General features: G+C 43.5%; 1 protein-coding gene across 2 annotated transcripts; it reads right to left on the reverse strand.

Annotated features, from left to right (window-relative positions):
- Positions 1-15,875: 15,875 nt before the first annotated feature.
- On the reverse strand, positions 15,876-175,686 carry NSUN7 (NOP2/Sun RNA methyltransferase family member 7). Of its 2 annotated transcripts, none has more exons than XM_040335065.1 (12): positions 175,625-175,686; positions 139,721-140,045; positions 119,777-119,835; positions 117,467-117,597; positions 89,793-89,945; positions 88,701-88,884; positions 45,763-45,973; positions 30,615-30,758; positions 24,886-24,987; positions 23,850-23,967; positions 23,260-23,383; positions 15,876-17,115 (listed from the first exon to the last, which is right to left on the reverse strand). In XM_040335065.1, exons 2-12 carry the CDS (start codon positions 139,968-139,970, stop codon positions 16,483-16,485), a joined length of 2,109 nt encoding a protein of 702 aa, XP_040190999.1. In that variant the 5' UTR covers positions 139,971-140,045; positions 175,625-175,686; the 3' UTR covers positions 15,876-16,482. The 2 variants fall into 2 exon arrangements, with proteins under 2 accessions (XP_040190999.1, XP_040191001.1); XM_040335067.1 differs by lacking the exon at positions 175,625-175,686 and adding an exon at positions 155,231-155,271.
- Positions 175,687-255,175: the final 79,489 nt, after the last annotated feature.

The following is a 255,175-nucleotide window of genomic DNA, read 5'->3' on the forward strand; positions in this document are numbered from 1 at the left end:
TCATCTCTTTCTCCCCTCTCTCTCTTTCTCCCCTCTCTCTCTTTCTCCCCCTCTCTCTCTATCCCCCCTCTCTCTACCCCCCCTCTCTCTCCCCCCTCTCTCTACCCCCCCTCTCTCTCCCCCCTCTTTCTTTCCCCCTCTCTCTCTCCCCCCTCTCTCTCTCTATCTCCCCCCTCTCTCTATTTCTCTATCTCCTCCCCTCTCTCTATCTCTCTCTCTCCCCCTCTCCCACCTCTCTCTTTCTCCCCTCTCTCTCTCCCCAACCTCTCTTTCTCCCCCCCCCCATTTTTTTCTCACCCCACTTTCTCTATCTTTGCCTCCCTCTCCCTCCGCCAACTCTTTTTTACCCCTTTCTCTCTCTCTCTCCCACATCTCTGTTATATACAGACCAGGTGTATATAATGTACCGTATGGTGTACATATAATATACAGACTGTACCCTCGCACTATACTGTACCAAGTGACACCAACCCTAGCGATGCCACTGAGTGAGACAGCACTGAGCAGGGCAGGCAGTGGGTAAATGATGGACCAAAGAACCTGGCTTGTCACTGATGCATCCTACCCTGGCTTGTCACTGTCAGCAAAAAAGTGTGTATGTGTATATATATATTTTAAAAAAATACACACTTTTTTGCTGACAAGCCAAGATTCATAAACTTTTGAATTGTATATGTAATATATATATATATATATATATATATATATATATATATATATATATATATATAATATTTATATATTTATTTTTACACAATATAAATATATACACACACACACACACACACACACACAATTCAAATCGATATGAACCCTGGCTTGTCAGCAAAAAAAGTGCATATTTATTTATATATATATATATATACACACACAGATGCTTTGGTTTGAGGTGCACACCCTAATGCTATAGGCTGCGCACGCCTATGCACTTCCCTACCCTTACTATTATAGCAACATTTTTAATATATTGTGTTTTTTTCAAAATTGACGCTCTTTTTTTTTGTTTATAGCGCAAAAAATAAAAATGGAAGAGGTGATAAAATACCACCAAAAGAAAGCTCTATTTGTGGGAAAAAAAATATAATTTTTGGGTACAGTGTTGCATGACCGCGCAATTGTCATTTAAAGTTACAGCGCTGAAAGCTAAAAATTGGCCTGGGCAGGAAGGGGGTGAAAATGCCCTGTATTGAAGTGGTTAAGAGATGGTTTTCAGTTCCCAGAAACCTTGGGAGTAGTACATGACGGGGAGGAGGCAGTTCCAGATACTGTACTCCTCAGTGACCCAGAGGACATCGCAAACTTGCGGTGGATGGGCTCCCCTATTCTTCAAAGTCTGCAAAAGGACCTTAGAATTTGTGGCATCAAGGAGAATGATCATTATTGGTTGGCATCCCTCCTCGACTACCGTTACAAGGGGAAAGTCTCAGAACTCATCCTGGACTCGCAGAGGGAGCACAGAACTAAAAATCATGAGGATGCTTTAAAGAGGAGTTTATGTAATGCCTTTCCAGACTCTGGTAGGTTACAGTGTCATGGAAAAGCTAGTTGTGAGGCTTCTTCTGGTCAAAGAAGGGGTGGTGGAAAAGACGGCTGCCTCAGTGATGCATTTTAAAAAAAATGTCCCCTGCGTCCAGGACTGTCAGCTTCCACATACCATCGGCAGTGTCTGCATCATATGGTGTAAGATTGTCTAGGGGCGAAAAGAGACATAGATAGCTTTCTAGTAGACGATCCAATGGGCTTCTGGGTCATGAGAATAGACCATTGGCCAGAACTTGGCCAGTTTGCAATTGGGCTGCCCTGCATCCAGAAGGGCATTAAGTGCCAGAGGTTTTGTGACAGATAAAGGAGCTTGTCTGTCCACAGACTCTGTTGTTTGGCTGACATTGGTTAAAGTGAATCAGTCCTGGATTAGCAGCAGCTATCAAGCCCCGATGTCGCTGATTAAGTGTTTTTGGTACCTCACATCTCTACAAGACTGTGTAGGCTGCCTAGCTTTGTGAGTGTTGATTTTATCTTGAAATCATTTTTTGGGTATAGGTTTCATGGGCACCCAAGCGTTGTCTTCTATGTGTATTAATAAATAATGTGTTTTGTCTAATTTCCATCTAAATATTATCTGGATGAAAGTGTTTTTCAATGGTCACAACAAATTTAGATTGCTTATACGCTGCTTATAGTTTATGGCAATTTTGTTTCCCTTGATAGTCGCAGAAAATTGAGAAATTTGAAAGGCAATTACAATACTGAATCATCTGTGTATCTTGTCATTTAACAGAGAAAGAGCCAATTGTTGCCTTTCAGAGATGCCTATACATGCTTGATATACAAAGGCAAGGACTCCTTTACCTCAAACATTCACTGATGGTCTAGAATGACTGGAAATGATCACTGATTCAGTTCGAAAATATATGTTTTATCCAATGCAAACTATGAGGGAAAATCTAAAATTGTATATATTACACCAGAACATGAATAGAGGAGAAATCCAATGGAACACCGTCTAGGAGAAAATTGATCTCTTCAATTCTATATTTTTATTTAATTTTTTAAAGCAAGAAAGCAATACAGGAAACATAGGAAGAGGAATAAGCAAAATCAAATCAGACAGCGTATATATGGATATTACATTGCATCTCTCTTCAACTCTATTTACTATCCATAATTTACCACCAAGGGAAATTATAATATTCTATATCACAAACAATTTTCAATCCATTCCCCCCGAGGAGAGATTTGGTAACCAAAATACTATTACTACTTTTAACTAAATTTCAAACTTCCCCAAGTATTTCATCTCCACCCTGATTATCCATATATTCTCTATATATTAGACTAATTCCCTCTTTATCTCCGTCACACTTCCTTCCCTGTTTTATCCCCTCATTCCCTCCCCCTTATCCCTTCCTCAAGACCCCCATCTCCACCTCTTCTCCTCCTCCGTCCGTGTATGCCCACAGACCGGAAGAAGAAAAAAAAATATTAAATATAATACTACTACCTTTTCCCTTCCTTTCCTTCCTACCTTTCCCCTCCCCTTCCTTCCTGCTCCCTATCCTTCCTCTCTTCCCTCTCCTCCTCTTCCCCTCCTTCTTTCCTTCCCTCCTCCCTTTTCCTTCTTTCCTCCACCTCTAATCTTTATTTTTACTCCCCCAGTAACTTTTTACCTTCCTCTGATTGTACAAATAATTCCCAGGGTGCCCAAATCATTTTAATTTGCTCTTTCTTATGTATTGTCCTGGGCAAGAGTTTCTCCATTATTCCTATTTTCCTTACTTTTTTAAGAAAATTGATCTCACTTTGGAAAGATTTCTTCACATCCTGTTGTGTCTACAAGATACGTGTCTACTCCAAAATAGATAAAAAAAAGTTTTGGCTTTATATACATTTTATTTGTTAGGGTTTATGGGGCTTATTTTTGCACATGATCGTGGGGCATTTGCGGTGCTTCCCTATTGACTTGCATGTGAAGCGTTCGGTGGGCTTGAGTAGCGAAGCATCGCTTGTGCCATATAAACATCCCCCTCTGCTGCCAATTGCAGCTTAACCACTTCCTTACTGGGCACTTAAACCCCCTTCCTGCCCAGACCAATTTTTAGCTTTTAGCGCTGACGCATTTTGAATGACAACTGCGCAGTCATACAACACCGTACCTAAATGATATTTTTATAATTTTTTCCCACAAATCAAGCTTTCTTTTGGTGGTATTTGATCACCTCTGCGGTTTTTATTTTTTGCGCTACAAACAATTTTTTTTTTGAAAAAAGCATAATATTTTTTTACTTTTTTGCTATAATAATATCCCAATTTTTATTTAAAAAAACATTTTTTTTTCTCAGCTTAGGCCGATATGTATTCTACTACATATTTTTGGTAAAAAAAATTGCAATAAGCGTATATTGATTGGTTTGCGCAAAAGTTATAGCGCCTACAAAATAGGGGATAGATTTTTGAAATTTTTATTCTTTTTTTTTACTAGTAATGGCGGCGATCTGCGATTTTTGTCAGGCCTGCGATATTGCAGCAGACATATCGGACACTTTTGACACTGTTTTGGGACCATTCACATTTATACAGCGAACAGTGCTATAAATATGCACTGCTTACTATATAAATGTGACTGACAGGGAAGGGGTTAACACTAGGGGGCGATCAAGGGGTTAAATGTGTTCCCTAAAAGTGATTCTTACTGTGGGATGAGGGGACTGACTGGGGGAGGTGACCGATCTGTGTCCCTATGTACAAGGGACACAGCATCAGTCTCCTCTCTCCCTGACAGGACGTGGATCTCTGTATTTACAGGAGCCTCTGTAACTGCCGATCGCGAGTACATCGCGGCCGCCAGGCATGTGCATCGGCACCACGTGACACAGCGGGCACAGCTTTTCCCCGCCACGTGCCCTCGGTAGCGCGCAGGGGGAATGTAAACAAGAAGACGTTCCAGGGACATCCTCGCGGCAGTTGAGAGCCGCGCTGTGGACGTCTTTTGTCTATAGCGCGGCTCTCAAGTGGTTAAGGGGGAGCAGAGGTGGGTGGCAGAAACTTGGCTCGACAACACATTTATGCTGCCCTCCAACCACAAGTCTAAACAAGGCCTAAGTGTTAAACATAAATTATAATTTTAGGGGTTGGGTTTATGGTTAGGGAATGTTTGTATTTTTTTTTTTATTCAATTGTTTAATTATAACTTTTTATCAAGATACAAAACCTGAAGAAAAATAGGTCATGCTAGGAAAATCAAAGTAGCAAAGAGTTTTGTTCTATTAGCTACCCAACTAGGCTGAGATATTGAGATATTTAAAATGTTAAAAAGCAGGACGTTAGCTGCACATTTGAGCTTACAGAATCTAAACCTGGATAGCTTGTGGCAGAGGCTCAAGATATTGGAATGTTTTTGCCCCTCTGGGCTTTCAGAATCTGAGCTGGCCAGTGGCAGAGGCCTAAGAAACTGGAATATAGCTGCTCATCTAGGCCTAAAGAATTATTGGAAAGGTTTGATCTGCAAAGGGATCTTCGCTGCCTTTTTTGGGTATCCTGTACCCCTTTGCTTCTCTTCCCAGAGTAATCGAGCCAATAAAATTTCAAAAAGAGCATTGAAGGTGCTGAAGTCTGTCTCTTAGTCAGTGGGTTTTTGAGTGCCACTACATCCTGGGTCACCATTATGAAAGCAGAAGAGCCCATTAAAATACCAGCAACCCTTTGGGAGTATTTCTATACTGTGCTGTAGTGTTAATTACTGCCATCAAATAAACCATACTTAAGATCGAAAATCTGAGAAGTATGCGACTTGCCAGCAGACTTTGTAAGCATCACTTTTTGGATACAAGTAGCTGAGATATGCCATGTTTACACTGTTCATGCTGAAATACTTGGAACATTGTACGTAATGATTATAGCCCCTGCTTTACTATTGCGCACAGAATAACCAGAGACAGCTAAGATGTGGGCTATTAGCTGCAGTAATAAGATGCTGATTGCCTGTCTGCCTTGAGGAAAGGTTCTAATGAGGCCAATAAATTAAACAGGCAAGAAATTGCTCACATAGAATATCAACTAATTATATTCCTTCCCGCCTTATTCTCACATTTCAGCAAAAATAAATAACGTAAAACGAACTCTCATCACTGTAAAGTAATTGAAGGAAAGCACAGAACAGAAATAAATGTTTAGATTATATGGTTTCTAATAAATGGGAGATAGAACAAAAACTATATTGAGAGGTACTGGCTAACACAGTAAAAACGTTTTAAAGAATACTGTATTTTTCTCCATAGGACGCACCTAGGTTTTAGAGGAGTAAAACAAGAAAAAAAAAAAGATTCTGAACCAAATGGCTGTGGGTCCTGCTGGCTGCTGGCCTGTAGGTCCTGCTGGGAGCCACAGTCCATGGCCATTTCCAGCAGGACCTACAGGCCAGTAGGACCCACAGACCAGCAGGACCCACAGACCATGGCCAGCTCCCAGCAGGACCCACATTATTTAGGGCTATTTTGAGGTTACTGGGTGGACACTTGGGCAGAATAAATGGGGTGTATGGGGGGGGGATAGTTGGGATGTGGGGGTCAGCTGGCCCTGATAATTTCAGGATCTCTCACCTCAGTGATAGCAGCTGCTGGTGCAGCTGCTGGTGCCTCCTCAGCAGGTCCTTGCATGGCCTCCTCCAGTCCTGGGATCAAGCAAAGTTGCAGCTCTAGCCAGTCATGTTGGTCCCAAGTTACGACTCCCTGGTGCACCCTGCCTCCAAGATCCTGGGAGTTGTAGTTCCCTGGCTGTGCTGCACTGCTTCTCCACCCACCGGGAGTGCAGAGTGGACTACAACTCCCAGAATGCAACAGCTTAAGCTAGTTGGTGGCCGGCCACCGCAGCCGTGCCCCCGGTGACGGGTCAATATTCGCTCCATAAGAAGCACAGACATTTCCCCCCATTTTTTTGGGGGGGGGTAAAGGTGTGTCTAATTGAGCGAAAAATACGGCAAGTGCACTTTTCATAATGTCCACTATTGTTCTCCCCCAAGCTTCTACAGCCAAAGGGAGGAGTTGAGTTCTATGGACAACCAGACATTGGGCTGGTTTCAGAAAGATCAGTGGATCTTTCTGCTGGCGTAACGTATCTCAGATACGTTACGCCGCCATAAATTTGGGCGCAAGCTCCGTATTTAGAAAGAACTTGCGCCCTAAGTTACGGCGGTATAACGTATGTGGGCCGCCGTAAGCCCACCTAATTCAAATGGGGATGTTGTGGGCGTGTTTTATTTAAATTTAACATGACCCCGCGTATTTTACCTTTTTTGTGAACGGCGCATGCGTCATTGCTTTAGACGTGAACGGAACTTACGTACAGCCCTATTCGCGAACGACTTACGGAAACGACGTATAAATTTCAAAACTCGGCGCGGGAACGACGTCCATACTTAACATTTGCTACGCCTCATATAGCAGGGGTAACTTTACGCCGGAAAAAGCCTAACGTAAACGACGTAAAGAAATGCGCCGGCCGGACGTACGTTTCTGAATCGGCGTAAATACCTAATTAGCATATTTCTCACGTAACTATACGGAAGCGCCACCTAGCGGCCAGCGTAAATATGCAGCCTAAGATACGACGGTTTAGAGACACTTACGCCAGTCGGATCTTAGGGAAATCCATGCGTAACTGATTCTATGAATCAGGGGCATAGATACGACGCTGCAACTATCCGGAGATACGCCGTTGTATCTCGTTTCTGAATCCAGCCCATTATCTACAAAGGAACTGGTTAGACTCAAGCTCACTGTCATTATTGTGGTGAAGGTGCCCATCCAGAGGTACAGGAGGTGTTCTGCAGCTTCTAAACTCTTCACTGGTCTTTACAGGCAGGTCAGCAGTATGTTATTATTTTTTTTAAGACAAAGTTACTGTGTTGTTGCACTGTCCTCCTCTCTGTTATCGAGCAGGGACTGGTCTTCAATAGTGCACAAAACAACACTCGCATTGTGATGTGTGTGCACCATTCTATTTATCTTTACAATGTAATGTCACCATTAACTTTGGCATATGGTTGGGTGATGTTGGGTGTCATTCAACTTGTAAATTAACTGAGTGGAGTTTTGCAGTGGACAGTGCTGGGGGAGAAGGTGAGTATCGCAGCAAAAGCTGTATTTTTTTCCTTCTGCGGGTGCACTCACACCCACAAAACTGTAGAATTCGGAACAGTGGCTGTGTCCATGCAGCCACTGCGTCCCAATTGATCCTCCCCTCCTTTTACTGTCCCCAATCTATCTGCTGATAGAACAGCGCCTTGGGGGCACTCTGCACATGCTCAGTTTGTTGTATTGCTAGAGAGTTGTTTTTCTAAGAAGGGTGCATGTGATCAACACAGGGCCAATCAGCACTGTCCAGACAGAGGGTCAGGGGTCCGACAGCCTCATAGGACAGTCAGAAGAAAATGAAAACTCCTCCTACACGCTTTAACAAGACACTTATAGAAGTCACAAGACTGCTAAAAACTGCTTATGAGAAAAAGTATTTAGCAGTTTATATTTACTAAATAATTTCCATGTTCTGTGTACTGTGTGAGACCAGATATAGTAAATGAAGGGTCCTGGGTTTAGTAGCACTTTACTTTTGTGTGTTTGTCTTCTGTAGTTTTGTTTATATCTCTATTCTCCTCCATAACCAAAAATGTAACCAACGTTATATAGTGTCTGCATTTATTGAATGAGTTTGAATTGTTGTTTGACTACTGTGGATTATAAACTGCTTTGGGTGCAGGAACTATTGATAATGGGTCAGTTAATACACAATAAATGCTGTATTAAGATATAAATGCTGACAGTGAAACACAATAAACAAGGCCCCACAACAGGGAGTTGTTTTACTAAAAGGCTGTGCACTTGCAAGTGCAGTAGCTCCAGAGCTTAGTGAATGAAGTGAAGGTTTACTTTCCAAAAAAGGAAAGAAATGCCCATGATTGGATGATGGAAGTCAGCAGCAGAGCTTCTCTTCATTTGCTAAACTCTGTGTGTGGCACAGGTTACTGAAATAGGCATTTCATTGGGAAGTCATGTTTGTTACTAAATATGTTTTCACTATATTATTCATGATAACTCTTTTTCTCCAGTGGCCATGGGCATGGCAAAGTGATCATATAGTGGGTTGAACCAACTGTCATGCAGCCAGTTAACTAATTGAAATAATCTGACATATTTGCCAAGAGCAGGGGCGGACTGACCATTAGGGATCTCGGGCACTGCCTGAGGGCCCCCGGGGCCAGTAGGGGGCCCTATGAGCAGGGACAGTCACACTCTTTAAGAAGGTGTTCCGTTACAGCTCAATCCCAGGGTTTGTCAATAGCAGTGTCATTGCTTCTAAATACATATACTGCCCGGCGGTGTATGTATTTAGGAGTTAAGAGTCTTCTTTCTGTCTTCCCCTTCAGTTTTCTCCTGCACACTTGCTCTGTGTTTCCCTCAGTCAGATCCCCCTTTCAGTGCCGTGTGATGGGAGAACCCGGAGAAGGGGCATAGCTACTGCTGGACTTTCAGAGCCTGGGCTGTTAAGGTGGCACTGCCCACAAGAGGCTCCAAGTACATTTATTGGGTCACCAGCTTTAAAGGAACACTAAAGGCAATATTTTTATTTTTTTTTAAATAACAAACATGTTATACTTACCTCCACTGTGCAGCTCGTTTTGCACAGAGTGTCCCCTAACAATGCCTTCTGGGGTCCCTCGGCGGCTGTCTCGGCTCCTCCTCGCAAAAGCTTTCCACCTTCATGCGAGCAAGCTTGCATGGTGGAAAGCTTTTGCAAGCGCGCTCCCGTGATACAGCGGCGGGCATAGCCGCCGACTGTATCACTCGGCCCCTGCTCCCCGGCATGCCAAATCATCCGCTGTGATTGACAGCAGCGCCAGCCAATGGCTGCGCTGTTATCAATCCGTCCAGCCTAGCCAATCAACGGCCAGGCTGGGAACCGAAGAGGATCACGTGGACGTGCGCGGGACATTCGAGGGGTCAGGTAAGTAAAACGGGGGTTCGGGGGGATGGTACCGTCGGATGTTTTTTCACCTTAATGCATGGGATGCATTAAGGTGAAAAAACATTTACCTTTACAACCCCTTTAAGTTTCCTGCCACTCTTCTTGTCATTAAGCTAGGTGCCCCTCCACAAAGGGGGTGCCGCATTAATGTTGCATCAGAAAGATGGCTGCTTACTGGTGGCCATCTTTAAACCTGGGGGCCCCATGATCCCCTAATGCCCGGGGGCCACATGAGTTGTCAGTCCGCCCTTGGCCTAACACATTTTCTGGGAGATAACTTTACTTTAATCGCTGGAAAAAAATGGATGCATGTGGATCTAGATGGTGGGCTCTGTGAAAATTGGGGCACAAATAATTGTATAGACTGTATAAATAATACTTATGTAAAAGTAAAAAAAATGGAAATGAAAGGAAGATACATACCTTCCAGCATGTCTTATACAGCATCATTAACTTTTTGACTCCACAGTGATCAAACTTAAACTTCTAAACACCATGCGTTGGAATTTATCATAAGCGGGGCTCGTCATCAAATTAGAAGCCAAGTATGAGCGGATTAGGGACAGTAATTTACTGTGTGGGCTTATCATCATGAAAGTGCGCAAGGTTAAGTATCCTTAGTCATCTTATTGTGAAAGAAATGCTTTTCTACTCTGCCAAAGTGCAGCTGCTTAGTAGCAAATAAAGAAATCAAATTATGAGATTACGTATTAATGTAGCAAGCTCTTTAATTAACAATCCAAATGGGAAAAATTACTTCAAATTTATTTTTCCTTTGTTAGAAACATTGAAAGGTGTCCAGTTAAAAATACATTTTGAAAACTGTTATTGGTAATTCTACTGACATCAGATATGCATTTTAGATTTTATTTTTATGACAAATCAGTGACAGTATAATTATAACTTTAAAAGAGGAGACATAGCCACAAATTCTGCTGCTAAGACCTGGCAGAGTATTTAAAGTTGTGTCCATTACACATCATGTATATATTTTTATAAATGCAAGCACTGTAAGTACCAGTATTTGACCTGCTATCAGCCTCTTGCAGTCTCATAGGGAGAGATAACGTAAAAGATTTTAGCCTATTGTAGTTACCTACTTGCCTGCAGATATATAAGCTATTCCTGTGCAACTGCTGAGCATGACCAGTAAGTGAAAATGCCTTCCATTGCAGTAATCAGAAGCTGAGTAATGGAGTTATACGAGATACCATCTACTTATATTTGTTGTGTTTCCATTCACATAGCATAACTTTAAAAAAATATTTTAAAATCGATGCTTACAGTGCATCCAGAAAGTATTCAAAGCGCTTCACTTTTTCCACATTTTGTTATGTTACAGCCTTATTCCAAAATGGATTAAATTGTAATTATTTTTCTCAAAATTCTACAAACAATACCCCATAATGACAATGTGAAAAAAGTTTGTTTAAAATGTTTGCAAACTTATTAAAAATAAAAAACAAAAAAATCCCATGTACAAAAGTATTCACAGCCTTTGGCATGACACTCAAAATTGAGCTCACTGATCATCCTTAAAGCGGGGGTTCCGGGCTTTTTTTTTTTTTTTTGCTATCTCAATTTCCTTTTTTTTTTAATATTCATTAAAATATATTAATAAAGCACAATCGGTACATAAACAGTTGCAAAAACGTACCTGGTATCATCTCAGGGATCTTGTTGTGGGCATTATGAAGCCCAGTTCATGTTTCTTCCTGGATTTTCCGAGAGAGGTGCATGCTGGGATTTTTAGGCACAGTAATGCCCAGAGACTCCTGGGAAATTAGTGTCATCATTTCCCAGGAGGCAATGGGGTCTTAGGACAGAAAGTTCTTCTACCTTGGACTAGGAACTAGGCAGATTATGAAATCTACCTAGTAACATCCATATAGAAGTGAGTAAAAATTTGTTTTAATAATTTTTTTTTTTTACATTAAAGGCAAGCTGTTCATAAAAAGTTTGTTTTTAGGGTGGAACTCCGCTTTAAGATGTTTCTACAACTTAATTAGAGTCCACGTGAGGTAAAATCAGTTGATTGGACATGATTTGGAACGGCACACACCTGTCTATATAAAGTCCCACAGTTAACAGTACATGTCAGAGCACAAACCAAGCCATGAAGTCCAAGGAATTGTCTTGTCTGTAGACCTATGCGACAGGATTGTATGGAGGCACAGATCTGGGGAAGGGTACAGAAAATGTTCTGCACTATTGAAAGTCTCAGTGAGCACAGTGGGCTCCATCATTCATAAATGGAATATGTTTGGAACCACCAGGACTCTTCCTAGAGCGGGCCGCCCGGCCAAACTGAGTGATGGGGGGAGAAGGGCCTCAGTCTGGCAGGTGACCTAGAACCCAATGACAGAGATCCAGCGTTTCTCTGTGGAGACAAAAGAAACCTCCAGAATAACAACCATCTCTGCAGCACTCCACCAATCAGGCCTGTATGGTAGAGTGGCCAGATGGAAGCCACTCCTCAATAAAAGACACATGACAACCCGTCTGGAGTTTTCCAAAAGGCACTTGAAGGACTCTCATACCATGAGAAACAAAATTCTCTGGTTTGATGAAACGAAGATTGAACTCTTCGGCCGGAATGGCAAATGGCATATCTGGAGGAAACCAGGCACTGCTCCATTACCTGATGGTATCATGCTGTGGAGATGTTTTTTAGTGACAGGAACTGGGAGACTAGTCAGGATCGAGGGAAAGATGAATGCAATGTACGGAGACATTCTTAACCACTTAAGCCCCGGACCATTTGGCTGGCCAAAGTTTAGAGCACTTTTTGCGATTCGGCACTGCGTCGCTTTAACCACTTAAGACCCAGACCTTTAGACAGCTAAAGGACCTGGCCAGTTTTTGCGATTCGGCACTGTGTCGCTTTAACTCCCAAACAAAATTGGTGTGCTTTTTTTCCCACAAATATAGCTTTCCTTTGGTGGGATTTGATCACCTCTGCGGTTTTTATTTTTTGCGCTATAAACAAAAATAGAACGACAATTTTGAAAAAAATGCAATATTTTTTACTTTTTGCTATAATAAATATCCCCCAAAAATATATAAAAAAAAAAGGCTCAGTTTAGGTCGATACGTATTCTTCTACCTATTTTTGGTAAAAAAAATCGCAATAAGTGTTTATCAATTGGTTTGCGCAAAGTTTATAACGTTTACAAAATAGGGGATAGTTTTATTGCAGTTTTACATGACTGCGACATTATGGCGGACAGCTCTTCCCGTTCTTCAGCTCCGGGGACCGATCGCGGGACTCCAGCGGCGATGGGGTTCGCGGGTCCCGCGGTCACGGAGCTTCGGACCGGGGCGCGCGCGCAGCGCGCCCGCGACCCATGGCTGGGCACTTAAAGAGGACGTACCTGTACGTGCTTGTGCCCAGCCGTGCCATTCTGCCAACGTATATGTGAAGGAGGCGGTCCTTAAGTGGTTAACTGACAATTGTCATGTGACATGGCTCTCAAACAAAATTTACGTCCTTTTATAACCACAAATAGAGCTTTCTTTTGGTGCTATTTAATCACCTCTGCGGTTTTTATTTGTTGCACTATAAACAAAAATAGAGTGACAATTTTGAAAAAAAAGCAATATTTTTTACTTTTTACTATAAAAAATATCCCCCAAAAATGTATATATAACAAAATGTTTTTCCTCAGTTTAGGCCGATACGTATTCTTTTACATATTTTTGGTAAAAAAAAAATCGCAATAAGCATTTATTGATTGGTTTGTGCAAAAGTTATAGCGTTTACAAAATAGGGGATCGTTTTATGGTATTTTTATTAATAATTTTTTTGTACTAGTAGTAACAGTGTTTTATCGTGACTGCGACATTATGGCGGACACATCAGACACTTTTAATGCCATTTTGGGACCATTGTCATTGATACAGCGATCAGTGATATGAAAATGCTGTTTACTGTAAAAATTACACTGGCAGTGAAGGGGTTAACCAGTAGGGGCACTGAAGGGGTTATGTGTGTCCTAGAGAGTGCTTCTAACCATAGGGGGGATAGGAGCTGTGTGTGACACGACACTGATCACCTCTTCCGATTACAAGGAGCAGTGATCAGTGTCGTGTCAACTAGGAAGAATGGGGAAATGCTTGTTCGTCTCACGGAGAGGAAGAACAAGATGCTCTCAGTGAGACGATCGCGGGTATAACCACGGACATCAAGTGCACCCACAATGTCGCTTCTTAATGGGGACGTACCTGTTCGCCCATATGCCCACAGGAGCCATTGTGTCGTCGTATAAAGTTGTGCACTGGTCCTTAAGTGGTTAATAAAAACCTGCTCTAGAGGGCTCTGGACCTCAAACTGGGGTGAAGTTTCATCTTCAAATGGTCAACTCTGTGATTGTCCTTTAATGGCCCAGCCAGAGCCCAGGTCCTGCAAAGAAGAATGGGAGAAACTGCCCAAAAATAGGTGTGTCAAGCTGGTAAGATTAATATTCAAGAAGACTTAAGGTTGTAATTGGTGCCAAAGGTGCTTTAACCCCTTAAGGACCACCGCACGACTATTTACGTCGGCAGAATGGCACGGCTGGGCATATGGACGTACAGGTACGTCCCCTTTAAGAAGCCCTGCCATGGGTCGCGAGCTGAAAGATGCAAGGGTCTGTCATGAGTCCAGAAACTGAACCTTTTTATGTACACAGACTAATTACAAGCAAACAGATCACAGGTGAGGATGGTTACCCTTAATAGCCATTCTGTCAGGGAAGTACTGCCCACTTCAGAAGGCATGCGCGAGTCACGGACTTTACACATGAATGTGCGCATGCATTAGATGCGTTTTGGCGCCCAACAGCCTTTAAAAGACGTTCCAGGGGTACTGTTCCTTGCGGTTTGATCTGCTTCTGTTCCCTGTGTTCCTGATTATGTGCCTGTGTCTTGTTCCTGTGTTTGACCCGGCTTCTTGACCTTGCTCCTGTCTCCAGTCCTGACCCTGGCTTGTTTGACCCTGCTCAGTTACCTTTCTGATCACCTTTTGCCAAGACCCAGCCTAGACTCTGACTACTCTCTGCCTGCCGTTTATGCTATTTACCTATGTGTGTATGACCTGGCTTGTCTGACTCCGCTCCTGCACCTGCTGACCTGCATCCACTGCTCTGCACACCTACACCTGCTGCCCTGCATACCTGCACCTGCTGACCTGCATCTGCTGCCCTGCATACCTGCACCTGCTGACCTGCATCTGCTGCCCTGCATACGTGCACATGCTGACCTGCATCCGCTGCCCTGCATGCCTGCACCTGCTGACCTGCATACCTGCACCTGCTGACCTGCATCCGCTGCCCTGCATGCCTGCACCTGCTGACCTGCATCTGCTGCTCTGCATACCTGCACCTGCTGATCTGCATCCACTGCCTTGCATACCTGCACCTGCTGACCTGCACCTGCTGACCTGCATCCGCTGCCCTGCATGCCTGCACCTGCTGACCTGCATCCGCTGCTCTGCATACCTGCACCTGCTGACCTGCATCCGATGCTCTCGGCACCAGCTGTTCCAGCTCCCACTTTGCATCACTACACACAGTCGAGAGGACCTAGCAGTACACCCTTACCTCACCACGCTCTTACCACTACTGTCCCCACTCCAGTGGTCTTCGAGCCGGGGTTGTACGGGAGGTCTCCCTCTGTACGTCATGCTCACACCAGAGGTACGTGACACATTCAAATCCCTTTATGTCAACTTGTGTGCATGTTATTAGGCCAAAATCACCAGGGTATGGAAACTTTTGATCAGAGTCATTTGGATAGTTTCTGTTGTGATTATTATTTAAAAAGAGTAAACATAGTTGATAATAAATGGCTTTTGTCAAACACGAACCATGAGTGAAAGAAAAGTTTATGTGTTATCATTCATATTCACTGATAAATGGCCAAGAAATCATAAATTCTGCCAGGGTATGTAACCTATGTGAACAACTGTATATATGGACCTAACTGTGTGTGTATATATATATATATATATATATATATATATATATATATATATATATATATATATATATATATAGAGATATAGATAGATAGATAGATAATCTAGCACAAAAGTGAGTACACCCCTCAAATTTTTGTAAATATTTTATTATCTTCTCATGTGACAACACTGAAAAAAATTACACTTTGCTGCAATGTAAGTAGTGAGTGCACAGCTTGTATAACAGTGTAAATTTGCTGTTCCCTCAAAAAAACTCAACATTAATATCTAAACCTCTGGCAACAAAAGTGAGTATATATATATATATATATATATATATATATATATATATATATATATATATATACATACATATACATATATATATATATATATATATATATATATATATATTATGGATTTGTATCTCTCAAGAAAAGATGTCCATGACAAAAGTCTACCAGCGGCAGTCATGCTGGCTCTAATGTCACATGAGGTATTAACAAGTATTTCTGCAAGATGTTCATAGTAGCAAAACAGTTGCTAATATTTGATTATGTCATCAAAGGCATGCCTATCAACATTATAATAATATTAATAGAAAACACTAGTTGGAATTTTTTGTAAAATCTAGTAGGAATATTTAAAATTGTTTACGTTTAATTACCTTACAGTTAGGGTTTTTATTCAACATCAAAAAAGACTATTCCCCCACAAAGGATTTTAGGTAACAATGAAATGTACATTAACAGTTTATCCCTGAAAATTACTGTACAATAATTAGGTCATTTATTTATATCATAGATAGTGTGTACTACTACATTCTAGCATGGTAGAACGCAATTGCAAGATAAATGGATTGGTCTATTTAAAGAAAACGGTATGCAAATATTAGTTGATACAAAAGGAATACTAACTACAAGACATTAAAAAAAAACACTAAATTAAAATACAAAAAAGGTTAGTTGTAAATGTTTGTTATAGTATTAAATAAAAACAGTAAAAAAAGAAAATAGCAGAACAGATGTTCAGTGCCAGGGCTTGGAATGTTGGACTGCGGTCCACGGTGTGCTTTCCCTGGTCTTGCCTATAAAAGGTACAGTTGAAATAAAGGGATTTTGGGGAGTGCCCCTGATGCCTGAATGCCAGCGCTGGTGAAAATAATGGACTGGACTGCGGTTCTTGACCTCAGATGGAGAACTGGACTGAAATGGAGAGGCCACTGGAGGCAGCATAATCTGGCTTGGTTTCAATGGGATCATCTTATCTTCTGCCTTTGGTCTGATGGCAATTGTCTGTCGATCTTTGGACAAGAAAGAGACGTTACCTGGATTCTTTATTGTTATGGACACAGTGGGAATACCACTCTGCTTTGGTGCCTTTGTAAACTGTAAAGTGTTATTGGGGTTTTTGTAAGAAGTTTGGTTATGTTGGTCTTTTTGTGTTCTCAGGCTCATCAAATTATTTTCACGGTTTATGAACTCATTGATCTTTGCTTGGGTGTTTGAAGTGGCTGGGGTGGTTTTATAATTTTGTGTTTTTGATTTCTTCTTTTTGTCATCTTTTCTTGGAGATTTTGCCACCCGAATGCCACTGAGCAGTCCCTTAGCAGCAGCCCGAGCCAAAACATCTTGAGGGGAGACAGACTTAGAAGGATGCGTCTAGAATGGAAGTAGACAATGTAAAGAAAGTCACCACGGTTATCAGAAAAAATAGTCTGCTTCTTAAATAGAATGGAGACAAGAACAAAGTACATGGTGAGAGTGTTAAATATACGTTGAACGTTCTTTTTTCACAATGCTTTTAAGATCACCACACAACTCAAAAATAAAACAATATAAACAAATGTATCTCAGTCCCTAACCCCAAATGTATGACAGATATTGTTTAAGAGAACTGGTCATGATAGAACTAATACAAGAACGATTGCTGCCTTGTCAATGTTTTGGCCTCACACAGTGCATACTGTGCAGCACAATTTCTCCCTTTGCTTTAGGTAGAAGAATCAGACAGACAACACAAATGCAGCTAAATAAGAAGGCAAATGCAAATCATTCATGAGAAATTCTGTACACTTTTAATAACTGAAGTGACTGAGAATTTTTGCAACTAGGATCTCCCAAAAATGAATAAATGTATGGCAAATTAACCTTTAGAATCAATATGTTATTAACATTTTACATCTGAAAGCACTGGGTAATCAGAGAGAGCGTCAAGATTATTCATGTTTGTTAGCACCTATTCTAACCATTGCATTGAGGTAAGAAGTGGCAAAACCTGCACAGTAGTTCATCAACTATATTAAAGGGGTTTTCCACCCATTTTTTAAGTTTATTAAAAGTCAGCAGCTACAAAAAGTGTAGCTGCTGGCTTTTAATAAACAGACACTTACCTGCTCCAGCGTTCCAGCGACGCGCCGGCCGGGGCTCCGCTCCTCTCCCCCCCTCCCCAGCCGGCGTCTTCATTGTCACTGTGGGCACCCGGCCGTGACAGCTTTCGGCTTCACGGCCGGGCACCCACTGCGCATGCACGCGCGGCGCTGCGCTGTTTGATTGGACAGGCGATCGCCTAGGACCTGTCACGTGTCCTAGGCGATCGCCTACAGGGAGGGGCTGCCAAAAGGCGATTAAGCTTAATCGCCTTTTCAGCCCCTCGGCGGAAGGAGGAAGTGGGACAGGAAGTCCCCTTCTCCTGAAGCCCCCACTCCCCCCCCAAAAAAATTACATGCCAAATGTGGCATGTAAGGGGGTGAGGAGTGGGATAAGCGGAAGTTCAATTTTTGGGTGGAACTCCGCTTTAACTAATATTTTGTGGTGACATTCTTGTGGCTACTGTTACACTATAGGGAAATGCATCTGCACAACACACCTAGCATACATTGTGGTGTGCTGCATTAAAAGAAAAACAAATTACTTGATTTTTGGGCCATGTGCAGGACATTAATATTAAATGCGCTACCATAATGCTTACGCAATAATGCATGAGCATTAAAGAAGAAGTATAGCCAAAGCTCGTTTGGCTGTACTTCTATAGATCACAGGAGTGCAGATCAATTTCAGTTTTTCAGCAGCGAGTGGAGTGAAGTCTGCTCTCTGCTGACGTCACGGATGTCAGTCCAGGTACCGCATCATCCTGACCACGGAGTCTGAATCTGCCTGGTGCCTGGACTCACACTTAGCTCAGCCTCTCAGTGAGCAACAGACTGACTGACTGTGACTAATGCCGCGTACACACCATCACTTTATGTGATGAAAAAAAATTACGTTTTTAACAACGTCACTTTAATTGACTGTGTGTGGGGGAAAACGTCGTTTTATGTCTTGTAAAAAACGACCAAAAAAAATTGAAGCATGCTTCAATTTTATGTGTCGTTTTTCAAAAGTGCACTTTTTACTTCACAGAAATTGACCGTGTGTAGCAAAAAACGTCGTTTTCTAAGACGTTTTTTCATCCACGCATGCCCAGAAGCTACTTATGAAGCAAGCTTCAATGGTAAAACGTGGTGGAACGTAACCTCACTTTGCAAGAACATTGTGAGAAAAACGATGGTGTGTAGGCAACTTCGTCTTTGAAAATTGAAGTTTCAAAAACGTCATTTTTTACTTCACAGAAAGTGTCGTTTTTTTTCATCACATAAAGTGATGGTGTGTATGCGGCATAACAGTCTGCAGGTCTGAAAACCGAGTGATTGCTCAGTTCTCAGTGTAGAGGCACTGGGGGACAGATGCAGCATCAGACCCATGCTGCATCCATCTAGGTAAGTATTAATAAGTAAATAAAAATCCTTTACTTCTCTTTAAGGCACACAACAGCCTAAAAAATGTGAATGCTCCCTAAGTCTAAAAAAAAAAACTTTTCAATTGACACAAAAAATTAAATGCGTATATTTTTTAAAGAATCCCTTAGGATTGATTTTTCTTTATTAATGACTGAAAGTCCGTTTTGGATGTGCACCATATTTATTTGCTAAAATTATAAACAATTTTCAGCAAAATGAACCAACTGAGCCTGTCAGATAGACCTTTCGGGAAATATGCCAACAGCTTAGAAACTATTTTCTACAAAACATATTAAAATAATCTTGTCAACATCTTAAATTATGCATGTCCTGTATTGGGTCCGGCTTGAATAAAACATCCAAGCAAAAAATAAATGAACAGCTTCCTCTTCCATATAGAATATTTAAATTTCTGTGTCAGCTTATAAATATAAATAATAGACACCAGAGGACCACAAAATCTTCCCCCCTCTCAGGACTTCCTTGGTATGAATTACTAGCTGGTGGTGACTGAAGCCTCCCTTCCTAATGACTGCAGGCATGTCAGTACTACTGTATATAGAAGGTTCTTATTCGGGATGAGTTTCTGGTTCAAACCCCTTTTTCGTGGATTGCAGACCTAACAAATTTATGAAGGTGTTTGGCCACCTGAATTCCCAGATGCTGTAATGTAAACACAATGCCAGGCATACCAGGTGACCTCGAACTCAAGATCACTAGCATGTAAAGTGCAGCATGTAAAGATCATTGGACGACAGATCATCATTGATGTTGGATTAACAATGCTGGACACCATGATTGATATCAATTACATTGCTGTACATCGGAATTGATGTGACTTTACATTGACTTATTGGGGCTCTGGAAGTTGAAAATGGCCCTTGACTCTCAACATTGGGACTAGGATGTCCTTGCAAAGGAGGAGAGGATTTGCCACATATGCACTTCCATAATGATTGCATTATCTTCTGCACAAGCAAAGATCCCCTCAATTAACGCATCTGTGAGTGATTGAAGCAGTATGGTAGCGGTATAATGTGCATGTGGGTAAGGGTACAATCTATGAGGTTGGTACTGTGCTTGAGCCAAATACCACTACTATTTTGTGATGTCAGAAATATGGAGGCAGGATCCCATGCATGTGAGGTAATGGCAGAGCAGTCCAGTCACTACTGTGCATGTGTGGGATCTCACTGCCATAATGCTTTCATCACAGCGTTGCTGCATGCACAATAGTTGAAGGGACAATATGGTGTCAGTAGAATATGATCACTGAAGTCGCTACCTCACTTTCTCAGGATATTGTAGCCATTGAACTTGCCAGTCTTGCATGGGATTGATGGACAAACAATACTGTGCATTGATGAAGAAGGAGGGGCAATGAGGTATTATCCAACCATGCTTCTAAGTGCATATTAATGGCCTAACCACCTGCCAAATTACTATGTCCCAGATGGAACCCAGATGATATCTTATTGATGTCCAGGGGGTGGAGTTTTAATTAATTTATTTATTTTAATTGCCCTTTCTAAGTACAATTTATGAATTCAACTAAACAACCATCATTTAGCTCCAACCAACTAGGCTAATGCTTAGCCTATATTAATAATATAAAACTGTAAGGGGGAAACAAAAACACCATTTCAATTCTTGTAGTCTTCTCTTACAATAAATAAGGGCTACAAAAATACAATAACATTTTTTACTAATATCCCCTGCTGTAAATCCATTATCAATCATAGTGCCTGGCAATGTAAATCCACTGTCAATCATGAGGACCTGAAGCCCACCCATTTGTACATAGCACACACTCGTAGCTAAAAAACAAATCTGCAGCATAGTGGTAATGTAAACATAGTGCCAGGGATCCTGGGGGACATGATTGACCAAATTAATGACATCACCCGCATTCCTGGCACTAAGTTCAAGATCTGTAGACCTCACTAGGTTAGCTGAACCTCCCGTGAAACATACATAGGAAGATTCGCTCCTCCCTAGTCCTTGTCACACTATCAACTTTGTAGCAGCAACATATATTCATTATTATTTTCTGTAGTAATTTGTAGCTACAGAGTTTCTGACTATACTTTTCTATGCAGTCTATATCAGTCGCTGATATAACAATCACCAGCAGCTGCACTGGGTGAGAAACAGAACTAGCTACTGAAACTGCTAATACTGTACCTAGTAGGAAGGTATATTTCCCAGCCAGAAGAGAATACCATAACTCATACCAGTTAGTAGGTTAAAAACTGCCCTAATGTGTCAGCAAATAAATCAAGAAAATCAGCAGCTTAATGTGAGATACACAACAAACAGAAATAATAGGAGAAGCCGTGCTAAAATAGTCCCGATTGATGCAAATGGATCTTCAAATAAATATCATAACAATATGACAATATGTTTCCATAGTTGAGAATGATTGGGATAAATCCTTTTCACAATGCTACCACAGTGATTCACATCAAAAAATGTGTGGATGTCCTGCCTGCCATGTGTATAGATGCCTGCTGTGGCTCCCTGAAAAAAAAAGTATTTATTTTTGGGTCCTTTTGTGAATGAGACGGCCACGTACTCTACAATGTTGCCAGTGTGTGAGAGACATGGCAGCCATCCATCCTGGGATAATCGTCCATAAGATCTTCTGTGCAAGTAAATGTCTTGGCTGGGCTATAGCCAGATGCCTGGTTTTGCTTGCTATCTGGTAAGCAAGTTTTTCTTAAGGTGGCCGTGCACTTTTTGATATGAATCACTGTGGTGGCATTGTGAAAAGGATCTACCCTATAATTCTCAACTATGGAAACATATTGTCATGATTTCCAATCAATGATCCATTTGCATCAATTGGGACTATTTTAGCACGGCTTCTCCTATTATACCATAACTCATACACTTTAGGAGCTAACAAAGCAGTATTTTGTGTGTTTTTGTGGTAAATACTGTTTGTATGTATTTTCAAAAATTTGATAACTAAATATAAGCTGTGAAAATTTTTTTTTTTTTTCTCGAAGAAAAAGTTGCGTGCCCCAGAGTCTAGCACACTCTTGTGTATTTTTCAAACTCATTGGTATCAGAGAGCCCAAATACATCGGCTACCTGGCTTACCAGTGGAAAAAAAACATAGGGCATGGTTTTCTTGTATGTCTGAAAGTTTCCCCAGATAAGCCATAGGCCCCATACACACGATAGAATCCATCCGCAGATAAATCCCAGCAAATGGGTTTCTGCGGATAGATCCTATGGTGTGTACACGCCAGCGGATCTTTATCCGCGGATAAATCTCCTCTGGGATGGATTCCAGCAGATCGGATATTTGCTGACATGCACAACAAATCCATCTGCTGGAATCCATCCCAACGGATGGATCCGCTCGTCTGTACAGACTCACCGGATCCATCCGTCCAAAGGGATTCCCCGCACGCGTCGTAATGATTTGACGCATGCGTGGAATTCCTTATATGACAGCGTCGCGCCGTCGCCGCGTCATAATCGCGGCGACGGCGCGACACGTCATCGCCAGAGGATTTCCGCGCGGATTTCAATGCGATGGTGTGTACACTCCATCGCATAGAAATCTGCGGAAATCTTTGAGAGGATTTATCCGTGGAAACGGTCCGCTGGACCGTATCCGCGGATAAATTCTCTCGTGTGTATGGGGCCTTAGCTGGTGGTGTCTGCTGGGGCCACAGACAATCCAGCATTATCTAAGGTGTATGATCACCTTTGATTTATTTTTTATTTTTTTAAATCCTTTGGATGTATGGATCACATTAGGAGCAACGGTCCAAAAAAAACAAAAAAAAACAAGAGTAGTTTCATCTGTAGTTCTTGGGAGCAGTATTGTTAAATATTAAAAGTATCCTAATTTAGGGTGTTTTTATATATATATATATATATATATATATATATATATATATACAATATATATATATATATATATATATATATATATATATATATATATATATATATATATATATATATATGTATATATATATAATATAAATAAAATGTACAGTTTTCTCACCTCTCTTGTCATGACAGCGAGAAAACAGCCATTGCAATTATCCGATGGTTCCATTTTGAAGAATTTATCAAACGCATTTTCTATTTGTGCTGGAGGGTAAACTGAAATAACAGGTGGGCTCAGCCTGCAAAAAACATCATGACAGGTAAAATAGCAGAACAGTATTGTTAAAAGATTATTAATCATCTCATAAGTGTTTTAGAATCACAAAATGCCCAAAGCGCTCAGTGCCTTGTGGTCTTTAGTAAAATATGAAGCCAAAGAATATATTATAATATATAATATAATTCATAATATAATATAAGTTCTATTCTTGAAAGGTAGTTATACCTAATGAATTTTTTGTTACTCCAACAGGTAAATTTTTGGGAAAATGTACAGTGGTCAACATTTGGAACCCACCCATAGTGCCCTGGGTACCCTCCCCCTGGTGAAGAGTCTTAGCCCTGACCTGTGCTTGTTGGGTCCTACCCTAAATTTCCTTGTCCACAATGGAATATGATAACTAGCAGAAACTTTTATCCTTGATTTAAAAGTGAGCTTTAGCGAAATAATCAAAATTACACATGTAGGTGCTAAAAATGTTTTACCTGTACGGCTGTACTTTGGTTCCATCCATCTTGAACTGAAGGGCCTGGCTGATGACATTTTCATTCTCCTCTTGATACACTGAGCGTGTACAGTATACAATAGTATGAACTTTATTAACTGGAAGGAGAAGACACGATAAATAAGCAAAAGTCTTTTTACTGTAATAAATAAGATAATGTCAGTTAAAGCAGAATTCCGGTCAAACACTAACTACTCTTAAAAATGTCCCCTTCCCCCTCCTAACACCTATTCTGACTAAGCTGTGTCAGGCTGCTCCAGTCTGGTCAGGTGATCTCCCCAGTTTCATCCAGCGGTGGCTACATGGGAATTGAGAGAGCTCTTGGCAATGGCTGCTAATGCCTGAGTGGTGACATTACCCACAGGCTTACTAGTTTGTGCTCCCTCCTCTCCCCTGCAGCTGGTGCTGGCTGATAGAAGGGAGCTGATCACACGACCAGACTGGAGGGGCTAAAAAATAGGTAAGTAAATGTATAAAGGCTGACCGAAGGCTAGCCTGTGTTTGTAGGAGGAGTCTGCTGAGTACTTAAGCCTCTCCTCTGTTTCCTCCAGCTTTCATTCATACTTTTACTTTTTGTACATTTTCTTATTCTTACATTCAGGGTATGCCCTCTTCTCAGGCATACCGACCAGCTAGGCCAAGGCACACCTCAGACCTTGGTTGTTGGGGTTATCACATTTCATACTCAAAGACTCTGACTACAAATACATTATCTCTTGCAGGTTAGTCAGAGTAGGTGTTAGGAGGAAAGATGGAGAAGTTAGGACTTTCATTTTCAAGCAACCTCGCAATTGTGGCTAACAGGGAGCTGATGAGAGCAGAAAAGACAGGATGCAACATAACCAGGACAGATCTAGCAGCTATTGGCTGCATACAGCGTCCTGGAGTCTAAAGATACCATGGTACGGTGCCATCAAAATGCCTGGTACATGAAAAAACATGCAATATGCTTGTTGTAATCTTGGACAATATCGACACTCATCAAACAAAACAGCATTAGAATATTGATCACCTACATTTCATAGCATGGTTCATCTCAGACACCTGCTGTTTGGCCAGATCATTCAGTCTCTCAGCTGAAACAGACCCTTGAGAGAGATCCTGAAGCAGAGAGGTGTCTGTACAAGAGAATACATAAATTTGCTTATTTTACAATAACATTAAACACAAATGTACATAAAAGCATCTTTAGCTGCACCTTTAATGTTGGAGGGATATGTGGAAAATTTTCGTTGATCAGCAGCTGCAGCCGCTGATTGGTGTATTCCAACAGCAGCAGATGCCGCAGTCAGAATATAACATATCTATCCATCTTTGTTGAAAGAAAAAAATTAATAACAGTATATTGTATGCCCAGCTTAGCTTATGGGGAGGTCATTAGCAGTGGAGCTAAACAGTTGCAGCTTTGCTAACCAGTAACTAGCAGGGAGCCTGGAGCCCTAAGGCAGGTTCCTTATGACAATTGGTTTTTGCTTTGAAGCAGAAAACAAGATTTTTGACACAATTGTAAAACTTTTTTGAAGTTTATCACAGGACACAGGGCTTTAAAATAATTTCTATTTGGTTATGTACTACCACCTTCAGGTGAATGGACACTGACACTCAAAGTAAGAAGCTGACCTTATCTTATGTATATAACCCCTAACAATCCAGCAGGCTCCTAGTTTGGAGGTAGGCAATAGGAGAACAGACACAGAGGGATGGAATCCCTGTGTCCTGTAATGTATTTCCAGAAAAGGATTTTGCAGGTAAGTGAAAAATCTTGTTTTCTTTATTGTTCATTCTAGGACATAGGGATTTCTGATCAATACCATTAGGACATTCACAAGCAATGGCATGACGGGTGGAAAATGGCTGCCTGAAGGACCCTATGTGTAAAATGTGCACCAGCCAATGCTTGAACATCGGTACGGTACATTGTTCTTCCTGCCTGTGCTGGTCATCCACAGTGAATCTACTGTGGGTGGGCGGCAAGAAGTAAAAGATCCTGTTGATCAGAGATATGCCCTTATAGTTTAAACTATATCTAAACAATTTAAAGCGGTGTTCCGCCCAAAAAAAAAAAAATATCAAAAACCAGCAGCTACAGATACTGCAGCTGCTGGTTTTTAATAAATGAACACTTACCTGTCCTGCAGTCCAGCGATGTCGGCACCCACAGCTAATGCTTCCATCAGCTGTCGGATGCTGCCGCCGCCATTGCGGGTAAGGGTACCCGGCAGTGTAGCCTTTTGGCCCGGTGGCTGGGGGAGGGAGGAGGGAGCCCTGCGTTGACCCCCCTCCCCCCCGAAAGGTACCAATGGTGACACCGAAGGGGGGTATCCGATGAGCGGAAGTTCCACTTTTGGCCATTTTTTGGGGGGCTGTTTAGGGATGGAACAAAAAGATGTTGTCTTGATTAATGTGAATTGACAGCACTAGGTTCAGGTCCTATGGTGCAAAAGGTTACAGAATGAGCTATGTACACATGTCTTTACCAGCGAATGCAAAGCCAACAGCTTTTGGAAAATTGTAGCTAAAACTAAAATCTGGCCTCTAATAGCACTCAGAACCAAAGAATGATCCAACCCTGAATTGAGAAACCCTAAGATATGCTTTCCATATGCAATGGTAAATCCTGTGAGAAGACAGCTTTCTAGCTGCTAGGAATAATTGGCATGACAGTCTGAAAGTACCCTGTCACCTAAAGCCCTGTACACACGATCGGTTTGTCCGATGAAAACAGACCAATGGACTGTTTTCATCGGACAAACCGATCGTGTGTGGGCCCCATCGGTTTGTTTTCCATCGGTGAAAAAAAAATAGAACATGTTTTAAATTTTTCCTATGGATAAAAAAACGATCGTCTGTGTGGAAGTTCATCGGTCAAAAATCCATGCATGCTCAGAATCAATTCGACGCATGCTCGAAAGCATTGAACTTACTTTTTCTCAGCACGTCGTAGTGTTTTGCGTCGCCGCGTTTTGGCACGGTCGGATTTTTGACTGATGTTGTGTAGGCAAGACTGATGAAAGTCAGCTTCATCCATGGGATTAGATTCCATCAGATATCCAATCGTGTGTACAGGGCTTAACACTATGGTCTTATCAGCTGGGAAACCAAAGCCAGCTACTGTAAAGCAGGATGGAATACTGGATCCTGTTAAGTAAATCCAGAGGTAATGAAAGAGCCCATGGTGCATCCACCGCTAACCTGAGTATGTCTGAGTATCATACCCTCCTTGGTCGATTTGAAGCAGTCAGAATTACTGGAATGTTCTCTGCCTTTACCCTGCTCAGTAATCTGATGGGAAAAAGGGCATATATCTGACTAAACTGAACCCACACAGTTGTCAGTGTGTCCAGTTTATTGTTTAACCTAAATGTCAGCAGATCCACATCCAGGGTCGCTCACTTACCTACTGAAACACTTCTGGGTGTAAAGACCATTCCATTGGATCTAGCTGCTGGCAACTTTATAAGGCCCCCTTCCAATACTCAACCCCTGGAATGTGTACCACTGAGAGAACCTGAACATAACATTCCAACCAAGACAGAATGTAGAATAACTTGTTGTACACTGTGTGAATTCTTGTACCTCTATAATGACTTGCATATGATACAGAAGTTGTATTGCCCAATAGATCCTGAAAGGATAACCTCGAAGCTGCAAATTTTAGCATTGTAAGGAGAGACAAATGATTCTGAGTTCCAGTATGTTGATCAAAAGTCAAGACTCCCTTGCTGATCCATTGAAATCTTATAAATATATGCTTTGTGGGCAATTTCTGCATTAATTGTTCTCTTAATAACAAAACATCCAGGTATCCTACATTCCGATAGAGGCTAAAACCATGGTGAATACTTGAGGTGCTGAAATATCAAGAGGCAGCGTCACAAACTGCTAATGTTGCCCCTATACTGCAAAAGATAAGTAACGCTGGTGAGAGGGCATGCAAATAAGCATCCCTTATATCCGCCAATGCTAGAAAAAAAAAAGGTTTTCGAGGAAACACTTATAGCTAGATTCAGATAGGGCGCCGCATCTTTAAGGCGGCGTATCGTATTTATGCTACGCCGCCGTAAGTTAGATAGGCAAGTACTGTATTCACAAAGCACTTGCTTCCTTACTTACGGCGGCGCATGTGCCGTCCGTGTGCATTGCTCCAAAGTACGCCGCAAGGACGTATTGGTTTCGACGTGAACGTAAATGACGTCCAGCCCCATTCATGGACGACTTATGCAAACGACGTAAAATTTTCAAATTTCACATTTCGATGCGGGAACGACGGCCATACTTAACATTGACTAGTCCAGCTATTTGTTTGACTAACTTAACGCCGGAAAACGCCTTACGTAAACGGCGTATCTTTACTGCAACGGGCACACGTACATTCATGAATCGGCGTATCTAGGCATTTACATATTCTACGCCAAACTCAACGGAAGCGCCACCTAGCGGCCAGCGGAAAAATTGCACCCTAAAATACGACGGCGCAGGCTGTCGTATCTTAGCTAGGTTTAAGTGTATCTCAGTTTGAGCATACACTTAAACTTACGACGGCACAGATTCAGAGTTACGTCGGCATATCTACTGATTCGCCGGCATAACTCTCTCTGATTCCAGCTATTATTGTCCAAAGTGACCCCATGCAAAAGTTCTGTAACTGAAGATACCGACTGAGCTCCTTTAAGTCGAGAATAGGACATATCTTGCCATCTGGTTTTTGGACCATGAGTAGGTTGGAATAAAACCTTGCTTAGAGACTATTATGGCCCGTACACACGATCCGAATATCGGACGAAAACGATCGTCCGAGGAAGAATCGTACGATTTTCGGATCGTGTGTACACTACTTTCAAGAGCCGATCACGACAGTTTACCCGATATTATTCGATCGGACAAGCACAAAAATTTTCCTCGTACGATGTCAGTATAGTTGTCGTCCAAAAATACAATACAAATACATTACAACACATGACATCACTTCCGATTTTTTTTTTTTTTCTGTCGTACGAGAATTTTCGTGACTTTATTAACCCATTTAATTTTACTTGCGACTATTAAGCGAAAATAGTCGTACGATCCGTCGTACGATATTCGGATCGTGTGTACGGGCCATTAGTCCCTGAAAACTGAGCTGTGCCAGGCAGACTGAGGTTCTTCCCTTTGCAAGGGGGCAAAGTCATGTTTAAGGTTTTGAATCACAACAGCAATGTGTTTAATTCCAGCTTTTATCCTACAGACGTTATGCTGAAAACCCAAGCATTATTGATCACTTTCCACATCCAAATATTTGCAAAAAAAAATCTTCTTCTCCCCACTTGTATTGGTGGGGATGGTCCCTTATCGTAACGTTGTTTTGTATTCTAATTTAGTTACATTTGTGGTCCATTTCTTCTTATGAAACTGAGACTTTCGTTTTTTTCTGAGAACATGAGACATGAGCGGAGTGAAAAGAACATTTCTTAGCCCCGACATAGACCTTAAAAATGGTTTAACCCCTTTCTTTTAGAGGCAAAAAAGGTCTCCCTGATGAACTTAAAGTGAATGTAAACCCTCCATACGCGCAGTGAAGTGAACAGTCTCAGATGATACCCTGAGATGAAACAAATCTCCCTACACAAGTTTTACATCCATATCTGCTGTCTTCACATTTATATACTGTTTAGAAAGTTCAGATCGTGTTAGGAAATTTTATTTTCCTGTTTAACACAGAGTGTGTTGTCTGGGCATTCAGCCAAGATGGCTAACATTGCTGATTGGAAGAAAGGCACACACCCTCTCATCATAGGCAGAGACTCTCAGGTCTTGTACACACGGTCGGACTGTCCGCCGGACCGTTTTCATCGGACATGTCCGCTGCCGGATTTTGGTCTGATGGCTGTACACACCATCAGACCAAATTCCCCGCGGACAGCGAAAGCGGTGACGTGGCCGCGCCGTGGCTGCAACGATGATGCGGCGACGTGCGCGACCCTGGAAGGTCAATGCTTTCACGCATGCGTCGAATCACTTCGACGCATGCGGGGGATTTCGGCCCAGCGGACATGTCCGATGAGTCGTACAGACCATCGGACAAGTCCGACGGACAGGCTTCCAGCGGACATGTTTCTTAGCATGCTAAGAAACATTTGTCCGCTGGAAACCTGTCCGCTAGGCCGGGAATCCGGTCCGGTTGGCCGTACACACGACCGAACATGTCCGCGGAAACTGGTCCGCGGACCAGTTTCAGCAGACATGTTCGGTCGTGTGTACGAGGCCTTAGAGGTGTTTTGTAACAGGGCCAGCTGCCTGCAAATCTATTTATAGCAACCTCCCCTGACAGAAATTTTAGGCTGCTTTTATCTGATGTGTCTGAGAATTTGTCAGGAGTTATCAGGCTGATAACAGAGGAATGGGTCAGGAGAGAACTATTGGACTGCAGATATATGTGCCCAGCTCAAATTTCATGAATTGGGTTTACATGCACTTTAATGAACGTTTAAACATTTTGATGAGTGTTCTACTTTAAAGTGGTCTCTTTTATAACTATATATATAAAATATTAAAAAGGCTTTTAATAATGCAATATGAAGAAGACAATAGTTCATCTTTGACTGCAACACTGGTATTAAACGTGATCAGGCAACATTTAGTTTGCCCATAAGGTAGGTGGATGTACTGTCACCAAGTTCACACTGGCCATGAAAGTTACCAAAGAAACCTCCAGAGGGCACCTAGTTCTAGCTTCATTAGTCACAAACAATACTATTGTGATAATTACCTCCATGCTCATCTAGAATAAACTCCACAGGGTTGCTGACTCCTGATCCAGAGCACCGAGGTAGCAGAAGAATAAGACTGGCCTTTTGTAATCTTGGATCACCAGGGTCAATGTCAGTGAAACTCTCTTTAAGCATTTTAACATCTAAAAAGTAAAATACTGGAGTTAGTACAAGTCATTGGTATGATGTACTGCTCTGTTTAGGAAAGTGAAATAAAAATTACATAATATATAAAGACGGTATATGGAAAAAGTAATTTCCCTTAAAGATAAACTTCAAACAGCTACATAGTGTACAACTAAGTACATATAGTGTCTGGTTTTATCTCCAAAGGATCTGTATTTCTATTCATCCAGTCCTGAGATTTACACAGGTCTGCCATATAGGAGAGCTAGGCTAGTGCTGTGACTTTCCTTAAAGCGGGAGTTCACCCATTTGTAAAAAAAAATTTTTTATCCCCTTAGCTTCCTGCTTGTTCGGTCTAGGGGAATCGGCTATTTGTATTAAAATATGAGCAGTACTTACCCGTTTTCGAGCTGCATCTTCTTCCGTCGCTTCCGGGTATGGGTGTTCGGGAGCGGGCGTTCCTTCTTGAGTGACAGCCTTCCGAGAGGCTTCCGACGGTCGCATCCGTCGCGTCACTCGTAGCCGAAAGAAGCCGAACGTCGGTGCGGCTCTATACTGCGCCTGCGCACCGACGTTCGGCTTCTTTCGGAAAATCGTGACGCGATGGATGCGACCGTCGGAAGCCTCTCAGAAGACTGTCAATCAAGAAGAAACGCCCATTCCCGAAGCCCATACCCGGAAGCGACGGAGAGGATGCATCTCGTAAACGGGTAAGTACTGCACATATTTTAAAATAAATAGCCGATTGCCCTAGTAAAAACGAGCAGGAATCTAAGGGGGAAAAGTGCCCTCTAAGGGTGAACCCCCGCTTTAACTGAAAGCGGAGGTCTGGTGGTAAAAAAAAAAAGAAGTAAAGTCAGCAGCTACAAACACTGTAGCTGCTGACCTTTAATAAGCAAGCTTACCTGTCCAGGTTGTCCACGATGTCGGCCTCCCGAGGCAGATCCGTTCCTTGGACCGTGTCCCGGCGCCGCCATCCTCACTAAGGGAAACAGACAGTGAAGCCTTATGGCTTTACTGCCCATTTCCTACTGTGCATGTGAATGGGAACATCGTCCTGTGTGTCCCAGAAGGCAGCGTGCCTCCATTTCCCATGAGGCAACGCGAGGAGCAGAAAACAACCTCACCGCAGAAATGGAAGAGGAAGAGGCAGATTAGGACGATCTGCCTAGTAACAGCAATTTCTGGTAAGTATAATTTTTATTTTTATTTATTTTTTGAGCCTTTTTAGCTATTTTTTTTTTGGGTGGACCTCCACTTAAAGTTAGGTAATATGGCTAGGAAACTGTTCTGTCCCCAGCCTGTGACTGGGGACGGTTGTGAAAACAGATAAATTGCAGCACACCAGACTTACCCCTATTGCTGCTCCTCACTATCCTAGTCTCACCTCTGCTGTGCAATGGATTCCAAGAGGCAAATATAAGTCAGATTTAGGATCTTATACATGTTGTATTTCAAAATAAATGTAATCTTTATTGTGGTTAACTACATTCACAATTTTTTTTCCAAATCTGCCTCGAGTGGAGCTTTAAAGAAGTCTCATCAGAGGTTTAAGCGGTGGTTCACCCTCCTTAACATCATTATACTATTACATTCGGCATCGTAGCGCGAGCTACGGTATGCCGGTCTTAAATTTTTAATCCCCGTACTCACTGTGCTATCGATCATTGAAGATTCCGACTCCCGCGGGGAATGGGCGTGCCTATGGAGAGGGAGGATGATTGACGGCCGGCTCTGGCACGTCACGCTCCCCGAAGACAGCCGGAGTAGGTCTCGGCTCTTCACGGCGCCTGCGCACAGGCTATGCGCAGGCGCCGTGAAGAGCCAAGCCTATTTCGGCTATTTCCGGAGAAGCGTGACGTGCCAGGGCCGGCCGTCAATCACCTTCTCTCACTATAGGAACGCCCATTCCCCGGAATCTTCAATGAGCCATAGCACAGTGAGTACGGGGATAAAAAATGTAAGACCGGCATACTGTAGCTCGTGCTACGATGCCGAATGTAATGGTATAATAAAAAAAATGTTTTGTTTTTTTTTTAATAGGGTGAACCCCCGCTTTAATAAGCTTGTTAAATCCCCATTGCACATATCAGTTGTTCCCATGAAAATCAGTGCTGTGGTTCTTAAGCAGCATTCTCATATAGCTAGCCCCTTCCACCGCTATCCAACAATGCTGAACATAGGAGAAACAGTTCTGAGTGAATGAACAGAGGAGAAGAACCTGAAACAGACACAGAGCACACGCAGTATGCACAGCCCCAGGCTCTTCAGAATGCTGCGTACAATATCTGCATCCCTCCGTACATCCCTCCATACATCCCTGTACATTCCTCCATACATCCCTGTACATCCCTCCATACATCCCTGTACATCCCTCCATACATCCCTGTACATTCCTCCATACATCCCTGTACATTCCTCCATACATCCCTGTACATTCCTCCATACATCCCTGTACATTAAGGTGACCATATTTTTAAAATGAAATCCGGGGACATATTTTTTCTCTACTAGTAATGGCAACAATCAGCGACTCTCTGCCCATCACCGCCTGCCTCACAGCCTCTCAAGTCTCACTTTCTGGGCCCTGGCTACTACTGGATGGGGAGCGGAGGAAGATCACTCCGCCAGGGAAGGCAAGGAGATAGGCAGGTGGCTTGCCAGGATTTGAGCCAAGGCAGAAGAACATGCGAGCGGAGCTGAATGGGCATGTGCCCGAAACTGAAGAAATATTCCCTCCGCTCCGACCAGCACATGATCATCAGAAAGGGGCACAGATAATGAAAAAAATACAACCCCCCTATGCTAGTAGGCACGGCGGAGCGCGGGGGTGTAATTCTAATATTTTTATTTTTATTCTGCACTGACTGTCTTTGAAATTGCCCCTGCCCCCTATTAAATCCAATCTGGGGACAAAACCAGGGACAGACTTGCTCCGGGGACAGTGTCCTCAATCAGGGGACTGTCCCCTGAAACTGGGGATGTCTGGTCACCCTACTGTACATCCCTCTGTACATCCCTCCATACATCCCTCCGTACATTCCTGTACATCCCTGTACATCCCATCGTACATCCCTCCATACATTCCTGTACATCCCTCCGTACATCCCTGTACATCCCATTGTACATCCCTCCATACATTCCTGTACATCCCTCCATACATTCCTGTACATCCCTCTATACATCCCTCAGTACATTCCTGTACATCCCTCCATACATCTCTGTACATCCTTCCTTACATTCCTGTACATCGCTTCATACATCCCTGTACATCCCTCCTTACATTCCTGTACATCCCTGTACACCTGTCCATACATTCCTGTACATTCCTCCATACATTCCTGTACATCCCTCCATACATCCCTGTACATCCCTCCATACATCCCTGTACATCCCTCCTTACATTCCTGTACATCCCTGTACATCCCTCCATACATTCCTGTACATCCCTCCGTACATCCCTGTACATCCCATCGTACATCCCTCCATACATTCCTGTACATCCCTCTATACATCCCTCAGTAAATTCCTGTACATCCCTCCATACATCTCTGTACATCCTTCCTTACATTCCTGTACATCGCTCCATACATCCCTGTACATCCCTCCTTACATTCCTGTACATCCCTCCATACATCCCTCCATACATCCCTGTACATCCTTCCTTACATTCCTGTACATCCCTGTACATCCGTCCATACATTCCTGTACATCCCTCCATACATTCCTGTACATCCCTCCATACATCCCTCCATACATCCCTGTACATCCCTCCATACATCCCTGTACATCCCTCCTTACATTCCTGTACATCCCCCCATACATCCCTGTACATCCCTCCTTACATTCCTGTACATCCCTCCACTAAACTGCTGAAGGAATGTGCCGATATCCTGGCACAGCCTATCATGCAGCTTATAAACCAGTCATTCAAAGAGGGCATAGTGCCCTCCCAGCTGAAACAAGGCATAATCAAACCCATCTTAAAGAAACCCACCCTCGACCCCAAAGGTCCAACCCACCGTCGACCCATAACAGGCCTAAACGTCCTCTCCAAGGTAATGGAGAAAGTAGTGGTACAACAGCTGCAACAGCATCTGGATACCTATAATCTACTCGATCCATTGCAATCGGGTTTCCGTCCCGGACACGGGACAGAAACTGCATTACTCAAAATATGGGATGTCTCCTAGTTCTGTTGGACCTAAGTGCAGCTTTCGACACGGTAGACCACAAACTATTACTGACGCGGCTAGCAGAAGTAGCCAGAGTAGCAGAAGGTGATCTATCATGGTTCTCCTCTTTTTTGGAAAACCGATCACAAATAGTGAAACTGGGACCTTTCTCTTCTGAAAAACGCACTGTGTCATGCGGATCCCCCTGTCACCGGTGCTGTTCAACATCTATCCTCGCCCTCTCTTTGAAATCATTAGCCGTCAAAAACGACTTTACCACTCTTATGCAGATGACACACAACTGTATTTTCGCATCTGCAACAAAAAGGATCATCATCTCAGTCTAGAGAAATGCCTCTCTTTGATTGAAAGCTGGATGACAAAGAGTTATCTCAAACTCAACAGTTCCAAAACAGAACTTCTTCTGTTTCACGCCAATCGTAAGAACCAACTTCCAACAACTTGGACATCCCCGCCCATTCTGGGCCAAACAATCCCCCCTAGCGCCAAAGTCAAAAGTCTCTGGGTCATCTTTGACACCTACATGACAACGGACGCACAAATAGGGTCAGTAGTCAGCGGATCTCACCATCTGCTGCGCCTACTACGCAGACTTATTCCTTTTATTCCTAAAGAAGACATAGCAGTCGTGGTGGGAACAATCGTCAACTCCAGACTGGACTATGCCAATGCCCTCTATCTCGGACTCCCAAAGTACCAAATCTCTCGTCTGCAAGTCGTTCAAAACACGGCTGCCAGACTTGTGACTGGGAAAAAACCCTGGGAATCAATCTCACCTTCACTCAGAACCCTTCATTGGTTGCCAGTAAAAGACAGAATTGCTTTTAAAGCACTCTGTCTGACACATAAGTGCATCCATGGGAAGGGCCCCCAATATCTATGCGAAAACATAAAAGCTCACAACCCCAATCGCGTTCTGCGATCCACCAACCAAAATCTGCTCCAGATACCCAAAGCCAGATACAAGTGCAAAGGAGAAAGAAGGTTTGCGTTCCAGGGTCCCAGACTATGGAACGCTTTACCAACCAGCATTCGGTTGGAGGAGAACCACTTGGCCTTCAAAAGAAAGATCAAAACTCATCTCTTTTGATGTCAAAGGAGACAGGAACAACGAGCGCCCAGAGGCGATTTAGTTTGCATGTGCTGCGCAATATAAGTTCTTCACTCACTCGCTCACTCACTCACTCACTCCATACATCCCTCCATACATCCCTCCTTACATCTCTGTACATCCCTCCTTACATTCCTGTACATCCCTCCTTACATTCCTGTACATCCCTCCTTACATTCCTGTACATCCCTGTACATCCCTTCATACATTCCTGTACATCCCTCCATACATCCCTGTACATCCCTCCTTACATTCCTGTACATCCCTGTACATCCCTTCATACATTCCTGTACATCCCTCCATACATCCCTGTACATCCCTCCATACATCCCTGTACCTCCTCTGCTCTATTTCTACAAATAAAAGACTGAACTTGCAATCTCTTGCAGCTGCCAACTAGTTCAGAGGAGATTGCTACAGTACAATAGTAGCTGGCATCTTGCTGCTGGGGAGCTCCAGTCATTCTCAAAAACACAAAATGACAGCAGCACATGCCAGCAGCTACTACAGTAGTCTACCTCAGACCAGGGGCGGACTGACAACTCATGGGGCCCCCGGGCAATAGAAGATTATGGGGCCCCTCTGGCTTACAGATGGCCACCACGCCAGGAGGCAGTGCAGAGGAAGGGCAGCTAAAATCTTGGGATCTTCACATTAAAAGCATGTCAGTTTCGGACATATCAGGGACAGTGTCATGAATATGCATCAAGTCTGTCTGCCTACCTGATCTCCATGTGTTCATTAGAGGCAGATCCTGTTCTGGTTTGCCTTCTTATCACTTCCTCTTCCTGTATGGCTCCACCCTAGTCCATCCCAGGAAGCCTATATTAACCTTTGCTCTACAGGTCTGCAGTGCTGTTCAACAGTGTTCCTATGCTTAGTTCCTGTCTGCAGTGTATTGCTAGTTCCTGTTTGCAGAGTGCTACGATCATCTTCCGTGTACCGTTTTGGCTTGTCCCCGACTTCCCTGTCTGCCTGTGCCCCTGACTATTTGCATGTTCCACGGTTATCCTTGTCTGCCTGTTGCCCTGACCTCGGCCTGTCCATCACCACTGTTTGTCCTGCTGGCTGCTTCCCTCTTCTCCCTGCGGAGTGTGACTTGAGGAATCCCGGGAACGCGACCTGGACCCAGTTGCGGCCAAGACCATCCCTACCATCAAGGGCTCTGGTGAATACAAAACTGGGTCTTAGACTCCGCGCCCTGGGTGATCTTGGGTTACGCTTCCTCCCTGCCAGCAGTAGTCGGCTATAGGGTTCACTTCCCTGTGGTGCATCCCTGACCCCTACAGGGTGCACTTGTCACCTGGCCACAGGTGACCTGACAGTTTGAACAGCCATGAACCCGGCCGACCTGCCGCTTCCTGCAGATGACCCATTACAGGGCGTTGTTCACAGACTCGAGACGCATGAAGCTAATCAGGCTCAGGTGATGCGTTTCCTTCAGGATCTGGCTTCCCGCTTTGATCAGCTTCAGACCTCGTTGGGAGCCCCGAATCTACAACCCCAAGTACAACCAGCGGCAGCGGCTGCGCCCGTCGCACCAGTCGCAGAGTCGCATTCGCTGAAGCTACCACCTCCAGTCCGTTTTTCTGGAGACTCCAAGGCCTGCAGGGGGTTTCTTAGCCAGTGCACCATCCATTTTGAACTACAGCCTCAAAACTTCTTGTCTGATCGGGCAAAGGTAGCCTATATTATTTCCCTCCTTTCCGGTGAAGCTTTAGCCTGGGCTGCCCCTATGTGGGAGAGGAATGATCCGGTAGTTTCCAGCCTGTTTAACTTCCTAAAGCTCTTTCGGAACATCTTTGAAGAGCCGGCTCGGGCCTCTTCAGCAGCCAGTGCTCTGCTACGTCTCCGCCAAGAATCTCGTTCAGTGGGTCAATATGCTCTTCAGTTCCGTATACTCTCAGCTGAATTGAGCTGGAACAATGAGGCCCTGGTCGCTACCTTTTTACATGGCCTCTCTGACCGAGTGAAGGACGAATTAGCGGGAAGAACCATCCCCGTCGGTCTGGACGATGTCATCTCCCTGTGCAATCAGATCGATATTCGTTTTCAGGAGAGGTCCATTGAGAAAAGACACCAGCACTCCCTAGGTCGTAGTCAGTCTGTGCTTCCCTCACTTCGTCCCGTGGACCATCCTCTGCCTGCTGAGGAACCTATGCAGCTGGGCCGGACCAGACTAACACCCGAAGAACGTGCTAGACGCAGAACTCTGGGCTTGTGCCTCTATTGTGGAGGCAAGGGCCATCTTCGTGCCTCCTGCCCGCTTCGCCCGGGAAACGCTCAGGTCTAATACATTTAGAAGGTGGAGTATTGGACCCAGAAACATCACCTTCCCGTCTGCTCCTTCCGGTGTCCCTTCATGTAGGCACTTCTCCCCTATCGATCTCTGCATATCTGGATTCCGGGGCTGCCGTCAACTTTATGGACTGGAGAACTGCTTCTTCTATGAAGCTTACCCTTTCACCCCTCACTACGCCGCTGGTAGTCTCGGCAATTGATGGCACTATTCTCCCAGGGGGTCCTATTCGCTTCCAGACACTACCCATTAGGATGTCGATAGGGATTCTCCACCAGGAGTGGATATCCTTTCTCATCCTACCTAAAGCCTCCACTCCCATTGTATTGGGCCTTCCTTGGCTACAGCTCCACTCTCCCCATGTGGACTGGGCTTCTGGGCAGATTCTGGCTTGGGGTCCTTCATGTTTCTCGTCATGTCTTTCCAAGGTGACTCCTAAGGGGGAACTTCCGGTTGCTACCACATCAGTATCTTCGGATCTTCCCACTGCTTACAGCGATTACCGGGATGTGTTCTGTAAGAAATCAGCCGAGGTGCTTCCTTCCCACAGATCTTTTGACTGTGCCATTGACCTTGTTCCTGGAGCAATTCTGCCCAGGGGTCGCACATACCCTTTGTCCATCCCAGAGACCCAGGCCATGTCTGAGTATGTCGCAGAAAACCTTGACAGAGGTTTCATTCGGAAATAGTCATCGCCTGCAGGAGCAGGGTTCTTTTTTGTTGCCAAGAAGGATGGTACCTTGAGACCCTGTATTGATTATCGAGGATTAAACGCTGTTACTATTAAGAATCGTTACCCCTTACCCTTGATATCTGAATTGTTTGATAGGTTGAGGGGTGCCTCCATTTTCACTAAGTTGGATCTCAGAGGGGCGTACAACCTCATTCGAATGCGAGAAGGTGATGAGTGGAAGACTGCGTTTAACACTCGAGACGGCCATTATGAGTATCTGGTCATGCCTTTCGGGTTATGTAATGCCCCAGCCGTGTTTCAAAACTTTGTCAACGAAATCTTCAGGGACCTGCTGTACCAGTTCGTTGTCATCTATCTGGATGACATTCTAATCTTTTCGGAAAATCTGCGTGTCCACAGGAACCATGTTCGCACTGTACTCCAGCGCCTCAGAGAGAATAATCTCTATGCCAAACTGGAGAAATGCTCCTTTGAATGTTCTGAGGTCCTGTTTCTAGGATGCTTTGTTTCAAGCTTGGGCCTGCGTATGGATCCTGGGAAGGTCTTAGCCATTACCAATTGGCCTCTTCCTGCTAGCCTCAAGGCCACACAGCGCTTTCTTGGTTTCACAAATTATTATAGGCAGTTCATCAGGAATTATTCTTCCATTGCCGCGCCTATTATCGCTTTGACCAAGAAGGGTGCTAATGCCAAAGACTGGCCTCCCGAAGCTGTCTCTGCGTTTTCACGATCTGAAACAGGCCTTCGTCTCTGGACCTCTTTTGAGGAGACCAAACCCTGAGGAGGCATTCTTTATTGAAGTGGACGCTTCTTCAGTGGGAGTGGGAGCGGTGCTTCTTCAACTTTTTGAGAAGAGACGTCAACCATGTGCGTTCTTTTCCAAAAAAAATTCTCAGGCAGAGAGAAATTATGCCATCGGTGACCGGGAACTTCTCGCAATTAAATTGGCGCTAGAAGAGTGGCGTCATCTTTTGGAGGGTTCTCCTCACTCCATAACGATCTTCACCGATCACAAGAATCTACAGTACTTACAGAATGCTAAACGTCTGAATCCCAGACAGGCCAGGTGGAGTCTCTTCTTTTCCCGTTTCAGTTTCACGATTACATACAAACCTGGTTCCTGCAACGGTCGGGCTGATGCGCTTTCTAGATCCTTTGACACCTTGGACGAAGATCTCACTCTTGAACCTGAGCCGATCATTCCAACTTCATGCATTGTTGCCCATTCTACCACCCTGGACTCAAAAATTCCTCCTGGTAAGACCTTTGTCCCCACTGAGCTAAGAGCCAAGATCCTTCGTTGGGGACATGATTCCAAGGTGGCGGGCCATGCTGGTTTCCTCCGGTCCTTCCTACTCATTAGTCGTCACTATTGGTGGCCAAGTCTCCGCTCAGAGGTTAAAGACTATGTCAAGGCTTGTCATGTCTGTGCTCAGTTCAAATCCTCCACACTAGTCGATCGGTTCTCCAAAATGGCACATTTTGTTCCCCTTCCTGGTCTGCCTTCTGCTCCTGCCTTGGTCCCCATTTTTGTTCGAGAGATTTTCCGTCTTCATGGGGTTCCTTCTCATATTGTTTCGGACAGGGGTGTTCAATTTACGTCTCGTTTTTGGAGGGCCTTTTGCAAATCCCTCAATATTGCTTTGGATTTTTCCTCTTCTTACCATCCTCAATCCAATGGGCAGACGGAGAGGGTTAATCAGGAGTTAGAGGTTTTTCTTCGTACCTTAGTCTCCGCTCATCATGGCGATTGGTCCTCTCTACTTCCATGGGCGGAATTTTCCCATAACAATCATGTAAATACCAGTTCGCAGAGAACACCCTTTTTCTCAGTTTATGGAAGACATCCTCAACTTCCACTTCCCATGACCTGTTCTCTGGATATCCCAGCTTTGGCTTCAGCTCAAGAGTCATTCAATTCCATCTGGAGCGACGTCCATGATTCCCTCCGGGCAGCTGCCGACAAATTCAAAGGCTTTGCTGACCGCCGCAGGCGTAAACCGCCTTCTCTTCAACCAGGGGACAAAGTCTGGCTCTCCACCAGAAACATCAAGCTCCGAGTTCCTTCTCTGAAGTTTGCTCCAAGATTCATTGGTCCATACACCATAATGGCTAAGCTGAATCCAGTTTGTTTCAAACTTCAGATTCCCAAAAACCTCAAAATCTCTAACTCCTTCCATGTTTCCCTTCTGAAGCCTTTAGTCCTTAATAGGTTCTCTCGTCCTCTCCCCACCATGGCACCAGTCTCTGAGGAGAATCAGGAATATGAGGTCAGTCAAGTTCTGGATTCCCAACTCTGTAGAGGCGCTCTTCAGTACCTTGTTCATTGGAAAGGCTTTGGTCCTGAGGAGAGGTCTTGGGTTCCTGCATCAGAGGTCTTTGCACCTCGTCTATTGAAGAATTTTCATCTGAAGTTTCCCTCTAAACCCGGACCCAGGCGGGGAAGGGGGAGGCCTCGTAAGAGGGAGGGTACTGTCATGAATATGCATCAAGTCTGTCTGCCTACCTGATCTCCATGTGTTCATTAGAGGCAGATCCTGTTCTGGTTTCCCTTCTTATCACTTCCTCTTCCTGTATGGCTCCACCCTAGTCCATCCCAGGAAGCCTATATTAACCTTTGCTCTACAGGTCTGCAGTGCTGTTCAACAGTGTTCCTATGCTTAGTTCCTGTCTGCAGTGTATTGCTAGTTCCTGTTTGCAGAGTGCTACGATCATCTTCCGGGTACCGTTTTGGCTTGTCCCCGACTTCCCTGTCTGCCTGTGCCCCTGACTATTTGCATGTTCCACGGTTATCCTTGTCTGCCTGTTGCCCTGACCTCGGCCTGTCCATCACCACTGTTTGTCCTGCTGGCTGCTTCCCTCTTCTCCCTGCGGAGTGTGACTTGAGGAATCCCGGGAACGCGACCTGGACCCAGTTGCGGCCAAGACCATCCCTACCATCAAGGGCTCTGGTGAATACAAAACTGGGTCTTAGACTCCGCGCCCTGGGTGATCTTGGGTTACGCTTCCTCCCTGCCAGCAGTAGTCGGCTATAGGGTTCACTTCCCTGTGGTGCATCCCTGACCCCTACAGGGTGCACTTGTCACCTGGCCACAGGTGACCTGACAGACAGATCTAAAAAAAAACACAGATTTTTACATACTGTCCCTGGTTTTACTGAGCCTGGCAACCCTGATGGGGCCCCCTAGTGGCATGGGGCCCTCGGAGTGACTCAATGGTCAGTCCGCCCCTGCCTCAGACAAATGTAGTAGCTACTGGTGTGTGCTGTTGTCTTCTTGTGTTTTTGTGAATGACATGTACTGCTTTCCAGCTGCTTTCATTTACACAACACAAAATGCCAGCTACTACTGTAGTAATAATCTTCTCTAAACTAGCTATTGGCTATGACATATTTTGTGCTTAGTGTTTTAACAGTATCAGAGGAGGAGAGGCAGCAGAATGGAGAGGAGGCTGTGGGAGGCTGCAAAATTAGTGTTTTATTTATACAAACGAAGGGATGCATGGTAAGGAAGGCTGCAGGGGAGGAGAACTGCAGAATTGAGAGGGGGCTGTGGCTTCAGCGCTGCCTACACCTCCCATAATTTGGACTCGTGCCTGGGGAGGGAGCACCGACTGTAATAAAAACATCTTATTTTAAAAACCAAGGCATCAATATTAAAGAGGTTGTAAATTCAGAAGGTTTTTGTCTTGATGCAGATTTTTCTTTCCCTTATTTCTTAATAGTTAAAATAGAACCAGTCATAGCTGGATTGAGTCACTAAGTGAAGTAAAACTGCTGCTCAGGGGCTCACGAGCAAACATAAAAAAAAAATTTACCTTGCCTTATGTTGATGTTAATCAGTAGTTTTTACTGATATGTAAAAAAAATTGAAATAAGCAATACCTTGACTATTTAAAGGGGCCAACTCACCTCTTATGCCGCGTACACACGACCGTTTTTTGGGTTCTAAAAAAATTAAGTTTTTAACCACTTAAGGACCGGACCAATATGCTGCTAAATGACCCAAGGGGTTTTTACAATTCGGCACTGCGTCGCTTTAACAGACAATTGCGCGGTCGTGCGACGTGGCTCCCAAACAAAATTGGCATCCTTTTTTCCCCACAAATAGAGCTTTCTTTTGGTGGTATTTGATCACCTCTGCGGTTTTTATTTTTTGCGCTATAAACAAAAATAGAGCGACAATTTTGAAAAAAATGCAATATTTTTTACTTTTTGCTATAATAAATATCCCCCAAAAACATATATAAAAAAATATTTTTCCTCAGTTTAGGCCGATACGTATTCTTCTACCTATTTTTGTTAAAAAAAATCGCAATAAGCGTTTATCGATTGGTTTGCGCAAAATTTATAGCGTTTACAAAATAGGGGATAGTTTTATTATTATTTTTTTTTTACTACTAATGGCGGCGATCAGCGATTTTTTTCGTGACTGCGACATTATGGCGGACACTTCGGACAATTTTGACACATTTTTGGGACCATAGTCATTTTCACAGCAAAAAATGCATTTAAAGTGCATTGTTTACTGTGAAAATGACAGTTGCAGTTTGTGAGTTAACCACAGGGGGCGCTGTAGGAATTAGGGTTCACCTAGTGTGTGTTTACAACTGTAAGGGGGTGTGGCTGTAGGTCTGATGTCATTGATCGAGTCTCCCTATAAAAGGGATCACTCGATCGATGCAGCCGCCACAGTGAAGCACGGGGAAGCCGTGTTTACATACGGCTCTCCCCGTTCTTCAGCTCCGGGGAGCGATCGCGACGGAGCGGCTATAAACGAATAGCCGCGCCGTCGTCCCGGATCGCTCCCCGCGGGTATCCGACCGCCGCATGTAGCGGGGGGGGTCCCGGTCGGACCCCTGACCCACGTCTAGGCAGGGACGTACAGGTACGCCAATGTGCCTGTACGTGCCATTCTGCCGACGTATATCTACATGCGGCGGTCGGGAAGTGGTTAAGGGTCTAGAAATTTTTTTTTTTTCAACCCGATCATTAAAACGGCCTTGCCTACACACGGTCGTGAAAAAAAAATGCTCTAGCAAAGCGCGGTGACGTACAACATGTACGACGGCACTATAAAGGGGAAGTTCCATTCGGATGATGCCACCCTTGGCTTTTGCTTTTGCTGATTTTGAGTAAAAGACGATTTGCGCTTTTCAGTCTGTTACAGCGGGATGAATGTGCTTACTCCATTACGAACGCTAGTTTTACCAGAACAAGCGCTCCCGTCTCATAACTTACTTCTGAGCATGCGCGTTTTTTTCACGTCGTTAAAGCCCACACACAACCATTTTTTACAACCTTAAAAACGACAACGTTAAAAACGTAAGGAAAAAATAGAGCATGTTCGAAATTTTTAATGCCCATTTTTTAGATCGTGAAAAATGCTCTGGAGCCCACACGCGATCGTTTTTAATGACAGAAAAAAAAATGTTTAGAACCGTGTGTACGCGGCATTAGAACAAATAACACATCTGTCATGCTGAGACAACTAGCTGTACACCTAGTGAAGAACTGTACATTCCTCTGAAACAGAAGTCTTTACTATGTGTTTTATTAACACAGAAAGGGTTTCTAAATTCCTTTCTCTACCGGAACACTAAATTCAAGTTTAATAAAACCAATTCTTTTCAAGTATGTATTCTTAACTAAAAAAAAATATTGCTCTCAGCCTCCTCCAAATTCCATTTTTTTTCAGTGTTGTGATCTGACTTGTTGGTGGGTGACTATGCTCCTTCTTCATGCTTCCACTGTATGTAGGAGCGTATCCACCTTCTCTTGCTTGTTCCCAAAATAGACTAAAGCTTCATACATACGTTTAGATTTCCATCGGACAAATCCGTGGAATTTTGTCTGAAGGGCGTTGGTCGAGAATTTGTTCTGCATACAGACGTCAGAACTTTTTCAGCCAAATTTTTTTCTGCTCTTTAGCGCCACCCTTTGGGAAACTTCTGCTAATATTGTCTTATGGTTAGCATTTGTTCGGAGCATGTGTGTTTGTACTTTGGATTTTAGTCGGACGGACTTGTGTACACGCGATTGGATAATCCGAGGGAACACATTTGTTGTGGGACAGTTTGAGAGCATGGCTATTTAACATTTGTTGTCAAAAATTCCGACAACTATTGTCTGAAGGAGCATACAGACGGTCGGATTATCCGACAAAACACGTCCATCACACAATTGTTGTCGGAATATCCGATCGTGTGTACGGGCCTTTAGGAACTATGAACTATGGGATGTGTAGTGTGCAGCGCTCAGTAGCAAAACTAATGTGCATTTCTTGTTTCAAAAAAAAGGAAGTGAGGGGCAAAAGTTGGTTTGCTGCTCACAGAGGACATTACAAGGAGGCACAAAACACAGTATGAAATTATTTCATGAAAAATAGATTACAGGGCCATTAAGTAGTGAATATGTATGAATTATTTTTTGGAGAATAAGGATATCTTTAGTGTCACTTTAACATGCTTGGTTCTGCTCAAACATCTAGATACATTTTAGGTCATTTGTTTTAGCATTTTGCTATGAGCGTGTTTAAAAAAAATCCATTCCTTCCTTCCTACGCACAAAATGTAAAAATACATTATATGTGTCAGTGATGGAAAGCTGTCATGACTGATATATAATACTTTGCTGCACATATACATCAAGCTGTGTTTATGTAGCATATGTATCTGACATAATATAGTTTTATTTCAGGAACCGTACGTGTGAAGGACCTACTTTTACACTCCATGTTCTTGAAGAGTTCCTGCATTTCTTCATCTCTGGATTCAGACTTAACCCCACATACATATATACTGCATATGCCATGATTGGACAGCACAGAGAGGTGGGCGATGGTAAAGTCTGAATAAGGGTTGGCCACAATGATATCACTGTCCATGTTGTGCAAAGCTTTCACAGTATGTGCTGCAACACTGTGTGACTTGTCCTATAGAGAAAACACAAATATGGAAAATATAGTTATAGAAGATACATCCTAACTTTCTTAGGGTCTGTAGATTGCAGATAATGGAATTTTCCTTCAGCACTATGTCCACCTGAGTGAATATTTGTACTCATAGTGCTACATGGCTCAGGGTACAAATACAGTCATGGCCGAAATTGTTGGCACCCCAGAAATTCTTCCAGAAAATCAAGTATTTCTCACAAAAAATGATTGCAGTAACACGTTTTGCTATACACATGATTATTTCCTTTGTGTGTATTGGAACAAAACAAAAAAAGGGATGAAAAAAAGCAAATTGGACATAATGTACCAACCACCATCCGACTGGAGTCGGACCACTTGGCAGATTAAAACCCATCTCTTCTGAGGTCAAGGGGTTCCTTACCCATGAAATGGATACAGCACCCAGAGGCGATTCAGTTCGCATGTGTTGCGCTTTACAAGTCTCTCTCTCTCTCTCTCTCTCTCACAAAACTCCAAAAATGGGCTGGTCAAAATTCTTGGCACCCTTAACTTAATATTTGGTTGCACACCCTTTGGAAAAAATAACTGAAATCAGTCGCTTCCTAAAACCATCAATAAGCTTCCTCTCTCCCGGGAATTTTGGACCACTCTTCCTTTGCAAACTGCTCCAGGTCTCTCTTATTAGAAGGGAGCCTTTTCCCAACAGCAATTTTAAGATATATCCACAGTTGTTCAATGGGATTTAGATCTGGACTCATTGCTGGCCACTTTAGAACTCTCCAGCGCTTTGTTGCCATCCATTTCTGGGTGCTTTTTGATGTATGTTTGGGGTCATTGTCCTGCTGGAAGACCCAAGATCTCATACGCAAACCTAGCTTTCTGACACTGGGCTCTACAGTGCGACCCAAAATCCTTTGGTAATCCTCAGATTTCATGATGCCTTGCACACATTCAAGGCACCTAGTGCCAGAGGCAGCAAAGCAACCCCAAAACATCATTGAACCTCCACCATATTTCACTGTAGGAACTGTGTTCTTTTCATTGTAGGCCTCATTCCTTTTTCGGTAAACAGTAGAATGATGTGCTTTACCAAAAAGCTCAATCTTGGTATCATCTGTCAACAAGATGTTTTCCCAGAAGGATTTTGGCTTACTCAAGTACATTTTGGCAAACTGTAGTCTTGCTTTTTTATGTCTCTGTGTTAGCAGTGGGGTGCTCCTGGGTCTCCTGCCATAGCGTTTCATGTCAACGGATAGTTCGCACTGACACTGATGCTCCCTGAGCCTGCAGGACAGCTTAACAATTCTTTGGAACTTTTTTGGGGCTGCTTATCCACCATCAAGACTATCCTGCGTTGCAACCTTTCATAAATTTTTCTCTTCCATCCATGCCCAGAGAGATTAGTTACAGTGCCATGGGTTGCAAACTTCTTGACAATGTTGCGCACTATGGACAAAGGCAAATCTAGATCTCTGGAGATTAACTTGTAACCTTGAGATTATTTTTCCACAATTTTGGTTCTCAAGTTCTCAGACAGTTCTCTTCTTCTCTTTCTGTTGTCCATGCTTAGTGTGGCACACACAGACACACAATGTAAAGACTAAGTGAACTTCTCTCCTTTTTATCTGCTTTCAGGTGTGATTTTTATATTGCCCACACCTGTTACTTGCCCCAGGTGAGTTTAAAGGAGCATCACATGCTTGAAACAATCTTATTTATCCACAATTTTCAAATTGTGCCAAGAATTTTGACCAGCCCATTTTTGGAGTTGCGTGTGACGTTATGTCTAATTTGCTTTTTTTCCTCCTTTTTTTGTTTTGTTCCAATACACACAAAGGGAATACACATGTGCATAGCAAAACATGTGTTACTGCAATAATTTTCTGTGAGAAATACTTGATTTTCTGGAAACATTTCTGGGGTGCCAACAATTTAGGCCATGACTGTATGTTTTCTGAGTAGGCAGCAGTTATCTCTTGAAAAGACAAGTGTCAATACTCCCTGAACCTTCTATCAGAACTGAGTATACCTTTCATTTTATAAGTAGCATTTAGACAGGATTCATGCAACATGCAATGTGTTTAGTGTGTAGACAAGCTTTAAACACAATTGAGTTAATGTGTGTTGACATCCATTTTTTTTACTTGGAGCTCTTTCCCCAGCAGAAGTCATAATGCTTTATTTTGTTTTCTTTAAAAAGGAACTAAAGTTAAAGTGTTGTACTAAACCCAGGAGCCTGCATTCACTATATATGGTCTCCCACAGTACACAGAACATGGAAATGCAACTATTTTAGTAAATATAAACTGCTAAATACCTTTTCTCATCTGCAATATATAGCAGTCTTATTGACTTCTATCAGTGTCTGTTTAAAGCTTGTAGGAGGAGTTTTTATTCTCCTCTGACTGTCCTATGAGGCTACAGGACTACTGACCCTCTGTCTGGACAGTGCTGATTGACCCTGTGCTGATCACACGCCCTCACCCAAGAAAGAAAAAACTCTCTAGCAATGCACATCAAACTGAACATGTGCAGAGTGACTACAAAAGCTCTGTCTTATCAGGAGATGGATTGAGGACAGTGGAAAAAGTTGAGGATCAGAGAAGACAGGATCAAACAGCCTTTTTACACATTGCGGAGGATTAACACCTTATGCTTTAATGCATATATACACTGATTTTACTGTTGTGGGTTTAGTAACACTTTAAAGTGGTTCTAAAGTCAAAAGTTGTTTTATCATTCTATGCATTAAGATAAAAAACTTTAATACTTACCTGAGCCCCATCTCGATTCATCAATGTTGCACGAGAGTCTCGGCTGTCTGGGACTCTCGCACCTCATTGGCTGAGACAGCATCGGTGTGGGGAGCCAATGAGGAGAGAGAGGGGGCGAGCCAAGCCGTGGGTGCGTGACTGAATGGACACACAGAGCAGCGACTTGGCTCGGGTGCCCGCCAACAACTGTACCCGCAACAGGAATGCTGCACACCAAGGTTTGATTCTTCCTTCATTAAAATAGCCAGCAGGAACAGGTTTTATTCTGACATGTTTTGCACTAGGCACAGTGCTTTGTCATAGCATTATTGAGAAAGCACTGTGCCTAGCTCAAAGCATGTCAGAAAAGAAACTGTTGCTGCTGGCTATTTTAATAAAGGAAAAATATTATTTGCATCTCACAGGGCAGTATTCCTGTTGCTGGTACAATTGATTGCAAAAAACACACAGAAGGGCACAAACACCTTGTGCATTACCATATACTAAGTTTATTTCGATACGCAAGACAAATGGATACTCACAGACAGATAGTTTCAAAAATCATATATCACAATTGCTTCAGCCAGACGCGATGTGTCCATCAAAGGACCAAACCTGATTGGATGGCTGATGCGTTTCGTGGGACAAATCCCCTTCCTCAGAGCCCCCTCCCCCCGCCTGCCCCCTCCCCCCCTTTGGAGGACGAGGTCCCTGACTACTTAAATGCTCACTGAGGATTACTTTCGATTAGCTCTAAAGGAAGGGAATCTGCCCCCCCCCCCGAAACACATCAGCCATCCAATCAGGTTTGGTCCCATGATGGGCACATCATGTCTGGCTGAAGCAATTGTGATATATGCTTTTTGAATCTTTCTGTGAGTATCCATTTGTCCAAATAGACTTGTCTATGGTAATACACACGTTGTTTGCGCCCTCCTGTGTGCTTTTTGAAGTTTGTTGAAGACTGCCCAGTCTGGGGAGGGCTGCAGCCTAAAGAGGCATTGCACATTGAAGTACTCCATGACATGGCAAAACTGGGCTGTATGCAGAGCACACCACCATTTTGCCCTGTGCTATGAAGCACAGAATCCGTCTTAATGAAATAACCCATAATTAAGCTAAATAGATTCACTCACCATTCATTCTCTGCCCATCCATACAAGTCAAGAGACCTCACACCAGCTTGTTCTCAAGTCACCGTCATCACCATCATTGCCTTTCATGGCTCAGCACAGCTCATTTTATTTACCCAAACAGGAAGTGCTCACTGCACCAGTTAATCACCTCCCCATGGGAGTGGTCATCACAGGATGTCCCCTTGACACAGCAAACACCATATAAGGACATTCCTTCTGACAGGAAGTCCCATAGAATACATGAATAGAATATAATACAATGAATACAATACAATGAATACAAATACATACAATGCTGGCTAAAGTCTTATGGGCGTGTCTGAGTCAGGGAGTGCCCCCTGCCTCTAGAACCGATCATAAGCTCTTCTATTAATCGCTGATAGAATCCTGAATCTGCACCATTCCATAGAATAATGCATATCCAGATTATACCCTTAATAAAGTGGAATGGAGGCTATCTACAGGCGTACGCTACGAATCCCAAGCCATGCTGATCAGACAAGACCCAGATAAGAACGCACATCTGTACATAACCACTCATGTGCTTGCGGATCGAGCGCACCCCCTCCTCAACGATCGTCTGTGCTAAATGCACAGAGGGCCCCTCGTTGGCGGACATATGCCCACGCTGCAAACATCACACTCCAACCTCAAGACATTTTCTACTACCAGACGAGATTCAACCAGCCTCAGACTGCCCCAGTCAGTTCTATTTAGAGAGGGCTGCGGAAGTACTAAGACTGGGTGCCATTATGACAATACATATTAAATACATCTTCAAATTTCCACCACATCCAAAAGCAAAAAAAAAAACTGGATTTAGCATTGGAGTGTTTTTTTTTTTTTTTTGAGAATTTCTGGTACAATTGATGCTCAATTATTACTCATCTCAAATCAATGCAGCAAATTTGAGTGAAGTGGGCCTAATGGAAATGTTGAGCAATGCCACCCAATAGACATGATGCGAATGGGCCCTGAAGGTGTATGCAGTGAGCTTTAAAACTTGTGTTCTCGAGGGAAATCTATAATTCTGGAGGCCCTCATACCCAAAGCTATAAGTGTGTGCAGGCCCTAAAAAGGCCCACAGTGTTGCAGAAAACATTTAAGTGTATAAGCCCTTGACAGACAGACATAAAGACAGATGAAGAAGAAAGGCAGATAATGTCTTGCCATTTTGCTTGTTTATTATGTGATGTAACCATTGAAGCATTAAATGGTTAAAGAACCAGAAGAAACGCAAATAACTTCAGATAATTCTACACAATAATAACCCCCCCTTCCCCCAGCACATCTCTGTAGGAGGCTGAGGAACCAACAGTATCCCACCAAACGTAGACAATACGGCAGGTGGGAGGAAACAGGTCTATTAATAATAAAACCAAACTAGTGAAGAATCAGATACATCTGTTATGTATGACCATTAATCATACTCAGTCTGATGAACATACATCTTTTCCCTTTATGGAAACAAGGTTTACTAATACTATTTACTCAGTCTACAATATAATAATATTGGCAATCCAATAGGATTATGAATCTGTCAACTGTTTTAAATATACAGTATGTTTCCATAATCTTCAATAACAACTAAAGTGTATCTAAAGTCAAAACTTTTTCTTAAGCCCTGTACACACGATCGGTTTGTTTGATGAAAACGGATCGATGGACCGTTTTCATTGGACAAACCGATCGTGTGTGGGCCCCATCGGTTAAAAAAATTAGAACATGTTTTAAAAATTTCCTATTGATAAAAAAACGATAGAAAAAAAACGATCGTCTGTGTGGAACTCCATCGGAGAAAAATCCACACATTGCTCAGAATCAAGTCGACGCATGCTCGGAAGCATTGAACTTCATTTTTCACAGCACGTCGTAGTGTTTTACTTCACCGCGTTTGGACACGGTCGGATTTTTGACTGATGATGTGTAGGCAAGACTGATGAAAGTCAGCTTCATCGGATATTTGATGAAAAAATCCATCGGATTAGATTCCATCCGATCGTGTGTACAGGGCTTAAAGCGGAGGTTCTGCGTTTTTTTTAAAAATCTGCAATGCTTTGTAATATATATAGCACGGTACTACTCACTTGCTAGCCGCTCGTCCATCCGTCTGTTCCGTTTTTGTCCAAAAGAAGAAGTTATAAAAAATCGTCCTGGGCTTTTCCATCTTGCTTGTGGGCATTGTGAAACCCACAAGCAAACACTTCCTGGATTCCTCGTCACATGACATGCTTTGCGAGTCATGTGAACCGCTTCCCACGTCACGTGACACTCGAGCTAGGGCGAGAATACACGCCTAGCTATTTCGGATAGTCTCCTGTGAGTGTTGAAACGTCACTCCCAGGAGACCTTGCGCCCATTACGCCTCGAGTCGTCGGGGAAAGGAGCGACACACCCACTCCCCACAGGGAAGAAGACCCGGAAGTTAGGCTGAATACAGGTAAGGGTACAGATCTTGAAAAAAATTACAACGCTACAGGCATTTATTAAGGCTGCAGAAATGATAGATAGAAAGTTCAGTTTGAGGGTGAACCTCCGCTTTAAAGGAGTTGTAAATGTTTTTGCTGAAATGACTGTTTACAGGGTATAGAGACATAATAGTTAACTGATTCCTTTTAAAAACGATTAAAAATAGATAAAAATCAATTATATAATGTACCTGTAGTTTCTAGTTTAGTTTTTGCATGTTGTTTCCTGCCTCTCTGCTGTACAGAGCCACAGAGCCAATACAGGGCAGTGATGGTTTGGAAAACGAAACTGATTGGTGCTGAGGGGTTTTAGACACACAGTAATCACACCTCCTTGATTAGTGACCACAGAGAGAAAGCTCCCAGCACTGTGGTTATCAGGAAACAGACAACCAGGAAGTGTGGAGATCAGAGAAGAATTACAGCAACTTGAAAGCAAAAACGAACAATGAGGACATGAAAACAGCACTGCATTAAGGTAAAGGAAGCTATTAAGATAAAAACAAAAATTCCTTTACAAACCCTTTAAGTGTTAGATACAGTAGAAAATGATTTGAACTCCAGTCCAGTTTTTATCACCTAGTGAATGGGCCAAGCATAACACTTCTTCACTACTACAGTATCGGTCACCTTCCATGTCACCAGTTTCCTGGCTGGATGGTTGCTTTAGCAATTGACACAAACACGATAGTCTTTAGCAATAGCAATATAGGGCCAGATTCAGAAAGAACTGCGGCGGCGTAACGTAACGTCTTTAAGTTACACCGCCGCAAGTTTTCAGCGCAAGTGCCTGATTCACCAAGCACTTGCGTGTAAACTTACGGCGGTGTAACGTAAAGCCGGCCGGCGCAAGCCCGCCTAATTCAAATGGGGTGTGTACCATTTAAATTAGGCGCGCTCCCGCGCCGGACGTTGTGCGCATGCTCCGCTCGCAATTTTCCCGCCGTGCTTTGCGCGAAATTACGGCGCCCCGACGTGTTTTTTGAACGGCGACGTGCGTAACGTAATTTCGGATTCCCGGACGTCTGACGCAAAAGAAACAAAAATTCAACGCGGGAACGACGGCCATACTTTAACATGGAGGAGTAATTTTACCCCATGTAAATAGCACTCTTAACTTTACGACGTGAAAAACCGACGTAAGAGATTGCGACGAACGCGCGTACCTTCGTGGATCGCCGTAAAAGCTAATTTGCATACCCGATGCTGGAAAACGACGCAAACTCCACCCAGCGGCGGCCGAAGTATTGCATCCTAAGATCCGACGGTGTAAGTCAATTACACCTGTCGGATCTTAGGGCTATCTATGCGTAACCTGATTCTATGAATCAGCCGCATAGATACTCTCAGAGATACGACGGTGTATCTCTTCTGTGAATCTGGCCCATAGTCTCTTTACGACAGCTTTTCTGCTCGTTAGACCCATGTAATGTATCTTCTCTAACCAGACAAGGTAATTTAGATGAACAACAAAGATCTTTTACTGAAGTAGTTAAATGACACTGTGAAGGACTTTTTACCTATATGCTTCAGGTTAATCCTCCCTGCTTGTTTAAGGCTGTTAATTGTATTTACCCTTCTGCAGCCAGTCCTGTTTCAAATGTTAATTGTTCTAGCCCTGTGTTTACTGGTTACTGTGATTAGATAAGTGGCTCATGTTAATTATGCTGATTGCTTCATTGTGGTAATTATCTCTCTATATGTGGTGCCGAACCGGCTAGATACTGAGTAGTTCAAAGAAATATCTTTATTTCAAAGGAGCTGTATTGAAGACCCCCCACTGTGTAAGAGGGGGCGGAGATTTGTCATTGTAACAGTTTTGGAAATGACAAATAAGCTGTGTGTTATAACATTAAACTCAGTCTTGGTTCCAGCATCCAGTCTTGACTCATGTGTGGGGGATCCTGTGATGTTCTTGTATGGAGAGGAGGGAATGCTTGACGGGGATATCATACCGATACCGTCACAATTGGTTGGTAGCAGTGGGATTTTCCCTTCTACTCTCCTTTACACCCGGGATTCCAAGCAGACACTGGAAGAACTACTGGAAGTTCGTGGAAGGATTGCTAGCAACAAAACCGAACGGGTCATCATAGCAGAATCAATGGAGATAGACCAGGAGGACGGGATTGCAGCAACGCCAGCAGTACAAGAGATGGAGACACCAGTGATTCAGGAGGAGGAATCGCCAGCCAACAAGCTAATGAGAGAGAAGCTAGCGTGGTTCGGCCCGAACCCAACGCCGGATGTGGTGCTGAAAGTGATGGACCTGTTAGCGAAGGAGGATAAACAAATAAGAGACGCAGAGCTACAGAAGGATAAACAAATAAGGGACGCAGAGCTACAGAAGGATAAACAAATAAGAGACGCAGAGCTACAGTTAAAACTGGCAGCAGTCCAACAAGCAGCCGCACCTTCTCCGAACAGTGAGTACAGCACAGCAGACACAAGGAAGATTCCGTTTAGCGCTTTTAAAGCTTTTGATGAAAAGGACTGTGAAATTGATAACTACCTGGCGGATTTTGAGCGACAATGTAACCTGCACCGAATAGCTAGAAGAGAGTGGGTTGCAATATTGTCAGGCAAACTGTCAGGCAAAGCTTCTGATGCTTTCCGGACCGTGCCAGATCAGGATATCCATAGCTACGCCCGGGTTAAAGAAGTGCTCCTAGCTCGTTATGCAGTAACCCCAGAGTCCCACCGACAGAAGTTCAGGGACTCACGCAAAACCACAAAAGACTCTTACGCGGAGTGGGCATGCCAGTTGTCCCTGTCGGCCTCTAACTGGGTTAACAGCAGCCAGGCCGCCACCGCAGAGGACATTTTGCAACTAATGCTCCTGGAGCAATTTTACAATCACATCCAGACGGATGTCAAAGATTGGGTGAGAGATCGCAGGCCCATGACTCTACCAGAGGCCGCGAAGTTGGCGGATGAATATGCGGATACTCGCAAGACGAACCAGGTCACACCACGGGTACAACCTCCACGACCAACTGCGCCCTCACACCCACCAGCCGCTAGATACCAACCTCCTAACAGACCGGTGACATCTAGCCCTCGCTACCCACGCCAGGAGGACAACGAACAACGCTGCTTCCGGTGCAAACAGCTGGGTCACTTCAAGCAGAATTGCCCCATGAACGACAACACCAGGTCAAATTGGTCTCAACCTGGGTACCGCCCACCAGCAGCAGCCCATTGTGTAGACTCGGCTTGGGATCTCCAGGAGCTGGGTCCGGAAGAACCATCGGACACCGTTTACGAAGTCCTCACGGTACAATCGGGTATTACGGACAACAGGGAACACCATTGTCAGCTGGTCATGGGCGACAGCCATGAGACGGAGGGGCCCTGGAGGGAGCTGGGCAGAAAGAGGCACCGCCAGCTACCCCCCAAGAAGAAGAGGTCCTGGAAGTCATATAACCAGCGGACCTGGGAGGAGAAGAAGCGACTGGAGGAGATGGAATCGCAGCGGGCGCCCCAGATGAGGGCCAAGATGTTCGCCAAGGGCCCACCGGTGGCCCCTTACACCACCACCCAGTTCCTGATGATGAAGGACCACGTGGAGAGCCTGCAGGACATGAGCAAGCAGGAGCTGATCCGTGAGTACATAGAGCTGGAGGAGTGCATAAGCCGCATGGAGGAGGAGAACAACCACCTGAGGTCACAGCGGGCTGACCCCCCCAGGCTCCATGAACTGGAGATGGAGCTGGAGAAGCTCAAAGAGGAGAACCGGCGGCTGCGGAGGGAGCAGGGGGTGGCTGACCTTATGGGGCTCTGAGTCCCCTCCCCCCCCCCGGACTCTGAGCACCAGTGCTACAGCATTTCAACAAATATAACTTTTTCTTTTTATGAATCTCCTGTGACTGTCACTTCATAACCTGCCCCTCCCATAGCGGGACACCTAGAGGGCGGCGCACAGACCCATTCGCCGTCTTCACACTGACTTCTGGTGACTTTGCAGATCGCACAAAGACTTGGGGACTGACCGGCGTGTGATCTGACGACCCGGTGGCATACCTGAGTCTGAAGCAGTTGCCAAGGGAGGTCAGTCATGCCAAACGGAGTTAACCTCGGACTAAAAGCTCTGAACCCGTCAACCCTACTGGACCAGGGAAGGTCCAACCGGGTTTTCCGGAGCAGGGAGAAAAAGGGGGGCCACTGTGAAGGACTTTTTACCTATATGCTTCAGGTTAATCCTCCCTGCTTGTTTAAGGCTGTTAATTGTATTTACCCTTCTGCAGCCAGTCCTGTTTCAAATGTTAATTGTTCTAGCCCTGTGTTTACTGGTTACTGTGATTAGATAAGTGGCTCATGTTAATTATGCTGATTGCTTCATTGTGGTAATTATCTCTCTATATGCGGTGCCGAACCGGCTAGATACTGAGTAGTTCAAAGAAATATCTTTATTTCAAAGGAGCTGTATTGAAGACCCCCCACTGTGTAAGAGGGGGGCGGAGATTTGTCATTGTAACAGTTTTGGAAATGACATATAAGCTGTGTGTTATAACATTAAACTCAGTCTTGGTTCCAGCATCCAGTCTTGACTCATGTGTGGGGGATCCTGTGATGTTCTTGTATGGAGAGGAGGGAATGCTTGACGGGGATATCATACCGATACCGTCACAGACACATTTGAGCAGTGTTTGATAACATCTCCATCACATTCCTCATTCCTCACACAGATATCCAAGTGCCTTTGAATAGTGCCCTCTGAGGTAGTCATACCTTGTTTAGGTAGTACAGTCCATTACAGAGGCTTTTTCAGTGCAAGAGTCCATAACTGGCAATAATCTGTCTTGAGATATCAATAGTCAACAAAAGGCACTATATCCGAGGCTGGCAGCAAAGGTCCAAGTAAGTTCCATACCCCAGTGGGAACCCCAACTGGGCTCCCCCTAAGGGGTAGTACAATCAGACAGAGCCTACATACCAGCAATACACAGCTACCACCAGCCTCTCCTCTCCACCGAGCTGGGACATAAATCTATTTCACTGACAGGGGATCTTATAATTGAGAACCCTGAACAGGAGACTGTATAGTTCAGGCAATATATTCTTATTTCTGATAGTAACAATTGTCTGACGTGAACACCAGGTATTAGACCAGTGCCTCAGGGACCTTCCAGCTACAAGCCTCTTGCCAAAGGCAGCATCGGGTTTATGAATAAAATTGGATCCAGCAATGTGGTCTCCATATCCCCGGGTACTACTACATGACTCAGAAGCCTTTTCGACTTGCCTAGGTATACATCTAGTGGGTCCATATCTGCAGGTGAGTGGGCACCCTGGTGGCAGCTTGCATGGGGACTTGCAGTGATCTATTTGCATGTATAATGGAGGACTTTTGCATGGAATTTCTTTGAGGAATTATCTTCACTGCCCACACTGGGAACATACTTGAATTTACTTTCTGGACTTTTTCTTTTTTTCTGTTGATGTTTTTTCACAGATTTTATGAAGCATCTAGATAAAAAGCACTAGAAAGCACTTTATGTATGCACATATTGCACAATTGGATTAGTTTTTGTACTTATTGTAATTGCATATGCACATGCACAACTAGCACTTTAATTATATATTCATGGTAGGGTAGTGCAGCCTTTATACTTAGCTCATTGTGTTATGGTTTTCACAAGCCATTCAGCTGCAGCAACCCAGTTTTCTTTTCTTTGTTAGTTGTGATTTGGTTTTAGGTATTGACACATTGCACAAGTGATCAATTAAATTACATTTAAAAGTTACATTTGGCAGACTTTCCCCTAACTTCTCTCTAGGGCAGGGGTCTCCAAACTTTTCAAACGAAGGGCCAGTTTATTGTCTTTCAGACTTTAGAAGGGCCAGACTTTGGCCAGCGGGGGCAGAAAATGTCCTGGGCCGAGCATCAGTGAGAATAAATATGGCCTCAGGGTTGGTGGTCAGGAGGATTCGGGCCGGATAAAGGCTAGCAAAGGGCCGCATCTGGTCCTCGGGCTGCAGTTTGGAGACCCCTGCTCTAGGGCAGGGGTCTCCAAACTTTTCAAACAAAGGGCCAGTTTATTGTTCTTCAGCCTTTAGGAGGGCCGGATTGTGGCCAGCGGGGGGCAGCAAAAGCCCCGGGCCCAGCATTAGTGAGAATAAATATGGCCTCATAGTTTGTGATCAGTAGGATAAGGAGTAGTGCACCTATTAGTAGGAGTAATTGTATCTCATCATTGGTATCAGTGGAAGAAAAAGTGCCCCCTTGTTGGAGTCAGTGGGACGAATAGTGCCTCATATCAGTGGGAGGAATAAAGCCCTGAGGGCCGGATAAAGGCTAGCAAAGGGCCGCATCTGGCCCTCGGGCCACAGTTTGGAGACCCCTGCTCTAGGGCATAGGGACAGAATTATTATTATTTTTTTATTTTTTTTACTAGTAATGGCGGCAACGGCGACATTATGGCGGACACATCGGACACTTTTGACACATTTTTGGCACCATTCACATTTATACAGCGATCAGTGCTATAAATATGCACTAATTACTGTATACATTTGACTGGCATTGAAGGGGTTAACACTAGGGGGGTGAGGAAGGGGTTAAATGTGTTGTATAATAAATGCCTGCCCATATCAGCTACACAGACAGTCTTCAGGAATGTGGCATTACACCCACGATCCACTGATTGTGGGTGCAATGCTTTACAGGCTCCTAACGAAAAAAAATGTAATGCAAATTTTTTACCTGCAAAAAAAAATGTGCATTTATAATTTTTTTGTAAAGGTAAACTTACCCTTTAAAATGCAGTTCTTGAACTCCAGGCAAGTGACATTGCTCTGGCAGAGAAGATGTCATCGGTCTACTGCAGGTAGAAGGAAGCATTGTAACTTCATAATGAGTCTCAATAAGAGATGTGTCGGGCACTTGTGAATTTATGAGATGGTGGGGGCATGCAATAGGCAGTTGGTTTGTATGTCAGGAAAAGGGACCTATTATTACATTACTGTATTTGTCATGTGCCTGAGTTTAGAAGGAGCAAAGAACACAGGTTGAGAGGTCAAAAACAAATTGTTTCCAGTGCTCACTACTTTTTCCAATGTTTTATCAGATTGGGGCACCTACAAAATCAGGCCTCCTGGGTCCCAGCCACACTTAGTGCTACAAGGATTGTCTCTACTTGATCCTAAATTGTTTAAATACTTTTGCTGTGTACACACAATCGGACATTCCGACAACAAAATTGTGGCTTTTTTTCCGGCGGATGTTGGCTCAAACTTGTCTTGCATACACCCGGTCACACAAATGTTGTCGGAAATTGCGAACTACAAGAACGCACTGATGTACAACACGTACGGCGAGCTGAGAAAAATGAAGTTCAATAACCAGTGCGGCTCTTCTGCTTGATTCCGAGCACGCGTGGAATTTTGTGTGTCGGAATTGTGTACACACACTCGGATTTTCCGACAACAAGTGGAACATTTGTTGTCGGAAATTCCGACTGTGTGTACGTGGCATAAGTCCATTTTTTTTCTTTTTTAGGCGTCTGCAGAGCAATGTCAGACTCCTGCAGACACTGGCTTGAGCTCTCTGCCCGTACCTCAGTATAGGCATACAGTTCCAGAGAGCAGTGTGAATGAACTACAAGCATGCTGATAAGCGTGCCTGCAGTTCATTCAAACTAGAAGTGCATCTGCCACGATGGCAGACAGGGCTTGTAGTTTTTTCATTCACAGATTCGGTGCCACGCTGATTTTACATTGTTACAGTGGGAGCAAAAAGAAGAACCAGTGGGGCATTTGGGTGTAAGTAGGGGGTGCTACCTAGTAACATGTTACATGTTACACTTTAAATACCAAAGGTGAACTTATCCTTTAATTATAATAAATACAGTTTCCAGAAAAACACTATGGGCTGGATTCAAGAAGCAATTGCGCCTGTGTAACCATAGTTACACAGCGCAATTGCTTACTTGCCCCGGGGTAACGAATGCTCCTGATTCAGGAACCTCGTTACGCCGACTGCAGCCTAAGATATGCGCGGCATAAGGCTCTTATGCCCGCATATCTTAGGCTGCATTCTTGCGATGGCCGCTAGGTGGCGTTCCTGTTGTGCTCAGCGTATAGTATGCAAATTGCATCCTAACGCCGATTCACAACGTTACGCGAGCCCTGCGTACACAGTTTACGTAGTTTCCGTACGGCGGTTTTCGTAGTTTTTACGTAGTTTGCGTAAGTGATTCGTGAATGGCGCTGGACGCCATTCACGTTCACTTTGAAGCAAATGACGTCCTTGCGACGTCATTTGCCGCAATGCACGTCGGGAAATTTTCCCGACGGAGAATGCGCTCTACGATCGGCGCGGGAACGCGCCTAATTTAAATGATTCCCCCCCTACGGGATCATTTAAATTGCACGCGCTTACGCCGGGCATTTTGCCGGCGCGCCCACGCAATTTACGGAGCAAAAACTTTGCCCTGCGCCTCCGTAAAAAAAGCGCAAATCTTCCTGAATCCAGCCCTATATTATTGCTGTACAGTATATTGTGACATGACAGGTATTTTTTGTGCAGGTTTGTAAAGTTACTGAAAGGTTCGCCTTTAAGGAATACAACGTAAGGCTGATTCCTATATGTGGCACCGGAATCTGGTGTTTTTAGAGTTTTATTAATGCAAATGAGCTGTATAAATATTAATAGGTATAGAATTCCTGATAGCAGTTCTTCTGATAAATGATGCTTCATCTTTCTGCTCTTTTACTGAGGTGCTTAAGATTGCTATTTATGTTGTGTCCTCATTTGTTATCTGCTTGTTTTTTCTTGTAAAGCTGTAACACTTGCAAATAAAATTGGATTTAATTTTTTTCTGCTCTGCATTTATTTTGCATAGCTTCCCATAAAAAATTGAATTGCAGAGGGAAGCAAGGAAGGTAAACACTACAATAACTTTTCATAGGAGTGTGGGTGAGGGGTGATCCAAACCCAAAAACTAAAAAGTAGGATTTTTTAATAACGGCTTACCTGTAAAATCATTTTGTTTAAGTACACCACGGGACACAGAGCCTTAGTCATTACATAGTAGGGACTGGCACAACCAATGAGAACAAGTTCCCCTCATTATAACCCCTCCTATACAGGAAGTACCTTAGTTTTTGTAGCAAAGCAGTAAGGATCCCATAGAAGGGGGGGGGGGGGGGGCTCTGTTTTCCTGTGGTTACTCAAAGAAAAGGATTTTACAGGTAAGCTGTGATTAAAAAATCCTACTTTCTTTATCGTCCACCACAGGACACAGAGCCTTAGTCATTACATAGTGGGACGTCCCAGAGCAATGCTCTATATGAAGGGTGGGAGGCACAAATCAAGCAGGCCGCCAATGGATAAGAAGCCCTAGATTGCTGCCTGCCGCATATTACGCCCGAACGCAGAATCCTCATGTCCTCTTATATCAATTTGATAGAATTTGGTAAATGTATGGACTGAAGACCAAGTAGCAGCTTTACAGATCTGAGCCATCGAAGCCTGGTGATGCACTGCCCATGAAGCACTTATTGCCCTGATCGAGTGCGCCTTAACAGGAAAAGGAGAAACCTCATTTCTTAAACCATAAGCTTAAACAATTACTTGTCGAATCCACCTAGCAATGGTGGATTTTGATGCCGGCTGGCCCTTCTTGGGACCATCTGGCATAATGAACAAAACATCTGTTTTACGTATCTGAGCTGTAGACTGCAGATCAACTTTTACTGCTCTCACTACATCTAGAGAGTGCAATAACTTTTCCTCCACTGTTCGCGGTTCAGGAAAAAAGGAAGGTAAAACAATGTCTTGATTTAAATGAAACGCTGACACCAGCTTTGGAAGAAAGGTAGGATGAGGGCGTAGTACAATTTTGTCTTTGTGACAAATTAGATAAGGCTCTATACAAGAAAGAGCTGCTAACTCCGATACCCTTCTAGCAGAAGAGATAGCAATCAGAAAGGCCAATTTCTTGCTTAAAAGAATCAAAGGAATATGGCGAATAGGTTCAAAAGGTTGCTTTTGCAGAACTGATAATACTAAGTTCAAATCCCAGGGGCACAAGGGCGATTTGACTGGCGGATTTATCCATAGTACTCCCTGAATGAATGCCCAGACAAGCGAATGAGATGCCAATGGTTTCTGAAAAAAGACTGAAAGAGACGATATTTGACCCTTGATAGTACTCAGGGCCAATTTCATATCCACTCCTAATTGGCAAAAGGCGAGAATCCTACTTATATCATGCTTTTGAGGATTCCACCCTCTGGATTCACACCAGGAAACATACGCCTTTCAGACTCTGTAGTAGATTAGCCTGGAGGCCGGCTTTCTAGCATTAATGAGTGTAGAAAGAACTGGACCAGAGAGTGCTTGTTTCTTCAAAATGTAGGTCTCAGTAGCCAGACCGTCAAATTTAGCTTCTGTAAGGAAGGGTGGAACACTGGACCCTGTGACAGCAGGTCGTGATGTAGTGGAAGCACCCAAGGTCTTTCTACCGCCATCTTTATGATCTCGGCGTACCAGGGCCTCCTGGGCCAATTTGGGGCCACTGAGAGTACCAGTATTCCCTCCTTCTTGATCCTGCCCAGCAATCTCTGTAAGAGAGGGATCGGGGGGAAAGCATAGATCAGTGAAAACTGATTCCAAGGAATTTTTAGAGCATCCGTTCCGTAAGCCAGCGGATCTCTCGTCCTGGACACAAAGTTGTCCAACTTCCTGTTGAGTCTGGAAGCTTGCAGGTCTACATCTGGCGTCCCCCATCTCTGGCATATTGCCTGAAAGACATTGGGGTGGAGAGACCACTCTCCTGGTGACAGTTGCTGGAGACTTAGATAGTCCGCTTGCCAGTTTTCTACCCCGGAATGAAGATTGCAGAAAGACAAGGTACATACTTTTCTGCCCATATCAAAATCCAATTCACCTCCTTTTCAGCATCCCGGCTCCGGGTGCCTCCTTGGTGATTGATATAAGCTACTGCAGTAGCATTGTCGGATTGAATCTGAACTGGGTGGCCCTGTAAACTGTGTGCCCAGGTTCTGAGGGCTAAGTGTACTGCCCAAATGTTATACCTGAAGGGTTCCACATGTACTGGCACTTTAAGTCTGGCTCCACCCAGCAGTGATGACAAGGGTCAAGGGGCATAGTAGCCATCTTAGAGAGAGCACATGTAGGAAGCAGATAACCTGTACTGTCCTGAGATGCATGTTGCAGTGTACAGCCTGTACTGAAATAAACATCCATTGTTCCAGACCAGAGTCTTGTGTCTCTCACAACACAGAGGATATAACACCAAATTTCCAGAATATTAATGGGCAGGCTCTCCTCGGTTTTGGCCCAGGTACCCTGGGCTGAAGCTTCTTCTGATACTGCTCCCCAGCCCAACAGGCTGGCATCCATTGACACCACCTTCCAGGTGACTGGGAGAAAGGACCTTCCTTTCCGCAAGTTTTTGTTTTTTTAACCAACTGAAGCTTTGGCGCACCTGTGGAGACAGGTGCATGGGTAAATCCAGAGCTTTGTTTTTCCTGTTCCAGGCAGCCAGAATTCCACCCTGCAGTAGTCTCAAATGAAACATAGGGAACAGCCTTAAAGGAGGCCACCATCTTCCTTAATATCCTCATGCAAAGTGAACTGATGGTCCCTTCTTTGTTCTGACCTTGTGGATCAATTGTCTTAGGGACTTCATCTTCGGCTCTGGCAGAAATACCCTGCTTTGGGCTGTGTCTATGGTCATGCCCAAATACTCTACCCTTCTTAGGGCTTGTAGAGAGGATTTCTGCAGGTTTATGATCCATCCTAATTTCTCCAGGTATCTCACTGTATTGAGCACTGTGTGATCTAGTCCTGCCACTGACTGATCTATCACAAGTAGATCGTCTAGATAGGCTGTCACACTTATGCCCTGTGCTCTCAAGTTTGCCAACAGTGGAGCCAGAACTTTTGTAAATACCCGGGGTGCAGTGGCCAAACCAAAAGAAAGAGCCACAAACTGAAATATCTATAGATGACAAATACTTCCATGTAGGGTGACAACCACGGACCGAATTCGGAAATGGCGAATGTCCAGAAACTGGTTTAGATCCTTTAGGTCCAGAATGGGTCTGACGTCTCCATTTGGTTTTGGAACCACATAGAGGTTCGAATAGAACCCTGCACCTCGCTCTTTTAGAGGGACTAACTTGATTACCCCCTGAGACAGCAAATGGTCCAAACCTCGAAAGAAAGAATCTCTTTTTGTTGGATCTTTGGAGACCCCTGAACTTCTGAACCGACAGGGTGGGGTCTCTCAAAATTCCAGCTTGTACCCCAGGGATACAGCAGAAACCACCCATTTGTTCTGGATCTCTGTCTGCCAAGCCGCTGAAAACTGCGGAAGCTGCCCCCCCCCACTCAGCCGAGCAGGGGCGCCCCTTCATGAGGAAGATTTGGGGCTTTGCTTGTTAGCTCTTTGCCCCCACTGCTTCCTGTTTTTCTGGGCCTGGCCCTGGTCTTTAGCCTTCGTGGCTGGCTGAGAGTGCAGTCGCCACTGCCTAGAGGCAGATGTTTCAGGAGCTGGGGAGAGAGAACGTTTAAAACAAGGACGCTTGTTTTTCTTCTTCTCCGGCAACAGAGTATTTTGCATGGGGCTTCCGCTGACCAGTCCTTCAGCCAAAGAATTCTGAGCATGTGCACCAGTTGGAGCATAAGGCAAGATGCTTGTTGAATAGAATCCCTGATGGCATCTATTGTGAAACATAAGGCACTGGGCATATTCTCCCAAAATTTGATCTGCTCTGGAGGCAGGTCTTTCAGCCCCTGTTTCACTTGATCCTTTAAGACCTGACACATACCCACTGCCAGAGACAAAAAAGGAAAAACGGAGGGCGCACCGACCTAGTGTGATACTGATTTATGGATTTTATTAAAATAGTAAAAACAAATCATAATACTCACAAAGGGAGTGTTAAAAACAGGCCTTGAGTAACAATGCAGCAAAGAACCAACACCATCGGCATAACACGATATTGTTTCGATCCGTGACCGTGGCTAGGGCTGACGCGTTTCAGGGGAGAACCCCTTTCCTCAGAGCTAAGTGGTCTGCAGTGCTTCCTCACCAAGAGACTTGTCTCAATAAATACTAACTTTAGGTAAGTGGTAAAAACACCCCTCCCATAAAGAAGGAGGTGCATGGCCGGGAACCCACCCACATGTCCACCACCTTTCCCTTCCCCTCTCTCCATGTCTATATCCAGCCATCAGTAGTGTGAATACACCATCCAGAATGCACTACACCTAGCAATGTATACAGAAATGTAAATACAAATAACTACCACAATATGACAACAATATATATACACCACAATATAAAAGGCCTTTTCAATCAGAGCACTCAGCAGGTTGCTGCCTCCAGGTACATGGTTACATCAAATCTGTAAGGTGCCAAAGTGTAGTGAAGCATCTCAAAGTCAACACTTCCAATAAGGGGCTATATACATGCTCACATGTGCCACACGAGCCCCACTTACAGTGCTATGCCTACCTTTCCTATACGAGGTGGCCTGAGGTGGCTGCTGGAACGCACGCCCAACGTGAAGGAAGTCTGGTGCGCTCCAGCCGGGTCTGCGTTCCACTGCGCATGCGCGTGACGTCATCAACGCCGCGCGCGGCGCATATACGATGACAATGCGCTCCAGCTTGTAGAGCCAGCAGACTGGAGCGTCTCATTCCCTTACTATTTTAATAAAATCCACCAATCAGTATCACACTAGGTCGGTGCGCCCTCCGTTTTTCCTTTTTTGTCTCTTTTAGTTTTATGAATTCCAACGATTCAGAGGAGGGCTGCAAGACTTTGGAAGATACCTTTTTGAGTTGCAATTGAGTTTCACCTTTTCTTCAAACACCTTTCCAAAAAATACCGGAGCGCAGGAGATTTGTCTTTGTTTTGTTTTTCCTTTTCGTTTGGGAACTCCAGCTGCTAAGTATTTGGAATTATGATGGACTAGTGGCCTAATTACCAAGGGTCTGGGTCGTATAAACAGTAGCCCAAAGCGAATATGGTACTGTCCATTGAAGAAAGACAACTAAGGAGAGCCTCATTAGCCAAAGGCTTCTTGAACAGCATTGATAACTATGAACAACAACCAGAGGAACAAGAAGATAATGATACAAAAATTGATAGCCCACTGGTTAGAGAAGAAAAAATTATATCTACATTTTATAAGTTGAAACATCTTTTGGAAGATGAGATGACGCAATGGTGGGATATTATACTGTTACAAAAATATCTAGAAGTGAATAGGATCCCTAGGGGGCTTAGGATTAACAAAGTTTGCAATTTTTTAGATGAGGATCTACATCAGGAGTGGATTATTAAAATGCGTGTTTACAACAAAATATGGCTAGAAACGATTATAAAACAGAGGGAAAGGAACATGGAGAATATTAAAGCAGGTATTAGCGAGGTACAGGAGGCCTTGGCTGTCTATAGTGACATAGAAGGGTTCTCTGAATGGGATACTAATATCAATGAACAAATTGTGGAATTTGAAGCTGGCATGATAATTCGAAAATCGGAAAAATTTGAAAGAGACAGACAAGATTATCTGTCAGGACGTGAGTTCAACTGGAGAAGAGAACAAAATTTGTCACCCCCAGAAGAGTACGAACATAGAGGTGGTAATACCTCCGAACACCATCCCCAGGTGGAGCGTACAACTCAAAATACCAAAAATTATTTCAATAAAAATAAAAATAAAAATAAAAATAAACTTAAAAGCCAAGACAATAGGACTAAACAACAGTATGAAAATAGACAAAAATTCAACTATAGAAATAGTACTGCTAGAAATAGTCTCAATGGAAACGCACCTGACAATGAACTTTATAGATCACATGTACAGGATGATTTTCCTCCACCCCTGATCCATAAAAATGCTCAGTTACTAATGTGAACACTGTCCATAAAGAAGGAACAGACAAAACAGATGACCCCACAGAAGGAAATAGTGAACCATCACAAGAGACCAACAAAGATGGGGTAGAGCAATCTCAAATAGAATCAACATCGATAGTAATACAAGTAGCACCCGGTGGCGAGAATGATATGGGAGGGTGCAGGTCCAAAACAACAACAATAGCCAAAAAAGATGCAAACTCTTCTTTTTTTGGGAAAGGAGCTGCGGGGTGGACAAGACCCGCAGCTCAGAAAAATTTAGCAGCAAGGTCTATCCCATCCCCCCCAAACACTCGGAGAGTGAGAAACCTACGAGAAGAGGCCGGAGAGGAGGGAAGAAGTCTAAGAAGAATACTGAAGAAATAGAAAATCACTCCACCATTAAGATCTTCAACTTGTCCAAATGCACCTTCAAAGAAGAAGAGCTGAAATTATTGAGAAGAGGCTTGAATTTTGCCATGGACACTGCTCCAAATCTTTTCGAACTTTTTATCGATCTGAATAAATTCACACGAAATCTTACAGTGAAACGCTTCTTTAGGCTCAAGGAAATCAATGGAACACTTAGTGAGACCCTAGAAGACACCACTCCATCGTGCGAGGAAGAGCCTTTGGAGGAGGACATTTTGGACATACTGGAGGAACTCTATAATGAGGGAAGGACGGGGACCCAAAATGAACCCCTAGCCTCGATAGGTGAAGAGCCAATAATCGGCACATCTTTTAGGGCCAAGTCGAGCTTCTATCCGCATTGGAATAAGGGCCAATTTATTTCCACATTCCATGAGGTAGTCCTAAAAGAATTTAGAAAGATCTGTGGAAAAAGAGGTCACAAAGGCAAAAGAAATCCCAATATAGATCTGGAGGCGCCCCTAAATAGCCTGAAGAATAATTCAGACATTATAATAAGGAAGGCAGATAAAGGTGGAGGCCTGGTGATACAAGATAAGGAACAATATTTGGAAGAAGCATTTAGACTGATCGAGGATACCACAACATACGAGAGATTACTATGGGACCCGACGGTACTATACAATAAGGAACTAAAGAAACTGTTGGAAAAGGCCGTCTCAGATAAGATCTTGACGAAAAGTGAATTCCTTTTCCTTTATTCCAAGCACCCAGTAGTTCCACATTTCTATCATATTCCGAAGATCCACAAGAGCCTAGAGAGACCACCGGGCCGACCGATCGTCGCGGGTATTGATAGTCTGTCCAGTAACCTAGGGAGCTACCTTGACTACTTCCTGCAAAACCTGGTGGTTAGTCTACCATCCTTTATCAAGGATTCGGGACATGCTCTGGAGATTCTGATGCCATACAAGTGGGAAAGAGGATACAGGTGGTTATCACTGGATGTGGCATCACTTTACACGTGTATACAACACGAATTCGGGCTCAGAGCCATTGAATATTACCTGGCTGAGGCACGAAAGTTCAATCCACGACAGGCACAGTTCATTCGTGATTGTATAGAATTTACTCTCACACATAACTACTTCTCCTTCCTAGATTGTTTCTATAGACAGATAAGGGGTACTGCCATGGGGGCTAGATTTGCCCCCAGTTATGCAAATCTCTTCATGGGATACTGGGAATCTAAATATATATGGGACAACAACCCTTTCGCAAAAAATCTAATACTATATTCACGATATATAGACGACATCCTAATTATATGGGATGGCAGCGACGAAGAGTTGGAAGGATTCCTGGCACACTGTGGTAGTAACCCCTTTGGGATTTCTTTTACACATGTGGTGGATAAAGAATCACTAATCTTCTTAGACCTTGAGCTGAGAGCAGATGAGAGCGGTAAGATACTTTCAAAGACACACTTTAAATCAAGTGCGGGAAACTCTTATTTACATGCCTCAAGCCAACACCATCCAAGGTGGATAAGAAATATCCCCTTTGGCCAGTTTTGTCGCCTGAAACGAACCTGTACCCAGAAGAATGACTATGAAGCACAGAGTCTGATTGTGAGAGAAAAATTCAGAGAAAAAGGATATGGAGAAGCACACGTAGAGGAAGCCTTTCAGAAGTACCTCCAACTCTATGAGAACGATGGGTCAGCAAGCGAAAAAATCGTGAAACCTAAAGAGGGCGTAATATCGACAACACGCTTTTGTACTAGATTTAATAGTAGAGCTTCCACTATACAAAAAATCTTTAAAAGAAATTGGAAGATTCTGACAGCAGACCCATTCCTCAAGACTTGCATTCCATCGCATCCCAATCTGGTCTTTAGAAGACCGAAGGACTTGAGAAGTATTGTGGCTCCTAGCAGAGTCAAGAAAAACAGCAGAAACAAAGGACTTGAAAGCCCCTGGTCCACGATCTTCGACCAAAAAGGAAGTTACAAATGTGGGGTGAACACATGTGGTAATTGCGTACACATGCATCATAGGAAAAAAGAAGTTCTTGGGGTGGATGGAAGACGACATAAGATCAAACAATTCATTAATTGTGGAATTGAGTTTGTGATCTATGGCATTATGTGCCCATGTGGCCTGCTTTACGTGGGGCGCACTTCACGACAACTAAGAACCAGAATGAACGAACATAGGAGCAGTATCTCCACAAAAAAAGATAAAGGCTCCATACCCAAACATTTTAGAGAAGTTCATGATGGAGAAGTGGAGGGCCTCAAAGTCTTTGGCATAGAGGCCATTCAAAATGACCTGGACAGGGGGAAGAAACATCAAATTCTCTGTAAAAGAGAAGCATTTTGGATTTTCACTCTGGGCACTATGGTGCCTGTGACGGTATCGGTATGATATCCCCGTCAAGCATTCCCTCCTCTCCATACAAGAACATCACAGGATTCCCCACACATGAGTCAAGACTGGATGCTGGAACCAAGACACTTTATTGACACAAAAACTCAGCTTATATGTGGTTACAGCCTGTTAGGAACGCCCCCCTCACACAGTGGGGTTTCCCATACAGATTATAGGAGACAAGTCGGAGCCGACCCTGCAGACACGTTTCTTTAGATAAAGACATCACTGGAGTTAATTAATACACTGAAGCAATCAGAATAATTAACATACTACTTCTCTAATCATTTAGCCTGATGATACAATACACATCTTTTAAGGGTAAACACAGATCTTCTTTACACAACACAATAGATCAATTAACGTTTAGAATAGTGAGGGGACATTAGCACCTCAATAACCTGTCAGAGGAATGAATCACACATGAAATTCCTTTCTACCTCTACCCATGGCTAGCAGGGAGCAGTACACTGAGACATATAGGCAAATGTATCACAATGGCCCCCCTTTTGCTCCCTGCTCCGGCAAATCCGGTTGGACCTTCCCTGGTCCAGTAGGGTTGACGGGTTCAGAGCTTTTAGTCCGAGGTTAACTCTGTTTGGCATGACTGACCTCCCTTGACAACTGCTTCAGACTCAGGTATGTCACCGGGTCGTCAGATCACACGCCGGTCAGTCCCCAAGTCTTTGTGCGATCTGCAAAGTCACCAGAAGTCAGTGTGAAGACAGCGAATGGGTCTGTGCGCCGCCGTCTAGGTGTCCCGCTATGGGAGGGGGCAGGTTATGGCTCTGAAGTGACAATCACAGGAGATTCATAAAAAGGAAAAGTTATATTTGTTGTAGCACTGGTGCTCCGGGGGGGGGGGGAGAGAGGGGACTCAGAGCCCCATAAGGTCAGCCACCCCCTGCTCCCTCCGCAGCCGCCGGTTCTCCTCTTGGAGCTTCTCCAGCTCCATCTCCAGTTCATGGAGCCTGGGGGGGTCAGCCTGCTGTGACCTCAGGTGGTTGTTCTCCTCCTCCATGCGGCTTATGCACTCCTCCAGCTCTATGTACTCACGGATCAGATCCTGCTTGCTCATGTCCTGAAGGCTCTCCACGTGGTCCTTCATCATCAGGAACTGGGTGGTGGTGTAAGGGGCCACCGGTGGGCCCTTGGCGAACATCTCGGCCCGCATCTGGGATGCCCGCTGCGACTCCCTCTCCTCCAGTCGCTTCTTCTCCTCCCAGGTCCGCTGGTTATATGACTTCCAGGACCTCTTCTTCTTGAAGGGTGGCCGGCGGTGCCTCTTTCTGCCCAGCTCCCTCCAGGGCCCCTCCGGCTCAGGGCTGGAGCCCATGACCAGCTGACAATGGTGTTCCCTGTTGTCCGTAATAGCAGATTGTACCATGAGGGCTTCGTAAGGGGTGCCCAATGGTTCTTCCCGACCCCGCTCCTGGGGATCCCAAGCCGAGTCTACACAATGGGCTGCTGCTGGTGGGCGGTACCCAGGTTGAGACCAATTTGACCTGGTGTTGTCATTCATGGGGCAATTCTGCTTGAAGTGACCCAACTGTTTGCACCGGAAGCAGCGTTGTTCGTTGTCCTCCTGGCGTGGATAGCGAGGGCTAGATGTCACCGGTCTGTTAGGAGGTTGGTATCTAGCGGCTGGTGGGTGTGAGGGCGCCGTTGGTCGTGGAGGTTGTACCCGTGGTGTGACCTGGTTTGTCTTGCGAGTATCCGCATATTCATCCGCCAACTTCGCGGCCTCTGTAGAGTCATGGGCCTGCGATCTCTCACCCAATCTTTGACATCCGTCTGGATGTGATTGTAAAATTGCTCCAGGAGCATTAGTTGCAAAATGTCCTCTGCGGTGGTGGCCTGGCTGCTGTTAACCCAGTTAGAGGCCGACAGGGACAGCTGGCATGCCCATTCTGCGTAAGAGTCTTTCGTGGTTTTGCGTGAGTCCCTGAACTTCTGTCGGTGGGACTCTGGGGTTACTGCATAACGAGCCAGGAGCACTTCTTTAACCCGGGCGTAGCTATGGATATCCTGATCTGGCACGGTCCGGAAAGCATCAGAAGCTTTGCCTGACAGTTTGCCTGACAATATTGCAACCCACTCTCTTCTAGCTATTCGGTGCAGGTTACATTGTCGCTCAAAATCCGCCAGGTAGTTATCAATTTCACAGTCCTTTTCATCAAAAGCTTTAAAAGCGCTAAACGGAATCTTCCTTGCGTCTGCTGTGCTGTACTCACTGTTCGGAGAAGGTGCGGCTGCTTGTTGGACTGCTGCCAGTTTTAACTGTAGTTCTGCGTCCCTTATTTGTTTATCCTTCTGTAGTTCTGCGTCCCTTATTTGTTTAGCCTTCTGTAGTTCTGCGTCTCTTATTTCTTTAGCCTTCTGTAGTTCTGCGTCTCTTATTTGTTTAGCCTCCTCCGCTAACAGGTCCATCACTTTCAGCACCACATCCGGCGTTGGGTTCGGGCCGAACCACGCTAGCTTCTCTCTCATTAGCTTGTTGGCTGGCGATTCCTCCTCCTGAATCACTGGTGTATCCATCTCTTGTACTGCTGGCGTTGCTGCAATCCCGTCCTCCTGGTCTATCTCCATTGATTCCGCTATGATGACCCGCTTGGTTTTGTTGCTAGCAATCCTTCCAGTAGTTCTTCCAGTGTCTGCTTGGAATCCGGGTGTGAAGGAGAGTAGAAGGGAAGATCCCGCTGCTGCCAACCAATTTGTGACGGTATCGGTATGATATCCCCGTCAAGCATTCCCTCCTCTCCATACAAGAACATCACAGGATTCCCCACACATGAGTCAAGACTGGATGCTGGAACCAAGACACTTTATTGACACAAAAACTCAGCTTATATGTGGTTACAGCCTGTTAGGAACGCCCCCCTCACACAGTGGGGTTTCCCATACAGATTATAGGAGACAAGTCGGAGCCGACCCTGCAGACACGTTTCTTTAGATAAAGACATCACTGGAGTTAATTAATACACTGAAGCAATCAGAATAATTAACATACTACTTCTCTAATCATTTAGCCTGATGATACAATACACATCTTTTAAGGGTAAACACAGATCTTCTTTACACAACACAATAGATCAATTAACGTTTAGAATAGTGAGGGGACATTAGCACGTCAATAACCTGTCAGAGGAATGAATCACACATGAAATTCCTTTCTACCTCTACCCATGGCTAGCAGGGAGCAGTACACTGAGACATATAGGCAAATGTATCACAGTGCCGAATGGACTGAACAAAGAAATAGAACTGCACACCATAACATGAGCAGAAAGAGGAATAATAATGTTCTTGTCCTCTTCCATTTTGTCCCCCCCCTCCTTCTTCCTGCCCGCATCCCCTCCCTACTGTAACACTCCTGAGAATTTATTAATAACAGGTATGATTGGAACTCAGCAGAAAGAGGTTTCTCAGGGTAAACCACCAATGCACTCTCATATGTATCAGAAAGTTTAGGGGTTAAATCATCACAACCTCATGTGAGTATAAAAGTATATGAGCTATCCCAGCAGCAGCTGAAGTATGGAGATTGTATTAACTTTGCTACACAGTGTAATTTGAGAAAAGTCTGAATGCAGCAAGTATTTAAACTCTGGCAGTCATATTGTTAATTCACAATATTATGGAGTAGTTTTATCTATAGAAAACAATCCCTCAGTTTGTGGTTAGAATATAGCCCAAAAGGATCAGCATTCATTAGTATAATCCCAACAGCTTGAGAACAACAGATATCTGGTTATAATGCAGGGAACTATTGTAATTCAAGATACTTGCGGTTCAGCTGGTAGTAGTTGTTCACCAGGGGATGTATGTAGTTGCTAGGTAAAAGGGTCCAAGAATCCAGGAAGCAATGGTTCTCCTGTCAAGCTGAGGCTGGGTGTAGTAACAAACAGGCATGCAGCATGTGGATTAGAGAGGTAGAGATCTGAGGTATGGATATTGGCTGGAGAGGAGTACAGCAGTGGTTCCAGGGCTCGGTGCTGGGAGGTAGTGTTCCTTGACTGGCGGCAGGGATCCGACAAAATAACCGAACACCCTACCGCCATCTCTAAGGAGTTTAAATAGCCCCGAATTCGCGGGGAAATCGAGGAAGGAGGCAGAGTCGCACTTCCGCGTTCCACGCTGGAGCGCAAACGTCCGCGCACCGGAAGTGACGCAGATGTCTTGCAGAACGGAGCGCAGCTGCTTGTAGAAGGCTCAGCTGCGCTCGTTCTGTACAGGGAAACATCAGAGATGTTACATACTCCCCTCCTCAAGGGGGCACCAGCAGTGCTCCTAGAAAGAGAGGGGCGATTAGGATACCTAAGATGAAATTGTCTAATCAGGCGAGGAGCATGTATGTTTGAAGAATTCTCCCAAGAGTCATTAAGTTGATCATAACCTTTCCAATGTATCAGGTATTGAAGGGTGGAACCATGTTTCCTCGAATCCAGGATCTTTTCAACCTCGTATTCAATCTCACCATGTACCTCGACAGGAGGAGGAGGGTTTGGCTGTCTGTTAGGAAATGGGTTAGAAATAAAAGGTTTAATGAGGGAAACGTGAAATGAGGAATGTATCTTCCAATCCGGGGGTAGAAGTAATTTTACAGCGTTCGGATTGATCAAATGGGATATTTGGAATGGTCCAACGAATTGAGTGCCTAATTTTTTTGAAGGTACTTTAAGGTGAAGATTTCGCGTGGAAAGCCAAACCAAGTCGCCAACCTTATATTCAGGTGGTGTCGATCTGTGAGAGTCGTAGTATCGCTTTTGTCTTTGTTGGGCAAATTTTAAGTTAGACCGTAAGATGTCTAGTGTGTTCTTTAAAGTCGTGAGATATTGATTAACTGCTGGAACACTGTTTGGGGGGTGATTGGTTGGGAGACTGTTGGGGTGGAAACCATAATTAACAAAAAATGGTGTAAATCGAGAAGAAGAACTGGCAGAATTGTTATAAGAGAATTCAGCAAGGGGTAGTAATTGAAACCAATCATCTTGTAGATGTGTACAGTAACATCGTAAGTATTGTTCAAGGATTTGGTTAATTCGTTCAGTTTGTCCATTTGTTTGTGGGTGGTATGCAGTGGACATGCGGTGGTCAATTTTCAGAGTATTACATAAAGCCTTCCAAAATTTAGAAATAAACTGAGTTCCACGATCAGATATGATTTGAGAGGGTAGTCCATGTAATTTAAGAACATTGGTAATGAAAGCTTTTGCAGTTTCATGGGAAGTTGGTAACTTCTTTAAAGGAGTGAAGTGTGCCATTTTGGTCAAAAGGTCTACTGTAACCATGATAGTGTTAGCACCGTTTGACTTAGGGAGTTCAACAATGAAGTCCATCGACACAACTTCCCACGGTCTGTTGGGTACTGGAATAGAAGTGAGTAGACCAGAAGGGGGTCTCCTAGAATGCTTGTTACGAGCACAAATCTCACATGAATTAACATAAGTGTGGATTGTTTTAGTCATATTAGGCCACCAGTAGTCTCTCTTAACAAGATGGATGGTTTTATTGATTCCGGGATGGCCGGCTAATGGTGAATCATGAAGATGTTTGAGAAGTGTAATTTGTAATTTAGGAGGAACGAAAACCTTATTATTGAAAGTATACACTCCATCTGGCAGTCTGGTAAGATTTTTTGGTAGACAAGAGAGATCTTTGGAGAGTGACTGTGAGATTAACTGTCTAAAAGACGAAGAGATTCCAATGAAACGGTCTGAAGGAATTATAGATAGAGGAGGAATCTCAGTGTTCTGGTTTTCATGCATGCGGGACAAAGAGTCAGCCTTGATGTTCTGTGAACCAGGCCTATAAGATATGAAAAAATTAAACCTGTCAAAGAATAAACTCCACCTAACTTGACGGGCAGAGAGTGTCTTACATGTTTTCAAATGCTGTAAATTACGGTGGTCTGTAAGGATGGTAATTGGGTGTTTACTACCCTCCAATAGGTGCCTCCAATTTTGTAGTGCATCTTTAATTGCAAGAAGTTCTTTTTCACCAATGGGGTAATTCTTCTCTGCTGAAGACAAGGTCCTTGAAAAAAAAGCTACTGGGTGTAGAGGTTCAGATAGACTTGGACGTTGAGAAAGTATAGCTCCAAGAGCATAATGAGAGGCGTCTACTTCCACAGTGAAGTAGTATTGTGGGTTGGGTAATTGTAAGATGGGAGCTGAAGTGTAGCATTGTTTAAGAGTGTCAAAAGAAATCTGGGCTTCCTTTGACCACGTAAAAGGTATCTTCGTGCTAGTAAGGGCACTCAATGGTTTGACAATTGCTGAAAAATCTTTGATGAATTTGCGATAGTAGTTTGAGAAACCGAGAAAACGTTGAAGGGCCTTCCTAGAGTTGGGAGTTGGCCAGGAGAGGATACATTCTACTTTAGAGGGTTCCATCTGGATGCCCTGAGGAGTAATATGGTATCCAAGGAAGGAAATACTTGACTGACTGAAAACGCATTTTTCTAGTTTGGCATATAAAGAATGCGTTCTGAGCCTGGCCAAAACCCAACGGACATGTTTAGTGTGTTCCTCAAGTGTATCAGAGTAAATCAGGATGTCATCCAAGTATATCACAACACAGATGTCAAGCAGATCTCGAAAAATGTCATTTATGAACCACTGAAAAGTGGCGGGTGCGTTACACAGACCGAATGGCATTACAGTGTATTCAAAGAGACCGTATCTAGTCTTGAAAGCGGTCTTCCACTCATCACCTGGACGAATCCTGATCAGGTTATAGGCACCCCTAAGGTCTAGTTTTGTGAAAACTTTTGAAGTTTGAAGACGTTCGATGAGTTCTGGAATGAGAGGAAGAGGGTAGCGATTCTTAATAGTGATGCTATTGAGACGACGGTAGTCAATGATCGGACGTAGTGAACCATCTTTATTTTTAACAAAAAACATAGCTGCACTTGCAGGAGATGTGGATGGTCTGATAAAACCCCTTTTTAAGTTTTCATCAAGGTAATCCTTCAGGTGTACAAGTTCTGGTTGGGATAGAGGATAAATACGTGCAGTTGGTACAGGTGTATCAGGAATGAGATCTATAGGACAGTCGTAAATACGATGGGGTGGAAGAATCTCTGCCTTGGTTTTACTAAAAACATCTGAGAAATCTTGTAGATAGTTAGGGAGATCTATTGAGTCAACTGTTGTGGACAGAACCGAAAGAATAGGGTAGCAATTCTCCTGGCAATATGTAGAATTTAGATTAAGTGAGAGGTTAGTCCAAAGGAAAGTTGGCTGATGGAGTATTAACCAAGGTAATCCTAGGACTATTGGAAACAATGGAGATGGAATGACATCAAAGACAAGAGTCTCTGTATGGTCATTGCCACAAGTGACCAGTAGGGGTGAGGTTTGAGAGGAAATAGGGCCCGAAATGGAACTTGAACCGTCAATAAAAGTGACAGAAAGAGGATTTTGTTTAACCATGCAAGGAATTTTATTAGACTTTACAATTCCTAAATCAATGAAATTTCCGCAAGCGCCGGTATCCACCATTGCATCAATCCTAAGTCTTTCTTGATCCCACTGTAAGGTAAGAGTGACATAAACAAAACGATTAGTAGTATTTCCTGTTGGATTAGTCTTACTTATGTTTAAAAAGTTACCTTCGGAATTCTTCTTGAGGAGTGGGCAAGTGGAGACCATGTGGTCTGGAGCGGAACAGTAGAGGCAGAGGTTATGAGCTCTGCGGCGTTGTTTCTCAGCAAATGATAAAGGAGCCCTGACAGCTCCAAGTTCCATTGGAACCTCTTTTGGGGGAGATTTAGATCTTCTGAATTGTGGGGGAAGATAAGTGTTGAAGCGTTCAGCCTTCCTTTCACGGAGACGTCGGTCAATGGTAAGGGATAAATGCATGAGGTCCTCAAGGGACGGAGGAAGCTCTACACGAGCTATCTCATCCTTCATAGATTCGGATAGTCCTAATCTGAATTGATTACGAAGAGCAATATCTGTCCATTGTGTTTCTCTACTCCAACACTTGAATTCCGAAATAAAATCCTCTACGGGTCTTTTCCCCTGTTTGAGGCTCCTGATAAAGTTCTCTGCAGTAAGTTGTTTGTTTGGATCTTCATATAAAAGTGACATCTCATCCAAAAATGTATTGAAAGCCCCCAATAAATCACCATGTTCTTCCACATATGCATCAGCCCAGATTCTAGGTTCTCCTCTTAGGTAGGATATAAGTGTAAGGATACGAACCCTGTCTGAATGGTAGGTGCGGGGGCGTAAATCAAACATGAGACGGCAAGCACTAATGAATTGGCGAAAAATTTTCCGGTCCCCTGAAAAGGGTTCTGGGGGGCAGACCTTAGGTTCAGGTCTCTCTCGGGGTAATGCAAGGTTTTGGTTGCGTAATGCTTCATTTTCAAAACGTAATTCATTCATAGTAGTAGTGAGGTTATCCACTCTTTGTGAAAGTCCAACTAGGTGGTTAGCAAGGTCTGCTGGATCCATGGTTCCTATCTTGTATGGTTTTATTAGGTTCGGTTATTATGTAACACTCCTGAGAATTTATTAATAACAGGTATGATTGGAACTCAGCAGAAAGAGGTTTCTCAGGGTAAACCACCAATGCACTCTCATATGTATCAGAAAGTTTAGGGGTTAAATCATCACAACCTCATGTGAGTATAAAAGTATATGAGCTATCCCAGCAGCAGCTGAAGTATGGAGATTGTATTAACTTTGCTACACAGTGTAATTTGAGAAAAGTCTGAATGCAGCAAGTATTTAAACTCTGGCAGTCATATTGTTAATTCACAATATTATGGAGTAGTTTTATCTATAGAAAACAATCCCTCAGTTTGTGGTTAGAATATAGCCCAAAAGGATCAGCATTCATTAGTATAATCCCAACAGCTTGAGAACAACAGATATCTGGTTATAATGCAGGGAACTATTGTAATTCAAGATACTTGCGGTTCAGCTGGTAGTAGTTGTTCACCAGGGGATGTATGTAGTTGCTAGGTAAAAGGGTCCAAGAATCCAGGAAGCAATGGTTCTCCTGTCAAGCTGAGGCTGGGTGTAGTAACAAACAGGCATGCAGCATGTGGATTAGAGAGGTAGAGATCTGAGGTATGGATATTGGCTGGAGAGGAGTACAGCAGTGGTTCCAGGGCTCGGTGCTGGGAGGTAGTGTTCCTTGACTGGCGGCAGGGATCCGACAAAATAACCGAACACCCTACCGCCATCTCTAAGGAGTTTAAATAGCCCCGAATTCGCGGGGAAATCGAGGAAGGAGGCAGAGTCGCACTTCCGCGTTCCACGCTGGAGCGCAAACGTCCGCGCACCGGAAGTGACGCAGATGTCTTGCAGAACGGAGCGCAGCTGCTTGTAGAAGGCTCAGCTGCGCTCGTTCTGTACAGGGAAACATCAGAGATGTTACACCTACAATCCCTTTCTCCCTCAAAATCATCTAAAATTATTCATATACTAAATTCCAAAGCTACCCCCCTTTTTTTCCTCAAAATAAATAGATGGGTAATATAGCCAGTACAATAGTAATTCATTTACTAATCATCTAGTAATGCAAAATAGATAATAATTTAAATGGTCTAAAGGGATGTCTATGCCACCTGTCCATCGTGGCCTACATCCATTTAATTAATTGATTTTTTATTCATTTTTCATTTATTTATTTATTTTCATTTTTATATTTAGTCTAGTCGATTCACAAAATCATATGTAGTACCATTGGGGATACCTTTTGTAGGTGTCCCTAGGGGCACTGTGGGAGGTTGTAACAGTATGATTGCACGGTTAGCTATGTAGATATCTGGAGGGTCTGCAGTCTTTCTATTTACCATCACCTGGGACCTCTGTGAGTGTGTATCCATACCATTAAGGCTGGGCATATGACCATAGGTAACATTATTATTATTATCATTTGAAATTATGTGGTTTTTAACTGAATTAAATGGTGTTTCATTTTTAACTGGAATCTAATAATAATCAATAATCAATTCTTTTTAAATTATGTATTATGTGTCCATTTTAAAAGTTAGATTTTAAAATATTATATAATATATGTCTTTTATGCAATGGGTGTGCAATTCTATACTTGCACAAGGCTGGTGGCTCGCTCCACGTAATATACTTCCCCCTAAAATTCCTCCTCTCCCCTCCCTCCTCCCTTCCTTTTGGTGGTTGGTCATTCAGTGATGATACCCTGCTGTATAGAGGCGACACTGAATGTTAGCATTCACTTTCCACCACTAGATGGCAACAGTCTAACTCTCCCCTATGGGAACGTGCCATCTAGCAGGGAATGAGACGCTCCAGTCTGCTGGCTCTACAAGCTGGAGCGCATTGTCATCGTATATGCGCCGCGCGCGGCGTTAATGACGTCACGCGCATGCGCAGTGGAACGCAGACCCGGCTGGAGCGCACCAGACTTCCTTCACGTTGGGCGTGCGTTCCAGCAGCCACCTCAGGCCACCTCGTATAGGAAAGGTAGGCATAGCACTGTAAGTGGGGCTCGTGTGGCACATGTGAGCATGTATATAGCCCCTTATTGGAAGTGTTGACTTTGAGATGCTTCACTACACTTTGGCACCTTACAGATTTGATGTAACCATGTACCTGGAGGCAGCAACCTGCTGAGTGCTCTGATTGAAAAGGACTTTTATATTGTGGTGTATATATATTGTTGTCATATTGTGGTAGTTATTTGTATTTACATTTCTGTATACATTGCTAGGTGTAGTGCATTCTGGATGGTGTATTCACACTACTGATGGCTGGATATAGACATGGAGAGAGGGGAAGGGAAAGGTGGTGGACATGTGGGTGGGTTCCCGGCCATGCACCTCCTTCTTTATGGGAGGGGTGTTTTTACCACTTACCTAAAGTTAGTATTTATTGAGACAAGTCCCTTGGTGAGGAAGCACTGCAGACCACTTAGCTCTGAGGAAAGGGGTTCTCCCCTGAAACGCGTCAGCCCTAGCCACGGTCACGGATCGAAACAATATCGTGTTATGCCGATGGTGTTGGTTCTTTGCTGCATTGTTACTCAAGGCCTGTTTTTAACACTCTCTTTGTGAGTATTATGATTTGTTTTTACTATTTTAATAAAATCCACCAATCAGTATCACACTAGGTCGGTGCGCCCTCCGTTTTTCCTTTTTTGTCTCTTTTAGTTTTATGAATTCCAACGATTCAGAGGAGGGCTGCAAGACTTTGGAAGATACCTTTTTGAGTTGCAATTGAGTTTCACCTTTTCTTCAAACACCTTTCCAAAAAATACCGGAGCGCAGGAGATTTGTCTTTGTTTTACATACCCACTGCCGCCACAGCAGGTTGGGTCACTGCGCCCGCCAGGAGAAAGGAAGACCTCAGTAAAGATTCCAACTTTTTCTCAAAAGGATCTTTAAATACCTGGGCATTGTCCACAGGACAGGTTAAGCTTTTATTTACACAAGAAATAGCCGCATCTACTGAAGACAGACTCCACCTCTTTGTAAACTTTTCCTCCATTGGATAGAGAACTTCAAACTTCCTAGGAGGAGAAAAACGCCTATCTGGATGCTTCCAGTCTGCGTATATCAGATTCTCCAATAAAGGATGAAGCTGAAAGGAACATGCAGCCTGTGGGGATTTCAATGAACCCAGAGAGGAGACAGGTGAATCAGTTAACTCTAAAGAAGGTAATTTAAATGCAAAGCGTACTTTTCCGTATAATATTGCACCTGCATTTTTAGAACCTGGGAAGCAGAAAAAGGTTCTTCTGAAATCCCAGATCTCTCATCCTTATCCTCTGATGGTGCTATGTCCTCCTCATCCTCATCATCTTCAGACCTTTCTGAAGGGAGATCTGAAGTAACAGAAGGAGCTCTGCTTCGTTTTTTGTCCTTTTGCAAGGACTTTGCGATTCCTTCTAAACTGTTAAAGGTTACTGCCAAAAAGTTCTCAGTGACCTATGCAGGCCCAGGCACTACAGGAGAGGCTGTTGCTCCTAATGAAGTCAATGGCTCATCCTGTGCAGGTGTGTCATATATTACTGGAGAGGAAAGTACCAAGCAGGCCCGGCTAGAGGCTCTCGTCTCAGGTGGCTATGCTTTTTTGTCTTTTTTAGCCCCTGTATTTTTTCTTTGGGAAGACATATTACCAAGCAACAAAGCCAAGGTGCTATTAACAGCATATACTACTGTGCTAGTTAAGCCTTTTACATACAGTATGCAACTAAACACACAGTTTCATGCCCAGTGGGTGTCCTCTCTTGGGGGTGTCCAGATAACCAACCACATAGAGACCTTACGTGCCCTTTACAAGTCGCTGTGTCCCTGATCAGGGGAGAGCTGCTGGTTTGAGAGGCTTTTACATGTTTCTGCCTGCTTTCAAAATGCTGTGGATGATGTGCCCGCCCCTTCCTCCTTGCCCCCATAAAGCGTGCCCCCGTGACCCAGGGAGGTCTGGCGTCTCTGAGAGGAAGCAGGATTCTCCTGCATCATGGCAGTGAGGAAAGGACCTGATCGCTCCATGGCAGAGCTCTGCAGCGGAGAGTGTGTTGTCTGAACTGATCTGACACTGTCTGGAGCTTGGTGAGTAAAACATGACTCTTTACACCCTCTAGTGGCGGAAATCGAGAAGACACCCACTCGCAAGGAAATGCTTTTAAGGTAAATGCTTAATACTTTTTTTTCCTGCTTAACTCATCCACGCTGCAGGTTTTCTGAAAATCAGACAAAAAACTATCTTGACACATCACTGGGGGGGGTATTGTGTGCCAACCTTCAGGAATATGGGTTCCTACTTAAAGCGGGAGTTCACCCATAAATTTTTGTACTCACTTTTGTGAAACACTGTATATATTATATAGTGCCTTGAAAAATTAATTCATACCCCTTGAAATTTTTCAAATTTTGTCATGTTACAACAAAAAACGTAAATGTGTTTTTTTGGGATTTTATGTGATAGACCAACACAAAGTGGCACATAATTGTAAAGGGGAAGGAAAATGATAAATGTTTTTCATAATATTTTATATCTGAAAAGTGTGGCCTGCATTTGTATTTAGCCCCCATGAGTCAATACTTTGTAGAACCACCTTTCGCTGCAATTACAGCTGCAAGTCTTTTTGGGGATGTCAATACCAGCTTTGCACATCTAGAGAGTGACATTTTTGCTCATTCTTCTTTGCAAAATAGCTCAAGCTCTGTCAGATTGGTTGGAGAGAGTCTGTGAACAGCAATTTTCAAGTCTTGCCACAGATTCTCAATCTGGACGTTGACTGGGCCATTCTAATACATGAATATGCCATTGTAGCTCTGGCTATATGCTTAGGGTTGTTGTCCTGATGGAAGGTGAACCTCCACCCCAGTCTCAAGTCTTTTGCAGACTCTAACAGGTTTTCTTCTAAGATTGCTCTGATTTTGTCTCCATCCATCTTCCCATCAACTCTGACCAGCTTTCTTGCATCCCGCAATATGATCCTGCCACCACCATGTTTCACAGTGGGGATGGTGTGTTCAGGGTGATGTGTAGTGTTAGTTTTCCGCCACATATAGCGTTTTGCTTTTGGGCCAAAAAGTTCAATATTGGTCTCATCTGACCAGAGCACCATCTTCCACGTGTTTGCTCTGTCCCCCTCACGGCTTCTCGCAAACTGCTAATGGACTTCTTATGGTTTTCTTTCAACAATGGCTTTCTTCTTGCCACTCTTCCATGAAGGCCAGATTTGTGGAGTCTCTTGGCTGCTTCTGTGATTAATGCTCTCCTTGCCCAGCCTGTCAGTTTAGGTGGACACCCATGTCTTGGTAGGTTTGCTGTTGCAGTTTTGCCATACTCTTTCCATTTTTAGATGATGGATTGAACAATGCTGGAAAATTTCAAGGGGTATGAATACTCTTTGAAGGCACTGGAACAGTTCCACATAATTTATTCTTCTACCTTTAACTCCTACTGGAGATGACAATCAGCAGGAGGCTCCCTTTTTCACATATACTGGTCATGTCTCACGTCATGTCTGTGTACAGACCTTTTGGTTTATCGTTAAATAAATAATCCAAAGGATTCACGGCTCACAGCTAACCCCCTTGATCCCACCCACTATATACTATGATTCTTGTTTCCGCACATACTAAAACCAGATTAACTTACCTCCCACATTTTAACAGCTACAATATGTCTAATAGAACTAAAGTGGAAGCAACCTGCAACCCGTTTCACCAAATTGGAACTTCTCAGCTAAGTTAAAAAGGTACAAACCACGAAGCTCCTATCAGTCAGAATACACAACACCCTAAAAAATTTAACAATATTTGCGACCCCTTGATCCAAATCTACACATCACTAAAGAAATTGTGAACTTCATCCCTGTCAACTCCTCCTCATGGTAGGACACATATCCTCTCCCTCTTTCTTTCTCTTTTTCTCTCCTCCTCATTTCTATCTTCCTTCAGAATTCTTGGCTTGTCTCTCTGGCAGCAGTATTATACATGTCTCACCAAGACCTAAAGTATACCTTCATTCTCTTTACATTCTGAATACGTTTCAGCATGTAATGAATAAATAGACAAGCTTATGTTGTTTATGGACATGAGGATCTGGAATTTGTGATCTTCCCTTAATTGCATGGCAGCCTCTACGCATCTTGTGGCCCCTAACTTTTCATCAGTTGGGCTAGTATCTTACCTTGTATGGTTCCATTATCCTTGTCTACTACTTTGTGTACAATGATACATTTCTTAAGTCAAGTACCTTATACTGGATCAAAACCACTATCACTCTACCTTCTAAGTTTGTATGTCTTTCTGTAAATGAAAAACATATTTAAAAAGCAATTATACTCACTACCAACGATGGCAATATGTTTCTTTGAGTCTGTTAAGTCTTGGGAGCAACAGCAATGGCTACTTGTTGGCCACAATATGTCTTTATATTAGTCAGAATGGCACATTCCTTGGTGAAATATCTTTTGAACAACTGAGCAGGGTTGTTATTTCCTTTTACATTTGTCACATTTAGACTTTGGAGGAGTTACATTGATATTATCAGAGGTATTTTAACAACCTGTTAAATCTGTTAGCTAGTTACAATACGTTTAACTTGCCAATTTATAAAATACATTAAATAAATAACAGAAGTGACACGCAGGCAGTAAAAGGGGGTCTGTAACTTTGCTCCCAAGACATAAACCTGTTAATGTCCCTGCAGACAATACAGTACGTGGTCTACGCATATCTTGTCTCTTTATGATGGTTACCATGGTGACTTATTGTACTCCTACACTATCTCTGCCCATGCAGCACTCAAAGTAAAAAACGCTCACAGAAAGGCAATATATTTCATGTTGGCATTGTCCTTCTAGGGATTAACAGATCAAGCTCCCAAACTGGGCAGCTTCTGTTTGCAGTGATAAACAGCCTGACATAAACATGTTGCTGAGCAACCCTCTCACTGATGCACTGATATTGTGCCTCTGTGTTCACAATTCTTCCAAGTCTGCCGAGAGTGGACAATAGAGTTATAAATCACACACACTCTTCTGGGAGCTCTGCAGCTTTTATGTGCGGTTTCCTAAACTAGAGGACAAAAATGCTTCCAAGACAAATATCAATGTCTGGCAGCCCACGTTCATTGAGTAGGGAATGACGCATGACCATTAGGGTTGCCTAATCAATCGTTTTATGGTTACTAATTGTTTAGCCGCACTCATGCACTTGTAAATGTAATCCTTTTTTTATCAAAGACCAGTATAACTATTTTCAACTTACTCACCTCTGCACTTGATTCCTTTGTCAGTGGAAGACATAAAGGGCCCTCGCCCAGGGTTCTGTCTCTCTCGAAAAGCTAAAAACCTGGAAACGTTAAGCTGTCCTGGTTAACTCAAATACAAACTAGATATGGAAAGTATTTTTTTAATTGTGTATCTGGCTAAAACCTTTTTATTTTTAAAGATTTGAGTTGAGGGGGAAAGGATTAGAACCCATGTCAAGCTTATTGCTTTAGCTAGAGAAAGCCTCAAGAACAAAGGTTCTTTAAGTGGAACTTCGCTCTCTCAATCAACATTCACTACTTTTAATCCTTATGCTACTAGCATTAGTAAATGGATAGGGAAGCATATCATAATTGCTTGTTTTAAATTACTTTTTCAAATTTCTTCAGTTACTTCTTGGTTTCCATGCCTAGGCAAATGATGTCATACATCCCAGGAGTCTTCAATAGGGGAGGATGAGAGAAGGAGTTTCCTAGCTAAGTACACCCTCTCCCATCTGCATGCCTGCTCTAAAGACAGGTGGATTACAGGAAGTAAATGCTACATGACTCATCTGCCCTTACTCAAGATGGCCACAGCGCCATAAATGCTAGGGGGTGTTTCTCAAAGTGATTTCGCAACAAAATAAAGCATGGAGACATGCAGAATGCTTTATTAATCCTAAGGAAAATTGGGAAATTGTTACAATACAGACACACTTAACAAAGACAACACAAGATCACAACAATAGACTGAACAAGATGCAAAACACAACAAAATTACGAATAAATTAACACCAAATAACAAGATTAAAAGTACACTACAAATAAAACATCCATACAATTAAAATACAACATAGAATAAATACCAGATTAAAATAACAGGCAATCTACCAAATACAAATAATACACCACTTTCTCTAACGCCACCCCAGATAATAACCAACACAATATCAACATACTATAAAAACAACACAAAATCCTGATCATAAACAGCCAGAATTACCAGTAAATCTTCACCTCCAGCCCTCACAGAAAATAATTATGGCATATATCTTGATCGCCACAGGCAAAAATTATTTCCTGTGTCACTCTGTGGTGGATTGTGGGTGTCTGTCACTGATGGTACTCCACAGACTGACTAGCGTATTGTGGAGTGGGTAGGATGGAGTTGTCCAAGATAGAACATAACTTGAACAACATTCTCCTCTCGAACAATGTTGTAAAAGACTCCAATTCCAATCCAACAACATCACTGGCCTTGCAAATCAGTTTATTGAGTCCGACTCACATTGGACCCACGTGAATGGATGGGTGTATTTGCTTTGAATATTAAAAATGAATTAAACAGCATTTTTGGTTTGTTGTGCTCAGATGAACTGTAGTTCACCTGCAAAGTAATATGCTGTCCCATTGCTGACAAAGACACCAATTAACACCCTGTACTCCTGATTTCGATCAACTAATCCAGGAGCTATTTTTATAGTCCACCTGACATTCAGAAATATTCGAAAGCTTTGATGAAGGGTAAAGGATTTTAACCCTGAAACATGTTGACTGTCTCCTATAAAATCAATAAAACATATTTATAGACTCTTTATGAACTTTTGTTCCTTGCATGTTCTCTAGCCGAAACACAAAACCTTACAAAGGATCTCTGCACCTTAAGGGCCCTTTCACACAGGGCGGATCAGTAATGATCCGCCTCCGTGTGTCCGTAAGCTCAGCGGGGATCGCTCCGTAGATCCCCGCTGAGCCGTCGGATGACAGGGCGGTCTCCGCACACTGTGCAGGGACCGCCCTGTCTTTTCTCCGCTCTCCCCTATGGGGGGATCAGATTAACACGGACCGTGTGTCTGTGTTTATCCGATCGTCAGACGGAAGAAAAAATAGGACATTCTTCCGTCTGCAAAACTGGATCTTTGCGGAGGCGGGTGATTACGGGTGTCAGCGGATGTTTATCTGCTGACACCCGCAATCACATAGGGACCAATGTATGTCCCTTTTTCATCCGCAAGCAGATGGATGAAAAAGCGGGCATACGGTCTGAAAGGGCCCTTAAGTATGGCATTCTTCTCCCACTACTAATCACAATAGGCATATACTGTATAATTCAGACAACAGATGCAGACTACCCACTGTGGTGTTGCCTACAACCTGCTGATTCCTATTTACAGAAAAACACTATTTTCCCTCTGATCCTCACTGTGTGAGGCCTCGTACACACGACCGAACATGTCTGCTGAAACTGGTCCGCGGACCAGTTTCCGCGGACTTGTCCGACCGTGTGTACGGCCTAGCGGACCGGATTCCTGGGCTAGCGGACAGGTTTCCAGCGGACAAATGTTTCTTAGCATGCTAAGAAACATGTCCGCTGTAACCATGTCCGTCGGACATGTCCGATGGTTAGTACGACTCATCGGACATGTCCGCTGGGCCGAAATCCCGTGCATGCGTCAAAGTGATTCGACGCATGCGTGGAAGCATTGAACTTCCTGGGTCACGCACGTCGCCGCCACGTCGCCGCCACATCACCGCGTTTTCTGTCCACGGGGATTTTGGTCTGATGGTGTGTACACACATCAGACCAAAATCTGCCGGCAGACATGTCCGATGAAAACGGTCCGCGGACCGTTTTCATCGGACATGTCTGATCGTGTGTACAAGGCCTCAGGAGGACAAACATGTGGCCTACACCTCTATTTTGTATATAATAGTTGCACCAAGTTTGTGCACTAAGCTTGACCACCATGTGTGAGTGGTTCAAAAAACATACATCGATTAGTTGTTGGTTCAGCTAAAATGAATATTGACTGCAATGTCATTCATATGCCTAATACATACTTACAGCTCAACACATATGCTTTATACACAAGCCTTATATACGCATTAGCATGCAAAGCAGGTACTACATATACTTATGTACGCTTATCATAGTTTAGGCTTCTTGCCTTTATACAACTCCATATCGAAAGTCTAATAAATGTTTGCATACCTGTATTACAGTCTTATAATCAATGAACATTTCCATGCTGCTCAGCTCTTCTTTAAGATGAGTTGGAAACAAAAGCAAATCCTGGCAATGCTCATCCAGGCAATATTTATATCCATTCAGGTCTGAGGGAGATTCCACCTGAGAGAATCCTTCTTTTTTCAACGTGTTTAATACCTCTGTGAGGCTAATTACAGAAATACAGTACAACATTAAAACCAATTCTGAATGGAAAACAGATCACAATATTTGTTATAAATAACATTTAATTTTTCAAGGATCTCTTCATGTTCTGTATTTTTATGCCACTGATCACTAAAACTAAAACCTAATTTTGTGTTGATTATAAGATGTCTAGCCACTGCTGAAGAATTGCTAGCTTCAAGCTAAGCTGTATCTGGAAAAAGGCAAAAAGCCATCCCTGGACCATTAATTTCACACCCATTTGCAGGAAGGAAGGCAAGTTATGTCTGGTACACACTACATGTTTTTTTTATTCCTTCAACCCAGTGGACTGCTGGTTCTCCAGTATGCTTGTTCAACAGAAGCCGGTCAAACGAACATACTGATATACACACGGCTGAATGTCGGCCGCCGTTTTTATTGAACAGGCCCATGTCTCCCGAAATTTGGCATGTGTGTATGGGGCTTTAGGCAGTCAATAAATAAGGAGCAGAAGTGAGCAATTCTGACAAAAAGTTGTGTATAGGAAAGACGTGTTACTGTTTCTAGACACAAAACAAGAATTATCTTTTATTTTCATTTTATTTAAAACAAACAATGTTGGGATGGGGAATGGTGTGCTAGGATGGCATTACTAGTATGAGTAGTCTTTAACTGTGATATATCTTTGCTATTAAAGGAACGCATAATAAAAAAAAAGTTTACAAAAACAGAAAAACATGTAATGAAACTTTCAATGTAATTTAAAAAAAATTTAGTTATAGATGACTCTAAACTAAGGTGTGTAAGCCAAAACCTGGAAGGTACCACATCTAGTACATATAACATGACTCTAACTGGGTTATTTATTCTTGTCACTCTGTGGTCAATCAAATAAGACACAAACAGGCATAAAGGAAAGCTTCATCATACCTGACTTTGGCTGTATTGATCCAAGCATAGAGTGGTACCGTTGAAGCTCTTTGTTCCTGTTTCCGTACAGTCTCTGGTAATATATATTCAATGGTTGGCGCTGAATACTTAATTCGGCATTTTGCAAGGGCAGCAGCCAGTTTGGTTTTATAGCTAAATGAAGTAACATAAGACATTAACTACATTATTTTCTTTTTCTTGAAATGTAATGCTTCTAAGCACAAGTCAATTGTTTCTTATACTAAAACCAACCCTAAGGGACTAATTTACAAGATGAATTTGATTTTTGAAGAGTACAAGTTATAAGTAAAAATAAAGTTACAGAGAAAGAAAATACAGGTGGTGGATACTTTCTTTGGTCTCTCAAGAGTTTTGTGTATTTGGGAAGTAACCTTTGCTGGCTACCATTGCAGTATAAGACTATAGAACAGTGGAAGAGGTAGGTACCACAACCACGTAGTGTATTCTGGAAACAGAGATGATATCACAGAGGAAGACTGGGGAGAAAAAACAATGTGTTATGAGATTTTTATACTCAAAGTATTATCTCTTTTATATCTCTGACTCCTAGAGTCTTCAATGCAATATGAAAACTTAAAGATCACACTGTGGTAATTTTAAAGTGTTAAACAGGTAGGAGATAGAGAAAGCAGACATCCAGAGATGTCTGTATGATCACATACATTGTAAAGTTTGCTGGGAGCCCTGAAATGGAGACATTCTAAAATGTATGTAATGTGGCCTTTTGCTTGGGCATATCCCCTCCCCAATGTGGTCCATGGCTAAGATAAATGACACCAAGTGGGTCAGGGTTCTGGGAAACCTTAGGGTTCCTCCAGAGTTTGCTAGGGGTTTCTTGAGTTGTGGCTGATTGATCCCCCATCTGATTGTGCCTGGATAGTTCGATGTCCAATGCCTCTAGGCATTTTTTCCCACTGACATTGGGAAGGGGCGTTCGTCCTACTGAGCACTAATGTAAAGGGCATTTTTCCCACTGACCACCAATGTAAGGGGCATATTTCCCACGTAGCACCAAACACAGGGACATTCTTCCTACTGATCATCAAACAAAGTATAATATGGTAATACTGCAGCTTGAACTTAACATAACCCTTTAAAAACACACAAAAATATTAAACAAAAAAAAAACACAACCAACGTATTAACCTGTTTGCAGTATATTGTGGGCTATAAAGGTACAGATAAGAAAGCCTCATATATTGCATATAATTCACTGAGACTATGGGGGTTATTTACTAAAGGAAAATCCACTTTGCACTACAAGTGCACTTGGAAGTGCAGTCAATGTAGATCCGAGGGGGACATGCAAGGAAAATAAAATACAACATTTTAGCTTGCACATGATTGGATAATAAAATCAGCAGAGCTTCCCCTCATTTCAGATCTTCCCCTCAGATTTAGAGCGACTGCACTTGCAGTGCACATGTAGTGCAAAGTGGGTTCGCCTTTTGTAAATAACCCCCTATGACTGTACTTGGTTAGCTCAGTTAACCAGAAATCTTGAGAAAAGGCATTAAAGTCATCTGAATGAAGAGCAACTTGAGGGGTACATATTCTTTGCAAGTTTTTTTTAGGGCACAAGGGGCCAGATTCACAAACGAGATACAACGGCATATCTACTGATACGCCGTCGTATCTCTGTTTCTAACTATGCCACTGATTCATAGAATCAGTTACGCATAGCTAGCCCTAAGATCCGACAGGTGTAATGGACTTACACTGTCGGATCTTAGGATGCAGTACCGCGGTTCTCGTTGTAAACCAGCGTTGGGTATGCAAATTAGCACTTACGGAGATCCATGAAGCTTTTTCCCTTCCTTAAGTCGCCGTAAGTGTTAGTTTGCCGTCGCAAAGATAGGGTACCTTTTACAAAGTGTAAAATTAGTACACCATATAAAAGTGTACCCGTCTTTCCCGCGTCGCTGTCAATTTTTTTTTTTTTTTTTTTAAATTCCCGGCGCAACTCTTTTTTTCCCAACACAACTTTTTTTTACCAGTCGCGATTCACAAAACCTCGGCGCATCGTAACTTCGCGCAAAGCATGTCGGGAAATTTGCGTCGGGAGCATGCGCAGTACGTCCGGCGCGGGAGCGCGCCTAATTTAAATGGGACTCGCCCCATTTGAATTGGCCCGCCTTGCGCCGGCCGGATTTAGGATAAATTTCCAGGTAAGTGCTTTGTGGATCGGGCACTAACTTGGAAAAATTGCGGCGGTGTAACTTAAATCGGAAAAGTTAAGTTGCGCCCGGGCAACGTGAATCTGGCCCTGTGTTTTTATTATGGTGCATGCAAATGACTGTCCTCATGAAAAATGATTTTATTTTTCCCTTTGGCTTATTAAACATATTGGGACTGAAATAGTTATGTGAGTGACACCCAGTGCATTCAATAAAAAGCTTTATTTGAATAGTATTGTGCTTTGATTATATTTAGCTGTCCACATTATAGATTTCACTAACACAGCGAGTTTATGGCACATTTTCTATTGGGTAGATGTTTATTACATCCATTAAGAACATATATGACTATGGTTCATAAGGGACGCCCACAATAGAATAAGTTCTGTCTGAATTAAGAGAGGGATCCAGGGAGATAAACACCAGATGAGCATTTGAAAACTGGAGTTTTATTTTATGGTCAAATATTACAAAAGGTAATGGAATGAGAAAATGAAGAGTATAACAGGAAACTAAGATTTGCAATAATATTCCTCCGCAAGGAGCTCTAACAATAGGAAACATTGTATGAAGAATTGTTCTTTGAAATAAAAATGTAATGCGGCCAATAAAAAAATTCAGTAAACTGCTAATTTAACTTAGGGAACACTGCAGTTTGATCAGTGTTTCATTACATTTTCAATGATTTTATGCCACTGGATTGGGCAGGGAGTTTACAGTGCCTTTACAGGTTGCCAGGATTCAACAGCTGAGATGACCAGATCTGTGTAGCTACACAAGGAAACTGAGACCAAATTATATATAGTGAAGTGAATTTATTAAGAGTAAAGAAAAACACATGCACAGACAAGAAAACAGTGAACATAAAAAAAGTGAAAAAAGTGAACCACAACACTATAACCAAAATGCCTAACAAAGTAACAGAAACAACAACAAACTAACTGTATACAATATGCACAAAATGCATACAAAATAGGAAGCACAAGTTGCAGGGAATACCAGAGATGCAAGGAAGGGGGAGTCAGGAATGTGGGTACAGGAACATGGGGAGCAGATATAAGGGCAGGATACAGGACTAGATCAGGAGCAGGATAAACTGACATACAGCAAACAAGGCAAACAAAAACACTGACACAAGGTAAACTACAGTATCAGAAGAGGGATTTAACCACTTCAACACTTTTACCCCCTTCCTGCCCAGGTCAGTTTTTAACTGACAATTGCGCGGTCATGCAACTCTATACCCAAACTAACTTTTTAGCATTTTATCCACACAAATAGAACTTTCTTTTGGTGGTATTTAATCACCACTTGTTCTTCACAATTTTAGGCCAGAATGTATTATGCTACATTTCTTTTAGTGAAAATATCCTACATTACTGTATATTACTTCGAAGCATAGAAAAGCGTTTTTTTTTTCTGACTATAGATTTATGTTTATCCCAAGGATGTTTAAAGCCGGTTACTGTTGACTGTCTCACTACCTCTGTTGGTAGTTGATTCCAATCATCAACCAGCCTTTTAGTAAAATAACACTTTTTAAGATTTGTTTTGAACTTTCCTCCAGTTAGTTTGAGGTCATGTCCCTGTGTTTTTGATTTTGGTTTCATATTGAAAAGACTGCCTTCCTGAACCTTATTCACCCCCTTGATGTATTTAAAGATTTCGATCATGTCTCCCCTTTTACTTCCTTCCTCCAGACTGTACATAATAAGTTCCTGAAGTCGCTCTCAATATGTTTTATCCCCCAAATCTTTCACCATTTTTGTTACCTGTCACTGGACTCGTACTATCTTATCAATATCTTTTTGTAGGTTAAGTCTCCAGAACTGGACACAGTATATTCTAAATGAGGTCTCACTAAAAGGGAGAGTTCTGGGAGCCCTTTTATGGATAAGATTACACATCTCTCATTGCCATTCAGATACTTCTTGTACAGTGGACATGCAGCCCTTATTTCTGTTTATCTTGGCAGTTTACTGCAATTTTCTTCACTAAGTGGACACTTATTATTTGTTTCACTTTTATATGTTTTTTCACATATACATATTTGTTAATTTCACCTGAATTTATTTTTTGGAATATATATATATTTTTTCCTCTTTCAATGTTTTTATTGTTGTAATTTTAGGAATAACAGAAGAAAATAAAAAGGCGGTTCAGGGGGGTTAAACATTAAATTATAGTCCAGGACATACGAAATATGTGGGTATAACTGAAAGAACAGCTATAATAAACACATTTTAATATAACAATCTATTTCAAGGTATAAGGTCAAGAAAATCATCTTGTATTAGCAGACATTCCATCTGGGAATAAGTAGCATCACGAGGGGATGATGACTCACGTAACATTTAAACATGGAGCATCCTCCCCCTACGATACCATTCCCTCATCATACTATCATCAAAGGTTAAAGATCAAATAATATCAATCTAGTTGTAAGTAAAATTTCAATAAAAAAAAAATAATACTTTTCAGTATAGAGATAATAATAATAAAACCACTACCAATGAGTTGGAGGTATACATCTACACCTATATTATTACAATGAACATGTCTACGTATCATTGTAGTTGTAGGTAATTAATCCATGGGGACCATACCTCGTCAAATTCCGCTTGCTTGTCTTTGAGGATGCTGGTCAACTTTTCATTGACCATGATCCATGAAAGCTTACTTTTTAATACTTTAATACTAATAACTGAAGTTTTCCATGCACTCGCTATCGCAATCTTGGCTACAGAAAGAATAAAATAAATAAGAGTCCGAAGACTCTTAGGAATCCCATCAAACAAGTCTACAAATAGTGCAGTTTTAGGATTACTAGGTATATCATGTCCAGTCACTGAGTGGATTAATGTAAAAACTTTGACCCAAAAGTGTTGTACTTTGGGACAGGTCCACCAGGTATGGAACATGGTACCGTCTTGACCGCATTCTCTGAAGCATAGGGGCGAGGCATCAGGATATATGTTGGCCAATTTTGCTGGAACTAAATACCATCTGGATAATACCTTAAAATTTGCTTCCACAAGGGAAGTATTAAGAATCCCCTTGTGAACCATGGTCGACCAGCGTTCCCAGATTTTGTCCTCTATTGTTTCACCAAGGTCTGATTCCCATGATAATTGGTAAGAGAGTTTTGTCTGTTTATTATTGAAGAGATTATATAGATCTGAAATTCCCCCACGCGAATCGGGATTATTGAGTCATTTGTTTTCAAATAAGGATTTAGAAGTTATATCTGTCAAATCCGTATTAAGCGATTTTATGAATTGAATGATCTGAGAAAGGCGTAAGGATTCTGTCTGAGGCATTTGCAATTTTTTCTGGAAGTATTGCTGTGGCTTAATTCCTCTATGATCTATGAAATGTGCCATTCTATAAATGCCTTTATTGACCCACCATGAAAATTGTTGGGGATCTCGTCCCGGATGAAAGCGAGGGTTATTAAGTATAGGTGCAACAGGGGAGTGAGAAGATTTCAGTGCATATAATTTACATGTTGTGTTCCAGAGATGTAAAGAGTGGGACAAAGTAGGACTTAGAATTGCCCGACGTTCTTTTGTTGAAAGCCACATCAAGAGATCTATAGGTATAGTAGGACTAGCTTGTGATTCCAGAAGTATCCAATCTGGTTGATACGTTTTTGAAAAAATTTGATATAGTTGTACTATCTGAGCAGCCCTATAGTATTTCAAGAAATGGGGTACTCCTAGTCCGCCCTTCCATTTGGAGATATGAAGAGTAGAGTGTGCCACCCTGCATTTACCTTTACCCCAAATAAATTTGAAAATTTGCGATTGTAGTTTCCTAAAAAATGATGATGATATTGGAATTGGTAAGGTACGAAAATAGTATAAGAAACGAGGAAGAATCGTCATTTTGATAGCTGATATTCTACCTAACCAGGAAAGATTATGTGTCTGCCAATTTTTCAATTCTTGTTCAATGGAATTGCAAAGAGGGGTATAATTAACTTTAAACAATGTGGAAATATTTTGTGTGAGTTTAACTCCAAGATAAGGGAGAGCAAGCGTGCACCATTTAAATTGAGAAGACTGGTGTACTGAATTTCGTGTAGCGATGGAGAGGTTTACGTCTAGCGCTTCAGATTTTGATTGATTAACTTTCAGTCCGGAAACATTTTCAAATTTAGATAAAGTGGAAAATAAGTTTGGTAAGGTTGTAATGGGATCGGTTATAAATAATAACAAGTCGTCAGCAAAGAGAGCACATTTATGTGTTTTGCCACCACTAAATATACCCTGGATGTTGGGACTGGAACGGATGGCTATAGCCAGTGATTCCATAGTTAGAATGAATAGTATAGGGGAAAGAGGGCATCCCTGTCTAGTACCCCTTCTTATATGGAAAAGTTCCGACTTATATCCACACATCAGAATGTGAGCAGAAGGGTTGGAATATAAAGCATTAATAAGACATAGGAATTTCGGTCCGCAATTCCATTTCTTCAATATATGGAAGAGGAAGGGCCAGGAAACGGAGTCAAACGCCTTATGGAGGTCTAAAGATAGAAGCATTCCTCATCTAGGTCCTCTATTATCCCAATCAGAATGTAGGATAGAGATTAAGTCAACAGCTCGACGGATTTGATCAGCGGCTTGTCGACCCTTAACGAAACCTACTTGGTCAATATGAACATATTGTGCCAGGAATGTATTAAATCGATTTTTTTTAAATGGGGTACTATTAGTGGGGCAAATTTTTTATAATAAGATGTTGAGAAGCCATCAGGTCCGGGGGCCATAGAAACATTGTCTTGTTTTATGGCAGTTATTATTTCGGCCATGGTGATGTCTTCTTCTAAAATCTTGCTATGAGAATCAGAAAAAGACGGGAGAGACACTTCCTCAAAAAATTTGTTTAAGTCTTTGGTGGAAGGATCCCTTTGTGCAGAGTATAAGGATGAATAGTAAGATTGAAATATTTCCATCATAGTTTGAGGGTTCTGTGTTAAATTTCCATTTTGTTGTCTAATTTTAGGGAGTACTGTTCGACAAATCCGTGGTGTAAGATTACGTGCCAATAATGTACCAGGTTTGTCTTTTGACGTATAGAAGGAAGCTTGGTTCCAACTAAGATTTTTTTCAGCTTTAGTGGTCAAATGGAGGTTTAGTTCCAGTCGAGTGGAATCAATTTTCTTTCTAAGGTCTAGATTAGGGCGTTTATGGCGGGCAAGTAGAGAAGATAATTCCTTCTCTTTGTTTTTGATTAATAAATTGGAATCTCTTTTAATTCGGGATGCTATTTGAATGAAATGGCCCCTAATTGTAGCTTTATGGGCTTCCCAATTATTTACAGGGGAAGTATCTTCAGAGTTATTTATGGTAAAATATTCTTTGATACGTAGTTCTATATCAAAACAGACAGAGGGGGATTCATTTAGTTGCCAAGTCATGGGACCCCTGGCGTTTTGTAAGGAGACACATGTGGTCCATAGCAAAGAGTGGTCTGACCAAGTCACCTCACTAATCTTACTGGCATTAAAACAAGGCACATTGGCAGAGTTTGTGAACAGGTGATCTATTCTGGAATAGGTATTATGGACATGAGAGAAGAATGTGTAATCTTTCTTGGATGGGTTTAATTCTCTCCAAATATCAATTAAGTTGTGGCAATTTAGCAATTTGGCCAGTTTAAATCCAATTTTGGGATAATATCGCTGAACAGAAGAAGGTTTTCTAGTTTTATCAAAGATAGAGTCTAAGGCTACATTAGAGCCTCCTCCAAATAGGATAATTCCCTCTAGGTCAGGGGATAAAGCATTTAACATATTGTTAAAAAAGGATAGTTGACCCGTGTTGGGATATTTTGATTGATGATCACTTATTACCGTCACTTTCTTTTTCAGTGTTTAGTTTTTGCGCAAAACCCCTCCTTTTGATGTTTAAATTGTTTGCTACATCCTGGTCCCCCTCAACATATGTATTGTGCCCAGTTTTAATTTTAGTGAGACCATTGTATTTTTCCCTTTTATCACTAATGTACCTAAAAAAGGTTTTATGTCCTTTCCTAATAGACTTAGCAATTTCCTCCTTTTTTTGAGCTTTTTGAGCACTGATACTGTGTTTGGCCTCCTTTTGTAAATTTTTTTACTCCCTTCTTTATATTCCTCTCTGTCAGCTATTCTTTTACTCCTCTCTGTTTAGTCTGTAGAAAAGTTACAGAGTCCACAAACTATGGTATATACTGAATATCTGAAAATGTATCAATCCTGATGTACTGACATCCTGACTCATTTCTTGAAGCCCAAAAATGTCAGGACAGTACAAAAAACAAACAAATTACCCCTTTTTGGAAAGTAGACAGTCCAAGGTATTTAGTAAGGGGCATGGCGAGTTTTTTAAAGTTTTCATTTTTTGTCATAAGTTTTTGGAAATTGAAGACATGAAATGTATATATATATATATATATATACTTTTTTTTTTTACATACTGTCACCAGTGCAGTACAGCTTTATCACATAATAGGCTTGGCGATGATCAGGGACACTGACTGGTGACAGTATGAAAAAAAAATTCACATTTGTTTTTGTATAATAATTTTTTGTTCTTTTTTTAATGATTTTTTTTGTAACACACTTTGACTAGAGCAATATAATGTTGGGGAATTGGGAAGTGATCGGTATTTTTTATTTATTTTTACACATTATGTTTGCATATGCAGTAGCAGTGCATTACATTGCTACAGTATAAGCAAACATTTTTCTGAATGAAATTAATTCATTTAGTTTCTTTTGTTGTGATTAGCTGTGATTGGGCTGTGATTTCCCACACAGATAGCAAAACAAATGTATACAATGGATAGCTTGAAAGAAAGCCATCTATTGTATACAACTGTCATGTGACCTTCTGTGATTGGCTACATCGGTCACATGGTACTGCCAGTGGGTGGGTAGAGTGATCAGTCATCGTCTGTGTCTGGTGGTGACATCCACCTTGATCGACAAAAGGTTCCTGCCAGCGTCATTATGCTATACGCCGGGCAGGAACTGGCTAAGTATTCCCCCCAGCAGCTGGGGCCAGGTGGAGCTGAGAACTGGAACCTCTTGACTGCTGGTACACACCCACTGGTGCTTTCTGCCCTGGGGAACCACAGTGCCCTTAGCAGGTGAATCAGGTCCTAACACAGGTATTGCAGCCTCTTGCGACTTAAGCTGAGTAACCTGAAAGATAGGAGCAAAAAAGTTGGATGGTATACAGACAGCTGGCACCCACAGCTGTCAGAACACCCAAACAATGGCTGCAAGTGATTGGATGCAGCCACTGTCCAGCCAACAATTTTCTGCCTGGCTTCTTCAATTTTCAGATCAATTGGAGAGGAGCCATATTGGCTCCTCTCCAATTGGGGTTTATCTTATCCACCCCCCAGAATTTTAGACCAATTGGGTTTCTGCTATGTTTTTCTCTAAAGTGCAGTGATACACTATGCTCCTTATAACCAATGGTGATATTAAAAATATGTTCTGATACCCTTTTGGATAGAGTTCTTTTAGTTCGGCCGATATACATTAACCCACAAGGGCATTCTAAGGCGTATACTACGTGCGTTGTTAAGCACGTAATGCACTCCTTAATTTCAAACTTTTTGCCGTTGGCTGTAGATGTGAAGCTAGTTAAGCCTCTTAAATGCCGACAAGTTTCAACTCATTTAAGAGGCTTAACTAGCTTCACATCTACAGACATGTTTATGAAGTTGATGTAAGTACATTGCCTAATAGAGAGAGAGTGCATAATGCAAAAGTACGCACATCCAGTCCATATTTAAGTGCCATCAGAATAATGAAAGGACTGGATGCAGAGGATGCGATTGCATGTGCCACGAATTAACATTGAGGAATATGACAGGAGGAACAGTAAACTGTGATGCCTAATTAGATAATACTATATCACGTTATGCTTAGAGGCAGATGAGGTGTATTGCAAGTGTCAGCAATGAAGACGTGAACCAATCACGAAACGCGTCAGGGCGTGGCTACGCAATGTATCATGCACACAGGAGGGAGCTTCAACCCGGGACTCACCCAGCTGCTAGTTTGTTTGGAGGAACACCTTTCCTGAGTGAGCTGATATCTCTCCATGTGATGCGCTTTTATTTGTCCTATATCTTGTAAGCATATGTGGAATGTGGAGGAGTGTATTTTATAATAAAAGGGTTTTACACTATATAGAATTTCTCTGTTCACTTCCATGACCGCTTTGACGCATGCATGCACCCACTGATTACAACTGGCATACACCAGGAGGAGAGTGGCTGATGACCTTTGAATAAAAGGAATACCTATGCTGCACTTAGCTGGGATCTGGAGGCGAGTGGCTGATGATCTTTGGACGAGAGGAGTGTTCAATGCTGTATTGAGCTGAGGTTTGGTGAGTAGAATAACCTAAGGGGCACACAAGTGACGGGATTCTCTGCTTTCACCTGGGATGGATCATACTATTGTCCAGCACTGATACCAGTGAAGTGAACTTTAAAGCTGCCACACACATCTTTGCTGCATTTCCTATAAGACTTTTTGGAGATCACCTCAGAAGAGTCATTCGAATGGGGTTTTGACTGATATTTCTGACCATTCATTATAGCAGATTATGAACTTTTAGTTCAGATGAATTAACGTTTCATTCAGCGCTGTTAATGTCCGCTGTAATGTGGCAGTCCTGACAAAAATTGCAGATAACCGCCATTAGTAGTAAAAACATAAATAATAAAAATGTCATAATTTTATCCCCTAATTTGTAGGCCCTATAACTTTTGCGCAAACCAATCAATATACACTTATTGCGATTTTTTTATCAAAAATATGTAGAAGAATAAACTAAGAAAAAAAAATTTTTTTTTTAAAAAAAAAATTGGGATATTTATTATAGCAAAAAGTAAAAAATATTGTGTTTTTTTCGAAATTGACGCTTTTTTTTGTTTATAGTGCAAAAAATTAAAAACGCAGAGATGATCAAATACAACCAAAAGAAAGCTCTATTTGTGGGAAAAAAAAGACGTCAATTTTGTTTGCGAGCCACATCGCAACGACCGCGCAATTGTCATTCAAAGTGTGACAGTGCTGAAAGCTGAAATTTCACCTGGGCAGGAAGGGGGTATATGTGCCCAGTAAGCAAGTGGTTAAAGAACACGAAATGCAGGTTTGCTTTAATACACTGCACAATTGGCCATTTAAAAGAACCCAAAGGTCACATCAACAACAAGCCTAGAGAAAGCACAGCAAAGTTATAATCCTTTTTTATCCATCCCTTTCTCATGTGCATGTAGGAAGCCATGCACAAAAATCCATAGAAATACTGTTTGTGTATGTAGAATTGGAATGACAGATCCAGAAATACTTGTGCATACAGTGATGCAGGTGGACTGCCAAGTGACGGATGAAAGGATGACTTTTATCGCAGTGTAAATATCAGTCTTATTCCTCATGACTTTGGAAACATTTGTCACACAATAAGTCAACACTACTTTGATGGCTATAGGAAAAGAGTTCTTGAAAGAAGTACAGAGCTGGTGCCACACTCATATTTGCCAAATCTATCCTAGATAACATAGTAACCTTACATAACTTAAGGGAGCTCATAAACGTACAACCTGCTTGAGTGGACTTGCGCTTAAACACAGGGACCATAGTTTTCAAACATGCCATTTAGTACAGTCATGGCTAAGTGTTTGCTGTGGAAGTTCTTTGCGTACGGTGATCTTTTGGATAGTGTGGGTGACAACAGGATTGTATGCAGCACTATGGCAATTGCAGTAAAGACTGAGACCTCGTACACAAGACCGTTTTCCTCGACAGAATCCATCAAGAAACTTGGTGGCAGAGATTTTTTGCAAAGGAAAACGGTCGTGTGTATGTTTTTCGCCGAGAAAACTGTCGCGGAACTCGACGAGAAAAAAAGAGAACAAGTTCTCTTTTTCCTCGTCGGGAGTCTCAATTTCCTCGTCGTGTTTCTCGTCTGGTTTACGACGAGAAACACGTTTGTGTGTATGCTTAGAAACCCGCGCATGCTCAAAATAAAGTATGAGATGGGAACGTGCCTTCGGTAAAAGTAGGGTTTGTAATGGAGCAAGCACATTCGTCACGCTGTAACAGACTGAAAAGCACGAATCGTCTCTCACCAAACTTTTACGTAACACGCAGTAACATGAGATTAGTAAAAGCAGCCCCAAGGGTGGCGCCAGTGGAATCAAACTTCCCCTTTATAGTGCCGTTGTACGTGTTGTACGTCACCGCGTTTGAGAACGACGAGATTTTGTCTTGACAGTGTGTACGCAAAGTTCCTCGGTCGTGTGTACGAGGCCTAAGATGTCACCATCCTTGGTAGACAAGAGGACAAGAGGATATGGGAGTTTAGTTTCACTTTATATGTCTGTTAAAAAAAACAGTACAGAGTATCAGATCAGTAATTTAGAATGACAATATCAAAAAGTTTAAAAACGAATAAAAACTATAACCTACAAACACTGAAAACATTTGATAAAAATTACTCTTCAATTTAAAGTGGCAGCAGTTTTTAATAGAGCCATATTCCAGACCCGTAGACTCCTTCTACAACAGTGGTAGACTGATAGGGCCCCAACCTATAAATAATAGGTACTTAGCATGAGTGATACTCTCAGGCTTAAAAAAAGTAATTGGGGATGCGCGGGTAAATTAGAAAAGCTCTGGGGAGATTGGCTGTCAGTTCCAGGTCTTGCACTAGTGGACCTACAGAAAGAGAGTGGATACCCTGCGCTGCCAAGTGTGCGTAAATGGTAGCTGCTGACACGGCTTATTCAAAAAAGCAAAACAACCAAAAAAATACGTATGTGTAGCGCTAAAATTAATAAATGAATATCAAAATACCAAAAAATGTGTATAGTAAAAAATAAAACACATATAACATTAATAAATGTTAGACACAAATTGTGAAACATGTGAGATTCCTCTGTAGCGAGGGGTGACAACAGTGCCAACTGGCACGTGAACTGATACACCTAAGGTGGTATCAAACATAAAAACAAAGTCCAACAAAAACTCCTAAGTGTGATGATCCGAGGTATGTAGCAAAGTTCATCAACATCCACAAGTCATTCAAGTGAAAAGGTGAATAAATAGAAAAAGCGTGACTCCTTTAACGTGACAATCCCATCACCGGAAAAAGTGCAGGCTTACCGGAACTTGTTGACCACTGGTGGCATATGCCAAAAGAGGTCAGTCAAGGCTTTATATGACGATTGTCAAACAGCAATCCTTGGCAGGAAGCGTAGGTCCAACTGGTGGGTAGGTCCTTATATGGAATAGGTCCCCAGGAGTAAGCCGGAAGCTATACTGATGTTGGTATCCCAAAACCAATTGGCTCAGTGTGTTAGTGGTGCATAGAAAAAAATAAAGAGAAGTGGCCACATAGCGTAACTCCGTATAAAAGAAAAAATACGTGTTTATTCACAGCTAACAAACTTACATTTGGCTGGAAGTAAAAGAGCTCTTGCATGTAAATGGGGCGACAGTGGAGTCCTCCCGACGCGTTTCGTGGTCAAAAGCACATCGTCTGGGGTGTCTCTCCACTGCAGCCCACTCCAATATATGTGTAGTCCATGTAATCACATCCAATCAAATGAAGATCTGACTCACCCCAAACAATCAGCAATCACAGACAGCACATCACCTATCCAAGATGGCGCTGCAGTTTGCACTCCAAGCCTCTATATGAAACAGGAACCTGCAGTTTGCACTCCAAGCCTCTATATGAAACAGGAACCTGCAGTTTGCACTCCAAGCCTCTATATGAAACAGGAACCTCACAGAGAATATGGGTATAGTGTCTTTAACGTGGCTGTTACATTTGGAATGTAGTCATTAGGAGTGTGACATGGACATACTGAGTAAAATGAAACAAAATGAAATGCACTGGCCATTAAAATACTTGAAATATATAAAATAAATAATAGTTGAGGCAAACTGTGAAAATTTACCATGCCACGGACGACAGATGCGACCGCGCGTGCGCCAGAGCCAAGCCTCGTTTGCATGTGCTAACAAGCACGGCAGAGCATAGTAACCATGTATTGTCCGTGCGCCAGAGCCAAGCCTCGTTTGCATGTGCTAACAAGCACGGCAGAGCATAGTAACCATGTATTGTTTGTGTGTCGTGGATTACACTATGCTACCGCGCGTGCGCGATAGCCAAGCCTCACTCTGAATAGATAGAGGCTGCCGTGTAGTGTCCAGTGAGAGCGCGCCTGCAGACCAGGCCTCGCTCTGAGGAACCCGGATGTCTGGTAGCTAAAGTGCGCATGCGTGCGCGCCAAGCCTCATTATGAGAGAGGTCATCCGTGATTGGTCAGAGCGGCGCCCGTAGAGAGGAGTCGCATGTCCAATCAAACAAATGAAAAAATGGGGCACAAAAATAAACGGAGAATCACAAAAATGATGTCTATTGCAAAGCGCAGTATAAATGGGTAGTGTTAATACTCCCATCAGCGGCACATCAACTATAAGGGCCAGTCATAAAAATTAAATAAAAATAAAAACTTATAAAAATATCGATTCTGCGCTGGAGATGGAGATTGACATCCACTCCAGATCAGAAACAATTAGTGTTAAAAAAAGAGTTTATTTAGAACATGTATTTAATATGTTAAAATTGCGATCTTGTATAAATAAATGTATATATAGATTATCGCTAAAAACAAATGTGTTAGAATCGCATATATAAAAAAAAAAAAAACACAAAATATATCCCTACTACCTCATGTGATCAAAAAAATGCCTCATGTTTAGTGTGAGTCAGATCACCATATACATTGACTCTCATAGCATAAATGATTGTAAATATAACAGAATCCAGAATAAAACATTAAGCGCGTATATGATTATTGCGCGTATATATTGAATTTCCAAAGACCCAGAAAATAGAACAAATAATATGAATAGCTCATGACATATTAATAAAAGAATTTATATCCCATTCGACGTTCATTCCGAACGGGGTATATGTCTGAAGTTCGTATATCCAGAATGTCTCTAGGCGGGAGACCCCCCTAGTCATGGCTCCACCTCTCCATGGAGGAGTATATTTATCGATGACAACAAATTGTGTCCCTTTGGGGTTTCTATGATGGAATTCCCTGTAATGTCGGGGGACTGGATGTTTGGTGTCCCCGCCTATTATGAGTGCAATATGTTCGCTCACTCTGATCGAGAAAGTGCGGATGGTGCGACCGACATATTGCATGCCGCAAGGACACGTTAGTAAGTATACAATGTACTTAGTCGCACATGTACAAAATGTTTTTATAGTATACTGCTTGTTGGTAACCGTGGAGGAAAACTCCAAGATTTTTCTTGTGGTTAGAGCATTATGTTGACATACCTTGCATTTCCTGCAGGGGAAGAAGCCTACTAAATTATGGAAAAAAGAGCTTTTGACAGGAGGGTTTATTATATTTGGAGCGATTTTGCTCTGTAAGGAAGGTACGCCTTTAAAGACCACTTTAGCCTGTTCAGGAAGCAGTGGACCTAAAATTCTATCCCCTCTAAGGATGTTCCAATGCCTGTTGAAAATACTCTTAATTTGTTTATATTGAGTGGAATATGTAGTCAGCATAGCAAATTTGAAACCCTCATCCGTAGGACGCTTGGACTTAACAGATATTAGTGACTTCCTGTTTAATGAAAGGACTCGCTGTAATTCTGAATCTACATCACTGATGGGGTACCCCTTTTCTAGAAACCTAGATTTTAAAATCTCTGCTTGGGCAAGATAGGAGTTATCGTCCGTACAATTCCGACGCAGTCTAAGGAATTGACTGCGGGGAACCGACCGGAGCCAAGATGGGTGGTGGCAACTCCCCGTAGGGATATAACCATTACGGTCGGTTGGTTTAAAATAGGTTTGGAAGTGGAACTTCTTATCAACTATGGTTATCTCCAAATCCAAGAAATGAATCTTAGTAGGACTAAACTCATATGTTAGGGAAATACCCCTATCGTTACTATTTAAAGAGTCAAAAAATGACTTCAATGACTCAGGGCTACCATTCCATAGGAGGAGGATGTCGTCTATATATCTAGCCCATAGGCCCAGAGATGGAACTGTCTGGGCATAGACGACATCCTCCTCCCACTTGGCCATGAAAAGATTCGCTACACTCGGTGCGAATTTGGCGCCCATTGCCACGCCCCTAAGTTGTAAAAAGAAGCGTTGATCGAACCAGAAATAGCTATGTTTTGTAGCGAAATCCAAAAGTTCGATTAAATAGTCACTTTGAAACAAAGCGATTGATTCTTCGCTACTTAAAAAGTGTTTTACCGCTTGTATGCCTAGATGATGAGGAATGCAGGTGTACAGGGAGGCCACATCTGCAGTGACCATGATGCAACCCTCCTGTACGTCCAACCCCTCCAGAAGGCGGATGGTGTCGCCTGTATCCTTGATGTATGTGTAACATCTCTGATGTTGTTCTGTCTACAACGAGCGCAGCTGTGCTTTCTAATAGCAGCTGCGCTCCGTTCTGTATGGCGTCCGCGTCACTTCCGGTGCGCGGACGTCTGCGTTCCACGCTGGAACGCGGAAGTGCGACTCAGCGTCGTTTCCCCGCGAATTCGCCTATTTAAAGCTTGCAGAGATGACGGCAGGGTGTTCCGTTATTTTGTCGGATCCCTGCCGTCACCTGCGATCACCCCATTGAGCGCTGAACCCCACGAACCACTGGAGACCTTGTCACCCAGATCCATCCCTGCCTACGGAGTCCTTGGCTTCCTGAACCTGCAAGCTGCATCTCTTCACCACTCTGCATCCTGCCACGATCCCTCTTGGATCATCCATACAAGGAACCATCAGTACTCAGGATCTTGGGACTCCTCTAGCACTTCCCTACAAGCTCCTCTCAGTGCACCATAAGCTCCAGCAGAACCGCAAGTATCTTTAACCACATAATACACTTGTATTGATACTAATGACCTATCTGCTTATCATTGGGAGGATTTACTAGTTGCTGTAACCTATCCTTAGATACATCTCCTTACCATCTTAAAGACTGTGTCTATCTCAATATTGTCCCTAAATATATATGGAATAATATAACCCTAGTCATATATTAATCATCTAGCCACTTAGATACTTGTCAGCTAAGAACTGCCTAGTTAGGTTGCACTGTAACGCTTCCACCTATCAGCGTCACTTATCATTTGTTTCCTTTATTGCCATGCTTATGATGGAATAAGCAAGCTTCATGTTGGTATTACTTGAGGATGTGATGAGTTAACCCCAAACTTTCTGTATACTAAGAGAGTGAACTGGTGGTTACACCTGAGAAGCCTCTGCAGCTGTGATCCAACCCTCTCATTAAATACTCACATAGCAGAGACTTTACATAATAACGGAACCACTAAAAATTATAATGGATCCAGCAGAGCTTGCTAACCACCTAGTTGGACTTTCACAAAGAGTGGATACCCTCACAGCCACTATGAACGATTTACGTTTAGAAAATGACGCTTTACGCAACCAAAATTTTGCCCAACCAAGGGAGAGACCTGAACCTAAGGTCTGCCCCCCAGAACCCTTTTCTGGGGACCGAAAGTTTTTCCGCCAATTTATCAGCTCTTGCCGCCTCATGTTTGATTTACGCCCCCGCACCTATTACTCCAGGACCCTATCACCAGCAGAGAAGAACTACCCCATTGGTGAAAAGGAGCTTCTTGCAATTAAAGATGCATTACAAAATTGGAGGCACCTACTGGAGGGTACTAAATACCCAATAACCATCCTTACGGACCACCGTAATTTACAACATCTAAAGGCATGTAAGACCCTCTCTGCCCGTCAGGTCAGGTGGAGTTTATTTTTTGACAGGTTCGATTTTTATATATCTTATAGACCTGGTACACAGAACGTCAAAGCTGACTCCCTGTCTCGAATGTATGAGGACCAAAACACTGAAATTGCACCTCTCTCTATCATTCCATCTGACCGTTTCATTGGTGTTACCACCTCCTTTAGGCAGTTGATCTCTCAGTCACTTTCCAAAGATCTCTCCTCTTTACCAAGTGGTCTTACTAGGTTACCAGATGGAGTTTACACCCTCAACAACAAGTTCTACGTTCCCCCCAATTTACAACTTCTACTACTCAGACATCTTCATGACTCACCATTAGCCGGCCATCCTGGGATCAACAAGACAATCCAACGGATTAAGAGAGACTATTGGTGGCCCAACCTTGCCAAAACGATCCATGAATATGTTAATTCATGTGAAATTTGTGCTCGTAACAAGCATTCCAGAAGACCCCCTTTTGGTCTACTCACTTCCATCCCAGTACCTAACAGACCTTGGGAAGTTGTGTCTATGGACTTTATAGTTGATCTCCCTAGGTCAAATGGTGCCAACACCATTATGGTCACGGTAGATCTCTTAACTAAAATGGCACACTTTATACCCCTGAAGAAATTACCAACCTCCCTGGAGACAGCGAAGGCTTTCATTTCTAATATTCTCAAAATACATGGTCTTCCCTCTCAAATCATTTCGGATCGTGGTAGTCAATTTGTTTCTAGATTTTGGAAAGCCTTATGTAATGCTTTACAAATTGACCATCGCATGTCCACTGCCTACCACCCTCAAACAAATGGACAGACAGAACGTGTCAACCAGATCCTCGAACAATACCTACGATGTTATTGTACACATCTTCAAGATGATTGGTTTCACTTGCTTCCCCTTGCTGAATTTTCTTATAACAATTCTACTAGTTCTTCATCTCGATTCACGCCATTCTTTGCCAATTATGGTTTCCACCCAAACAGTCTTCCAACCACCTACCTCCCAAATAGTGTTCCAGCAGTTGATCATTATCTCTCTACTTTAAAGAATACACTGGCCATTCTACGTTCTAATTTAAAGTTTGCTCAACAAAGACAAAAACAATACTATGATGCTCACAGGTCTGTTCCTCCTGTTTACAAGGTTGGGGATTTGGTTTGACTTTCCACCCGAAATCTTCACCTTAAGATTCCATCAAAAAAATTAGGCACCCAATTCACTGGACCTTTCCAAATAACACATTTGATCAATCCTAACGCTGTTAAGTTACTTTTACCCCCAGATTGGAAGATACATTCTTCATTTCATGTTTCTCTCATTAAACCTTTCGTTTCTAACCCTTTTCCTAACAGGAAACCATGTCCCCCTCCTCCTGTCAAGGTACTTGGTGAAGCTGAATACGAGATTGAAAAGATCCTAGACTGCAGGAAACGTGGTTCTACCCTTCAATACTTGATACGTTGGAAAGGTTATGACCAACTGGATGACTCTTGGGAAGCTGCTTCAGACATACATGCCCCTCGTCTAATCAGACAATTTCACCGTAGATACCCTAACCGACCCTCTCTTTCAGGGAGCACTGTTGGTGCCCCCTTGAGGAGGGGAGTATGTAACATCTCTGATGTTGTTCTGTCTACAACGAGCGCAGCTGTGCTTTCTAATAGCAGCTGCGCTCCGTTCTGTATGGCGTCCGCGTCACTTCCGGTGCGCGGACGTCTGCGTTCCACGCTGGAACGCGGAAGTGCGACTCAGCGTCGTTTCCCCGCGAATTCGCCTATTTAAAGCTTGCAGAGATGACGGCAGGGTGTTCCGTTATTTTGTCGGATCCCTGCCGTCACCTGCGATCACCCCATTGAGCGCTGAACCCCACGAACCACTGGAGACCTTGTCACCCAGATCCATCCCTGCCTACGGAGTCCTTGGCTTCCTGAACCTGCAAGCTGCATCTCTTCACCACTCTGCATCCTGCCACGATCCCTCTTGGATCATCCATACAAGGAACCATCAGTACTCAGGATCTTGGGACTCCTCTAGCACTTCCCTACAAGCTCCTCTCAGTGCACCATAAGCTCCAGCAGAACCGCAAGTATCTTTAACCACATAATACACTTGTATTGATACTAATGACCTATCTGCTTATCATTGGGAGGATTTACTAGTTGCTGTAACCTATCCTTAGATACATCTCCTTACCATCTAAAAGACTGTGTCTATCTCAATATTGTCCCTAAATATATATGGAATAATATAACCCTAGTCATATATTAATCATCTAGCCACTTAGATACTTGTCAGCTAAGAACTGCCTAGTTAGGTTGCACTGTAACGCTTCCACCTATCAGCGTCACTTATCATTTGTTTCCTTTATTGCCATGCTTATGATGGAATAAGCAAGCTTCATGTTGGTATTACTTGAGGATGTGATGAGTTAACCCCAAACTTTCTGTATACTAAGAGAGTGAACTGGTGGTTACACCTGAGAAGCCTCTGCAGCTGTGATCCAACCCTCTCATTAAATACTCACATAGCAGAGACTTTACAGTATGAAGGAGTGCGTTTGACTATGGGCTGGAGGTAAAAGTCTATGTAACGGCCTATGCGTGAGGTGACAGAATCGATGCCGCTCACGATAGGCCGGCCTGGTGGTTGTGTAGGATGTTTATGTATTTTAGGCAAGTAGTATATTGTCGGAATTCTGGGTACTTTGGGAACCAAAAAAAGTTTCTCTTTCTTGTTGAGAATCTTAAGATCAAACCCTTGTTAACAAGGGTTTGTAATTGTTTCTTATATGTGGCAGTAGGATTATTGGGGATTTCTTGATAAGTACCAGGTTCCCCAAGTATACAATGCATCTCTTGCTCGTATTGTGACCTGTCTAGAACAACAATCCCCCCGCCCTTGTCTGCCGGACGAATGATCAAATCCTTGTTATCACACAAAGAGCGAACGCCTTGGCTAGACAAGGGCTGCGAGGAGTGTCTCTTCTCTTTTAATTGAGATAAGTCTTTGAGAACCAGCTCTTTAAAAATTTTGACAGCAGGAGCCACACTTACGCACACTTACGCACACTTGGCAGCGCAGGGTATCCACTCTCTTTCTGTTTTTTTCTATTCGAAATCTACACTGCAGCAGCCTTCTCAGTGATATATTCACAGAGATATGGATATATTTGAGTACAGAGCATCCCGCACCGTGAATTTTGACGGTGTTTTTACCGTCACAGGCAATGACACTGAACTTGGCGGGTTATTCATGCGTTTGAAAAATGTCATGACTTCAGAGATACATCTCCAGTGGGATTTGATCTTCCTGGAACAATATATCTCTGAACAAATGGTCCCACGCAGCCTCCGTTGGGAGATCCATCCCCAACAAGGAGACCCAGATTTAGAATCATGGTATAAATATTTCAATGAGGCTGGTACCAACTTTCTGGGATTTCTCATTTCCAGAAAAAGGAATAGATTACTTGTGTTGGACAAAGAAATCAAGGTACTTAAGGAGAAACTTGTGACACATAAGAACTCTCTGGAATACAACTCCTTGTCCTCCAGTCTCCAGAGTCATTTGGAGAAGGAGGACAAGGATCAGAGAATCAAAAAACACAAGAAATATGCCAGAGACGTGGGTGATTATAGATCAAACACTGTCTTTGGATGGCAGAAAACACTCACGACCTCTAATTCAATGGATACTGCCCCAGCTGCAAATACTGGTTCAGCAATACCCTCTACATCCACAGGTGGCACTACGAGTTTGGCATCTCAATTTGGTGCCAAATCCTTACCGCCTTTGAGTGTCCCGCCAACCCAGGCATTACCTCCAATGCCCCAAAGGCCACAATACCAGAGCCCCCGTACGCCCAATTACCCCGCTAGAGGAAGGGCTAACAATAGGGGAAAACGTGGGGGGAAAGGGCACAATAGAGGTAACTCTCATCATTCTGGATCACGTCCGTCACGAGATCAGGGAGGTTATTCCGGATGGGCGTCTCCAGCTCCATATAGAGAGCAATATAATGACCGCCATCCCCACCAATCATATTACAATTCACCTGCTGTGCCTGTTCATAACAGATTTTCCCCTCTCAGAGACCACAGAGACTATGGGCAACAACAAGCACGTGGCGGTTATGAGCAATCACCCTACCGTCATGGCTCCTGTGGCACCAATGCCCAGGGTGGGCAGGGTTTTCACGGAGATCGCCCTTGGTACTCCAAGGGTCCAAACCAAAGAGAGGATGTAGAGCAGGACGGCGCATACAGAAGAGAAAAGAGAAGGAGAACATAAGTGGCCAAGGAGTATTCAACTTGAGTTCCAAAACACTGACTGTGGCAGAACAGTCCGTGTTGGACAAAGGACTCAAGTTTGCTCCTTCAAAACCATTAAATAAATTTGGCACATTTATTGATGTGCAGAAATTTATACGCAAAATTAATATTCAGCGCTATATGGTTTCCAATACATTTGTAACAGACAACAGGGCAGCGACCTCAGGAACGGTTCACTCAGGATTATCAAACCCATCTCTTTTCAATCCTTCCGTCGCTGTGGCTCCTGCTGTCAAAATTTTTAAAGAGCTGGTTCTCAAAGACTTATCTCAATTAAAAGAGAAGAGACACTCCTCGCAGCCCTTGTCTAGCCAAGGCGTTCGCTCTTTGTGTGATAACAAGGATTTGATCATTCGTCCGGCAGACAAGGGCGGGGGGATTGTTGTTCTAGACAGGTCACAATACGAGCAAGAGATGCATCGTATACTTGGGGAACCTGGTACTTATCAAGAAATCCCCAATAATCCTACTGCCACATATAAGAAACAATTACAAACCCTTGTTAACAAGGGGTTTGATCTTAAGATTCTCAACAAGAAAGAGAAACTTTTTTTGGTTCCCAAAGTACCCAGAATTCCGACAATATACTACTTGCCTAAAATACATAAACATCCTACACAACCACCAGGCCGGCCTATCGTGAGCGGCATCGATTCTGTCACCTCACGCATAGGCCGTTACATAGACTTTTACCTCCAGCCCATAGTCAAACGCACTCCTTCATACATCAAGGATACAGGCGACACCATCCGCCTTCTGGAGGGGTTGGACGTACAGGAGGGTTGCATCATGGTCACTGCAGATGTGGCCTCCCTGTACACCTGCATTCCTCATCATCTAGGCATACAAGCGGTAAAACACTTTTTAAGTAGCGAAGAATCACTCGCTTCGTTTCAAAGCGACTATTTAATCGAACTTTTGGATTTCGCTACAAAACATAGCTATTTCTGGTTCGATCAACGCTTCTTTTTACAACTTAGGGGCGTGGCAATGGGCGCCAAATTCGCACCGAGTGTAGCGAATCTTTTCATGGCCAAGTGGGAGGAGGATGTCGTCTATGCCCAGACAGTTCCATCTCTGGGCCTATGGGCTAGATATATAGACGACATCCTCCTCCTATGGAATGGTAGCCCTGAGTCATTGAAGTCATTTTTTGACTCTTTAAATAGTAACGATAGGGGTATTTCCCTAACATATGAGTTTAGTCCTACTAAGATTCATTTCTTGGATTTGGAGATAACCATAGTTGATAAGAAGTTCCACTTCCAAACCTATTTTAAACCAACCGACCGTAATGGTTATATCCCTACGGGGAGTTGCCACCACCCATCTTGGCTCCGGTCGGTTCCCCGCAGTCAATTCCTTAGACTGCGTCGGAATTGTACGGACGATAACTCCTATCTTGCCCAAGCAGAGATTTTAAAATCTAGGTTTCTAGAAAAGGGGTACCCCATCAGTGATGTAGATTCAGAATTACAGCGAGTCCTTTCATTAAACAGGAAGTCACTAATATCTCTTAAGTCCAAGCGTCCTACGGTGAGGGTTTTCAAATTTGCTATGCTGACTACATATTCCACTCAATATAAACAAATTAAGAGTATTTTCAACAGGCATTGGAACATCCTTAGAGGGGATAGAATTTTAGGTCCACTGCTTCCTGAACAGGCTAAAGTGGTCTTTAAAGGCGTACCTTCCTTACAGAGCAAAATCGCTCCAAATATAATAAACCCTCCTGTCAAAAGCTCTTTTTTCCATAATTTAGTAGGCTTCTTCCCCTGCAGGAAAATGCAAGGTATGTCAACATAATGCTCTAACCACAAGAAATCTTGGAGTTTTCCTCCACGGTTACCAACAAGCTGTATACTATAAAAACATTTTGTACATGTGCGACCTAAGTACATTGTATACTTACTAACGTTGTCCTTGCGGCATGCAATATGTCGGTCGCCACCCATCCGCACTTTCTCGATCAGAGTGAGCGAACATATTGCCTCATAATAGGCGGGGACACCAAACATCCAGTCCCCCGACATTACAGGGAATTCCATCATAGAAACCCCAAAGGGACACAATTTGTTGTCATCGATAAATATACTCCTCCATGGAGAGGTGGAGCCATGACTAGGGGGGTCTCCCGCCTAGAGACATTCTGGATATACGAACTTCAGACATATACCCCGTTCGGAATGAACGTCGAATGGGATATAAATTCTTTTATTAATATGTCATGAGCTATTCATATTATTTGTTCTATTTTCTGGGTCTTGGAAATTCAATAATACGCGCATAATCATATACGCGCTTAATGTTTTATTCTGGATTCTGTTATATTTACAATCATTTATGCTATGAGAGTCAATGTATATGGTGATCTGACTCACACTAAACATGAGGCATTTTTTTGATCACATGAGGTAGTAGGGATATATTTTGTGTTTTTTTTTTTTTTTATATATGCGATTCTAACACATTTGTTTTTAGCGATAATCTATATATACATTTATTTATACAAGATCGCAATTTTAACATATTAAATACATGTTCTAAATAAACTCTTTTTTTAACACTAATTGTTTCTGATCTGGAGTGGATGTCAATCTCCATCTCCAGCGCAGAATCGATATTTTTATAAGTTTTTATTTTTATTTAATTTTTATGACTGGCCCCTTATAGTTGATGTGCCGCTGATGGGAGTATTAACACTACCCATTTATACTGCGCTTTGCAATAGACATCATTTTTGTGATTCTCCGTTTATTTTTGTGCCCATTTTTTCATTTGTTTGATTGGACATGCGACTCCTCTCTACGGGCGCCGCTCTGACCAATCACGGATGACCTCTCTCATAATGAGGCTTGGCGCGCACGCATGCGCACTTTAGCTACCAGACATCCGGGTTCCTCAGAGCGAGGCCTGGTCTGCAGGCGCGCTCTCACTGGACACTACACGGCAGCCTCTATCTATTCAGAGTGAGGCTTGGCTATCGCGCACGCGTGGTAGCATAGTGTAATCCACGACACACAAACAATACATGGTTACTATGCTCTGCCGTGCTTGTTAGCACATGCAAACGAGGCTTGGCTCTGGCGCACGCGCGGTCGCATCTGTCGTCCGTGGCATGGTAAATTTTCACAGTTTGCCTCAACTATTATTTATTTTATATATTTCAAGTATTTTAATGGCCAGTGCATTTCATTTTGTTTCATTTTACTCAGTATGTCCATGTCACACTCCTAATGACTACATTCCAAATGTAACAGCCACGTTAAAGACACTATACCCATATTCTCTGTGAGGTTCCTGTTTCATATAGAGGCTTGGAGTGCAAACTGCAGGTTCCTGTTTCATATAGAGGCTTGGAGTGCAAACTGCAGGTTCCTGTTTTCATATAGAGGCTTGGAGTGCAAACTGCAGCGCCATCTTGGATAGGTGATGTGCTGTCTGTGATTGCTGATTGTTTGGGGTGAGTCAGATCTTCATTTGATTGGATGTGATTACATGGACTACACATATATTGGAGTGGGCTGCAGTGGAGAGACACCCCAGACGATGTGCTTTTGACCACGAAACGCGTCGGGAGGACTCCACTGTCGCCCCATTTACATGCAAGAGCTCTTTTACTTCCAGCCAAATGTAAGTTTGTTAGCTGTGAATAAACACGTATTTTTTCTTTTATACGGAGTTACGCTATGTGGCCACTTCTCTTTATTTTTTTCTATGCACCACTAACACACTGAGCCAATTGGTTTTGGGATACCAACATCAGTATAGCTTCCGGCTTACTCCTGGGGACCTATTCCATATAAGGACCTACCCACCAGTTGGACCTACGCTTCCTGCCAAGGATTGCTGTTTGACAATCGTCATATAAAGCCTTGACTGACCTCTTTTGGCATATGCCACCAGTGGTCAACAAGTTCCGGTAAGCCTGCACTTTTTCCGGTGATGGGATTGTCACGTTAAAGGAGTCACGCTTTTTCTATTTATTCACCTTTTCACTTGAATGACTTGTGGATGTTGATGAACTTTGCTACATACCTCGGATCATCACACTTAGGAGTTTTTGTTGGACTTTGTTTTTATGTTTGATACCACCTTAGGTGTATCAGTTCACGTGCCAGTTGGCACTGTTGTCACCCCTCGCTACAGAGGAATCTCACATGTTTCACAATTTGTGTCTAACATTTATTAATGTTATATGTGTTTTATTTTTTACTATACACATTTTTTGGTATTTTGATATTCATTTATTAATTTTAGCGCTACACATACATATTTTTTTGACCTACAGTAGTACTTAGTAGAATTCTGGGCTGACTTTATTTTAAAAAATGTATCTTCTTTTTATGGCCCTTTTGGAGATTTCACACAGAGTTGTCAATCTTTTGTTACCACACCCTTCTCTTCTCATATGTGTACTTTACAATTCTGCATCTTCAATGTGATTGTGCTTTAAGGGCTTTATGTACACCTTGCCTATATTTACCACGGCCGCAGGAAAATGTAAATTGCATAAAAATTGCGCTGCTCTTACAGTGGCCTGGTGATTCTTCTGAATTCAGGAGAAGGAGATTAAGGGAGGTTGAAGCTCACCTAACTGCGGCAACTCCTAAACTCTGCTAAAAACCAAAGTGTACATTGACACATAGGCTTATATGAAGCTGAGATTAGGAGCTTTGGTAAAAAAAAAATACCAAAAGATCCTAAACTCAAGTTTAAGAGCTGCTAGTGTACAAGATGCCTAAAAGTGTTTACAGCTCTTTGGATGTAGTCTATCTTGTATAGATAATGGGACCCTTGGAACACCACTACCGACCTGTATACTGGTTGTATTTGTTGTGTTTATTTGTTACAGTTCAATAAGCATTATTTCTGATTGAAAAAATATATATATATTTATTAAAACAACTGCATAGCAATTCACCCAGTGAAGGTACATTTGTTCTGTGCAAACGGGGTAAAAATGTTATTATATCCTGTGCTGGTTGAGTGTTATTCATTGATTTCAAATGTAAAGTACCAAATTTTGGCCACTGGATTGCACTAAGTATAATAGTAAACTTTTATGATAGCACTAGTGGTCAAATCAGTTTTTTGCCTATTTTAAAATACATTTTCAACCAGCACAGGAAATGGCTTTATAACATATTTTTTTGTCCCTATTTGCACAGAATGTACTTTTACTGGATGAATTGCTTTGCTTTGTTTTATGTTTCTTAAAATGCTCCAGATAATTATACAAATGACTGTCTAGTTATTTTTATGTGAGCTCTATTTCTTCTAGTATACATTCTGTGATATAAAAATGACTCACCCATGCAAACAGTTTTCTACTTCTCGCACATCCTCTATCATGTCATCATTGTTTGACATGTAGCGTGGCTGAAAATTGCGGTCTTGGAAATCATATAACATCACCACCACTAAACTAGTCATTTCGTCTGCCTAAAGAAACACAGATAAAATAGAAGTAGATGTCAGTCAAATTAAAATGTATTCCTTTATATATTGCAATAACACAATCACAAAGCTCGCTGATATCTCACTGAAATATTGCCATGATGATTTTTTTTTTTTTGTCACAGTTTCTAAATTTACATCAGGGGTCTCCAAACATTTCAGTATGAGGGCCACATTGAAAAACTAATATGTATGGTTCGAAAAAATCCCAATCACAGCCCCTTACATCAGTGTCCCCATCAGAGTCCATTTTACATCAGCATTCCTATCAAAGCCCCTCTTACATTAGGGTCCCCATTAGTGCCCACCCTTACATCAGGGTCCCCATCAGAGTCCCTATTTACATGACAGTCACCCCTTACATCAGGGTCTCCACCATAGTCCCTATTACTTCAGGGTTGCCCCTTACAGGGTCCAGATGCTGGATGGAAGGGGGAGGGGCGGGGGGCTGAAGTATAGACCATAGGCAGACTCTGATTACCTTAATCTTAATGAATCTGTGCACACTGGTGATATGCCACTGACCCTAGCTGACAGCCCGATAAAATCCTGTAGTGGGCCATCATTTGGAGACCCTTGTTTTAGATGCAAGGAAAATAACTCTTTACATTCAACCCTCACTTTCCCCCTCCAGAGTATGTCCCAACATTCATTTTATACTTTTTCCCTGTTCCTGTAGCTTTTATTACTTCCTGTGACATCATTACCAAGCAGGAAAAATTCAGGGGCAGCTGCTGTGAGCTACAAGGTGTCATGTATCAGTTTCCTTTGATGTAGGCACCCCCCAGAACTACATCTCTCAAGAGCTTTTTCTCAGCACAGTGTGTGGGCGAGATCCTAAGAGTCAAGGCAGCAGCATTATTTTTCTGGGTCAAAAACCAATGTATGCATGCAGAGAGGGACAGAGAGAGGGTCTGGGATAAGTGAAATTCAGTAATCCAGCAGGGGAGAAAACATACTTTGCTGGAGTTTTTTTGCCTTCCTCTGGATCCACTGTGGGTATTAGACATGTGCATTCGTTTTTGTCCAAATGCATTTTCGTTCGAATTTCTGGGATTTTCGCTTTCGTTTTAACAAAATGATAATGAATGCCAGAGTCCGAATTTTCGAAATATCTGACATAAAAGATGCTTTATTTTCGTTTAGTTGGGACAACAGTTCGATACAAATAGAAGATTCAACATGACGGTGACAATATCGATCTGTGTCTATCGAATCTGCGGTTGAATGTGCCTAACCTAACTCTATTAGTCTGAGATAATTCGAAATAGAGAGAAAAGATTTGACATTATAGAGACATGAAGATTCGACATAGAGAGAAAAGATTTGACATAGAGAGAAAAGATTCGACATAGAGAGAAAAGATTCGACATAGAGAGAAAACATTTGATATAGAGAGAAAACATTTGACATTCTAGAGACATGAAGATTCGACGAAACAGCTAAAAACATACGATCGCCACAAGCGGACATTTATGGTCAAATGCTCCGCCCATAGGCTATAGAAGTATTCTAATGTTGGTTGACTAGTAATAATAATTAATAAATATAATTGTTACTAGTCATACAACATAAGAATTCTACTATAGCTTGTGGGCGGAGCATTCGACCGGAAATGTACGATTGCGGCGTGGTACAGTTTAGCTGCTTCGTCGAATCTTCTTAGAGCATTCGACAGATACCATGAGCCTTCAATGACAGATTCGACACTAATTTATTTGGATTTTCGAACAAATGCATTTTTTTTTTGCATTTTTTTTTACAAAACTAAATAAATAAAAACGAATTTTGGAACTAAATAATTTTATTTTTCAGACAAACGAAATTCCGAAACAAAATATTTCAGTGTGCACATGTCTAATGGGTATAGAATTATGTATATGGAATTGTATTTTTTTCCCCCTTGATTGAACTAGATGGACTTGTGTCTTTTTTCAAACTGACTAACTATGTAACTATGTAATACAACAGTGCAGCAGAGATAGCCCTGTCAACCTTTAACAGAAAGTTAGGAGCTCAATGGACTTTTGGCAGAATTAAAACGTATTTTTCTGTACTTGCAACAGTTTTAAAAACAAAATCATGGGGAAATGTATTGTATTTTAGATGCATTGCAGCATTTATTTTTTTCTATTTTCAACTATATTTATATAAAATAACTCACTAGTGGTTGGGAATGGTAGAAGCCACTGACCAGCAAAATAGTCTCAAGCAGATCTTGATCTGTAAACAAAATATAAGAATACGAACAAATAATAAAAAATACATTAATAAACAGAATACTGCATTTTGTAGTGCAGACATATCTATATGGTCCATTATACTTCAGAAACTGCAACAAAAGCACAGTAAGGGGTGAATTTACTAAAGACAAATAGACTATGCACTATACAATACAGGTACAGCTGCACTCATTTTCTCCAGAGCTTAGTGTATGTGGTGAAGCTCTGCAGATTTCCATTATCCAGTCATTTGCAAGCAAACCTGGAACAAGAATGCAAATAAGAATGTCTAAAGCTGGTCATACGCTGATCAAAATTAGTCCAGATCAGCAGGGACCAGTCCAATTTAGATCAGTCTCCACTCAACAGAGCTCCATTGCTTGATCCACCTCTTTTGAAGGTTGTTCTCATTCATCGGCTGCAGCTGCTGATCAGTGTTCTGACAGTAGAGAGTTCCACTATCAGAATACAATGTCCTAGTGGGGAAATTCCTCCATCCACCTTGTTTGTGTGGATGGAGGAATTTGTTTTATTTTGTTCAGCCAGCTGGCTGAACAAGAAAAACTAACCGTCTATGGCCAGCTCAACTTTATGTTGACTACAAATGTGCATACTTGTCAAAGCTGAGTTTGACTCAAACCTTACTGAACCAAGCGTGTTAGGCCTCGTACACACGACCGAACATGTCTGCTGAAACTGGTCCGCGGACCAGTTTCAGCAGACATGTTCGGTCGTGTGTACGGCCGACCGGACAAATGTCCGGCGGATCGGACAGGTTTCCAGCGGACAAATGTTTCTTAGCATGCTAAGAAACATGTCCGCTGGAAGCCTGTCCGTCGGACATGTTCGGTCGTCTGTACGACATACCGGACATGTCCGCTTGGCCGAGAGCCCTCGCATGCGTCAAAGTGATTCGACGCATGCGTGGAAGCATTGACCTTCCAGGGTCGCGCACGTCGCCGCGACCACGTCACCGCGTTCTCTGTCCGTGCGGATTTCGGTTTGATGGTGTGTACAGCCATCAGACCGAAATCTACGAGCGGACATGTCCGATGAAAGCGGTCCGCGGACCATTTTCATCGGACAAGTCCGATGGTGTGTACGAGGCCTCAGTGTAATAGCCAGACAACAGCAATAGTATTTTCAGAATGGGACTGGTAATGCAGCCCTCACTGGTTTATCAGGAAAGGTTTGCTTTAAAGCCTTGGCATCCAATCTGTGACCCTCTGGCACTTACTGTGCAACACTTGGGGCCCATGCAGAAAGTGGTCTGTTTTGATGCTTACTCAAGTAAGTGAAGAAAACGTATTCTTTTCTTCAGACTGGATTCCAGTAGTTAAAGTGTATCAAAACCCCAAAACATAAATGTTATATATTGCAGCTTACCAATCCTTATATGCGGTGGCTGCATCCATTTTCTTTTTTTCTTTTTAGGCCTCATGCCCACTGGACGTTATTAAAGCTGTTTCTAGGGGCGTCAGGTGTTTTTTTTCTGCCTCCAAACGCCCCTCCATGTTAGCCTATAAGGGCTACATAGACTTTTAGCAGCATTTAGGGACAAGAGCTTTTAGAGACTTTTAGAAGCAGAAAAAACACCCATTGCCAGTGCATCCAGGAGCAGCAGAGTTTTTGCAGAAAAAATGCTTGACGCTGCTAAACGCTGTTAAAAGCTGCTAAACGTGTCTAGGGCCTCATGCACACTGCACATATATACACATAAAACGCCAGTAGCGTTAATTGTAGAAAGCTGTAGTTCTTGAATGAGTTTTGCAGCATTTTTGCAGTAGTGTTTTGAGGCGTTTTTTTAGCAAAACTATACTCCCACAAAAGCTTGAGGCTCAAAAACGCTCATAAACACCAGATAATGCCTAATGCCCAAAAACAGCAGCTGTAAAAACGGCAAGTGTGCATGTTTTTAAAAAAAATGTGGCGTGGGGTTCCCCTTAGAATCCATACCAGACCGAAGGGTCAAAGTCCATACTTGAGGCCATATATATCAAGTAAGTTGAGGAAGTCACATGACCAGTGATGCAACGCATTGGTTGGAGCCTTGTGACGTCAGTTCCGGTGGTGTTTTAACAGAAGTATGGTGAGGAGGCCTGTGTGTCACTACTCCCATTGCTTTTTACTGCGGTTTTTATCCTTACTTGATGTAAGCAGTCTTTTTACTAAATAAATTAACTTTTCATTTGGCAATATTGCACTATGGCTGTTCTTTGTTTCCTTTGAGCGCCATTTATAGAAGTGCCATTTCCTTTGAGCGAGCTGTTTCCTCCTTATGTGGAATTACCCAAGATGTTTTGATACCAAGTTTTGGACGTAGTTCTTCGTCTGCGCCTGGAACCTGGATGCCTTTACAGATCCATCAGCAGGATTCCTTATCTGACTATCTGATGAGCCTTGTTTGACCCTTGGGCCATTGTTGGAGGTAAGCGGCCAATTCATAAGTTTAACAGTCGATGTTTGGATAGATGTTTTATCATTTCTTTCTTCTATCAAGTTATCTCTATGAGATTTTTGCCTTTATATGAACTAACTCCTACCATTGGTATTTAGTTGGACTTTATTCACATTTATTTATTTATTTGTATGTTTGGATACTCATCGTTTTTTTAGCAAAACTATACTCCCACAAAAGCTTGAGGCTTAAAAACGCTCATAAACACCAGATAATGCCTAATGCCCAAAAACAGCAGCTGTAAAAACGGCAAGTGTGCATGTTTTTAAAAAAAATGTGGCGTGGGGTTCCCCTTAGAATCCATACCAGACCGAAGGGTCAAAGTCCATACTTGAGGCCATATATATCAAGTAAGTTGAGGAAGTCACATGACCAGTGATGCAACGCATTGGTTGGAGCCTTGTGACGTCAGTTCCGGTGGTGTTTTAACAGAAGTATGGTGAGGAGGCCTGTGTGTCACTACTCCCATTGCTTTTTACTGCGGTTTTTATCCTTACTTGATGTAAGCAGTCTTTTTACTAAATAAATTAACTTTTCATTTGGCAATATTGCACTATGGCTGTTCTTTGTTTCCTTTGAGCGCCATTTATAGAAGTGCCATTTCCTTTGAGCGAGCTGTTTCCTCCTTATGTGGAATTACCCAAGATGTTTTGATACCAAGTTTTGGACGTAGTTCTTCGTCTGCGCCTGGAACCTGGATGCCTTTACAGATCCATCAGCAGGATTCCTTATCTGACTATCTGATGAGCCTTGTTTGACCCTTGGGCCATTGTTGGAGGTAAGCGGCCAATTCATAAGTTTAACAGTCGATGTTTGGATAGATGTTTTATCATTTTTTTCTTCTATCAGGTTATCTCTATGAGATTTTTGCCTTTATATGAACTAACTCCTACCATTGGTATTTAGTTGGACTTTATTCACATTTATTTATTTATTTGTATGTTTGGATACTCATCATATTTTTTCTTTGAGTATATTACTTTATGGCACATTATTGAATAAGCGCACCATTCCCATCTTTTTCTTTTACATTTATTACGCAGTGTCTTTTGAGTACACTACTAAGTGGTTGCAGCTAATTCACGGTCACTATACATGTACTATATATTTTTTTTTCTGAGTTTATTTTCACTATATTCACTGGAGGTTCATGGTTTATATTTACTTCAAAATTAGAACATAGTAGCGCGCAAGTTTATAACAAGTAAGTTGACCACCACTGTTTTGAAGTAAACGTTGTCCAGGAATCAGCAAGCAATCTGTGGCTTCTCTGTTGCTGGTTCTAATATCACCCCCTTCCATCCCCTGTGCTTCACTATTGGTACATCACTGTGTTGGGTAGCCTAACTAAACAGTGGGGGTGGGGGTTCTATGAGTATGTGGTTACGGAAATATTTGCTATTTGCATCACAGGGCAGCTCAGTTGTTTGATGTTCAGGGCTCTGCAAGATATCAGTAGTGGTATGCATGCTATTCAATGCAAGTCACAGACTCCTCACTGTGTCAATGTATGTTCCTGGAATATCACCTGATTACCTCAAGCTGTAATTTGTCTCCTTGCTTAAGAAAATCACATCATGCGTGGCAGTGTTAATTTAGCTTGTTTCCAGTAGTAGTTTTTGTTTTCATTTGATATGGTTTGTTTTGGAAATACTTTCCTTATTATCAGTATTTGCAAAGTCTTATCATTAGAACACAATGCTGATCAAACATACATGTGCTGGTGTGTTAGCAACAAGAACTGCAAATCACCTCATAAAAATTCCTGTTGAATAACTTTTCCACTTATGTAAAAGGAAGTAAGGCATATAGCTGAATTCACAAAGAGTTACGCCGGCATATCAGTAGATACGCCGTCGTAACTCGGAATCTAAGCCGTCGTATGTTTAAGTGTATTCTCAAACTGAGATACACTTATACCTAGCTAAGATACGCCGGCCTGCGCCGTCGTATCTGAGCTGTCTAGTTCCGCTGGCCGCTAGGGGCGTGAACGCTGATTTACGCCTAGAATGCGTAAATCAGCGAGATACGCCGATTCACGAACGTACGCTTGCCCGTCGCAGTAAAGATACGCCGTTTACGTAAGGCGTTTTCAGGCGTAAGGTTAGTCGAACAAATAGCTGGCCTAGTCAATGTTAAGTATGGCCGTCGTTCCCGCGTTGAAATTTGAAAATTTTACGTTGTTTGCGTAAGTCGTCCGTGAATGGGGCTGGACGTAATTTACGTTCACGTCGAAACCAATACGTCCTTGCGGCGTACTTTGGAGCAATGCACACTGGGATATGTCCACAGATGGCACATGCGCTGTTTGTAAAAAACGTCAATCACGTCTGGTCACGAGTCATTTACATAAAACATGCCCCCCTCATCCTCATTTGAATTAGGCGCGCTTACGCCGGCCCATTCATGCTACGCCACCGTAACTTAGGAGGCAAGTGCTTTGTGAATACAGCACTTGCCTCTCTTACTTACGGCGGAGTAGCGTACAGGCATACCCCGCTTTAAGTACACTCACTTTACATACACTCACGAGTAAGGACATACCCCCGAGTGTCTGTAAAATGCCTTACAAGTACTGTACAGACATTTTGCAGCCACAGTAGAAGGAGCTGAAGCTCTGAAAGCATAGCCCGCCTTGTTCCAGTGTGCACCTGATACCCCCACTACAGCCCCTGAGACCTCAACTACAGCTCCTGACACCCCCACTACAGCCCCTGACCCCCCCCCACTACACCCTAGAAGTGAAAAAAAGTATTGTTTCACTTTAAGTACATTTTCGTTTTACATACATGCTCTGGTCCCACTGTGTACTTAAAAGTGGGGTATGCCTGTATATGCGATACGCTACACCGCCTCAAAAGTGAGCCGCCTTACCTGAATCCAGCTAATAGAGTTTTAGATGGCTTAGCAGGTATCCAAGAGGTTTCTAAAGCTGCTAAAGCACCTCTAGGTATTTACACCTAATGATTATACCAAAAAATAAGGGTCTGCAATACCAGCATAGCAGTTATATGAAGAATCAAGCCACTATTCATCAATGTTTATTTGTAACGGAGGGATCTGTGTCACTTCCTCTGCCCACTTGCATTTCACCCTCCAGCAGTTCCTGTCCCATCTGAATTTTCTGGCCCAGTTTTATTTACCTGTCCTTCACTATTAAACCTAGTGTGAATACTCTGCCAGCTGACCTAAAGATAGAGTTATATATTTAGTTTAGATATATCCTTTTCTCTTTTTATTTATTTTTTTATTTCCCCTTTCCTCCTTCTCCTCCATACAGACCACATTATTTATATGTTTACATGTTTCCTTCCCCTCCCTTTTTTCCACTTCGTGTCTCTCCATTTTCTTTCCCCTCTCTTTTTTTATCCACCTGACACACTACGCTTTTACTACAAGGCCAGTTAGAACTCTCCGTTTTTTGCCTCTCCCGGCAATGGGATATTTGCATCATTACAATACAATACTTGAGTATATTGTTACTTATGCCTAACAGAATGAAAGTTCATGTGTGCAAATGGGCTGAATGTCAGGAAGACAACGGCCTGTTCAAAAGAAAAAAAATCGCCCGACATTCGGCTCATGTGTATGTCAAGCATGCTGGAAAACCAGCTGCCAAACAACAGCGGGGGAGATCGCTGTACTAACTTTGCATAGTCAGTACAGTGGCTCCGACCGAAGCTGTCAATTTTGTTTTAATTCAACCCTTTGGGTTGAACAAAAAAAACTTGTAGTGTGTACCTGACTTAAGTTTTTGTTCAACTCTTTGTTTTCCTACAGTCCAAACATGATAGTTTGATATGTATTTCGTCCTGCTGGGGGATCGTTTGGAGCTTGAGGTGACGTAATTAAATATATTTACGGACTATATTTTGTCAAACAATTTTAAGTTTAAATTTTTTTTTCTATTCATATATTTGTCAACAACACAATTTTATGGTCACTTTATTTATCAACTGGCAGGAGATGCTTTATACTACTGGACATATTAACCACTTAAGCCCGGACCAATATGCTGCTAAATGCCCAAAGGCGTTTTTACAGTTCGGCACTGCGTCGCTTTAACAGACAATTGCGCGGTCGTGCGACGTGGCTCCCAAACAAAATTGGCGTCCTTTTTTCCCACAAATAGAGCTTTCTTTTGGTGCTATTTGATCACCTCTGCGGTTTTTATTTTTTGAGCTATAAACAAAAATAGAGCAACAATTTTGAAAAAAATTCAATATTTTTTTACTTTTTGCTATAATAAATATCCCCCAAAAACATATATAAAAAAAATGTCCTCAGTTTAGGCCGATACGTATTCTTCTACCTATTTTTGGTAAAAAAATCGCAATAAGCGTTTATCGATTGGTTTGCTCAAAATTTATAGCGTTTACAAAATAGGGGATAGTTTTATTATTTATTTTTTTTTACTACTAATGGCGGCGATCAGCGATTTTTTTTTCGTGACTGCGACATTATGGCGGACACTTCGGACAATTTTGACACATTTTTGGGACCATTGTCATTTTCACAGCAAAAAATGCATTTAAATTGCATTGTTTATTGTGAAAATGACAGTTGCAGTTTGGGAGTTAACCACAGGGGGCGCTGTAGGAGTTAGGGTTCACCTAGTGTGTGTTTACAACTGTAGGGGGGTGTGGCTGTAGGTCTGACGTCATCGATCGAGTCTCCCTATAAAAGGGATCACTCGATCGATGCAGCCGCCACAGTGAAGCACGGGGAAGCCGTGTTTACATACGGCTCTCCCCGTTCTTCAGCTCTGGGGAGCGACCGTGAGGGGGCGGCTAGAAACGAATAGCCGCGCCCTCGTCCCGGATCGCTCCCCGGTTTCCAACCGCTGCATGTAGCGGGGGGGGGGGTCCCGATCGGACCCCCGACCCGCGGAAAGGCGGGGACCTACATGTACCCCCATATGCCTGTACGTGCCATTCTGTGGACGTACATATACATGCGGCGGTCGTTAAGCGGTTAAGTATCACATTATCATATGGCATTAGTTATATATTTGTATACCACTGTTTGATTCTTTGGTAATTTTACATTTTGGTGATATATCTTTTTATTAAGATCATCACATGGTTAGGGGGTAGCGCAATTTATATATTCTTTATTTCTATGTGTTTCCTGTACCAGTTGTTTACATACTGAACATATTGTAACTTCGTTACAGGTGTTCATTTATTTTTAGTATTTTTAGTATTTTTAGCACGGTTTTTCCAATTTTTCTATCAATGTACAGGTTGTGTAGACAAACTGGTTTTATTTTTGCATCAGGAATATTCTTTGTAATTAATCTGGATGCAGCTAGTATGCAGCAATATTTTTTTTTATGCAAATACACTTCTAATGGAAGAACCATTGCGTGGAGTATAAATTGCAAAGAGCTTACGTCAACTGAGAACATCTTTTGTCTCAGAACAAAGGCAAGGAAGTGTTACATTTCACAAGTTTGAATAACATGTTTTGGGATGTTATACAAGGTTGATCTAAGTAAACAGAAAAATGATTAATTAATAAGGTGTAAATATTTGCAATATTGTAGAACTATACTCGTTTCACAATCTATATTGCCAGTTACATTTTGAACATACAGTTCTTTGTAGTGGTTTCTTGAGGTGTTTACCTATCAGAATAGTCCCATGTGTTAATGAACACAGGCAACCAGCAAATAAAGCCTGCTTGCCTTTCAAGTTCAAATAACTCTGAACACATTTACCAACATTCCAATATGGAAAGGGCCAACATACTTCACACAAGTGTACAAATATACATTTTCAGAAAGAAGTATAAGATCACCCACAGGGATATAACTAAAGGAAATATGGCATGAGAACACATTTGAGCTGCCCTTGTTAATATATGCTTTTGCGAATAGTAGTTGCCCAGCATTCAACCTGCAGTTATACATGTCTTACTTTGGTGCACATGTATCACACCCAAAACAAACGGACCAAATATCGGGCGGGATCGGCCGGTTCAAAAAAAACCTTCTGACATTCGCCCAGTGTATACAGAAGCGGATCAAACAGAATCTGCACGATCATTTGGCTTCTGTCTAAGGGGCATGACAAAAAGAGGTCTGCCAATTGGTATCAGATCAGTGCTCTCAACCAATGGCTGAGGGCGCTGACTGGGGAAGTTCCCCAATCAGAACACAATAGCTCAGTGGGGAAATCGATGTACTAACAGTACAGTGGCTCCTCCCGAGGTCTTCAGATTTTTTTCTCGTTCAGCCTGCTGTGTTGAATGAAATGAAAACTGCTAATGTGTACCAGGCTTCAGTCTATTCCTGAGCTTTGAACCTAACCCTTAACTTGAACCCAATCACTAAACCTAGCTGTGGACACTATGCAGACCCCTACACCTAACCCTTAAAAACAATGCAAATAAAGAACCTGCCAAAATACAAATTGGCCATGGTCACTGCCACTGTTGACTTACATTTGAAGGTGCAAGCTCTGTGCCTCTCATCTTAATACTTATTTTATCACTTTCTATGTCAATTGCATGTAAAAAGCATGTGCATATCAGATATCCTAGTCCTTTGCTGGCTGCATGTTTATTCCAGCACAAAGACTCCCAAAGTAGACAGACCAAGATGGCAGCTACAGTATAGAACATGCACCTTCAAGAACAAGCCCTTAAAGGTTTCATTTCAAGTGACCAAACCTTTCATTCAGTTCTGGGTAAATTGAGGAAGAGTTTTTTGAGAAGAAGGAATCTCTCCAATGGGAACACAGCAATAAAAACCTGACACTTTCCTCCAAAAGTAAAATGGTATGTGATGTTTCAGTTTAACCTTAATTTAAAGCAGACCTTTCATTAAAATGAACTAACCTCTAATTATATAATTGCTACCTGTAATAGAATGTATTAATTTTCAACTCCATTTTAAGTAGAAATTAACTTTTCTATTTGTGTTTTGACATAATTAGCTTAGCTAACAGTTTTACACAGAGTCACACCCTGCTACTGCTAAGTCATTGTGGTTAAATTCATGGAACAGCCTGATTGTATAAGCAAAGTCATCTTTTAGCCATTGTTAAAACTAAATTCAGCTGGTTTAAATCTTGATAAGAATATACTGAGTTTGTATAATATTTACAGACATATGCAATAATATGTGTCATTTTGTCTCTCCGGATCCTTGGGTCATTGAAGCTCTTCTTTCATTAAATGAAGTACACCTGGGTGGCCGTATTACCTGTTTACCTCTTCAGAATGGTGGCAGCTGTGTGAGGATGAGAAAATCACCTTTGGTAAGTAGAACTTATTTGTCTTTTAGACAGACTGTTTTCTCTTGCCTTAGCTCTGATTTAAATTTCATCTTAAACTAAATTTATGAAGACGAGGTATATGAGCCACGCCTTGGTGTATAGGGGATTTTTTCGGGAAATCTGCCTTTGAAAGTACCTTTGAGAAGGTCTTAATTAAATAATACAGTACTGTACAGTCCTTCTTGGGGAAGGAGCTGAAATAGTTAATGAGGATTATGCTTCAGTGACCCAACCTACTTTCGCTTTTCTTTCTTTCGCATAAAGTTTAAGAAATATTATAAGATAATTTGTTTGTGTGGGAGAATGAAGTCTGTAAGGTAAGACAGACAGACTCTCACTGTCACTATTTTAATATGGGTCTAAATCATAGTAAAAAACCTCCCTCATATCCTAATCACAGAGAAAATTGTAAAGATTATGTAGACAGGGTTTGTAGTACGGATTTTGAATTTATAAATCCTTGGGTTTGTAAAGTATACACCAGTTTACCTAAAGAGGAAATAGACTTACTGGCCGGACATTATGCTGTACAACAAAGAACCCCAACCCCACCACAACCATCTGCACAGGGAGGAAGAGGATCTGTAGGCAGAGCGCCCACATCAGGCGCGACGCCTCATAGAGCTCCTAAATTCACCCAATTAGATCTTGTATCACAAAGTCCTGTTTTGGGAACTCCTGGAGGCTCACCTCAAGGTGGGGTTACAGGAGGTTCTGATCCCCCGTTTCTTCATCAAAAACTTCTCCACCTGGATACGAACAAGGTTCTGGTCAGGAGGAACAAGTAGATAGTTCCGTAAGAGATATGTTTCTCCGAGGATTAAAAACTGTAGGAACTGATATCATGAATACCCCACTTGCACACCCACAGGGTAGCCAATGGAATTAAGAAATCTACCAAATAGACAGAGGAGACTAGATGATGATGAGATAGAGGGAACTCAAAACCATGCTTTTCTGACTACAGGAAATAACATGTTGAAAAAGGTGATTGATATTGAAGATATTAATCGCATTATTAAACATTGTCCAAAACCAACTCAGTCTCCCTCTGCAACCTTGTCCTATTTGAAAAAGGCTTGAAAAGGGAGAAATTATACACAGGAAGATATGCGATTGATTGTGGATGGTGTCATTGGACACACATCCGCATTTGATTGGACTAAAGTAGCATTCATAAATGATATTGAAGATCCAAAAATAGTAAAGGCTGATACATATAAATTAAATACTGAAAGAAAAAAACACACCATGTGGGATCAATTAGAAGCGGAATTAAATAATGCCTTTAAAAACAGAACTTCCCTTCCTACTGCCATAGCTTGTAAACAAAAGTCAGGAGAAAGTGTTTTAGAATTTTGGAAGAGATTTATGGCTGTGTGGATACAGGAAGCTGGATTATCAATACTACCGGATATGAATAGTCTGATGATTCAGATTTTCATTAGTAACCTAAAACCACAACATGGTTTAATGGTTAAGCAAATAATTTCTGATTGGCCTACAAAGACCATACCGGAATTCACAGAGAAGGATTCAGCAGGATGTTTTGAGAAACCGAAAAGTTCAGGTACACATTTCCAGGGAGGATTGCCACAACAGCAGCAGTCCCACCCGGGGAATGGAACACAGAAGAATAGGGGTAGGGGCAGAGGGAAAGGAAGAGGTCGAGGCCATGGTTTCCCCAGGACACAGCCCTCAAAAAGAGGTTGTTTTAACCGTGGGGACTTAGGTCATTGTCCATATGGCATACCTTAACAAAATAGCACACAAGTCACACAACCCCCACAAACTCAACAACATCAAGGGCCAAAATACCCCATCCAATGGAAGCAACCCCAACCCCAATGCCTAATTGTCATAGACCCCTCATATGGTGGCCAACCAGTACTCAAACACTCTTTCAGAATTATTCCAAATTGCCCTGTTAATCTTTTGGGAAAAGACCTTTTGGGCAGACTTGGAATAGTTATGAAAATGACAGAGGAAGGAGGAATCATAGTGCACTCTAAAAATGTTTCCATTCAAAGGCAATTTTTATTTTCAGAACCTGATGATGGTGACCTACCTGGTCCCAATCATAAAGTCTGGTCTATAAATAGCCTAAATGTTGGTCTCATCTCATGCACCCCATATAAAGCCACACTGAAACCCGGAGCCCAACCCAATTATCATAAACAATATCCTCTTTCTAAAGAAAAGGAAGAGGGGATTGTGCCTATGATTGAACATTTCCTGAAACAAGGCATAGTGAGATAAATCACTGGAAACAAATGGAATACACCAATTAACCCTGTAAAGAAGCCTGATGGTTCTTATAGATTTGTGCAAGATCTTAGAGCTGTCAATAATTTAATTGTCCCTATAGCTCCTATAGTGTATGATGTGCCATGCCTCCCTACCTCCATACCATCCGATGCAGAATATTTTTCTGTTATTGACCTTACAAATGCATTTTTTTCCATCCCTGTGGACGAAGAGACACAGCCTATTCTTGCATTCTGTTTTCGAAACTGCCAAATGGTGTAGAATGCCTCAGGGCTATGTGGACTCCCCTGTAGTCTACTCAGTTGTGCTCCAGACCACCTTGCGGTCCTGGACTCCCCATCATGGTTCTGTCCTACTCTGATATGTATCCCAAGCCAGGTAGCCTGCAAGGAGGATAGTTTAGATCTGCTACATTGGTTGGCAGATAATGGTCATAAAGTTTCCAAAAAGAAACGTCAGTGGTGTCAAACTGCTGAATACCTTGGTTTTACACTCACAAAAGGTGAAAGGAAAGTCAGTCACAAGAGAGCTGCGGCTCTCGTGGGTCTAGCCCGCCCACAGACCAAGAAGGATATGCTATCCTTCCTTGGCATGATTGGTTACTGTCGCCAATGAATACCTGACTGTTCCTACTATGATAACATTTTGAGACAAACCACAGGTACTGACATACCAGATTGTATAAAATGGAATGATGAAATGTACAATGCTTTTGTATACTTTAAAGCATCTATTGTAACAGATCCTGGTCTTGGCCTATACGAGTATAGCAAAGGGTTTCACCTATTTGCTAGGGGCAACTGTAACACTATGGTGGGAGTCCTAGTGCAAGAACATGGGGGCAAACTGTGCCCTTTCGCTTTTTTCTCAAGAGTAGTGCCTATGCCGGTTTAGGGTATGTCGGTGTGTCTAAGAGCTCTTGCATCCTGTGCTATGGTTGTGGAAATGGCCACATCTTTCACTTCAGGTCACCCAACATATGTCCGCACAGCGGCTGAGTGGGTATGAGATAATTTTTGCTCTCAAATCCTAATTTGGAAATAAAATATGCCTCCCCCACTTCAGGCCCAGCCCTAATCCTGAATGCTCTCTTGGGATAAAAAAATAAATAAAAAAAATTGAGTAGGATGAGGTAGCCCCACAACATTAATGTATTTAAGCTATACAGCAGGACACCTCACTTAGGGAGGATATGTGCTCGAGTGCAATCTCGGGAGCCTAAAATGTGTTTGAGATGGGTCTTGCTCAAGACCAGATGACCATACTTATCATGCTGGATATGCTATGGTCCAGCTCCCTGACATTGTACTCGAGGCAAATCCAGTCCCATTTTAATCTGCACAAGCAGCTTCCAAACAAAAGACCACTATTCAGATGCCTTCTCTAGCCCCTGAAATACCTTTACTTGATCAAACACTCTCAGATTTACAATCATTTACAACACAAGTGCCACTGAAACTGACATAAAACAATGGAACATTGCAGGTGTGCAGAAAAGTCCAGAGTCTGGGCTTATCTGCAAAGAGGGGAAACCATGTATACCTATAGCTAGTGCCCCATTGTTTATCTCTCAGTACCATGGGGTGGGACATAGAGGGTGGTAGATGACATGTGAATTACTGGATAAAGATTTTTTCATCCCAGGTCTTCCCTCTCTTGTGAAATCATATGTCTCTAGATGCATCACATGCATCCGGAACAACCCAAGAAATCCACACAAAGCAAAACATGAACACTTGATATACCCATCCTCACCATTCACTCATTACCAGATTGATTTCACCCACATGCCCAAATTAGGCAAACGACAGGAATATTTACTTGTAATAGTAGACATGTTCTCAAGATGGGTATAAACATTCGTAACTACAAGAGAAGATGCTCAAACAGTGGTAAAAATCTGCCCGCAAGAAATCATCCCTAGATGGGGATGCCCGCTCCAAATAAATTCTGACAATGGTCCTGCCTTTATTTCAAAAGTGTGCCAAAATTTAGTTAAAGCACTTAAAATTGACTGGAAGTTTCACATTCCTTACCATCCTCAAAGTTCAGGAATTGTAAAAAGAATGAATAGGACAATAAAAGATAAGATCAGGAAGACTACAGGTGGAACTTATACCAACTGGAAAAGGGTGCTGCCGGCAATTCTAGCAGAGGTAATATGCTGTCCTTCCTTGGCATCATTGGCATGAACAACAAGACAGGTTATTCTCCCTTTGAAATTCTTATGGGCAGACCATTTCCCACTCCCTGGGCCAGAGAACCCTTAATGTTAGAAAGAGGGGATCTTGATCTTATTCAGGAAGAATATGTAAGAAAATTAATTGAAACGTTGGACAAAGTTGAAAGAAATGTCGCTCGCACCTCTCCTTCTTCTTCACATCAACCAACACACCCCTTTAAGGTTGGTGGCCTCGTAGTGGTCCAGCAGCTGAACTGAACAAAAAAAGCAGGAATATCCTTTTGGACCTCCAACCGCCGTGATCGCAGTAACCAGGACAGCCATCCTTGTGGAAGGACAACAGTCTTGGATCCATGCCAGTCGAGTAAAGAAGGTCAACCAGGACCCTAAGGGGCAAGGCAAAGATAAAGACAAAAGAGGTGAAGAAAGTAGTGGAAATCCTCGAATACGGAGTGAAGAAAGTGGTCAAGTCTCTGAAAAGGATGACCTCGCTTATTTCACCACAGACTTCTGGGAAGGCATTTTGCCTCCTGTTCCTAATCTCTCTGATAGTGTTCCTACCTATATGGATTGTTACTCACTGTATTTATCATCCTGAGGACTTGGGAGCCCTTAAAGTCATATGTGGGTCACGCAATAACACCATCAATAATACACATATCAGACACAAGAGAGATACACAATCACATAATGAATAATGAAGGAGTTAAAACAGATAGTTTTACAGACAAAATGTTGCTACTGAAATGTAAATATAGCTATGCCCAGAAGTCTGGATATGAAAAATGTTGGATATGTAGTAAACTCCATCCTAGCACTGCTAGGACCCCCCTAGTGGCATTACCTCTAAACTTCACCCCCCTCCTAAATGGCACACCTCCTGTCGTCCTTACAAATGTCACAAGAAGGCTTTCAAATAATACCCTTACTTTACAAATTATTGGTAGAAGTCATTCTCCAGACTGGTGTTTCAGGTTGGGAAACTCCACAAAGTGAGCTGAAGTGTGCCAACAAGCTAAACTTAACTTTTCAATGACTTCAATTGAAAGCCCTTTCTTTCACACTTCAGAACCTGCCCTAAACACCACTCTAATAAACTTTCTTAGCTCTAGTTCCACTTCCACAGTAGGAAAATGATTGTCAAGTTTAACCTTTTCCAGTCTTTCTGATGAAATGATAATATTCAACAAACGATCCTTAGCTCTAGGAAACAGTCTGTATTACAATAAGTAGACTACCTATGTTACAATGAGTGGAAAATGCGCCATTTAAATTCATGGCGCAAAGAGGGGGATTGTAATAGAATGTATTAATTTTCAACTCCATTTTAAGTAGAAATTAACTTTTCTATTTGTGTTTTGACATAATTAGCTTAGCTAACAGTTTTGCATAGAGTCACACCCTGCTACTGCTAAGTCATTGTGGTTAAATTCATGGAACAGCCTGATTGTATAAGCAAAGTCATCTTTTAGCCATTGGTAAAACTAAATTCAGCTGGTTTAAATCTTGATAAGAATATACTGAGTTTGTATAATATTTACAGACATATGCAATAATATGCAGCCCCTCCTATCTTTCTTCTGTATCTAAGTCACTCTGAGAGAATACACTTTAGAGATCTAATGAACAGCACATCTCTCTCTGTGTCATTTTGTCTCTCCGGATCCATGGGTCATTGAAGCTCTTCTTTCATTAACTGAAGTACACCTGGGTGGCCGTATTACCTGTTTACCTCTTCACTACCTAAATCCTAAAAAAACATCTTGGAAGAAAAAAGCAATAGATACCGGTACTTACCACAGACCACAGCTTCTAGTCTGTTTGCCTAAGCCAAGGTGAGGCCATACAAAGCTGTGGGATCCTAGCAAATCTGAAAATTCCAAATCTTACCAAAATACACATTCTCGTAAGATTTGGAATCCTCAGATTTTCTAGTGTCGCATGAGAAAGCTAAGTGACAATATCTTCATCTAGGCAAGGGGACTGGAAGCCAGTGCTTACTGTACATATCTTGTGTTTTTCTCCTACAGATCCTAATGATCCGCCTCCGTGTGTCCGTAAGCTCAGCGGGGATCGTTCCGTATATCCCCGCTGAGCCGGCGGCTGACAGGGCGGTCCCCGCACACTGTGCAGGGACCGCCCTGTCTTTTCTCCACTCTCCCCTATGGGGGGATCGGATGAGCATGGACCGTGTGTCCGTGTTCATCCGATCCGATCCACAGACGGAAGAAAAAATAGTATTTTCTTCCGTCCGCAAAATCGGATCTTTGCGGAGGTGGGTGATTACGGGTGTGAGCTGATGTTTATCCGCTGACACCCGCAATCACATAGGGACCAATGTATGTCCCTTTTTCATCCGCAAACGGATGGATGAAAAAGCGGACATACGGTCCGCACATGTGAAAGGGGCCTTAGGCTATAGTTAGCACTTTTAGATGCAAATTACGGGGAAAGGGGTTAATTAATGTTTTTATGAAAGGTTTGCTTTAAAGCTAAAATTCAGTCTAACCCTTAAACCTAACCCTAAACCTCAAATCCAGTGTAATCCTACCATTTGTGATTACATTGTGCTGAACATTTCAATCACCTTGGCAAACTGACGTATATGAACTACACAAATTCTGGAGCTGCTATATAAGGTGACAAATTACTAGCGGAGGAGAACCTTTACCACAATATCTGCACTAAAAACGCAGATGAACAGGAACAATCCATAAAGGATTATTCACATCTACAGTGGGGAAAATAATTATTTGATCCCCTGCATATTTTGTATGTTTGCCCACATACAAAGAAATGAAGGGTCTAGAATTGTTATCATAGGTGTATTTTAAATGATCGAGACAGAATATCAACCAAAAATCCAGAAAAAACACACAATACAAATGTTATAAATTGAGTTTCAGTTCAGTGAGTAAAATAAGTATTTGATCCCCTACCAACCAACAATAATTCTGACTCCCAGAGACTGGCTACAGTATGTGCTCATGTGGTACACAGATTTGTCCTGTCAATTTAAGAAGGTGCTCCTAACAACAACTCATTATGTGTATAAAAGACACCTGTCCACAGAATCTCTTCCTTCCATTCAAACCCACCATCGTGGGCAAGACCAAAGATCTGTCAAAAGACGTCAGAAACAAGATTGTAGACCTGCACAAGGCTAGAATGGGCTAAAAGACCATCAGCAAGAAGCTTGGTGAGAAGGAGACATCTGTTGGAGTGAATATTCACAAATGGAAGCAATACAAAACAACCATAAATCGTCCTCGGTCTGGAGCTCCATGCAAGATTTTGCCTCATGGGGTAAGGATGATCATAAGAAAAATGAGGGATCAGCCCAGAACTACACGGGAGGAGCTAAGTTGTGAATGATCTGAAGGCAGTTGGGACCACAGTCACCAAAAAAAAAACATTGGTAATACAATATGCTGACATGGATTGAAATCCTGCAGCGCCTGCAAGGTGCTGCTAATGTTTGCAATGAACATCTAAATGATTCAGAGAAGGATTGGAAGAAAGTGCTCAGATGAGACCAAGATTTAGCTCTTTGGCATTAACTCGACTTGCCGTGTTTGGAGGAAGAAAAATGCTGACTATGACCCCAAGAACACCATCCCTACAGTGAAACACAGAGTTGGAAACATTATTCTTTGGGGCTGTTTCTCTGCTAAAGGTACTGGCCAACTTTGCCGCATTGAGGGGCCAATTGACGGGCCATGTATTGTAAAATCTTGGATGAGAACCTTCTTTCCTCAGCCAGAACACTGAAGATGAGTATGGATGAGTCTTCCAGCATGACAATGACCCAAAACATACCACCAAGACAACAAAGGAGTGGCTCAAGAAGAAGCACATTAAGGTCTTGGAGTGGTCTAGCCAGTCTTCAGACCTTAATCTTATAGAAAATTTATGGAGGGAGCTGAAACTTTGAGTTGCCAAGCGACAGCCAAGAAACATTTATTGGATTAAGATAAGATCTGTAAAGAACAGTGGACCAAAATTCCTCCTGAGATGTGTGCAAGTCTGGTAACCAACTACAAGAAATGTCCTACCTCTGTGCTTGCCAACAAGGGTTTCTCCACCATTTGTATCGTGTTTATTCTGGGTTTTTGGTTCATTTCTTTGTAAGTGGGCAAACTTACAAAATCTGCAGGGGATTAAATAAATTTTCCCACTGTAAACGTACTCACTTTTAACGTATGGTAAAATGAACACTGCAATGCATGGCAAAACACAGACCATGTTGCTTTGCGGGTCTATTCTATTCTGATGACCAGGCGCTATGTTAAAATTTTGTGGGTGTCTGAGTTGATATTTGGCTCAGACTTTGATGATTGATACAAAATCAGCCTCTGTTCTGACTGTGGCTGTGCTTGGAGGGATTTTCCTACTGTTGCCTGTAGGTGGCGATAACACCACCAGCCAATGTTGGAACTCAGGCAGGCTACGGTGAATTGGGTGTTTTTCCCCAGGAGCAGCCCAGTGGGAGTGGTCTCCCCGCTGGGCATGCTGGGGAAGGATACTTAAGGGACAGACGCCATGTTGTGAGAGGCTCTGCCTCAAGGCCCTCCTGGTTCGAGGTCCGTGATGGTTGTTTAGCCTCGGGGCCTTGTAGGCCATCCTGACTGGGGTCTATGATTTCAAGTGATCCTGAGCTGTCCATCATACGAGAGGAAGCTACTTAAGAGATAACCAGGGGAGGACCTGCCCAGGATGGGACCAAGCGGAAGGCTGATGTGTCGGGATAGGCCTGGTGACTCTATTAAGGGATGATCTACAATACATGTTACCCTACAGTTTCGCCGGGTCAGCTTAAAGGCTCTTAAACTGTATGGCTGGAAGTTCGGGTACCAAATCCTGTGGCAGAGGATTCCGGACTGTTCACTTTTGCTTGCAACCAGTCTGTGGCAGAGGCTCATACTGATCATTGTCCGTGCATCATTCCGGCTGCTAGGCCAGGTGTAAGGGGCCTATCCGGGTGAGCAATGCCCACTCGAGAGGGAGTGGTGAGTGACTTTTTGGAACTTAGAAGTTTTCCCCAGTGATCTGTACCCCTGCTCCTCCATCCTTCTACTTCCTTGCAAGTTATGAGAAAAATAAAACCTTACAGCTAAAGGTTTTTCAACTTGTGTGGACATTGAAGTTCTTTACAGACTATTTTCCCTAGACAACGAATGTTGAGGTAACGTGCAAGGCCCAAATTTAATTCAGCAGCTCCTACGGGGGTAGTGCTACAATGGAATCCCAGGACATTGATAGAATGCACTTGCAGCTCAACACAACACATGGGGGAAGGGAGATTTACTAAAACCGGATGCACTTAGAATCTAGTGGAGCTGTGCATGGTAGCCAATCAGCTTGTAACTTAAGCTTGTTCAATTAAGATTTGACAATAAAACCTGAAAGATGATTGGTTTCTATGCAGAGCTGCATCAGATTTTGCACCCTGTGGTTTTAGTAAATAACCCCCCGGGTTTCGGTGCATTGTGGTACACTGTATTAGAGAAAATGGGGTATGTCTGATTTATACTGTGTTGAGGTGCATTTTAATAGGCTGCCTTAACAAGGTGAAAACACATCTTAACACTCTGCAGTGCACTGCATTTCGGTGGGCCCTAAAGGTATGAACTGCAAAAATTCATAGTGTGTTTATTCTAATAATGTAGAATGTTTATGTAATTACTTTACTTACATTTCAGAGCATTAAATGCTAGCTCATAGGACCAGCGCTGATATCTTTCATCTTTGAAGTCTGGTAAAGGCATCCCAGAATCACTGCCATAGCTGATCAGGATCTTGTCGGGAGGTTTCTTCCGATAAATATGCTGGAATATTCTGGCAGCATTGAAGAATACCTGGTCAGGATAATTTACTTTTTCAGTCGACTTAATTGAACTGCCACCTATAAAGTCTACAGCGGTCACATTTGACAGTGGCTCCATTGAGTGATTTGTGCTGTTTGGATCCAGATTTCTTCAAAAGCTCAGTATTTCCTTGATCAATAAAATACACGAAGCCTAAAACACAAGATTACATAATTTATATTTACGTAGCACGATCATTTTACATTGAAAGTAAATATCACATAAAAAACTCACATTTTGTTTACCAAATGAATAATATGTGTTCATGGAACCATAACAACACTGTAGATGAAAAGGGTAAAACAGAAAACATTTGCATATCACCAAAAACAATATTCTCTTTTCGTAAAACAAAACCCCAGAGGTTTGAGGATTCATGGTCTGCAAACCTTCTGCAATGAAGTTTAAGGTTGAATTACTCCATAGTGCCTGTGGCAACAAGGGTCAGTAAGGAATTGTTTTAAACCTCATTTAGTACTTGCTAAATGAAATGCTTGAATGTTTCTAAGCACATATTCAAAGTACATTTTCCATTCTAGAAACATGTTTGCTTCTTTTGCTGATCTCTCTGTTTTGAGCATGGTAGTTCCCTGGTTTTCAAGGTTTTGTCACTGACCTGGAATAAGGATAAAGTTAAGGGCCCGGATTCAGAAAGGAGGTATCTCTGAGTGTGCGTGGTCGTAACTATGCGACTGATTCAGAGAATCAGTTACGCATAGATTTCCCTCAGATCCGACCGGCGTAATTGTCTTACACCGTCGTATCTTAGGCTGCATATTTACGCTGGCCGCTAGGTGGCGCTTCCATATAGTTACGCGATGAATATGATAATTAGGTAGATACGCCAATTCAGAAACGTACGTCCGGCCGCCGCATTTTTTTACGTCGTTTACGTTAGGCTTTTTCCAGCGTAAAGTTACCCCTGGTATATGAGGCGTAGCTAATGTTAAGTATGGATGTCGTTCCCGCGTCGAGTTTTTAAAATTTTACGTTGTTTGCGTAAGTCGTTCACGAATAGGGCTGTACGTAAGTTACGTCCACGTCTAAAGCAATGACGATTTGCGGCGTAATTTCGAGCATGCGCACTGGGATTTAAATAAAACATGCCCACATCATCCCCATTTGAATTACGCGGGCTTACGCCAACACACATACGTAACACCGCCATCACCGCCATAACTAGGGGCGCAAGTCCTTTCTGAATGCGGAACTTGCGCCCAAATTTATGGCGGCATTACGTGATACGTTACGCCCCACCTAAAGCTACTCCGAAGTATCTGAATCCGGGCCAAGGAGTTATGATTTTTTCTGACACTCATATTTATATTTGGAGTCTGTGACATAAATGTATTAAAGCCAAATTGAGCCAAGCAACTAGAATATTCACAGGGAGGGCAGCATTTAGAACAATTGATCAGCACCACAAAGAGTACAAACCAGGGTCACACCACACCAACTCAAGTCTGACAATGAAATATTCAAATACAAAAAAAGGATTATTAACAATAATGTATGCATAATTGTTAACAGTCACACTTTTTCCTTAAAGGGGTTTTAAAGGTTTAATTAAAAAAAAAAAATAACAAACATATCATACTTACCTCCACTGTGTAGCTCTTTTGCACAGAGTGGCCCGATCCTCGTCTTCTGGGGTCCCTCGGCGCCTGTCTCGGCTCCTCCCCGCAAGAGCTGACCCCCTTCTGGGTAGAGCTCTCCCAAAGGGGGTTAGCTTGTGGGAGCAATCTGTGATACAGTCTGTATCACTCGGCCCCGCCCCCCCCGGCACGCCACGTCATTGATTTGATTGACAGCAGCAGGAGACAATGGCTACACTGCTATCAATCATTCAATGAATGAGCCGAGAAGCCCGGCCAAGAAGCCACCCTGTTCACGACGCGGGACTTTTGAGGGCTCAGGTAAGTAAACTGTGGGGTTGGTGGGCCACTAATCGTCGGATGTTTTTTCACCTTAATGCATAAAATGCATTATGGTGATAAAACATGTACCTTTACAACCCCTTTAAAGCGGAGCTCCAGGCTCCTTCACCCAAAGCGGGTGCTGCCGCTGCCATCTCAGGTAAGGGACACCGGCAGTAAGGCTTTGTGGCTTAACAGCAGGTTCCCTACTACGCAAGCACACTGCACTTTGTGAATGGCCCGGTGTCGGGGGAAGGAGGAGGGGGTCCGAACTTCCGGATAAGTTTGCCATGGCTGTCAAAACCAGGTACCCGCTCCCATCTCCCCTCCGAAAGGTGCCAGGTGGCAGCGGAAGGGGCAGAGTTTCCCCTTTTTTGTGGAGCTCCGCTTTAATAGTCCTGCGATGACTGCATCCCAGGAACACAGCGTGAGGCTCAATAATGTTGCTGCACATATTGATTGACAGCTGTGGTGCCCAGAACCTCCCTCTGCACCTCTGGCCAGAAGCTCATGCTATTCAGTGGAATGGGGAGGTGGGCAGCCACCGGCTTTAGTAGACAAGCCAAGTAATTGTGAAAGCTTAAAACAGTATTAAACCTAAAACTAAAAATATAATATATTGGAGATTACCAATTATTAGATGTGGTGGATGCACTAGTTTTCTTTTTTTTTAAACTTGCTTCCCTCTATTTTTCACTTGGTGATCTGGCCAGTGTAACACACCTCCGCATTTGGACAGCAGCATTGTCAGTCTGGGGGAGGGGAGTGTTAGATGAACTAGCCGACTTAAATACACTAACACATTTAAGTCAAACTCCAGGTAATAATTTATAAGCAGTTACAGCAAACATAAAGGTTTTACATAAATAAAGGCTGATCTTTGTTTTTTTGGTTGAAAAATGCTCATAATAGCATTTCTGTGCCGGTTTTTAGTGGCTTTTAGACACAGCATTTCATTAGCATTTATTATTATTATTATTATTTTTTTTTAAAGCAGTTGGGAGCGTTTTAATAGTGTTTAAAAGCGTTTAGTGTTTTTCTGCTCCTAGACACCGAAGCTCAAAAAAACGCTAATAGCCTAAAGTAGTGTGCATGGACACATAGGATACAACTATTTAGCTTCTAGGGGCAGAAAAAAATGCTAATAACATCTTCTAGGAACTTAAAAAAACACTAGTGTGCATGGAGCCTGATCCTTGCTGGCTGGTCCTCTTGACGCCCCTCAGACTGATGTCGGTCCTCTTCTGGATCTCATCTGGATCCACTGGTCAGCCATGGACATCCTGAACATGACCCATCCAGTAAGTACACAGGGGGGGAGAAGAACCTGGCACTAGATGACCACATGACCGGGTCTTAAAGGGGTTGCAAAGCTTTGTTTTTTTGTTTGTTTTTTAAATAACAAACATAGTAAACTTACCTCCTCTGTGCAAGGGTTTTGCACAGAGTGGCCCGATGCTCCTCTTCTGGAGTCCCCCAGCAACGCTCCAAGCTCCTCCCTGCATTGAGTGTCTTCTCGGAGACCCGTATTCCAAGGGGGTACCCGTGCGGGCGCGCTCCAGAGTCCTGCTGCTGTGTCCGTTGAGACAGACAGCAGGAATCGGCCCCGCCCCCAGGTCCCGTGTCACTGGATTTGATTGACAGCATGGGTCTGCCAGCATGACAATGACCCAAAACATACCACAAAGTCAACAAAGGAGTGTCTCAGGAAGAATAACATTAAGGTCATGGAGTGGCCTAGCCAGTCTCCAGACCTTAATCCCATAGAAAATTTATGGAGGGAGCTGAAACTTCAAGTTACCAGGCGACAGCCAAGAAACTTCAAGGATTTAGAGAAGATCTGTAAAGAAGAGTGGACCTAATTCCTCCTGAGAAACCTGGTAACCAACTACAAGAAACATTTTACCTCTGTGCTTGCCAACAAGGATTTCTCCACCAAGTACTAAGTCATGTTTTGCTTAGGGATCAAATACTTATTTTACTCACTGAACTGCAACTCAATTTATAACATTTGTAGCATGTGTGTTTTCTGTATTTTTGGTTGATATTCTGTCTATCATTTAAAATACACCTAATGTTAACATTTATAGGCCCTTTGTAAGAGGAGAAACTTACACAACCTGCAGGGGATCAAATAATTATTGTCCCCACTGTAAAGATCTAACCTAAATTAAAATGTTCCCTCTTTTTAAAAAACAATGGCTGTCGTTAGGCTTTAAAGTAGAAATTCAGCCAAAAATAACCTAACTCTAAATCTACTGGCAGCCACATTCTTAAAGCGGTTGTAAACCGCATATATAATTTTTTTTTTTTTTTTTACCTGTAAGGCAAAATGCATAATCAGCTAGTATGCACCGCATAATAGCTGATTATGAAATACTTACCTCAAAACGAGGTGAACGACACTTACCTGGTTCACGCCGAGCGAGATGTCATCTTGCTCCGGCGTGTCTTCCGGGTATCGCCGCTCCAGCGCTGTGATTGGCTGGAGCGGCGCCGCTCCAGCGCTGTGATTGGCTGGAGCGGCGATGACGTCACTCCCGCGCATGCGCGCGGGAGATTTAAAATCGGCAAGGTCCGGCGGCTGCCGGATCTTCCGCCGTGGATCCCTCCTGCGCATGCGCCGCCCGCATTGCGAGGGGAATATCTCCTAAACCGTACAGGTTTAGGAGATATTCTTTTTACCTACAGGTAAGCCTTGTTATAGGCTTACCTGTAGGTAAAAGTGCAAATTTAAGGTTTACAACCACTTTAAGCTAAGTACACACAGTTAACCCATCAGGGCTGAATGAAAAAAAAAGCTGACAGCGCAGGAGGAGTTTTTGGATGAATTTCCACTTTAAGGCATATCCACATTCTGTCTTGACTAATCAAAGTATCAGTGTCAACACTGAATGTAAATTCTGAACTACAGTATATTACATATTTACAGAATAGCGACTGTTTTGCCCACAGTATAGTCTGAAAATTTCCAAATTCTGCCTGACTAATTTCTATGTAACACAAGATATTACATGGAGACTTAGACCCCTTTCACACTGGGGCGGTTTGCAGGCGCTATAGCACTAAAAATAGCACCTGCAAACTTGACCTAACACAGCGGCTGCTGTTTTTCCATGAGGGCTTTCACACTGGAGCGGTGCGCTTGCAGGACAGAAAAAAAAGTCCTGTGAGCCGCATCTTTTGAGCGGTGAAGGAGTGGTGTGTATACCACTCCTCCACCGCTCCTGCCCATTGAAAGCAATGGGACACCGCGGCTGTACCGCCGGCAAAGCGCCTCTGCAGAGGCGCTTTGCTGTGGTTTTTAACCCTTTTTTAGCCGCTAGTGGGGGGTTAAAAAATAGCTTTACCGCCATCGCACCGCCAACGCTTTACCGCCATCGCACCCCAGTGTGAAAGGGGCCTTAGCGCAGCTTTACACTGCCCCACAGCGCTTTTGCTGCAGTGTGGGTGCAATGCAGTGCACCTGCAGTTTTCATGCGGTTAAGCTGCGTTTTCCCATATACTTCTATTATGTCCAGCGGTTTTGGTGCACTTTCAGAAAATGTACCAAAAATGCTAGGCCTAATAGAAGTCTACAGGAACCCCCAAGAAAACCACAGGTACTTTGCACTCTGGCCAAAGCACAGTAGATCGGTGGAAATCGGCCCCACACACACATGATTTATGTCAATAGCTTACTTTGTTACATAGTTAATCTGGTTGAAAAAAAGCACAGGTCCATCCAGTTCAACCAACAGAGAAAAAGTATGTGGTATCAAAAATAATACATTTATTGATTACGATATGATACAAAAAAAATAAAATACAAAAAGAGTAAATACCAAATCACATAAAATATATTTTAAACCATTAGCATTCTTATTTCCTACTCCCTATCTATATATACAGTATATAAGGGTACAAAAACACAGCAGAAACACACTACTAAGTTTTCCTCTCAGCTCAGTTTCCTTTTTTTTTCAATGATCTTTATTAAAAGTGTTTTTCAAAAGTAGTACAATTTTCAGCATAAAACATAGCACACATATCGCCTGTGAGGCATCAAAACACGTTCCAAGTAAAATTACACAAAGCAAAGTAGGCTCTCTAAGGCACATTATTTTAGTCTGCTGTCAGCATGTTTAATGTAAGCACATGTGTAAGCAGAAGACTCTAGCAGCGTCTCTCTGTGGGGGGCACCCGATGAAGAGGAGCAACCAGGGGCACCGCCAGGGCACCCCAGAAGAGGAGGATCATAGCTGCTCTGTGCAAAACCCTTGCACAGAGCAGGTAAGTATAACATGTTTGTTATTTAAAAAAAATTAACCTATACAATAACTTTGAATCTGAGCCCATGTTGTCACTGACCCATCCCAGCCTGTAAATGGACAGTGAAAGGGGACGCAACAAAGTAATGAGCTCATCTCTCCCTCACTCTGCTTTCTCCTTCTTTCAGCATGCTCCTTGTCAGCACATGAACAAATTGCCACCTTGTGCGGCTTCTTCTTTTCCACACTTTTCTGAACTCTGCTGTACAAGGACTGCAAGAGATGGGTTTCAAGTTTATCAAGTCAAATACAGGTAACTTACACTAGCTGGATTCAGGTAGCCGTGCCTAACGTTAGACAGGCGTAGCGTATCTCATATACGCTACGCCGCCGTAAGTTAGAGAGGCAAGTGCTGTATTCACAAAGCACTTGCCTCTCTTAAGTTACGGCGGCGTAGCGTAAATGTGTCGGCCTAAGCGCGCCTAATTCTAATTGTGAAGAGGTGGACGTGTTTTATGCTAATGAATCGGGACCCGACATGATTGACGTTTTGAACGAACGGCGCATGCGCTGTCTGTAGACATATCCCAGTGCTTATGCTCCAAATTACGCCGCAAAGACTTATTGGTTTCGACGTAAACGTAAATTACGCCCAGCCCCATTCACGGACGACTTACGCAAACAACGTAAAAATTCGACGCGGTTCCGACGTCCATACTTAACATTGGCTGCGCCATTTTTTTGGTGGAATATCTTTAGGCCTGAAAACGCCTTACGTAAACGGCGTATCTTTACTGCGACGGGCAAGCGTACGTTCGTGAATAGGCGTATCTCGCTGATTTACACATTCTAGGCGTAAATCAGCGTACACGTCCCTAGCGGCCGGCGTAAATAGACAGCTAAGATACGACGGCGCCGGCGGTCGTATCTTAGCTAGATTTAAGTGTATCTAAATTTGAGAATACACTTAAATATACAACGGCGCAGATTCAGAGTTACGACGGCGTATCTACTGATACGCCGGCGTAACTCTACCTGAATCTGGCTACTTGTATTTAAAAAATCCATTTAATGATGTATTAATGATTACAGAGCTGTATTAATTTGTGTCTTTTATATCTGCCTAAATTTCAGATTTAAATGATTATGCAGCTGCACTGAACTGTGTGTTTTCTATGTGCCTGGAGTTCAGCTATATAAACTTTATAATCAGTCTGGTGCCAAATATTCATGCAGAAAAATCTTTTTCGAGGTGCACAGTTTTTACTTACAGAGCTGCAGACGGGTCACAAAGATTTACTGCTCGCCCTGACTCAGCGACTTCATTTCGGCTCCACAGTCACAGCTGTGAATGGGATTTTGATGGAATTCAAGGCCCATAAATGTCATAGTGCATACATTTTTAATTTTATCAGATAGCAAATGGTATAATGGAATGGCAGAAAACAGGATTAAAATATAATTTTCTTCTGCTCTCGAATCTTTAAGAGGACATTATACAGTACAGCAGAAGAAAATGCTGACCACATAAGGCCATCATTCCAAATGGAACTGCTGTCCATTCGCAAATATATATGACCTTTATGGTCACAGAATTATTAATTATATTTCATAGGAGGGAATACAGATAATAGACTTTTCATAGCCAACTACCCATCTAATATACCCCTTCCTAATAGAAATGTATAATGGCTTTGTACACCTTTTTTTATTTATCGTGGTCAGGGCTAAAAAAAAGATAATTTTTTTTTACTTTTTAGCCAGTTATATATAAAATAATGTATATTTATATTATGTAACCTGCTATCTATCCAAGCAGTTAGCTGTCTAGTGCCTTTTCACAGTAGTGTATTTAGGTTTTGTGCTGCCCTAGGCCTGACTAAACTCGTACACCCCCTAATTTAAGCGACGCACCCCTTCCTGTCAAGGCCACACCCCTTTCTGTCTAAGACCCGCCCTGAAATTTTTGAGTGGGGACACTCGTTCTGAGGGCCTGGGGGGGCAGTGAATTCCCTTAATTTACATGAGGTTTCCTCTCACTTCCTGTTTGGCTATGGGGCAGGAAGTGAAGGGAAATCTCTGGAATGGGACAGGGATGGTAAAAAATAAACTGACAGCGGCAATAACTTTCCCTTACTCTAACCAAAATAAAAAAAAAAATTGCTGCCTATAGTTCTACTTTAAAGCGGAGTTCCGGCCACAATTTCACTTTTTATATATAAATACCCCTGTAATACACAAGCTTAATGTATTCTAGTAAAGTTAGTTTGTAAACTAAGGTCCGTTTTGTTAGGTTGTTACAGCATTTAGACACTTTATAAAATAGAAATTAACTGGGGCCATCTTAAGTGTGGGCATCATGAAGCCAGACTGTATGACTTCCTGGATTTCAGCCTTGCAGATCTCACACATGCTCAGTGCTGCACAAGCAGTGTAATAGGTTTCAGATCAGGTTTCAGCACCTGTACTGTCCAAGTCACATGATTCTTCGAGACTGGGGAGTGCACAGACTCCTGGAAAGTTACACCCACTACATCCCCAGGAGTCTGTGCGGTGTAGGTTAGGAAGCTTAAGCACCTAGGTGCAGGAAGTGGGAAGATTAACTATTCTGCCTAGCAACAACACTTTGAAGTCATCTAAAAAAAAAAAAAAATTCTTAAAGGACTAATGACATTTTTTTTAAAACTACTGAATGTTATATTTATGGGTGGAACTCCACTTTAAGCACAAATTTCTGATAATTTCATGGAGAGGACTAAGAAGATATAACCATGTCAATGGTTCAGCAGAAAACATATGGCACAGTGCAGAAGGTTTGTGGTCCAGGATGATAGGACAGTCAAAATTAGAAGCAGCGCCCCCCCCCCCCCCCCCCCCCCACAGTTGTGGAATGACGGCCGTCCGCATACCGGAAGCATTGTGGCCGCTTTATGGGGGCGCTAGACTAGTTTGCCTCTCAGCCCAGTCCGCTGCATAAGACTGGCGCTACACTAACAAGCCGGCGGGGACTCTTTCCATGCTACCCTCCTGCAAAGTGCTAGGCTGAGATACATCGTTGCCTTTTCACACGTGAAGCATAGTAACACATAGTAAATCCCCCCAAGGTTTCAGTCCGACAAGCATATGTCAACGCAAGCTTCCTCTCCTGTGCTGTGTGTTTAGCTATGAATGAGTGCTCTGGGAATCTGCTGTCATGTATTATTTTAAATTGTAAAGTAAATACCGTTTAAAACATACACTGTATAGAAAACAACAGCTTTAAAAAAAATATATAAAACATTAAAAGTATATATACTGTTTTTGCAGTGTTGGATCTCTCTGAAAGGCCCCACCCATAAACAAAACAATGCTCCAATCAACAGCCCAGCGCAAGTACTGTTGATCAGAGCAGTATGTAGAAAGAAGGGGGGTTAGGACTGCCGTGCTGCTGATTTTTGTGTGAAAGCCACAGTCCGACTCTCCTATGTACTGCCAGCACACAGGCCTTGAAATTAATAGTGACTGGTGCAGGCATATTTTGTGAAAGTGTCTTGCATGCCTTCCAAACCCGTAGGACAGCATGCACCAAATTCATGTTTTTGTTTAGAACTTGTACATGATTTTGGCGCATGCTGTGCCACTTTTAGAACGCATGTGAGACACTTTAGCCAAATCTGTCTCCTTACACAAAAAGAAAGTTGGTCTTAATTAGCTCCACCCAAAGCAGAATTCCACCCAAAAGTGGAAGCTCTGCTTATCAGCCCCCACCCCCCTCTGGTACCACATTTGGCACCTTTCAGAGGGAGGGGGGGGGGACGGGTACCTGTTTTTGACAGGTACACGTCCCCACCTCCGAGAGATCGGGCCGCAGCGCAATCACTGGGAAGTTCAGCCCCCCTTCTCCTTCCTCTGCCGCTGAGCCATTCAGAAAGCATGGGACGCTTCGTGCATGCACAGTAGGGAACTGACTGTGAAGCCGAAAGACTTCATTGATAGGTTCCCTTACTACGAATGTCAGAGGCAGAACCAGAGAGCCGATGGAAACATCGGGCAGGGTGCCGACATCGCTGGATTCCAGGACAGGTAATTGTCCTAATATTAAAAGTCAGCAGCTACAGTATGGGCGGAACTCCTCTTTAAGATTTGGACACAAGAATTCATAAGGGGTGTCTAATGCCCTGTACACACGATCGGTCAATCCGATGAGAACGGTCTGATGGATTTTTCCATCAGTTAACCGATGAAGCTGACTGATGGTCAGTCGTGCCTACACACCATCAGTTAAAAAAACGATCGTGTCAGAACGCGATGACGTAAAACACAATGACGTGCTGAAAAAAACGAAGTTCAATGCTTCCAAGCATGCGTCGACTTGATTCTGAGCATGCGTGGATTTTTAACCGATGGACGTGCCTACAAACGATCGTTTTTTTTCTATCGTTAGGTATCCATCGGTTAATTTTAAAACAAGTTTCACATTTTTTAACCGATGGGGCCCACACACGATCGGTTTGGTCTGATGAAAATGGTCCATCAGACCGTTCTCATCAGATTGACCGATCGTGTACGCGGCATTGGACACTCTTTAGAATTCCATTGCACCTCCACCCAACAAATATTGTGTACCTGTTGTAGACAGTACAGGAATCTGGGGCACAAAGTGAGTGTGGACCCTCGTTTCCCATCATGTCCGCTCTCCTTGTGATTGACACCAGGCAGTGGGTGGATCCTTAGCCATTAGAGAGCCTGCTATTGGCTAACGAATGCACGCTCACTGCAGCGTCATTGGTTATTAGGAGACTGTCAGCTGTGAAAATTACAGCATCCTTAACAACCAGTGACAGCGAAGGAGTAGCAATGGCAAATATGCTGCTCTGCTACACTGAGGACAAGGACAGGCATTCTGCCTTTCTCTGTATGCCAATTTAGAGTAGGTCTCAATTACCTCCAGTTTTGTTATCTTCAAACTGGAGGTAATTATTTTTGAATTTGGTGCTTTAATAGAGCCATTTTGTAAAAGAACTACCTGAATCTACCTGGTAAGCCCCGGCTTCCCTCTTCCTGGGCTTCCCCAGTGACGTAGCAGAGGGTACGTCAGAGGGTGCGGGGTCACGTGACGGGTGGCCCTGCCTCCTCTATATAAGTAATGTCACAGCTTCAGCGCGTCATTCGCTGGGCTGTGTCCAGCGGTGAGAGGAGGTCGGCGATGCTGCGCTCCGGATGAATGGATCTTCTCATTGCTGGAGCGGAGATCACCCATCGCTGGATCTTCTCATCGCTGGAGATCACCCGCAGCCGTCGCTGGATCAGGACAACATTGAAGTAGGAAGCCGGGAACGATTGGATTATCACCGCTGGAGTTTTTTTCTTTTTTATTAATAAAGGACTTTATTCTACGGTGTGTGTGTGTTTTTTTTTACAAGACTTTACACTTCCTTCGTGAAATGGTAGGGGTACAGTGTACCCCATTACCATTTCACACAAGGGGTCTTCCAGATTCTGATAAGCCTCCCACCCGCATACCCCCACAACCACCGGGCAAGGGTTGTGGGGATGAGACCCTTGTCCCTATCAACATGGGGACATCCTCCCCATGTTGAGGGCATGTGGCCTGGTGCGGTTCAGGAGAGGTCAACGTGCTCGGATAACGGGTCTGGTTATGGTTATTTAGGGGGAACCGTACGTCATATTTTTTTAAATTGACGGCTGGGTACCGAAGTCCGTACCGAACCCGAACTTTACAGTTCGGGTTCGCTCAACCCTAGCCAGGGAGGTTAAGTAAAATGTAACAAAAATATTCTTTCAATTTTCCTGTTGCTGGTTGAGAATGGGAAAAGAAGTGAACTATGAACTTCCAGTTCCATTAAAGTGTTTGTCATCCCTTACATAATTATTTTGTCTATCAATCTTTTCACTACAGTGGTTTATTTTTTTGCATGCATTTTGCCATCAATAAGACGAAATTGTGACCTGTGTCCTCAATTGAAGCTGTTATGTCTGATGATTTTCTGTCTGGCTGCACCACACTCTTCACTCCTGAGTTCTTCCAATCTGTTACACTGTGATAACACATTACAGAAGACCTCATATGGTAATTTGTTATCACAGCTAAGCAGAGGGTAGCAACAGTGATTAGAACTAATGTCAGCAATATGGCTCATGTCACTTCTGTATCTTACAAAAAAAACTTTGTTTAGAAACTGTAGAAGGAGATGGAATAAGGAAAAAGGTAAAAGTGGTCAAAACACTGCTGAGATGATAAAGTCTTTGGCCTGGCAGTGGCGGCTGGTGCTCAAAATTTTTGGGGGGGCGCAAACGAAAAAAAAAAAAAAAAATTGCAGCCTCACTGTGCCCATCACATGCAGCCACTGTGCCATCAAACGCAGCCACTGTGCCATGCCACCAAATGCAGCCACTGTGCCATCAATTGTCACCACTGTGCCATGCCATCAAACAGCAACTGTGCCATCAATTGTCACCACTGTGCCATGCCATCAAACGCAGCCACTGTGCCATCAATTGTCACCACTGTGCCATGCCATCAAACACAGCAACTGTGCCATCAATTGTCACCACTGTGCCATGCCATCAAACACAGCAACTGTGCCATCAATTGTCACCACTGTGCCATGCCATCAAACAGCAACTGTGCCATCAATTGTCACCACTGTGCCATGCCATCAAACGCAGCCACTGTGCCATCAATTGTCACCACTGTGCCATGCCATCAAACGCAGCCACTGTGCCATCAATTGTCACCACTGTGCCATGCCATCAAACGCAACCACTGTGCCATCAATTGTCACCACTGTGCCATGCCATCAAACGCAGCCACTGTGCCATCAATTGTCACCACTGTGCCATGCAACACAGCAACTGTGCCATCAATTGTCACCACTGTGCCATGCCATCAAACAGCAACTGTGCCATCAATTGTCACCACTGTGCCATGCCATCAAACGCAGCCACTGTGCCATGCCATCAAACGCAACCACTGTGCCATCAATTGTCACCACTGTGCCATGCCATCAAACGCAGCCACTGTGCCATCAATTGTCACCACTGTGCCATGCAACACAGCAACTGTGCCATCAATTGTCACCACTGTGCCATGCCATCAAACGCAGCCACTGTGCCATCAATTGTCACCACTGTGCCATACCATCAAACGCAGTCACTGTGCCATCAATTGTCACCACTGTGCCATGCCATCAAACGCAGCCACTGTGCCCCTCAACTGTTGCCACTGTGCCAATTGTCACCACTGTGCCCTTTAATTGTCACCACTGTGCCCATTGTCACCACTGTGCCCCATGATGCCACTGTGCCCATTGTCACCACTGTGCCCCATGATGCCACTGTGCCCATTGTCACCACTGTGCCCCATGATGCCACTGTGCCCATTGTCACTCACCACTGTGCCCCATGATGCCACTGTGCCAATTGTCACCTCTGTGCCCTTTGTCACCACTGTGCCCCATGATGCCACTGTGCCAATTGTCACCTCTGTGCCCTTTGTCACCACTGTGCCCCATGATGTCACTGTGCCCCTTTCCCTGTAAAAAGCACTTACCTGAGGATTCCATGTGCTCCCTCGATGTCTTCTGCCGCTGTGGTGAAGCTTCAGCCAATCAGGTTCCTGATAACCAGAATCCGGGAACCTGATTGGCTGAAACGGCCGTTTGTCTTATACAATGAGCGCAGATTGCCTGCGCTCAGAGTATAGACAGTTGAGAGCCGGAGAAAAGCCTATCAGAGCCGCTGGCTTTGATAGGCAGTTCCCCTCAGCCAACCAGCTGCTGCTATTCGGGTAACCGGCGTCCCGCATCCGGTTATCTGAATAGACCAGGCAGCACTGGCAACCAACAATAACATACATTTGTGCATTTATGCACGAATGTGTGTTATTTGTTTGCGAGAGGGGGTGGCGCTGCAGCGCCCTCTATAGACGGCCGCCAGAACTGCGGCTAAAATGTCAAAATGACATTTTAGCCGAATAAAAGTTCTTAAAGGGCCCGTTTTTTTTTTTTTTTTGTGACTGTGGGAGGGGGGGCGGCGCCCATGCGTCCCTATGGACGGGCCGCCACTGTGGCCTGGATTCACAAAGCACTTGCGCCGACGTATCTCCAGATACGCCGCGTAAGTGCAAAGAAACTTGTGTCAGGCAGGAACATAAATGGGTGGCTATATATGTATACATGTGTTTGTTTGAATGTGTGTGTCTGTGTGTATATACTATAGGTGTGAAATGCCTCTTAGGTGGTACTGCTGAGCACTAGAGTGTACATACTCCTGGTCTCTACTCTGTAGTTTACCCACTCCTTACTCCTGCACATTGTATATTTTATACACCTTACCTATGCACTCTGGCCCAGATTTACAAAGCACTTACGCAGACATATAACAAGATACGCCGACGTAAGTGCAAATGTGCGCCGTCGTATCTGTGTGCGGGACCCACAAACTAAGATACGCCTAAAAACAGGCTTCATCCCAACGACGTAACTTGCCTACGCGGCGTAGTGTGGGCGCATATTTACGCTGGACGCATGTGGCGCTCCCATTGATTTTCTATTCAAATATGCAAATGAGGGAGATATGGCGATTCACGAATGTACATGCGCCAGACGCAGGCTACGCGATGTGCGCGTAAGTTTTACGTCCGGCGTAAAGTTATGCCCCATAAAGGAGGTGTAACTCAGCAGCATCCATGCAAAGGGCTGCACCAGGGAACCCAAGCCGGCGTAATTTACGTTGGACGTGTGTGACTGGGCGTAGATTACGTTCAGGGCGTACGCAGTAATCCGGCGTATCTTAGGCAGTTGTTCCGACGTGGTTGTGAGCATGCGCACGGGGAATGCGTCCATGTCCCGGCGCATGCGCAGTTCATTATACGTATCTGTCTGGCGCCCGGCCCATCATTTGCATGGGGTCACGGCTCATTTGCATGGCTCACGCCCACTTCCACCTACGCCGGCTTACGCCTTAGAAACCCAGCGCAGTTTTGGGAGCACTGGCTTTGTGAATTCCGTGCTTGCCTCTCTGCGCTGCGTCGGTGTAGCGTACAGGAGATACACTACGGCGGCATAAATGTGCGCCGCTGTCTGTGAATCCGGGTCTTTATATCTACATGAAATGCAAAATTCAGGGTTGTAAAGGTACAGTTTTTTTTCTCCTAAATAGCTTTCTTTACCTTAGTGCAGTCCTCCTTCGATTTTGCTTTTAAATGTCCTTATTTCTTCTGAGAAATCCTCACTTCCTGTTCTTCTGTCTGTAACTCAGTAATGCAAGGCTTTCTCCCTGGTGTGGAGTGTCGTGCTCACCCCCTCCCTTGGACTACGGGAGAGTCAGGACGCTCTCTACGTTGCAGATAGAGAAAGGAGCCGTGTGTTAGTGGGCGTCCTGACTCTCCTGTAGTCCAAGGGAGGGGGCGAGCACGACACTCCACACCAGGGAGAAAGCCTCGTATTACTGTGTGGCGTTAGACAGAAGAACAGGAAGTGAGGATTTCTCAGAAGAAATAAGGACATTTAAAAGCAAAATCTAAGGATGAGGTAAGTGAAGGAGGACTGCACTAAGGTAAAGGAAGCTATTTAGGGGGGAAAAATTGTACCTTTACAACCCCTTAAGTATTAATATTTAAACTTTTTTGATTTTGCTTTCTTTGTTAATATTTTTTACACATTTCTCATTTAAAAAAAGCACAAAACTGAAGAAAAAAACCCCCACTTTATTTCATTTGTAAATAACATTGGAATGTTATGTTACTAGAATCAATGGGCCAGATTCAGGTAGAAGTGCGGCGGCGTAACGTATCGTAGATACGTTACACCGCCGCAAGTTTTCATCGCAAGTGCCTGATTCACAGAGCACTTGCAATGAAAACCTACGCCGGACCTACTGCGCATGCTCCCTTTTGAATTACCCGCCGTGCTTTGCGCGTAGTGACGTCATTTTTTCGAACGGCGACCTGCGTAGCGTAATTCCGTATTCCCAGACGGCTTACGCAAACGACGTTAATTTTAAAATTTCGACGCGGGAACGACGGCCATACTTTATACAGCACATACGTGTGCTGTGTAAAGTTAAGGCACCCAAAACGATGACTAACTTTGAGACGGGAAACTAGACTAGCGGCGACGTAGCGAACGCGAAAATCCGTCGTGGATCGCCGTAACTCCTAATTTGCATACCCGACGCTGGTTTACGACGCAAACTCCCCCCAGCGGTGGCCGGGGTACTGCATCCTAAGATCCGACAGTGTAAAACTATTACACCTGCCGGATCTTAGGGCTATCTATGCGTAACTGATTCTATGAATCAGTCGCATAGATACTCTGAGAGATACGACGGAGTATCTGAGATACTCCGTCGTATCTCCTTTGTGAATCTGGGCCATAATTTTTGTGTCAACAGGACAATTTACAGAATGACATGTGCACATTGTACGTGCAGTAACCTTATATATTTTTAAATAAACACTGCAAAAATAATAATATTTAAATAATTTAAATATTTTGTCCAAGGATTGCAAAAAAAAAAAAACCTTGTTATAAGACAATATCATGAAAAGAAAGCCTTGTTTGTCTTTAAAAAATTCTCTCACCAGACCTCCTGTGTATCTAAAGTGGTAACCTGTAGAGCAGGGATATGCAATTAGCAGACCTTTAGCTGTTGCAAAACTACAAGTCCCATCATGCCTCTGTCTCTGCGTGTCATGCTTGTGGCTGTCAGAGTCTTGCTATGCATCATGGGACTTGTAGTTCTGCAACAGCTGGAGGTCCACTAATTTCATATCCCTGCTGTAGAGGCTTTAAAAGCATCACCTAAAGATAATACAATTTACGTTGTTTGTTGCTTTTGCACAGGTGTGTGCAATTTTAAAGAGTGACATGTTTGGTATCAATTTACTCAGCGTAAAACCATCCTGTATATTTTACAAAGAAAATTGGGTTATGTATTGTGTGTTTTGCATTAAAATTCAGAAAAGTTTTATTTTTGAAATAACTTTTTTTTAAAACCGATGCGCAAATATCGTGCGACATAAAAAATTGCATCACCCATAGGCAAACCTTTCATCAAAGGGTATTTTGAGATGCGCTTGCTATTAGACAATGATATAGAAAAAACAGTTGCATCATATCATTTTAAAATACTGAAGTCTGCTCAAAAAGTTGCAGAAGTGGGTGGGATTTTTTTTGAGTCAAATAGCATTTTGTGCAACCTAGGTCTATTCTATTAGGCACCCTTCACAATAAATAAGGTGCTGCGTTCACTATATATGCCGTCATAGGTGGTCATCAAACAACCAGGTATTTTGTCATCTTTATGACCTTGAAATTTGGCTGCAGCGATGAAAGTCCACATCGTCCAGATCTGGTCGTATGTGTAGACTTGTTTGTATGAAGTTACCAGTTGAAGGCAAATACCATAAATGCTATCAAGCAATATCCTATTACTAATGTCCCATTAGAATTACTCAATCGTTGGGGAATACTATGAGGTAATCTGTTAGTGCTGGGACAACACTATTGCTAAGAAACAACCAATTAGAACAGTATGAGCCTCCGAACATTTGGCTATACAAAATTACTGGATTACAAAAATGAATGAGTCACTTGTTTTATTTTATTTAAACTATTTGTAAACACAGTACTGTAGTCGGTAACAAAATAGCAAACCCAAATTGCTAACTGAAACTGCTGGTACTTGGTTGCATAGCCTCCTTTGTCTCCTTCGCCATAGCAGGAGGTGTGCCTGTACAGCAAGCAAGCAGACATAATGAGGCATAACACAAATTGGGGAAGTATGTATGGGTTACAGTGGGACCCCATAGGATAGCTCAAAGGGTCCAGGTGTCTCCTCCTCCCCCCTTTTTCTATCCGCAGATTGGCATTGGATACAGCACCGGCCGCATCTGCTCGCAACGGGAGCAGGATTGGTCGGTTTTGGCGGGCGACGTTTGCCCGCGCAGCGGAAGCCATTATAAGGGCCAGCCAGCAGCTATGGGGTCAGTCGCCACGCTGAGAAGACAGAACCATGGCCTCCGCCCACCCTCCCAGATTAATGTTATTTAATCGTCATGGTGTTTTTCAGTGGGGAGTAGTCGTCCAGGATAGTCTGGATGGACACGTGCCTTGAGATACGGATATATGGTTGATAGCCAGAATGGCTTAAATTTCAGTTAAAAGTTGTTTGAAATTTATTAAAGCGGGGTTCCAACCACAATTAGCATTTTTTAAATGTATGTCCTTTCATCATGCGTTTTTATAATATAAATCCGGTCACTTACTATTTTACAATCAGCCGCCGCTCCGCATAGTTATTCAAAAAAGATAGTTTATAAAACTGTCTACACCGTTGTCATTTTGCTTGTGGGCATTGTGAAGCTCACAAGCACTTACTTCCTGGAAGTCTTGGATGGGGAGTGATAATTGGGTAGCGCACTGCATCCTGGGAAATGATGACACACATTTGCCAGGAGCATTAGAGGGAGATGATGTCAGAATCCTAGGTGGATCCAAAGGCAGATTTCGTGGGACCGCATAGCAACAGGCATTTCCAGATGAGTAAAACATTTTATTTTTATTTTTTAGGTCTAATGAGCACAATAATGAAAAAATATTTTTGGGATGGAAACTCCAGGTTACCCCTCGAATGAACACTGTGGCCAAAATTGTTATATTTACCAAAATAATCATTATTGGTTTATATGTCTTGAATCTGTTTCTTCATTTGTTTGCATTGACTCCCTTTGTGCTATTCCATGTTCCCCATCTGTACATTGGGGGAGATTTACTAAAACTGAAGCACTCTGAAGAATCTGTTGAAGCTGTGCATGCTAGCCAATCAGCTTCTAACTTCAGCTTGCTCAATTAAGCTTTGACAATAAAACCTGGAAGCTGATTGGTTTCTATGCAGAGCTACACCAGATTTTGCACTCTCCAGTTTTATTAAATCTCCCCCCGTGTGTTCCAGATGGTTGAACCACGCTCCGACAAGCTGCACCTGGATAGGTGGGGTGTTTGGCCACAAAACTGACTACAGGAGATACAGGCACGCTGTGAGTGTGCACAGTGTTCTACATCTCCTAACAGTGATCCCTGAAAAGCAGTGGCGGCCCCGTCCACTGATGTTTACTTCAAACAGTTCAAACTTCCTTTATTACTAACAGTGTAATTTTTCAGTTTGTTTGCACCGATCTGTAAGGCTACGCTATATACCGTGATTTGTGATGCTGGGGCTGTATACTCTGTCCTGTGATGCTGGGGCAATCTGTCCTGTGATGCTGGGACTATATACTCTGTCATGTGATGCTGGGGCTATATACTCTGTCCTGTGATGCTGGGGCTATAAACTCTGTCCTGTGATGCTGGGGCTATATACTCTGTTCTGTGATGCTGGGGCTATATACTCTGTCCTGTGATGCTGGGGCTATATACTCTGTCCTGTGATACTGGGGCTAAATACTCTGTCCTGTGATGCTGGGGCTATATACTCTGTCCTGTGATACTGGGGCTATATACTCTGTCCTGTGATGCTGGGGCAATATACTCTATCCTGTGATGCTGGGGCTATATACTCTGTCCTGTGATACTGGGGCTATATACTCTGTCCTGTGATGCTGGGGCAATATACTCTATCCTGTGATGCTGGGACTATATACTCTGTCCTGTGATGCTGGGGCTATAAACTCTGTCATGTGATGCTGGAGCTATATACTCTGTCCTGTGATGCTGGGGCTATATACTCTGTTCTGTGATGCTGGTGCTATATACTCTGTTCTGTGATGCTGGGGCTATATACTCTGTCCTGTGATGCTGGGGCTATATACTCTGTCCTGTGATGCTGAGCTGTATACTCCTGACACTATGAGTGGATGCAAGTGGAATACAGGGGATGGAGTGGGTGGATTCTATAAGGGGTGTGGCTTATGAGAAGTGGGAGGTGCCAAACGTGGAGGGCCAGGGTCTTGCGCCCCCCCCATCCTAAAACTTCACCAGCCGCCACTGCTGAAATGTAGACTGAGTATACCAGCGTGGATCTGCTTCCATGCTTGGCATGATTAGTTTGAAAAAGGACCCCATAAGAACTGGCAGGATCACCACCCTAAGTCCTGCCCTGTGCATAGCATACTAGCTCATTATGAAGTACTTACTTGAGATTGAAGCCCCCGCAGCAGCCCTCGTTCGCCCCCTCTGTCACCGCCATCTCTTCTGGAGTGACTTCCGGGTACCGCGGCTCCGGCGATGTGACTGGCCGGAGCCGCAATGGCGCGCGGGAGCAGCCAGTGATGGCACGATCGCCTTCAATAACAGCACGCTCAGTGTATCGGTGGCGCCTTTTCTGCAAATATCTCCTAAACTGTGTACGTTTAGGCAATATTTCTTGTACCTATAGGTAAGCCTTAATCTAGGCTTACTTGTAGGTAAAAGTGGTCTGTATGGGTGTACAACCACTTTAATTGCATTGACTAATGAATGGGAGTGTTTCTCTTTTTGTATATATGTTGGTGCTAGATATGTGGGTAACTATGCTGTGAACAAGGCTCTTTGTCGAAACATGTTAGCAGTTTCTTTGTGATTATCGGATAAAGAATTTGGACAGATTCCAAAGTGCGGGTTCTTTCCATATATGGGATACTATAGGACCTCGCTGGAGAGGAGTGGATTAAGAGGGTTTTAATACAGCCCATAGGCTGCTTTGTCAGCTACTTACTTGCATATTACATGCATATTTCACCTGGGGTGTGGAGAGAGCACTTATTCACTCTACTAAGAGATTGTCATCATCACGTGGTGGATTACGACTTTTACATAGCGATTTGCCATACATTATACAGTATTTCATCTTAGCGATCCACTATATATGGACTCATATCATACTGATCCTGCTGCAATATAGCATGTAAATTGAAATTACTGGTTGTAGATAGCGAACGATTGTGGTATTGTATATGTACAGTGAGTAACTAAGCGCCTGCTATTCTGGAAAATTGGTGTTTGTGCACTTTAAGGCAGTGGTTTTCAACCTTTCTACTGCCGTGACCCCTTGATAAAATTTCCCAAGTTGTGGGGACCCCCAACAGTAAAATTATTTTCGTAGTGTGGGTTGTCAGCACCCAAGGCAAGTAATTTGCGCCCCTAACCCACAGACGTTTAGCGCTCCCTGAGTCCCTTCCACTCGTACAATTTTAAAACCCCTTATGGTACATTTTAGGATGTACCACTCTCTCTTTGTTCTCCTTTCTTTCCCTTTTATGTTTCTCTATCCTAATTTCTTGTTTTTTTCCCCCCATCCCTCTCTCTAGCCATCTTTCTTATTCTTTCTCTCCCTTTTTCTTTGTTGCTTCCCCTCTTTTCCTCTCCCTTCCATGTATTCTCTATTTGTATTGCTTCTCTTACTCCTTGGTGCGGGGGGGGGGGGGGGGGGGGAATGGGATGAGTGGGAGTGCTGGGGGGAGTTCTGATCAGCCAGCTTAGGTGCTCTTGATCAAGGTCATCTGCTGATCTGAGAACTGTAGTGGGGACTTTTAATGGCAACTCTAATCACAGCCTGGTAGTGTTACTCACTGTGTCTCCAGCTATGTGGTGTCTCGCAGCAGTGACACCTATGCCAAAATCAGGAGATGGGGTCTCCTCCTCCCACTTCACGTTCATCACCAGTCAGATGACCTCTAGTCTTTCCTCCCAGCCATGCCATGAACTGAATGGGTGGCTGCGAAGAGGCAGAGTGGGCCGCCGCGTGTTACCGAAACAGCCCAGCTGGGCGACCATAGGCTCCAGGGACAGTCCTGCTGGGCGGCAGCGAAAAGGCTAAGGGAGCGGTGCGGGCTTTAGGAACAGCGTAGGATTCAGTGACCCCTGGCAAATTGTAATTTGACCCCCGAGGGGGTCTCGACCCCCAGGTTAAGAACCACTGCTTTAAGGGGACAGCTGGTTTTATTATCTCCTGCATTTTATATTATTTAAGAGCATCCAAAGGAAGCGCGCTCTTTGTGTTGTGTTACCATACTTCTCTATTAAACCTGCTGAGCGGTGTTCCCGAGTCTGACTCGGGGTGAGATTTTTGGGCTAAAATCGGTAACCCCGAGTCAGACTCGGGCTTGCCTCGCTGGATGTACAGGGAGTGTTTACTTACCTTGTCCCTGGATCCAGCGATGCCACCGCGCTGTGTGAGTGAGCGGGACCTCGCTCGATTCACACAGCGTCCTCCTGTGCCGCCGATCTCCGTTCCCTGCGACGTTACGACGCACGGGGACGGAGAACGGCGCCAAATTCAAAAAAGTAAACAAACACATTACATACAGTATACTGTAATCTTATAGATTACAGTACTGTATGTAAAAAATACACACCCCCCTTGTCCCTAGTGGTCTGCCCAGTGTCCTGCATGTCATTTTATATAATAAAAACCTTTTTTTTCTCCCTGCAAACTGTAGATTGTCCATAGCAACCAAAAGTGTCCCTTTATGTCAAAAATAGTTTTAGATCAGCTAAAAAACAGCAATAATAAATTATAATCACTTGCAGAATTGTGAGATAGCGATTTGTGGGGAAATTCGTCATAAAAAAAAAAAAATTATGACAACGACAATTCTGCAACTGAGCAAATTTCAGTGATTTTGATTTGATTACATTATTGAATAATTTTTATTATAATTATATTATTATTTGTTATAATTATTTATAGTTATTTATTATATTATAATTTATAATTTTGTTTTTAAAAAAATGTCATACCCGGGATGCCTATTAGAATCTTGTTTGGTCAGATTTAAGTGAGTTATTTCTAAAAATCACAGGCCTACAGTATAAAACGCCAAATTTCCTTGCAAATAATGGTACCGCTTTCAGCACCTTTTTTCTGAAAGAATCATACCGCTAGGTAGGTTAAAGATGTCCTGTCACTTTGTACTTACAAGGTCATTTTAGGTGACAAGTTTGGATACAGTTTTTAACACACTCATAAGATTTATTACATCAAACTACTTTCACAATAATATCTATAAAAGCGCTGCGCAAACTGTTGGCGCTATATAAATCCTGTATAATAATAATAATAATAAAATAATAATACAAATACTGAAAAGTCCCTTTGAGGATTTCTCACTTTGTAAGTTTAGGAAGGTTAGGGGAAAAACAGGTTTCTGGTAGGCTCAAATTTTCTACATTAGCAAAACTCGACAATTGAAAAAACTTTTAGAGTCCCGCAGTACATAATATAGCTCTTGAAACTTGGTGATGAAATAATGGGTTTAGGAGTGTTCAAATATTAACATCCAAATTCGGGATCTGTTTAAGAAACGGGCCCAAGAGTGGACTATCTTTCCATCTCCACTGCAACACCCAATAGCAAGTAATGTTTAGCACTGGAGGATAGATTGGATACAATTGTTTTTTGTAGTGGCATATAACAAATATTCAGTGGCGGCCGGTCCATTAAGGGTGCGGCCCCCCTTAACCATGCGTCCGACCCCCTGATCTACATGCAGGGCGCTGGACACATGGATTCCATTCGGGGATATATTTTTGTCCATTTAAGCACGTGATTAGAGCCAGAGGCTCTAATAGGCTTCAAAAAGGGTTGGCTGGGGCGCAGAGCACTGTGCACGAAGCCCACCCAGTTGTGTAAAAATAGCGAATTAATATTGTTGCATTGTAACATTGATTATACCTCAGACAGGAGGCTCATATCTTATGCATTATCTTTCTTTAATAATGCCCATAGCAGAAATACAGTAAACATTTATTGTAACTTAAAAGAAAAAATTCAAAGAACTACCCTTCCCAGCAGTCCCTGGGCCAGTGTAGCCCCTCCCAGACCGTAGCCTATATAAGGGACTGTCTGAGGTAACCTATTCCTCTTTCTTTCTGCTCATGGCAGAGCACACAAGATAAGTATTTCATGTACCTTTATTATTTACAAGATAGGTATTTCATGTACCTTTATTATTTACAGGATAGGTACTTCTTGTATCTTTATTATTTACAAGATAGGTGTTTCATGTACCTTTATTGTTTGATTGTATATATGGTCTCTGATACCGAGTGCCCCGGTGTCGAGTGATTTTGTTCAGTCTTGACTGATATGTTTGAGGTATTGTGGAAGATTCTACAATTTAATGAATATCATGGCATTGTTCATGCCGGTACCCCGGATAGGGTGGACACAGTCCTAGGAGGCCAAATCTCAACAGTGTTACACAGTTGCCAAAACTGATCGGTAGACCAATCTTTACGACCATGGCGTCGGTTACCCCCGCCTGCACACCATATGCCCGGACCATCCGGCAACGGTCTACCGCCCCTGAGAAGGGCTGGGCGTTCCAAAACGCTGCCACGTTTCTGTGGCCCTTGACTCCCCGACAGGGGAAGTAAATAATATGTCCCAGGCAGTACCCTACCCGGACTGCCGACCCACTGCCCTCCCAGACTCCGACCGACCCCCGAGCCTCGGGGAGATGCACATGCAGAGGCAGCGATCCGTTAGACGGACTAAGCCAGACCCTTTCGTGGACTCTTCCAGAGTTGTCCGCGGAGTCTGAGGCGGCTAACACCTTGAGTCTGAGGTTGTAGATGATGAGAATGATGATGAGTGTTAGGGCAGTGGGCACATGGCGCTCTATGACGACGCCAACCCTGTTCCCAGGGTGACACTCTATGGATTCTCGTAGAGAGCCATTATAGATCCGGGGGCGATATGCCATCCACACTCCGATGACTGGGCACCTCCGCCCGAGGTGATCCAATATATCACATAATGGACCCGGAGATCGGTCGAAAAACTCACCGAATCCTTTTCAGGGCGTAACCCCCTTCCTTTACCATTTATGGCTGTGCACACTCCCGAGGTGAACCCCATACCCTGGGGGTATCCCACCATACACGGGAAATCCCCTAAGCTGGGAATAGAGAGGTCCTTCGGATCATACAGACCAGGGCCTTGGATCTTTGGGACCTATCACCATCATCCCACACCTTAGTGAGCAGGCCACGCCGCTGAACAGCCGACTGACCTGTCCCAAATCGGGGCTGGGCCCAACGGGCGGTCGCCTCCTGGGATGCGTGGACACTACGGGTCCGACTGGACACCGCCGCTCGAATCTTAACATGGCTTGTTCCCCAACTGTCTCACCAAGCCGAATCAGACCCCGGTCCGACCACCGAGGGCAGGCTAGTCGGGATCACGCTGATTAAGATATTCCAAGACGGCAGGGCTCTATTCCATCCCGGATGAGCCCAAACGTCATCAAAGTCTAACACGGTACAGTGCCGGTCTATCAGGATTATAGGACCGGAGATGGACCTAGTCCATCTTTCCTCGGTCTTCAGACCTGAACACCGCCCTAATAGACAACGAATTGCAGGGCCTCTGGTTCACCCAAACGATAGTGGAGACGGACCCGCTCTCCCCGGGTTTCCCCAACAACGTCTTCCTGGTCAGGAAAGGAGGGCGGTTATTGCCCGGTAGTAACTTGAGAAATCTCTCGTAATTACTGTATACAGTGACGACATTCTGCGACACAAAGGGTTGATTATCTACTTGGACGACCTACTCTTAATGGCTCGTACCCCTCGCCTGGCGAACGAACACGCCTCCGGGACAGTTCCCCATAGATCACGGGGAATCTATCCTCTCCCCATCTCAGGAGGTAGAGTTTTAGGGTTCTTGGTGGACACCAACCTAGTGATCCTTCGGCTACCCATGACCACTTGGCCGCCATCTGCACGAGGTCAGTATCGTGCTGGGCTAACGACGGGTATCCTTACGCGGACTGGCTCGCCTGGTCGGCCTGTTTCCGGCGTCAATCCAGGCCATTTGTCCAGCTTCTTTTCACTATCGAGACCTTCAGAGTCTCAGTCCCTACGTCTTTGCCAGGGGCTTCACTGTGCAGACGTCGTCACTCTGGACACGGAAGCCATAATTGAACTACGGTGGTGGCTACGTCAGGTCGACAGACGGCACGGCAGGTCCACCTGCAACTCCACGACGGATTCATCTTGGAATAGGTTGCCAACCACCTCGGTTGGGGTACTCGATGCGGTCCCTCGTCCACAGGAGGGGCGTGGCCCACAGCGGAGTCTCTGCTGCACGTTCACACGTGGAAATCCTGACGACCGTCTTGCCATCAGGACTCTAATGCCACACACGTCCACTTACGGTGTGTTCTTGCGTATGGACACCGTATCCGCGGTCCAGTACGACCTTCGCTTGGGGGGTCCTTGACCCAAAATCCTAACGGATCTAGCAAGATCTCTGACATTTCTGCCTGGAACGCGACATCGTTCCAGCTGCGAAATGTACTTCCGCTATGGTGTTAGATTGGAATTCTCGTTACCCGCCCAATTCCATCGACTGACGACTGCACCGGTCAGTGTTCCTGGCCCTTGCTCCCTTATGGGATCCTTTCTCTCCCCAGTCTGTACGGGGATCTGCACCCTCTATTCACGACGCACGTCCTACTTCTCTTCGCATGGTTGGGTTTTCGGGGTGTCGGTCACAGACAGCGACCTTTTCTTTTATAACGGGGGTTCCACTTGCCTTGATCTAGGCCTTGGGACTAGATATACATTTCGATCATCCGGAGGACTCTGGGTTAGTTGGTGATCAACGACAAGTTAACCTCATGAAGGCGTTCGTCTGAGATGACCAACTACCTGGTGGACTCGTTTGAGTCCGGGAGGTCCTATAGCTCCCCTGCGCCTTCCGCGCTGCGAACTCTGACTACCGCTCCCTTGTAGACTTACTACCGGTGGGATAACACCCATGGTGTACCGACTTAGTAAGCGTTAAGTTTCAACGCCCATCACACCCAGGGTATCAACGCTCTTGGGAGGTGATCAGTGGTCCTGACCACACGCCAGGACTGGGGGGACAATCTCACTCTGTCGGAGGTTATTGTCGTTTGAGCTACTGCCCCCTCGTGTCTGATTCCGTCAGACGCATATCGGGTGTCACGACGTTGGCCATTCTAGGCGTCGGATCCCGCCTCGGAGAGTCGGGGTTTTTCCGTCGTGCGTAGGACAGCGGCGGGACTTCATCGGTTTTTTCTACCCGTTCTTCCCCGCACATCGTACTCCGTTATCTACGGATTTCTTAGTCCTTCACGGTCCCACTGCGATCTTCGCATCTCTTCCTACTCCTCATTCCTACGCTAAACCTCAGTTTCCGGTTTCCTCAGCTACGCTAGCCAGAGGGGTACGATCAATCATGGAAATGGCAGGGTCTTACGTAACCCCGTGGGCGCCCACCCCTCCAGAGGAGCGGTGGCTCCTAGGTCATCACCCCGGGCGGCTCCCTATAGGATTTACGGCTAGCGGCGGACTGGTAACCACGATTGCTTTCCGCCAATTCTGCTTGGATCGGAGGAACACATATCTATATCAATTTTGTAGTTGTTTCATTTGTTATCATCTATATATGCATTGTTATAGCTTTGAACTTGCATAAGATATGAGCCTCCTGTCTGAGGTATAATTTGAGATTTTCCTAGCTTGTGACGGAAAATATTGATTATATGAAGACAGGAGGCGAGTATCTTCCCTCCCGACCCAACCCTGTCACGAGGTTGTCTCTCTCTCGTTCTAGACTGTTGAACCACACACCCTGCAAGTCGGAGGCTGGTACGCCCCGGGAGTTAGTTTTCACTAACCCCGTCGGGATTGCTGTTCCGTTTCGATCCATGGGTTTAGTTCACCGCAGATGGAGGCTCCTACTACGTTCCAGATCCGGAGTCGGGATGCCGTTGACTGAATCCGTTGGTCCATGTTCCTGAAGACGACTGACCGGTCGGCTCCGAATGGTTTTGGTTTTCCTATAGTCCCCGTTGGGATGAAGTTGGTCCGGATGAAGTTGGTCCGTGTTGGCCTTGTCCTTTCGTTTCCTCCAGATTCAGATGTTGTGTTCCGGTCGGAAGGTTCCCGGCAGCCGCGGAGATGTCTAATTGGACTTTCGGTTCCTGTTTACACTAATTCGCATGAAGAAAGAGGAATAGGTTACCTCAGACAGTCCCTTATATAGGCTACGGTCTGGGAGGGGCTACACTGGCCCAGGGACTGCTGGGAAGGGTAGTTCTTTGAATTTTTTCTTTTAAGTTACAATAAATGTTTACTGTATTTCTGCTGTGGGCATTATTAAAGAAAGATAATGCATAAGATACTCGCCTCCTGTCTTCATATAATCAATATTTTCCGTCACAAGCTAGGAAAATCTCAAATTTTTCTCCCGGGCCTATCAGGAAGCGAGTCATGAGACCTGTCACCCGATTGGCCCGAAAATGTATCCCATTGTTTGGCTGCCAAGAGGGAGGAGGAAGGATATTATTATTATTATTTAGATACTTATATAGCGCTGTCAATTTACGCAGCGCTTTAAATGCAGGGGAACCGAGACAGCAGCTACCCGCAGCCCGGAGAGAAGCAGCCACTGCCCGCGAGATGGGGGTAAGTGGGGGTCCCCGTGAACCCTGTGACCTGACTGACTGGGGTAGGAGGTTCTGTGCCGACCGGGGGGGGGGGGTAATGGCGCATGGATTGTTTGACCCCCCCCCCCAAAAAATAAAAACAACCACCAGCAATTCTTAGTTTGACCATATTATGTTTTTAATAAAATTCTGTATAATAAATTATAAACTTCATGCTTAAAGGGGTTATAAAGGTACAAATGAATGGCTTCCTTTGCCTTAGTGCAGTTCTCCTTCACTTACCTCATCCTTCCATTTTGTCTTTAAATGTCCTTATTTCTTCTGAGAAATCCTCACTTCCTGTTCTTCTGTCTGTAACTACAAACAGTAATGCAAGGCTTTCTCCCTGGTGTGCAGTGTCATGCTCGCCCCCTCCCTTGGACTACAGGAGAGTCAGGACGCCCACTAACACACAGCTCCTTTCTCTATCTGCAACATAGAGAGCGTCCTGACTCTCCTGTAGTCCAAGGGAGGGGGCAAGCAAGACACTCCACACCAAGGAAAAAACCTTGCATTACTGTGTGGAGTTACAGACAGAAGAACAGGAAGTGAGGATTTCTCAGAAGAAATAAGGACATTTAAAAGAAAAATGGAAGGATGAGGTGAGTGAAGGAGGACTGCACTAAGGTAAAGGAAGCCATTTAGGAAAACAAAAAATTACCTTTACAGCCCCTTTAAGTTATGCTATGTGAATAGGAACATGTAACAAATGTAAAGTACCGTATTTATCGCGGTATAACGCGCTCCCGCGTATACCGCACACCCCTAAAGTTGCCCCGAATCCTGTGGAAAAAAGTTTTTTTTGTACTTACAGTTTTGGTGTCTTGCGCGGCGTCCATCGGCGGCCTCGTCGGGTCCGGCGTCCGTCTGCGGCTTCGGGTGTCCTCTTCGTCGGGTCCGGCGTCCTTCTGCGGCGTCCTCGCGTCCTCCCCGTTTGTTTCCCGTGCCGAGTTTGAATACTGCGCCGACATATACAGAGCGCAGTACACTCGTGTATTGTTGGCAATGCTCGGCTACTCTCGCGCTGTCGTCCTGTACGTCCAGGACGTCAGCGCGGGAGGAGCCGAGACTGCCAGACAATACACGAGTGTACTGCGCTCGGTATATGTCGACGCAGTATTCAAACTCGGCGCGGGTATCGGCGTATACCGCGCACCCACGATTTTGCCCTGATTTTCAGGGCAAAAAAGTGTGCGGTATACGCCGATAAATACGGTAGGTATTAGTTAAATTTGCAAAGAGAATTTCTTCATCAGGCATAATACCCAATGAAGAGGCCTTTGAAAATGTATATCTTTGATAACTTTGCCATTAAAGGGAACAATTTAAAGTGACACGGGTGCTTACTAAGGAAAATAAAGAGAAATATTTTTCTGGTGGGTGGCTTTTTGAAATTTCTTTATATAAATTACAAAAAGATAGTCGTGAACCATATACAGTGTACAACAAAGATTGCCCTAACAATACACATAGAAAATCAGAATAACTGACTTATATTTAAACATACCATACAAGTGAATAAAATATTTAAATAATGAAATTGTGTTTCACACAACAGACTATGGGGGTTATTAACTGCAAAATCTGGTGCAGCTCTGCATAGAAACCAATCAGCTTCCAGGTTTTAGTGCCAATGTTTATTTGAACAAGCTGATGTTAGAAGCTGATTGGTTTCTATATAGAGCTGCACCAGATTTTCCACTCTCCAGTTTTAGTAAATCAACCCCAGTGTGTGACTGTGAACACACGTGTAATGAATGACGACTGACCAACATTCAGCGGGTCACAAACAAAACAGTCTGTGATCAATCTCAGTGAGTATGCAAAGTCCACAATATGTGTGCTATAACCCTTTTGCGCCGAGCGTATGCATATATGCGTCCTCGGCTTTCGGGTGTTATACCGGGATGATGCCTGCAGCTGCAACACCTATTACTGTCACAAGGGATGTTTACATTCCTTGGGACAGCAATAAAAGTGATCAAAATGTAAAAAAAAAAAAAAAAAACACAATGTAATATTATAAAAAAGATTTTTTTTTTTTTTAACCACTTAACGCCCGCTGCACGCCTATTTACGTCCACAGAATGGCACGTACAGGCAGATGGGCGTATATATACGTCCCTGCCTTCTAGCGGGTCGGGGGTCCGATCGGGACCCCCTCCGCTGCGTGCGGCGTGCGGCTTACCTCGGGGAACGATCCGGGACGACGGCGCAGCTATTCGTTTATAGCCGCTCCGGCGCGATCGCTCCCCGGAGCTGAAGAACGTGGAGAGCCGTATGTAAACACGGCTTCCCCGTGCTTCACTGTGGCGGCTACATCGATCGAGTGATCCCTTTTATAGGGAGACTCGATCGATGACGTCAGTCCTACAGCCACACCCCCCTACAGTTGTAAACACACACTAGGTGAACCCTAACTCCTACAGCACCCCCTGTGGTTAACTCCCAAACTGCAACTGTCATTTTCACAATAAACAATGCAATTTAAATGCCTTTTTTGCTGTGAAAATGACAATGGTCCCAAAAATGTGTCAAAATTGTCCGAAGTGTCCGCCATAATGTCGCAGTCATGAAAAAAATCGCTGATCGCCGCCATTAGTAGTAAAAAAAAAAAAAATTTATAAAAAAAACCAATAAAACTATCCCCTATTTTGTAAACGCTATAAATTTTGCGCAAACCAATCGATAAACACTTATTGCGATTTTTTTTACCAAAAATAGGTAGAAGAATACGTATCGGCCTAAACTGAGGAAAAAATTTTTTTTAGATATGTTTTTGGGGGACATTTATTATAGCAAAAAGTAAAAAATATTGCATTTTTTTCAAAATTGTCGCTCTATTTTTGGTTATAGCGCAAAAAATAAAAACCACAGAGGTGATCAAATACCACCAAAAGAAAGCTCTATTTGTGGGGAAAAAAGGACGCCAATTTTGTTTGGGAGTCGCACGACCGCGCAATTGTCTGTTAAAGCGATGCAGTGCCGAATCGCAAAACCTGGCCTGGGCATTTAGCAACAAAATGGTCCGGGGCTTAACCGGTTAAAGCGCCCCCCTCCCCGCGAGCTTGTGCAAAAAAGAAAACGCATACGGAAGTCGAGCCCGCATATGAAAACGGTGTTCAAATCACACATGTGAGGTATCGCCGCGATCGTCAGAGCGAGCGCAATAATTCTAGCACTAGACCTCCTCTGTAACTCTAACCTGGTAACTGTAAAAAAAGTTTAAAGCTTCGCCTATGGAGATTTTTAGGTACCGTAGTTTGTCGCCATTCCACAAGTGCGTGCAATTATAAAACGTGACATGCTTGGTATCTATTTACTCGGCGCAACATCATCTTTCACATTATGCAAAAAAATTGGGCTAACTTTACTTTTTCATTTTTTTTAAATTCATGAAAGTAAATTTTTCCCAAAAAGTTGCGTTTAAAACACCGCCGCACAAATACCGTGTGACATTAAATATTGCAACAATCTCCATTTTATTCTCTAGATTCTCTGCTAAAAATTCTCTGCGCGATGACGTACGTGTTGTACGTCATCGCGCTATGCTCGAGCATTTTTTATCACGATTGTGTGTATGCAAGGCAAGCTTGAGAGGAATCACGTTGAGAAAAACGTTGTTTTTTTCCATGACATGAATAACAGTCGTGTGTACGTGGCATTATGGTAGATACAAGTATACCCCATATTTAAGTACACAATGGGGTTTATTTACTAAAGATGGAAAGCGCAAAATCAGGATCACTTCTGCATAGAAACCAATGAGCTTCTAACCCCAGCTTGTTCAATTAAGCCTGGTAATAAAACCTGGAAGCTCATTGGTTTCTGTGCAGAAGTGAGCCTGATTTTGCACTTTCCAGCTTTATAGCCAGATTCAGGTAGCCGGGCGCATCTTTCCGGTGGCGTATCGTATTTATGCTACGCCACCGTAAGTAAGTGAGGCAAGTACTGTATTCACAAAGCACTTGCCTCCTAACTTACGGCGGCGTAGCGTAAATGGGGCCGGCGTAAGCGCGCCTAATTCAAATGAGGATGGGGGGGCGTGTTTTATGTAAATGTTTGGTGACCCGACGTGATTGACGTTTTTTACGAACGGCGCATGCGGCGTCCGTGTACATATCCCAGTGTGCATTGCTCCAAAGTACGCCGCAAGGACGTATTGGTTTAGACGTGAACGTAAATGACGTACAGCCCCATTCACGGACGACTTACGCAAACTACGTAAATTTTTCAAATTTCGACGCGGGAACGACGGCCATACTTAACATTGACTAGGCCAGCTAGGGGGCAGCTTTATCTTTTACGGAAACGGCGTATCTTTACTGCGCCGGGCGCACGTACGATCGTGAATCGGCGTATCTAGTCATTTACATATTCTACGCCGAACTCAACGGCAGCACCACCTAGCGGCCAGCGGAAAAATTGCACCCTAAGATACGACGGCGTAGGAGACTTACGCCGCTTGTATCTTAGCCTAATTTAAGAGTATCTGGTTTCCAGAATACGCTTAAATTTAGGACGGCGTAGATTCAGAGTTACGTCGGCGTATCTACTGATACGCCGGCGTAACTGTCGTTGAATCTGGCTAATAGTAAATAAACCTCATTGTGTACTTAAAAGTGGGGTATGCCTGTAAATGCTGGCTTTAGGCCCCGTTCACAGCTGAGCATAGCCGAAACACGCACAGAAACACGCCTTTCTAGAACACAGCAAAAACGTGTCAAAATGCAGATCACACATTTGGGTGCCATTCATTCTTAATGGCACTCCAATCGTGCTGAAAAAAAGAGCCACCTGTTGAGCAAAAAAATGCCCAAAAAACACATTAAAAAAAAAAAAATATGCAGCAAAGTCAGCTCCAAAGAAAGGTACAGGAGCTACTTTGGCACATGTATTGAGCATGTGACTTTGCTGCCCTACACTGTCGCACCAAAAATGTGCAAAAAACATGGTGCGTTGCTGCACTTGGATGTGAAAAACAGACTTTGTATACCATAAAGCTGCAATCACACTATGGGCTGGGTTCACATCTGTGCAGTGCGTTTTTTTTAAGTGCACATCCATTTAAATCTATATATCTTGGGCTAGATTCAGGTAGCCCTGCGTAATCTTGTGCGGGCGTAACGTATCTCCGATACGTTACGCCGCCGTAAATTAGGGCGAAAGAACTTGCGCCCTAAGTTACGGCGGCGTAACGTATGTGCTCCAGCGTAAGCCCGCCTAATTCAAATTTGGATGATTTGGATGCGTGTTTTATTCAAATTTAGTGTGACCCCACGTATTTGACGTTTTTTACGAACGTTCGTAAAAGAATCGTAGTGCGCATGCTCGAAATTCCGCCGCAAATCGTCAATGTTTTAGACGTGAACGTAACTTACTTACAGCCCTATTAGCGAACGACTTACGCAAACGACGTAAACATTTCAAAATTCGAAGCGGGAACGACATCCATACTTAACATTGCGTACACCTCATAGACCCAGGAGCAACCTTACGCCGGAAAAATAGCCTAACGTAAACGACGTAAAAAATGTGCCGGGCGCACGTACGTTTCTGAATCGGCGTATCCAGGTCATTTGCATATTCTACGCTAAAATAGACGGCAGCGCCACCTAGCGGCCAGCATAAATATGCACCCTAAGATACGACGGCGTAAGAGACTTACGCCAGTCGGATCTTAGCCTAATTTTGGCGTATCTTTGAATTTACGCGGCGTATCTATAGATACGCCGGCGTAAATTATGGCTGAATCTAGCCCTTTGTGCTTTGATGAAAGTGCAAAAAAGATACAGCATGCAGGATTTTTTAACGCACCGCACCCAAAGTGCATGTAAAGCACACAGGTGTGAACAGATTAGCGTTTGATAAGAGTGCGTAAAATTGTGCAATTTTGCATGCATTCATGAAACATGTGAAAAACAGCCAGTTGCATCGCCATTCATTGTTAATGGCGCCCAAAAACATGGCAAAGAAAAAATATGCAAGTTTGTCAAATACCGCAAAATGCGCTGTTAGACCCCTTTCACACTGAAGCGTTTTTACAGCGTTTTAGCATTTAAATTAGCACGATTAAAACGCTCATAAAACGCTCTCCATGCATCTCAATGGACCCTTTCACACTGAGTCCTGCAAGCAGCATCTTTGGAGCAGCTTTTGGGCGCTGAAAAAAACGCTCCAAAAAGCCACTCTTCATTAAAATGAATTAAAAGCGCTGTAAAAACGCCTTACCCTTTCACACTGAGGCACTGCAAAAACGCCCTAAAACGTTAGGGTCTTAGCGGTGCTTTACCAGCGGTTTTTCGGGCGCTGGCAGTGTGAAAGGTCTCTGAAAGCACTCGGGCTTTCACATTGGGATTGCAGATGAGGCTTCGCCTGAAAAACATTTGAATAACGCCCGAAAAACGCCCCATAACAGGCCTTATAAAAATGCACACAACACGACGCTCAAAAAGGGTACATGGGATACTTTTTCCACGTTTGTTGTCCGTAGTGCAGCCCATTGCGTATGACGTAAAAACGCACAGAAAAGTGACACAATTTTGCACACATTTACAAAACGCAAAATGCGAACTCACCGGAATGATCTCATTGACATCTAGTATATGGATTGCCATCAGAGCCCTTTCACATTTAGGCGCTTTTGGCGCTAAAAAAAGCGCCTGAAAAAAACAATGGATGCTTTCACACTTGGGGCAGTGCGCTGGCGGGGAGATGAAAAAACTCCTGCAAGCAGCATATTTAAAGAGCTATAAAAAGCGCCCCTCTCCATTGAAATGAATACGTGAGCTGTAAAAACGCCTGAAAAGCGCTTCAAGATGGTTCTTGAAGCAGTTTTTGAGTCATGCGAACTTCAAAAACAGCGAACCGCTGACGCTTCAAAAAAACGCTGCAAAAGCAATTGCCGTTTTATAGTTTCCAAGTTTCCCTCAGTGTGAAAGGGGCTTATTCATCTAATAAGAAGTGGTGAGTATTGGAGGTCTCAGTACTACACAATCCCCCCATCCCAGATTGGTGATGGCTGTCGTGTTGTGGAACTACGAGTCTCAGTAACTCATCTTCCTGACACCCGTGGTTCTCCAGCAGCTCCCCCCGGATAGCAGAGCCCCGTGCTTCTATTACCTGTAATGTGCGGCTGTCCGGAGCTCCGGGTGTTCTCCGTACAGTGATCAGTGCCCAGCCAGATACTGATGATCATCAGCGGACCGCAGTCCCATCAACTAACTGGAGCTGGGAAGGGACTAAAGGCGGGACGTGGGCGGGGCCTGCTCAGGTAAACAATTAGGAATCGCCATGACAACCAGCTGTGCTGCTGTAGCCTTGCAGACAAGTGGCTGGCGGAGATTGCGGGGGCGTGGTCTCTGCGCTCCGAACTAAACACGAAGGACCAGAGAGCTTCCAGAGCAGAGCGGCGAGGGGTGTGGTCGCTGCGTTGCCATGGTAATGAGGAGAGTTTGACTCTCTAGTATCAGAGAGTTTCGTGAGATCTCAGCTTCATCTCTGATGTTTTCTAAAAGCTCCATCAGTGATTCCCTTCCCTGTGTGTCACATGGCAGAGTAGAGTGTGCTTCAATGGATGCCATTCCATGGGCACAGGTAGAACTCTATGGGTGATGGAACAGAGGATCCTGCTGATGGTTTCAGGTTCTATCTGTGCTGGAGATCAGCAGCTGTGTGCACACAGGGGCCACATTCAGGGCCGTCTCAATAGCATCATGGGCAACCTGGGCAAAGAAATGCTCTGGGGCAGGCCCGTACTGGGACAAAAAATAGGCCCGGCCTTTCTCCACTCTCCATCCTGACGGATTCCCAGACGAAGAGGGGAGGGGGAAACCCTGCAAAGCTGCAGGGGGCGGGGGATAAGGAAAGAGCAGGGGGAGGGCAGAGAGCACAGGGAAGAACCTTGAGAACATGGGGTGGGGTGAGAGCATGGGGGAGGCGGAGAGCATGGAGGGGGGGCAGAGAGCACAGGGAAGAACCTTGAGAACATGGGGTGGGGTGAGAGCATGGGGGAGGCGGAGAGCATGGGGGAGGCAGAGAGCACAGGGAAGAACCTTGAGAACATGGGGTGGGGTGAGAGCATGGGGGAGGCGGAGAGCATGGAGGGGGGGCAGAGAGCACAGGGAAGAACCTTGAGAACATGGGGTGGGGTGAGAGCATGGGGGAGGCGGAGAGCATGGAGGGGGGGCAGAGAGCACAGGGAAGAATCGTGAGAACATGGGGTGGGGTGAGAGCATGGAGGGGGGGCAGAGAGCACAGGGAAGAATCTTGAGAACATGGGGTGGGGTGAGAGCATGGAGGGGGGGCAGAGAGCACAGGGAAGAATCTTGAGAACATGGGGTGGGGTGAGAGCATGGAGGGGGGGGCAGAGAGCACAGGGAAGAATCTTGAGAACATGGGGTGGGGTGAGAGCATGGGGGAGGCGGAGAGCATGGAGGGGGGGGCAGAGAGCACAGGGAAGAACCTTCAGAACATGGGGTGGGGTGAGAGCATGGGGGAGGCGGAGAGCATGGGGGGGGGGCAGAGAGCACAGGGAAGAATCTTGAGAACATGGGGTGGGGTGAGAGCATGGGGGAGGCAGAGAGCACAGGGAAGAATCTTGAGAACATGGGGTGGGGTGAGAGCATGGAGGGGGGGCAGAGAGCACAGGGAAGAATCTTGAGAACATGGGGTGGGGTGAGAGCATGGGGGAGGCAGAGAGCACAGGGAAGAATCTTGAGAACATGGGGTGGGGTGAGAGCATGGAGGGGGGGCAGAGAGCACAGGGAAGAACCTTGAGAACATGGGGTGGGGTGAGAGCATGGGGGGGGCGGAGAGCATGGGGGGGGCAGATAGCACAGGGAAGAACCTTGAGAACATGGGGTGGGGTGAGAGCATGGGGGAGGCGGAGAGCATGGGGGGGGCAGAGAGCACAGGGGAGAGGCAGAGAACATAGGTATGAACTGGAGAGCACAAGGGGGCCGGAGAGTAGAGCACAGGGAGTGGGGGGTTGGAGAGCACAGGGGGAAGCAAAAACACAGGGTGGGGCAGGAGAGCACATGGGGGAGGCGGAGATCACTGGGGGGAGGCGAAGGGCACAGGGGGGGGCAGCAGAGAGCATGGGAGGAGGTGGAAAACACAGGGGGTAGGTGAAGATCAATGGGGGGGCTGGAGAGTATCGGGGGGGCAGAGGGCACAGGGGGGCAACATAGAGCATGGGAGGAGGCGGAGAGCACAGGGGGGGCTGGAGAGCACTGGGGGGCTGGAGAGCATTGGAGGAGAGGCAGAGGGTACAGCGTAGAGCATGGGGGAGGTGGAGAGCACAGGGGGGGCTGGAGAGCACCGGGGGGCTAGAGAACACTGGGGGGGCTAGAAAGCACTGGGGGAGAGGCAGAGGGCACAGGGGGCAACGTAGAGCATAGGGGAGGTGGAGAGCACAGGGGGAGAGACGGAGGGCATAGGGGGCAGCGTAGAGCATGGGGGGAGGTGGAGAGCACAGGGGGAGAGACGGAGGGCATAGGGGGCAGCGTAGAGCATGGGGGGAGGTGGAGAGCACAGGGGGAGAGACAGAGGGCATAGGGGGAAGCGTAGAGCATGGGGGGAGGTGGAGAGCACAGGAGGGATGTGGAGAGGAGAGGGGGGCTGGAGAGCACTGGGCCTGCTCTGGGGCCCCTACAAAGATGACAGTGCAGGTAAACAGACATCCAGTAGGTAGGAGGCAGACTGCCTCCCCTGTGTATCTATCACTCTCAGTGCCATCATGGGGCCCCCAATTTCGGGGCAGTTTGGGCTCAAGGACCAGCTGCTTTGGGGAAAGTGCAGGGACCCCCCATGCAGCTGGGGCCCCTGGGCAGTGCCCAGGTATGCCCTCTCATTAAGACAGCCCTGGCCACAGGGCATGGCTTTATCCCTCCTCTAGATTGAGGAATATTTATTTTTATTTTTTAGGATTTGTACTGAAAATTAATGACGCAATACCAGGGCTGCCATCAGGGGGGCCAGCCTATACACTTATAGGGGGCCCAGGCATCCCGATAGGGCCCAGGTAGCTTGCAGGGCTGGGAGAAGGCCGGGGCGGAGTAGGCGCGCTCCAGCGGATGACTCTTTGGTGGATTGGGATGATTCTTTGCTGGATTGGGATGTCTCTTTGCTGGATTGGGATGTATCTTTGCTGGATTGGGATGATTCTTTGCTGGATTGGGATGTCTCTTTGCTGGATTGGGATGTCTCTTTGCTGGATTGGGATGTCTCTTTGCTGGATTGGGATGTCTCTTTGCTGGATTGGGATGACGCTTTGCTGGATTGGGATGTCTCTTTGCTGGATTGGGATGTCTCTTTGCTGGATTGGGATGTCTCTTTGCTGGATTAGGATGTCTTTTTGCTGGATTGGGATGACTTTTTTTGGATTGGGATGATTCTTTGCTGGATTGGGATGACTCTTTGTTGGATTGGGGTGTCTCTTTTCTGGATTGGGATGTCTCTTTGCTGGATTGGGGTGTCTCTTTGCTGGATTGGGATGTCTCTTTGCTGGATTGGGGTGTCTCTTTGCTGGATTGGGGTGTCTCTTTGCTGGATTGGGATGTCTCTTTGCTGGATTGGGATGTCTCTTTGCTGGATTGGGATGTCTCTTTGCTGGATTGGGGTGTCTCTTTGTTGGATTGGGATGATTCTTTGCTGGATTGGGGTGTCTCTTTGCTGGATTGGGATGTCATTTGTTCGATTGGGATGTCTCTTTGCTGAATTGGGGTGTCTCTTTGCTGGATTGGGGTGTCGCTTTGCTGGATTGGGATGACTCTTTGCTGGATTGGGATGTCTCTTTGCTGGATTGGGGTGTCTCTTTGTTGGATTGGGATGATTCTTTGCTGGATTGGGGTGTCTCTTTGCTGGATTGGGATGTCTCTTTGTTCGATTGGGATGTCTCTTTGCTGAATTGGGGTGTCTCTTTGCTGGATTGGAATGTCTCTTTGCTGGATTGGGATGTCTCTTTGCTGGATTGGGATGACGCTTTGCTGGATTGGGATGTCTCTTTGCTGGATTGGGGTGTCTCTTTTCTGGATTGGGATGTCTCTTTGCTGGATTGGGATGTCTCTTTGCTGGATTGGGGTGTCTCTTTGCTGGATTGGGATGATTCTTTGCTGGATTGAGGTGTCTCTTTGCTGGATTGGGATTGGGATCCAGTAGGTAGGAGGCAGACTGCCTCCCCTGTGTATCTATCACTCTCAGTGCCATCATGGGGCCCCCAATTTCGGGGCAGTTTGGGCTCAAGGACCAGCTGCTTTGGGGAAAGTGCAGGGACCCCCCATGCAGCTGGGGCCCCTGGGCAGTGCCCAGGTATGCCCTCTCATTAAGACAGCCCTGGCCACAGGGCATGGCTTTATCCCTCCTCTAGATTGAGGAATATTTATTTTTATTTTTTAGGATTTGTACTGAAAATTAATGACGCAATACCAGGGCTGCCATCAGGGGGGCCAGCCTATACACTTATAGGGGGCCCAGGCATCCCGATAGGGCCCAGGTAGCTTGCAGGGCTGGGAGAAGGCCGGGGCGGAGTAGGCGCGCTCCAGCGGATGACTCTTTGGTGGATTGGGATGATTCTTTGCTGGATTGGGATGTCTCTTTGCTGGATTGGGATGTATCTTTGCTGGATTGGGATGATTCTTTGCTGGATTGGGATGTCTCTTTGCTGGATTGGGATGTCTCTTTGCTGGATTGGGGTGTCTCTTTGCTGGATTGGGGTGTCTCTTTGCTGGATTGGGATGTCTCTTTGCTGGATTGGGATGTCTCTTTGCTGGATTGGGATGACGCTTTGCTGGATTGGGATGTCTCTTTGCTGGATTGGGATGTCTCTTTGCTGGATTAGGATGTCTTTTTGCTGGATTGGGATGACTTTTTTTGGATTGGGATGATTCTTTGCTGGATTGGGATGTCTTTGCTGGATTGGGATGTCTCTTTTCTCGATTGGGATGACTATTTGTTGGATTGGGATGATTCTTTGTTGGATTGGGGTGTCTCTTTGCTGGATTGGGTTGTCTCTTTTCTGGATTGGGATTAATCTTTGTTGGATTGGGATGACTCTTTGTTGGATTGGGATGATTCTTTGCTGGATTGGGGTGTCTCTTTTCTGGATTGGGATGATTCTTTGCTGGATTGGGGTGTCTCTTTTCTGGATTGGGATGATTCTTTGCTGGATTGGGATGACTCTTTGTTGGATTGGGGTGTCTCTTTTCTGGATTGGGATGATTCTTTGCTGGATTGGGGTGTCTCTTTGCTGGATTGGGATGATTCTTTGCTGGATTGGGGTGTCTCTTTGCTGGATTGGGGTGTCTCTTTGCTGGATTGGGATGATTCTTTGCTGGATTGAGGTGTCTCTTTGCTGGATTGGGATGTCTCTTTGCTGGATTGGGGTGTCTCTTTGTTGGATTGGGATGATTCTTTGCTGGATTGGGGTGTCTCTTTGCTGGATTGGGATGTCATTTGTTCGATTGGGATGTCTCTTTGCTGAATTGGGGTGTCTCTTTGTTGGATTGGGGTGTCGCTTTGCTGGATTGGGATGACGCTTTGCTGGATTGGAATGTCTCTTTGCTGGATTGGGATGTCTCTTTGCTGGATTGGGATGTCTCTTTGCTGGATTGGGATGACGCTTTGCTGGATTGGGATGTCTCTTTGCTGGATTAGGATGTCTTTTTGCTGGATTGGGATGACTTTTTTTTTTTGGATTGGGGTGATTCTTTGCTGGATTGGGGTGTCTCTTTGCCGGATTGGGATGTATTTTTGCTGGATTGGGATGACTTTTTTTGGATTGGGATGATTCTTTGCTGGATTGTGATGTCTCTTTTCTGGATTGGGATGACCCTTTGTTGGATTGGGATGTCTCTTTTCTGGATTGGGATGACTATTTGTTGGATTGGGAGATTCTTTGTTGGATTGGGGTGTCTCTTTGCCGGATTGGGATGTATTTTTGCTGGATTGGGATGACTTTTTTTGGATTGGGATGATTCTTTGCTGGATTGTGATGTCTCTTTTCTGGATTGGGATGACCCTTTGTTGGATTGGGATGTCTCTTTTCTGGATTGGGATGACTATTTGTTGGATTGGGGTGTCTCTTTGCTGGATTGGGGTGTCTCTTTGCTGGATTGGGATGTCTCTTTGCTGGATTGGGGTGTCTCTTTGTTGGATTGGGATGATTATTTGCTGGATTGGGGTGTCTCTTTGCTGGATTGGGGTGTCTCTTTGCTGGATTGGGATGTCTCTTTGCTGGATTGGGGTGTCTCTTTGTTGGATTGGGATGATTATTTGCTGGATTGGGGTGTCTCTTTGCTGGATTGGGATGTCTCTTTGCTGGATTGGGATGTCACTTTGTTCGATTGGGATGTCTCTTTGCTGGATTGGGGTGTCTCTTTGTTGGATTGGGATGTCTCTTTGCTGGATTGGGATGATGCTTTGCTGGATTGGGATGTCTCTTTGCTGGATTGGAATGTCTATTTGCTGGATTGGGATGTCTTTTTGCTGGATTGGGATGTCTCTTTGCTGGATTGGGATGTCGCTTTGCTGGATTGGGATGTCTCTTTGCTGGATTGGGATGGCTCTTTGTTGGATTGGGATGTCTCTTTGCTGGATTGGGGTGTCTCTTTGCTGGATTGGGATGTCTCTTTGCTGGATTGGGATGACTCTTTGTTGGATTGGGATGATTCTTTGCTGGATTGGGGTGTCTCTTTGCTGGATTGGGATGACTCTTTGTTGGATTGGGGTGTCTCTTTGCTGGATTGGGGTGTCTCTTTGCTGGATTGGGGTGTCTCTTTGCTGGATTGGGATGATTATTTGCTGGATTGGGATGTCTCTTTGCTGGATTGGGGTGTCTCTTTGCTGGATTGGGATGTCTCTTTGCTGGATTGGGGTGTCTCTTTGTTGGATTGGGATGATTATTTGCTGGATGGGGTGTCTCTTTGCTGGATTGGGATGTCTCTTTGCTGGATTGGGATGTCACTTTGTTCGATTGGGATGTCTCTTTGCTGGATTGGGGTGTCTCTTTGTTGGATTGGGATGTCTCTTTGCTGGATTGGGATGATGCTTTGCTGGATTGGGATGTCTCTTTGCTGGATTGGAATGTCTATTTGCTGGATTGGGATGTCTTTTTGCTGGATTGGGATGTCTCTTTGCTGGATTGGGATGACGCTTTGCTGGATTGGGATGTCTCTTTGCTGGATTGGGATGACTCTTTGTTGGATTGGGATGTCTCTTTGCTGGATTGGGGTGTCTCTTTGCTGGATTGGGATGTCTCTTTGCTGGATTGGGATGACTCTTTGTTGGATTGGGATGATTCTTTGCTGGATTGGGGTGTCTCTTTGCTGGATTGGGGTGTCTCTTTGCTGGATTGGGGTGTCTCTTTGCTGGATTGGGATGATTCTTTGCTGGATTGGGGTGTCTCTTTGCTGGATTGGGATGTCTCTTTGCTGGATTGGGGTGTCTCTTTGCTGGATGGGGATGTCTCTTTGCTGGATGGGGATGTCTCTTTGCTGGATGGGGATGTCTCTTTGCTGGATGGGGATGTCTCTTTGCTGGATGGGGATGTCTCTTTGCTGGATGGGGATGTCTCTTTGCTGGATGGGGATGTCTCTTTGCTGGATGGGGATGTCTCTTTGCTGGATGGGGATGTCTCTTTGCTGGATGGGGATGTCTCTTTGCTGGATGGGGATGTCTCTTTGCTGGATGGGGATGTCTCTTTGCTGGATGGGGATGTCTCTTTGCTGGATGGGGATGTCTCTTTGCTGGATGGGGATGTCTCTTTGCTGGATGGGGATGTCTCTTTGCTGGATGGGGATGTCTCTTTGCTGGATGGGGATGTCTCTTTGCTGGATGGGGATGTCTCTTTGCTGGATGGGGATGTCTCTTTGCTGGATGGGGATGTCTCTTTGCTGGATGGGGATGTCTCTTTGCTGGATGGGGATGTCTCTTTGCTGGATGGGGATGTCTCTTTGTGGATGGGGATGTCTCTTTGCTGGATGGGGATGTCTCTTTGCTGGATGGGGATGTCTCTTTGCTGGATGGGGATGTCTCTTTGCTGGATGGGGATGTCTCTTTGCTGGATGGGGATGTCTCTTTGCTGGATGGGGATGTCTCTTTGCTGGATGGGGATGTCTCTTTGCTGGATGGGGATGTCTCTTTGCTGGATGGGGATGTCTCTTTGCTGGATGGGGATGTCTCTTTGCTGGATGGGGATGTCTCTTTGCTGGATGGGGATGTCTCTTTGCTGGATGGGGATGTCTCTTTGCTGGATGGGGATGTCTCTTTGCTGGATGGGGATGTCTCTTTGCTGGATGGGGATGTCTCTTTGTGGATGGGGATGTCTCTTTGCTGGATGGGGATGTCTCTTTGCTGGATGGGATGTCTCTTTGCTGGATGGGGATGTCTCTTTGCTGGATGGGGATGTCTCTTTGCTGGATGGGGATGTCTCTTTGCTGGATGGGGATGTCTCTTTGCTGGATGGGGATGTCTCTTTGCTGGATGGGGGTGTCGCTTTGTTCGATTGGGATGTCTCTTTGCTGGATTGGGATGTCTCTTTGCTGGATTGGGGTGTCTCTTTGCTGGATTGGGATGTCTCTTTGCTGGATTGGGATGTCGCTTTGTTCGATTGGGATGTCTCTTTGCTGAATTGGGATGTCGCTTTGTTCGATTGGGATGTCTCTTTGCTGGATTGGGGTGTCTCTTTGCTGGATTGGGATGTCTCTTTGCTGGATTGGGGTGTCTCTTTGCTGGATTGGGGTGTCTCTTTGCTGGATTGGGATGTCTCTTTGCTGGATTGGGGTGTCGCTTTGTTCGATTGGGATGTCTCTTTGCTGGATTGGGATGTCTCTTTGCTGGATTGGGATGTCTCTTTGCTGGATTGGGGTGTCTCTTTGCTGGATTGGGGTGTCTCTTTGCTGGATTGGGGTGTATCTTTGCTGGATTGGGATGTCTCTTTGCTGGATTGGGGTGTCTCTTTGCTGGATTGGGATGACGCTTTGCTGGATTGGGATGTCTCTTTGCTGGATTGGGGTGTATCTTTGCTGGATTGGGATGATTCTTTGCTGGATTGGGGTGTCGCTTTGTTCGATCGGGATGATTCTTTGCTGAATATAATTGTTTTTCATTCAGGTTTGTGTTTTCTTAGGTCTGCTAGGGGAGGATAGTTTGTGGGGGGGGGGGGGGGGACGGTCATTGAAAGGGTAGTGCAGTGAGTGTTAGCGTAGGGTCCTGCTAAAAAGAGCCCACCTTGTCATGGTGGCAGGCTTCACATTTTTTGGCCAAAAGATAATTCCTTACTGCTAAATCTTGAAAGCAAAGATTACTTGGAATACACTTTTCATTTTCCTATATTACATTGTAAGAGTGTAAGGCTCGGCTCACACTGCCGCTACTTGGGATCCGACTTGTGAGACTCCAAGTCACATGACGTTTGAAATCTAATGTTAGTCAATGAGAGTTGTCTTGATTAGCACTACTAAAATCGCTCCAACTTTAGAAAAGTTTTCTTTACAGCCCCATACACACTATCAGTTTTCCTGATGGTTTTCTCTTCAGGTTTACCAAAACCATCTAATATGAGGTCAAACCTTAAGCGTTTCAATTTGAATGCAATCAGGCAGGTCCTTGTACTACATGGTTTTGGTAAACCTGAAGAGAAAACCATCAGGAAAACTGATAGTGTGTATGGGGCTTACTAGTTACTACTTCAAGGGGACTTCTATCCGACTTGTGCCCATAGACTTTAATGGAAGTCCAGTCCTCATGTGATTTGATGTGACTTGGCTCTGACATTATAGGAAAATTACCCAGGCTTTCCCTGATGGTGTACTCAATTCACCTGGCAAAGTCGCGCTGTAAGTCGCTCTACTTTCAGGTCGCGGCAGTGTGAATCAAGACCTAAAATAAAAGTGGGTGCACTCAATGCAGCGCTACTCCCTATGGGCCAGATCCACAAAAGGGATACGCCGGCGTATCTACTGATACGCCGGCGTATCTACTGATACGCCGTTGTATCCCTGTTTCTATCTATGCGACTGATTCACAGAATCAGTTACGCATAGATATTCCTAAGATCCGGCAGGTGTAATAGTTTTACACTGTCGGATATTAGGATGCAGTACCGCTGGGGGCATTTCTCGTCGAAATTCCGCTTCGGGTATGCAAATTAGCACTTACGGAGATCCACAAAGCGGTTTCCCTTCGTGAAGTCTCCGTAAATTGTTAGTTTGCAAACGCAAAAATAGGGTACCTTTTACAAAGTGTAAAGTTAGTACACCTTGTAAAAGTGTACCCGTCTTTCCCGCGTCGCTGTCAAATTTTTTTAAATTTTTTTTTTTCCCGCCGCATCTCTTTTTTTTCCCGACGCAACTTTTTTTACAAGGCGCGATTCACAAAACTCGGCGCAACGTAACTTCGCGCAAAGCACGTCGGGAAAATCGCGTCGGGAGCATGCGCAGTACGTACGCCTAATTTAAATGGGACTCGCCCCATTAGATTGGGCCCGCCTTGTGCCGGACGGATTTAAGTTACACCGCTGAAAATTTCTAGGTAAGTGCTTTGTGGATCGGGCACTTAGGTAGAGATTTTGCGGCGGTGTAACTTAAATAGGAAAAGTTAAGTTACGGACGCTCGTTGTGGATCTGGCCCTATATTCCTCAATTACAAAATAGTGTTAAAGGGGTTGTAAAGGAATTTTTTTTCCCTAAATAGCTTCCTTTACCTTAGTGTAGTCCTCCACTTACCTCATCCCTAGATTTTGCTTTTAAATGTCCTTATTTCTTCTGAGAAATCCTCACTTCCTGTTCTTCTGTCTGTAACTCACCACCGTAATGCAAGGCTTTCTCCCTGGTGTGGGGAAAGCCTCTTGAGGGGGGGAGGGGTGAGCAGGAGAGTCAGGATGCCCACTAACACACAGCTCCTTTCTCTATCTGCAAAGTAGAGAGTGTCCTGACTTGCCTGCTCGCCCCCTCCCCCCTCAAGAGGCTTTCTCCACACAAGGGAGAAAGCCTTGCATTACGGTGTTGAGTTACAGACAGAAGAACAGGAAGTGAGGATTTCTCAGAAGAAATAAGGACATTTAAAAGCAAAATCAAAGGATGAGGTAAGTGAAGGAGGACTGCACTAAGGTAAAGGAAGCTATTTAGGGAAAACATTGTTTTCCTTTACAACCCCTTTAAAGCTGTGTTCCAGCTGCAAATTTTTTTTTTTTAAAAGTCAGCAGCTACAAAAACTGTAGCTGTTGACTTTTAATAAGGTCACTTAACTGTCCAGGGATCCGTCCATTGGATCGGGTGCAGGTGCCGCCATTGTAACGAAGGGGAACCGGCAGTGGAGCTTTCAGGCTTCACCGCCGGTTTCCTACTGTGCATGTGCAAGTCGCGAAACGCGCAGTGATTTCTGAATGGCCCAGTCGTCTTCTGGGACACACAAAGATCCCAGAAGGCAGCGGTATAGGGCCGTTATGAATCCCTGGGCCGTTGCAAAACTGGGATGAAAGTGTACAAGGTACTTCATTTAAGGCAAGAGAGAGAAAAAAAAATTGTTATCCAAAAACGAGTGATAGAGGGGTGGTTATTCATTTACGAACAAGTTGTAAAAGTGGGTGAAACTCAGTTTTAATAATATATAAAAATACTAAATGAAAGTAACATTCAAATGAATTATTAGTGTAGATCAGTCCCCAAGAATATGTCCAAAGTGTTAGTGCCAGGTGCTTATGACTCGACCATATAAGGAGTTGCTGGGATCTGGGCGAAGAAGAGGACCATGTCCCTGTCAACATTGGGAGAAGGTGCTTTGGGGAGGGGGGGGGGCAGATTCCCCTTACTCCAAAGCAACCTCCCCCCCATGTTAGGGCATGTGGCCTGGTATGGTTAAGGAGGGGAGGGGGCACTTTCCTTTCCATACCAGGGTATGGATTTTGGGAGGGACCCCATGCCAATTTATATTGATTTTGGCATTGCGTTCCCCTCTAAATCCATACCAGACCCGAAGGGCCTGGTATGGATTGGGGGGACCCCACGCCGTTTTTTTTCCCTGATTTTTTTTTATTAATTATTGCCGCCAATTCTTTTTTTTTTTTATTCAGCTGTTACATAGTCAGTCTGGTTGAAAAAAGAAACAAGTCCATCTAGTTCAACCAATAAAAGGGGGAAAAAAGGCAGCTGATGACTCATCGGTTTACAAGGACACGGCCGCTGGCTTCTTGGCCTGCTACTTAACAACCAGCTATAACAAACATGGAAATGGAAATGGATGGACAGCCGCACTCCGAAGGAACTTGAAGAAGTAGTCTTTATTTATAAAAACTGGACATGCAAATCCAAAAATACAGTCACATAAGGGGACAGCCGACGCGTTTCGCACACAGTTAGTGCTTAGTCATGGCCATGTTTGCCTAGTGCATTGCCAGCACCTTGGACTCCTGGGAGGTTCCTCAAATTGTCTGCTAAAGATCCACCTGGATCGGTGATTCCTTTCCCTTAACCAGCTATAACAGTTTGCTAAAGAGAAAAAAATAAAAACACAAAAGGCGTAAAATGGCATGCAAAAACGCATAAAAAAAACCGTAGGTTCAAAAACACAAAACGCACCTACAGTAAAAAGGCATCAAACGCAGCCGTATAGATGTGAATCTAGGGTTAGAGTTATCCTGGCCTACCCCCTGCCAATAAGATTTCTGTGCTCCAGACACAACAACCACGATGTCTATCAGAGATAAAAGGCATGAAACCCTCCCATAGCGTAAAAACCATAAAGAAGAATTTATTCAGCACAAAGAAATTACACTTACACCAAACTGCATGCCGAACAGGCTACACAGATGGCAAGCAAACAGCGTTTCTATGGGCTGCTCTAAGTTAGTCCCGATCATCTATTTATTAGCGGTGCGTGATGAGGTTACTCCCATAGGCCCTCCCCGTCATCACGCACACCTTCGTCACTGGTTGATGGAAATCAGTTTGACACACTGGGTGTTTAGCCAGAAGACTTTTATTACTGCAAGACCTCTGGAATATTTGTGTGTTTTTTTCTAATGGACAATTTTGTTTATTTTATTATTTTTTCACTTTGGTCGTAAACACTTTGGATATATTCTTTGGGACTGATCCACACTATTAATACATTTTCATGTTACATTCATTTATTTTCATGTGTTATTAACACTATTTTGTGATTGGGAAATATAGGGAGTTGTGCTGCACTATTTTGTATAAATATGGCTTCCTTATCTTGCAGCATCCTATGGTGCCACCCTTGTATGCAGGGACTAGAGTTGTGTCTCCCTACACTGTGTGCAATATTGCTTTCTGGCTTGGTATCACAAGCTTATTTGGTGCTAGCAGCTAAACAGAGAGGGGATATACCTAAGCGCAGAGATTTTTTGGGTTTTGCAGTTTGTAAGACAAAGAAGCCACCATGAAACAGAAAACCCGGAGCAACTCAAACTGGAACATACAGTAGGCATAAAAGACAAAGAAGCTGCTTATCCAGTAAGTGATTAAATATGTATCACTTTAACCACTTCCATACAGGGCACTTATACACCTTCCCGCCCAGACCAATTTTTAGCTTTCAGCACTGTTGCACTTTGAATGACAATTGCGCGGTCATGCTACACTGTACCCAAATAATTTTTTTATCATTTTGTACCCACAAATAGAGCTTTCTTTTGGTGGTATTTTATCACCTCTGGGATATTTTTTTTCTGCAAAAAAAATAAAAAAAATATCAAAAATTTGTAAAAAAATGTTTTTTTTGTTTCTGTTATAAAACATTGTAAATAAGTACGTTTTCTTCTTCACTGATGGGCACTGATGGTACTGCACTGACGGGCACTGAAAAGACGGCACTGATGGGCACCGATGAGGTGGCACTGATGTGGTGGCATTGATGGGCACTAAGATGGGCACTGATAGGCGGCACGGATAGGTGGCATGGATGGGCTTGGATAGGCGGCACGGATGGGCACGGATAGGTGGCACAGATGGGCACAGATAGGCGGCACGGCTGGGCACGGATAGGCGGCACGGATAGGCGGCACAGATGGGCACTGATAGGCGGCATGGATGGGCACTGATAGGTGGCACGGATGGGCATAGATGGGCACTATCGTATGTGTTGTACTAATGGATGCCAATCAGTGCTAAACAATGCCTGCCAATCAGTGATGCCCATTGTGGGCACTGATTGACATCCATTGCGGCACTGATTGGCATCCATTTTTTGTGTCCTTCTCATCCCTGGTGGTCTAGGGTGGCATACCTTTTTTTTTTTTATTAATCCCTGGTGGTCTAGTGGGCATCCCTGGTGGTCCAGTGGGCATCCCTTGTGGTCCAGTGGGCATCTTCGGGGGGGCTGTGCTGATAATTGATCAGCACAAACCCCCCCGTGTCACAGGAGCAGCCGATCGGCTCTCCTCTACTGGCGTCTGACAGACGCGAGTGAGGAAAAGCTGATTACCGGCTTTTCCTGTTTACATCGTGATCAGCCGTGATTGGACACGGCTGATCACGTGGTAAAGAGTCTCCGTGAGAGACTCTTTACGTTGATCGGTGTTGCGGGGTGTCAGACTGACACCCTGCCACAACGATCGCCGCGATGCACGCCCCCGGGGGCGCGCAGCGGCTCAGAATCCTGAGGACGTCATATGACGTCCAGTCAGGATTCTACAACCACTTAGCCGACGTCAATTTGTCATTGGTGGGCGGCAAGTGGTTAAAAGCCCTGCTTCATTTTCTTTCCTCAAAAAGTCCTCATTCCCACCTGTGCAGTTTATCTTGTTTTAGCCATCATGTGACAATGCACAACAAGGAGAATCCATTAGACCCCTTTCACACTGAGGGGTTTTTCAGGTGAAAAACTCCTGCCCTGCAGTCTCAGTGTGAAAGCCCGAGTGCTTTCACACTGAGGCGATGCGTTGGCGGGACCGCTCCAAAAGTCCTGCCAGCAGCATCTTTGGAGCGGTGAGAGGAGCGGTGTGTTTACCACTCCTTCCCATTGAAAACAATGGGACACCGCGGCTATACCGCCGGCAATGCGCCTCTGCAGAGGCGCATTGCTGGTGGTATTAACCCTTTTTCGGCCGCTAGCGGGGGTTAAAACCACACCACTAGCAATTCCACAGCAATTCCGACGGTATAGCGCCGCTAAAAATAATGGCGCTATACCGCAACCGCACCTCCCGCACCAGTGTGAAAGGGGCCTTATTGTCTCTAGGGCTTGTTCAAACCTATGAAACACACATAACCCACAGTCCTATGTGCTCCATTATGGATGTAAAAGCCGGTGGTGGGAAATGGTTCATATAAGATCGGATTTCAGCTTTACTGTTCTCTTTTCATTTGTCGTGGTCCATTTTATGCATCTCTTCATTTTTCAGAGACTGGAGTCTGGTGACTTCCAAGATTTCCAGCTTAAAGCAGAGTTCCTGGCAAAAAATACAACTAGGTCTTGCACTTGCATACCTTTCCAGGTATGGATATTATTACGGTTACATTGGTCCGGCTTAGAGCACACTGCACTATGCATATACCATACCAGTGGGATCCCATTAGAAGCTGGAAATAACTGTAATTTACACTGTGGCCCGGATTCACGTAGGAGAGCGCATCTTTGTGCGGGCGTAATGTATCCTATTTACGTTACGCCTCCGCAACTTTGACAGGCAAGTGCAGTATTCTCTAAGCAAAGTTGCTGCGGCGTAGCGTAAATAGGCCGGCGTAAGCCCGCCTAATTCAAATGTGGAAGATGTGGACGTGTATTATGTAAATGTATTGTGACCCCACGTAAATGACATTTCTCCGAACGGCACATGCGCCGTCCGTGAAAGTATACCAGTGCACATGCTCCAAATGAACCCGCAAAAAGCCAATGCTTTCGACGTGAACGTAAATTGCGCACAGCCCTATTCGCGAACGACTTACGCAAACGGCTAAATCGACGGAAAATTCGACGCTGGCCCGACGTCCATACTTAACATTGGTACGCCTCATCTACGCCTCATATAGCAGGGGTAACTTTACGCCGGAAAAAGCCTAACGTAAACGGCGTATCTGTACTGCGCCGGCCAGGCGTACGTTCGTGAATTGGCGTATCTAGCTGATTTACTAATTTTTTAGGCGTAAATCAGCGTACACGCCCCTAGCGGCAAGCGTAAATATGCAGTTAACATACGACGGCGTAGGAGACTTACGCTGGTCGTATCTTATACAAATTCTGGCGTATCTGATTCTTTGAATCAGGAGCCAAGATACGACGCCTCAGACTCAGGGATACGACGGCGTATCTGGAGATACGCCGTTGTATCTCCTACGTGAATCTGGGCCTGTGACTCCAGTGATTTCCACTATCTTCCAGGTTCCATGCTAAACGGCTGCCTTGCTGCATTATAAACTCAAGAGGTTGCGGCATTTAGAGATCGCTGTGCATTTTCTCAGTGAATGCAAAATGTTCTTTGAGCAGGTGAGGTGTAGAAGCGGGGTGATGATGTCACGCAATCCACCACTTCCTGTCACAGAATACATTCCATTGATTGAGAAAATGCAAAACATTCTCTATATGGCGCCTGTGCGCAGCCGCCCCCCCTTTGTTCAGAATGCAGCAGGGCAGTCTCTCATCAGATAACCCAGAAGCTAGTGTTGATCACTGGAGTAGCGGCGCCTACTGCAGTATTTTTCAGCTTACTGCGGGATCCCACAGGTATAGTATATGCATAGTTACATTGGTCCAAACTTTACAAATGTTACTCTGTAATGCCTGGATCTCTTATTTAAGGAATATACATCAATATATCAAAGTTTCCTCTGTCTTAAAAAAAGAACAGAAAAACCTCTTCTCCGAGTTTCGTAATATTAAGGTCATCCTTATACAACAAGATATATATATCTAGCATCTTACATTATGAAAGGCAGAATTTGTCTCCCGGGACAGTGCAGTGCCCTAGATTCACATACTAATGCAGGCATATCAAGCACAAGTTGCTTTATTATGGCAATTGGAAAAGACTCTGGCATTCTGCAGCTGTGTTATGTACTAAAGAGGCTACTAGCAGAGGTGTTGTATATGAAAATGTATGTGAATGAAAAGTAAACATTGAGTTGTGATATACTCTATTTTCAATTAGAGCTAAATTGCTCCTTTGCTTCTTTATGCCGGGTACACACGAGAGGATTTATCCGCGAAAACGGTCCTCCGGACCGTATCCGCGGATAAATCCTCTGGCGGATTTTGATCTCCTGGTTGTACTAACCAGGAGATCAAAATCCCAGCGGAATTCCGTCCGCGGTGACGTGTCGCGCCGTCGCCGCGATGATGACGCGGCGACGTGCGCAACGCTGTCATATAAGGATATCCACGCATGCGTCGAATCATTACGACGCATGCGAGGGATGTGTTCGGACGGATCGATCCGGTGAGTCTGTACAGACCACCGGATCGATCCGCTGGAGCCGATTCCAGCGGATAGATTTCTTAGCATGCTAAGAAATTTTTATCCGCTGGAAATCGGTCGGCCCGAAAAAAATCCGCGGAAAAAGATCCGCTGATCAATTCCAGCGGATAGATCCTCTTGTGTGTACGGGGCCTTAGATGGACCCATTGTTGTTCACCAGTAAATGATATACTGTATGTAGAAAACCGTATAAAAGAAAAGAGCTGGAAACACCAAAGTCCTTGATGCAAAAATTTATTGGCTTCATATAAGCATTAAAAAGTAAACACGCTGACGCGTTTCGGCATGAGCCTTAGTCATAGCAGGTTTACAATGAAATTATATTTTTTTTATAGAGAAACAGATATAAAACTCCACCCTCTTCTGAGGCACAAAGAGGGCTAATTACCTCATTATATCATAGGAGTGTTCCCTATGTATGAGAGTTATCCCAGGAGGCAGGGGAGAAGGGGAGGAGCTGGGTCCTAAAAGAGTAATGTTAGTTGATAGTGCAATCAACTATGTATGATGCCACCTACCTTTCTGTACAAGGTTCTTCCAACTGATGTGATATGTACTGCTTATTGCCTTAAAGTTTATCCTTATTGTAAACTTTGATTTTCTAATAAAACAATGTAATTATAAAAAAAAAGTACAAAAAAACTGATATGCAATTACTAGATATAGATCACTGTTCTGAAAGTTATTATCTGTTGGCTGGTTTAGCACTGGCAATTTACCCAACACTTTACATATTGTAAATTTACATGGGATTTGAACCAAGGACTCCAGTTCTACAAGGCAAGAATGCCAAGCGGAAACATCTGCATTTACCTCAACTCTCTGTTTAGTAAAACACATCAGCGACACCATTGGCTCCCACTGCTGTCAATCAAAGTCAGTTAGCCAATCAGAAGAGAGAGTGAAGGGGCCGAACTGGGGCTCTGTGTCTGAATGGACACGGGGAGCTGTGACTCAGCCTGGTTGCCCCCATAGCAAGCTGCTTGCTGTGAGGGCACTCAACAGGAGGGAGGGGCCAGGAGAGTGAGAAAAGGAGGATCTGGGCTGCTGTGTTCAAAACCACTGTAACAGAGCAGGTAAGTTATCAACCAAACACCCATGGGGTATTGAGCACACATATTGCGTATTAGGTGCCATATACTAGGAGTGGGGCTTACATGTATCTGGGTATAGGAAGAAAGTGCTAAAGCAACCTGCTAATGATGAGTAGCTCCAATCCATTTCTAACATGTAACATACTTTACAGGACGACGTCATATTGTAACGAAACGCATCGGGAGGAGGGACGTGCTGGGACGTGCTGTCGTCACTGCATTACCAAGAACCTGGAGGGACAGGCGTTTACCTTTCTTTTTATGCTGTTATATATTCTCCTATGAGTACGGTAAATACATTACTTTATTTAAATAAATGTTCTATTGGTTTTTACACTATGGCAAGTCTTCTTTCCTTTTTGGGCTACTTTGAGTCCCCTCTTTGAACGAGTGATTCACAGATCTGCCCCCTTTAATTTTTGGTGTTTATGTTCATTATATATTTTTGTTGTTTAGGTTCACCATGTTAATTTCGTACTTTACTACTAGCGCAGCTCCTTTTTTTTTTTATTCACTGTATTTATCTTTTTGCTGAGCTACTGCTTTTTGTTCATTTTGTTTATTTAGCACGGTTTTCTTTTTATAATACTTTGAAATATGTTTATACAATAACAAAATTAAGGGTTGTGAAATCTTTTATTTTTTTTCTTCATGTACACGGGACATTGTTTAACCTCTCCTGAATAATTTAACTTGAAATCTAGAAACCGACATCCAAAAATGTCCGTTTAGTCATATTTACATACCACGTTTAGCTGCATTGCGTCTAAAAGCATTTTGTTAAAAAATGTCTGCAAACGAAATGCTGCTAAAGCGAGTTACCTTGTTTAGCAGTGTTTACAAGCTTCTACAGGCATTTGCTGTTTCAAATACCTCTAAACATCCGTCCTGAACGCATTTTTTTTGCGTTACAAAAAATGCTTCTAAACTTAACTGCCTAGAAATTACTATAAATGACCCTGTGTACATGTACTCATAAGATAACATAGAGGAGGAGTATACATAGAAAGATTGAGTGGGATTTTTAAGGTGCATGAACCACACAAAATATTTTTATATCAAAAATAAATTTTATTGTACAAAAATAAATAAATAGAATATAAAAAATCCATCATCAGAAGATAGAGTTTCATATATGCATATGGACAAATCTCTCTACATGTTTCGCCATTCGATTTGGCTTCCTCAGGAGTTTTTTGTCAAGCACTACTGAAACATAAAAAGGCAAAATCACACAACATGTACAAAAAATATGAAAAATTAGAAGTCACAATTTTAACACGAAAAATATATATAAATGACTAGACAACAGTCCATATCACAATCAAAGGGCTTAGGGTTTACTATTATAGTAATTAACTAGAATTTACCTGTAAATATTGATGGAAAAGCCTAAAAACAAATTAAGGGCTGCATCAGGAGGAGAACCTTCTATGGTAGAGTCACATGGTGTACCATAGAGGGGGGGGGGGGGGGACAACAACCAAAAACAACCAAGCGCAAATAGACAGATGCACATTCATGAGATGCTGGAGATAGGCAGAGGACCGTCTGGAGAGGCAAACAAGACCAATTATATATATATATATATATATATATATATATATATATATATATATATATATATATATATATATATAATGTTGTGTATTTATTCAACATACACAATAAAAAATACTCAAAAAGCAGAAAAGAAAAGAAAATGCCTGGCTCCTAAATGGATATTTATTAGCAGTAATTAGAGACCAAAAAGCCTCAGAGTTTTTTCAAGATTGCCACAAAGAATGTCCACTCTAAAAGATAGAATAAACAAAAACAGTCAAATAGTTTTGTTTAAAAAAAAAAAAATGGTCAAGAATTTCCATCCAAAAAGCAGATCAATACCTGGTAGGTGCAGATTAATTATTAAAGGGTCACTAAAGGAATTTTTTTTTTTAGCTAAATAGCTTCCTTTACTTAAGGCATTCAGTTAGGAAAAACATCCACAACCGCATATACAGCAATCATCTAACAAATGATCTGTAAAAATTAATACATGCTCCATAAGGTATGGGCCACATAAACCTCCATAAGAGAAGTCCCATCCCCAAAGGGAATATAAAAGATCTTATTGCTTATTTGATATATGGTGCCTCTCCTCCAAATGCCGGCCTTGCCAACAAACAAAACAAACCGCATCTCTTTTAAACCCCCGTCCTCCTTCCCATTGGGCATTGATAGCACCAAAATCAGTGGGAGAAGCAGGCGCGTCAGTTCCCATTGCCGAACAGCCGAAAGTGACGACTCAGGTTTGGATAACCCGAGAGGACCGGAAATGCGTCACTCCACGCACCGGAAATGACGCAAGACCATCCGGAAACATGGTAGAAACGCATCTGAGGCTCAAACAGGTAAGGGCAGACCTGGCAAACAACTAGAAACCAAGGCTAGATGCAAGCCTCCACCATTTCACATCCAAACACAGACAAAACTTCAAGTACCAGGATGGAAAGCCGGTTAAACTTAGACACTTCAGCAGGTCACCTTAGACGGGCGGCGCCAGCCTAAATGATCAAGGAAAACACATTGGGCATCAGGATGGACGCCCTGGGAGCCCGTATGGTCACCTGACTCATTAAGGCGCTGCTCTTGCATACAAAAGATATTGCTAAAGAAAGGGAATGGAGAAACAAAAAAACATTAACCCAAAAAGCCGTTTGACATGAATGAACTATATCGAATCATCCACAATACACAATAATACAAACAAATAAATACATAAACAAATACAATTTTGTTTATAACGGAATGCAATGCAGAAAACATGGCTTGGGATCACCCTAGACTAGAGGGAACGGTTTGAAACTGATGGACTCATTGAGCCCCGGGTATCGGGTCGCTGCCAAAGAGTGGATCCACTTTATCTCTCTTTGCAGGAGGCTCTTATCTACATCCCCTCCTCTTTCATTCAGAGGTAAATATTCTAATGCAAAGAATTTCATCCTTAATGGATCAAAGGAATGAAACAAGCCACTATGTCTGCTTATGGGGGTCTCCATTTTCTTCTTCTGAATAATGCCGCGTACACACAATTGGTCAAACCGATGAGAACGGTCTGATGGACCGTTTTCATCGGACCAAACCGATTGTTTGTGGGCCCCATCGGTTAATTATCCATAGGTTAAAAAAAAAGCAATCTTGTTTTAAATTTTTAAATCCACGCATGCTCAGAATCAAGTCGACGCATGCTTGGAAGCATTGAACTTTGTTTTTTTCAGCACGTCGTTGTGTTTTACGTCACCGCGTTCTGACACAATAGTTTTTTTAACTGATGGTGTGTAGGCACGACTGAACATCAGTCAGCTTCATCGGTTAACCGATGAGAACGGTCCATCAGACCGTTCTCATCGGTTTGACCGATCGTGTGTACGCGGCATAAGAGATACATGATCTCTAATTCTGTGAAAGAAAGGCCTCTATAACATAGAGTAGAGTTCAGGGGCACCTGAAAAAAAAAACGCCCAACTGCTCCTAAACATTCGTTTACCAGCAGCAGTGTACATGAGGCCTGAATGTGCATGTCATGGGTGCCATGAGGCTAAACATTTATTTTGAAACAAATTTTTATATGCATGGCTATTTTTAGTCTTCCGATTCCTTCTGTAAGAGATTTGTGTGCAATGTGCTGCAATTCAGAATGACTTCTAGAATTATACCAATTAAAGCTGATATGTGATATTGAAAGAATGGAGAAGAATTAGCACTAGTTGTCTGTAGTGAAATATGATCTAGAAGTCATTATTGGCTTTGTGATACTGCAATTGTTTGGTAATTTCAGTAATTTGTTGTGCAAGAGATGTGCTACGGATTTTTATTGGTTACATGTTGAGATGGTTTTTGTTTTGTTTGTTTTTTATTTTAATTTTTTTTCTTAAAGCACTAATAAAAGAACTTGGATAAAACCTTTATCCACCATTTAACTTTGAAACATTGAAAAAAAAAACAACCTAGTACATCTAAAGCAGACAAAAGTTACTTTTCTGACATTAATAATTACCTAGTCTGGCTAAAGTAAACTTCAATCTAAAAAACATAATTCTACTATTTAATCTTAAACTATAAATAAACACAAAACTTTACTTATAACACTGAAACCTAAGCCATACCTCATTTTATTCCCAGTGACATCACAAGCATATCACGTGATCTTTAGTGCAAGTCTGAAGGTAAGGCTGGCGCTTTAATACTAACCGATAACCCTTAAAGAATAATTCTAGGTATGGATATTCTGTACATAGAGACATTTGTCCAGCTTGGACCAATATAACAATGCATATACTGTACAATACCTTACTGATACCACTGGAAAATCACTGAAATAGACACTGGTACTCCAGGGATCTCCACTTGTATCTGGGTCTCGTGCCGAATTGCTGTCTTACTGCATTTTGAATACAGGCGATTTAGAGAATGCTTTGCATTTTCTAAATGAATGCATAGCATTCCTTGGGCAAGTTAGAGAGGGAGTGTGGTGACATCAATCAAAGAGCACTTTGCATCATTTAGAAAATGCAAAGCTTTCTCTGGTAGGTGCCCTTAAAAAAACATCCGCCCTCCTGCATTAAGAATGCAGCAGGGCAGATGCTGCGCGCAGGACCCAGAAGCAAGTGTAGTGGTGTTTTCCTCCAAGATTTCCTCCAAGCGCCACTCCAAATCACTCCCAAAATCAGGGTCCTTGTACAACCTCCTTCCGAATTCCTCTTCCATGGCAGCTGGTATCTGTACCTCTACTATTCTACTATCCAGACCTAGGATCCCGATGGAGGTTTGGATGTCCCAGACTGCAGAAAGCATCCCACAGCTTGCCACCAAATGTGACTGAATCGCTTGACACCCAGAATAGGTGCTTCCTTCCGCCAAAGAGTGCCTCCTGCCCTCCAAACCATTCCATGCAGCCCAAGGGCTAATACCAGCCCTTTTTACCCCAAACATTATAGACAGACAAGATGTGCGGTAAAGTAAAAAGGAATGACTGTTTATTGAAACTATTGAGACAGAATTTATAGTGCACCAGATCAGATGAGCCTGATCACATTATTGTATGCAAAGGAAATTGTATACAGAAAGTTAATTAAAGTGGTTGTTAAGCCACTACTATAAAAATGTGTCCCTGTGCCTGTTTTATATAAAAAAAATGCTGATCTTTACCTATATCACAGTGGCTCCCAGCACTCACGTGACAGCTCCAGCGTGCAGGGCCGAGCACTCCCGGTGACGTCAGCTGAGCTGAGGAGTCACATGGGCGCCAGTAGCCGCTCTGATATAGGTACAGATCGGCATATTTTTTATATAACACAGGCACAGGGACACATAATGTAATGTTACAGAGGGGATTGGAGGATTTTATAGTAGTTATAAGAGCAGCAGGAGGGGAGAGGGTGGGCACTGACACAAGCAGACAGACAGGGGGGGGACAGAGAAGGACAGAGCATGGCTGCAGATGACGGAGGCATGTAAACTGACCAAGGTGTCAGGGCTCAGCAGCCATTATAAACTGTGATCAGTTTACAGAGAGGTGGGAAGAACCAGGCAGGATCAGCCAGGTTTTTTAGGTGATAGAAGGGCCCAAATTACACAGTACAAGCACTGCGCTGTGTAAAATGCTTTATGGGAACAGGATCTCTTTTTGTTTTTGTTTTTTTTAGGTTTACAAACACTTTAACATAACTAAAGAACAACCAACATATACTATATGCTAATCCATCTCTAGCAACTAATAGCTGACAGTGATATAATTAACTTGAGCTAATTAACTAGTCACTTAAACCAGCCTAGGTGGTAGGGACACAATACTAGAAGACAGACAGAAACAACAGGTGACTCGAATAACAATGGGAGAAATACACTTGAACATAACACCTTAAACAGATTATTTCAGGATACCGCAGATTAAGGTTACTTTGAGCTGACGATATTAACATCTGTTTTGAGTTTCACAGTCTGAAGCAGTTATTGTTGGTAATTGGGCATCTAGGCCCTAAACATGGATCCCGGGCCTAGATTTCCAGAATCTGTGGGCCGGATTCAGATAGATTCGTGTATCTATCTGCCGGCGTAACGTATCTCCGATACGTTACGCCGCTGTAACTTTGGGCACAAGTTCTGTATTCAGAAAGAACTTGCGCCCTTAGCCCGCCTAATTCAAATGGGGATGTTGGGGGCGTGTTTTATTAAAATGTTACTTGACCCTGCGTTTTTGACGTTTTTTTTGAACGGCGCATGCGCCGTCCGTAAAATATCCCAGTGTGCATTGCTCTAAAGTACGCCGCAAAGACGTATTGGATTCGACGTGTACGTAAATGACGTACAGCCCTATTCGCGAACGACTTATGCAAATGACGTAAAATTTCAAAATTAGGCACGGGAACGACAGCCATACTTAACATTAGCTACGCCTCATATAGCAGGGGTAACTATACGCCGAAAAAAGCCTAACGTAAATGACGTAAAAAATTGTGCCAGCCGAACGTATGTTTCTGAATCGCTGTATCTACCTAATTAGCATATTCCTTGCGTAAACATACGGAAGCGCCACCTAGCGGCCAGCCTGAAAATGCAGCCTAGGATACGACGGTGTAAGACACTTACACCTGTCGGATCTTAGGGAAATCTATGCGTAACTAATTCTCTGAATCAGGCGCATAGATACGACCTCCCGCACTCAGAGATACGACGGCGTATCAGGAGATACGCCGTCGTATCTTGTATCCGAATCTGGCCCTGTGTGTTTTAGGGAGACATGGACTTGAATCCAAAGTAACATTATTCCAAGGGTCCCCCAGGCACACACCTCCCAAAGAGCAGTGCTCTCATCAAAGCCAGGGCCCATAGTCAGTAGACGAGAGGCTAGCCTGCAGTCCCCTCCAAAAGCCTCTGTCCCAGGTGAGTCTGTCACACTTCGTGCAAAATCCTTTGTTGGTAATGACAGATTCAAGACGCCTCCTGTAAAAAGAAACTAGTTGCATACATTGCTCAGTGAGATTTTTGCCCATTCTTCCACACAGAAAGTCTTCAAATCTTGACGGTTCTGTGGGCCTCTTCTATGAACTCTGATGTTTAGTTCTTTTCATAGATTTTCTGTTGTATTCAAGTCAGGTAATTGGCTGGGCCATTCTAGCAGCTTTATTTTCTTTCTTTGAAACCAATTGAGAGTTTTCTTGGCTTTGTGTTTGGGGTCATTGTCTTGCTGAAATGTCCTCCCTCTTTTCATCTTCATCATCCTGGTAGATGGCAGGAGTCGATAGCCTTCGTAGAGACTTGGGAGGAATAAAGTCTACAATTCTGGGTCAAGTCCACCAGATTGTGCAGGTGTGTGCAGAGCTTTTACCAGAGACATTACTATGGTTCAGGGCTCCAGTCTGGCAGACAGAGAAGGTCTCAGGAGTCAGGAGCTCTCCTGGCCTTAAAGGGGTTGTAAAGCTTCATGTTTTTTCCCCTTAATGCATCCTATGCATTAAGGGGAAAAAAACCCCTTGCAGTGTCTGGCCTCCCCCGAGTCCCCGTTTTACTTACCTGAGCCCCGAACTTCCAAGGGCGCGATCCTGCGTCATTCTCCCCATGGTTGATCAGCTCTTCGTTGGATAGATTGATAGCAGCACAGCCATTCGCTCCTGCTGCTGTCAATGAAGTCCAATGCCGCAGCCGCCAGGGGGCTGGGGCGAGTCATACAATCGGCAGCTATGGACGCCGATTGTATGAAATGGGAGCACGTCCGCAAGGTAATCCCCTCGGTAGAGAGCTTGCCAGAGGGGGTTAGCTCTTGCGGGGAGGAGCAGTGAGACCGGCCGTGGGACCCCAGAATAGGACGATCGGGGGCCACTCTGTTCAAAACGAACTGCACAGTGGAGGTAAGTATGACATGTTTGTTATTTAAAAAAAAGTTAACCTTTAGTGTCACTTTAATCCTCAAGCCCTTGTCTGTCTTCTCCAGACAATCTTCTTTCCCAAACTCAATGCACATAGCTACTGGCACATAGATACTGGCTCCTAAAGGTGAAGATCTCTTGTCTCCTGGATAGATACCCAAATTATTCTCAGGTCTTAAATTATAATGGCTGTGAACACCCTCTGGCAACTCCTGGACACTGTTGGAGACTTGTTCCCATCCAAAGCACTTTGAAGTCTGCAAGCTCCAGACTATGATCTGGAAATGACAAAACCCAGAGAAAGATGAAAAACTACCCTTCTCCACTCAAAACTGGCATTCTGAAGCCATTCAAACTGTATTCCTTTCCCAAATGTTTTCCTAGTGGCAGGGCCACTGCCAATATAAGTATAATATATACACACATTTATATATAAAACTTTTCAACTTGTGGCAAATACTCTGAGAAGGAACACATTGGCCCGGATTCAGAGAGAATTTACGCCGGCGTATCTATAGATACGCTGCGTAAATTCAAATCTGCGCCGGCGTATCTACTTTCTGTATTAAGAAAGCTAGATACGCCGACATTAGCCTAAGATACGACTGGCATAAGTCTCTTACGACGTCGTATCTTACGGTTCATTCTGACGCTGGGCGCTAGGGGCGCTTCCGTTGTTGTCGGCGTAGAATATGCTAATTACCTACATACGCCGATTCACAAACGTACGTACGCCCGGCGCAATTTATTTACGTTGTTTACGTTAGGCTTTTTCGGCGTAAGGTTGTTCCTGCTATTAGGAGGCGCAGCCAATGTTAAGTATGGATGTCGTTCCCGCTTCGAAATTAGAATTTTTTACGTTGTTTGCGTAAGTCGTTCGCGAATAGGGCTGGACGTAATTTACGTTCACGTCAAAACCAATACGTCGTTGCGCCGTACTTGGAAGCAATGCACACTGGGATATGTACATGGACGGCGCATGTGCCGTCCGTAAAAAACGTCAATCACGTCAGGTCATCATACATTTACATAAAACACGCCCCCCTTCCACATTTGAATTACGTGCGCTTATGCCGGCCCCATTTACGCTACGCCGCCGCAACTTACGGAGCAAGTGCTTTGTGAATACTGCACTTGCTCCTGCAAGTTACGCAGGCGTAGCGTAAAGACGATATGCTGCGCCGCCGTAAGAGGAAGCACAGCTACGTGAATCCACCCCATTTTGTTTAACAAGAGGACATAATTCACACTGATTAGAAACACATATCAGTGTGTATTGTCTCACTTGGGTTGGGTTACTTATATTTCCTTAATTATAAAATGTATGATTAAAATATGTTCATGGCAGCTTTGCAATTGTTCTAAAGCACGTTTGTGCAACTGGTTACCTAACAACAGAACAAAGCAAAATGTAATTGCTAAAATATCTTATTATCGCCCTTTAGGATTACATTGACATTATTATCATGAATTAACTAGGGAAAGAATGTTGTAAAAGATCTGAATCTCCATAGATCCAGTATTAGAGGTATGCACAGTCAACACTAAACTAACAAAAAGTCATTTTCAATTCAAGGAACACTTCAGATGGACCTCACAAACACTTAAAGTGCTATACAGGATGACCTTGCTTTTTTCTTGCAAAAGTCATACTTGTATTTAAAATTAGTAAAACATATGCCAAAACAATATGCTGCATGTCGATTTTCTTAATGGAAATGTATATAAGTTGTGGTATTGGGAAGATTAAACTCAAGTGGTAGGTGCTTTTCTGGTGAGTTGCACCAGTCAAAACTGCATTTAAGGGCATGGCAGTCCAATTTTATTAACCACTTCAGCCCCGGAACATTTTGCTGGTCAATGACCGGGCCACTTTTTGTGATTCGGCACTGCGTCGCTTTAACTGACAATTGCGCAGGCGTGCGACGTGGCTCCCAAACAAAATTGACGTCCTTTTTCCCCCCACAGATAGAGCTTTCTTTTGGTGGTATTTAATCACCTCTGCGGTTTTTATTTTTTGCGCTATAAACAAAAATAGAGCGACAATTTTGAAAAAAATAATTACAATTTTTTACTTTTTGCTGTAATAAATAGCCCCCAAAAATATATAAAAAAAAAATATTTTTTTCCTCATTTTAGGCCGATACGTATTCTTCTACATATTTTTCAAGTATCTATCGGGGTATGCAGCACCCGCATCTCTCCCTTATGTGTCTTTTCCTTGCTCATATTATGCAGTCACATTCCTTGCTGTGTATACTCCGATTTTTTAATAGGTTAGGAATATACTGAGACTTCTGAGCTGCTACATAGATGTACACATTACATAATTTAAAAAAAGATGTGTCAAGTTTATTTGGTTGAAACTTCTCTTGATATACACATATAAGCAGGGCTGGACTTACCATTGGGCTTGACTGGGCTCAAGCCCATGGGCCCCGTCCAATAGGGGGCCCCTGCCTGTTAAAGTCTCCTTAATTTTTTGTTTGATTATTTCTTCAGCGCATACGCTTCCTGTCCACTGAGTCACGGCACGTTCTGTTTGTGCCGTTTCCAGGGCCGATCCGCCCTATATGCTTGCTACGCAAGCTGCATAGGGCCCCCGCAATGTACTCAGGGCCCCGCCTCCCCCTCGTGTCCTTCTCCATACACGTGACATAAATAGGTAGCGCCCGCCCTGAGCTATTGACTGTCTGACACTGACCGCGTGTCCTGCTGAAAAAGTTTCCCGGTGTCCTGCCAAAAAAATGTTCCCTCGGCAGATAAGGACCCCCCTGTACTGCGCAGGCACAGTGCGGCGCTTGTGCAGTACGAACCTGAACTGAGCCTCAGAAAATAGCTGAACATGTAGAGCTGAGACGGAGTCAGCTCTAGACGGCAAGCCGCGCCTGTGCAGTACAGGGGGTCCTTATCCCCCAGGGGAACTTATTCGGCAGAACACCGGAGGCTGTTGAAAGGTAAACCAGTTTCAAGGCTCTGTCTGCACAATCATAAAGCAGAAACTGCAAGACTCCATCATGTCAATATGGACCATATTCTCCGAGTTCATCCTGCCGGTTTGTACCTCCTGTAGTAACTTATGAGCTGGCAGGAGAAACCACGGCATGCAGAGGTTGGCAATCACTGCTATGATGGCATTTCAACAAACAGGCCACCAAAAGCATAAGTATAGACCCTCTTTTATCACAGGTATGTATTGACAGGGTTACTTTAATCTACCTTGTTCTATGCCATACTTTGCACAGTGTTATATTTCAGGCTAAAATGTATTTACATAATACATCTGGAAGCACAAAGGTGCAAGAATATATGAAAAAAACTGAAGCTTCATCTTCATTAGTATGTAAAAGGATGATACAAAGGTGAACTGTAGCAAGAGCTGTCCCACTGTGCACTAGCATGCTATGTTTTAATATGTACTTTTCAGGTATAATATACACTGTAGCTCCATCTAGTGGACAGCAGCCAGCATAAAATGCATTATTTTTATATACAGAATATGTATATAGACATTTACTTTTCAGGTTTTTTTTTTTAACAATTTCCTAATTCCTAAAACTTATCACAGTGCTGATTTTTTGAGTTATGTCTCTACTATTTTACCACTTAGATGATTTTCTTTACTATATACAGTAGCTCATTTAACCACTTCAATACCAGGCACTTACAACCCCTCCCTGCCCAAGCCAATTATTAGCTTTCAGCGCTGTCGAATGACAATTGCACGCCCATGCTACACTTTACCCAAACAATTTTTTTATAATTTTGTAGAATAGAGCTTTCTTTTAGTGGTATTTTATCACTGCTGGGGTTTTTTTTTTTTTTGCGCAACAAATAAAAAAAAGCAGAAAATGTAGAAAAAAAAATGTCTTTGTTTCTGTTATAACATTTTGTAAATAAGTAAGTTTTCTCCTTCAATGAAGGGCACTGATAAGGCAGCACTGATAGGCACTGATGAGGTGGCACCAATGAGGTGGCACTGATGGGCACTGATAGGTAGCACTGGTATGCAGCACTGATGGGCACTTATAGGCAGCACTAATGGGCACTTATAGATGCCACTGATGGGCACTGAAAGGCTCCAATGATGGGTACTTATAGGTGGCGCGGATAGGCATTGATAGATGGGCACTGATGGACACGGAAGGGCACTGATAGGTGACACTGATAGGTATCACTGATCTGGAAGGCATTCATAATGGGCACTGACTGCCACCATTTGTGGGCACTAATTGGCATATATTTTTTACACTGTGGCATCCCTGGTGGCCATGGGGGATGGTCATGATCAGCCGTGATTGGACATGGCTGATCATGTGGTAAAGAGCCTCCGTCAGAGGGATCGTGTAGCGGTGTGTCAGACTGTCATATGACGCCCAGTCAGGATAACTGAACCGCTGCCTGGCCATCATTCTGCTATAGCCCGGATGGAAAGTGGTTAAGCAATTTATCAATAACTCTCATATAGTTATTTTATTTTATTCATTAGTTATTCCATCTTTATTTTATGCCATTACTGTTATACCAGATTCTCCGCACTGATATTACCAGTTATGTCTCTATATCTCTATATCTCTATAATAATATCATTATTATGCATACTTGCCAACAGTCCTGGATTTGGTGGGACAGTCTTGCCTTTTAGCTGTCCTGACACTGCTTTGTCCCAGGTTGTGTCCCGAGGTCCCAGACCCCCAGGCGGACTACCTATAGCTATCCCCTGACTCTTAGTATGTTAGGTTGTCTCTTGGGGTTCTTCAATTTCTCCCCAAGTTTCCGGAGTTAATGGATGGGAATGGGGATGTGGTTGCCTCCTCCACTCCTCCCACTGATGGCTGCATCATTCTGACTGATCCCTCAGTTGAAGATTGGGAGGAGGAGGAACGGGGATAGCAATACCAGGGGCTTTTGATTGCCAGCCATGCCGTAAGTGCCCTGTCACTAGATATTGCCCTAGCCTGCCAATATACTGCCCATATGAATGTTTGTCCTTTTTTTCACACAAATAGTGCTTTCTTTTGGTGGTATTTGATCACCACTGGGTTTTAAAAAAATTGTGTGCTATAAATGAAAAGACACTAAAAAATTTGTAAAAAAAAAAAAAAAAAATTTGTTTCAGTTATAAAATTTAGCAAATTAGTAATTTTTCTTCATACATTTTGGCCAACGTTTATACTGCTACATTTTTTTTGTAAAAATAACTCAAATTGGTGTATATTATCGGACATTTGCCGTCGGAATTTCCGACAACAAAATATTAAGAGCTGGTTCTCAAATTTTCCGACAACAAAATCTGTTCTTGTAAATTCTAAGCCGACCACAATGCATTGCGGTGCTGAACAGTGCATTGCAAGCCCTGATTGGCTGAAGCAGTGAAAGCTTCTGTGTAGATTACTGACAGTTTAACGCCATATCATTTTGTGTGCGTTACTGCCAGTTTAACGTCATATCGTTTTGCGTGTGTTACTGCCAGTTTAACGCCATGTATTTCTGTGTGTGTTACTGCCAGTTTAACGCCATATAGTTCTGTGTGTCACTGTATGTTTGGCGCATTATATTGCAGTATATTATATTGTATCCGTGGAGTGTATCTGTGTAGTGTGAGTACTCAAATGAAAGGGCAACAAACACCTTTTTACATTGATTAAAGTACATTTACGTACAGATTTCAACTTCTCCTTTACATTTGCTTATAAGCACCGCCCCCTTCCTCCCAATAATGTCTGGGAGGACAACAAGGAGAGGGAGACGTTCCCTTTGCAATGTAAGGGGGCCAGTTACAAATGTGTCCACATTCAAAGGTGGACGTGGTGGTCAAGGACCAATTTTTCAGCACCTGTCTGACAGGTGCATATCATTTCAATTTTTTACAGCAATGCAAATTCTTGCTTTCATCAAGATTATCTCTATAGGGTTACGGTGGGAAGGTGCCACGACACCCAAAGACCAATTTTAACACAACCATTACTTCTATCCAAAGTCAAAGTGACACCAGAATGTATCCAAAAAATCTCTAATCTTGTTCCCAGTGCACTACATTGTGGCCTCATCATAGACACTGGCTCCCCAGCTGTTGCTGAGCAAAATAAAGGCAGCTTGAAGGAAAATTTTCATTTTTTATTGGCTTTATAAATGCAATTATTGCTGCAGCAGATTCTAGACATGGTACAGATCTACCACTTTACAGTTAGACTAAGGGGACCCCCAGGCACTATCGGAAGGAAGGAATTTTTCATTTTTAGGCTTTTACTTTAAAAATCTAAAAATCACTACTCATTTGAAAATTACATTTTTCACAAACTTTTTTTTATTGATACATGTCCCCCAGGGCAGGCCCAGACCCCTATAACCATTGTATGCCCAATTACTTGCATTTAAGCCTTCAAAATGGGCACTGATATTTGACGTTTGGGTCCCATTGACTTTAATGGGGTTCACTATTCGGGTCTGAACTTTTGCAGTGTTCGAAAGTTCGTGTGCAAACCGAACAGGAGTCCGTTCGGCCCATCTCTAGTGTAGACAATTCCGACGCACAAAATTCCACGCATGCTCTGAATCAAGTACGAGACAGAAGCACTCGGTCTGGTAAAACTAGTGTTTGTAACGGAGATAGCACATTCGTCACGCTGCAAATGTTTTAATCTTTTAATGCAGCGCATTCTTTTCTTCTTTATAATGCTAGAATAATGACGTTGTTTTGCTTCTGATATTCACACAGAGTTCTGACAAACTGATTTCTCATAGACTCCGAGAGATTGGGAACAGCAGCAGATGACATATAAGCGCGAATCGTCTCTCACCAAACTTCTACTAACATGAGATTAGCAGAAGGAGCCCAAAGGGTGGCTCGCTTGGTATTGAACTTTCCTTTTATAGTGCCGTTGTACATGTTGTGCGTGACCGCGTTCTTGGCGATTAGAATTTACAACAACATTTGTGCGACCATGTGTATGCAAGACAAGTTTGAACCAACATCCTTCGGAAAAAAATCCACGGTTTTGTTGTCGGAATGTCCGATCGTGTGTGCGCGGCAATAGAATCTACAAGCTATGGTGCCAATCACTGAAAATTGATCTCACCTGATCTGATTTTCTGATGGCCTATCTCATTTCTTGAGACACTAACAAGCCAGGAAAGAACAAATACCCCCAAACAACCCCTTTTTGGAAAGTAGACAATCCAAGGTATTTAGTAAGAGGCATTGTGAGTTCTAGGGTCATGAATTACACATTACATTTTTTGACTACCTCTTACAATTTTGAAGGCCCTGGAGCACCAGGACAATGAAAACGTCCACAAAATGACCCTATTTTAGAAAGTAAACACCTCAACGTATATTCTATAAGGCATAAGTCTTTTGAACATGTAATTTTTTTCCTTATGTCATTACAATCATCAGGCAGCCCATCCCTTCTCCCCTATGCATAAGCTTACACATAAATGCTTGCTGCAGTTAACTGTTAACTCTCAGAGTGATCTGATTGTCCCTGCATGTCCAATGTCTCTTCTAAACTGATTGGCACCTTTAGGCTGATAGCTGATATGTTTAGATAACCAATAGGATCACGTTATATTTATACTCAATGGTGTCACTGTACTGCTTTGGCATATCTTATCAGACCACACCTGATTTGTACCTGCGAACTAATAAATTATCAAATCAGAGCATGACTCAGCAACTGTTTCCTAGTTACCTCTGGCAGTCATCCACAAGATGGCAGCACTGTTTTACAATTTGGAAAGAATGAAAGTCCATTGCATTAAATAAAAAATAAATATCTCTGCACTCCCCTTAAAAATAATAATAATAACACTCTGCTGATGGAGCAGCTAAAGCAAACCACTGTGTTATTGCATTAAATACTGAAATAGCTGAGGCTAATCTGATTGCTAATAAAACCAACCAGGAAAACGATGACATGCTTGTGTGATATGATGAGGCGTTTCCAATAAATCACAATGTTAAACGAATACAAAGGTATTAATTTATATTGTTCCGGCATCAGTGATAACGTAACATGGCATATCAGCACCTGACAGGTTCTGTACATTAGATCTAGACTACAAAGCATACCAGTCTCTTTTGTTAATATTATAAAATTTGCTACAACTGGTGAAGCAATGACATTTATACAGCGCCTTGAAAAGGTATTCATACCCCTTGACATTTTCCAAATTTGTCATGTTACAACCATAAACATAAATGTATTTGATTTGGGATTTCAAGTGATAGATCAACACAAAGTGGCACATAATTGTGAAGTGGAAGGAACATTATAAATGGTTTTCATATTTTTTTTTTACAAATAAATATGTGAAAAGTGTGGCGTGCATTTGTATTCAGCCCCCCTGAGTCAATACTTTGTAAAACCATCTTTTGCTGGATGGAGAGCGGCAATTTTCATGTCTTGCCACAGATTATCAGTTGGATTTAGGTCTGCACTTTGACTGGGCCATTCTAACACATGAGTATGCTTTGATCTAAACCAGGGGTTCTCCGGGGGCCACATGTGGAGCCCTCTGATGTGGCCTGCAACCCCCTGCTCTGGGATGGAATAGAATACTGTTAATAAAGGTCAGTTTATTACTAATACAGTATGGGCATATCTGCAGTGGTGGTTTCAAAATAAATTCCTTTCACTTCACAATTATGTGCCACTTTGTGTTGGTCTATCACATTAAATCCCAATAAAATACATTTATGTTTTTGGTTGTAACATGACAAAGTATGGAAAATTTCAAGGGGTGTGGATACTTTTCCAAGGCTCTGTATATGAATATATAAAAACATTTTGCACTCACCACAACGGTGATAAAATACAAAGCTGCACAACTGAAAAATTCTGTACTGCACTATACTGTAGATACTAACTGCATCAACCTACCAAATGTACCCAGTAATATACAGTTACAACACATATATTTGCATCAAATCCATGCCTCACACCAACTCATAAATTCAATGCAAACGTTTACAAAATTTGAATAAATACAGTAAAACCTTGGATTGCGAGCATAATTTGTTCAAGAAACATGCTTGTAATCCAAAGCACTTGTATATCAAAGAAAAATTCCCCATAAGAAATAATGGAAACTCAAATGATTTGATCCACAATTTATTCATATAAAAATGATTACAGCAATACAAAATACACTATAACTGTACTGTAAAAATAAAACAAATTAACCTCAACTTAACACTGCGACAACCTGAAAGTCGGCACGACTTCGCCAGGCATTTTCGAAGCAACTTAGAGGCAACTTCAAGGCAACTTCAGGGAATGCCTGGGTAATCTTCCTGTAATGTCGGATCCATATCACATCAATTAAGATAAGGATCCAACTTGGAGGCAACCTTTTCCAAAGACGGAACTAATTCAGTAATGCTGATTAAGACAGCTCTCATTGACTAAAATAAGATTTCACATGTCATGCGACTCGAAGTCTCAGTTGTGATGTGATGCTACTCGTATTGCAAGACCTCACTCGTTTATCAAGTTGAAATTTATTAAAAAATGTTGCTTGTGTTGTAAAACACTTGCAGACCAAGTTACTCGCAATCCAAGGTTTTACTGTAATCTAATCCATTGAGAAATCTTTTGTGGTGATAAATACTGAATCCATCCATTAAAAGCGCATGGAGATTGATTGTTGCAAAGAAAAAGTGTTCACTTCACCACCATAAGGTAAAAAGGACAAGCTCTCACCTGCTTAGTTGGATCTTTAGCTTTTAAAAGGTTAAATAGACACGTTCCCATAAATCAGCCAGGATAAGCTGCACTGGAGGACTCCAACTATTCCCCTCATAGTTTTACTGCGGCAGAATAGCACGGCTGGGCGAAACGACATTACCTTACGTCACTTTCCCTTTTGGCCACTAGGGGGCAAGCACGCCCGCAGCATGTACCCGGAGCCGATCCGAGTGCCCGGCAGGCATATCGCGTATCTACGCATTGTTAAAAGTAGTATTTATTTTCTTATACCAGAGACCAATGCTAGCAGCTGCTACATGAAACAGCTGCTACATGAAATGCCTGCATAATTCTTCAGCTTTATATAGCCAACACAGATTTTAGGTTCAGTCCATCCAAATTAATATTTTTGTTTTGGGTGTTGGCCATGGGGTCAGTCACCAATCAGATTCTCATACCGCTTGGGGATCCCCTGTCTCTGTGTCTGATCGCCAGATCTCAGACTGCCTTCATGTCTGCTAATACTAGGGGTAGGACTGGATAATTTTATCCAGTCCTATTATTTTCATATTTCTGAAATGTAATAAGCATTTTGAATGCAAAAATGATTTAGCAATAGACTGAACTAAATAGAATGTCCTTGCTATAGCCTCCGTGATGCTTCCACCTTTTCAGAGAGCTAAAGAAAAAAAAAAGTACACAAATCAGCCATAACTTTATGGCCACCCACTTAATATTAAAGCGGTGTTTCCCCCTTAAAAACAACTTTTTTTTATTCCACTGCCCCCCCACATTACAATCGAATTAAGGCTCTTATTTTTTTTTTGCTGCTGTACATACCTTGATACAGCATCTTCACCCGTGCATCCGGGTTGCGAGTCCCAAAAACGAGCTCTCCCCCCGTCGCGTAAGCCGCGTCACGATTGGCGAAAGGAGCCGAACGGCGATGCGCATGCGCAGTATAGCGCCGACTCGCCGTTCGGCTCCTTTCGCCAACCGTGACGCGGCTTACGTGACAGGGGAGAGCTCGTTTTTGGGCAAAACGTCAATCAACAGCATGTGAGGAACGCCCACTCCCGCGGGACTCGCAACCCGGATGCACGGGTGAAGATGCTGTATCAAGGTATGTACAGCAGCAAAAAAAAAAATAAGAGCCTTAATTCAATTGTAATGTGGGTGGGCAGTGGAATAAAAAAAAGTTGTTTTTAAGGGGGAACCACCACTTTAAGTAGGTGCCCCATTTTGCCACCAAAACAGCCCTGACCCTTGGAGGCATGGCGATATGCTATGGTATCTGTCACCAAGCCATCAGTAGCAGATCCTTTAAGTCCTGTAAGTTGTTAAGTAGGGCTCCATGGATTAGACTTGGTTTTCCAGCACAGATGCTTGAATGGATTGAGATCTGGAGGCAAATCAACACCTCAAACATGTTGTATTCCTCAAAGCATTCTTGAACCATTTTTTGCAGCGTGGCAGGGGACATTATCCTGCTGAAAGAGACCATTACCACCAGGGAATACCGTTTCTATGAAGGGGTATACTTTGTCAGCAATAGGGATGGGCCGAACACCCCCTGGTTCGGTTCGCATCAGAATATGCGAACAGGCAAAAAATTTGTTTGAACACGTGAACACCATTAAAGTCTATGGGACACGAACATGAACAATCAAAAGTGCTAATTTTAAAGGCTAATATGCAAGTTATTGTCATAAAAAGTGTTTGGGGACCCGGGTCCTGCCCCAGGGGACATGTATCAATGCAAAAAAAAGTTTCAAAAACTGCAGTTTTTTCGGGAACAGTGATTTTATTAATGCTTAAAGTGAAGCAATAAAAGTCAAATATTCCTTTAATTTCGTACCTGGGGTGTGTGTATAGTATGCCTGTAAAGTAGCGCATGTTTCCCGTGTTTAGAACTGTCCCTGCACAAAATGTAATTTCTAAAGGAAAAAAAGTCATTTAAAACTACTATGGCTATTCATGAATTGTCGGGTCCCGGCAATACAGATCAAAGTCATTGAAAAAATTGGCAGTGACGTCACACGGCGGGGTCACCTGCCCACATCATTGGGTAAGCCCTGCTTGCCGGAGAAAGCCGGGGCTTACCCTATGATGTGGATGGGTGACCCCATTCCCTCTTACGTCATGGGGGTTTTGTGTGGAGTGGAGACTGGAGACTGCAGCATCGCTGGACATCGGATCACCACGGGACATAGAGAACAACGCTGGACAGACTGGATTACATCGTTGGAATGTTTTTTTTATTTTTTTATATTTAATAAAGGACTTATCCCAACTGTCTCTGTGTGTTTTTTTTATTTTTTTTACACTTTCTTTGAGAAATGGTAGGGGTACAATGTACCCTGTTACCAATTCACATGGGGGTGCTGGAATCTGGTGGTCCCCTTTGTTAAATGGGGCTTCCAGATTCCGATAAGCCCCCTGCCCACAGACCCCCACAGCCACCGCCAAGGGTTATGGGGATGAGGCCCATTGTCCCCATCAACATGGAATGAACCATTTCACTTTTTTTATATATTAAGTGGTCTCACCTACTCTAAAAAATAAGCTTTGACAAGGGTATTAGAGTATGCGCCATGCTCCACATGTGTGCCTCTAGTGTGGCCCTTGACATCACCAAAGAGCTGCACATAAAATGATGTGAATGTAATGCTAAAGAAAGTGGATAGAAACTGCGAGGAGAAGGCCATACAGGGCTGTATCTAACCTGTCTGATGTGGGGGTATAGTAAAAGAAAATGTCAGGGGGCAGAGAATGTAAAGTCATCAGGACAGTGTAAATGGGGTAAACAGGGCAGAGGATAGGGGTCAGCAAAGCAGAGTACAAAAGTTAGCAGGGCACTGTACAGGGGTCAGCTGGGCAGAAGAAAGGGGGCTAAAGGGCAGTGTGCAGGGGGTCAGTAAGGCAGTGTACAGGGGGTCGGGATGGCAGAGAATGGAAGGTCAAAAGGGGAGTGTACAGGACATTACAGCAGTGTACAGGGGGAAGAGGACATTGGTCAGCTGGACAGAGTTCGGAGGTCAGCAGGGCAAAGAACAGAGATAAGCAAGGCTGAAGACAGGGTAGTGAAAGGGGAGCAGAAGGGCAAAGGACAGGGGTCAGCAGAACAGAAACAAAGTATCAGCAGTGCAGAGGACAGGGGTCAGCAGAGTAGTGTACAGGGGTCAGCAGAGCCAAGGATAGGGGTCAGCAGGGCAGAGGACAGGGGCCAGGAGAGCAGAGGACAAGGGTAGCAGGGCAGAGGTCAGTATGGTAGTGTACAGGTTCAGCAGGTCAGAGGACAGAGGTCAGCAGGGTAGTGTATAGGGGTCAGCAGAGCCAAGGATAGGGGTCAGCAGGGCAGAGGACAGGGGTCAGCAAGGCAGAGGACTGGGGTCAGTAGGGAAGAAGACAGGGGCCAGTGCTGGCAGGGCACTAAGGAGTGTGTTACTGGCTAGTGAAATATGGAGAAAAAAGCCTGATAAAGGAAATGAATGCAGCCATCACTCTAATGCCGCGTACACACCATCACTTTATGTGATGGAAAAAAATGACGTTTTTAAAAACGTCAATTTAAATGACCGTGTGTGGGGGAAAACGTTGTTTTATGTCTTGTGAAAAACGAGAAAAAAAATTGAAGCATGCTTCAATTTTTTGTGTCGTTTTCCAAAACGTTGTTTTATGTTTCACAGAAATTGACCGTGTGTAGCAAAAAACGACGTTTAAAACAACGTTTTTGAACCCACGCATGCCCAGAAGCAAGTTATGAAGCGAGCTTCAATGGAAAAAAGTGGTGAACGTAACCGCGCTTTGCTAGAGCATTGTGAAAAAACGATGGTGTGTAGGCAACGTCGTTTTTGAAAACTGAAGTTTCAAAAACGTCGTTTTTTACTTCACAGAAAATGTCGTTTTTTTCCATCACATAAAGTGATGGTGTGTACGCGGCATAAGGATTGGTAAACTGCAATATATTAGATTTTTTTTTTTTTTGTTTAAAATCACTTTAAAACAAATCCATACAGTTTTAATTATAAAAGTTTGATTTTTGGTTTAGTAATTAGATGATAAGGTCTGCCATTTACGCCACACAGGGGACATATAAAAAGTGAATTTACAATAAGTAGAAACCCAAATACAATTTAGAACTAAGTTAAAACAAAAAATACCAGAAGACTGTATACCAAAAACAGTTTGAAACATCCTTTAAGAAAGTCTGAAGAGAATACGCTTATTGGCAAAATACTACAATTGTTATTACATAAACGAAAAGAGTTTTGTGTTTAGTTGCATGCTTTGTCTTAGTCCTGTGACATCAATATAACCCTATGACTGCTGAGCTTTCTTAAAGTGACACATTCTGATTACAGCAACATTTTTATCCAGCATTATTTAAAATATAAATGAAGATATATATATATTTTTTTTTTTGGGGATAGAGTGACGAGGGTTCAGAACACCAGCCAGATTTTTACTGGTGTCTATTGCTTTCTTATTGTCCTTTTTTAACAATATCTCTGAGAGTGACGGAAACAAAAATCCCCAGGAAAACACTAGTTCTGGTCACCCTGATGATAACCAGGGATTGCCTCACTTTGGAGGAGTTTATTTTCCTTTCCTGTTTTGATTCTTTGACAGGAAGTGAAGGGGAATCTTTCTACAGATTGCTATAAAACCTGACATAGGTTTTAACTCTTCCACACTTTCTACCTTAAAAAAAAAAAAAATCACTTTCAAAGCTAATCTGGAGGCACATAAGACAGAAATGAATACATCTCTGTATTTATAAAAAATAAATAAAAATGATGTAGCAAACCCCCAAGGTAACTGCTTTTGTTTGTTCAGTTCGTTAGAGCCGGTTCACACTGGGGCGGCACGACTTCGGGGGCGACTCGGCAAGGCGTCCTGAAGACGACTTCAGAGGCGACTTGCAAAATGACTTCTGTATAGAAGTCAATGCAAGTCGCCCCCAAAGTCGTACAAGAACCTTTTTCTAAGTCGGAGCGACTTGCGTCACTCCTATTAGAACGGTTCTATTGAGTAGAATGGGACGCGACTTGTCAGGCGGCTGAGTCGCCTGACGAGTCCCCCCAGTGTGAACCGGCTCTTACTCTGCCTTTCAACCCCAAAGAACTGTCCCAGCCCCTCTGGCACACCTATCAATGTGATTAATGGAATAACTCAGCAGGAATACACAACACAGCTCTTGTAGTTTACTTGAAGAAAAGTAAAATTCAGGTTAACATTAGTCAGCCAGGACCTGTGTAAGTACCCAGGACTTAGTTGAAACAGTTTAAAGAAAACAGTCAGGAACACTATGCAAACAACAAAAGCAATAGGTAACAATATGTACAGATTAAATAGACTCCCCAATAACTTTTGGTGTGTGTGGGATGCTGTGGCTAAAGGGGAACCCCAGGCCGGCCTACGATACCTCCAGTACCCACCCAGTGAAATTACATCAATACCCGTGGTGTGTCCCCTTTAAGAGCAACCGCGGTATTGTCCTGGAGGCAAAGCTTTGCGTTTTATGATCTTCACCAGCAATGTAGGAGCTCTGTGGAAAATACTTGGATGTGGTATTCTATGAAAAGCATTAAAGGTTTCTGGGCAACACCCCCTCACCAAATCCTGTACACAATCAGCGGTCCCAGGACTGATGCAAGGATTTTTGACACCCTAGGTGAAACCTCATTGTGCCCCCCTCTGGCTCCACCCCTTACACCACCCTATTTGCCCTGCCCATGTATACCCCATCTTTTTAATGAAACACCCATCAAATGCAGCCCACCAGCGCCCATCAAATACAGGCTTACAAGCGCCCATCAATGCAGCCTCACAAGTGCTCATCTAATGCAGTCTCACAAGCGCCCATCAATGCAGCCTACCAGTGCCCATCAATGAATGTTTGCTTGCTTCCATTAATTCGGGAGTCGGGACACAGACACAGTTCTCCGCCACCGCTGCACCGCTGACACTATGTGCGAATAGAGCGATGGCTGCCTGCTGATGCTGAGACTTAGTTGCTTGCTGCAGAGAGAAGAGAGTAGGAACATTAGTGGCCAGGCACCCCTAGGCAGCAAGGCACCCTATGCGGCTGCCTAGATTGCCTAGTGGTAGCACCGGCCCTGAGCTGTCCTCCCCTGAGCGAACGATCGATCTTAGATGCAGGTGTGTCGCAGTGGCATTCAGTCCTTGAGCTGTTGCAGGGTGTCCTTCTTTAGCATGGACAGTCTGTTCTTCTGGGCTGGAGCTGCATGAACAATCTGTTCCTCTGGGCTGGAGCTGCATGAACAATCTGTTCCTCTGGGCTGGAGCTGCATGAACAATCTGTTCCTCTTGACGTCTTTTTTTCCCCACAAATAGAGATTTCTTTTGGTGGTATTTGATCACCTCTGCGTTTTTTTTTTTTTTGTGCTATAAACAAAAAAGGAGCGACAATTTTGAAAAAAAAAAATAATATTTTTTACTTGTTGCTATAATAAATAGCCCAATTTAAAAAAAAAAATGTTTTTTCTCAGTCTAGGCTAATACGTATTCTACATATTTTTGGTAAAAAAAAAAAAAATATCATAATAAGCGACTGGTTTGCGCAAAAGTTATAGCGCCTACAAAATAGGGGACAGAATTATTATTTTCTGTTATTTTTTTTTTACTAGTAATGGCGGCAATCTGAGATTTTTTTTTTGGGGACTGCGACATTATGGCGGACACATCAGACACCTTTGACATATTTTTGGCACCATTCACATTTATACTGCGATCAGTGCTATAAATATGCACTAATTACTGTATAAATGTAACTGGCATTGAAGGGGTTAACACTAGGGGGTGAGGGAGGGGTTAAATGTATTCCCTGGGTGTGTTCTAACTGTGGGGGAAGGGGACTGACTGGGGGAGGTGACCGATGCTGTGTCCCTATGTACAAGGCATACAGATCGGTCTCCTCTCTCCCTGACAGGACGTTTACACACACAGATCCACGTCCTTGTCTCTGTAACCGCCGATCACGGGTGCCTGGCGGCCATCGCGGCTGCCAGGCACGCGCATCGGCATCTCAGTGATGCGGCGGGCACGCGCGCGCGCCGCCGGCGGCGCTCGCACGCCCCCCAGTGGCGCGGAGGAGCGGACGCCGTAAAAAGACGGCGGGTCAGAGATTTAGAGCCACCCTGCGGCCGTACAAAGTCGTACGGCCGTCAGGAAGTGGTTAAAAACGACCGTGTGTGGGCTTCAGAGCATTTTTCGGGTTCTGAAAAACGGGCCAACATTTTTTCGAACATGCTCTATTTTTTCACAACGTTTTAAACGTTGTTGTCTTTCGGGTTGTAAAAAATGGTCTCGTGTGGGCTTTAACGACGTGAAAAATCCGCGCATGCTCAGAAGCAAGTTATGAGACGGGATCGCTCGTTCTGGTAAAACTACCGTTCGCAATGGAGTAAACACATTCATCACGCTGTAAAAGACAGAAAAGCGTGAATCGTCATTTACTAACACAAAATCAGCTAAAGCAACCCAAAGGGTGGCGTCATCCGAATGGAACTTCCCCTTTATAGTGCCGCCGTACGTGTTGTACGTCACCGCGCTTTTTTTTTTCACGATTGTGTGTAGGCAAGACCGTTTTAATGATGGGGTTAAAAAAACTTTGTTTTTTCTAGAGTCTGAAAAACTTAGTTTTTTTACAACTCGAAAAATGATCGTGTGTACGCAGCATTAGTTTCTTTACCTGTTGATCATGTTGTTATTTTTTCATCTTCCTTTAACAGACTTTTGCTGTAACTGCTTATAAAGTGTTATGCCATGTACACAAGCGCGTTTTTCCCATCGAAAATAAAACAATGGTTTTCCCAACGGAATTCCGCTCAAGCTTGTCTTGCGTACACACAGTCACACCAAATTCCGACAGTCAAAAACGCGATGACGTACAACACTACGACGAGTCGAGAAAAATGAAGTTCAATGCTTCCGAGCATGCGTCGACTTGATTCTGAGCATGCAAGTTTTTTTGTGCGTTGAAATTGCATACAGACGAACAGTTTTCCTGCTAGGATTTTTTCCTGATGGGAAAAAAGAGATCCTGCTCTCTATCTTTTTCCAGCAGTTATTCCTGTTGGAAAAGGTCAGATGTAGCACACACACGGACGGGATTCCCGGCCAAAAGCTCTCATCTGACTTAGCTCACATCTAATGCCCCGTACACACCATCACTTTATGTGATGAAAAAAAATTACGTTTTTAAAACGTTGTTTTATGTCTTCTAAAAAACGACCAAAAAAAATTGAAGCATGCTTCAATTTTATGTGTCGTTTTTCAAAACGTCAACTTTTACTTCACAGAAATTGACCGTGTGTAGCAAAAAACGTTGTTTAAAACAACGTTTTTTTACCCGCGCATGCCCAGAAGCTACTTATGAAGCGAGCTTCAATGGAAAAACGTGGTGGAACGTAACCTCGCTTTGCTAGAACGTTGTGAGAAAAACGATGGTGTGTAGGCAACTGAAGTTTCAAAAACGTCATTTTTTACTTCACAGAAAATTTCGTTTTTTTTCATCACATAAAGTGATGGTGTGTACGGGGCATAAGAATTGGTTAGCTGAAATATACAACATTTTTGTTTTTTTCAGGTTTAGAAAAAGACCGTAGATTGGGATTCAGATTAGAAGAGGCTACCATGATCCCTGCATTCCCCCCAACCCGCTCATTTCCTTGCAGTTTCCAGTGCAGGCCAATCCCTTGCCCCCTCACACTGAACTGTAACATCATCCAAACAATGATGCGCTTGCTCCAAAATTTATAGAAGGATGGAAGCATTAAGCTGGCCATACATGGATCGAACTTTGGCTGATTTAGCAGGGACTGTCTGAATTTAGATCCACGTTTGGGCAGGTTGGTTTTACACAAGTCGCTCTATCGAATGACTTGTGTGCAACCAGCCTGTTGTGTTGGGCTTTTTTTCAAACCATCAGTGCCGTCGTATATAGCTGGCAACACTGATCATTGATCAAGAAAGGGAAGGCTCCCCACTGTCAGAATAAAATACCACAGCGGGAGGGATTCCCCCATACCCATCGAGTGTGTGGATAGTGCAGTCAAGTCTTTCAACCTGCTGATTGAACGAAAAAAAAAAATGCATAATGTAGGGGATGCTTTACAGTGTTAAGGGGCACTCTGATGGGGACACTGATGTAAGGGTGAACTCTGATAGAAACCCTGACATAAGGATGGACTCTGATGGAGACCCTGATGTAAGGGTAGACTCTGATGGAGACCCTGATGTAAGGGTAGACTCTGATGGAGACCCTGATGTAAGGGTAGACTCTGATGGAGACCCTGATGTAAGGTGGGACTCTGAAGATGACCCTGATGAAGGGGGACTCATCCATTTATAAAATGTATATATGATATTTTTTTCGACCTGCGAATATTTGTAATATATACGATGTGGCCCTAGTACTAAAACGTTTGGCAATCCCTGCCTTATACAGCAGAGCTCTACTGCCTAAAACTGACTACACACATTACAGTACGATTGTATAGCCTTCCTTAGATTTACTGAATATATCCAGTTAGGTAGGAGATTATAATATTGTAGTGCTTAAACCGCATGAGCTGTTTGAGATGATGGGTTCTCTGTTCTGCCACAACTCTTTAAGCTGCTGGGTCCCCACTGATACACCTGGATATAGGTTGAAGTCCGCTCCCATCTGTGCAAATTAGGCATTGGTAATGACACAGGAAGGAGTTGACCAGCTAACCTCATTAGCACACACCCTGCATCATCCACCCACCTATTCCCAGGTGCACGTTTTTTAAATGAAATGCAATCAATCAGTGATCACCCTTCTCACTAAATACACAATATACAATCAGATTGCATAGTGTATGGCCATGCTTATACACCTAAAAATACTAGTTGCAGTTTCAGTTCCATTAATTGTGAACGGCACACCAAACACAGAAGTAAACACACATTTTGCCATGTGAAAAAAATGAGGGGCAACTGCTGCAAAACGCACAGTAAAAAACACACAACCCACAAACTACATGTAACCAACAGGCTGCCCTATGCATGTCACAGGAAAAACAAGACACAAAATGTGCACTCCCACTATGCTAGATGTAAATGGGGCCTGAAAGTGAAATTGGTACTATAACACAACAACACAATAACGCTCCAAGCTCCATTCTAAAAATAAATAAAAATCTGAAGCTTCCTTGGGGTGATTGCAGTGTGTAGGGCAGCCCATTCAGGTGGATGGGCTGCCCTATGCGTGATGAGTGAAAATGTTCCAAAAAATGCATGTGGGAATGCAGAGTTGTGAATGGGGTTTGACAGCTGAGTGTTTTTTTACACTCCCTCCTATGTACTTGTATAAAGATGGCCATATACTATGCAATCTAATTGTGTATTTAGAGAGAAGGGTGATCACTGATTGATTGCATTCTATTTAAAAAACATGCACCTGGGACCGGGAGGGTAGATGATGCAGGGTGTGTGCTAATGAGGTCAGCTGGTCAACTGCTTCCTGCATCATGACCTATAGTCTGTAAGGAAGAAAGACATTACTAATGGAAACATTTTGGAAACATAAATTAGGACAAGAAAAGAAAGTGACTGTAGATTTAATGGAAAGCTTTGACATTTTTGCCAAAAAAGTACACAAATGATATATTGTTGCATTGGGGAGCTGGAATTTAAAAAAAAAGTCTACAAAAGGTGAACTTACCCTTTAACAATCTTCAGTTCCTTATCTACAATGGGAGAGTTGTGAATTCTAAGCCTAATCCAAATGTAGCCATGCTTAGATGGACTAAATATTAGCGTGTATTTACCTGCAACAAACACTACAATTAGATTTGAATAATCTACCCTCCCTTCTGGATTGTAAGCTCTAACGGGCAGGGTCCTCTGATTCCTCCTGTATGGAACTTTATTGTAATTATCTTCCCTGATATTGTAATGCACTGCGCAAACTGTTGGCGCTATATAAATCCTGTATAATAACAATAATAATAATCTGAAGTAAGCCCAGGGCGTTTTTTCAGGGGGAACGCGGGGGAACGCAGTTCCGGCACCTCCTGGACTGACTGTATGTAATGGCAAAGGGTGCTGGGGTGTGCTGCAGGGTATTGATGCACTGTTGGAGATCTATTTTTACAGGAGGGGTATATTGTTGCTGTGGAGGTCTATTGTTGCTGGGGGGTCAGTTATTCCTGAAAGAGATCTACTGTTGAGGGAAGGGTCTATTGTTGATGGCAGCCAGAGAGTCCATTAATGCTGGCTGTGCGGAGATCTGTTGATGCTGCCGGGAGTCTAATGTTGCTGGTGGGGAAATTTTGTTGTGGGTGGTCCATTGTTGTTAGGGGGATCAATTGTTGCTGGCTGCAGGGGATCTATTTTACTGCTTTTCTTGATATCATTACCAAATTCCACACAAATTACTTAGTACCACAAAATGATACTTGGTCCTATATTGTCTAAAAGGAACGGTACTGGGAGGTGGGTAGAGGTGGAGAAAAGGGGTGACTCGGAAATGAGGAGTTCCAGCACCTTTTGTCTGAGAAAAAAAGCCCTGGGAAAGCCAATTGTAAAGTGTACAAATGTGAACTTACCCTTTAAGCATTGAACAACCCCCTTCATCCATAATTGAAAATACTTTATTATTAGACATAGACAGAAGATGGTGGTCAGACCACCACCATATTGTGGTTGCAGAAAATCTTATTTACCATGCAGGTGTGATGGGGGTACCCAATGCGCTGTACCTGGTATACAAGTATAATGGCAAAAAAAAGAAATCAAGCTTTCCACTCTTCTCACAAGACTGATGGTGCATAACAGTCGTTTTCTGACATTGCCAAACCATTTTCCATTTTATTCTGTGGCCTGCCTATAACTCACCCTATTTCTAACAGGCATGGACAAAATAAAGTTCCTGGAAAATGAACATATGGGTTCCCAGAAGGCCATTGCTGTCAAATAAAAATGATAACCTACTGCATTGTGCCTCTCATTTTAACAAAAAAATAAGTAGAAAAATCTGAACAGACAGCAGTCTAAAAAAGCAAAAACAAGTAAGCTTTTTTAATGTTTATGAGACTCTACTCTATATGTCGTGAAATTCATAGTTTAGTACACTGTCTAAGTTGACTTCTTTTTCTCATTATTATCATCTTTCAGTTACGTTACTTAGCAATTAAACTGGTGATCAGACTAAAGCTTCTAAGCAGTGCCGAGTGCAAACATGTTATTCATGGTGCACTGAAAACAAGTGTTGGTGTTAACATTTCTTACAATAAGTGATTGTTTGAGTAATGGATCAAAAATCTCTCTGAACCACAGACATTTATTAACCGACTTGAAACTGGGTGAACTATTTCACCTGAACTTTTTATAATACATAACTTTGTCGGATTTGGACTTTCTCCTGCAAACAGGATAAAGGTCAAACCTGGATTTAATCTTTTGTAACCATGGGGGACCTTCCATGCTAAAATGTTTAATCCCTCCAAATACAGAACAAAATATGAATACAAAGTAACCCTTTTAGAGCTTGTTTTACAATATGTTAATTAGAATTTAACATCAGCTGTGCGTATCTAATTGAATATATTGATATATATGAATATATTATAGTGGCAGATTAAACTTTTTTTAAGATCTGGTCTGCCAGTAATCTCAACATTTAGATATGAAATGATGAAATATCTAATATATGATGCCTGTGTCTGCAGTATATCAATCGTTGAACTACTGTATTTATTTTTTATAGGAAATTGGGATTAGTTACTACATTACCAGACTCCATGATACTTAGATACATATATGAAAAATAATAAAAAATTAGTTGCGCTATAGATCTTTAGTGTCAATTAATTCAATAAGATATCAGCAGCCAGCACAATATTGAAGGAAGTCAATAGCAAGATATATATGGTAAGTGTGTAGTGCTTTAAATCCCAAACGGACAATCCAAGAACAAAAGTTCAATAGTAGTTCAATCTGCAATATGCAGTGAATAAGGAGATCCGTGAGATTCTCTCACGAAACGACGTAGGGAGGAGTCGGCAACGTGACGCTACTGCATGTTGGGACACGGCGGCCATCTTTCTGGGGGGGGAGGCTGTATACATACAAACAGAGCTTGCTTTTGTTTGTCAGCAATGTGAGTGCAATTTCAATCGTTTTTATCTGAATAAATATTTCAGCTAAGTACTGCACAATGAGGTTTGTCTCCTTTTGTCTGCATGGGATGACATATATTTGATGATTACCGCTGGAGGGTAATTTTTGAACCAGGAGAGTCGCGTACAGGTTTGCTGCATCCACTATCCGGTCTGCTGCCACTAATTGTATGAAGATTGATGGGCTTCCTTCTTACCTGAGTTTACTTTATATAAGCTGAAGTAGTCTTTGTTTGTCTACTGTTTTTGTAATTGTAATTGTAATGTTGTTTTTTGAAAATTAATAAAAACGTATATTTTAAAAAAAAAACTGAAGTGACCTTTGTGATGAGGGTCCACTACATGGGGTAAGCGGCTGTATTGTCGGGTGCTGGTGGCGGGTCTCCTTATTCCCTGCATATTGCAGATTAAACTACTATTGAACTTTTGTTCTTGGATTGTCCGTTTGGGATTTAAAGCGCTGCACACTTACCATATAGATACATATATTAACTAACATATTTGTAAAAGAACGCAGTTGTCTGAAAGCTTTGACCACATCTGTACAGTTTCAATGGATTTTCAGTGTTCCTAGCTTTATTCCATCAACAAAGAACAGCACCGGTGGGACTTTAAATGAGGTGAGCACAAAAAGGTCAATACGAGTATACAAAGTAAACAGAGTTTATAAATTTATTAAAAATGTATAACATTCATTGTATCATTCATTCATTCATATGAAATACATAAACAAAGGTGCCAAGCCACTTGGCAGTGATAGATACAGCATACCAAGCAGCCACGCATATTGGAATTGGTGATATACAGTAATACAAAGGCATCATAAACTTGACGCGTTTCGTGAGTCACTGCTCGCTTCTTCAGGAGTAAATGTAAATGCAGATTATCTACAGAATAAAAATATGAATGAGAAATTTATAACATAAAGATAAATGTCATAAACCTTTATTCCATCAAGTGCTTAATTTACATATGTGTATGTATATATATATATATATATATATATATATATATATATATATATATATATATATATATATATATATATTGTTTTAAGTGTTAATAAACATAAAAACATTTTTTTACCTTGATGCATTGTTTGCATTAAGGTAAAACACTTTTCAATTTCCCTGTGCCCCCCTTCCCTATTGTGAAGAGTAAGAGAGTGGAGAAGAGATCAGCGCTGTGCAAGGCTACATCTACATCTACTTCACACAGCATTCGAGAAGCAACAGGAGCCATTGGTGGTTTTAAACGGGCAGAATTTATTTCTCCAGCATAGTGACTGCTCTCAGAGGTACAAACACAGTCACTTTGTTTATTATACTATAAGGAAAAAATAGGCGCCTTTTTACCTTTTGCATTTTATGAAACTTAATTCTTAGCATGATGTGTTCATTTTTGATTAAGTCAACCTGCTGTTTGTATGTGGCACCTAGTATGCCCAAAAGGCCTAAAATATAATGTCTCCCCTTTTTCTTTTATCACCTCTCTCTCTCCAGTTTTAAACCTAAGGAAAAGTTAGACGAAAGAAACCGAATTACCTGTGAGAGATATATTCTGACACGTCACATGTCATTAGTTCCTGGTACATGACAAACATCCTCTGTTTACACTCCGAAAGGTACAATCGTAGCTACACACACAGAGCACACACCCTTTCAGTGATTTCATATTTATTCCAGAGTTCCCTGCAAAGATTAAATGTGACATGGGCTGAGATAAATCTAAAGTTTCCTATTGGTGAGCTCCTTCTAAAAATACTAGTTGCTTGGCAGTCACGATGATCTTCTGACTTCAATAAATTCTGCTCCGGGGACCTGAAACAAGCATCCAGCAAATAAAGGTTAACTGAAGTTGACAGTGTTCAATTCTTGTTATCGTGGAAAACACCCCAATGCACACAGTGCATGTGAACAGCTGCGATCAGCAGCAGCATGGCCAGAATTAAACCCTGTACAAATCAATGGCAGGCGCCACTGCTGTTCACACTTAACCACTAACCCAAACAGTTACATAAGAATAGGACCTCTAACTTAAGGTGACCAGATTTATAATATGAAATCCGGGGACATATTTTTTTTTTCACTACTAATGGCGGCAGTCAGTGACTCTCTGCCTGTCGTCGCCACCGCCGCCCACCTCGGAGCCTCTCAAGTCTTACTCTCCGGGCCCCGGCTACTACTCGGTGGGGAGCAGAGGAAGATCACTCTGCCAGGGAAGGCAAGGAGATAAGCAGGCAGGTGACTGGCTGGGACTTGAGCCAAGGCAGAAGAACATGAGAGCGGAGCTGAATGGGCATGCACACGAAACTGAAGAATTTTCCCTCCGCTTCGAACAGCACATGATCATCAGAAAGGGGCTCAGATAATGGAAAAAAGAATAGACCCCCCCTAAACTAATAGGAGCCGAGGATCAGGGTGTGTAATTCAGATTTTTTTATCAATTTTGTACTGACTGTCTTTGAAATTGCCCCAGCCCCTGTTCAAATCCAATCTGGGGACAGACTTGGTCCGGGGAAAGTGTCCTCAATCCAGGGACTGTCCCCTGAAACTGGGGATGTATGGTCACCCTACTCTAACTGGCTCTGAACAAAAACAGTTTGCATCCAGGGGCAGCGTTTCTGGCCCCATACAAACTGGCTGCAGTTAAAGTGGTTATTTATGTAGCACTTTCATGGTTTAGAGTAGGCTGCTAGGAAAATTTTGTTTGGCTCCTCTGTAAACTGTGAAGCAGGGGTTGATTTCTCAGGACTGCTCAGTTTTTCACAGGCTGCTGTTCTGCTACTCTGTCCTGTCTTCTAGAAGCTTCTACATAGTTTAGTGGGAGTCAGAGCAGAAAAGACAGCCTGAATATTTGTGGGAATCCAACCAATCCCTGGGGAGGTGTCCTCAGAAGGTGAAGGAAGAGCCAATAAGTAGCCTGAGGCCTAGAAAGAAGGGTGCAGGGCTACTAGGCCAAGTCTTGTAGTAGGAGATACCTGTGCAAGAGCTTTGACCCTGGGGCAGGAGAGCTAGAGAAGTCAAAGTGAAGACATCAAGGTCCCAGCTAAGCCGCTGGGGGAGCCTACTGAAGATCCTTTGTCTAGGGATTGAGCTGGGTCAGAAGGAGGCTCACTGGGGAGAGTGAGAAGGAAGTTGGAGGGAAGAAGTCCAGCTGCCCTGTGGTGATGTGAGTCTTCATCTCCCTCATTGGGAAGAGCTTGTGGATATCGGCAGGAGGCAACCAGTGATCCTATGGCTAAATGAGTAAACAACCCCCCAACCTTCCCCCGAGAAGTGACAGTGTGTAGCTTATAACCTCCTGAGGTAGTACAAGTCCATATCAGTATTAGGAACCTGTGAGACAATAAAGTGCGACCAGCAGAGTGTAAAGCAGAACAAGAAGTTACAGAAGCCTCAGGTTGTGCCAGTTGCAGTTCACTAGGCATATCCCATGCTCCCTATCCCCATCCAAGTTCCTGGTCCAATAAAAATAAAAATATCCAATAGAGTGTTTTCTGAGCCAGTGAAGAATAAGTGGTTAAGTGTGTGCATGTGGAAGGTGAGCGAGGGAGCTGTTGCTGGCACTCCTTTGACCGCTATCTATCTCCCATAGCAACAGGAGCAGATCTGCACTGCTGGGGCCCTCATCCTGTACACAGGTACGGAAGAGAAAGAGTTAAAACAAGTGAAGTCCACAAATGAAGCCGAAGTTAGGTGCCCGGTGGCACCCCATATTGTTACTAGGAGAGAGGTAGAGGTGATACGCTGGACAGGTAGAGAAGGCATTGGCTTTGCCTGTCCCTCCTAAATGCACAAGTGACAAGTGATGTTGGTGTATATGACATCAACAGAGTTTAGTAGAATTTGTTCATGTTTAGTCATACTGTATATCTGGGTTGTGAGCATGGCTCAAGTAAAGGTACCCCATGTGTATGGTAGTGACCCTGTACAAAGTGCCGAGCATAGCCTAGAAGTCAGCTGCTCCTGTCCTGAAGGGACAGAACAGAGAGCTCTAGGAAGACTAAGAACTGAGCAATCAGCGAAATGTGATCACAGTTCTTGGACTGTGCAGCAATGCTGCATCATTTAGATGAGTATGTATGTTTGTTTTTTGTGAACCACAAACTTCTCCTTTAACCACTTGCCAACCAGCCGCCGCAGATATTCTGCAGCAGGGTGGCTCTATTGTGCAAGTCACAGTACTGGTACGGCGCTCCATGCAAAAGCTATAGCAGGCGTGCGCAGCAGGTCGCTGATGCACTTGGCCAGCTGCTGCGATGTCCGCTGGCCACCCGCGATCGCTCCACAGAGAGCCAGAACGGGGATCTGCCAGTGTAAGCAAAGCAGATCCCCATTCTGAAAAGCGAGTAGAGAGATCGTTTGTTCCTAATGATCAGGAACAGTGATCTCTCTGTACACCCAGTCAGTCCACTCCCCGCACAGTTAGAAACACCTCCCTAGGACACACGTAACCGCTTAATCGCCCCCTAGTGTTAACCCATTCCCTGCCAGTGTCATTTATACAGTGATCAGTGGCTATTAGCTCTGATCACTGTAATAATGTCATTGGTTCCAAAAACGTGTCAATAGTGTCTGATCAGTCCACCGCAATGTCGCAGTCCTCCAAAAAACGCTAATCTACTAGTAAAAAAAATTATAATAAAAATGGCATAAATCTATCCCCTATTTGTAGACGCTATAACTTTTGCCCAAACCAATAAATATACGCTTATTGCGGGTTTTTTTAACAAAAATATGTAGAAGTATACATATTGGCCTAAAAAATTTAATTCTTTTTTTGGGGGATATTTATTATAGAAAAAAAATATATATATATTTTTTTAAAAATTGCCGGTCTTTTTTTGTTTATAGCGCAAAAAATAAAAACAGCAGAGGCGATCAAATACCACCAAAAGAAAAAATTGTTTGGGTACAATGTCAAGAGTCATTCAACCTATTTTCAGCCTATCGCGGACACACCCCTTGCAGGCTCATTATCACACCAAATTAGGCCCACAGCACTACTGGACAGAACAGTACTTTCCCATCATACATGAGCACCATTTTGTTCAGAAGTAAGGACCGCACACCCCTGCCACAAAGGAGAAAAGCCATGTAATGTCACGTGGTTGGCCTGAAGTCTGTTGGATTTATGATATGTATAAAGTGATTTTTTTTTAAAATCACTTTCGGAAGAGGCATATAGGTTAAATATTCTTGTATTTACTAGTGCATGCCATTTTTACACACTGCCTTACATTGCCAGTTGCTACGCATTCTCTGGAAAGGTCAAGATTTAAGAAAGAACAAAAACTTGCTGGAATAACATCAAGCCACTCCTTTTCAGCTCCAACCAGTGGAACATTTAAACAGACTAAGACGTGTACAAATGAGATTGAATACATGGAACATTGTGTCCTGTCACTCTGTCATATAAAAAGATCCCATAGAGATAAAGCTGTTACATTGGGACTCATAAATGAACATCTTTTACACAAGTATTATCCATACAAGCCAATCACCTTTAACAAAAAGAGTTATAGTATAAAGTATAGACATTTCCCCCGTGAGTTTCCTTACACATGCTGTTGTGTACTGGGTTTTCATGCAGACAATGAGACAAGGTGATAATGTGATCCATGTCATCATTTTTGAGAATATGGTTATTTTAATTTAATGACATCACTGTGCATGATGTGTGCAATCACTTAGCCGATAGGAGGCTCTCCCTGTCATGGGGGGGGAGTCTGTGCTGATAACATAGCATACATGATAGCACATTGATTATCAGCACAGCACCCATCAAAAGGTGCCCATCAGCTGCCAATCGGTGTCCAACACCTGCCAGCCTGCCCCCATAATAAATGCATGCCAGCATAGGCGTGCGCACAGGGTGTGCCAGGTGTGCCCAGGCACACCCTAATCACTCCCTGCAGTGCAGATTCCCCCTGCTGCCCGGTGTCCCCTCCCACAACATGGCTGGCTTCCCTCCTCTCCCATTGGCTACTCTACTGCAGTGGGCATACATATTTCAGAATGAGTGGGGTAAGGGGGTAATGTCATTTACCGGCCCCTTCCCCTTCTGAATGAACACAGTGAGAGATCGGCACCGTATTTTTGAGCTTTCAGGTGCACACCCTAATGCAACAGGCTGCGCACACCTATGCATGCCAGTACCGATCAGTGCCCACAACAGTGCCCAAAAAAGTGCCAATCAGTGCATTATCAGTAATGACTGTCAATGCCCCAATCAGTGCCACTCACTAATGCCTGTCACTAGCTCCTCATCAGTGCTGCCTATCCAGTGCCACCTATCAGTGCCATCAGTGCCGCCTATCAGTGCCCATCAGTTGTTGTTTTTTCGGTCTATTTTTGTTTGTAGCGCAAAAATTTTAAACCGCAGAGGCGATCAAATACCACCAAAAGAAATCTTTATTTGTGGGAAGAAAATGATAAAAATTTAGTTTGGGCACAGTGTTGCATGACCGCGCAATTGTCATTCAAAGTGCGACAGCGCTGAAAACTAAAAATTGTCCTGGGCAGGAAAGTGCCTGGTATTGAAGTGGTTAAATAAACCTGCACTTTCCAGTCTAGGAATCCAGCTCTGTCCTCAACTGGACCAGTTCTTCGCAGGTCTTCGGGTCCTCCGCACCACCATCTTGGTGTATAGAAGAGATATACTGATTCTTTTTCATTTTACTGTGACATACATTTTAAAAGGTTTGATGTGTCTGCACAATCTGTCCCAGAGCTGCCTCCTTTGTTGTGACTACATCAGCTGGCTTAACTTTGAAATTAAAACTGTAGTAATTGACTTGCTGACTAACTTGAGCTAAATTGGTTTAGACAGATTAACATACTAACAGCGAGAGGTAATCATTCAGTAAAGCTAAATAATACTTTCAGTTCTTATTAGTTCCTAGAAAAAAAAATATCAGTTACAAGCAGTCTCTGAGTTATGAACAAGAGGTTTGTTCTTAAGTTAAATGTGTATGTAAGTTGGAACATGTACATTTTTTAGGTGTAACCAGCCCAACAAAAATATTTTTAAGTATTGAATAGCCTAGGGAAGAGTTAACTGGCCATGCAGTGATGTGGGATCGCTGACAAGTCTGCTGAACAGTAGGTGGCAGCATGCGGTGAGCAGCAAGAAGGCCACCGGGAGGTTTCTGGGACCAGCTTGACACAGAGTTCTTAACCACTTCAGCTCCTGAGAATTTGGCTGCCCAATGACCGGGCCACCTTTTGCGATTCGGCACTGCGTCACTTTAACTGACAATTGCACGTGTGACATGGCTCCCAAACAAAATGTATGTCTTTTTTTCCCCACAAATAGAGCTTTCTTTTGGTGGTATTTGATCACCTCTGCGGTTTTTATTTTTTGCGCTATAAACAAAAATAGAGGGACAATTTTGAAAAAAAAGCAATATTTTTAACTTTTTGCTATAATAAATATCCCCAAAAAATGTATATTAAAAAAAAAAATGTATATTCAGTTTAGGCCGATACTTAGCCTTCTACATATTTTTGGTAAAAAAAAAACGCAATAAGCGTTTATTGATTGGTTTGGGCAAAAGTTATAGCGTCTACAAAATAGGGGATCATTTTATGGCTCCATCCCTCTACCTGTGCAAGTTTGTGTGAAATAAAGCTTAAAGTGGAGGTTCCACCTGAAAAAAAAATTTCCACCAAAAATAAAAAAAAATAAAAATGTTTTACTTACCCTAAATAGCTGTTGCTATGCGGAAGTGCCGAATCTGCCTTTTCATCCTCCGCGGCGGATTCTCTTCCTTCTCCTACACTCGGTGTCTTCTTGTGAACTGTGTGTGTCCCAGAAAGCAGCCGGCCCATTCACAAAGTGCCGCGCATGCGCAGTAGGTAACGGGCAGTGAACGCCCTACGTCTTCACTGCCTGTTTCCCTTACTGTGGATGGCGGCGCTTGGAGCTGCCAGGATCGAGGATCGGCCTCGGGGGGGGGGGGGGGGGGGCGACATCGCTGGCGGCTAGGACAGGTAAGTGTCCTTATTAAAAGTCAGCAGCTCCAGTGTTAGTAGCTGCTGACTTTTATTTTTATTTGTTTTGTAATGGAACCTCCGCTTTAACAAAATGGATTTGCAACTTGTGTGGACATTGAGGTTTCTATAGACTCTCATCCCCTAGACAACCAATGGTGAGGTAACGTGCAGGCCCAAATCTAAACCACCAGCTCCTTCAGGGGTAGTGTAAATGTACATTTTTAAACCTATAGCTTTGATTTTGATTTTATCAAGATTCTGCCTTGGCTCTTGTTTCCTAAAGCAGGCCTAAAACACAATCTGAGGAAATCAATAAAATCTTAGCGACACTTTTCCAGCGGTAGTTTGGTTTAGATATGCCTGCCTCTAATTCCGGCAAGCATTTGGTGAGGGAGCATTGAGAAAGAAAGAAGATGGTGAGGGAGCATTGGGAAAGTTAGTATCCACCCTTTAGCTCCACTTTAAGACCAGCTCTGAGCAGGAAACATAAAGAGCAGGATATGAATGTCACATGTTTGTTTTTAAGCATTACTAATCCCAGGAGCCTGCATTCACTATTTCTGATCTCCCACAGTACACAAAACATGGAAATACAATTATTTTAGTAAATATAAACTGTTAAATACCTTTTCTCATCAGCGATATATAGCAGCCTTGTGACTTCTATCAGTATCCGGTTGTAACGGCTACCCACTGGTAGTGAGGGGTATCGGCCGTTGGAGACGTCCTTTTTGCTGACAAGTTATGATATGCAGGTACCGCCGGTATATCCCATCGAACGCCCTTCTTAGAAACGAGACGTGCTACGTTTGAAGGGTCAAGCAGACTGACTTTATTTGGCATATTTCACCTGCTTATATCTGGTTACAACCGTTACAAGAACAATGACAGTTTCCGCCCTCCCCTTTTCCCAGTAGGGGGCTTCAACACAGACCCCCTGAAACAATGACATCTCCTTGAATTAATTAATTGGCCAGTTTCTAGACGCTTCGGCACCTCACCCCACTTAACATTTCCTGGCCAGGCACATAGAATTCAATTAACCTTTAAAACAATTATCACTCACACATAATCCCCCTCAGCATACACCTCACAGGGGGGCTGTTTACCTGCACACAAAGAGGGTTCATTATCTATGCGAAGGGAACATTAGCATTCCAGCAATGAAAAGATACTTGTCCAGTTAACCCTTTGTGCTCAGAATACAATGTGGTAAATCCAACTGTAACAAGTCCTGCAGTTATTATCAATGTCCAGGCAGAATAGTCCATAATCCGTTACACTGCCCCCCTTTTGTGGAACACTTCGGCAGACCCGGATTGATCCTTTTCGGATCAACTTGGGGATGTCCGGTCTGCTGTTAGGGTAAAAGTTCCGTTTGCCTGGACAGTCCGTCGGCCTTCCCATTGGCTTACCAGGTCGGTAGCTGATGGTGAAGGTGAATAATGGAATTCAGTTCTGGAACAGTCACTTGCTTTGCTCTCTCAATGGCTCCCAAAACCTGTTGCTGATGCTCTTGGGACAGATACGGCACCACCTGGATGCAAATCCCATTTAATCTTTTGACAATTTCCGCCTGTTTGTGCATTTCAATGTTCAAGCCACGGGACATCTCATAATACATGACATAGTGTCGTTGCATCTCTGATTTCTTACTGGCCAACTTGTCACATTCCCATTTTAGACTGTGATATTGTGCCGGATCTACAGTACATGTCGGGGAAGGTAGTCTTACCCGGTTCTCAGCAGCAAGCGGGTTGATTCCAGCAACGCGGGTGGTCCCGGGACAAGCAGCAGCAGGTGTAGGTAAATAAGCCGAAGTCAGAGGGCCAATGTCGTTGCCCAGCACCACCTCGGCAGGTAGGTTGTCCATGATACCAACTGTGGTCTTTCCTGACCCGGCTCCCCAGTCTAAGTGCACACGGGTGGTGGGTACGCGAAATACAGCACCCCCTGCGACCCGGACGGCAACTGTGCGAGTGGACACGTTCTCTGGCTTTACCAGATGTTTTTGAATCAGAGTGATAGTAGTCCCGGAATCTCTTAAGCCTTGTGCTACTTGTCCATTCACTCGTACCTCCTGACGGTGATGCTGACGGTTATCCGGAGAGGCCGCTTGTATTGGGTCTGCCTCATACCAAATTCCCAGACATTCCTCAGGGCCCCCCTCGGTCTCCAGGCAGTGGGCCGCAGAGGAACGTGATGGAGTGACCTCTGTGTTAGGTTCTGTGCGTCTCCAATTGTTATTTGTAGCTCTCAAAGGGCAATAACGAGCGATATGTCCCGTGTCGCTGCAGTGATGGCACGTCACCCTAGGCGAATCCCGGGGGTAGTTGCTAGGCCCCTGAGGACGTGGTGGGACTGGAGCCCGAAACTCTGGGCGTGGGGTGACGGTTGGAGTACGCGGTTCTACCTTCTGAGCCAGCCGCGTCGTACCCTGGCTTACTTTCCTTGTCTCCGCGTACTCATCTGCTAGCCGAGCCGCCTCGTTTAAGTTAGCGGGACGGCGATCTCGTACCCAGTCTTGTATGTCTGCGGCCAGGTCTTGGAAGAAATGTTCCATTAGGAACAGCTGCAATACTTCCTCCCCGGTGTTGGCCTTGCACCCTTGGACCCAAAGGGATGCCACCCTTTGTAACTGGTTGGCCCATTCCATGTGGGAGTCCACAGCCATCTTCTTGGACTCCCGGAAGCGCCGGCGGTAGGCTTCTGGCGTTACGGCATATCGGGTTAGCAGCGCCTTTTTAACTTGCTGATATTGTAAAATATCCTCTGGAGCGAGAGCCCGAAAGGCTTCGTTGGCTTTGCCCGACAATTTCCCCGACAAAATAGTGACCCATTGGTCTGGGGGTACCTGGTGTAGTGAGCACTGCCTCTCAAAGTCCGCCAAATATCCATCGATTTCCTCCTCACTTTCTACAAAAGCTTTAAATGCAGTGAACGGTATTTTCTTTCCTGTAGCAGCAGGTGGGGGGGTAGGAACTGCAGGTGTAATGGGCTGTCTCGCTCTTACCAGTTCCAGTTCTTGTCCCCTCTTCGTTTGTATTTCTTCCCTTGCTTCCCGGAACAGCTGGTTGATTAGTTCCACGGACGTTTCTGGATACAAGGATAATCTCCGCTGTACAATCCCAGTAATTACATCTTCTTTGCTGACCGGTGCAAGGGGCTCCGTTCCTTCCATGGATCCATCCATTTCGTCCAGCTCCAGCAGTTCAGCTATCAGCTCCCTCCGTGGTCTGTTGCTGGCGCTCCTACCACGAATCTCCAATAGATCTTTCAGTGTGGATCTTTTCAGCCTGGCGTACTGCGACTCCATTCAGAACTTGCTCTTTGGATAAAAGGACCATCCCACTACTGCCAACCAATGTAACGGCTACCCACTGGTAGTGAGGGGTATCGGCCGTTGGAGACGTCCTTTTTGCTGACAAGTTATGATATGCAGGTACCGCCGGTATATCCCATCGAACGCCCTTCCAAGAAACGAGACGTGCTACGTTTGAAGGGTCAAGCAGACTGACTTTATTTGGCATATTTCACCTGCTTATATCTGGTTACAACTGTTACAAGAACAATGACAGTTTCCGCCCTCCCCTTTTCCCAGTAGGGGGCTTCAACACAGACCCCCTGAAACAATGACATCTCCTTGAATTAATTAATTGGCCAGTTTCTAGACGCTTCGGCACCTCACCCCACTTAACATTTCCTGGCCAGGCACATAGAATTCAATTAACCTTTAAAACAATTATCACTCACACATAATCCCCCTCAGCATACACCTCACAGGGGGGCTGTTTACCTGCACACAAAGAGGGTTCATTATCTATGCGAAGGGAACATTAGCATTCCAGCAATGAAAAGATACTTGTCCAGTTAACCCTTTGTGCTCAGAATACAATGTGGTAAATCCAACTGTAACAAGTCCTGCAGTTATTATCAATGTCCAGGCAGAATAGTCCATAATCCGTTACACCGGTTAAAGCTTGTAGGGGGAGTTTTCATTCTCCTGTGATTGCCCTATGAGGCTGCAGGACTCCGGACCCTCTGTGTGGACAGTGCTGATTGGCCCTGTGCTGATCACATGCACCCTCCCAAGAAAAAAAAATATCTTCAGCAATACACACTAAACTGAGCATGTACAGCTTGCCCCCAAGGCTCTGTTCTATCAGGAGATTGATTGAGGACAGCTAAAGGAGGGGAAGTTCAGAGAAGACAGGCTCAAAGGGCCTTTTTACACAATACAGAGGATTAACCCCACAGTGAGTATAACAAGCATGCTTTACAGCAATGTTTCACAACTCCAGCCCTAAAGTACCCCCAACAGGTAATGTTTTCAGGCCTTCCATTATTTTGCATAGGTGATTTGAACAGTTTCACTGCCTTAGTACGGTAATTACCACGGCTGTTTCATCTGAGGGAAATCCTGAAAACATGACCTGTTGGGGGTACTGGAATTGAGAAATATTGCTTTACGCGAGGGTTGAGGAGGAGAAAGGAGGGGGATACGGCAGCACGGAGGGGGACACGGCAGAACGAAGGGGGACATGACAGCACGGAGGGGGACACAACAGCACGGAGGGGGACATGGCAGCACGGAGGGAGACACTACAGCACGGAGGGAGACACTGCAGCACGGAGGGAGACACTGCAGCACGGAGGGAGACACTGCAGCACGGAGGGAGACACTGCAGCACAGGGGGAGACACTGCAGCACAGGGGGAGACACTGCAGCACAGAGGGGGACACAGAGGGAGACGGCAGCATGGAGGGGGATACAGAGGGGCACAGCAGCAGAACAGAGGGGGGCCAGAGGTGGATACGGGGACATTCATCGGTGATTGGTGCTTGTAACTCCCCACCACACTGATCACACTGACTGTACAAGTATCGGGTGAAGTACAAGTACTCGGGAAAATGCTCGGTATCGGTACCGATACCGATACTGGTATCGGGACAACCCTAGTTAGAGCATTTTTACAGCTGAAATACTCCTCTCAGAACCCACTAGTTTTTTGCATGAGACCGTAATCTGATGTGCCCCTTGTGCTGTATAATTGTCATATATTGTATATTTTACAGCGTACTGGAAAATCGCAACAATTAGGCCCCTTTCAGACGTGCGGACCGAATGTCCGCTTTTTCATCCGTCCGTTTGCGGATGAAAAATGGACATACATTGGTCCCTGTGTGATTGCGGGTGTCAGCGGATAAATATCCGCTGACACCCGTAATCACCCGCCTCCGCAAAGATCTGATTTTGCAGATGGAAGAATGCCCTATTTTTTCTTCCGTCTGCGGATCGGATGAACACGAACACACAGTCCGTGTTCATCCCATCCCCCATAGGGGAGAGCGGAGAAAAGACAGGGCGGTCCCTGCACAGTGTGCGGGGACCGCCCTGTCAGCCGCCGGCTCAGCGGGGATATACGGAGCTATCCCCGCTGAGCTTACGGACACACGGAGGCGGATCATTACTGATCCGCCCCGTGTGAAAGGGCCCTTAGGCTTTTGCTGCTTTTGGGTGACTTCTCCTGGTCAATAGGTAACCTTCGTACTACTAAAGTATTGCTCGTCATCCAATTTATTCAGTCTAGTCTGCCCTTTTTATCACTTTGCTTTTCTTTTTGAGGAAGTCTCATCCTGTTTTATTTCCCTGACATTGTTGAATAGTCTTTTGTTTTGTAACTGCCTAATCATTGTGATTACAACACTTTCATACCATAACTTTCATGGGGTAACACAATACTACAAGAGGAACAAGGACGTCTAAATTCCACTAAGAATGGCAGCGTCACCTTGTTGAGTAAATTTGTTTGTCTTACCTTTTCTTGTGAGATAAGAAAGTATATCAACGGAAAATATTGCCCTATTATGTTCTCTGTACTTGTTCTCAGTGCATCTTATGAAAGACAAATATATTTAATTAACAATGTCATGGAGACAAGTGCTTCCTTCTTGAATGGGGAAGGCACATAGCCAGTTTATTCTCAGACTTGTAAACACGTTTAAAGTATACAGCATGAACTCTTGTTGTAAAAAACAAAAAGTTCTCCAGTCATCCTGAGAATCTACTTCAAATGTGTTTGCTTTACTCTATTTTTTTTTTGCATGGGGGTGGTCTTTCAAAAAATAATGATCTTTATACAGTATTCCTGTATCAGAGGGTGGATTTACTAAAGCAAACTAGACTATTCACTTTGCGACTGAAGTTACACTTTGTAAGGGAAATTTCCCCAGAGCTTTGTGAATGACTTCCATCATCCAATCATGTCCAAGCAAAAATGCTTTTTTTTTAATTTACCTTGGACATGATTGGGTATTCTCGGCAAAGTGAAATTGCATTACATTTACACATTTTTGAAAATTTTTCATAAGGTCCCATGCACGCAGGGCGTTTGACAAGTTCTCCTAAACGCCTTTCCTTCTGTCAGCAACGTTTTGGCAGAAGAAATGGCTGATGCGTGCACTTTGGTGTTCGTTAATTTCATTGGCCAGAATAAAAATTTACTCTGGCCATTGAAATAAATTAACACTCAAAGGTTTGATGCACCTAGCGTTAACACACGTTTAGATGCATTTACATACGTCAAGTGTTTTTTCTTCCAAAACACTGCTGCACCTGGACACGCTGGTAGTGTTTTTTTTTTTTTTTTTCTGCCTCCAAACGCCTACTGTATGTGTCTTGGACACATAGGTTAACATGGAGGGGCGTTTGGAGCAGGAAAAAAAGTCCAATGCCCCTAGAGGAAACTGCAAAAACAGCTAGTGTACATGAGGCCTTACAGCAGGGGTGCCCAACATTTTGAAGAGTGAGGGCCACTTAAGCGACTTGGTAACCGGTTGCAGGCCACAATGAGCAGGGCCCACTCTACTCTACTCCTTCTTCTTTTTGTTTTCTTTTTTTTTAGCGTATCGGATTGGAGGTAGGCGTTTTTGAGCGGACACAAGTCCATTTACATTTGCTAATCCTCAGAGAGGAATGGAGGGTCCAATTGGGTAGGACTGACTGTGTGAAAGAGGCCTAAGGCTGCTTTCACACAGATGCACAGTTGTTTTCCAGCACCACAGGTGCAGCGCAGTTCACCTGTGGCTTTCCTGCAGGTTAGCTGCACTTTGCCAAAAAATTCTATTATATCCTGTTGGTTGTGGTGCACTTTCAGAAAGCACACCAGGTAACAGAAGTCTATGGCTCATTGCAGGTAACTCGCACTGCTCTGCACCTGCGGATCAGTTTGAAAGCAGCCCAGTAACCACTGCAGAACAGATATGCCCATACTGTATATACACTGTGATTTTAGTAATAAACTGACCTTTAATACCAGTATTCTATTCTAATCCATCCCAGAGCAGGAGGTCGTGGGCCACATCAGAGGGCTCCGTGGGCCACATCAGAGGGCTCCGTGGGCCACATCAGAGGTTGGGCACCCCTGCCTTACAGTTACATCAACTTATTAAAGTGTTACTAAACCCAGGACCCTTCATTTACTATATCTGGTCTCCCACAGTACACAGAACATGGAAATTCAATTTATTTTAGTGTATATATAAACTGCTAAATACCTTTTTTCATGAGCAGTTAGCGCAGTCTTGTGACTTCTATCAGTATCCAGCCAAGCACTGGTTAAAGCTTGTAGGAGGAGTTTTCTCACTGTTATATGAGACTGCAAGACCCCTGACTTTATGTCTGGACGGTGTTAATTGGTCCTGTGCTGATCACATGCATTCTCCCAAGAAAAAAAAACCTCTCTAGCAATACACAGCAAACTAAGCATGTGCAGCCTGACTCCATAGGCTCTGTGTTATCAGGAAATTATCAAGGGACAGTAGAAGAAGAGGATGAGCAGAGAAGACCGGATCAAACAGCCTTTTTACACAATGCAAAGGATTAACCCCTTAGGTTTCACATGGAGTATAAAAAGCATGCTTTACTGCATATACAGACTGATTTTTACTGTTGTGGGTTTAGTAACACTTTAGGTCTACTTGTTTATGTTTTTTTTCTGTTCTTCATGACAAATATCTTAATGGAAAGTTTTTTTTTTTTTTTTGTAATAACGATGTAAAAATGTACAGAACATGTAAAGAACATTTGTTGTTTCTAATAAAGAGAAAACTACCTGATGTAAACAAAAAGTAGTCACACAGAGAAAGCTGAAAGTCAAAGTGCACTGGTACCCAATCAGCATGGGAGAATCAGTCCAAATTGCAAAACCGCTAGCCGCAGCAACTGCTACAGGACTCATGGTTTCTGGTGTCCATGTAATGTAATGTAAATGACATTTAGGCACACTGGTGGAGCTACCGTCATAGCAACCCATATGGCTGCTATGGGGCCTGGACCTGGGTAGGAGGGCCCAGTAAAGACCGCAGAGATGAGAAGTGGTGGGCACTTCATCATTCTCCATTCCGACCTCTATCAGCATGAACCAATAGAAGCACTGATAACTCAGGTAGGCATGAATTTTCCTGAATAACGGTTTACAGTAAAATGTCCAAAGGTCAAAAAAATTAAGCCGGCCAATAAACAGAAAGCTTATAGAAAATATACAAAGTCATGGTTTAGTTTGTGGCAGTGTGACTACCTGAAAACATGCTGACACACCAGCCAAAATCTGAGATGAAGCTTGTAGTGGGAATAGCTAGGCTATAGGCTGAGGACTGTAAGGGGACAATATTTAGCTAAGCCTAGAGGAGTGAGAGGGCTCAGAATTGGTGTAATCTATGTGGTGATGGTAACCGGCAATCCATAAGGCTGGCTTCACACTCAGGCGGTGTTCATGCGTTTTAGTGCTAAAAATTGCCTCTAAATAATGCCTGAAAAACTCTTCCCATTAATTTCAGTGTGACTTTTCACACTGGGGTGGTGCGCTTGCGGGATGTTCTGAAAAGTCCTTCAAGCAGCATCTTGGGGGCAGTTTGGGAGTGCTGTATACAGCGCTCCCAAAATGCCCTGCCCATTGAAAAAGCGCTTTGTAACCCTTAAGTGGGGGTTAAAACTGCCCCGCTAGCGGCTGATAAATGCTGCAAAGCACCGCTAAAACAAGCACTTTAGCGCTAATGCTCAGTGTGAAAGTACTATTAAACATTGTACCCAAACTTTTTTCTATCCCCCTGACTAAATAAGACCCTCTTCACCACCACCACCACCACAGACCTGTACTTACCTCAATATCACTGCTGTGTCCTCTCCAGGACTTTGTCGCTTGCCATAGTAATTTGTGTGTTTTTTTTTCTGTTGGGGGCACATTGGGGGTTATCCACAAAGCCGCGGCGCAACGTAACTTTTCGGATTTAAGTTACTCCGCCGCAAAATTCCCAAGTTAGGTGCCGATCCACAAAGCACTTACCTGGAATTTTGCGGCGCTGTAACTTAAATCCGTCCGGCGCAAGGCGTTCCTATTCAAATGGGCGAGTCCCATTTAAATTAGGCGCGCTCCCGCGCCGGACGTACTGCGCATGCTCCGTCGGGTAAATTACCCGACGTGCATTGCGCTAACTGACGTCGCTCCGACGTCATTTGCTTAGACGTTAACGTAAATGGCGTCCAGCGCCATTCACGGACGTCTTACGCAAACGACGTAGAATTTAAAATTCGACGCGGGAACGACGGCCATACTTAACATGGCTTAAGACAACTAGGGCTTAGCCCTAGTTTTACGCGGCGGAACTCGACGTAAACGGCGTAGATTTAGAGCGACGGGCCCGTCGGAGCGTTCGTGGATCGCCGTAACTGGTCATTTGCATATTCTACGCCGGCCGCAATGGCCTCGCCACCTAGCGGCCGGCCTAGAATTGCATCCTTAAGATCCGACAGTGTAATTCAATTACACATGTCGGATCTTCGTCCTAACTATGGGAAACTGAGTCTGTGGATCAGTTCCATAGTTAGGACCAGGGATACGACGGAGTAACAGCAGTTACTCCGTCGTATCTCTTTTGAGGATCTGGCCCATTATAATTTTTGCTATGTCGCCCTGAGATTTCTAGTTATGCCCCTGTTTTAACATATTATTATCATCAATAATGTGATATATTTAGCACTGAGCTGTGGGTCATACAAGAAGATTGTAGAGGGTGATATAAAGCACTTAAAAATGTTTTATACATTACACTGTCTAATATTATGCAAAGTGCACAGTATATCATGCAAAAAATAGTGTAATACTGTACATACAGTATATGGAGGGATGGTTGGCGGGCAATTATATGCTATCATTTTGCAGGAAATTCAGAGTACATCTAGTATGTCATTTGAAGCCAAGTTATGAATATTTAGGAGATGACAACTGAGCGGATATTAGTAGCTAGTCTGTTCCAGTACCAGTTTGCTAAACCAAAGCAGGTTATTCATTTTGTTTAGTTGGGGAAGATAGGATATGTATAAATGTTTATTAGGTATCGTAGAATGTTTTCACCGTAGATTCTTTGTGTAGAGATACTTCTACCTATTCCATATGAAATGTGAACGGTGGGGATTCCGCATAGTTGCCAACATTGCAAAAAAAAAAAAAAAGGGACACTTTTTTGCATGTAGGTGGAGCCTTGTTATAATTAGGGGCGGGGCATTCGTTTATGGGCGTGGCATCGCGTAATAGAAAAATGCGATGCGCAAAGCGAAAAATAGGCATGGTTTAAATTGGGATAGTGTGTCCCACATCAGAGTCCCCCCCCCCCCCACATTTGTGTCCCACATCAGAGTCCCCCCCCACATTTGTCAGCCCCCTCCACACTTGTGTCCGCATCAGAGTCCCCTCCGCACTTGTGTCATCAGAGTCCCCTCCACACTTGTGTCATCAGAGTCCCCTCCACACTTGTGTCATCAGAGTCCCCTCCACACTTGTGTCATCAGAGTCCCCTCCACACTTGTGTCATCAGAGTCCCCTCCACACTTGTGTCATCAGAGCCCCTCCACACTTGTGCCCCCCCCCGCACATTCCTTTCCCCATTATCGCCTGCTATAGATCTGTGTGAATAGCTTACCGGCCAAGTTAGAAGCCCCGCGACTCCAGCAACTCGACCAGAGTCCGTACCTGCACTAAGTCTGATGACTCTGCAGGCCGGATAAAAGCACATAGCGGGCCGGATGATCAATCGTACCTCGGGGACCCATGAACTTTGCAGACCCATGAACTAGGTGGCGGTAGCGGCGGGTAGAGGAAGATCGCATCCCATCCACATGTTCAGTGGATATCGGGGAGGGGCCGCCAAAAGAGAGAAGCCGATTGACTGCCCCTCTCCTCTACACTGAACACAAGAGGACTATAGGAAACAACACAGTGGCGGTGGCGGCCATTTTGGTGTAGCCATTGCCGTTTTTTGGCAAAAACATTTTTGAATTTCCCGGGACAAAGTCTCGGGACAAAAACAATCCGGGACAAGGGTCCTAAATCCGTGAATGTCCCGGGAAATCCGGGACTGTTGGCAACTATGCACTTATAAAGCTGTGGTCTTACTGTGACCTCTCCTATGAGATATCACAGGGTCCACATTGCATCTGCATTTATGAATGACTCAAATGTAGGCCCAGCAGTGTCCTGTGAGGTGTGAATAGGGGTATCTGCTCTCCATTATAAATGTGCTGCCAATATTAAAAGAATGCCTAGATGTAAAGCGCAAGCCCTAGGCTTAGTAAAATATGTTGTGGTGTCCTAGATTTTGCATCTAGGCCTAGAGAAGCTCAGATAGGCTTTTACACGGATCCCCTCATAGATCAGCTAACAAACATTCCACTCTGCCCCGAGGAGCTTATTGTTATTGAGGTACAACATCATTTATTTTTCTGTATGACAAATAAAAAACATATTTGAGGCTCAGGAGGATAAGAAAGGAGAAGGTGAAATGTGAAGGAAAATAAAAATGTTTTTGTACAGATAATATTATGGAAACACAAAGCTAGTAAATAAACCAGAGATATAAATCAGTCCTTACAGACTTTTTACTTACAGCCTGTACAGGCATACCCCACTTTTAAGTACACAATGGGACCAGAGCATGTATGTAAAACGAAAATGTACTTAAAGTGAAACAATACCCTTTTTCACTTATATGGTGTAGTGGGGGGTCAGGGGGTGTTAGGAGCTGTAGTTAAGGTCTCAGGGGCTGTAGTGGGGGTGTCAGGGGCACACTGGAACAAGGCGGGCTATGCTCTCTGAGCTTCAGCTCCTTCTACTGCGGCTGCAAAATGTCTGTACAGTGCTTGTAAGGCACTTTACATACACTCACGGGTATGTCCTTACTCGCGAGTGTATGTAAAGTGAGTGTACTTAAAGCGGGGTATGCCTGTATATGGCTTCTAAAGTGCCACAAACTCTGGTTTATAAAAATTATATTCAAGTATGTATTCTTAAGTCAAAAAATGATTATGTATTGTTCTCACCCTCCTCAAATTCTCCAAATTCCTTTTTTTTTTTTTTCGATGCAGGTATCTGACTTTCTGGTAGAGGGTGCCTACGTTTTCTCTCCATCGTTCCGCTGTACGTAGGAATGTAGCCACCCTCTTTTTCTTGCTTTCGAGATGGACTATGGACTAACATGCACTGCTTGTTCCCAAGGATGGATTTCCCATTAGGCACTGTAGGCATGTATCTACAGGTACCCTTCATAGAGGGGCGCCCATCTGCAGAGAGAGGGAATTCTGCACCTCTCTCTCTCTCTCTCTCTCTCCATGGGTTCGGAGGTGCAAGCAGCTATGGGCAGTTTAGTAATGCTACTGCCGATTCCGGTGGGTCCCAGGTGGTCTGAATGGCCCCTTCAGTATATGCTTAATGACCCAGGACCTGTAGCATTGAAGGACTTTTTTTTCCTAAATAGGCTCGCAGGCAGATTTGCACAATCTGCTGGTGCCGCGTTTTCTGATATAATTATAGTTCCGACCCACCTTCCCTGCTGTTGGAGTGATATCACCCACAGCCGCTTCTTCACTGCCTGCCTCTTTTAATAAAGTGCTGAGGGAAGGGCGGGCTCAGGCTGAGAGAGAATAAGCGGCAGGCTGGAAGTTGGCATATGGCAGACACCACATCATCAGCGCAGTGGGCAGAGGCAGCTGTCAGTGTGAAGTGAACACAGGCACAGGAGTACACTGACTGAGGGATCCTCCATCCATTCTCCATTCATCAAGTCTGCAGAGAATTCTCAGAAAAGATACAGGGCCAGATTCACGTAGCACTTACGCCGAAGTATCTCGAGATACGCCGCGTAAGTGTAAATATGCGCCATCGTAATTGTGCGCCGTGCCCACAGAACTAGATACGCCTAAAAATAGGCTTCTTCCGACCGACGTAACTTTCCTACGCCAGCGTATCTTGGACGCATATTCACGCTGGCCGCCTCATTGCAAATATGAAAATGAGTGAGATACACCAATTCACAAATGTACTTGCGCCCGGCGCATTCATATACGCGGTTTGCGTAAGGCTTACGTCCGGCGTATAGTTAAGCCTCATAAAGCAGGTGTAAGTCTTGGTAAGGTATGGACCGTCGTATTTTACGTCGTTTACATGGTAGTATGTGAATAGGGCTGGGCGTAGGTTACGTTCACGTCGTAGGCATTGAGCCGTCGTACATTAGGGAGTATATTCGACGTGATTCTGAGCATGCGCACTGGGATACGTCCACGGGACGGTGCATGCGCTGTGCGTTCGGCCCATCATTTGCATGGGGTCACGCTTCATTTAAATGGATCACGCCCACTCCCACCTACTTTGAATTGGGCCGGCTTACGCCGAAGAATTTACGTTACGCTGGCGCAACGTTGGGAGCAAGTGCTTTGTGAATAATGTGCTTGCCTCGCTGTGTTACTTCGGCGTAGCGCATATAAGATGCGCTACGCCGGCAGAAATATGCGCCGATGTATCTGAATCCGCCCCACAGTCAGTAAAAGAGATACACAGTGAAGTGTGTGTGTGCCTTGCCCCAATGCAATTCCCTGGTTGTTGCTCATGATGAATTAGGCCCCTTTCACATTAGACCTCTGTGGTCCCTGAAGTAAAGGGGAACTCTGATGCAAGAAGGAACACTGAGGACTCTGAGATAAAGAGGAACACTGCTGACTGTGATGTAAGGGGGGGTCTTTGGTGACCAGAGACCACCCTACATCAGAGTCCACAGAGGTCTCTCTTGTACTGTAAGGGGGAACCCCGCAGATTCTGATGTAAAGGAGAACTCAGGGGACTCTGATGTGAGGGAAACTCTGGTGACTAGAGACCCCCTAACATCAGATTTCCCCTTTACATCACAGTCCACAGCATTCCCCTTTACACATAAAAAAAATATATTAATATAAAAATATTTTATCAAGAAAATAAATAATTCTCTGCCTATAGGCTCCTGAGATGTAAATCCAGCCCTGCTTGTTCCAAACAGATGGAAGTGAGGGGGGAAAAAAACAGAGATTTGAGAGTTCAGGAGGGTACAAGGAGGCAGAAAAACACAGTAAGAAACAATTTAATGAAAAACAGATTACAGTGCAAGGGCGAAAGAGGGCATGCAGGGGAGACATCAGGGGTCCAGTGTACCTCTCATGTCTCCTCAAATAAGGACCTGTCACTGTCAAAAGCTATCACAAGGGGCTGGCTTGTTGTTATAGCAATACCGTTAAATAAAAATTAATGCAAAAAAGTGTAAAAAAATTAAATTTTATAAATGTAAATGTAGTAAAAAATAAATAAAAAATGATTATTATTTTTTTTTATAAAACACGCGTTGGACTTCCACACATACTGTATGTAAACAGTAATGATATATCACAACAAACGTCAGAGTAAGAGTAATAATTCTAGTGCCATAATTCATAATTAACTCATAATTCATAAGGCTTTTAAAGCATCACCTATGGACAATTTTAATGAGTGAGGGCAGTTTGAGTGGCAATTGGGGGGGTGTTGCAGAGCAGCTATGAGTAGAGAACTTCTTATTTCCATCATCCAAATTAGGGGTGTCCCCATACCACTTTTTTAAGACCGAGTATAAGTACTGATACTTTTTTTTCAAGTACTCACTGATACCGTTTACCGATACTTTTTTTTATCTCATGTGACAGTGTCAGTAGTTTTTTTTTTTTTTTTTTTACAATTTATTTTTACATTTTTTACAATTTATTTTATTTATTTATTATTTAATGCAATTCTTTTTTTTTTATCAGCCCTGTTGGAGGGCTTTGGTGAGATATCAGGGGTCTTAACAGACCTCTGACATCTCCCCCTTGAGACAGGGAAAGGGACTAGGGACACAGATTCCCCAGTCCTTTTCTCAGCAGCCTCAGCTGCACTGAAAATGAATGGAAAGAAGACAGTGGCTCCTCTCTATTCATAAACTGAAACATTGTAAACACCGTTTACGATGTTTCAGTTATGTAAATGGACAGAGTCAGTGATCACTGACTCTGTACATTCGGAAAAGTAAGGAGCCGGATTTACCGGCTCCTACCTAAGCTCTCCATCCAGATTGAGGGTTGGAGAAGGAGAACGAAGGGGGACACAAGTACGGAGGGGGACAGCAGCATGGAGGGGGACACAGAGGGAGACAGCAGCATGGAGGGGGACACGGAGGAGAAGAGAGGGGGACAGCAGCATGGAGAAGGACACAGAGGAGAACGGAGGGTGACAGCAGCATGGAGGGGGACACAGAGGAGAACGGAGGGTGACAGCAGCATGGAGGGGGACAGTCAGCAGTGATCGTGTGTGGGAGAGTTACAAGCACCGATCCCCGCTGATTTTACTAAAGCAGCTCAAAGCCGCGGGGGGGGGGGGAGAGGGAAGCGGAGAAACGTCTGTCAGACTTTGAAACCTATACAGGATGATCAGTGCTTGTAACTCCCCCACCGCACTGATCACCCTGACTGTACAGGTATTGGGTGAAGCATCGGAGCATTTGCCCAAGTACTCGGTCAAATGCTCGGTATCGGTACCGATACCGATACCGACACTAGTATCAGTATTGGGACAACCCTAATCCAAATGTAAGTTCTGTCTCTAGTTTCATTCATTGTTGGAATAGATACTTAGATTTGTTACATTTTTTTTTTTTTTCCTAAAGGAAACCTGTACTGCCAGAAACATGGAGAATGCAATTTCCAGCCTCTTAGAGCGATTTCTAGAACAATCAACAAACTCCTAGAATAAGTCCAAACTCCTGATCTCTCTGCACACTTGTTATACAGTATTTTCTCAGTACAGGTTACCTTTAAATGTTAAATCTCCTTATCATTGAGTGTAAATTTACTTTGTTAACCAAATGAGAAAATAAAGGACTCAAAGAGGAAAAACATTCCAATGTTGTCCTTTTACAAAGCTTCAGGATTACTTCTCAACAATAACTGATTTCTTACCTAAACAACCTGATCTGTGTGTGTGTGTGAATCTGATATTCTGCACAAATTATTTTCACTTCCTTTAAATTTCCTGATGTCTGACCCAACTTTTCTCCAGAATCTAAACCATTCCTCCTAAGGAAGTTAGAGCAACTACATCACAATATTTTTTTATTTTGTTATTTTTTTAAAATCTACTTTGTAGTAACACTTAAGCCCTGTACACACGCTTGGTTTTCTCAGCGGTAAAAAGCCGAGAAAACCGAGGGGAAAGCCGAGAACCCAACAGGAAAACTGCCATGGAGCTTTGGCTGGGAATCCCGGCCGTGTGTATGCTCCATCGGCACTGCCTCGCAGTCTTTCCAATAGGTGAGTAGTAGATCGGGCGGAGAAAAAAACGCCGGGAATCCCGACGAGAAAATAGAGAGCAGGTACGCTCAGTTTAGGTTTCAAGAGCCGATGGCCTCGGTGGAGATGTGAGCTACGGTTATGGATCCATTCAATTGATTTCTAGGGGCTGGTCGGTTGCTCTCCTATCTGTTCCCTCTCTTTTCTTCCTTTCCTTTTCTTCTTTTCTTTTCCATATACGATACTGCTTATTTCTTTACACCTCCATCTTTCCAACGGAAGTCTTTCAAAGCGGGTCCTCCCGTTCGGATAGTAATAGAGGCAGCAGAATGGATTTGGGGTTTCCAGATCCAGGTCTCTTGACCGGCAGGTCTCGGGCCTACTAAGGTTTGGTCATCGATTAATTGGGGAGAACCACACTCAGTGTTTTACCCTGGAGTATTTTATTATGCTTTTTGTTACGATGATGATGCCGAATAATATATGGTGTTATGTATTGGGATGGAGACCTTAGGTGTTTGTTAACACTTTTAGAATTTGTGGCGATGCTTCTGTGTTGTTGTAATATTCTTTTTCTTTCAATAAAAACTATTGGAAAACAAGAGCCGATGGCCTGATTAACCAGAAAAGCAGAAGGGGTTAAACCTATTGTGTATGAACAATTGTAATGGGAGTATTTGTGATTCATTGTCAATCTTTTTTTTAACCTCTGTTTATGACGAAGAGAGGTATCCTGGTGTTTTTCCTTCAGGAGCAGCAAGAAATTTAGAGAGAATAGTGGATGTGCATCCATGAATGGAGGATTGTATTTTATTTTATGAAAATTCCTTCTACAAGCTTTAACCAGTGCTTGGCCAGACACTGATAGAAGTCACAAGACTGCTATATACTGCTGATGAGAAAAAGTATTTAGCAGTTTATATTTACATTTCCATGTTCTGTGTACTGTGGGAGACCAGATATAGTGACTGCAGGGTCCTGGGTTTAGTAACAGTTTAAAGTAGGCAATATTCGTGGATAATTAGATAGAGCAAGGGAGAGTTATATCCCCTGTTAGATTATTTTTTCACCATCTGTGTCTCATTTGCACAAATGTCCCTTCATGGACATCCCTGCTGTGTCATACAACTGATTTCTAATAATAATCCACGCACTGCAAAGAGATAGCGATAGCGGGCGGAGGCGGTGCAACGGTGAAAGTGGAGGAGCGGATTGCTGGCAGGGAGGAGGAGGAGGGAGGAGAGAGGAGAAGGAGGACACCTCCTCTATGGGTGGCACAGATGGGGGGCTGGGAGACCCTCTCCACCCACTTCCTTCCTGCTTGTTTTCAGAGGGCTACAAGGGGGATGTCAGACCGCTGGCTGAGCTGAGGAGAGGGCTAGAAGCCAGCGGTCTTACAAACAGGATGTCAGCAGGTAATAACGTTTTTTTCAGCAAGTTCAGCAGCCTATTACAGAGGAACTACAGAGCTCAGAAAAACATGGGGGCAGATCCACAAAGCGAGTACGCGGCGTATCTACTGTTACGCCGGCGTACTTTCAAATTTCCCGTGTCGTATCTTTGTTTTGAATCCTCAAAACAAGATACAACGGTATCTGGGTTAGATCCGACAGGCGTACCTCTTCATAGGCCTTCGGATCTAAGATGCAATTTTTCGGCATCCGCTGGGTGGCGTTCACGTCGTTTTCTGCGTCGAGTATGCAAATTAGCTATTTCCGACGATCCACGAACGTACGAGCGGCCGTCGCATTTTTTTACGTCGTCACTAGTCGGCTTTTTTCGGCATATAGTTACAGCTGCTGTTTTGTGGCGTATAGTTAAACCTGCTATGTTAAGTATGGCCATCGTTCCCACGTTTAATTTAAAAAAAATATTTCAGTTTGCGTAAGTCGTCCGTGAATCGGGATGGACGTAATTTACGTCCACGTCAAAACAATGACGTCCTTGCAACGTCATTTAGCGCAATGCATGGCGGGAAATTTAGGGACGGTGCATGCGCAGTTCGTTCGGCGCGGGGGCGCCCTTCATTTAAATGAAACACGCCCCCCTACTCGCCGATTTGAATTAGGCGCCTTTCTGCCGCTAGAGATAGACTACGCCGCCGTAACTTACGGCGCAAAATCTTTATGGATTCGAACCAAACTGCAGTAAGGTACGGCGGCGTAGCGTATCTCAGATACAGTGCGCCGGGGCAAATCTTTGTGGATCTGCCCCATGGATGACAAAGTTGGTGGAGATCAGCAACAAGAACATAGAAAAAAAAGAGGTTTGCCTTTAGTTATACTTTGACTTTAAGAGATGTATAGTGTGCACCCCAATTTGCTGGGTCATTAGACTCATTGGGACACAGGCTGCACCTGCAAAACAGTATGCAGAGTATTGTTTGTACTGTCTATGTGAAGAGAACGAAGTAGCATATTTATATACACCGTTATCATGAAGTGGTTTTACCAACAACAATTAGCAGAAGTGTAACTTGAATGAGAAAGCACTGTTCAAATTCTCTTTCATGTTGGGTCTGTGCACTTGAAAGATTAATTCTTCTGATTAAATAAGACAACATTAATTTCACTCTGAAACAAACTCATTAAATTTTCCTTTCCTTCATTAGAGAGGCTACTAGAATGATTTGGCAAAGTAACAGCAAATCATCTGCTCACTTAAAGCACTCCATAATTAGCTGTTACACTTTTGCCCCCAACAACAATGAATTCAGAATTCAGAACTGAATCTAACTTATGTATGGATAATAGGAGGCTGAGGAGAAATACATTCTCTATTTCTAAAAAAAACTATAGTGAGAAATTAGTTAACAGAAAATTATCTTTTCCCCATTTATACTATACTTTACATGGTAGAACAGGGCAACCCTGGAAAGGTGGGGATCTACCTGCAAAACATGGAAGAAATCAAAGCTCCCCAGTGTGCAACATAATCTAAGGAGATGACCTAGCAAGGTCCTATTAAAAAGTAAGGAAGGTTTGAAGAGTACTCTGTTTGAAGGGGCCTGTGTGATAATGTGAATTGTAGTTTGTGAGCTAGAAGACGGCAAGTCCGACCTACCTCTGAGTCATTCAGGGGGTGAATTAACATCATATTTATAGTAGATGCCTGTTGTTCTAATTACCGTATTTATCGGGGTATTGCGCGCTCCGGCGTATAGCGCGCACCCCTAAAGTGGACCCGCATTCCTGTGGAAAAAAGATTTTAGTACTTACAGTTTTGGTGTCTTGCGCGGCGTCCATCGGCGGCCTCGTCGGGTCCGGCATCCGTCTGCGGCTTCGGTGGTGTCCTCCTCGTCGGGTCCGGCGTCCTTCTGCGGTGTCCTCCCCGCTCGATCTCCGCTTCCCGCGCTGAGTTTGAACTACTGCGCCGGCATATACCGAGCGCAGTACACTCGTGTATAGTCGGGCAGGCTCGTCTCCTCTCGCGGTCATGTCCTGTGCGTCCTGTACGTCCAGGACGTGACTGCGAGAGGAGCCGAGTCTGCCCGACTATACACGAGTGTACTGCGCTCGGTATATGCCGGCGGAGTAGTTCTAACTCGGCGCGGGTATCGGCGTATATCGCGGACCCACGATTTTGCCCTGAATTTCAGGGCAAAAAAGTGTGCAGTATATGCAGATAAAATACGCTATATTCCTTTGTGTAGTTTGTATTGGTAGGATAAAATGGTCAGAAGGGGGGGGGGTGTCCTTCTCAAGTGTATAAAAGCCTGTATACTAGCTCAAATAAACAATTCTTATTTTGGTTTACTCCAAAACTGGTACTGCCTAGTTCTTGGGGTAACTTAGCCAGATCCACTGGTTTTGTGTTCCAGAGCTTAGGAAGCGATATACTGATGGAAGCAATCAAGTGGAGTGTGGGACATTCCTTTACATTGGTAGCAAGCAGTGGGATGCTTCCTTAAGTCGGGGACATCCAAACCTTCATTGAGAATCAATCAGGGTCAGGATATCAGATTTTAGTCACCCCAGCAGAGATATGGATCTGGCATCAGAGTTCCCGGGGCCGCTGCAGTTCGTCTTTTCATCATACTCCAGGATTGTATCTGCGGATGAATAGCTGGAGACCAGGCAGCAAATTCGGTTAGGGCTCGGGATTGGAGCCCTTCAGGTCGCTGGTATACAGCAGGGCAAGTGCTTTCCAACCCCAGAGCAATGGGCCAGTTACCAACAGGATTTACGTATGCCATTCTTGGGAGAGCAGCCCCAGGAGCAATGGGTGACTGAGTTCGACAGGCTGGTCCAGAGAGATAGAGCTATGAACAATCAATATCGGGTTCTGCAATGGCAAGCAGAGCAGGGATATTTAGGGGAGACAACAGAATGCTCTCCGGAGGGATATGACTTTGGATTGCTGTGGGAGCGCCTTACAAATGTTTTTGTGTTTGGTGATTAAGGGGAATCTACCTTTGAGTACCTACAAGAATACAGAGAGGCTATGCTCGGTCTTGAAGGGGTCCCAAAGCTTAAACCTGATCTGGAATATTTGCTAAGGAAAGAACATTACCTGGAAAGGGCATACAGGGAACTGCTATAACACGTTCAGCAGCATGCCAGAGAATCAGCAGCAGAAACTCCTGGCAAAAAGCAGAGTTAGTGGTATGTAATACAGAGTTTAGGCATCAGGAGTAGGTAAGGAAAAGTGCACAGGTCAGTAGTTAGAAATGCACAGTACAGAGATCTGGAGTAAGCAACAAAAGGGCAGGGGTCAGTAGTATGTAATGGAGAGTGCCGAGGTCAGAAGTAGGCAATGCAGAGTGCATTCTGTAATTGATTGTTACTGCTGCTTACCAAATAATTTGATTTGATTGGATTTCAAAATGCACACACACATCTGCAGCAGAAAACTGCTTATCCTACTTATAACTCTGCTATCCCGTCACTAAATTGCTGTCATTACAGCAGGCAACCAATTGCAACCAATTGCCCTTTCACCCCCACTCCTGGCGGCAAGGACCCTCCACATGCCCCCCCCCCCCCCCCCCAGGCCTACCAAACCCTTCAATCGCTGCTTTACATAGCCACATCATGTTTTTTGGCAGCGCTTGCTAGGCAGAGCCTTGTGCTGCTCGCTGGTTCTCTAATTCCCAGGGACCAGCACCATTCCTGGCCTAAGACTTCCCTAGAGTCTGATCTAAAAGGCAGCATATTGGGATCACCATCTACCTGTCAGACTGAAATGAGCTTCATTGCTCTGTAGCAGCACATTTATTTTTGGCTATTACATTCCTCAGTATAATGGACACAAAATAATCAGTACACATGATGCAGTTCAATCCAACTGCAGCCAGTGTTAGTTAATAAGCCCCAGTGTTTGTTATTAAGCCAAGTTAAGTAGGTTTATTAGTAAAATAAGTTTTATAAAACGTGAGCAGATACAGGGGCACAGGAGAGCCTCAAATAACCATAGCTACTGTAATGCAACCTTACAGCCCAAGATACTTAGGTAAAAGAGCTGCACATCCAAATTGTCCAAATCCTTACATCATGACAGGTTTGTGGTTTTAGTAATAGCTGTTGGTATAGTTGAAAGGTGGGCTTCATTATCCTTGGCTCAATGGGATTTAGATAGACTGGTGGGGGTTTATATGTGATTGACTGAAGATATAAAAATGCAATGTCATTCTCAATAGGAAATATAAAAAAGATAAAGATGACATTTGAAAAAAAATGACACATACAATTGCCAGATTTTTAAAGTGGAACTTTAGTAAAAAAT

The sequence above is a fragment of the Rana temporaria genome, chromosome 1 (assembly GCF_905171775.1).
Source record: "Rana temporaria chromosome 1, aRanTem1.1, whole genome shotgun sequence".
NCBI classification, from domain to species: domain Eukaryota; kingdom Metazoa; phylum Chordata; class Amphibia; order Anura; family Ranidae; genus Rana; species Rana temporaria.

What these genes read in the sequence shown, in the direction of transcription:
- NSUN7 (XM_040335065.1), bottom strand. Translation starts at nt 139,970, where the DNA reads ATGGAGCCACTGTCAAATGTGACCGCTGTAGACTTTATAGGTGGCAGT. An exon ending in TCTACCATTCCCAACCACTA is followed by an intron (nt 117,598 to 119,776) that starts GTGAGTTATTTT and finishes GTGTTTCTTTAG; the next exon opens with GCAGACGAAATGACTAGTTT. An exon ending in TATTCTAGATGAGCATGGAG is followed by an intron (nt 24,988 to 30,614) that starts GTAATTATCACA and finishes TCTCTTGTACAG; the next exon opens with ACACCTCTCTGCTTCAGGAT.